General features: G+C 40.2%; 1 protein-coding gene and 1 non-coding gene across 2 annotated transcripts; both read left to right on the top strand.

Annotated features, from left to right (window-relative positions):
- Positions 1-42,840: 42,840 nt before the first annotated feature.
- Positions 42,841-220,691, top strand: LOC124555409 (RUN domain-containing protein 1). The gene is made up of 13 exons (XM_047129306.1): positions 42,841-43,065; positions 50,582-50,675; positions 82,682-82,828; positions 94,887-95,052; positions 97,638-97,732; positions 122,721-122,811; positions 133,470-133,591; positions 144,403-144,539; positions 159,491-159,689; positions 191,332-191,538; positions 205,472-205,569; positions 216,539-216,633; positions 219,270-220,691. Exons 1-13 carry the CDS (start codon positions 42,944-42,946, stop codon positions 219,374-219,376), a joined length of 1,680 nt encoding a protein of 559 aa, XP_046985262.1. The 5' UTR covers positions 42,841-42,943; the 3' UTR covers positions 219,377-220,691.
- Trnat-ugu lies at positions 60,723-60,797 on the top strand. Its single transcript has one exon. It is a non-coding gene; the product is annotated as a tRNA-Thr (tRNA).
- Positions 220,692-235,744: the final 15,053 nt, after the last annotated feature.

Genomic DNA, 235,744 nt, shown 5'->3' with positions numbered 1-235,744 from the left:
CGCTAGTATGGGAATATACCCATCCTGCTAATTCCCATCCACACAAAGAGAATCATTGTGGATAATAGGCACAGTGACTATAGACTCACAAATAATTCGAATAAATAACAAAATATAACAGAAAAATTTTTGTCTTTCAATGTGTTTCGAACCGCTACTATAAATTCACCATGCTTCCCAGCCCTTCCTGTTCACCATTACACTATCAGTGATATGTCAAACAGATTGCTTGCAATTAAACCTACATTAAATTTATGTATATGTATAATAACTGTCACTCTACGCCTTTTTTTTATTCAAAATGTTCTAGGCTTACTTGCGTTTCTTAATATGATTACTGTACTTGAACAGAGAAACGTATGTTATAAAAAAAAGTGTAATTTAACTGAATGATTTTCACATTATTATTATTTTGAATGTGAATAGTATGCGTTGTTTTATTGTTTGGTTAATGTTTATAAAGCAAATGTTACGCCATTTCGGAATAGGACAGTCATCTAGAAACGAAGCTTAATTTTCGGATATCTTAAGCTTCATGCTATTGCTTGTCAAAACGATTTCGACACTCTTGAAAGTGTTTCACGAAGTGGTATGTTGCGTTTCAGTACCTGTGACGAGCCCGAATCTCGTCCGACACAGAGCGGAATGAAACATCGCTGTTTCGATACAATCAGTCCGTTCCGAGCACAGGTAGACTGAAACAGCCTTATTTTGAAACAACGATACAGTTTCTGTGTCTGGCTCGAGATCGAATCTGGTCCGGATATCCGGGAGAGGGGCGGAATGAAACACCACTGTTTCGAAACAGTGAACCACAGCCGTTCCGAAACACTGAAACAGTTCCACGTATCGATACACTGTATCGAAACATAGAAACAGTGGCCAAGTCTATAGAGTACTAAATACCATAGGTGAGTGTTCCAATGTATTGGCCATGTGTTTACCCTAGTAAGTTAAACAGTGGTGTTTACTCCAGTTCTCAAGGAATGATGTTTTCATGTCATATGAAGTAGCTGCACTGAACTGATACCGTAATATTAGTTATGTCAATCAACACAACGGGCGTCTAGTTTGTAGATAAACAATACAACAATAAAAAAACTACGTTGGATTTTGCTCTTGAACCGCAGATAACCGCTTTTATCTATTTATTCATTTAGCGATCATATCACCGTTATATATGATTAGTACAATGAAAATAAATAGCTCAAAACACACACACACACACATAATGAATAACAACAATGGAAATTCTTGGATCGAACAACATGTAAAAATAAGGGAAAGGCAAACATTCACCAACAGTGGATCGGTGCGTGATGCACAGTAAAACATGACAGAAATCTTCATGCACACTAGGTTTCGAGCACTACGTCTTTTTCTAGCAATAATACACACATATACTCGGAGACGCCCTAACCCACACTCCCGTGACCAACCCAAACTTCCGTATGTCACACTGTCTACAACCTTATACCGTAGTCAACTAAATCCACCACGTAATTATTGCAACATTGCTTATGTAGGTAGAATGAGACAACGAGGAATCGAGACCAATGTTGTCATCGTCATGGGCCCGCTTAGGCCTGTAATACTTACATGCATGTCTGACGGAACACACACAGTTGACGATACACAGCCGTTGACGATACACAACTAGTAGTGAACCAATAGGAGATCAATAAATCTTCTCATGGCAGCTGTTGTGGTTACTGATTTATTCAAATGGATTTCTACTGTTGTGGCTACCCTACCCACAAAGTGAACTCTATGAAATATTTCAAAACTGATTCACTGACTGTGAACTCCTTGACATTAGGTATGTTAGTTGTGGATCTGCTATCCAGTAGTGACTCATGGATGTTTAAAATCACATGAAGGTCAACACGAGGCTAGCACTGATAGCTAGTAATTCGTTTTCGATCCTGCTTTGTTTGATGCTATGCCCACTCCACAGGGACTCCACTGGCTTCAAGTTGTGCCAGTGACGCCAGTCAATAACTCGCATTTATTTGTGAAAGAAGACAGATATCAATATCACCACCATTTTTTAAACTCGTTCGTGCATTTAGATATATTTTACTCGCAGTATTGTGTGCTCTAAAACATCGGGAAACTGACAGCTACACGCTATCACAGTTTTTCAATACAAGATTTGTGAATCAGTTGAAAATGCTTCACAAACAGCATTGCGGAATGACTGTTACAAACTGAAAAAGTTAAATAGTTTATTAAGAATCTAAAATGTTACAACACTACATTTATTTTCTTCAAAATTTATTGAGATTCGTTATGGAACTAAAAGAAAAAGAATCATGCGACATGAAACGTAGGCGTTTTCGTTCTTCAGAAGTAGAGTAAAAATTTTAATGAACAAATAAATTCATAAAATGATGTGGCGTAGTCTTATACAGCTTTAAGTGCTTTACAGCGTGAAAATCAGGAAAGCTTTATTTTCCTATTCTTCAAGCAGACATGCGTCCTTTCCTAGACCACGGTGAGAATGCTGAGAGATGGTTCAAGTGCACACTTGTCCAGTGCATCCCATCCCTACCCATACTGTCATGCAATGTGAATGCAGTGCATACTAAGGACTGCAGGATTCTAACAGACAGTTACATAATCCCCTTTAGAACTCCATTAAATGTCAGTTGGAAAACCTCAATATTTACTAGTTTATGAAACACTGCTTTGGCATAATTAATTTAATTTCAGTGCTTACATTAATCTTTATTGTCCACCAGGGACGTAGATATGGCAGAGGTGGGGGGGGGGGCGAGGGTTGCGAATACCCCCAGAGCCGTGAAGGTTTTTTTTTCGCTATGTGCTATGTGAGTTTAAGATGCGACACACTTTCAGGGTATGACTCATCATTCCATATGTCATATATAGCAATGAATGTATCTTGAGGATCACTTTGTGTCCAGTCATAAGACTTCTTCCATTTCCACACCTGTGAGCGTTTCAGCATTTAGACCCAGACACAGAGTTCACTATTAAGTAAAGACATATTCACAATCAAGCCAAAAGACTGAACTAAAAGAACATACTGGCTCTCAATCTATAGTAAATATTGGAATGACAATAATAGTGACAACAGGCGATAAGGAAGTGCAGTCAACGATATTGATTTAACAATGCCAAAACGATCAAATGAGTGCTCCATGAACCAGGCGACTCCAACCGTCACGTGGAGTGGTCTAGGGGGTCAAACGTACTTACAAACTGTTTACAGTTGTTCCTGGAGATAAGCTAAACAATGAAACTGAAATACTATGCATGTGATTACTAGATTTAATACTTTTCAAAGGCTGTAAAATCTAAACAGATTTGTGTGCATATGTATGAGTTGTACTTACATAGCTGGTAACATAATTTCCTGCATGCTGTAATTACCTTCTAAACAAATATATAGCAGAATAAGTATTTAAGAGCTACATTGAAAAGGTTTTAATTAATGGACATCACCACACCTTTTCAATAAAACAGAATTCAAACAGTTCCTAAAATTTGGCAAAGTTCTTTTGTCCTGCACATACCTCCTAGGGAACCTTTATGCTCAAATTAGTGTCCCCAGTGATACATCAGCTTAATTACTTACATCTTAATTGCATCTGGAATAACTTGATACACAGCAATACATTGATAATTTTTATCTCATTAAATGAAGAACTAGTCTATACAGTACATAATTAAAGGGATATGTATAAGCATTATTTTAATTTTGGCATAACCTCGGAGGTGTCTTTACATGCACCCATTGGTATGGCTTCCGTTCAGAGATTTGTGTACCTCTGTTGTATACCACCACTTCATTTCAACTGTGCATTGATTTCAGTATGAAGAATGAGGGGGTAAGTTAGTCACCAAATACACTAAAGAGTGGCTAGAGTTAAAAGAACGAATATTTCATGGTTCAACTGACAGAAAAACTACAGACTAGTTTAACATGAGAAGAAAGAAAAATAATTCACTAAATATGCAAAACTGCAGTGGACTGTGTCGTCTGTTTCCATTTGGTTGCTCCCACAGACTGGTTTCGTGCAAATGAATGAATAAATAGTTCAACCAGGAAGTAAAGCTGGGTTTCCACATGCAACAAAAGTGACGCCACAGCAAGTGAAATGACGACTGATAGACCAATGGCAACATGTACTGCTGTTTCCACAATGTCTTGTGAAAACCATTGCGGCACTGAAAATCTCTTCAGGTTTCCTGCCGGCAGCGAACCCGAAGACCTTCAAGACTTATTACGCCGGGAAAGCCTACGAATTCGCATAGTGGCACTGTTTCCTATATGGTGTCAGCTGGAATTATTCGTTCAGTGAATGAATGTCATGTGACTAGGGACTCCCTTCGGGTAGACTGTTCGTCGGGTGCGAGTCTTTCGATTTGACGCCACTTCGGCGACTTCTGCGTCGATGAGGATGAAATGATGATGATTAGGACAACACAACACCCATTCCCTGAGCGTAGAAAATCTCCGACCCAGCTGGGAATCGAACCTGGGCCCTTAGGATTGACATTCTGTTGCGCTGACCACTCAGCTCCTGGGGGCGGACATTCGTGCGTTTTCATTCAGGTTATGGTATCAGACCTAAGCCAAGACTCGAATAAGAAGAAGAGTAAGCATAAATGTCGGATTTGGAAGTGCAGTTTATTCACAAATAACACAGTGGCATAAAACAAGTAATGATCGTAACACCCATAAACGAAGCCCAATATGTGAAACACTTTTGGATCACAAAAAATTATTTCGAGTTCCTGTAGAACTGTGGTTTGCGGCCTATTAACAAATTCTAGACTGACATTAAAGATGCAATGCTGACCCAGGTAAAACGGGAAGTGACACTTCGATTTTTTACGTTTGGCGATTATATCTTTCCAGTATTTAGATCTTTACCACATTTTTTAAAGTACAATTTCAAAGTTTTCTGTGAAGAGTGGGATGCTATTTGCCGCGCCCGAAAGACTGATTTATACGCCAATATTTTCACTCTTGTACCCTACATCAGTTGAATATGTCGAAATATTTATTTTATTCTATACAGGTTTTGGAGCTATACTTTGTACAAGTGCACTAAAAGTCACTGTAATATACTTGATTTCCTTTATTAAAAGCCACACTTAGTCTGAAATAACACTGCCACCTTTGTCAAATTCACTGGGCAAATGTTTAAAAAGCACTGAAGTTTCAAGTACTAAAATCTTATTATCTGAATATACCGCTAGTATTGCATTAATTTTCACCAATTTTAGGATACAGTGAGCTGCTGTGAAGCCATAAATCACATTTCACTAATTAAATAATACTTGCTTATTCACAAACAAGTTTTATCCTTGCATTGTGTAACAGGAACATCGTTTATTTCACCATGTAAATTAACCATTATGTGCTCATAACCACAATGACAACAACTTTATACACTAAAGCAACACATTCTACCATTATAGCGTCATAAACCATAATCAAAACAATGTGTTTTGAAGAGGTCCTTAATGTGATGCTTTTGTCACACAGCTTGAGGCCGTCTCTAGTGTGGGGGCCCAGATGTGGGAGCCAGGGGATGAGCAGCACATTCCATATATCTCATAATCGGTCCACTACTCTGGTCGCCCTGTGTACTGACTGCGCTGATGTTGAACCCTTACCCGTGGTCGATTAGAAGGTCGCTCCAAGGAGAGGAAGGCAGCGAAAGATTTTCAGAGGGGGACCGATTGCAGGGCCACCCCAGTTCATCTGACGAACGGGCTTCTGGAGCAATCTGTGAGTGACGAAGTCCCTGAGCCAGATAAAATCGCTCGCCCTGCTCCAGAAGAAGCCTCTCAGCCCTGAAGGTTTGGGCATTCATGGAGGGTGGGTTTGCTAGTAGTTGGGAGCTCGAATATTAGGAACGTGATGGGGCCTCTTGTGGATATGTCTGCCAAGGAGGCGAAGAAATATAATGCATACTGGGAGGAGTCATGCTGAATGTGGGGAGAGTACTTCTGGAGGCCATGAAGTATTCAGGTTGCAGTCTACTGCAGGTGGTGGCTCACATCGGAACTAACGATGTGCATCGCTATGAATTGGAAGAGATTCTCTCTGGTTTTGCTCAGCTTACTGGAGTAGTAAAGACTGCCAGTCTTGCTTGCGAGATGAAGGCAGAACTCACCATCTGCAGCATCGTCATCAGAACCGATTGTGGTTCTTGAGTAAAGAGCCGAGTGGAGGGTCTGAATACGAAGCTCAGATGGTTCTGCTAACGTGTAGACGGCAGATTCCTTGACGTGTGCTACAGGAATGGCGAGTTTTCAGGTTCCGCTTTATAGGTCAAGGGCCCACTACACACCGGGAACAGCTACACGGGTAGCATTGGCTGTGTGGAGGGGACTGGGCAGTTTTTTATGTTAGAAGGTTTCAGGAAACTACAGAATGGTCATCAGTCCAAAAGAATGCAGGACAAACACGGGAAAGTATATCTAGAAACAATCGGTATTGTAGTTGTAAACTGTTGTAGCGGTGCTGAAAAAGAACCAGAGCTCCAAGCGCTAAAAATAAGCACTGAAGCTCCAACTGTTATACGTATGGAAGGCTGGTTAAAGCCACAAATAAGGTCAGCTAAAATTTTTACAAATACCTAACAGTGTTAAGAAAGGACAGATTAAATGCATTTGGTGGTGGAGTGTTTATTGCTGTCAGAAGTAGTTTACTTTGTAGTGAAATCGAAATAAATTGTTCCTGTATGTTAGTATGTGTAGAGGTCACACTTGACAACCGGAATGAATTATTGATTCCTTTTAGGTAGGCTGAAAACGTGGTCCAAAATTGTTCTGAATGCATTCTCAGAAAATTATTTTGGACAATTAGTTCAGAATCCCACTCAAAGGGCTACGAAAACGTACTTGAACTCTTAGCAAAAAATAATAATTCTGAGCAAATAGGGAGCATCAGGACAGACACAGAGATTAATGACCACAAGGTTGTTGTAGCGAGACTGAACGCCGTAACTTCCACAGCAATGAAAAACAAATTCAGAATACATCTATGTAAAAAAGCAGATAAAAATTCCCTTGAAGCTTTCGTAAGAGACAGTCCCCACTCCTTCTAGCCTGAATATGTAAGTGTAGACCAAATGTGGTTTAAAATCAAAGAAATAGTATGTACAGAATACGACAGATATATAAGGAATAAATTAATGAGACATGATACTGATCCACAATGGAACACTAAACAAATCAGAACACTATTGCAGAAGCAATGAAAGCATGCCAAATTTAAAAGAACGCAAAGCCCTCACGATTGGTGAAGTTTTATAGAAGCGCGAAATGTAGCGCGATCTTCAATGCGAGATGCTTTTAATAGTTTCCGCAAGGAAGCTCTGTCTCGAAATCTCGCAGAAAATCCAAAGAGATTCTGGTCGTATGTAAAGTACACCAGCGGAAAGACACAATCAATAACGTCACTGTGCAATAACGATGGTGATGTTACTGACGACACTGCCACTAAAGCAGAATTACTAAATACGGTTTGTCGAAGTTTCTATACCAAAGAAGATGAAGCAAATATTCCAGCATTCGAATCAAGGACAACTGCCAACATAAGTAACTTACTAGATATTTTCGGTGTAGCAAAGCAACTATTCAAAATGACAGTCACAATCGCATTATTTATTTTGCCGCCAACTGGTCTCAACCCTCGATGGGGTCATCTTCAGGGCAATTTACACCATTTGGTCGCTCGCTGGAGTCGTCACTTGCCCTGAAGATGACCCCATTGCGGGTTGAAATCGGTTGTGATTGTCATTATGAATAACTGATTATAAGTAAATTAATCGCTGTTTATCTCCATACAACTAAGTTGTCTAAAAATGTAGCAAAGCAGCTTAAGTCACTTAATAAAGGCAAGGCCTCCAGACCTGACTGTATACCAACCAGCTTCCTCTCAGGATATGCTGATGTAATAGCTCCATATTTAGCAGTCATATACAAGCGATCGCTCATTGAATGATCCATGGCAAAAATTGGAAGGTTGCACAAGTTACACCAGTACCCAAGAAAAGAAATAGGAGTAATCCGCCGAATTACAGACGCATATCGCCAACGTCGATTTGCAGTAGGATTTTGGACCATAAACTGTGTTCAAACATTATGAGTCATCTCGAAAAAAAACAAAAAACGATTTCTCGACAAACAGGCAACAGAGATTCGGAAAATATCGTTTTTGTGTAAAACAACTAACTCTTTATTTTCACAAAAAAATGTGTGCTATTGACAGGCGATGTCAAATTGATTACATATTTTTAGATTTCCAACAATCTTTTGACACTATACCTCACAAGATATGAGAGACGACGAGTCACTCTCTCAGTATTTCTCATATTCAAGGCTACTCTTTAATGCTGGTTTTACACCCAAGACATCATTTATATGAGACTACAGTAAGTTATCAATATGAAGAGGCACTGATGGGAGCATATACATTGTTAACGCATGTGGGATATTTGTGGTGGCTCTACTTTGAGTAGTATTTTCTGGAGCTGAGAATATGCAGGCAGTTTTGTCATTTAACAGTAAATCTTTCAGTGGTTATGTGGACCTTGGAAGTAACGTTCAACTATTAGGGAAAGGAACATCTAAAAGCATTTAATGGGGGCAGAATCTGGTCCCTAGAATTTTTTGCACTGGTGTGCAGACAATCCTTTCGTCCGAAACACGAAAAAACTGCCTACCTGCACCTACCCCTCAGATGCCTCTAGGCACAGCAGGGGCAGGGACGCAATTGAAATTTAGATCGCCCGGACAAAGTGTTCCGATAATGTCGTAAACACCCTTTGTCAACACAGTTGGCGGCCATAAAAATTCTCGAATTTCCACGATCACTGTGGACCGGATGTTACAGAGTAAGCCATCAGGTGGAGTCATCCCTCTGCCAGTTGAGTTTTTTGGGAATCCTCACGCCTTCGAAAGAATTTTAGAATGGAAAGCAACATTTACGGCAACCATGAAATGGTTTATATTGGGACACAAAAGCACTTCTTTTAGTTTAGCTGAGACCCCTTGACAGGCACGCTATTACGTTCGTCCCATCCAGTTAATGATCTCTGTGATAAATCTGTTGTTTGCTTTATGGCTAAATGAAAACTCAAAAACACGCTGCCTAAAGTAGCCATGGAAAAAACCAAGTCGGGAACACAACGTCTTCTCCTCTCTGCATGGGAATTTACCAGACAGTGATCGGCTGCTTCTCCAGAAAAGAGAAGAATATTGTTAATTTTGATTCGGATTGGCCAATGGGCAGAGGCAGACGAGTTAGAGGGGAGACATGGAGCTAGTGGAGTCTTGTGATTGGCACAAAACCCTTGTGGGGATGGTTGTGTGAGTTCTTTTGTGGATATTAGCGAGGTTTGACGGAAAGTGAGGAGAGGAGAAATGGGGGTCTTCTAATTCAGACTCCAGTCTGGAGAGGATTCTAGTCTTGACACTTATTATGAGTGGGTTGCACTTGGGACTCTTGTCCTGAGCATGACTTCGGACTGCCATTGGTCTTGACTGGGGAGCCTGTAGTGAAGACTTAGCTGTCCCGATGGTTTAGACCACAGTCATTTCAGATAACTCACTGTGCTGAGGGCAAACGTATTCATGTCAGGTCTGCTGCCTTGACGTTTGACCTCCTTGTGCACACTATAAGTGAGTCAAATTGGTCCATGATGTAAACCGTGAATAGGAGTGTCACACACTGGAATCTGCCGAGATTTCAGGGCTCCATTAGAGAGTGATTGCAATCCATCTGTCAGATCGCCAGCCACAACTTCACACATTTCGTGCCTGCTATAACGAATTAATGGCGCTGCACATCGCTACTCTGCAGACGCTTGCACCACGACAATCACCTGAGACAGCGCTGAACATCGAGAAGGGGGTACTGTACTGTTAATCTGGCCTGTAGGGCGAACAGAATCAGTCTCGTCACTTGTTCTCAGCTGTACCAACGTAGTATAACTTCTGTGCAGAATAAATCCATCAAAGTCTATTCAGCGACCGAGCGAGGTGGCGCAGTGGTTAGCACACTGGACTCACATTCGGGTGGACGACGGTTCAATCCCGCGTCCGGCCATCCTGATTTAGGTTTTCCGTGATTTCCCTAAATCGCTCCAGGCAAATGCCGGGATGGTTCCTTTGAAAGGGCGCGGCCGACTTCCTTCCCCATCCTTCCCTAATCCGATGAGACCGATGACCTCGCAGTTTGGTCTCTTCCCCCAAACAACCCAACCCCAACCCAATCTATTCAGCGTTAGATAATTTTAGATTGTGCTATCCATATTTTGAGCGAGAGTAAATAGTTCAATCAGCACCCAGTAGAATGTTAAATATTTGTTGCGTCTATTTGTGTTGACAACAGTTCATGATTTATTTGTCATTACGCTTAACTTGCATTGTTTGTCCTATTTTATGATCAACAAATTTTTACCATAATTTTTAAAAAAATCAGTCCTGTGTTGATATGTATTAATCACCCAGCAACAATTGACTACAATAATGACAAGGCCACCATTTCATTAAATTATTTCAGCATTCAAGTACATTTAGATTCGGATGAAAGTGATAACCTCCAATTCAGGTTAACAACAACAACCATTGTCAAACGGCAAAATCAATTTAGGAGATGCATGGGGCAGGTAGACAAATGGAAGGCTTACTACTTAAAATGATTGCTGTCAGGCTGTAGACTCACAGTTCCCTGTAGCTTTCAAATCACATGGCACACCAATGTAGTCTTACAGAGACTTCTAATCAAATTGCGTGCCTATGGACTATCGTCTCAGTTGTGCAACTGGATTCGTAATTTCTTGTCAGAAAGGTCACCGTTCGTAATAACTAACGAAAAGTCATCGAGTAAAACAGAAGTAGTACCTGGCGTTCCCCAAGAAAGTGCAATAGGTCGTCTGCAGTTCCTGATCTACATAAACGGCTTATGAGACAATCTGGGCTCTATTCTTAGATTTTTTGCTGATGATGCTGTCAGTTACGGTTTAATAAAGTCATCAGATGATCAGAACAAATTTCGAAATATTTAGACAAGATATCTGTATGTGACCATGTAGGCTTTCCTGGCGTATTAACAGATCGAATTCTTGTCGGGTCTTCAGCCGGATCTATCTGCACACAATATTTCCCCAGTCAGGGGGTGATATTTGCGTCAGGGAGTAGCAGTAACGTTTGAACGCTTGCACATTACATCAGCGCATGCATATTTGTATTTTGGCTGCATATAAAGATTCCGTCGTTCACGGTTTGCATCAGTTATCGTCAAGAGCGGCTTAGCTTTCCTCACCTGATGATGGGGCACCGCGGAAATATGTGTGCAGATGACAGTTTGATCTGGCTGAGGACCCAACAAGAATTTGAAGATATCTGTATGGTGCTAAAAGTGGCAGTTGTTTCTAAATCATGAAAAGTGTGGAATCATTCACAGTACCTAAGAGAATCCGCTAAATTTCGGCTACACGATTACTCACACAAGGCCGAGGGCTTTAAATTCAGTTAAATACTTAGGAATTACAGCTACAAGTGACTTAAGTTTGGATAATCACAGAGATAATGTGGTAAAGAAAACCAACGACTATGATTTATTGGCAGAACACTGCGTAAATCCAACAGGTTTACTAACTGGACTGCCTACACTACGTCTGTACATCCTTTTCTGGAGTATTGCTCTACGGCGTGGTTTCCATATCAGATAGGATCGGCGCAGGACACTGAAATAGTTCAAAGAAAGGCAGCTCGTTTTGTACTATCGCGGAATATGGGAGAGAGCGTCACGAAGCTGATATGTGAATTGGGATGTCAATCGTTAAAAAGAAGAAATTTTTCATTGCAGCGTGGACTTCTCACGAAATTTCAAGCAGCAACGTTCTCCTCAGAGTGTGAAAATATTTCTTTGGTGATCACCTACATAGGGAAGAATGATCAACATAAAAAAATAGGAGAAAATGGAGCTCACACAGAAAGACTTAAGTGTTCGTTTTTTCCGCGCGCTGTTCGAGAGTGGAATGGTAGAGAAATAACTTGAAGGTAGTTCGATGAACCCTCTGCCAGGCGCTTAATTGTGAAATGAAGAGTAATCATGTCTATTTATATGTAGGAGTAGATGTAGATTCACAGAAAAACAGTCAACGTTACTGATAAGAATTTTGTTTACCATTTCTTCTGTTTCTGTATGTATGCTTGGATTGATTACAAAACTAGAGTCATCTGCAAAAAGAGCTAATTCTGCATGTTGTATATTAGACGGAATATCGTTTACACATATGAGGAACAATAGTGAGCTTAAGATTGAGCCTCAAGGAACCCCACACATGATTTCTCCCAGTCAGCAAGAGGACAAGCTCGGATTAGGTAAGGATGGAGAAGGAAAGTAGCCATGCTGTTTTGAAGGAACCATCCCAGTATTTGCCCTAAGTGATTTAGGGAAATCACTGAAAACCTAAATAAGGATGGCGGGATGTGGGTTTGAGCCGTTGAGCTACCAAATATGAATCTCCCCTGTCAGAATTATGTCCTTGAACTATATGAGGTGAATTACTAAGTACAACTTTCTGTATTCTTTTGGTTGGATTCTTTGAGGGCTGCCTTGTGAAATTCTCTCCCACTGAGATGCATAATTTTGGTTTTAGATGTTATGATTACCTCTTGCTTCCAATTGGCCACTGCAGAGCATCCTTCTTCTGATACCTTATCTGTCTAGTGTATGAAGCAGCATGGAGTGGTCGACTGAAACGAATCTCTTTATAAGTTTGCAGAAGATACCAGCCACTTTATTGCTTTTGTCCAGTGCTGAGCTGATTTTTTCCAATGATTTCATTAATTGTGTTCATGATGCTTTTCCCTTTTTGGAATACAGATTGGTTTTGTGTTATCTTGATTGCAGCTATTTTTTCAAATACTTTGGATAAACTGGAAAGATAGAGATAGGATACTAACTTCCTAAATCCTCCCTAGTGGTGTTACGTCTTTATACTTAATTACATTCGCTGAGATGGCTTGCTCAAATGACTGATTGATTACTAAATCACCCTGGAATAATCCAGTTTAATTTGCTTTTGACTTTTAGGTGCCAGATACCAAATGGGAAAGATTCATTTATAGTGCCACATTAGCAGCCATGGGCCAGTAGTCACCAGTGTGGCGATATGTCGGTCATAATAATAGACATGCCAGAGTACTGTGCATCGTGCACTGTTGCCAAGCCTACACGCCGCCATCTTGGATGACGTCATCGCCGTCATCTAGGATAAATCTGACAACAATGCAGAGTGAGCTCGTATCTTCCTTGCCCCAATACTGTTGGGAAATTTATGAAAATGAGAGAGAAAGAGGTATGGCTATTAACGGAATATGGCGATCAGCACATGGTGATGACCGAGAGTGAGCTTCAGAATGCCACAGCGGGGTAGTCACCATATGCCTGACTCATGAAACTGTGGTAAGCAGGAGTATGTGCATCACGCAACTACTCAGGGGTAAAATAGAGGGACATCCTTATGAAAAAGATGTGACAGAACTGGAACCATATTTCTGGAAGGCAGGTGTACACTGGATACACTCTGTGTGTAATGACATAGTGGTGTTTGCTAACTGCTACGAGCAGAGGAAACTCATGGGGGCAAGACGTTTGGAATTAGAAGGTAGTATTGATCAACCAGACTATGTGTGATATTTTGGGACCCACTTTTATTTTCCAGAAACAATTATGGGAGTTACTCTACCAAATATGATGCAGCCATAGTTGTTCTGGTCAGTCGAATCTTTGGAGCTGTTGTCCAAACAGAACCTTACCTTCCTTAACAACACCTGGAAACCTAGCCTTGACCATTCACTAAGCTGAATGACAGCAGCCCAGGAGAAGCAGATCACTTTAGAGCAATTGCAGCAGTATATGGATCAGTATAGGAATGGCAGACATCAGGTAACTGTGACACCGAGTATCGCAATTGCTAGCATCATGGTGACTCTGACTTTGCCCTGCCTAGCTCTTATGTACTTGAAATGGCGATTTGTGTTCAAGACCGACTCAGGCTGACCCATGTTCCTGTAGACTGGGTACCCCAAGTGACAGATGAAAGATAAATTTACAGGGCCAGGGATTAACACAGTAATTTGCATAGTACTTAAGAACACCCGATTTTGTGTTGGGTAGTATTTTTATGGATTAAGGGTAGAAGTAAGTGCAATAGAGAACTCAGCTGGAGTAAGACCTGAAGGGGCAGGTCTTCTCCATAGGGAAGGTCAGTGGAGTACCACAACCCATTCTACTGTCAAAAAGGTATTAGGCTTTAACAAAAGTAATGCGAAGTAGCATGGAAGCGCCATAGAATACTGCGTTAGCAGCCGTCAGTGTGGCGACATGTGGGTCAAAATAATACTCGTAGATATACAAGTCGGTTGTGAAGCGAGGATCGCTGTGCTCAGCTGTAAAAGGTGCTGGACAGCGCTAGTCGAGTGGCGAGGGGGTCATTGTCACCACACCAGGGTATGTCTCTTGTTATGGCAACGTGACTAACTGCGAGTTTTTATTGAAAGAAAGAAACACTGGAGACATATAAATAAGTCTGAGTTGTAAGGCAGGTATCATTCGACATCGTCAGAAGCCAGCAGTATCACTATGGCACAAGAACAATGTCAGACAGTGACACGACTGGGCTCCACCAGCTGCAGCCATGGGTTCATGAACAGGCTGTGTCTGAAATGGCGAGCCTTCCTGGGAGCTGACCTCTCAGCCCTGCCAATCTGGTGTCCACACCTCCTGACTCCGATGCCGACCAAGGAAACTCCCCATTGCAGACCCCTCAGACTTGGAGGTAAGGTGGCTTAGTGGATAGGCTGTCAAAATCTGAATATAGATCAAGCATGAAAACAGGTAGAAAGTGTACTGAACTGTGAAATAACGCAAAATAGAAACAGTGAACGATCTGAGAACAAGAAATGCAGTAAAAAAGAGCTGTGCAACAGTAAAGGCGTCGTAGGTAAGTGTTCATGGTGTTGGACTGCCAGAAGTGTCAGCCATGTTGAAAACTCTCTCGTGCCATTTTTTTTCGAACATTATGAACTGGCTGTCTGGTCATTGAAATGTTTGTTCTCTTTCTGTAGTTTTGGCAGTTGTCATGCTATACATTGGTTATAAAATATGAATCATGTGGCAAGAATACGTTACCGTCGCAAGTAAGTGCAACGAATAGTGAGAGCAGGCGAGATACCACACAGACATCTCACAGCAATGAAAACAACAAAGAAACGGGTGTGAAGTATATTACAACAAGGAATTCAAGAATCAAGACTTACGAAATGGAACACAAAGAAAAGTTGAAAACTTATGTTTTAACAGAGTACAACGAAGCTGTGTGATAGTGCAACTGTTACGTTCATTTGTTGCAGCTTATGTGACAAACTATTATGTTTTCATCATTTCCTTGGGAGTGATCACATTCAATTCATACGAGCACCTATATCGAGCAAGGAGGCATGTGACTTACAAGTCACACAAATTAGGACATCGATAACAGATTCCTATCATATGACACACGCACTGTCACTAATGCTGTGTATGACACTCCAGAGGCGTTTTCTGGTGGAGAATTTGGTTGCCTTGTCATTAAATGTCTGCAGTTCCCATTCGAAGGCCACTTTCCTTTGGCTGCTAATAGAGTAGTTGTGCAGAATCAACTGTCATTGTAGGTCCCTACCTTACGCCTCACTGTCGCAAACGAACGTTACAACATGATACAGACACAAATTTGAGCAAAACGAACAAAAAAAAAAAAACAATATGGCAAGAGGGAGGATTCAACACAGTCCACCCACTTCGCATTCCAACATCATAACCACTTCACCATGACGCGAGTTCTCTTCCCTGTTGCTCTATATTGCGCTTCATGTTACTGGACCGTTCACTGCTTCTATTTTACTTTTTTTCATAGGCTACTACACCTTCTTCCTGTTTTCATGCTTGATGAGTGTTCAGTTTTTGACAGGCTGTCCACTGGGCTCTCTTACCACAACGCCAACCAACAGCCGACTCCTGTCGGACGGCAGTACCTCATGCACAGCAGTCTCCTCACACCACCACTATGACCGTGTGAGGGGCTGTCTCCCGAGTGCGAGCCCACTGCGTCAACACACGACGTCCTGCTGACGTCCTGGCCTCAGCAGCGCAAGGCGCCGCCTTAGCAGCAGTGCCAGGTGGAAGCTACCACCCATGTATCAGCCCTAGCGTGGGTCAACGAGGAGAGGCATGCCTGCCTCGTTACTCCTTGAATCAAGATGAATAAAGTTCTTTGTAATTCTTAATAGTATTTGTCCTGGGCCCCACAGCCTGTTGTCACCACTCATTCATTCCCAGAGCGCCCATCATGCTACATATTGAATACCTTTACAAAGCTTCTTAGAAATTTATCAAAGTTTCCATTTCTTGACACAGTATTATCTATTGGACATTTTACTGCATCTGTCTTATTATGGAACAGGTTGAAGCTATTTTTATCAAAGCTTCGATTCATAAAACCTTTCTTACCGTTTTGTTTAGTTATTTCTGGCAGCTGAATAAACAATGCAGAATGGTCAGAAATTTTTAGGTATAAGCGAACTTGTTTTCACTATCAGGCATGTAAGGACAGTGTCTTGAAAGGATGATATAAGATGAACATCAACAAAAGCAAAACAAGGATAATGGAATGCAGTCTAATTAAGTCGGGTGATGCTGAGGGAATTAGATTAGGAAATGAGACACTTAAAGTAGTAAAGGAGTTTTGCTATTTGGGGAACAAAATTACTGATGATGGTCGAAGTAGAGAGAATATAATATGTAGACTGGCAATGGCAAGGAAAGCGTTTCTGAAGAAGAGAAATTTGTTAACATCGAGTATAGATTTAAGTGTCAGGAAGTCGTTTCTGAAAGTATTTGTATGGAGTGTAGCCATGTATGGAAGTGAAACATGGACGATAAATAGTTTAGACAAGCAGAGAATAGAAGCTTTCGAAATGTGATGCTACAGAAGAATGCTGAAGATTAGATGGGTATATCACATAACTAATGACGAGGTACTGAATAGAATTGGGGAGAAGAGGAGTTTGTGGCACAACTTGATAAGAAGAAGGGACCGGTTTGTAGGACATGTTCTGAGGCATCAAGGCATCACAAATTTAGCGTTGGAGGGCAGCGTGGAGGGTAAAAATCGTAGAGAGAGACCAAGAGACACTAAGCAGATTCAGAAGGATGTAGGTTGCAGTAAGTACTGGGAGATGAAGAAGCTTGTACATGATAGAGTAGCAAGGAGAGCTGCATCAAACCAGTCTCAGGACTGAAGACAACAACATCAACAACAACTTGATAAGATAATCTCTATACAAGAAGATGAGTGAACATTCATTTTCATTCGATTGCTCCCCAAAACCACAGCCTAACATAAACAATCCTGACACTCACTACTCTGGAAATTGTTATTGTCTGAAAGTTGGAACGACATTAGCACTCCTAGCAGCGAGAAAGCAGCTTCCAGATTAACGTCTGCTTTTAATTATTTTTCTAATTGACTAAAGAAATAATTGTTATATTTTATTATATTTTTACGTTAGGATAAGTTATCGAGAGACATCGACGATCGTGAAATAAATGTAAAAACAGTCGAACCCCACTGGTTCAGTCACGTCAGATACAACATATTCATAACGAAATACTTTAGAATATGTGTATAGCTACAGCTAATACCACTTTAACTAAGAGAATAATAAACACATATTTTATGCTTGAAAAGCATGTCTTTCTGTTGTGGTTCTTATTTATGATTCCCACTTTCCTTGACACACAACAATTTTGAGTGGAGTCTGATGACTCGCATGTTATTACACTACACTCAGCTTTCCAATGCATGAATGTTTTTATAAACGTAACTGCTTTTGCTTAAAAACCGAATATGTTGAAGATTCTTGCCGTTTGTGAACCAGATATAGTAACAATAGTGGAACTGTTGATGAAGGTTTCTCGGGTCTCCAGCCGGGTGGTAGCGCTGATATCCCGCGACGTTTCGGGAAGTGTCATACTACCCATGTTCTGGCGAAGTGTCGAGATTCGCGGAGAGCGAGCTATTTATACGCGCGGTCACCCTCCCTCCACTAGACCTGGGTGGCTGCGGTCGACCAGCGACGCGCGCGCGGTGGTGGGGATGGCGGGCGCCCCCGGCGGCCGCGTTCGGTTCTCGGTGTAAGCATTCTGTCTGCGTCCGCGGCGGAGGACATTGACGGGCGCGCTCCCGACGGATTGCCGTTATCGCAGGGTTCCATGCTGCGCTGAGTCGGTATCCCTCGTCTCTGTTGACCAGATTCTCGTGAATCCTTATTTCTATGGATTCTTTGATAATGCTTTCCCAAAAGCCAGATGTTCGGCACAGTACCTTCTTGTTTTCGAAGTTGAAGGTGTGTTCTTCATTGATGCTGTGTTCCGCTATGGCTGATTTTTCTGTGTGGCCTAGTCGCACACATCCGATATGTTCTTTGCAGCGTTTAGATATGCAGCGCTGTGTTTGTCCAATGTATTGCTTTCCACATTCGCGTGGTATACTGTATACTCCTGGTGTGTTAAGGTTCAGCGCGTCTTTGGCAGAACCTAGGAGCTCCCTCGTCTTCGGCGGTGGTCGGAGAATGGTTTTGATCTTGTATTTTCCCAGAAGTCGTGCAATTTTGGCCGAGAGCGGACCCACGTACGGAAGAAAAGCGAGTCGTTTATCTTCTTCTTCTCCTTCATTATTTTCTTCTGGGGTCCTCACTGCTTCCTTGTTCCTTTTATGCGCCCTGTTGATCTGCGTTTTACTGTAGCCGTTTTGTTGGAAGACTTCCCTCAGGTGTTGCAGCTCGGATGGTAGGCTGTCTTTGTCGCAGACGGCGCGCGCCCTATGTACCACGGTGGTCAGTACAGTTTGTCTTTGTGCTGGGTGGTGGCAGCTTGTTGCATAAAGATATAGATCTGTGTGTGTCTTCTTCCTATGTACTGCATGGCCTAGTGATCCATCTGCCTTCCTCTTAATTAAAATATCAAGGAAGGGGAGGCATCCATTTTCCTCCATTCCCATTGTAAATTTGATGTTCGGATGGATGCTGTTGAGGTGTTCAAGAAACTCATCTAGCGCCTGTTTGCCATGTCCCCACACGACAAAAGTGTCGTCGACATAGCGGAAGATGTGCTTCGGTTTCTGTCTGGCAGTTTGAAGAGCCACCTCCTCGAAATGCTCCATATAGAGGTTTGCAATCGCAGGAGCCAATGGGGAGCCCATCGCCACACCGTTGATCTGCTCAAAGAATTCCCCGTTGCACTGAAAGTACGTGGTTGTTAGTGCATGTTCGAAGAGGCTGACTGTTTGTGGTCCAAAATGCTGGAACAAAAGTGCCAAGGAGTCTTGAAGAGGCACTTTCGTGAAAAGCGACGTCACGTCGAAGCTCACGAGTAGGTGCTCCCTTTGTAGTCGCATGTCCCTGAGTATTTTTACGAATTCGGCTGAGTTTCTCACATGGTGGCTGCAGTGTCCCACAAGGGGTTTGAGCAGTGTCGCTAGGTATTTAGCAAGTTCGTAACTGTGAGAGTTGATGGAGTCCACAATCGGTCTCAGAGGTACCCCTTCCTTATGGATCTTGGGGAGTCCATAGAGGCGTGGTATCGCTGGAGCTCTGGGGTACAGTCGCTTCTTCATTTGCTCTGGTAAGTCCTATTTCTTCAGTAGATCTATCGTCTTTCTACTCATCGGGGAGTGACCGTGCATATAAATAGCCCGCTCTCCGCGAATCTCGACACTTTGCCAGAACATGGGTAGTATTACACTTCCCGAAACGTCGAAAGATATCAACACTACCACCCGGCTGGAGACCCGAGAAACCTTCATCAATAGTTTTCGCTGGGAAAGCCTACAGTCACAATAATGGAACTGTTTTCTTTTGTGTGGGGAAGCAGTTTTATTACTTTTCACATTATATTATTAGATGTATGGGGGTTTTCCCTTCAGCTACAGTTGCGGTGGCTTATTTGGTACTTTAAATACTGTAGGTATTGCATTCTATACAAGTTTCCCGCGTCCCACGTTATCTGATTTGGCTGCAAGTGTAGTGATAAAAACTTCATGTTGATGAGTACAAATACGAAATCTTTCTGTAAAAGGTCAGGTCTTCCCCTGTTTACTAGGTTCCTTTTTTTCATAAAAGAAAACGATATTCTTCAATAATTATCTGTAGGTTACAAGTGAATCATAAGTAAACTGTTCTTTAAGGGGATACGGAATCACCTATCCCCGCAATGTTAATATATGCCTACTATAGGGAACATTTTCTCACAAACTACTGGAGACAGAGAGGTAAAAATTTTACTGTATGTGCATTCATATGTTACAACAATACTGAAACAACAGTTTATTGTCAAAGTATTTTCTTACAGAGATATTGTACATTTATTTTTAAGTAAATTTTTTCCATCGCTTTTTACTAGACTATCACCCCTAAGTCTTTTGTAAATCAAGTAATTAAAAAATCGTTGTTTCAGTATGTAATAGGGACCTATGTCACTACGTCATAAAAATTTCAGACTTCTAGGTTGACCAGTACCTGAGATAATGTTCCTAGATGAAGTAAAAAGTAAACTTACGGGAAACGGAGAAAGAAGATTAAAACATTCCTTATCCGTAGCTAATACCCCCTTCACAGTCTTCATAATCATCTTCAAGTCTTCTTTTGGCACCCCTCTGCACCTGTCTTGCTTTTTTCACTAATGTCTTGATTATATTATCAGCATGCCTTAGTCTGTGCTGATCTAAAAAGAACATAGCACGTACCGTACGGGAACCAACACACATACCCAACTTTTGAAGGACCTGGCATTTAGTTATATTTCCAAGATTGAAGGTTGCCACAGCATCATACACACCAAAATGTAGTGTATTAATTCCGACAAACACTGTTTTTGGGAGACGATGCCATATCACACTATTCAAGCACTCGTTGGGGTTCTGCGTTTTTCCGTGAAGACATTTCATCAGAAGACTTCTGTCAGCCAGATCTCTGAAAATGGGCTTTATTTCTGCCATGATGGCTGATGGTAGACTGTGGTGGTGAATGTATTTCTCTCCTGTTGTTAGTCCCCTATTGTATTTACACCAGCTGTTTTCACCTTTGGGGCACAAACCATGTTGTGGATGCTCATCCGTGGATGCGGTGTGGAAATATAAAGCCCATATAGCTCTCCTCATTTCTTCAAGATTGCCTGTATTTTGCCTGATTGCAAGGCCATAGCAGTTCTGAATGTGGTCTATTATGGAATCAGTCAATCTTCCTCTGCCATCCAAGGTTTTCCCATCATCTAGTTTTTTCCCTTTCATAACTGATTTTAACCTTCTCAGCCTGGCACCCATTCTCTTCTGCACATGTCCTATACATTCAAGTTTGCTTTTATTTACACTGTTCCCATATGGTTTGCTTTCCAAAACTTCTTTGAATGCTTTAGAGTCACCATCTCCCAGATATTTGACATAGCGAACATTATACCACTGTGAAGAGCGATGAAAAATTTTCTTCACCCCAGCAACCTCCATGCCACCACTACTACCATAATAATTAGCAATACAGTCATCACTGTGTTCATTTTTCAGCCTGCCTGTGCACCTACAGTATTTAGACATTATTGCAACATCAATAACCTTGCCAGTATCAACACTAGTTGCTGTTACAACACCATTGGTGGAGGTGTGGCCCCTTTTCTGCCACGTGCCATCAAACGCCACTGTGAGGTCACGACTGCCGTCATTTTCTTCCACTGCTTCTTCCACAGCAACCTGCATTGACTTCTGTGCTACATCTTCAACTGCAGATCCTAGTACATAATTGTAAGCTTCAAACTTTGAAGGTGCACTTGGAAGATTTAGAACACCACATAGCATATCACCAGCTGCTTTGCCCTTACCAATTGCTCGCAATCCATAAACTAACCTAATATTTACACTATAAAGTTCAGTTTTCTTGTATCCATTATTTACAGTTACTGAAACCGAACTTGGAAACTTACAGCTGTATTTACAAACACTGCATATTAAATTAAACTGGGCAGCCAGGCCAACATGGGATTCTACTTTCAGAGAAACGTTTCCATGACATTTTTTGCAGCACAAACTGTTTTCAAGAGCTTCACACAATATATTCGTATCAATGAGTTCAAAAACTTCATTCCCTCTATCAAGTAAATTATATTTCTCTTCCAAATCTCTTAGTTTTTTATGAGAAGCACTGTTTTCATTTGGTGTAAGTTCGTTCGGCAAATCAGTAATAAGTGGATTCACATTTTCCAACAGTGATGATGATGAACTGCTTTGCTTTGCTAATGAATCATTATTTCTTTTCTTTTGCCAGTTCACACGCTTTTTAAATACTTTTGCTTTAGCTCTAGGCATTTTCACTGCGAAAAATGAAGCACTAAATACGAAATAACTCAACAACAACTACTTTCTTATATCACACTGTTTACAAAACAGTCCCGCCACAAAGTCAAAGAGTAACTTGAGGAAACCAGAGAGAAACATTTTCGGGCAACTAGTGTATAAATAGTCGCTGGAAACCGGGATATTTGAATTCATGTCACTTTAAAGGTACTGCCAAAAAGTTCATGGTCAGCCACGAGAGACGTGTATAACTAAAGCGCAATACCCGATCTCACAAATATATAAAAATAAAATAGTTATAATTGTAGTAGAGCTATGTATGATACGTCATTTTAAAGAGGAAACATGGCAGAATATAATACGCCAATAAAAAAAAATTCGATTTTTTAACCCAAAATCCGATTCCGTATCCCCTTAATATTGCATTTCGTACTTTCCATGGTCCTTAGGGAACTAAAGAAAGGCGAATGTTGTGTCATTGTTTAGTTGTTGTCGATGTTACGGCACTACATACGCTCCTCAATGTAAGAACTACGTTTGTTGACATCCCCAGTCCAAAGACTGGTTTGATGCAGCTCCCCATGCTACTCTGTCCTGTGCAAGTCCCTTCATCTCCAACTAACTTCTGCAACCTACATCCTTCTGAATTTGCTTACTGTTTTCATCTCTTGGTCCCCCTCTACGATTTTTGCCTTCCACACTTCTCTCCAGTACTAAATTGGTGATCCCTTGTTGCCCCAATTCTAATCAGTACCTCCTAATTAGTTGTGTGATCTAGCCTTCTAATCTTCAGCATTCTTCTGTAGCATCACATTTCAAAGCTTCTGTTCTCTTGTTGTCTAAACTGTTTATCGTCCATGATTCACTTCCAAACATGGATACATTCCAGACAAATACTTTCAGAAAGGACTTATTGACACTTAAATCTATACTCGATGTTAATAAAGTTATCATCTTCAGACACTTTCTTCTTGCAATTGCCAGTCTACATTTTATATCCTCCCTACTTCGACCATCATCAGTAATTTTGCTTCCCAAATAGCAAAACTCATGTACTACTTTAAGTGTACCATTTCCTAACCTAATTCCCTGAGCATCAGCTGATTTAATTCATCTGTATTCCATTACAGTTGTTTTACTTTGGTTGATGTTCATCTTATATACACTGTCCATTTCATTCAACTGCGCTTCCAAGTCATTTGTTGTCTCTGACAGAATTATGTCATCGGCAAACCTCAAAGTTTTTACTTCTTCTCCCTGGACTTCAATTCCTAATCCAAATTTTTCTTTTGTTTGCTTTACTGCTTACTCAATATACAGACTGAATTACATCGGGGATAGGGTACAACCCTGTCTCACTCATTTCTCAACCAGTGCTTACCTTTTGTGACTCTCGACTTATTTAACTTCCATCTGGCTTCTGTACAAATTGTAAATAGCCTTTCACTCCCTGTATTTTACCCCTGCCACCTTTAGAATTTGAAAGAGAGAATTTCAGTGAACATTTTCAAAAGCTTTCCCCAAGTCTACAAATTCTATAAACGTAGGTTTGCCTTTTCACAACCTATCTTCTATGAGAAGACGTAGGGTCAGTACTGCCTCGCGTGTTCCTTCATTTCTCCAGAATCCAAACTGATCTTCCCCGAGGTCGGCTTCTACCAGTTTTTCCATTCTTCTGGATAAGCGAGTCCAGAAAAAACCGAGGCAAGAAATAGGGAAACAGACCTATAGTACTGCAGTCTCTGTTTTTAGGATGGCAGTTATCCAGGAAGGTTATCCACTGGTGGTCATTACCTCACAGCAGGAGGAACTAGTACAGATGGCCCTCTTTGAAAAGATTGGGGGGGACGCTGGCCCAGGTCCCAACTTTAGGAGGCTCTATCTAGACCGTGGTGCACTCATTTTTGTCTGTGAGTGGGTGCACATAGTAGAATGGCTCAAGGACAAGGTGCCCATGATATCCCCATGGGAAGGTGCGAAGCTGCTGGTCAAGAGGGCAGTGGAGCTTCTTAGGACCGCAAAGATATCATTACCAAGATCCTTAAGGAAGATCCTTAAGGAAGTCTCTCCCAAGACTCTGTTCGGGAAAATAGGGGCCCAGAACCCAAAAGTCCCGACAGAAGATTGGAGAGTGATTAACCAGAAGGTTGCTCCGGAAGGACGAACCCTGGTAGTGGAGGTCGGTGAGAAGTCCTTGAAGGCAATGCGGGAGCAGGACCTGAAACTGTTTTTAGCGTTCTCGCAAGTCACTGTCAGGGTTCTCAAAGTCCTCAAAGATGGCAGTAACACGGAGCCTGGAGGTGCTGCAGATTAATCTGCAGCACAGTAAAGGGGCTTCTGATGCCCTGAGCCGCTGCCTGGGGGTGTGTCGGGCCTCGGAGGCACTGGAGGTAAGCTGATCTGTGTTAGAAATCTAAGAAACTCCAGAACATGCATCTATGTTAGAAATGGCATTTCTTTCATGCCAATGATGGATTTCTGCTCTAGGGACTTAGTGAGCATGAAAATGCAGCAATGTGAGGAAGGTATCACGAGGGAAATTGTCTTGGCCTCAGCATACCTTCCTTACAAAGACAGTTCTCCCCCTCCCTTGGAGGTGAGGAGACTTGAAGAGACTTGCCATAAGCAAGGTGACCAACTGCTGGTGGGGTGCGACGCCAATGCCCACAGCCTAGTGTGGGGCAGCAAGGACACCAACAGTAGAGGTGAGTACCTTCTTGAATTCCTCTTAGCTAACAACTTAGAGGTCCTGAATAGGGGCAATGAACCTACATTCAGGAATAGCAGAAGGGAAGAAGCAATTGACATAACATTTGGTTCCATGACGATGGGTAGCTATGTCAAACAATGGCATGTGGACTTGGAGCCATCCTCATTGGACCACATGTACATTAAATTCAAGGTTGAAATTGGAATTAGACAGACCATGACTTATAGAAATCCCAGGAAAACAGACTGGGAGACATACAGGAGGGACCTTGACTTAGGCTCATCGAAAATTAAAACCATGATAAGAAAGCCAGTAGAATTTGAGGAAGTAGTAGAGGCTCTTACCTCTGCCATAGTGACCTCATATCAGGACAACTGCACAATCACCAGGAAGTGCACAAATAGGAGTGTTCCTTGGTGGAATAACAAATTGGAAACGCAAAGAAAACAGTTACAGAGACTGTTTAATATTGTGAGACCCAAAGGACAATGGTCTAAATATCGTGAGGCCCTTGTCAGTTACAATCTTGCAATAAAACAAGCAAAGGAGGCATCCTGGAAGGCATTCTGTGAGGAAGTGGAAGGCACGGCTGCACAAGCCAGACTTCACCAGATTCTCACTAGAGTACCAACTAATCCAGGAGGTACGTTGAGGAAGGAGGATGGGGAATGCCCAAAGACAGCACATGAGACGCTGGGATTGCTCCTCAAAACTCACTTTCCTCAATATGCACTGCCGGATAACACAGACCAGTATGTGACCCCAGAGAGACAACGGTTCTCAGACACTCGAAGAGAGGACTAGGAATCGGCCAAGGAGTGTGTGAACTTCAACAAAATCCAGTGGGCGGTGGGAACATTCCAGCTGTTCAAGTCACCTGACCCAGATGGAATTTTTCCAGCTCTCCTGCAACAGGCAGGAGGAAAGCTTATAAGAATCCTATGCAGGCTATTTAGGGTTAGCTTAGCAGTAGGAATCATTCCCAATGTTTGGAAGGCAGTGAAGGTTGTCTTCATTCCAAAGCCAGGGAGAATTGATCATACCAAGACCAAGGATATGAGACCAATCAGTCTGTCCTCCTTCATTCTCAAAACACTGGAAAAACTGGTTAATGTATACGTTGGGCAGAGGAGGTTATGTAGGGTCCCTCTACACCTGAACCAACACGCATACCGACCAGGTAAATCATGTGTAACAGCTCTCCACCATCTCATCGGGAAGGTGGAAAAAGCACTTCACTTCCTAGAAATAGCCCTCTGCATCTTCCTGGATATCGAGGGGGCCTTTAGTAACACGACCTTCGTTTCCATGGTAAGGGCTGCAGAGGTGCATGATCTGGGGACCACTATGTAGGTGGACCAGAGCCATGCTTAGTGGACGGAAGGTAGAGGCTACCATGATGAATGAAAAGATGGTAATTAAGACCACTAGAGGCTGCCCACAAGGAGGAGTTTTGTCTCCTCTATTGTGGCATCTAGTGGTGAACGAACTCATTGAGGAACTAAATTCCAAATAATGCTTCTGCCAAGGATACGCAGATGACCTTGTCATAGTAATACTTGGCAAATTCACTGACACAGTCAGGAATATGGCGCAAGAGGTGTTGGACATTGTGCAAAAATGGTGCATTAAACAGGATCTGAGAGTTAATCCTAAGAAGACTTGAAACGTCCCCTTGAACAATTATACATGACTGTGCTTAAACTGACACACAATATTTTGTTAGCGCAACGCAATCTGACTTTCAAAATTCCCTACAAAAGAATGGCCCTGACTAACATTAAACTATACCTTCCACAAATCACTTACCTCACAAAAATCTTCGCTGCTCAAGCTACTGCAATACAGCGAGCGCCACTACTGCCAGCTAAATAAAAGATTCAAACTATGGAAGGCACTAACTACTGATAGGGATAGTTAGCAAATGAAAGATATTAATAGAGAACAAACAATGTATTTACCTTGATATCATCATATATAAATATAGCAGTTCATGACAAATTTCAAAACTCCGCCATCTCTCTCCCCACATCCACCACTGCTGGCGGCTCACCTCCAACTGCGCAACGCTACGCGCTGTTCACATCCAGCTGCCGCTGCCCAACACTACAATGGCGAGTATTACAACAATGCAAAGCAGCCACAGACTGCACACAGCACAGCCAGTGATTTTCATACAGAGGTGGCGTTACCAATAAAAAAAACCTAAACAGCCTACTTACATAGCCCCCATGCTCCCCACAAAAAAATTTTACAAATTGGTTTGGGCAGTGGCCAATACAGATTTGAAAAAATTTTTCATAATTACAATAACAAAGAAATCAAATACACACACTTATTGATACAATGTTGGTCAAAAGCTCAAATTTTCTCACAGTCCATAAAGACAGTCCTGATCATTCATCACAGAAAAACTGCCGTTTCTTTTCTCAAAGTCTGAGCAGTAGAAGAAAATGCACACGGAAGTGGTGGATTTCCATGCAATCTTGAAGAAGTAGTGTTGTCCTTCCAACGGAAAGACAGTGCTGACTCTTGACATGCTGACAGATATTGGTCCACAACAGAGCAAACCCACAGCAGAGTCAGTCGAAGTTTTGAAGAATATTGGTGGGTAGGTCATCACAGAGCAGACCCACTGTATTCCTGGTAGAGAGTATGGTATTGGTGGGCCACCAGAGGTGCAGACCCACTGCAGTCCTTGTAGAAATAATGATATTGATGGATCATCAAAGATGTAGACCCACTGTAGTCATTGTAGAGATAGCCAGCAGCCATCTGTTGTGACTGTGCAGGTGCACAATCACCATTGAAGAGTCTTGCGGATAATATAGCAAGTCCATAAACCACCACTTGTGCACTCACAAAGTTTTTGAAATTGTCCTTAGAACCAGCAATGCTGTTATCCAGTCCCTTGCTGAATAACACACGTGCAAACACTAACAGTCCCTACTTCTCACATATTGTCCATATACTATGACCAACGGAAATGTGTGCAGTGAAATGTATGCTTACAAGTTACTTAGTTTGATAAACTGGTGTCAATTACAATTTTATAACATGAGAATACAATAACAAAGGTACAGAATACATCATTAAAAACATAACAATACAGATAACATTTGTAGTACAGGCTTTACAAAAGAATCGAACTAACATATACATCAGTGGAATTATGACATGAGTACATACATAAAAGATCACAATAACTTTTGAAACATCAACTTCACACATGAGCATTAAACAGAACAGAATTAATAATGTCTAACATCTTTACAAAGTAAATAACACATTATTAATGCCAATTATATTCGAGGATAACAGTATTCCTCACCATAGTGAATGTAGCTTAATATTAAAAGAAGAAAAATTCTATGAAACTACACAGAGACAGGAAGAAAACAAATACACAAGGATACACAAACACATAGTGGGATAACACCAATAGGAAAGGACAGGGTTCGTTTTCAGTGTAACATTTGATACTGCAGTCCAACCCAAAACTTCATATATCTTTCCTCTTATTTCATCCTTTGTTTCCACCAAAAAAATTCTATCTAAGCATGCTTTCTGTATTTATATGTTCACACATTTCTTACCTCAACATTTATTTCCAAGAAAATCCTACCTAAACCTGTTTTCTGTACATTTTTCGTATAACTTCTCAATGCATTTCTTCCAATTCATCGCAACTCATTCTCTTAGAGGCTACCCCCTCTTAAGCTAACTTAAATCTACTGAGCTCAGATGCTAAACTAAGGGACGAGGCAATGCAGCAGCACAAAATAAGTAACACAAACAGCAATGACCAAAAAAATGGAAAATTGCAAAGCAAGCTACAGTAAATCTAAATTACCAAGCAATGCAACATTACAACTAATATGAGCCAATGTGCAGCAACAAGAAAAATAAATCAGTAGTAAACTGGCGTAGCAGAGTAACACAAAGTCAAATTCAGTAACACTATGCCTGGCAAACAGCAGTAACTTATCCGTATACCTAAACATGACATAGCTCAAGCAGAAAAAATATTACAGTAAAAACAACAATGCAGATAAGGGAAATGTATATCCACATCTTAATGTCTATGTAATTAAAGTGGTGCACCTCAAATTATTCTACAAAAGAAATTACCAAGTACTTGAAAAGAAAATTATAGATGCAGTTACTGTTATTAGTCCCTTCTTATTGTTCTCTCCATTCCAAGAGCTCCTTTTTCGAAGAATGTGGATCAGAAAATACTTATTTGATAAATCTGTTGACAGAAAGTGTTCACATTAGCAGATGCATTTAAGTTTATTTTATAAAACCAATGCTGCAACACAGCTGGAAACCAGATATTAAACAAAATGAGCAATCTCTTAACTACAAAGACAGTAGATGTAAAATGTTTCTAATCATTTCATTAGGCATTTTAGTAAATATCATAAATTACGAGCTCCACAGTATGCTTTCAACAAGGAAATGTCAATAGCGAGGACAATGGCCTCCCCTTTCTTTTATTCTACCTGTGCTTCTGATGAGGCACTCACTAATGACTTGTTCTCCCGGCGTCTGACACAGCTGCGTGCCCACGACGCATTACGTGCAGGTGGTCACTTAACTTTCTTACGGAAATATTTACGACAGCAGTTCCCGCTACTGTAACAGTCTCATATACAAAATTTCACGGGTCGAGAATTTGCGTTGCAAATGTGTAGAAACAAAACCCTATAAATATAAGTGTCTAAGTAAAATATTCGTCAACACTGTGATACAGTCACGCATTTACGCACATTTCATAACTCTTAAAGTACGCTTCTTGGTTTCCAACATACTTCTCATTCCTCATATACGGTAGCATCATCTTATTGATCATAAACATATCTCAACAGCATAGTACACATCGTCGTCGTAATAATATCATAACATCTCAGTCAATTCTCAAAATCGTCGTAGCTTCCTCCAATAATTTCAAAACCTAAAAAAATTCTCTGCTCAAGTCAATAGTGTCATCTGCCTCAAACGTACTTTAAAAATCATGATCCCATACCAAATACATCATTCAAAGCTCTCATAGTATCACAATGGTTCCGAAAAAATATGAACAGTTTACAAAGTACAGACAAAATACAGTTTTATAAGTGTGAAGCTACCCAACTGTGTATTGCGTAAACATGTGACACTGATGTAGTAAAAAAATGTTTATCTCTCAGTTAAATGATCAGACAGCTGTGTAATTTGTGTGTTAGAGAAATATGGTACCGATGTGTAAAGTTGTATAAGCAAATACCATATTAGCTAGGGTTCCTTGTGGTTGCCACACACATGGTACACAAAGTAAGCGTGTACCCCCCTGAGGATTAATGTAATTATACCCTCAGGTGTTACAGATTACAGCAATGGAATGAAATATATCACGGAAAACTTCCTTTGTAATTCAAAAATCTTTAAAAATAAATGTTTTAAGTATAAAATTAATCACTTAAATACGTGTACTGTAGCGCTAAATGTGCGTCTTGTTGCAACATAATCTCTGTGGAAGTGTCGTAGTTATCGTCCTCCGAAAGCTAAGTCCTGCAGAAGTCAATGTACTTACCTCATAATACACAAAAGTGAAATGTTTTGCGTATAAATGTCTTAGTTATTACGCTTATTGCCGTGATGAGGAAAGTACTGTGCTGTAACGTATTGTTGTGCTACGGAAAAGGCAGTCTCATTGTAGCTATACCACAAAAGTTACTACTAAAACCTGTTTTACTTTCCAGAATAATTCAGAAAAACTGTGCAGATATAAAACAGATATAGCGCAAAAGCAACATTGTAAATTGTCACTCATTAGTAGCGTCGTGATAAAATCGTGTAGCTGTCACATAAACTAATCACTCTGTCGTCTGGTATCTCACAGAAAGTACTTTAAACCCAGAATGTATTTTCAAGTAAACCAAAATGTTGCATTAAAATCTCATTAGCACTACTGGTAAATGTTCTAAGTATGTGAGCCTTATAGTCGTTATGTAATCGTGCAACTAACAAGCAAGAATGTACACACACAATAACACTGTGTCGTCTTTTCACAATAACAATGCATTCGTAATTTCTGTTTCAATAAGTTCTCTTGGTTCTTGACTGGATATTTAACTTCAAACATTGTTGCATGTTAACAGATTCTAAGTCTGACAAGCATACTAGTAATGTAAAGTGAAAAGTTTTATGGCAATGACAAAGTTAAAAAGCAGATTATCTTTCAATAAACGGTTTTACATGTGAAATGTGGTGTAAACCTTTACTCTTCCTAGTACGCAGAGTTTCAACTGAAAAGCAATTGTCATGTTCTATACGTCGGTAAGGAATGCTAAAATTTTTCTCAAGGTTAGCGTCTATGTTATTTTTCTCTGAGCCAGCCGGCGCACGCGGCTGCCTGTGGTGCGAGTCATTGTCTGTTCCTTTGTTGGCGCGCGTCGTTATTGGGATTTGGAGACCTAACTTCTACAAATTCACCGTGACGAGAGGGCCCTGCTGTTTGAATCCCGCCAGTTCTGATGCAATTCAGGTCTGTCGTTACGATCATATCGTCTGTCGTCATGTCGGTAGATTCCATAGTTTCTTTCTGGTCGGTCACATGGTGGAGAATTTCTCCCTGAATCGTAACTGCGCGCTGGTCCGTTGCGTCTAAAGTTAGTCTGTCTCCCTTGATAATATTTATTTTGGTTCCCATATTGTCTGTTTCTCTTATTGTCTCTGTGATAGTCATTACCATGGAGAGGTGATCTTTCCCTGTAGTTATTACTACTCTGCCAACGGTTGTCATACGGGTGGTGTCTGTTTTGGTCACGATTTGTGTTGTGAGAATAGCCTTGTTGTGTCAAGTTATTACTTCTTTCATCGCGGAATTGCGACTGATGTGACCTGGAATTGTTGTGTTCCTGGTTTCGCATTCCGCGATTGTCAGTGTCAATTTCTAATTCTTGTAAGAGTCCCTGAAATGCTTCAATGTCGTCTTTGCAACGTCCTGCCAAAATAATATGTCGTAAATGTTCAGGCAGTTTGATTAAGCAAATGCGGATGAGTTCTGAGGGGCTGTATGGGTTTGAAAGATACTGATTCTTATGCAACATGTCTTCAAAATATTTCATAAGACTGGAAAATTCAGATTGTTCGAAACGTTTCATCATTATGATGCTATATTTTACTCGGTCTTGTGTGGCTTGAGACCAATATGCTGAGAGGAAGGCATGGTAAAACTCTCCTTCACTGTGGCAATCGTGAATTACCGATCGCATTCTTACAGCTGGTTCATTCTCCAAGTAGCCACACATAAATTCTAATCTGTGTTCTAACGACCAGTTGGGAGGAAAACAATGCGAGAATTGATGGAGCCATGCTTGTGGATGAATGTCGTTGCCAGAATTCTTAAATGTTTTGAATTTACATGTAGTAATGAACAGCTTATAGTCAAAATCATCATGTCGGCGAGTCGCATATCGGTCATTGTTAGGTCGTGTCGACCGTTCTATCTCAAAATTCGGTGCACATTGCCAATTTCTTTCATAACTTCCGAAATGCCCTGTGTTACTATTTTGTGGCTGTTCCGTATTTCTGTGTCCCTCTTCCCGTATTGGGGCGCGAGTATCCTCTGAAATACGTAATTGTTGTATTACCTGTGTCAGCTGATCTTGTACTTCCCGGATTTCTCTTTTGTACTGTGTATTGATTTGATTTTGATTCTGTTTGAATTTTCTAATTTGTTCATACTCTTCTGTGTCAGTGAAGGCTACAGGTCTTGTGTCATTCAGATCATCATCTACCTTTGTAGATAAGTTAGTGACCTTATCCGAAAGTTCGGCTACTTTCTCCGATAGTGAACACATTTCCTCAGTGTGTTTTTCTGAACCAAGTTTCAGAGTGTCCATTTGTGTTGAAATCGTATCTACTGTGTCCTTTAAGTTTTCTTGAGTTTTTGCAAGTTGCGTAACCGAATCGGTAGATGCAACTGAGTCAATTTTAGCTTGCAAGGTCTCATGATTTTCATGAACAATAGTTTGCAGTTCTTTTATGGCTGCTTCATGATTCTGTAATGCATTTTCATGACGCGAAAAAATAGGTTGGAAATGCTCACAAATTTGTGTTTTTACGTCATTACAGACTTTTTGACATTTCGATTCGATGTTATGTAACTCAGTAGTTAAATCTTCACGTGTTTGTTCAAGCGTGGTGTGAAGATTTTGTTCCATTGCGTCTAACTGTTGCTGTGTTTGTCTCTGGTGTTGTTCCATTGTGTCTAACTTTTGAAGCTTTTGCTGTGTTTGTCTCTGATTTTGTTCCATTGTGTCTAACTTCTGAAGCTTTTGCTGTGTTTGTCCCATTTGTTGTATTAATTGTAATAACAATGCATTGGTGTCTGAAACATGTTCCTCAGTGCTTTTCGGCAGTGAATTTGCACCGGCAACATTCACATTTTGACAAGCGGAAAATGTGTCTTGACTCATTTGAGAAAACGGTGAGGACCCAAAACCTGAGTCTACAGTATTTGGAATATTGTGTTCTGTCATTCCCGATTCCCGAGGCGAGCTGTTGTCGACCGATCGATCGATAATGCTTCCCTGTTCACTACCTGTTTCACTGTCTACACCATTATTTGACGCCCGCTCCATTTCCCTACGCACAGTTACCAAATTACTACTTTGAATGTCTGTTAATTCATTACTCTGCGGCGCTAACACACTGCTTTCGTCTTCACTGTCATTTCTCAGTTTACTTTGGAGCCTAGTATTACGTTTTTCACACGCCATTATTGTCACAATATTTCACACGACAACAGAGAAAAGCACAATTTGAAGAGCAAAAATAAGAGAACACATTAACATAACACTGAAAATAATATCTAGTTAATTGCAGCTGCGAAATACTTGGTGCAAATCTACATGCATGCCACAACTGTTTTACTGTACAACAATGAAAGACTGCAACTACAAAGGAGATCCTCTCTACAATTACGCGCTAGCAATAAACAAAAGCTACACTAATTACACAAACTACAGGAAAAAATCAGAAGATTCCAGTGAGGTATCCTCGGCTAAGGGTCGACATATGAAACGTCCCCTTAGAAAAATTTATACATGACTGTGCTTAAACTGACACACAATATTTTGTTAGCGCAACGCAATCTGACTTTCAAAATTCCCTACAAAAAATGGCCCTGACTAACATTAAACTATACCTTTCACAAATCACTTACCTCACAAAAATCTTCGCTGCTCAAGCTACTGCAATACAGCGAGCGCCACTACTGCCAGCTAAATAAAAGATTCAAACTGTGGAAGGCACTAACTACTGATAGGGATAGTTAGCAAATGAAAGATATTAATAGAGAACAAACAATGTATTTACCTTGATATCATCATATATAAATATAGCAGTTCATGACAAATTTCAAAACTCCGCCATCTCTCTCCCCACATCCACCACTGCTGGCGGCTCACCTCCAACTGCGCAACGCTACGCGCTGTTCACATCCAGCTGCCGCTGCCCAACACTACAATGGCGAGTATTACAACAATGCAAAGCAGCCACAGACTGCACACAGCACAGCCAGTGATTTTCATACAGAGGTGGCGTTACCAATAAAAAAAACCTAAACAGCCTACTTACAGACTGTTGTGGTGCCATTTACAAAGAGACATATTCAGCATGCAAGTTGGAACCTAAAGCTCTTCAATGAAACTATACCTGTGAAGGTGACAGTGAAATATCTAGGGGTAACCTTGGATGTGAAGCTAGCTTGGACCCCTCATATTAAGAGTATCTGCTCCAAGGCAAAAAGCACTTTAGTGAGTACTAGGAGGGCTTGTGGCAAAAACTGGGGCCTAAGCCCTGGATATACACCACAGTGGTTAGACCTAGGATTTCCTATGGGGTCATAGTGTGGTGGAAGAAGGTAGAACAGTGGGTTGCTGCTAAAGAGCTTGCTAAGGTGCAGAGATTGGCCTGCTTAGTCACAATGGGCGGAATTAGCAGCACACCAACCGCTGGAATGGAAGCCATGCTGGAAATGCCTCCACTTCACCTTTGGGTTAAGATGGAGGCAGCAGCTGGGGCACACAGACTTAAAACTGGCCAAAACTGGGTCTCATTTGGATATCCTGAATCGCAAACTAACATAGTGAGTGAGGTAAATATAGGTATGGCTGGGGAAATGCCCACTGACTATATAATAACTCCTAACTGCTTCGACAAGCCTTACAACATAATAACTGGAAGTAGGGAGCAGTGGGAAAAAACAGTTCGACACCATACGGGGGATATCATTTGGTTCACCAATGGGTCGAAAACAGATCAAGGCGTTGGGGCAGGGCTGTATGGGGTTCAGCCAAGACTGGGGAGCAGAATCTCTCTAGGGAAACTGGCCTCTGTATTCCAAGCCGAAATTACTGCAATCAGGGCATGGGTGGAGGAGAATATGAGTAGGTGCTACAATGATCGTAGCATCTACATCTATTCAGACAGCCAGGCAGCCCTGAAATCATTGGCAGCTCCTGCAACAAGATCTAAGATTGTTGCAAATTGCCACAAGGCTCTGGTGGAGCTAGGGGGAAGCAGTAGGGTGTACCTAGTGTGGGTCCCTGGCCACTCAGGGATCTGTGGCAATGAACAAGCCGATAGATTGGCTAGGATGGGGGCAACAACTCCATTTATTGGACTGGAACCTGTCTTGACAATCACCAATGCTATGATCAAATTAGAACTACGGAACTGGCTTAGGAAACAGCATGTAGGATATTGGACCAAGGTCCATAAACAAAAACATGGTAAGGTAATGATGCCCAAGCCATTTTTTAAAAGAAGCTCTGTAATCCTGTGATTGAACAGGAAAGAGATCAAACTCATGACTGGACTGATGACCGGCCATGGGAACTTCAAAAAACACCTACACACAATGGGTATAATGGAAGAGGACCCTAAATGTAGGATCTGTGATGAGTGTGAAGAAACTGCATCACACCTAATCTTTGAATGCATGGCATTGGAGAGTAAAAGATACAGAATCTTTGGGACAACTAGACCTGAAGAAATTGCGTCTAACAAAAAACTGGTAGAGGGACTCCTTGCACTATTTAAGGGCACCGGCTGGCTTTACTAGATATACAGGGAGCGATACCGCACAATAAACCTAGTTTCGGTGCGGGCAGTGGCGGGTTAGACCTAAGCTGTTTTAGCTCTCCTGTTACAATCAAATCAAATCAAATGAATCTTGCAGCTGTGACTTCTTAAACTGATAGTTCGGTAATTTTCAGATCTGTCAGTACCTGCTGTCTTTGAAATTCGAATTATTATATTTTTCTTGAACTCTGAGGATATTTCGCCTATTTCATACATCTTGCACAACAGATGGAGGAGTTTTGTCGTGGCTGGCTCCCTCAAGTCTATCTGTAGCTGTAACGGAATGTTGTCTACTCCTGGGGCCTTGTTTTAAGTCTTTCAATGCTTTGTCAAATTCTTCATGCACTATTATATGTCCCTTCTCATCTTCATCCACGTCCTCTTTCATTTCCATAATATTGCCCTCAAGTACATCTCCCTTGTATAGGCTTTCTATATACTCCTTCGACCTTTCTGTTTTCCATTCTTTGCTTAGGACTGGTTTTCCATCTGAGCTCTTGATATTGATGCAGGTGGTTCTCTTTTTTCCAAAGGTCTCTTACCCCTAGTGATATATGCTTCTACATCCTTATATTTGTCCTCTAGCCATTTCTGCTTAACAATTTTGCAATTCCTGTCGATTTCATTTTTAGACGTTTGTATTCTGTTTCCCCTGCTTCATTTATTGCATTTTTATATTTTATTCTTTCAAATATTAAATTCAATATCTCTCGTGTTACCCAAGGATTTCTATTAGCCCTTGACGTTGTACCTACTTGATTTTCTGCTGCCTTCACTCTTTCATCTCTCAGAGCTGCCCATTCTTATTCTACTGTATTCCTTTCCCCTGTTCTTGTCAGTCGTTCCCTAATACTCTCTCTGAAACTCTCTAGAACCTCTGTTTCTTTCAGTTTATCCAAGCCCCATATCTTTAAATTCCCGCCTTTTTGCAGTTTCTTCAGTTTTAATCTGCAGTTTGTTACCAAAAACTGTGTTACAAATCAATATAAACGATACTATTCACACCCATGTCTTACCAGAGAAGTTTAGCCTGCTGGCCATTTGGAGCACTGCTGTCTCATAGTATAACAAAAATGAGCAGGATTGTCACGACTGTATCTGTAAGACAGTATTAAACTTACAACCACCTGAATCAATTACCTTCATTCAGTTGCACTCATAGACTGGTTTCACTCTAAAGAGTGAATGAATAATTCAATCGATACCCAAAACTATAGCCAAATGAGTCGATTGTTTCTTAAGATTCGACTGAATCGATTGTTTTATTTGAGTTTTCCATATCACTATTCCCGTAGCCAGCAAAATATTCAGATCTGTCCCTGATGGTATATGTGTGATGTCAAATCGGACGTCAAAAATGTCCCACTGCCTGTATATAGGATATGAATAAGCAGTTACAACAGTTGTGGGCCAGCTTGCCTCATGAGAGGATACAATGGCTTTGTGACACCCACACCAACAGAACCACTAGATGCATCCAGGCCAAGGGCGTAATGTCATGCTAATAAGCAGGCTCATACAGTCAAGTTCTTTCAAAATTTGGCTCGATCTTAAAAGCACTGAAATAATATCACATACCTTCTCAACCACTGAAGTTTCATTTCATTTCCTTTCCCTTTCTGATGGCTTCAGTTTTTGTCAGGCAGTGTTTCGCCGGCCGCTGTGGCCGAGCGGTTATAGTCGCTTCAGTCCGGAACCGCACTGCTGCTATGGTCGCAGGTTCGAATCCTGCCTTGGGCATGGATATGCGTGATGTCCTTAGGTTAGTTAGGTTTAAGTAGTTCTAAGTCTAGGTGCTGATGACCTCAGATGTTAAGTCCCATAGTGCTTAGAGCCATTTGGGCCATTTTGAGGCTGTGTTTCTTTCCCTCATATGCTCCATGTATTGCTGAATATTTCTCTGCTCAATACTCTGGGCTTACCAGCTATCGTGGTTCTGGCAAGCAAGTCATGTTCACGAGCCGAAGGAAACAACAGAGACTATGTGTGCGTTTAACAAGTCTTTTCTTTAAGCATTTTTGAGTGTTACTTTTAAAGGCACGGTGTGCCGATTTTGCTACAAGTTTCTGTCTTATTGCAAAAGATGCTACGCTGTTTGTGTGTATTTTGTTTTATATTTTCCACCTGCTTCCCACACTCACAGTTCCCATGGCGATGCCGCAAAACAGACTACGAGTACATGTAGATTTTTATATCTGCAGACAGAACCCAGAGCTTAGCTCTTACCTACCCTCATAATATCAGTGTACAGAGCGACATCACAGGAGTATAATACACACAACTAAACCATAATCCAGCGTAATTTTTCCTTTCACCTTTATCACATGACTTTATTAATTGTAATATAATATCATAAAGGTAATAACAAAACTACTGTACTTTCGAATTACCAATTGTATTTTACTATGTGTGAGACATTGCCTATTGCTCTAATAGGATAATGACAATAAAATTATTATTACTGCCTGTTGTCTACACAGTTACATAACTTTGTTGATATTTTCTGACTTATTTGTAATCAAAACTGTGATATATTTTGATAACATTATTTGTTTTCTGTTTCATAGTTTAAATGTCTATAAATTGTCAATACTTCACCTTATCTGTCTAGTATGAGTCATACTAATGTCTTCCTTCTCCTTGGCTCGATGAGCTACCTCCTTAATAGATTTCGTAATGGACAGCATTGTGTGCAGTGTGATAACATTGAGATATAATCGTAACTCCACTCACTCATTTGTATATTTCATTAAATTCATTTCAATACTAACAACAGTAGGCGCACCTACATTCAGTATTATATCACCCTATCTTCATAATATGAATTTGAATATCGCGTTGAACACAATAAACGCCCATCCACACACAACGATCTGTCTGCGTAAATACCTGCGAAAATCGCATCTGCGCAGACAGATTGTTGTATATCAGCAGGGATTTGCACAGATACGAAAAGTCGAACCATGGCATTGTGTGGAGACCGCCGCAAATCTGGTGCGCGAAATGTGTCTGCCACGTCCACACTGAATTTGAAACATGCTTTCAAAACATGTTTCTCGCTATTTGATGTGGACACCGTTTGGAAAGCTGTATAGAAACATGTTTTCAAATGTTTCGGAACATGGAAACATCTATCCGTAGAAGTGTCCGTACAGAGATCAAAGGAAACCATGTTTCATGCCAGCTACCCCACGTCACCACTACAAGGCGGTCATGTACGTTTACTTGTCACACTGTGCAGTCTGCTGTTTACAGTTGTACCACGTTGTTTTGTAACGGCGTTATCAAGTTTTCCAAGAGAAAAGTAGAATGGGCGAGAGAGCAGATTGTAGAATTGATGTCATTGTACCAGGTGGAGGAACGTTTATGGAATATTAGAAACAAGAAATACAAAGAATAACAACAAAAAACACGATGCACTGCTCAGAATTGTTGCATTTTTTCAGATAAAGAAAGAGTGCGTCGAAAAAAGATTACAGTCCCTTGCCCTGGCGTATGGACGAGAAACGAGAACGGTCGGGCAGGGGTGCTGAAACTGTACCCAAAAGTAATTGGTTTGGATATGCGCTGCTGCAGATCCTCAACGATGTTCGCGATCCGAAGAAACAACAGATGCAGTGGGAAAAAAGGTCTAAAACTATATCTTGCTTTTCTTTATTTGTATTTTGTACTATAGAGTAATATTCATCTATTGTTATTTTGTTACGATGAACTTCCTCCCCATGGGCTTAAAAAATAATCTGCAAAATCCTATCAAAATTGTTTGTTCGTGTTGGAAGCATTCCCTGGTACATTCTGAGGTGCAGTAAAAATCGATGCAGCGTCATCTGGTCTCCATGTGCCTGGGACCATCTCACCTTTCTGTATATCGTAGGAACCAAAGCTACCTTATGCATTATACCACTTTCTTGCCCCAGCATTATGTCTTAAAATATTGTAGAGACACGCAACTGTAAACGTGTTTGTTCATGCCTTCTCTAGCTGCAGCAACATTGGTTTTCAGAATAGACGAAAATTAGAAGCTATGATGCTGAATGTGTTCTCGACAACTATTCTTGCCCTTCACAATCGATACTTAAAAATTCTTTCCTTCGAACCTTTATCATGCCGTCCTGCATACAGTTTCATAATACTTTCCTGTAGTGGAAAAGCGTAAACTACCACAAGAACGTATGGTAAGGCTTTTGTTCCTCCAAAGAAGCTTTCAGCTTGTGGCAACTTCAGGCTCTTTTTGTCATTTAGTTCACTTATGATCAGCCGGCCGAGGTGGCCGAGCGGTTCTAGGCGCTACAGTCTGGAACCGCGTGACCGCTACGTTCGCAGGTTCGAATCCTGCCTCGGGCATGGATGTGTGTGATGTCCTTAGGTTAGTTAGGTTTAAGTAGTTCTAATTTCTAGGGGACTGATGACCTCAGAAGTTAAGTCCCATAGTGCTCAGAGCCTTTTGAACTTATGGTCAAGTTCTTGAATACACCACCATCGAAAATTCTTTCTCGGCAGCCCAATATCTACGTACGAATAGTTGTAGCAAGTGTCAATGACAACAAGCAGCACAATGCTAAATGACCCGTTATAATTACAAAATTCACTCCCAACAGCAACACGGCACTGTAAGGTTATGCACTTCCTATCAATTGCTCTCACACAACGGGGCAATGATGGATTTGGGAGAACTTACATAATGTCTCACACCATCGTTTACAGTCGCTGGCGTATGAAAGAAAGAAATTTCGTTTCAGGTTTTAGCAGAGGAATTTTTGGTTGGAGAAATTGAAGGCGAAGAGGCCGTTGCTGGCCCTCCAACATCAACTCCTCCACCTTTCTAGTAAGACGAGTGGTTGGGAAGCAGGACAGTGGAGCACATAATGTTCTCACGGAATTACTAAAGAACGTTCTTAAGAGATAAGAAGACAAAGTCGTTCTGTGAAAACTGCTGCAAACACGGCGAGCAAGAGCAATAATGAAGCTAACGATTATAGTAATGCAAGAAGAAGTAGATCATTTGGAATGTTTGCAGTCGTCAGTGGGTAAAATGTGTCAGGGAAATCAACTAGAAGTGTTGACGACACAGTCAAGGATTATTTTTAATGATATGTGAGATGATTCCTAAAGAATAAAAATGACGTATATTTACCTGTGCTTTTCAGTTACTTGCCTTTATGTACTCCTTCAGTACTCCCATCAGCACTCCACAAACTTCAGGTACTATTTCAGATCTAGCTTGCTTCGAAATGTGAAATAAATAGGCCAGGGTCTGAAATGAATTTCCTGTTGCCAGTAAACGAAGAGTAACAATAAGTCTTTGGTTGACTGTAATTGCCTTCCTGAAATATGTGGCTTAAAAAAAAAAATAGTGCCACCATATCTGTCAGAAATTCAAAATTGGTATATAACATCCGAGTGAAGTTACGGAAACCAGAGCCGTCTTCAGTATTTAGTTACCGTAACAAGTTATATCCGCCAGTCCTTAGGGGCCCAGGTTCTATTCCCAGCTGGGTTGGGGATTTTCTCCGCTCAGGAACTGGTTGTTGTGTTGTCTTCATTATCATTTCATCCCCATCCGGCGCGCAGGTCGCCCAATGTGGCGTCGAATGTAGTAAGACCTGCACCAAGGTGGCCGGATCTGCCCTGTAAGGGGCCACCCGGCCAATGAAGCTACACACTCACTTTTTCACCTTCCAGTATTAATAGTGCAGCGCCACATATAATTAGTTTCCTCGTCAATAGACATCGCAGTAGACAAATAACATTGCTGATGGTGTGAATACACAACGAAACATCTTTCCCGCTAATGTGGACAGTACCAGAGACAAGAAGTTGGAAACGTTTGCGAAACACAGCAGGAAACAATGTTTCCGACAGAAACATGTTTCCAGTGGCAATGAATTCGCCACTCTACTAGAACTGAGGTATTTTAGTTGCCTTCGTGAAATCCTCTTTCAGGACATCGTAAATAACTTCACATGCACTGTTGCCAGGTATCTTAGCGTCAGCCGCATATGTGCTGTAATTGCTCTCCTCATATTTTTCCGTATTATATGAGAGATTGTGAGCCATTTTTCTTGGTCTTGCTGATTCTTGCATTTGTTTGCAACAGAAGCTGCGATCACAGACCATATAAGAATTTCCTCTATTACGAATTTCTGAATAAAGGAAATTAACTTTTGAGATTGCGGCAGCCTAATCGCTTGCCGCTGCATTTCTTTTCTAGACCGACACACCGTGGGCGAGCAGTGGATGGGAGCTTTTGTCATTTGAACACATCATATTTGCAGCGAATTTGTTACTGCACAGATTTTTGTACAGGTATTTGCGCAAACATATCGTTGCCAGCGTGCTGGTTTTCAAATTATGTCATATATACGTAACATCAAGAACACGATTTCTCCAGACTTATTTGAAGAATTGGTCACAAAAATTACCAGTCCATACACTAACATCCAATTCCGAGTTCGTTATTGAGCAATTGAAAATATTTGATTTTCTGAAACAAATGTGTGTTTGTTTACATACTGATACGTATACATATCTAGATGAAACTCTTTGCCATATGGTTTGACGTTTCTTAATGTGGTCTCTTTATGCTGGTGTTTGTTATGTTTATATTGTTTCGAAATGCGATGAAAGTTATAGATTCTTAAATTTTTAGTGACTAATAATGTGTGATGAGGGAAGTGATTGTACGGATATTTCAGAATTCAGACCTGGTGAAAGGTGGCCGCCCGTTGGTGCTAATGAACTCGATGACGAAACAGTTTCATGTGGACAGAACGATTGCAGGTGAGCGTCTGCTAGCCCTACTAAGAAATGCAAACGTTTACTCGGTTTAGTATCTTTCGTAATTCTGTAAGTAACGTAATACAGAGCCATGACGGGTGTCGCGGATGCGTAATTTCGTTTTTTAATAATTCGGCAGGATGAAGTATTCTGTGTATTAACACCGTGTTTTCTTAAACGGTTTTTCTTTTAAAAGAAATTTTAAAAAACGCAGCATAGGAATGACGATCGTAGATATTGCCAAGCCCCGATACTGCTCACATTACCTTTGTAATCGCGAAAAGACTATACAGAAATGTTGAATTGCACATTGCTTCATTCAACACTGAATGAAATTAAGCTCTATGAGAAGCTCAGACAGGCAGGTACTAGAGATGCTAAAATATCACAAGATTCTCTTAAAGGTACAGTGAAAAATAATGTTAGTATGTCACAAGATTCGCATAAAATTACAGTCAAAAAGCAATGTTAGTATATTGAATCAGAATATCAGGAGATTAGAAAACAAAGTAGATGAGCAACTTATTTGTGTAGAAGTTTTAGAAACTGAGGTTGGAATATATGTGCTATGCATGTCTGAACAGCATATAGTCACAGGTATGGAAAGGGTAAATTGAGGTGGATATATGGTTTCAGCACATGTAAATAGACACACAACATGGAGAGAGGAAGAGTTGCCATATATGTTAAAACTTCTCATAGTGTGAAAAATTTAGAAACACTAAAATTGTATAGAGCAACATATAGAAGCATGTGTATGTGTAAGTTTTAACTAAATAATAGTACATTTATAATTGTAGCAGTGTATAGGTGCCCATTGGGAAATATTCACCTTTTTGAAAAACTTGGATTCTTTGTTGTGCTATCTGTCAGACAGAGGGAACAAATTATTATTTGTAGGGATTTCAATGTAGATTTTCTGAAAGAGAGAGAGAAAGCTTGATCTTGAAGTTATACTTGATTCTTTCAATATGATGTCAGTTATTGCTTTTCTTACTCAGGTGGTACAGGAAAGCAGCACACTGATGTACAATGTTTTTATAGACCTAGCTTAATTTTATCAAATAAAAACTTTCACTCTTAAGAAGTGTCTGTCTGATCATGATGCACAGCTAGTTACAGTATATGACATATACAGTAATGCAAAATAGTCCTCCAAATTAGTGTGTTCAATTAATTATTTCCCGAAGAAAACAGTGAAGCATAATTGTAAGAAACCATCTAAAAAGCCTTGGCTTACTAAAGGGATGAAAATATCTAGTAAACAGAAATTCGAAATATATATTATAGGTAGAAGGAGTAATGATCCAGAAACAGTCAAACATTATAAAAACTCTGCACTGTATTAAGAAAACTTGTTAAAAAGTCCGGAACTATGTGCATTCTGTCTGAAATTAGCACCTCTGATAACAAAATTAGAACAATTTGGAATATTGTTAAAAGGGAAACAGGGCAACCAAGAACACAGGAAGCTTGTTTTTCTATCAAACTCAATGAAAAGTTTGTTAACAAAAAGTCAGGACTAGAAAATATTTTTAATAATCATATTTTAAGTATTGTAGAGAAAATAGAATCCAGCTATTCATTAGAAAATGCAGGGTTGTATATGGAAGAGACAATGCTCAAGTAATTTTATAAAATTGAAATTAAAGCCACCTTTCCTACTGAAATTAGAAAATTTGATCAAAACTAAAGCTCACATGGAATTGATGGCATTTCCAACAGAGCACGAAAAGCTTGTTCCCAACAGAAAACTAGGTTTCTCAGTTGTATGTGTAGTAGCTCACTGAAACAGGGCATTTTTCCTGATAGGCTGAAATATGCTATTGTTAAACCATTGCATAAAAAAAGAGACAGGTCTGATGCTAACAACTACCACCCAATCTCACTTCTGACAGCTTTATCCAAAATTCTTAAAGAAGTAATAGATTTAACAGTAGCTTCACATATTTGTGAAAATGAGGTGCTAACAGGACATCAGTTTCGTTTTCAGAAAGGTTTTTCAGTGGAAAATGGTATATATTCCTTCACTGATAAAACATTAAATGCTCTGAATAACTGAACATCACCATTGGGATATTTTGTGATCTCTCAAAGGCCTTTGACTGTGTGAATTATGAAGTTCTTGCAGATAAGCTTAAGTATTGTGATATAAATGTGACAGTGCATAAATGGTTTAATTCATAGTTCATTTGGGAAGTGCAGAATGTTGAAATTAACAGTACAGATAGCCTGCAAAAATCAGGAGAGTTCTCCAGCTGGGGGAGATACCAAGAATGGTGTCCCACCAGATTCAGTCTTGGATCCCTTATTGTTCTTTAATGACACGCCACTCTACATTAATGAAGATGCAAACCTAATTCTTTTTGCAGATGATACAAGTACAGTCAAAACATCCAACAAACAAGAATTAGCTGAAGAAATTATAAATAATGTCTTTCAGAAAATTATTAAGTGGTTCTCTGCAAATGGACTCTCACCAAATTTTGAGAAAACATGTTATATACAGTTATATACAGTAAACGGTATAACACGATTGATAAACATAGACTTTGAACAGAGGTTTGTTGCTAAGGCAGAATATTAAAAATATGTGGATGTGTGCATTTATGGGAAATTGAATAGGAAGAAACACATTGATGATCTGCTAAAACTATTAGGTTCAGCTACTTACACTGTTAGAGTTATTGCAAATTTTGGTGAGAAACATATCAGTAAATTAGCTTGCTCTGCCTATATCCATTCACTGTTTTCGTATGGCATCATATTTTGGGGTAATTCATCAAGAGAAAAAGTATTCTTTGCACAAAAGTGTGTAATCAGGATAATAGCTGAAGCCCATCAAAGATCGCCTTGCAGACATTTATTTAAAAAACTCAGGATATTCACAGTATCTACATAATATGTATATTCAGCTATGAAATATGTTATTAATAACCCATCCCAATTCAAAAATAATAGCAAAGTGCACAGCTACAACACTAGAAAAAAAGACGATCATCAATATTGTGGGTTAAATCTGACTTTGACACCGAAAGGGGTGAATGATGCTGCCACAAATATCTTTGGTCATTTAATATTGATATCACATGTGATAGGAGCTACGCTTCAAGATTCACTGACTTAGTATAGAAATATGGTTTCAAATTGAATTTCTTTGAATCTACCGGCAGGGTGCGATTTGTGCTATTACCAGTGGGGGGGATGTCTTAGGGGGTTAGTAGAATTATATATGTTACTAGCTTGGACCATGGCATTACGCATGGTGAAACAGCTATTTATAAATAAATGTTAATGCCGAAATTCACTATTGACGCGTATGCACTATCAGAAAAGCCATCCCTTGTTATATCTTTAAAAGTACATTATAGGTAAAGCATATTTACAAAATCATCTACTTACGGGTACAGATATACGAGGGGAATTCAAAAAGTAGAGGCACATTTGTGAAAAGTTGTACTTATTCTGGTGACAGAAAACTGAAACATATTAATAGTATTGATATTAAGACTTATTAAAAACTTTCAGTGTTCGGCTCCACAAATTTAAATTATATGTAAAGTTTTACTCCAGTGCGTGGGAAATAAACATCCCAGGTTGGGATGCATAAAATAAAACCAGAAGAGGCAATGGTCTGATGCAGAGGGGGTGGGGGGTGGAGAAATCCCCCCTGTACCCCCCCCCCCCCCCCTGCAAATCGCACACTGTCTACCGGAGACAATGGCCAATCAGCAACCTGTATTGACAATGTTCTAACTAATTATGTATATAAATTCTGCCTAGATCTAGGTATTTCAGATCATTGTGCATTATTCATTGAGCTGCCACAGACAGACAGGAACATTTCACATATGAGAATCCATATGAGCAGGAATTTTAGCAAAGAAAACTTGCTGATATTTGGTAAGAAGCTAAAAGAGAAAACATGGCCTTTTGATATTCTGTCTAAAGTCATGAAAAGTTTCAGAAATTCCTAAATAGTTTTCTTGGTGTCTTTAATGAAACATTTTCACCTAAACTGCGCAGCAATAAAATGACAAATAAATTAAAGTGGATTACTCAAGACATAAAAATTTCCAGTGTAAGGCAAAGGAAGCTGTACAGAGAACCAAAGTACAAAAAAATATTGATTTCTTTGGATATGTTAGACTCTATAAAACCATAAAACCATTTTTAAGAGATGTCAAGGCAGCAAAACAGGCTAATTTTAAATCATAAAAATAAGACAAAGGCTATGTGGTCAGTCATTAAATCTGAGTTAGGCAGTAAAGCCTGTAACCAAGGAATTTCAAAAATTGACATTGAAGTAAATGCTGTTATATGTCCAGCTCAAATACCAGAGAACTTTAATGAATTCTTTATAAATGTAGCAATGTCTGATGTGGGTTTAATAAATTAACACAACAAAGTAAATCCCTTTGGACTAAGTGGAATCTCTGAAAACTTTACAAAATCCTTAAAAGTTTCTGTGGAGGAAGTAGAAAATGCTATTCTAACATGAAAAAACAAAAAATCTGCCGGTTGGGTTGGAATGGCCTCCAAAGTTATTAAAGTAGTTCACAATAATAAATCAGTGTTTTGAAGAGGGCAGTTTCCTACAGGTACTGAAATATGGTTAAGTCAAACCACTCTTCAAGAAGGGATCATGAGAGATCACGGAAAATTATTATGTTACCTCAATTCTCCAAATCATATGTAAAATATTTGAACAACATGCTGTTGCCCATATCCAAAACGTCATTGCAAAATCTTCTGTTATTCTAAACAATCAGTTTGGAAAAACACCATTGATGCAACGATCAGTTTCATTCAGAAGATAAGTACATCATTAGACAAGAGAAATGAGGTGGCAGGAATTCTCTGCGACCTCACAAAGGCGTTTCATTCTGTAAACCAAGCATTGCTTATTTACAAACTTGAAAAGTATGGCATAAGTAGCACTGCCCTATAATGGCTTCAATCCATTTATCAAACAGAAAAGCAATGAGTCAGTATCCCTTTAAAAAGCACATATTATTTTTCTGACCCGGGGGGGGGGGGGGGGGGGGGGGGGAATCTCTCAGGGTGTTCCACAAGGCTCCATATCAGACCCAGTCCAATTTCTCTTCTTTGCCAATGACTTGCCATTAAATATCAGCTCTCCATCAGTTCTGTTCACAGATGATACTTCTGTCTTAGTTGAAGATCAGGATTTGGAAAAAATTCCCAAATCTTTGATCAGTACCTTAGAAACTTGGTTCAGCTAAATGGGTTGAGTTTAAACTTATCTAAGACTCACATGATACAATTCAAAACCAAACAGTCAAAATGTGAGCAGGTTAAGATTGGTCACAACAGCCAGGATATATAAGAAGTTGACTCAGTCAAATTCTTAGGTTTAAATGTAGGTCAAAATGATAGCTTGCAGGCACACTTTAAATACCTAGCAAACAAACTGAGCAGCTTTGCGTTTGCAATGCAAATATTATCAACTGCAGCTGCCATGGACACATGAAAAGTGGCATATGAGAGCTACTTTTTTGGGGTAACTCAACAAGCGTAGTGCGGATACTAAAAATACAGAAAAAAATCGTGTGAAATATGCACACTGCAAGTCATAAAGAACCGTGTCGTACATTATTTAGAAAACTTAAAATATCAACTCTGCCATCCCTATACATATATATGATATTATTGTATTTTTGTACAGCAGATGTTATTAGTTAAGGGAAACCATTTTGTCCATTCGCATGATACTAGAAACAAAGACTTATTTTTCTCCCCATCCACTGCCTCAGACTGTATGCCCAGGGACCTCAATTCATGGGAATGAAAATTTGTGGTAAATTAAAAGGGAACAAGTTGATGCAGATGAATTTAAGTCCACTTGAAAGAAAGCTATACGAGGTACTGACACTGAACTGTTATTACTCAGTGGATGAATTCATGCAGGACAGACTAGAAATTTGAGCTGAATACAATGTGTTACATGTTCCAAGAAATATACTTATAGTGCTATTATTTAATGTCATGCTATTATTAATTAGTGTAAAAATCATTGTAACTGTATTAAAAATTTTTGACATGTCTCCTGTCTGCAAACCAAATGGATTGCAAATGTAAGTCTTGAGATGAATAACATACAGTTCACAATTTGCCCAATATCATTAGAAGTCTGGCAGATGCCAACCAACATAAAAAAACTTTCTGAATTACCGCTCCTTCTGCTCAACAGATGAATCTTAGATATGAAGTAGTAACTGAAAAATATAGTGTGTAAAATATACACACAGTGAAGACCCAAAGAAACTGGTGCACCTGCCTAATATCGTGTAGGATCCCCGTGAGCACGCAGAAGTGCTGCAGCACGGTGTTGCATGGACTTGACTAATTTCTGAAGTAGTGCTGGAGGGAATTGACACCAAGAATCCTGCAGGGCTGTCCATAAATCCGTAAGAGTACCGGCGAGGGGGAGGGGGGGGGGGGATCACTTCTGAAATGAACAGCATGTTGCAAGGCATCTCAGATATGCTCAATAATGTTCATGTCTGGGGAGTTTGGTGGCGAGCAGAAGTCTTTCAACTCAGAAGAGCATTCCTGGAGCCATTCTGTAGCACTTCTGGATGTGTGAGGTGTCACATTGTCCTGCTGGAATTACCCTCCGCCGGAATGCACACTGGGCATGAATGGATGCAGGTGATCAGACAGGATGCTATCATACATGTCACCTGTCAGAGTCGTATCTAGACATATCAGGGGTCCCATATCACTCCAACTGCACATGCCCCACACCATTACAGAGCCTCCAGCTTGAACAGCCCCCTGCTGACATTGAGTCAATGGATTCATGAGATTGTATCCACACCTGTACATGTCCATCCGCTTAATATAATTTTAAATGAGACTCTTCTGACCAGGCTGCATGTTTCCAGTCATCAACAGTCCAATGATGAGCCCAGGTAAGGCGTAAAGCTTTGTGTTGTGCAGTCATCAAGGGTACACGAGTGGGCCTTCGTCTCCGAAAGCCCACATTGATGATGTTTTGTTGAATGGTTTGCACACTGACTATTGTTGATGGCCCAACATTGAAATCTACAGCAATTTATGGAAGGGTTGCACTTCTGTCATGTTGAACGAGTCTCTTCAGTCATTGTTGGTCCCGTTCTTGCGTGTGTACATTTTGTGTGTAATGAAAATTTATGTTAAACTGGCATGTTCCACGTGTCATATGAGCATGTATACAAGCGAGTCTTCGCTGTACATTACCATGTTGTAGATCCAGCGTTTCATCTGTCAAACTTGCATATGGATAATTGTATACCACCAGCATTGAGTATCTCACGTATAATTCTCATACATACATTATCCAACTTTCAGCATATTTTTTTGTTTTTCTTATTGTTGAATTTTAATTGACCCAAGTGCCACGTATGTGGGTAAAATTACTTCATTATACTTATAATTTCTTCATTCAAGAATTTAAAATTTTAGCATGTTACCTTAGTTGATGTGAAGATTACATATTTCCTTTTGTCTTCAGGTTTACACCAGAAGAGAAAAGGTTGCGAGATCTTGAGGAGCAGCATGAGTCACTTAATAGTGCACTTATATCTCTGACAACACATTTTGCACAAGTGAGTATCTTCAGAGATTCAACATTCTTAGTCAGCTATTGTTGAGAAGTGACAAAATTTAGAATTGATCCTCAGTATATTGCACACTTGCTAATGCTGTTAGTATTTTTACCAAACACAGCACCAGAATAAACCCAAATCTGCTTGTGTTATGTGCAAACACTCAACTTTGACAAAAGGGAACATTCCACATGGGCATCCAGCTGTTCGACAACTTCCCAATACATATAAATTCTACTGAAGACAACACTCAGTTTAGTAATTTCGTGAAGTCCTATTCGTTGGCACTTTTTTACTATGTAAAAGAATACCTAGAAAAGTAATCTTGCTGGTTATGTTTAAGTGCGAAACCTGAACTGCTCAGTGAAGGTAACTTAGTCAGTCTGTTGCAGTGTATTACAATACCGTAATCTACCCACAATAGAGTTTAGCAATGTTAACCAATTTTGTCTGGCATCTGTAACACATTTTTTACTGTCAGATCACATGGATTAAATAAATGAATAAATAAACACCAATTATTGCATTGCTTTATGTTAATATAGTTCATTGTAGATTTGTAATACATTTTTATTGTCACGTGTACTCAATTTCACCTTTCCCTGGGTACCTCAGTGGGATTTAACGTGTGCCATAACAACTCATACCAAAAATTTAGCAACATTTTTTCTCGCTTTTAGTGTTTAATCTTCAGTGGAACTAAATCACGGAAAGTATAGCAGTAAATAAGGTTTAACTGAAGTGTTCATTACACTGGTTTGCCAACTCACAGTAAGAGAGCCACCTTTCGACTTAGCCTGAACATTGGGCTAAGAAAAAAAATGGCTCTGAGCACTATGCGACTTAACTTCTGAGGTCATCAGTCGCCTAGAACTTAGAACTAATTAAACCTAACTAACCTAAGGACATCACACACATCCATGCTCGAGGCAGGATTGGAACCTGCAACGTAGCGGTCGCTCGGTTCCAGACTGTAGCGCCTAGAACCGCACGGCCACTCCGGCCGGCATTGGGCTAAGCTACAGATCTTTATCTCACCACATCTACGATTTTTACATTCACTTTCATTGGCTTAGCCAAAACATTACCAGATTGTCCCCTTCCTGCTTAACTTATACCTCGTGCTTCACTACAGATCAGTCTCTCACTAAAACCTACATTCCAACAACTAATATAGATGCAAAGAAAATATCAGTTTTCCGTTCTCTTTCTGTGTTCAAGTGTATGACGTTAAGTGCCACTTCGGTTCAGTTTACCTGCAGAAAACTGATCTTATAAGTTTTTAAAAAATACGAATAATGATATTTACTAGAGCACTTTTTTATGTGTTATAATATCGAACCAATGTATGATATTATCCTACACTTCACATACACTGAACGCTGCCTGTATAAACTCCCGTTTGTTTTTGCTGTACTGCCCTGTATTATGTGGGTATGAACAGAAACTAGTTGCCATTGATCATTGTATTCACTGAGCAGCTTACTGGTGTTCCAAAATATTACTTACTTTTGGTATTTACAGAAGGGCATGTAGTAAACACTACTGTCTGCTAATATAAATTACTTTATTTTGCTACCAGTTATAATCATATGGTATAATGCTCAGTCACCTTAGGCATATGACACAGATTCATCTGTGATGTCAGAAGTTGAATGGTCATGATCAAAACTAGTAGCAAAGTAAAGTGCTTCATCATAGCAACTATTGGCATCTTCAACAAGACTTTCTTTCAGTACATTGAAGCTTTGTGGCACTGTTCTGTTCACAGTACTGTATTGTACTGAACTAACATACTGAGACTTAGATGTAAGATATTTGCCTCTGACTGCTGATGATAGTTCAGGCCTGAGTTTTTTGAAATACTTTCTTTGAAGAGTGGGGAGCTATAACGTAGTTATTCCCTATTGGAATCTGCTTGTGAATTATGAGGTGCTCCGAGCGGCATATTGTCATATTCAGATTTAAAATGCTGATAACTTTTCTGTGTATGTAGGACAGAGACAATTCTAATGCGCTTTGTATAACAGATACAGATGCAATGCGTATCATCATTTAAGTACATATTTTAATCATACACAAACAATTTTTATTGAATTGACATATTTTACATGATACAATTTGTTATTTAGAACACAGCAAGCTGTCATAGTGTATAAGGCTTTTTTTCATTTAGGAAAATCAGGTTTTAATTCTATCTGGCCATCCAAATTGATTAATGTGGAAGCCAGGATGCAAAGGACATGGCCAATTTGCTTTCCTAACTTTCTCATATTCAAACGTGTGTTCCCTCTCAAATTAACTCTCGTCAGTGGGGTGCTAAACCCTGATTTCCTTTCTTTTCATGAAATGTATAAATAACTGAACTTATCCTCAGCAAAAATTATTTCTGTACACTTGTCAGGATGGTCTGTCTCTCTCTCTCTCTCTCTCTCTCTCTCTCTCTCTCTCTCTCTCTCTCTCTCTCTCTCTCTCTCTCTGACGACCTATCAGCTCTTGGCTAAGGATCGTGGTTTAGTCTACACCAAGTTCCTTTGGGTTGCTGTTAGTGTCATTTGTGATGGCCTCATTGCTGAATTTCTCAAGTTTTGCTCTGTTGGAGGATTAGAAACAACACTGAATGTTGATCAATAGTCTTTATGGGACACTAGATGAGGATTCAGCACCAAATGACAGGTGGCATTTCACCCGTCACAGAGAACAAATGTGGAGATGATGTCATGTGTCCCTGTTGTCACTTTTAATCCTCATCGTGAACAGTGTTAACGGTTAACACACGTGAGACTGAGGTCTTTCTTTAGTAAATGTGTTGATGGAAAGATTGTCATATATCACATTGGATGTGTATGTTGAAGTAGCACAATGCTTAGATGTCAAACTTAGACTTTATCATCAAATGATAAAATATGCAGAACTGGTATAGCATTGTTCATTGAATATATACTTGTTCCCCCGCTGTTAGAGTGAATTATGGAAGTAACTGTCACACAAGAACAGAACAATGTATTAACACCTTACTGCACATCAGATTACTTCACGATGCTGTCTTGGCTTGACATTAAAATTCCATGCCACTTTGACACTCATAACCAGCATTTTATCATATGTGATAGCCTGGCTGGATATAAACAGTGTATCCATAGCTGAGCAGGGATTACACAAAAGTGCTGTAGATTCAGTTGGTTTGTGGCTAGTGGCTGAGGCATTTCAAGGTAATCACTGCCTTAAGATCTTTTTCCTTTTTAGTTAGGGAAATCGTGTAACATTTTTCAGTAAGGTTAATTCAGAAAACTCAAAAAAATTTCAGACTTAGGCCAGTGTCCCTTCATACAAAGTTACATACCATATGGTTATAATTAAATTAGAATTATATTAATACCTTCAGCTGCTAACGGGCCTTGATATATATGAATGGGCCCCCCTGCGGGTTTGGGGGTTAGAATAGGCCCGCGGTATTCCTGCCTGTCGTAAGAGGCGACTAAAAGGAGTCTCACATGTTTCGGCCTTATGTGATGGTCCCCTCTCGGGTTTGACCTCCATCTTTCTAAATTTATCCGAAGAGCGAGCCAATTGGGGAAGGGCGCCTTACATGGTGCACTGTATCCGTCGTGCAATTAGACTTTTAGCCGGATTTCTCGTCGTTGCACTGGTGTCCCGCTCGTTTTCGATCTCTTGGGTGAGGATACGTCCCTGGGTGCGATTACCACGCTGCACTCTGCAGTGTTTCTTTTAACTGCGACGACGACCTTGGACATTTTTGCACCTAAGATCCAGCACGGTAGCCAGTCCGTTGTGGTGGGGCCGCCATGTACCCTCTTGGTTGTAGCCCCCTGACAACACAGGGATCGCTCTACTGATGCCTGCGCCGTTAACTCCCCACGTATGCCAAGGAGTAGATGCCTATCCTCCTGGGGTATCGGGACTCCCGGCAACGGCCATCCTGCCAGGTGGCCTTTGCTGTGGCTGGGTGGCGCCCGTGGGGAGGGCCCTTGGTCGGAGTAGGTGGCATCAGGGCGGATGACCCGCAATGAAGCGTGGTACATCATCTCTCGCTGGCGGCCAGCTGCCAGCAGTCTCTAAGTGTTCTCGGGCTCAATTTAATGCTCAGAAGTACGATCCGAAAACGTTCCCCTCCCTGGCCACGCCGTGGGAAGAGCGTAAGCCTCAGGATGGAGGTAACAATTATTCGCCCCGATTCTTAGTTTGCACGAGAGCTGATGGGGAGTCTTTTCTCTCCACAAAGCCTCAGTTCTTTGTCGAGCATTTAGAGGACAAGTTTGGGGAGGTGGAGGGCTTGTCTAAAATGCGCTCTGGGTCAGTACTGATACAAACGGCATCCTCCGCCCAGTCACGCAGGTTACTTGCTTGTGACAAGTTGGGGGATGTTAACGTTACTATTACACCACATAAGAGTTTAAATATGGTCCAGGGTGTTATTTTCCATAGGGACCTCCTTTTGCAGTCTGATGACGAGCTGCGCGCCAACTTAGAACGTAGAGGTGTTCATTTCGTCCGGCGCGTTCGTCGGGGTCCGAGGGACAATCAGGTTGCTACCGGTGCCTTCATCTTGGCCTTCGATGGTGATACGTTACCGGAAAAGGTCAAGGTTGGTCTACCGATGTGACGTCAAGCCCTATATCCCTCCCCCGATGCGGTGCTTCAAGTGCTGGAAGTTCGGCCATCTGTCTTCCCGATGCACTTCCAGCCTCACATGTCGAGATTGCGGACCCCCATCTCATCCCGATACTCCATGTGCCCTGCCTCCCATCTGCGTCAACTGCGGGGAGCACCATTCACCTTGCTCGCCTGACTGCAAAGTCTTTCAGAAAGAGCGCAAAATTATGGAATATAAGACCCTGGACTGGCTGACCTATACTGAGGCCAAAAGGAAATATGACAGACTCCATCCTGTGAGAATGACATCTTCTTATGCAACTGCTACAACAACTGTGCTAGCCCCATCAGTTTCGAGACTTCCAGCCAGCTCGATAAGCAGTAAGACTCCTCCTGCCCCCTTGCCCGTGGGGGGCTCTACCCAACCGGTTGCTCCTGCACCACCTACCTCAGGAGCAACCTCCTCCCACCCGTCGGGGACATCCGTCCCCGCTTCTCAGCTGGAGAAGCGTCTAACTTCTTCGGCTACTCTCGCCCGTAAGAGTTCCCTTGGGACCCTCCCTTCCCAGGGTTCCACCAGCGGGAAGGATGACGGCCGCCAGTGGCATAAGTCCTCACCAGCGGCCGGGCGTAGGGCTTCACGATCCTCCTCTGTCCCGGAGACTGAATCGGTGAAGCCTTCCCAGCCGGTGAAACCCAAGGTTCAGCGAGAGAAGTCCAAGAGAAAGACCTCTAAGGCCAAAGAACTTGCGGTGGCACCAACCCCACCGCACCTTTCGCGCTCTGCGTCTGAGGATGAAGTCGAGACTCTAGCGTCCGCTGAGGACCTTGATCTCGCTGGTCCCTCAGATGCCATGGATGCCTCTCGTACGGGTACTGAATCGGTGGCAGTGAGTGAACAAGCGGCATAAATTGCCTTCCCAGTCCTTTCACGCCTTTCTCAGCCATGGACAATATCATCCTCCAGTGGAACTGCGGCGGTTTTTTCCACCATCTAGCTGAGCTCCAACAACTTATCAGCCTTCACCCTTTCTTCTGCATTGCTCTTCAGGAAACTTGGTTTCCAGCAATGCGAACCCCCGCCCTCCGTGGCTATCGGGGTTATTATAAGAACCGGGCAGCATATGAAAGGGTGTCTGGTGGCGTCTGCCTCTATGCCCTTCACACTCTGCACAGCGAGTCTGTCCCTCTCCAAACACCTTTAGAGGCTGTCGCTGTTCAGGTGTGGACGCCACAGGCTGTTACCGTCTGCAGTCTTTACCTTCCACCGGATGGTGATGTCTCGCAGCATGTCCTGGCTGTGCTGATAGCCCAATTGCCGCCACCTTTCTTGCTATTGGGCGACTTCAACGCCCATAACCCTCTGTTGGGTGGGTCAGTGGCTACAGGTCGAGGCGCCATCGTTGAGCATTTATTGTTGCAGCTCGATCTCTCGATTTTAAATGATGGTGCCTTCACACACTTCAGTGTGGCGCATGGCACATACTCCGCCATTGACCTTTCAATCTGTAGCCCTAGCCTCTTACCGTCTGTCCAATGGAGTGTGCATGACGACCTGTGTGGTAGTGACCACTTTCCGATCTTTCTGTCACTACCACAGCGTCACTCTTCTGGGTGCCCTAGCAGATGGGCTATGAATAAGGCTGACAGGGACTTGTTCTCCTCCACTGCCGCTCTTGAGCCTCTCTGTAATGACGACATTGATGCGGTGGTTCAATTGGTCACCACCGGCATCGTTACTGCCGCCAAATCTGCCATTCCCTGCTCCTCTGCGTCCCCTCGGCGGCGGACTGTGCCTTGGTGGTCGCCTGAGATCGCTGGAGCGATTACAGATCGCCGGCGGGCGCTACAGCATCACAAGCGACATCCCTGCATTGAACACCTGATCACCTTCAAATGGCTGCGTGCGCGGGCCCGCCGCCTTATCCGCCAAAGCAAGCAGGAGTGCTGGGAGCGGTACGTGTCCACCATTGGCCTCCATGTCACTCCATCGCAGGTCTGGGCCAAGATTCGACGCGTATACGGCTATCGGCCACCTGTCAGCGTCCCTGCGCTCTCACTGAATGGAGCAGTTTGTACTGACTCCGACGTCATTGCAAACCACTTAGCAGAGCATTTTGCTATGAGTTCCGCTTCTGCGAATTACCCTAAGGCCTTCCGCTCCATTAAAGAGCGGATGGAACGTCGGAGCCTTTCGTTTCGCACCAACCAACCAGAATCGTACAATGTTCCATTCAGTGAGTGGGAATTCCGCAGTGCCCTTGCCGCTTGTCCTGATACCGCTCCTGGACCAGATAGCATCCACTGCCAGATGCTGAAACACCTCTCAGTGGACTGCCAGCAACGGCTACTCAACCTTTACAACCGTATTTGGGTCGAGGGTGAGTTTCCGTCGCAGTGGCGGGCGAGTATCGTTATCCCCATTCTGAAACCAGGCAAGAAACCTTTGGAGGTGGACAGCTACCGCCCCATTAGCCTCACCAACGTTCTTTGCAAGCTTCTCGAACGGATGGTGAGCCGGCGCTTGACTTGGGTACTGGAGTCTCGGGGCCTTCTGGCTCCATCTCAGGGTGGGTTCCGTAAAGGCCGCTCCGCCGCTGACAATCTGGTGAGCCTGGAGTCGGCCATCCGTACTGCATTTGCCCGCCGTCAGCACCTGGTCGCTGTCTTTTTCGACATGCGGAAGGCGTACGATACGACATGGCGTGATCACATCCTTTCTACGCTTCATGGATGGGGTCTTCGGGGCCCTCTGCCGATCTTTATCAGAAATTTTCTGTCGTATCGTACCTTCTGCGTGCAAGTCGCAGCCTCATATAGTTCCACTCACGTCCAGGAGGACGGTGTGCCACAGGGTTCTGTTTTAAGTGTGTGCCTGTTTTTAATAGCCATTAACGGGCTCGCTGCGGCCGTGGGAAATTCTGTCTCTGCTTCCCTGTATGCTGACGACTTCTGCCTTTATTACAGCTCTACTGGCATTGCAGCTGTTGAACGTCAGCTATAGGGTGCTATCCGCCAGGCGCAGTCTTGGGCTGTAGCTCATGGGTTCCAGTTTTCGGCAGCCAAAACCTGCGTAATGCATTTCCGCCGGCGACGCACTGTCCACCCGGAGCCGCAGCTTTATCTTGCCGGCGAACTTCTTTCAGTGGTGGAATCACACAGGTTTTTGGGGGTGGTTTTCGATGCCCAGTTGACTTGGCTGCCTCATATCCGGCAGCTTAAACAGGCGTGTTGGCGGCATCTAAACGCGCTGAGATGCTTGAGCCACACCGGCTGGGGCGCCGACCGATTTACCCTGTTGCGGCTCTACCAGGCGTTAATCCAATCCCGTCTGGATTATGGGAGCCTGGCTTATGGCTCATTATCCCCCTCTACGTTGCGGGTGCTGGACCCAATACTACACAGCGGGATCCGACTTGCCACTGGTGCCTTCCGCACCAGCCCTGTGGACAGCATCCTTGTTGAGGCAGGTGTCCCTCCACTGCGGGTGCGACGCCAACAATTACTGGCTGCTTATGGTGCCCATGTTTTTAGCTTGCCCGGGCATCCAAATTACCGTGTCCTGTTCCCGCAGTCGGTCGTCCATCTGCCGGACCGTCGGCCCCGGTCGGGTTGTCCGATCGCCGTACGCGTCAAGGTGCTTCTCTGCGGGCTTGGGTTTTTCCCTGTTCCACCCCCTTTCCAGGCACCTCTGCGTACACCCCCGTGGTGTGTTCCTCGCCCTTGCTTTCGGCTCGACTTGGCACAGGGCTCGAAGGACTCGGTCCCTCCAGAGGCCTTCCGCCGCCGGTTTTATTCCATCCTGGCCACGTATCAGGGCTCTGGAATTGTTTACACCGACGGTTCGATGGTTGCTGGTCGTGTCGGATATGCGCTAACTCTAGGGGACCATTCCGAACAACGGTCCTTGGCGGCTGGATGCAGCGTTTACACTGCTGAGCTAGTCGCCATCTTTCGAGCCCTAGAGTATATCCGCTCCTGCTCAGGTGAGTCCTTCGTGATCTGTAGCGATTCCCTGAGCGGTTTACGAGCTCTCGACCAGTGTTTTCCTCGTTCTCGTCTGGTGATGGGTATCCATGAGTCCCTGCATACTATTGCGCTTTGCGGCCGTTCTGTGGTCTTTGTGTGGACCCCCGGTCATGTCGGTATCCCGGGCAATGAACATGTTGACCGCCTGGTGAAAGAGGCCACGTGTAAACCATCTCTGGATGTTGGCCTCCCAGAGACTGATTTGCGGGCAGTCCTCCGCCGAAAAGTTTTTGCGCTTTGGAACGCAGAATGGCGCGATCGGATCACACCCAGTAAACTCCGTGTCATTAAGGAGACGGCGACTGTGTGGCGGTCATCCATGCGAGCCAACCGCAGGGACTCTGTCGTCCTTTGTCGGCTCCGCATTGGCCACTCCCGGCTAACACACAGTTATTTACTGCGCCGGGAGGACCCTCCTGTATGTAGCTGCGGGGTGGCCTTGACAGTGGCCCACATTCTGTTGGCCTGCCCCCTTTTAGCTGTGGTCAGGCAGACATTTGCGCTGCCTGATACGCTCCCTGCCGTTTTATCCGATGACCCTGCTATGGCTGCCTTAGTTTTACGTTTTATTAGGGCAGGGAGTTTTTATTCTTTAATCTGAGTGTTTCTGTTTTATTTTATTGTTTTGTGTTGATTCTGGCCTTTGGCCTACGGTTTTAATCTAAGTTTTTAATGTGTTTTCGGTGGTTAGCTTTTCCTTTTTTTTGTTCCTATGGTCGGCCAACCACCGTCACACTCCATGTGATTTTATTTCGTTTTGTCTGGTCCTTGTCTATGTTTCTTTTGTTCTGTGTCGTCTGTCTCCTATTCTGTTGAACATTTTTTATTCTCTGTGGGTATTTTTTGTATTTTGGAAAAAGGGACCGATTACCTCTGCAGTTTGGTCCCTTTAATCCTTAAACCAACCAACCATATATGAATGGGGCCAGGTGAAATTGTGTGCCCCGACCGAGACACAAACTCGGGATATCCTTCTTACACGGCAGACGCTCTATCCATCTGAGCCACCGAGGTCACAGAGGATAGCGGGACTGCAGGGACTATCTCGTGCATGCCTCCTGTGAGACCCACATTCTCACATTGTATGTCCACAAACTACATTCATAGTGCCCCTCCTCAACACACTCATTACTAGTGGAAGACATTCCTACCAAGTCTCGTAAGAGTTCAGAGAATATGTGTGCATCCGCACAGAAGAAGGAGGTCATGGCCGGTGTTGCCAGAACTATATACTTATATGGATATGGTGCTTACTCGTGGAAGACATTCTTTCCAAGTCTTCCACGAGTAATGAGTGTGTTGGGGTGGGACATTACAAATGTAGCGCGTGGACATACAAGGTGAGAATGTGGGTCTCACGGGAGGCGTGCACGAGATAGTCCCTGCAATCACGCTATCCTCTGTGCCCTCAGTGGCTCAGATGGATAGAGCGTCTGCCATGTAAGCAGGAGATCCCGGGTTCGAGTCCTGGTTGGGGCACACATTTTCACCTATCCCCGTTAGCAGCTGAAGGTATTAATATAATTCTAATTTCGTTCTAGACGGCTGCAGGTCATCAGTGGTGTCTGTTCTTTCGCACGTGTCCAAAAGAACAGACACCATATTCATATAAGGTTATAATTAAAGTGCAGCTATTTGCAGAGGTCCAGTAGGGATTTAATTACCATATGGCAGCAAAAATTGGTATATATTCTAAGTGTTAATGTGAAATCAATTTACACTGGAAAAAAATTAGTTCGAATTTTGGCCACCAGATGCAAATCTGGTGCTGTGGATACAAAAAGACATCTAGAAATGTTTCCATATGTAATGGAATAGGATTGGCATGTGGGCAGAAAATGTCAGACAGGTGAGAAAAGTATAATGTTGATTTTATTATTAACCACTGCTTACACAATTTGTTCAATTGTTCAATATGAGCACCAGAGGTGTCTATGAGATTCTGTACTGAGCCAGATTTGCACGTAGTGGACAAATTTGGAACAAATTTTTTCCAGCATAAATCGGTTCAGCATTAAACGCATTATCATATCTACTGAGTTTCACTTCCATATGATAATTATAGCCCACATTGAAATTCCGTGAGTATCTGCACTTTCATATAACCACCCTGTATATACCCTGTTTAAAAGATGTCGATAATTATAATTAAGATAAATGTTTTCTTAGGAAAATTAAAATCTATCCTATCTGAGCAGTCTTTATACATGATCAGTTACAACTCATGAAAGGTCATTACTAGTCTGGAAGAAGGAAAAAAAATCAAAGTATCTGTGAAAGATCAGTACTACACACAGTTTTTCACTGTTTTCCCTGCTTAGGCAAGAAGGTGGGCTGTTTGAGTCCATATGTGAACTGTTCAACTAGTTGATATAGGCACTGTAATTCTATTGTGACTGCATGTTTATTAAAAATGAGGGGAGGGGGGTGTATATTTTCCTGGTGAGAATCTATTGGGGGCATCTCTGGTGTTCACCTTACAGGTGAATAAGTAACTGCTTGTCTTGCCATCTTTTTTGTGACACAAACATAGTGCCATCATCATCTCCAGGAGGATAGCAAATAGTTGTGAGTGTGTCTTAACATCACTGCAGCAGTAAGTTTTGCAACTTGGCCTTCCAGTTCCCAACTGTGCTTGCTGTTCTTGTCATTCCTGACATCGGCATCTGTCACTGCAGTCACTTCACTAATGCAACTGTGTCCCAAGAAGGCTTTGGAGTCATTGCAGTTTGTGACATGTTGTCCACCACAGTGAGCACATGTTATTTGGTCATCCTTCTTCATTGTGTAAGTGCTACATTTGTGGTTGCCAGTGCAAGTATCACCCAGTTGCGAGAATATTTTGCCTCATACACCTCTTGCTGACACTTAAAGTACTGTAGTTATGTGTCAAGCTGTGCTGGAAGATTCTCCACCTACCTTGCAAGCCAAGAGCTTACCCAGCTTGTAAACTTTGTTGATATCCTTCCTCTGTCACTTATTCACAGCTGTGTCTGTGACTGAGGTAAATAGCAACAGTGTTTTCTTATTGGTTTGATTATGTATCTTGACTGTCACGTCCCTGAATTAAGCATGTATCAGGTTTTTTCAGACTGTTTCCTCCTCACAAAACCATAGCAACACTTTGGGATAGGTTATTGACTGATGGCGTCTGTTTCTTCTTCTTCTTCTTCTTCTTCTTCTTCTTCTTCTTCTTCTGTTCTGCTTTCTACAGTGCTGAGACATTATACTTGACTGCTAGAGTCTTAATGGTATTTTAATTGTATATATTTCTACCTTAAGCTCTAGTAATGTGTCATTTTACAGAGGTCTGACACTGATCTTGAAACTCATGAAGATCTGGAGTTCATTATGGAACACTAGGCAGCTTGTTCCCTTGCACTGGACCTGCAGAGGAGCAGGTGTTTGCAAGTTGTGGTCGTTCTGCTCAATTATACAGCTTTACTGCAGATAATAAACCATTAATGGCTCTTACAAACTTAGTAATACTTGTCAGAGAATCTTGAGGAACCCGATTATCTTGTTTAAAGTAGTCTGGTAGAAAATCACTGGATTAATATATAAAATATCATTGTGAAGCTAAGGACTCCATGTTTGGAGCGTTGTGAGGATATTGCATTTCTATGTAACACTAATCTCAGGATTAAAAAATACATGTAAAAGATATTGCCTGCATAGTAATGCCTGCACTTTAGTCACCTTCTAAACCCACCCTGGAAGTGAGTAGTTTCCTTGATTGTGGGTTCTAGTGAGGATGTTGGGGCTTTACTTCATACAGCTTGTGAATGCAATATTGGAACTACTGAGCAATGTACTGTACTTTCTATGTGTAGGAAAGCAGGTAGTGTGACAATATTGCCTCATTCACTTCAGGAGACAGGGAAGCATCCTAGCACTCAGATAATTTGTAAGAGCTATGATTTCTGTTACTCTCTTTCGGAAGCACAACATTATAGTAAATTCCATGCATTAAAATCTGTAAGTCATGATGCCTGGGGTACTTGCAAGCCAGGTTACTTAGTCCCTATGGTTTTTGTGTTGACAAAGGTAACAGTTGGACCATTATCTTGGATCAAATATGAACTGTTAAAGCAACTGCATGTTTGTTTGTTATGACCAGATAAGTGCAGAATAGTGTGTGTCATTTACATAGATGGCCACTTCTCATTTGGAATTGTGATTACTAAGGTTATCCTTTCAGTTTATGGTATTACCCTGTAGCATAGGGGCATTGGTTGGCTTAAAGTATGAGGGGCATCCAATAAGTAATGCAACAAAATTTGTCAGCCATTTTTGGTTGAAAAAATGCAGAACTTGTTGTGGGGACATCATGGAGTATTCCCACTTCAGAATCTATAGTTCCATGAAGTTCTGATAGGTGGTGGCACTGTACATAGCCTTAAAAATGGCACATGTAATGCAGGTGCATTCCAAGCAGAGAGCTGTCATTGAGTTTCCTTTGGTGGAAAAGAAGAGCATCATAGATATTCATAGGCACTCGCAGAATGTCTAAGGAGATCTGGTAGTGAACAAAAGCATGGTCAGTCGTTAGGTGAGGCATCTGTCAACATTGCAAGGTTACGCAAACCTGTCCAGTGTCCTGTGTGCCAGCTGGTTGCACACATCTGTGACTCCTGCAGTGTTGGAACGTGTGGACTCACTCATTTGAGGTGATTAATGGATCATAATCAAGCACTTCGGTGCTCAGCTGGATGTCTCTGTTGGTGGTGCTGTCTCAATCATCCACCAGTTTTGGTACTCAAAGGTGTATGTCTGCTAGGTTCCTCACCACCTGACAGAAGAACATAGATAGGAAAGAAGGATCATCTGTGTGGCATTGCTTGTGTTTTACAAGGCTGATCTTGTCAATTTTTTGTCAAATACCATCAAAGGTGATGAAACATAGGTTCATCACTTTGAACCAAGAAGAAAACAGCAATCTTTGGTGTGGCATCACACCACTTCTCCTCCAAACAAAAAGTCCAAAGCCACACCCTCAGCTAGTAAAGTCGTGACAACAGTCTTCTTGGACTCTGAATAGTTATTCTGTTTGATGTCCTCCCTCATAGTGCAGTGATCATCTCTGATATGTACTGTGCTACCCTCAGGAAATTGAAGAAACTAATTCAGTGTGTTCATTGCCACAAAAATGCAAACCAACTTCCCCTTCTCCATGACAGTGCAAGGCCTAACACAAGTCTACACACCCAAGAGGAGCTTGCACAACTTCATTGGATTATTCATCCTCATCCACCCTACAGCCTGGATCAAGTGCCTTCCAACTTCCATGCGTTTGGTCCATTTAAGGTTGCACTCCATGGGAAGCAGTAAGTGGATGGTGAGGAAATTATAGATGCAGCAAGATGTTGGCTGTGGCGTTGACCAGTAGAGTGGTGCCGTGTGGACATACAAGCCCTCCCAGTAAGGTGGTGTAAGGCCATCACATTGTATAGAGATGATGTTGAAAAGCAGGCTTTTGTAGCCAAAAGAGTGGCAAATAATATGGCGTATTGGAGGCCTGAATAAAACCAACCTGCTTTCAGAAAAAATGTGTTGCATTGCTTGTTCAAGCCCCTCATCTGTATCCTTTAGACTCGAGCAAAGTGTGCTTTGCATCCTTCAGATGTGTCCTGAACATATGTACTGCTACAGTATGGAAGACAGATTCTGTTTATTGCAGATGTGCAACACACAATTTATTTGTAGGACAGAATCAGTCACAAAGAAGTACAGAAATGTAGTAACGTAGATGTGGAGACAGTCAAGTCTGTAGCTATGACTAGGATGTTTTAGTGTAGTTTGATGTAGTAGATGGTGTACAAAATTCCTTGTAAAAGGCAACCAAATCTGAATTTGTAGCTGTGTCAATGTAGGTGGGCATTATAAAATTCACAGCACAGCCTGAGTCAGAGTCTAAAGTAACATATATTTTAGCTGTAAGACTTGAATCTGCCAACCAAGAGACTAAATGCAATGACTTTTGTAAGTGCCCTTTGAGCTTCAGAAAAGGAGTTAAAGCCACATGGGGTAGCAGTATGAGTTTTCAGCGTTCACCACTTGCAGGAATACTGTTACTGGATTTGAAGGATACCACACTACTCCCCATTCATCTTTGGCATCTTGATGTCTGCAAGAGCATTATCTGTCTCAGTAGGCATCACTCTAGGATGCCTCATTGGTAACAAATTGGCCTCCATCCGTCTCCAGGAAGGACAGCATTAGAATGCTGCTGTGAGTGCTGGCCTTGGAGCAGTAGTAGTGGCTGCTGGGGTTAGATGCAACTTGAAACTATGGTGGTGACAGATATGGTGATGGTAGTTATAACTACATTCCCTGTGGACTGCAGACTAGTTGAAAGCCAAAATAGGAGTATGTGGACTGAATTTGGAAAGAGCAACACTGGGCAGGCTCCGGTGTCAACACCCACAGTAGATGCAGAAGTGTGTAACACTCTTGCATATCAGTCAGGCTCTTCTCATCCATTTGTATACGCTCAGAAACATAGAGCTCCATCTGTAGATGCCTTAAAAACATGACATTTGAAGATGTATATCATGTGCCCTACCTCACCACGTAAGTGAACGTTAAATGGAGATGCCAACAGATATATTGCATTTTGTCTGCAAACATAATACTGAGGAGCTGTAAATTGTTGGCCTTTCTCATAAACACCATGGGCTAAGCCTAAAATTACAAAAATATTTGTTGGATCAGCTATTGTGTTTCCCTTGGGATAGACTGCATGGTCTCCATGTAAGGAAATTTAAAGAATATTTCAACTAGCTTCACGGAATTAAGAAAGAGTACAAGGAAATATAATGTTGCCATGCTTTCATCTGTTAGTGATCATAGCAAGAAAGCTCACAAAGAAAACACTCACTGCTCAGCACAGATTTGGTAGAAACAGTCAAGCAGTTCAATATCTCTCTATCTGTAGTTGGCCAATATGCATGGTGGTGAAAGTAGCTCTTCATCCTTGTTATGATCTAGCGATAGAGATAAAATAATGATAATTTGAGGTATCAAAGCCATTTGAAGACAGTGATGCAGTTCCTGGAAGGATAAAAATTAATAAAATATACCATCTTTTTATTTTACTTTTTGCATTATCTACATCTGTGGAATGCTCCTCCCAATTAAACTGTATCAAACTCAGTATCTGCTTGTCCTCATATTGTATGCGCATGCTGGGTAGAAAGCTCTTGCAGGCTGTTAAATGTATATAATGGGTGTTTTCTTAAATGTAAACGTGTTTGTTAACTGTTGTCAGTGATATAGGAATCTGCTCTATTATTGTAACTTGACTATTGTAAAGTATGTGGACACACGAGGTATAACGATTTTAGGCATTGTCTAGGAAAATCTTTTCCAGTTTCTGCTGTAGAGATCTTATGGCTGAACATTTAAGTCTGCCTATCAAAATATGTATTTAAAAACCTTCATAAGTAACTAAGTAATGAGGAAGACAGCAAATGTGTGGTGCATAAATATTTGCTGTTGTACATTACAACTGTACGAGTCCTTACACTTAAGACAATTGTCTTCTTATTAGTCTCCTGTTGTACCCCTAAAATGTTGTGTAAAAAGTCCATGGATAATTAATGGTGTGCAAGATGTTTTGATTTAGGTAACCCCCAAGAAATAATCATTCATTAGTTTGCATTTCTCTGTGATGGCAATTACATATTTGATTTTCGGACATTCATTTATTGTGCTTGCAAAGCTCATAGTCTCTATACCTTACATTCTTTTCTATAATGAGTTTCTGTAATTTGACTGATTACACATATGAAAAAGCTTGTTGAAATTTAATGCATAAGGTAGCAAATTGAAGGTACTCCACCCTGCCAGTGAAAAATGTTGTAGTTTATAAATTAACTTTCACCATAATTGCTGTTATTGGGAATGGAGTTTGTTCAACATTTTTCATTGAGCATATTTCAGCCCTCAGGTGCAAGTATGGAAGGTGTACAAAATACTACATCTTTTCTTTTTTTCTTCTGTTGCAGACAAAATTTCTAATGTAACACATTTTTTCAGCAATTTGTTTGAAAAGAGTGGCATAGTAGTTGGGTATTATTGTTTTATCACTTTGAAGGTAATCAATAAAAATAATTCGTTTGTGTCTCACAAAACAGTGTCCCTAGCCTTTCTGCCTCTTATGTACGATCTACCATATTGCTGTTGTATAAACTGAGAAATTAGGTTAGTAAAAAAAAAAAGTTAAATTAAAAAAAATTGTTGCATGAAATGCAACATGACATCGTCTTAAATCAGCATTCAAAGAGAAGGTGTTTGCATTGGATATCAACAAGGTTCTAGGGAAATACTCCATGAAAACAAAAGTAGAAGCAGGTCTACTATACATGTGCTAGGTGTTCCTCCACAGGAAAACTGTCAAAGCAATTTTCTATAGGAATTGGCCAAAATCCAATGACAAATAAATACAGCTGCTAGAAAAGTTGTCCAGCAATAATGAGAGGGTAGTAATATTAAGAAGACAAAAGTAAATGACAAATTGAGTAAACGCCAGCTTGCACTAAAAGAGGTGGATACAGATGCATTTAGAATAACAAATCGAGTGAAGATATCCAACTGCACCTTTCCAGTAGTCACACTCAGCTTTTGTTACATATTATCAAAATATCCTGTCAGCTACAGGAGGTGGACAAAAATATGGAAACACCAAAAACACAACAGGTTACCATACCTACTGTGGTATAGGAAAACTTGCTATTTGAAGCTGCTTCCAGTCATTTTGGATGGATAAATACAGGTCGCCTATGGTTTTCAAGAGAATCATTTACTATTATTCCTTTAAAATAGTGGCATGTCCAAGTAACAATGATGGAAATGGATAGTGGTCATGCACCTGTCTCTCCAAAGTGGATGGCAAAGGCTGAATAATATTGAACTCTGGTGACTGTGATGGCCAGGAGAGACGCGACAATTCATCCATGTTCTCACAAAACCAGTCCTGGATGATGTGAGCTGTGTGAATAGGGGCTCTGTTATCTCGAAACAAAGCATCACCATTAGCAAACAAACATTCTACCATGGAATGAACCTGATAAGTCAAAATGGTCACATAATCCATGACAGTAATACAACTTTGCAGAGTAACCGTGGGGCTCATGAAAAACCACGATATGGCAACCCCAATAATCACTGAACCCCTGCCACATTTCACTCATAGGATGTAAACTTGGCCAGATGTTGGAAAATAATATGAAACAAGACTCATCTGACTAAATGACGTACTTCCATTTCTCCATAATCCAGGAGTTATCGCTTTTGCAGCACATTTTCCTGTTACAGGTATTTCGATCGTTGATGAATGGTTTTGGAATTCCAGCTTGCCCTGCAATTCCCTGCTTCTGGAGCTCCCTTCATCTTGTTTTGATGCTGACAGGGTTTGCGAGTATTGCATTCAGTTCTGCAGTGTCTTTTACTGCTGTCAACTTCAATTTTTTGTCACAATCCTCTTCAGCGACCTTCTGTCACGATCACTCAACTCGATGATGTTTTTTTACTTTCCCTGTATGTGGTATAAATCTTTGGTATAGGGTCTGTTGAAATACCAAACATTCCAGCTACTTTTGTTGTGGTAACACTCACCATATGAGCACCAACAATTTTCCCATGTTCAAATCCACTGAGCTCTGACTTAATAAACTCTCAAGTATGCAGAACACTGTTCTGCCCATATTGAGGACATTACACAGATGCCTTTCATGGTTAAATACAGCAGTGCAACCTGCAAGCTTTGCTTGAATCTGCATTTGTTTTCGAATATGCATTTCTTGTTATGTATCTACATCTATCTACATCATATCTAAGAAATTTCTGATACATTTAATAAACAGTTGTCAAATATAGCTAGAAATCTTTCAGGTGGTTGCTCTTTACCAACTAAACCTTTCCCTGGAAAGTGTATATGATCTGAAAAATAATTTTTTCTGATGCCTGCAACACTGAAGCGTGTTCTCCTATTTATTAGGAATATGAAAACATCCCTCTCGTCTGGCCTTGATGGTTTACCTAGGTATGAAATAAAACAAGTTGAAAATGACATAGTAAAACCACGATCCAGTATAATCAGCTGCTTCATGAGCACTGACATTTTCACTCAACCATTCAAAACCACCAAGATAGTTCCATTACACAAAAAGAGAGCAAGCATGTGGTTGAGAACTATTATCTGATATCCCTCCTCCCAGCTGTACCTAAAATAATGGAAAAAATTATGTATAAATGAGTAAGGTCCCTTTTTGATAGTAACGCCCTACAAACAGCACGACTGTTTGGCTTTTGGAGAAGTACATCCATCAATGAGGCTGCATTTTCATTTACTTGCCAGGTAGTGTAGGCATTTATTAAAGAATACCATGCTTCTGGACTTTTTATTGCTCTCACAAAACCCTTTGATCTAGCGTATCACATTCTGCTCCGATGCAAAGTAGATGTTTATGATATAAGAGGAATCTTCATTGAGGGTTTTCAGTCATATGGATAAAACAACTCATATTATATTCTGCCCATCAAAGAACCACATATCATATATATAGAACCAATATTCATAGACAGAGTGGTTATTGGGGAGGTCAGTGAGACTAAAATCCTTGGACTGTAGGTATAGGTAGCACACTGCAATGGAATATACACAGAATATTTGCTGTGCAAAATGAATTGTCTCTGCTATGCGTTTAGAGTATTCAATCAAAGATATGACTTGACTACCATTAGAACTGTGTACTTTGGTCTGGTTAACTCTTGTCATTTCATGTTGTATTCCAATTTGGGGATAAATCCACAAAAAATATTTGTAGCACAAAAGAGTCACGTGAAGAGTCTTCTTTCATAAACTACTGCCTTTGCATACAGTTTAGGACAGTATATCACAGTTTTCAAGTAAAATTAAGCAAGCACAGATTTGCCTTTTCTTGCACACTCTTTATTAAGGTTTTTAGACTCTCTTGACATTTCTTTGCTTCTCATATTCTCTTCCTGTTCCCTGTTAAAAGCTTTGTCATCCTCCTCCTCCTCCTCCTCCTCCTCAGATTAAAGATATGAAAACTTTAAACATTTACCACACATGTATGGAATTTCAGATTAAATTTGATTGTGAATATCTACCAATACAACCATAATTTCTCGGCTGTTTTACCTACTTCATGTCACTGATTGTCCTGTGAATTTCTTTGTCCTTTTCATTTTGCGATTCTCCTTCAGCTATGGATAGAAGCAGCAGCAGCAGCAGCAGCAACAACAACAACAACAACAACAACAATCCCATTAATAATAATAATAATAATAATAATAATAATAATAATACTTACTACTTGAAAAGGTTCTAATACTTACAAAGTTCCACTACATTCCATTCCTTCTCCTGGCACAGTTTCATCATCCTTTTTTTATCTGGACTCCATTACACTCCTACTTGCTTGTAAACCCTTTCACATCTGAATCAGTGTTTACTTTCTATGAAAGGAAGTTGCATTTCATTGTTGTCATAAAGCAAAAGCAATGATGTGTGTAAAAAGAAGTAACAGGAAAAGCAACTTCAAACAGTTCTGTTAAGATCAGAAAAACATAAGACCTGTTTCTTTTCAGAAAGTAACATACATTCTTCGGTATAAAAATGGATCAGTTCTTCCACCTGTCTGATCCTTACTATTGTTCGTAAAATTTAGATACATTAGCAACTAAAACAGAAACCATTTAGGATAGAGTTAAGCTTGGTTGATCATAGGACAGATCTTGATTCTCTATATCTTATGGTAGTAACAAATCAAAAGTTGCAAGAAGTTAATTATGTCTGTCTGATGCTAAATGAGTGCATTTGTATGAAATGTAATTTCACAGTGCGATAATCTTGAATGTTTCTGTAGCTAATTTACAATTAGTTCTTATGTTGATACATGTACACTGTTCTTTATAGTGCATGTATATTTAGAAACATTGCTGCAACATGTATACAACATCACAAACACGTTTTCATCAATAAATAAAACATAAATGTTACATGAAAGCCACTGAACCAGTTGGCTTACTGTTACTTATGTGGCATAATATTGTTAACCCGTGTCTCATCTACAGTCACTTGTCACCACAGAAAGTCTGTTAACTTTTCTGTTAGATAGTCTCAAACATTTACGAGAAATTCATTTTCACATTTACAGTTGATAATCATTCAACAAATGTAGCATCAGAGTTGCTGAAAGCTTTCTCATAGATAATTATTCATGTTCCCTTTGTTCTTGCATGTTTATGGTGTCAGGTATTCCATACACCTTTAATTGCAGGTTGTCCGATACCATATTGTGTAGTTTCTTGATATTTTCATTTGCGGTTGTAGTTTGTGACATTCTTCATATGGATCAACAGCAATAGAAGTATGAACAGATTTGAACTCAGCTGCTCATTTCTTAACCCTTGAAAACAAAGGAGCAGATCCATTATAAATCTCCATGACCACTGAACAAACTTAAGAAAGAACTTTATGATATAGTATTCCAGTTTATCCATTTGAATTGGACATACACACCAAGTAATTTCAAAAGCCCTATATATAAACATAATCATATTATACCACCAATCAAGTTAAAATGTCACCATCATTATTGAGCAACATGTACCAGGAGATCAAAAATCAAAATTCTTTCATATAAATGCTGTTTTTGTGCCAGACTGAGAAATTTTCACTTCGTCTTTACAAAAACAGGGTGGGTACTCATCAGTTTTACTCAAGGTTCTTCTATTAACCACTTTGAAAAACAAATTGAGAGTGTGGCATTAAATGTCAGTGATCCTGTGAGCTTTAGAGGTTTGTTTTTGTAAAAACTTCAAGTTTCTTAGGAATCCCACAAACATTTGCTGTGATGTGTTTCTTATGAGTTACTTTGCAATCTAAGATGTTGCAGTGTCTCCACTGTGTCTGTAACAGAGAAATTGTTATGATTCCTTTGCTTTTATGGTTTACGAGAGTAAATGAAAACTTTATTCCCTTTTGGTTAATGTCTAGTAGCATCTTAATTGGTTTTTGATATTGAATGATTCATTGGGCCTCAGCTTCCAACTGACATAAATCACAGTGATGGAACAGCTGTAGTTAATTGCTGGTATAAGAAACACCATCTACATCTACAAGATTACTCTGCAATTCACAATTAAGTGCCTGGCAGGGGGTCCATTGAAGCATCAGTGCTGTGTCAGGTACACATCTGTGTGGTGGATTGAAGGATGGTAGATTTCTGCAGCAGTTATATGTCTCTTCTGTCTCTATGAGATATGCACATACTTACAATGACCCACTATTGAAAAATGTAATCATTTGGCATCACCACTTTATCACTATTGTTATTGTGTGAGGGAGAAGAGTGACCAGTAATACATATTCATTGGGGTGAGATTGAGTCAAATGGGAGCTTGGTCTACAGCTGTAACTGTTTGTTAATACTTTACTGAGTAGAGTAAGATTACATCAATAAGATAATAAACAAATAATTGTGATGAGTGAATGTGTACACTGATAAGCACATTTTTGGCTTGAAAAACATCTGCAGTTCATTTCCACACAGATTCTTAAGTGCTTAGTCTATGGACAGAGGTAGCTGTCAGATACCCTTTCACAGATTGTGCAGTTTTTGGAGATTTGTTGTTGGTACTTTGTATAAAGGACAGTCAAATGAAAACCAAACACCAACAACAACAAGATTGTGGAATGGTTCCATTCAAATGTAATCTGCACATGCACTATGTTTATCCCACCGGGAGATGAAGACAGTCATTTCCTGTTTCTGTACAAAAGATATTGCAGTGTTTTCCAACCAAATCACTGAAGCGGAACCCACGCCCGTTTGGCAGTGCAAGGGTGGACATTATTGTGCAACAGGATGATTCCATCCAACAGCATTCCTGGGAATTTTGGCTTTATACGGGTGTTGCAGTTTCTGCAAAGTGTCTTCATAGTGCATTGATTGAGGTTCTGTGCTGGAAGAACCTGAGGAGCAGAGCATCCCTGCAGTCAAAGAACAAGGTCATCGTGACCTTACATGGTGCCACCATTCCGAGTCCGAGGGTTAACGGCAAAGCCGACAGCGGAAACATCCCACATCTCCCCTACCAAAGAAATACAAATCTGTTCACACAGGTTCCGGTAACATCATGATGACCACCTCCTTCAACTGCAGGGGCACTTTCCTTGTCGAGTTCCTCAAGCGTGGCACAACAATTAGTGCACAGTGCTATGAAGACACCTTGCAGGAACTGTGAGGTGCCATAAAGTCATAATGCCATGGAATGCTGTCAGACAGAATCAGCCTGTTGCACAATAATGTCTGCCCCCACACTGCCAATTGGATGAACACTGCAACATTATCTGTTGAACTTGGATCATTCACTGTGTGATTTTCTCATCTTTAGTAACCTGAAAAAAGACATGTGTGGATGTCAATTTCTGTTGGACAATGAAGTGCAAGGGTGGCTGCAGTTGTGGATCCGTCAGCTGCCGACCCTGTTCTGTGAAACAAGAACTGATGGTCTCATCTCCCAGTGGGATAAATGACTTAATATGTGTGGTGATTACTTTTGACTGGAATCTTTCCATGGTTCCATTGTGGCGGGTGTTCAGTTTTCATGTGACTGCCCCTCGTAGTATTGAGCTATCCGTCAATGACATCACAAAGAGAGTTGAAAATTGTCAAGTTCCTGGAACCAGTCGAGCTTTGTGGAATAGAAATTCTTCTACAAGAAAATGCAGTGTCCTGCGGGGAAGATATCAACAGTGAAGGATGAAAATGGTTAGCAACAATGCTGAAAAAGTAAATCGTTTTCACAGTGCCTTCTAGAACATCCACAGGCTCCAAATATGTCCAGGTGACTATTGTTTGTAATACAGTAATCACAGCTTGGTCTGTGCATATTCTACTATATATACACCAAGCAATGTCAGAAGGTAGCGCATTGTCACAACTGCTGATGTGATGTACCAGATAGAGCAACACATCTGACTAGGTAACTCACTTTTGTTGTTCCACAGTTCAGTCTCAGTCTTCGTATACTGAATGTAGTGTCTCAGTCTTTGTATATTGAATGTGGTTGTAACTGGCAATTACTGTGGGTCATTTACAGCCCATGTACTGATTGATAGCTTGGTAATGATGTAACCCTCCTATAAGGTTTGTCATTGCACAATAATCTTCCCTGACCATCATATTGTCACATTCACATTCTATTGTCTTATTAAGTACGGGGGGGGGGGGGGGGGGGGGGGTGTATAGTTAAACGTGTACTACTTGAGAGGGTCCCCAAGAAAAACGAGTCATCCTAGGAGTCTGAAACTTTGTGTAAACATTTGTAAGGACTTGTGGAAGAGAAATAATGAATATACCTTTGAAAGACACATTTATTAAAATCAATGTGTGAGAGTAACATTTGTTAATTGCATACCATGTTGACATTCTGGACTTCAAACGTTGCTCAGTGTGATGACCATCTGCATCCATGACAGCCTGGAACTGTAGTAGAGATACTACATCACAATTGTTTGTGGCACTTTTTAATTCGTGAACCACAGAATGTTCAGTTATTGTAACACAGTCTGTGCACTGCTTGAAGATCGCACGTTTGCATCCGGCATTCTCAGCCATGGCAACAGTAATTTCTTCAGTAATCTGTGATGCAATTAGCCACCGTCATCTTCCAGAAGCAGTCCCAAATAACCACTTAGTTTGAGCTTGCAAATCCTGTGTTTCAACCCCAGTGCGGGAAGAGGATCTCTCCGTATTCCTTCGATGTGTCACTACTCACGAAGAGCAACAGCACTATTGATGAAACAGCCTTACATGTAATGTGCTGCTCACTTTGTCCAGACCCATATTGACTGTGTGCAACTATAATGCACACTGATGCTTGTTTTTCAACCCTACGTTGCTGTACTAGTACCAGTGCCTAATGGCAAGTCATGATAACACTACTAACAATACAAATCCTGCAGCGCACAATTTGAACATCATTCCTGTAAAGTTCAGATACTCATACGATAAATAGTTTTTCAACTACATTAGCTCAAGTGTGAAAGTTTAATTATAACCACCCTGTACTATTAGATCAGCAGATTTTCCCATTCTTGAAGCACCTGGTTGGTTTAATTGCTGTTGTGTATCCTCATCTCTTTCATATTGCATTGTGTGTCCACCACATGAAATAGTCAAGAAAATTCCCACATTGAGTATGTTATCACAATATTCTAGCTGACTTAGATATATCTTAGTGAAATGGATAATATGAACTATAATCTAAATGGAAAAATATTGAAGAGGAAACACAACTTAATAAGTGAAACCATTTAAATACATGATATAGTTACAGTAGGAAAGCTCTGGTAGAATGTAAATACTTTAATAGTAAAGGAGACCATTCACTGAAACCCCCCCCCCCCCTCCCACACACCAGACTCCCCCACATTCCACCTCTGTCTCTGATGCAGTGTCCCTGGTGGCTTTTGTGGCCCTGCCCCCCCCCCCCCCTCCACACACACACACACACACACACACACACACACACACACACACACACACACACACTCCTTGATTTGGAATCAATGTGTATTGATGCAGTATCCTCACAGCCACTGACAGCAGGCGAACCTGAGGCATGACCTGCCTCCTTGGTCCGTTCATGGCCCCACAGGAATCTGATGGCATATTTTTCCAGCAGAATATTAGAAGTTTTTCTGCCACCTGGCTGAGCTATGGTGTCTCTTACGCATTTCCCTTGCTTTTTGCATCACTCCCCCTGGAAATTTGGTTCCTAGCAATGTGGACCCCTACCCTCTGAGGGTAACGTGGCTATTTCAAGAATCATGCTGACTGTGAAAGAATGTTGGGTGGTGTTTGAATGTACGTTACAGACTGTGTCTGCTGTGAACATGTGCCTTTCAATATGACTTTGGAGATGTGGCTGTTTGTGTGCAGACGTCTCTGGAATTTACCGTCTGTGTTTCTGCCTCGCAATACTGAAGTGTCCTGGAATGTGTTGTCTGCATGTTTTCTCATCCCCCATCCTTCCTAATATTGGGTGACTTACGTGCCCACAACCCTTTTTGGCATGGAACCAATGGCTGCGATAAAGCTGCAGGAAACTTGCTTGCAGAGGTTCGATCTTCGCCTCTTGAATGTTGGTGTTCTCACACACTTCAGTGTGGCATATGGGTCTTAAATGGCCATTTATCTTTCCACTTATAGCCATGCCCAGGACCACCACCTAATAAAATGACAGAAACAAGAATGCTGGGAGTGGTATGTTACTACCATTGGATCACATACCCTTTCTCCACAGGTTTGGTCAAAAATTCAACACCTGTATAGACACCAGTCCCTTGCAGGCATCCCAGATATATCTCTGAAAGATGTTGTCTACACTGACCCAGGCACTGTTACTAAACATTTTGCTTTGTATTGTATCCGAGCCTGTGTGTCTGAGAACTATCAGTCTGCATTTCGTGGACTGAATTGACTTACCTTTCATTACATGTCACCTGGAGCTGTATAATGCCCCATTCAATGAGTGGGAGCTCCTCAGTGCTTAGTCCTTTGTCCCGACATGACTCCAGTGCCAGACCACATCCACAGCCAAATGCTCAAACACTAATGAACAGACTTGCAATTTTCAAGTGTATCTGGAGTGAGGGACTTGCAAAAAAGCTTATGACACCACATGGTGCCCTCACATTGTCTTTACCACATATGAGTGGGTTCTCCATGGCCCGCTCCTGATTTTTATCTGGAACTTTTTATCACACTGTACATTCCACACTCAAGTTGGTGCTTCCCACAGTACCCCACTTACACAAGAAAATGGGATCCTTTAGAACGCTGCACTGAGTGTGCCTCTTTGTCTAGTAGCTATCAATGGTATAGCTGCAGCTGTGGGTCTACAATGTTACTCTACTTGTATGCCGTCAATATTTGTGTTTACTATTGCTCCTCAACTGTACATGTTGCTGAATGCTGACTGCAGGGTGCCATACAGAGGTTGGAGTCCTGGGCTCTCACCCATGGCTTCTGGTTTTCAGCCACCAAGACATGTTCCAAGCACTTTTGTCACTGTCGTACTGTCCATCCACACCCAGAGTTCTTCCTCCATATCCAGTTGCCGAATGTGGTGGAGTTTTATCACTTTTTGGGACTGATCTTTGATGCTTGGTTCATGTGGCTTCTCCATCTTTACCATCGTTAGTGAACATGCTGGTCACACCTTAATACTATTTGCTGCATCCACCAGCTGGGGTGCAGACTGCTCTGCAGTCTTGTGGCTTTGCAAAGCTCTGACAGTGTCCCATCGTGATTATGGGAGTCTGGCATGTAGCTCAGCATCATGTGTAGCCTTGTGGATGCTGGACCTGGTAGATTATTGTGGGATCTGACTTGCAACAGGTGCCTTTTGGACACACCTACAGCCTAATCGCAGGGGCTAGTGCCCCCCCCCCCCCCCCCCCATACAAATGTGACACCCACAACTGTTGCTCACCTGTGTGATGGAATTAGCTGCTCCCCTGAGCATCTGAACTACCATGTCCTTTTTTCTGTTAGGGAGCTCTACTTCCCACAACAGAGGCTTAGGGCTGGGATTGCAGTCACAGTTTGCTTACTGTTGCCTCATATTAGGGAGCAATTGCATATGCTCCCATGGTGTGTACCCTGTACTTGCATCTGTCTCCATCTATCCTCAGCTGATCCCATGATCTTTTGCTGCCTGTTCCTGGCCATCCTTGATGCATTTCCAGGTTCAGGAGCATTATACACTGATGGTTCTATGGTCGATGGACAAACCAGTGTTGCCTGTACACATACAGGATGCACAGAGCTACACTCCTTGCTGAGCAGGTGCAGTGAGTTCACTGCAGAATCGGTAGCCATCATTTGAGCCCTCAACCACATTCGTTCTTGCACCGGTGAGATGTTCTTAATCGGCAGTGACTCCCTGAGTAGTCTTCACACTATCAGCCAGTGTTACCCTCGACACCCATTGGTTCTGACTATACAGGATCTCCTTTGTGACATGCACAAAGCTACAGTCAGTCATCTTTGTCTGGATCCCAGATCACATTGGGACTGGTTGGCCATGTTGGCTACCAGGATGCTGACTTAGGAGATGGGAGTACCAGAACCGGACTTTTGGTTAACTCTGTGCTATCAATGTTTGGGGGATTGTAACATAGATTAGTGTGCTCTGGTTTCTCCAAATAAACTGTGAACCTTAAAGGAGACCATGACTATGTGACAGACTTCCTTTCATGCTTCTCGCAAGGAATCTACTGTTCTCTGCTGGCTTTGCATTGGCCAGATTTAGCAAACCCACAGTCACATCCTCCAGCACTAGGATCCACCTTATTATCAATGTGGTGTCCATCTGGCACTGGCCTACATCCTACTGGACTGCCCCCTTACGGTGCTTCATCCAAGGCACGACAGCAGCCTGCAGCAGTGACAGACCTCCAGCGGCAAAAAGGGTTGCCTGCTTGCTCAGGTATACGGCGATGCAACCATATTTCTTGTGCAGTTGCTGCTGTTTCCCAAAGCATGGGCCAGATGCAGCCGCACCGCCAGTGGGCTGTTGGCAACGGGATGGAGAGAAGTGAGGCCAAATTGGATCTGACTTTTAACTACTCGGATGTTTCACCACAAGATGAAAATGACACAGCAATATTACCATGGCTCCTCAACTTGTTGGAGAAGAAGATTAATATTATTTTTGCAGCACATGACAATAAAGGTTGTTATAACATTTTGATTAACAAGCACCTCTTAAATGATGACACCAAATGCAGACTTTATTTCAGGTTAGTTTGCACATATTTTTGCACCTTACATGCAACCTATTCAAGAAACCCATCAGTGCAACTGAAAAACTTGCAGTGACACCAGTTTTGTTCTCTAATACACAAACTTTTGGCTAAAATTATTAAAATACTTTCCCTCTATGTCACTGTTGATATATTTTAACAACTTGTAACATTTTAACACATCATGGAATATTAAGTAATTCCTCATCAATATTGCTAAATGCTGTCACATTTCTGCTTTAAGGTGAAGACAGTGAAAAATATGGAAAATAGGTTTATAGCAGTGGGGTGCGAGAGAGAGAGAGAGAGAGAGAGAGAGAGAGAGAGAGAGAGAGAGAGCAAACTTAATATAAATTGTATTCATTAAAATGGCAAGCTGCTTTTAAGAAACTTACAAAATGTAATAAAAAAATTAAACAATACTATAATTTTATAGTAAAATGAAATACATCATGCCCTAAGATCACCAGTCTCAAATAATATCAAGCTGTTCTGACATACTCTTAAATTTTTCAGTTTTAGTTTTTTAGACAACATTTAATTCCTAAATTCCATATGCATCTTTGACTCAACTGAAAAAGAGGGGTGGGGTGTTCTCATAGAGCTGCCTGTGCTCAATAGAAATAAATTTCTATATTCCTTTGTAAGCACCTCTAGATATTTTATTTTCAATCCTGCGGATGCTTTCTCCCTTTCTGTCTGTCCTTTTTGTACCCTTGAGCAGAAGGTACATCTTGCTCTCAACACCCATCTTCTTCCTCTTACATAAATTTGTGTCACTTACATCAGGATCTTTGCTTATCTGCATGGAAGTTGTATGTCCATCTGAAACATGTAATGGAGCTTGTATCTCTGTCTCATCTCAGGCTCTCCCAGATGACGTGTTATGGATACAACTTAAGTATTGTCTCATACAGAACCCACGTCTTTGGTTTTGCTGAGACGTTTGATCCTATTCCAAGCATTCTTTCTCTTCTATTTCTCCAACATGAGTCCCTAATGTTTCTCCATATGTTCTTGAAAACAACACTAAAAATGCCATGAAATATAAACTTATTAAAAATAAGAGCATAGTAGTAGCTTAATTATCCCTTTTTCGGGTTTTTAGCAATAGGAGAATCTTACCCATCTCTAGTATTTTCCTTCCAAATCTCTACAGAATACATCAGCAGAATTGTGGAAGAAGTACTGTCCACAGTTGTCTACAAACTGTTGCCTATTTATTTCCCAGTTCCTTGAACAGAAAAACGTTTGGAACAAGCAAAGGAATTTTTGACCAAATGTCAGTTTTCCAAATTTGATGGTACTGGAACGAAGCACCCTTGTGCTGAAGACACTGACGCGGAGATATTAACTCACAGAGTTTTGCTTTTCGTGAGTGCCCTGTTGGAGTTTTCTTCAGTTAGGCATCATGCGACAATACTAGGCAGAACAGTTCAGACGCACAGCTTCTGTCACAGCATTGGGCACTGTTGCAGTGCTGTGTCAGTCTACGCACCAGCCGCCCGTTGCAGCCCAAACTCAAGCTGGGCATGCGCGAGCAGGCAACCCCTTTCACCGTGGGGTTTCCTGTCGTTGTTTCAAGCCGCTGTTGCACCTTGGACAATGCATCTGTACAGGAACTTGTTGACATTCTATCTCTGGTGCTAGTGGACGACAACAGAATGGTTGACCTGGTTTTACATTTTACCCACGGAAGTGTATTCTACAACTCACTGTAACATAGGGTACATTAGCCTCGTCTGCCATTTGAGGGACTGGAGAGGTGCCCCTTCACTTTTTCGGCCCATGGGACCCATGGCTGCTCTCGCTCAGTGGTCCGACCTGGCCCCTGCCCTTCCCAGTTTTTTAATTCAGCTTATTCCTCTACATGTGTTGTTGGTTTACTGTCTCATTATCGGTGTTCTCTTTCTGAGATTTTATCAACTTGTCCACTTTGCTAGTTTTCTTGTGGTAATTGATGATGTGGAAGTACCAGTTGGGTGCAGTGGGTGTGTCTTCCTGCACATAATGTGTCCCATTGCCTCCAGCTGCTTTTTTGGTGGGGCAACTTTCCCACATTCACTCTTTTATATTTCTCTCCCTTCTACTTGCTTCTGTCTCTTGGTTTCCTCAATTCTTGTGTACATTCACATTCGTCAGGATTTGTTTTTGTGTCTTTCCTCTCTGGGGACTCTTCCCGACTTTACACACATTGTTTTGAGGAACCAATGACCTCGTAGTTTGGTTTCTTTAACCCCATCAACCCATCCATCCCCAAGTCTCCTTTAACCAACTGTCCCTACACTCTCCATCCAACAGCTTACCCTTTCTCTTTCCTAACACCCCTTCCCAATTCACCCCTCCACATCTCCTTCATCACACACTGCACCCCACCAGCTCCAACACCTATGCATCATATGCCTAGCCTGTGCACCTGCCACCCTCTCTCCTGCGTTCCTAGTCAGCGAACTGGCTGTCTCCCTCCAAGCCACTTGCTACCCACCCCCAACCCTTCTTCCTGCCTCCTGCTGCTCTCTCCCTCTGTGCAGACCACCCAACACAACCCCCACCCAACTCTAGTCCACCGGCTGAACTGCACTTGTAACATTGTGTGTCCAGGTAACACTTCATAGAGGCACAGACAAGTGTGCATTTTCATGTGTGTGTGTGTGTGTGTGTGTGTGTGTGTGTGTGTGTGTGTGTGTGTGTGTGTGTGTGTATTTTTATACGCTGTCTTGAAAAATGATTTCCTTCAGAAGCTAGGAAGCTTTCTCTCTTTTTTGTGTGTGCCTGTTGATGACTCAATGCTTCCGCATTTCAGTGAGTGGTCTCCTTACTTTTGAAGTACAAATATGTAATGAGCCACTGGCAGAAATTGCTTATGCAGTAATTGAATGTGCAAGCCAACAGATTCGTAACTGTGTACTGTATTTAATTATGTTAATGGGTTTTACGTCTAAGAATGGAAAAAGGGTTCATGGTCTGCCATAGAGTTCATAGTTGGCTCCCACTGTGAGTGATTACAAGTGGAGGAATCACAGTTGTGATTTTTATACTTGGTTCATTACTTTTGTGTCACAAACATAATCACTAATTTTGCTGATAAGGTAAAGAAGACTTTTCATAATTTTGATTTATGCTGAATTAATTTAGTAATGAAAACCTTATAAATAAGGAAAGGAGTAAAGGTAACCATTCGCCATATAGATGACACATTGAGTAGTTGACTGGCACATAAATGATATGAAAATTGTGCTGAATTTTCATGGCAGTGCAGTCAGCCTACAGTGCTGGAACACTGAATCGGTGTTCAGTGTGTGTTGTTTTTGCTAATTACCTCTGAGGAACCTTGTTGCTTGAAAGCTTAAGAACAATTTAAATCTTGTTTATGTGTATGTCACTGTATGACACCTCAGTTATATGGCGAGTAGTTACTTTTACTCCATTCATTATCTGCTTTTCACCAAGGACTTTCCAGTGTTATAAATATAAACATTTTAAATTCTGATGTTTTAACTGCAATCAATTTCAGGTGCAATTTAGACTTCGGCAGATAGTGGAGACAGAACCGGGAGAGGAAAAGGAAAAGTTGTTAAAAGACTTGGAAGCATTTGCTTTCAGAGGAATTCCTGATGCTCCAGACAAAAAACTACAGGGGATGCTTTTCCCCCCGTACTTTGTAAGTAGATTAATTCGTAACAAATGTTATTACACTTTGCAGTTTATATGTGAATATACTTGAGACATGTCACTTTGATTCTCAATCAGCTTGCCTACTCCTTTACAGACCTAAGTTTTTTCTCCTGTTCTCATCTCACACATACCACTTCCGTTTCAAACTTATATCAACCATTCTTGTTTTAGAAACCACCTTGCATTCTTTGTTGTATGTTAAGAGAATTTCTGATGTATTTATTTATTTGCATAGTAGATTAATGTAGAAACATTAATACATATCGTGTTAATGTATAACTTTTAGTACATTACATAATGCATATAATTATAGGTGTTTTAACATCCAGACTACGTAATAACTTAACATTTCTGTTGTCCACCACAGGTTATTTCGTACTCTGCAGCTATTTTTATATTTTATTTCACTGATTACAAAAATCTACTTTGTATAATAAACAGCAGTTGCTGCTGTGAAGTACAATTTCACTTTGTAGTTTAGAGCTGGAACTTATAGGACAATTTGCATGCTTTGATTTGATGCAGCTCTGCATACTAGTCTGTTCTGTGCAAGACACATAACTACTAAACCTACTTACCACATTGAGGCCTTGATTTTCCTTGAAAAATCCCCCCCCCCCCCCCCCCCACACACACACACACATATACACATATATATATTTCCTTCCATTACCAAACACACAGTTCCTTGATGTCTCAGGATGTGTCCTACTAACAGATCCATTCTTTTAATCAGGTTGTGTCACAAATTTCTTCTTTCCCCAGTCCAGTTCAGTATCTCCTAAGTAGTTAGTAAATCTATCCATCTAATCCACAACATTATTCTGTAGCATCATATTTCAAAAGCTTCTCCTGTCTTCTTGTCTGGATTGTTTACCACCTGCTTCCATATAAAGCTACTCTCCAGACAAATCTAAAAAAATCACAGCCTTACACTTAAATCTATATTAACACATTCCTCTGCTTCAGAAATGCTTTTCTATTGGCAGTCTGCATTTTATATCTTCTTACTTAGGCCATAGCCAGTTACATTGCTGCCCAGTGGCAAAACTCATCAACTGCCTATACAGGGTAATCAATCATTAACGCAACCGACTTTGTGGCATGCCGCTAGCCAGTGTGGCCAGCTGCTGGGCCCATGATGCGGGTGACAGCAGGTCCGCAGTAAATATAATATGGTTAATTGCGTACGTTATTTCTAACATAAACACTTAAAAAGAAAAGTAAATTACTCACTTATATTAAGCAACAAGATACTGAAACTGCTTTCCTTCATCGTTCAAGCATTTCTTACACTTGCTTAGGAAAGTGTTCGTTATACTCTTCAGTTCTGCATGAGAAGTGGCAGCAATTTCTTTGCGAATGTTAGTTTTAAGTTCATCTAAAATGAGTGAATTTGACTTTAAATAACCTCCCCCCCCTCCCCCCCAGGTTAAAATTGCAGGGGGCTAAATCAGGGAACAAGGAGACCATGTTGTTAGTGATATTTCCTTCTTGAAACACATCATGAATTTCCTGTATTGGGAAGTTGGTTGTATGTGCTGTTGCAGAGTCCTTCTGAAAGGTCATGAAAGCATATTCTCTCTCAGTTAATTGGGCAAAAAAAGGCTTCAAAATGTTTTCCACATATATCTCACTGTTAATTGTTTGCTGAAAATAAATAGACCCTATTATTCTCTTACCACTAATAGTGCACCACAATCTGGGGGTGCTTCATGTATTACATTAGGCTTTTCAGAAATCCAAAGAGGGTTATTTTTTTGAAACATATCCGCTCAGTTGGAACCATGATTTGTCCGAAAAGAAAGTTAGGTTGGGATCAATTTCTTTGTCATGCACCCTAATCAAAATCCATTCATAAAACCACAAACTTTTTGCAGGGTCAAGTGATTTAAGTTATTGCACTGCAGTTATTTTATAGGATTGTAACTTCAGTAACTTTTCAGCTGCTTGAACAGAACCATAGGAAATTCTCATTTGCTGAAAAAGACATCAAACTGATTTTCTAGGAGACCTTTCGAGAGCAGGCCCAATGCCGTCCAGAGTTATTTGTGTGAGTATTGCATGTAGTCATGTACATTTCCTGTCAAGAACACTTCCCGTTTCACAAAATTTATGTATCAATCGATGAATCATAAGCTGTTTAGGGACTTGAATATTAGGAAATTCCTCTTCAAATAATCTCCCTACAGGGATTCATATATGAATCATAAGTGAATACTCTTTGGCAAATTGAATACTTGTGTTTTGCCATTTTGCTTGAAACACTTTCACTCTATACACTGTATTGCCTCACCTGACACACACGTCACCTGCACAAGATTTCTACACAAAGGAAGGCCGCACAATGGAGTGAAAATATACTTCTTGCCAATGTCACTGCTGGCTGGCTGCCAGTGACAAAAATCCCTGCCAGGTGGTTGAATTAAGGATTGATCATCCTTAGTTTTGCATTTACTAATCTGTCAGGTTCACCTGATTTAATTTGACTACACTCCATTGCCATTGTTTAATTTTTGTTGCTGTTCATCCTATAACCCCTTTTCAAAACACTTGCCTTTCTGTTCAACCTCTCTTCCAAGTCCTTTGCCACCTGACAGGATTACAATGTTGTCGACAAAGCTCAGAGTTTTTATTTCATCACTCTGAACCTTAATCCAATTACCAAAGTTCACCTGTAGTTCCTTTACCACTTGCTCAGCTTCATATACTTTGCATACCAGATAGAATAGTTGTAATTGCTGGCTCTCTTCTTTCAGAGTTTCTCTTCAAACTGACATATGTATGATATGTGTACAGTGTTTGGTTCTTGTGCAATAAATAACTGAAAGTGTTCCTGGAATTTATGTACACTCTGTATTTAGTCACTTCTGATGTGGTATGTGTTGAAAAATGTGTTCTCCGTATCATTGTTATTACCATAAAGCAGCAGAGAAGTGTCATCAGCATAAGTAATTATATGGGAAATAGAAGATTGTATCATATCATTTGCAGACATGAGAAAAAGAAATTGTCCCAGTACTGACACCTGCAGAATAACCTCCTTTACTGTTCATCATAGACTCAACATTGTATTTTCTCACTTATTTTTGATAATTTATATTTGCACATTGTTTATGATTTTTTAGGTATGTAGGCAGCGGCAGAAGTGACACCTGTCTGATGTTGGATGTCTTCAGTTTCTGGAAGTGAAATGCATGGTTGACCAGATCAAATGACTTTGTGAGATCTAAAAATATGCCCACAGCATTGTTCCCATCATCTAGATAGCTATTGACTTCGCCCAAATATTCTGTGACAGCTGTTGTAACATTTTGATCATTTTGAAATGCAAGTTAGGTTCATGTAAGATGATTATTTTTAATGCAGTACCTTGTGTTAAATGTTGAAACTCGTCGGGATAAAAAATATATTAAATCTGGGTGCAGGAGGGTAATAAATCAATCAAAACTTGAGAATTTTAGAAGATTTATCAAAGACATGAACTGGTTAGATGTTTACAATACTTCTGACTCAAATGAAAATACAAAGAATTCATTAATAAAGTTAATTCCTCTTTTGAAAATTGTTTTCTGCTAAAGGAAACTCAAATCAAACAGAAGTCTAAAAATAAACCATGGATTACACAAGGAATAAAGATATCATGTGGGACAAAAAGGAGACTGCATCTACTATCTAGGAACAGCTCTGATATTAGCATTGTAATGCATTACAAACAATACTGCAAAATATTGAAACAAGTAATCCAGAAATCTAAGCAGCTTTATTATGAGAAAAAGATAGTTGCACCTGGCAGCAAAATATAAACTGTGTGTGATATAGTGAAGACAGAGACAGGTGGGACCAAAAAGGAAGAGGAACAGATAGCTCTAAAAACAAATGAGACATTGGTAACAAGTACATGTAGTGTTGCAAACCTCTTAAACAAGTATTTTGTTTCTGTAAATGATAGCTTGGGGTTATCAGATTCAGTAAACAGTGCAGTGGATTATCTGAGACCAGTGCTTATAAGTAGTGTCAGTAAGGTGGAAGTGACACTCGCATCTCCCCAAGAAGTAGCAGCCATCATAAAATCCTTAAAATCAAAGTATTCTAGTGGTTATGATAACATATCAACAAAGTTAATCAAATAATGCTTATGCAAGGTGAGTTCTATCTAAAGTTATTTATGTTATCAATCTCTTATCAGCAGAATATTTCCACACTGGCTAAAATATGCTGAAGTTAAGCCTCTTTACAAGAAGGGGATAAAGAGATACCATCAAATTATCGACCAGTTTCATTTTTGCTGCCTTTTTCAAAAAAAATTGAAAAGGTTGTATTCAAGCATTTTCGTAAGCATCTGAGTGCAAATAATATATTATCCAAGTCACAGTTTGAGTCCCTTAAGCATTCCAATATAGAGAAGACTATTTACACATACAGTGAGAATGTCTTTAACTCATTAGATAACTCTCCCAGTGGGTTCTGGGACTAGAATGCCTGTCATAAGAGGCAGCTACAATGAGTCTCCTACTTCTCAGCCTCTTAAGTTATGGTCCCCTTCTATGCTTTGACCTACACCTTTCAAAATTCTACAGAAGTGTGGGCCATTTGGGGAAGGACACCTCACATGATGTGTCATATATCCATCATGTGCTGAGACCTTCTGCACCTATTATTGTCGTGGTTCTGCAACTTCACCCGTAATCCACCTATTTCGGTGAGGACACCTTACAGGGTGATTCATCTACATCCATTGTCCACTGTCCTCTTCTGCATCCATGATAATGATGGATCTTTTCACACCTGCTATCCAGTGCAGTAGCCAGTCCGTTGTGGAGGGTTTGTCATGGACCCTCTTGGTTGTAGCGCCCTGACAACAGAGGGATCGCACTGCTGATGCCTGAGCTGCAAACTTGCTATGTATACCAAGGAGTAGATATCTGTCTTCTTGGAGCATCAGGACTCCCGGCACTGATCATCGCGCCAAGTGACCTCTGCGGTGGCTGTGTGGCACCAATGGGGAAAGCCTCTGATCGGAGTGGGTGGCATCAGGGCAGATGACCCAAAATGAAGTGGATCCAGTCATCTTTCGCTGGTGGCAGAGTGGCCCCAGCAGTCTGTAAGAAGGGAAGGCTCAACTTCAGTGCTGAGAAGTATGACCCCAAATTGTTTCCCTCCGTAGCTACACCATGGGAGGAATGTAGGGCTACAGAAAAAAGAGAGCCATATTCACCTTGATACTTAGTGTGCAGCAGAACAGTTGGGGACTCCTTTCTGGCTACAAAGTCCCTCCTTTTTGTTGAAAACCTGAAGGATAAGTTTGGGGAAGTGGCAGCACTATCCATTGAGACCTCTTGTTGCAGTCCGATGATGAGCTACATGCCAATTTAGAAAGATGTCGTGTTCACTTTGTCTGGCATGTCTATAGAGGCCTAAAGATAGTAGGGTTGCTACCAGTGCTTTCATCTTGTCCTGAAAAGGTCAAGGTGATCGTATACTGATGTGATTTAAAACTATATGTCCCTCCTCCTGTGCAGTGGTTTAAGTGCTGGAAATTTGGGTACATGTTTTCGTGGTGCAATTCCAACGCCACATGTAGAGATTGCAGACATCCACTGTGTCTGAAACAGCCACAAGCTGCTGGATGAAGGCCTTCACGCTCTTCTTCTGTACCAGAAGCTACTTCAGAGAGGCCCTCCCAGCTGGTTCCTAAGGAGAATGAGAGAGCAGACAGATAAAGAAGAAGTCTGGAAAGAAACAAGAAACTCCGGTGGCTCCCGCACCACCACTCCCTACCAGTTCTGCATCTGAGGATGAGGTGGAGATGTTAGCTTTCTCGAGGATGTAGATCTCCAATGCCTCAGCAGCGATGGTCATAGATAGAAGCACTCAACCAGTGGCCACAGCTGACCCTGAGTGTTAAACTGCCTCCTTGGTCCCTTTGTGCCCTCCCCAACTGCTGAAAGCATCATCCTCCATTGGAATTGCGGCAGTTTTTTCCCCACCTGGCTGAGCTACGACAACTCTTAAGCATTACATCTGCTCTTTGTGTTGCCCTTCAGGAAACCTGGTTTCCAGCAATGCACCCTTTGTGGGTATCAGGGTATTACGAAAAAGGTAATGACTGTAACAGGATGTCAGGTGGAGTATGTATATATGTCCCTATCTCTGTATATAGTGAGCCTGTGCCCCTTTAAACATCTTTAGAAGCTCTGTAAAGACAACACAGGAAATTACCAGCTGCAACATCTACCTTCCTCCAGATGGTGAAGTACCACAAAATGTATTCATTGGACTAATTTCTCAACTCCCCCCACCGTTTCTACTTTTGGGTGATTTCACCACCCATAACACTATGTGGGGTGGGACCAATGTTACTGGCAGTGATAAAGATGTCGACAATGTACAACTTGTTCTTGCTTCCTAAATACAGGTGCTACCACTCATTTCAGCTTAGCACATGGCATATATTCGGCCATTGAACTCACAGTTTGCAGTCGTTGTCGTCTTCTTCTGTCTACCCATTGGAGAGCTCATGACAACTTGTGTGGTAGTGACCACTTCCCACTCTTCCTGTCCCTCCTCCGGCATCACTCACCTGGACGCTTGTCCAGATATGTGATCTTACCAAGGCTGACTGGGACACTTTCATCTCTGCCACCAGCGTTAAATCTCGATTGCTTGTTGACATTGATGTGGTAATCCAGAATGTTACTACAACCATTGTTTGTGCAGCTGAATCAGCAATCCCTTGTTCCTCAAATTGCCCTGGCAGAAGACAATGCCGTGTTGGTGACAGGAAATTGCAGTGGCCATTAGGGATTGTAGACAGGCCCTACAATTTAATAAGTGGCACCCATCAGTGGAGAACCTCATTGCCTTAAAATATCTCTGGGCCCAGGTCTGTCAGCTAGTCAAAAGATGGAAGCAGCAGTGCTGGGAACGATACGTTCCACCACTGGAACACAAACGTCTGCTTCCCCAGCTTGTATGAAGCTCAGACTCCTTTACAGATATCAGTCCCCTGCAAGTATATGTGGATTTCCACAGATGGAGCTGTATGTACTGACCCAGATGCAATTACAGAGCATTTTGCTGAGCACTGTGCTCAAACGTCTGCGTCTGAGGATTACCAATCTGTCTTTTGTACCCTAAACAGCGAGCAGAACAACAACACTTATCTTTTACTACACCCCAGACTGAAAGATATAATGCTCCATTCAGTGAGTGGGAATTTCTCACTGCCCTTGAAGATTGTCGTGATACAATCCCTAAACCAGCCAGCCATTGTGGCCGAGCGGTTCTAGGCGCTTCAGTCCGGAACCGTGCTGCTGCTACGGTCGCAGGTTCGAATCCTGCCTCGGGTATGGATGTGTGTGGTGTCCTTAGGTTAGTTAGGTTTAAGTAGTTCTGAGTTCTAGGGGACTGATGAGCTCAAATGTTAAGTCCCATAGTGCTTAGAGCCATTTGAAACCCTGGGCCAGACTACATCCATCACCAAATGATTAAACATCTGTCAGCAGATTTCTAGCACCATCTCCTTGCTGTCTTCCACTGCAACTGGAGCGATGGGGAAGTCCCATTTTAGGGGTGAGAAACCATCATAGTTACAGTGCTAAAACCTGGTAATAACCCATTAGATATGGATAGCTATCATCCTATTAGCCTTACCTACGTTCTGTGCAAGCTGCTCAAACATATGGTGAGCTAGCAGTTGTGTTGGCTCCTTGAGTCTCGAGACCTTCTGGCTCTGTCCCAGCGCATTTTTTGCCAAGATCACTCCATCACTGACAGCTTGGTATACCTGGAGTGTACCATCCGAACTGCCTTTTCCTGCCATTATCCCCATATTGCTGTCGTTTTTGTCCTGACAAAAGCTGATAACATCACTTGGCGACACCACATCCTCGCTACATTGCACAATTGGGGTCTCCCAGGCCCACCCCTGATTTTTATACAGAACTTTTTGTCGGTCCACACCTTCGGAGTCTGAGTCAGTGTTCCACACAATTCTCCCCATAGCCAAGAGAATGGGGTCCCATAGCAATCTGTACTAAGTGTCTTCTCTTTTTACTGGCCATTAATGGTCTCGCAGAATCTGTGGGGCCATCAGTATCACACTTCTTATATACTGATGACTTGTGTATTTCCTTTTGTTCATCTACTCTTGGTGTGGCTGAACATCGACTGCAAGGAACCATATGAAAGGTGCAGTCATGGGCACTCACCCATGCCTTTCACTTTTCAGCCACCAAGAGTTGTGTCATGCACATCTGTCACCATCATACATTTTACCTGCACCCACAACTTTATCTTGATGACCATCTCCTTAATATAGTGGACTGTTATCACTTAACTTGGCTTCTCCATCTTTGTCAGCTTAAGCAAAAGTGCTGGCAGTACCTTAACATTTTTCTGTGCCTGAGTCACACCAACTGGGGGCAGATCACCCTAAACTGTTGCGCTGTACAGTCCCATCATGACTATGGGATCCTGGTATATGGTACAGCATTGTCCTCAGAACTATGGATGCTGAACCCTATACACCACGGTGGAGTTAGATTTGGCACAGGAGCTTTCCGAACGAGCCATGTGAACAGCCTACTCATGGAACCTGGTGTTCCTCCATTGCAGATCATGCGGCAACAATTGCTTGCAAATTATACCATGCACATACGCAGCTTGCTTAAACATCCAAATTATTTTCTCCTTTTCCCTAACATGGTGATACACCTCCCGCAATGGCGGCTCGGATCCAGGATTACAATTGCAGTCTGTGTCCAGTCCCTTCTCACTGAACTCTAGTCTTTCCCTCTACCACCTCTCCTCCTGGTCCACTCACGTATGCCTCCATGGTGTATACCTCAACCACAGCTTCATCAAGACCTCTTACAAGTCCCAAAAGACTCAGTTTATCTTGTGGCCCTCCGTCATTTGTTTCTCTCTATTCTTGACGTGTCCTGGGGTTCAGAGCTAGTTTATACAGATTGCTCAATGGTTGATAGTCACTGTGGGTTTGTTTATGCCCATGCAGGACATACTGAACAGTGCTCCTTGCCAGATGGCTGCAGTGGTTTCACTGCAAACCTGGTAGCCATCTCTCGTGCTCTTGGGCATATCCGTTCTTGCACCGGGGAGTCCTTCCTCATTTGTATCGACTCCTTGAGCACCCTAAAAGCTCTCGACCAGCACTATACTTTCCATTCTTTGGTAAAGGCCATCTGCGAGTCAGTTTACATCCTCGAACAATGTGGATGGTCAGTGGCCTTCGTATGGACCTAGGGTCATATTGGAATCCCACGAAATGAACTTGCCGACACGCTAGCTAAAGAGGCTACTCGTAAACCGAGTCTGGACATTGGCATACCGGAATCTGATCTTCGATCGGTATTCCACCACAAGGTTTTTAGACTCTGGAATACAGAATAGCACTCCCTGACTTCACTGAATAAATTATGGATGCTAAAGGAGACAACGAATGTATGGTGATCCTCCATGTGAGGCCCTCACAAGGAGTCCATTGTCATTGCTGGCTCCGCATCGGCCATACTTCGCTGGCTCAAGTCGTCACCTACATCACAAGAACCACCTGAGTGTTGCTGTGGTTCACATTTGACAGTGGTCCACATCTTGTTGGACTGTCCAAATTTAGCTGTCCTGAGATGGACATTTAGCAATGGCTGATCTAGTTTTAAGTTTTGTCCAAAAGGGGAGTTTTTATCACTAAATCTAAGGGTGTGTGTCCACTGACTAATTTGAACAAGGAATGATGTCACATATGATGCCATCTAAATGTGACTGTCGTTGTCATTGCAATTAACAGTATAGCATCCACAATAACAAGTCAGTCTTAGTTCTCCTTATTAGTGAATTTGATTTCAGTTCCTCTTTCAACCAAACAGCCACCACACATCAGTTACAGATGGTAACTCAGAAGCTGGAACAGCATATGAAATGTCTGTTTTTTAAGCTTTGTACTGATAAATCTGTTTTTGTGTTTGTTTACTTTGAAGGATATTGGATACACCTAATTTGCTTACTTACATTTTTGCCTGCCTATCAGAATTTTCTGGGATATGGTTTGTTGGTAACATGCATTTTTACAATCTTCCAGAAACCCCAAATAATGTTTTGTGGATTTGTGAACAACTGCATATTAGGGGATTGCTGAGGAACATATCCAGGTCTTTTTGGGTCCCATGCCATGCCATGCCATGACATGACATTTAGAGGCTCCAGTGGTAACATGTGATACATTATACCACACTGACTTCTCATAGTCAGAAATTGTACACAGTTCTGTAGTTTTAATCACATGTGTATCATTGTACATGTAATCTGCAGTGTTGTTGTGGTGGTTTTCAGTCCAGAGACTGGTTTGATGCAGTTTTCTATGCTACTCCAGCCTGGGCAAGCTTCTTCACCTCAAAGTACTTACGGCAACCTACATCCTTCTGAATCTGCTTAGTATATCCATCTCTTGGTCTCCCTCTACGATTTTTACCCTCCACACTGTCCTCCAATACTAAATTGATGATCCCTTGATGCCTCAGGACATGTCCTAGTAACTGATCCCTTCTTCTAATGAAGTTCTGCCACAAATTCCTCTTCTCCCCAATTCTCTTCAGTACTTCCTCATTAGTTACGTGATCTCTCCATCTAATCTTCAGCATTCTTCTGTAGCACCACATTTCAGAAGCTTCTATTCTCTTCTTGTCTGAACTATTTATCATTCATGTCTCACCTCCATACAAATACTTTCAGAAAAGGCTTCTGGACACTTAAATCTCTACTCGATGTTAACAAATTTCTCTTCTTCAGAAACACTTTCTTGCCATTGCCAGTCTACTTTTTATATCCTCTCTACTTTGACAATCATCAGTTATCTTGCTCCTCAGATAGCAAAAGTCATCTACTACTTTCTCATTTCCTGATCTAATTCCCTCAGCATCACCTGATTTAAATCGATTACATTCCATTATGCTCATTTTGCTTTTGTTGATGTTCATCTTATACCCCCTTTCAAGACACTGTCCATTCCGTTCAACTACTCTTCCAGGTCCTTTGCTGTCTCTGACAGAATTACAATGTCATTATCAAACCTCAGAGTTCTTATTTCTTCTCCATGGGTTTTAAATTCATTTGTTTCCTTTACTGCTTGCTCAATATATAGATTGAATAACATCAGGGATAGGCTACAACCCTGTACCACTCCCTTCCCAACCACTGCTTCCCTTTCAGGCCCCTTGACTCTTATACCTTCCATTTGGTTTTTGTACAAATTGTAAATAGCCTTTTGCTCCCTGTATTTGACCCCTACCACCTTCAGAATTTGAAAAAGAGTATTCTAGTCAGCATCGTCAAAAGCTTTCTCTAAGTCTACAAGTGCTAGAAACATGGGTTTGCCTTTCCTTAATCTATCTTCTGGCATGAGTCCTAGGGTCAGTGTTGCCTCACATGTTCCAACATTTCTATGGAATCCAAACTTATCTTCCCCTAGGTCATCTTCTACCAGTTTCTTCATTCGCCTGTAAAGAATTCGTGCTTGTATTTTGCAGCCATGACTTATTAAGCTGATAGTTTAGTAATTTTCACACTGTCAACACCTGATTTCTTTGGGATTGGAATTATTATATTCTTCTTGAAGTCTTGAAGGTATTTCACCTGTCTTATACATCTTGCTCACCAAATGGTAGAGTTTTGTCATGGCTGGCTCTCCCAAGGCTATCAGTAGTTGTAATGGAATGTTGTCTACTCCCGGGGCCTTGTTGCAACTTAGGTCTTTCTTGAGTTAATGTTACATCATGTGCTGTCAGCAGTATAAAGTTGATTTGAGTCCCACAAATGTTATTGTATGGCATGTACCTTTCTGAACTTATAAGTTATGATGGTGATGGAGAAAATTGGTGCCTTTCGTTTGTTTTGCTTCAGTATAATTAGTCTTCCATCACTACATTTCAGCTAAGCAGTAAGATCTACCAGTTCGTGTTCATTATGTTTATATTTATGTCCAGCCCGTTTAAATATATTCAGTTTTATGTTATTCTTTTCCCTTCCAGAGTAGTGATGATTTTGAGGAAAAAATGCGCCGACAGAGAGAAAAACAAAAGGAACTCATTTCACAGTTGAAAACACAGTTGGAAGATTTGGAAAAATATGCATATGAAACAGGAGAAGCAGGTTTACCACAAAGTGTGCTTATGGAACGGCAGAAAATTATCATTGGCAAGTATTCAAACTACTGTATTAAGTATTATTTCACAAATATTTTTTCATGTAATTCACTACACACATGGAGAGAGCAATCTTGATAATGTGAACTTTTATTTGAATTAATGTTACGTCATGTGCTGTCAGCAGATTGTTAAATTAACTACTTAAATAAAGTGCTTATTAGTTGAACTAGCAAATGTGTTTTTAATTCTGTAATCAGAGTAAAACGATCTATTTGTTTTGATATTGAATCAGAGTTTGAGTTACATAGAACTTAAAATCAAAGATGCTGATCCAGTTTGATGACTGTCATTAGGTTTTAACCTTTTGCTATGATGTTAATTCAGTGTCTTCCAGTTGCATTTATCATCTGATACAACAATTTTTTGTGCTATTTTCCTGATTCTGTTGTCTTGGTGGTTTTGGAAAGGTGTGCCCTTCAGTGAAACAGCATTTGTTGATATTTCTTTATATTTTTGTAATATAAGGAGAAACTTTGTGAGGTAGTATGATGGTTAAGGCACTATAATCACATCTGGGAGGGATGATTTTCAAATTCCAAACTGGCTGAGGAGATTTAAATTTTTTGTGACTTCCCAAATTAAGGGGACTGTGCTTGTACAATGCTGTTAACCCATTAACATCATTTTGCTATTCACTGTGCAGGATGACAAATACACAGTTCAACACATTTGCTTCACATGCTATAAATGGTACAAAATTCTCTCTTAGAAGCCTGCAATGAACTTCTTTGGCCCATATACAATTTGTACGAATTTCCTTTTGATGTATTGAGTATATGTTACCTTAAGTCATGTCCTCAAAGTTATGTCACTGTTATTACAATTCTTTTTCAGTTCTGCCTTCAAAATTGCTCAGTTATATTTTTCCATTTGTTGATGAAGTGTATCTGCACTTGAAGCAAACCGTACTATATTAGCAAAACGGAGGTAATACAGATATGTTGTATGAATAATGTTAATTACTTTTCCCAGTTCAGGGATCTGAAAACTTCCTCATGGGCTGTCAAGAACAGTTTCAGTAATATGGAAGCTCCTTCCCTTTAATCATCTTTAAGTTTGAATTTTCTCATTATCCTGATGAAGTATAGTAGAAGCTGAGACATTTACATACATATTCTTCAGAATGCAAACACTGGTTGAATCAGTGTCTTTTTTCTTAAGTGTTTTGAGAACAAATTTTGTTGAAATTGAATCAAAAACTTTCTCAAGATCTATGAACTGCAGGCAGGATGGTAGCTCATACTCCATTGCTCCGTTCTGTAATTTTGTTCACAATTTGCAAATCATCCATTGTGCTGTGTTCACTTCTGAAGCTAGCTTTTTCCTTTACTTAACAAAAATTTATAGTTTTTTTTTCCTGTGTGGTTGGTTATAGCTTTAATGAATAACTTGTACATTAAGAGACAAGTTCTGTAGTTATATGGGGGTTGTGTGTCTCCTTTCTTGTGAAGAAGAAAGATTACCGCAGTTTTCCAGTTTTGGGGATTTGCCTTTCTTTGCAGACATACTGTAAATAGTTTTGCAAGTTCTTTTTGTATTATTTTCACTCCAGTTTTACTCATTTGTTGTGGCTTTCCTATCTTCATACTTGGAATAGCTTACAGCTCATTTAGCATTACTTTCAGAGTGTCATTATCTTTATTATTAATTATCTATGTATCTTTCAGAACAAAGTTCCTGGGAAACAGCAATGAAAAACTAGAATAAAAGTTTTTATTTAAAAACTATCTGTGTTTCTGATTCATGGCTTGAACTGTGAGAGCATTCAAAAGTCTTCTAAAACTCTTACAGTTTTCTTTCTGTTGTTAATTACTGTGCCATTTAATTAATGGAATGTGAATGTGATACTGTAAAGTCATTTGTGAAATATAAAAAGTATAAGAAGTGAAGGTTACTGCTCACTTTATACTTCATGTCAAGTAGTCAACAAGCACATAAAAACTGCAAACATTGCTGACATTTTGGACAGTGTTCTTCACACACACACACACACACACACACACACACACACACACACACACACACACACACACACACACACACACATTGGCCCAGGTGTCTGTGGAGGAGTGACTTTTTAGTGTCGATGGGGAGGCAACTAATGAAGTGTAGATATTGTTGATAGTTGATTGATTTAGTTTGGACAGAGCCTTATATGCATCCCCTTTCTTGTCTTACTGAACTTCTTGCTTCTAATGACTTCAGTTTGAAAAGTATTTTCAGTACTAAAAGGAAAAGATGCAAGAATTAAAGTTCTAAGTCTAGTAAATATTATTGCACATTACAAATGAACAGGTGATCTTGGGATGCACGGTGTCATTGCGAGTATTTTCACTGCCAAACTCATGAGTCAGAAGACAGACCATTGTGAAAGTGGCTTTCGGTTGTTTAGAAATTCTCTCTCTCTCTCTCTCTCTCTCTCTCTCTCTCTCTCTCTCTCTCTCTCTCTCTCTCTCTCTCTGTGTGTGTGTGTGTGTGTGTGTGTGTGTGTGTGTGTGTGTGTGTGATTTTAAAGGTAAGCTTAACTTATATGTTCAGTGTTTGTTATTCTGTTCATGTACTTTTAATTTTCAGATCAGCTGAAAGGGAAATTGAACTTGAATGTTGATGACATGTCCAAACTTACTGTGGATGATATAAGAAGTGAAGTGGACCAGGCAATCAGTAAAGTAAGTTTCTTATAGGTTCTACATGTCTGTAGCAGACTGATGCACAAGTGGCAAAGGGTACCATGTATCACTGCTTGTCATTCCCCTTTCTGTTCCACTCTGGACTGAGGGAAAAATGACTGTCTATAAGCTTCTCTACAAGCCCTGATTTCTCTTGTCTTTGTGTTCCGTACGCGATGTGTATGTTGGTGGCAGTAGGATAGTTCTGCAGTTTGTCACTAGTGCTGGTCATTCAAAGATTCTCATTAGTGTGTCATGAAAAGAATCCAATGATTACCAGTTGACATCACAGACCATTTCCACAACACACTCACATTTTGATCGAACCTACTGGTAACAAATGTGGGAGAATGTTTCTGAATTTTTTTGATGTCTCCCTTTTTTGACATGGTGGGGATTATAGACATCAAGCAATACTCAAGACTGGGTTACATGAATGTTTTGTATGCTGTGTCCTTTATAGATAAGCCACACTTTCTCAAAACTCCCCAATAAACCGAAGTCGACCATTTACTTTCCCTGCAATCAATCTTACATACTCATTCCATTTTATGTCACTTTTCAGTGTTACACGTAGATATTTATATTTAATTGATGTTGCTGTGTCAAGCAGCACACCACTAATACTATATTTGAATATTATGGGATTATTTTTCCTACTCATGTACATTAACTTACATTTTTCCACATTTAGAGCATGCTGCCATTCATCACACCAAATAGAAATTCTGTCCAAGGGGTTCTGTGTCATCCTATTGTCTCTGAAAGAAGACGGTTACCTAACCACAGCAAATAGTTGCATATTGCTGCTCACGCTGTCTGTCAGATGGATTATGTGTATAAATAGCAAGAGCTGTCCTGTCACACTTCCGTGAGGCACACCTGACAATTCTCTGATGAACACTTTCCATCCAAGACAACATAGTTGTTTCAATTGCTTGAAAAGTCTTTGAGCTACTCACATAACTGAGAACATATCTGATATGTGTGGATCTTTGTTGACTGTCTGCAATATTGCACTGTGTCAAAAGCTTTCCAGAAATCTATAAATATGAAATCTGCCAGTTGCTCTTTGTCCATGGTTTGCAGGATGTTGTGTGAGGAAAAGGGAAGTTGAGTTCTGCAGGAGTGATACTTTCTAAATCTCTGTCAGTTTGAAGCTAGAAGTTTTCTCCTATCAAGGAAATTTATTATATTCGAATTTAGAATACACTCAAGAATTATGCAGCAAATTGATGTTACGGATACTTGTTTGTAATTTTGTGGGTCCATTGTTTTTCCCTTCTTATGTGTGGGAGTCACCTACATTTTTTTCTCCATTCACGTGGGACTTTCTGCTGATTGAAAGATTTGCAATAAATGCAGGCTGAGTAAGGGGCTGATGCTGATTTGGTATTCCGTCCAAACCTGGCAACTTTTTTGTTTTCAGCTCTTTTTCAGCTGCTTTTCAATAGTTGGGATGCCTATTTCTACATGTTCCATATAAGAGTTTGTACAGCGATCAAACGGTGGTACGTCTGTGTGATCCTACTGCATGAATGATTTCTTAAACACAAATTTTAAGGCTTCAGCTTTCCATTTGCTGTCATCTATTGTCACACCAGACTGGTCTGTGTGCAACTGAATAACAACATTCAAGCCACTTAGTGATTTTGTATTTAGCACCAAATATTTTTAGGATTATTGGCAATATCTTCACTAATATATGACTGTGGAAGTTGTATGCTTCACATGCACGTATTTTTATAGATCACAAATTTCTACCAGTCCCTACCTACTGAAATTTCTGCTTTCTTTGTTGAACAGTGTGTGCAACAGTCTCCGTTTTCCCAGCATTTTCCAAATTTTGTTATTAGATCATGGCGTGTTTTTTCAGTCGATAATCCACTTACTTGACCCGTGCTTCCTTAGAGTGCTATTTACAATCACTTTGAACTTTGCACATAATTCTTGTATGTCCATCGTATTGACACTAAGATCTGGTTTCTCTCAGGGGTAAAATTTTCAAAAAAACATACAGGAATGTAGCTGGGTGATGTTGTCAACAACTGCTATTATTTCAATAGGTGCACACCCTGTCATTTTCAAGGCAAAACTGCAGTAAGTAAGTACTGTGCAAGAGAATTTAACACACAGATTAACAGAGAAATTTCAGAAAGATAACACACACTGTAAACATTAGTGCCACCACACTACCAAAGATGACTTATCTCAGAAGCTATCGATAGTGACAAGGGAAAGAGCAGTATTCCGTGCAGAATTCAGGCAAATACTTCCATCTCTATTTATAAGGTTACTTGCATATTTAATTTCACCTGCTTCCTTAATAAAACACTGTCAATAACTAGAAGTGTATGCCAGAATCTCTGTATTGTTATATTCCATAGGATGACCAGTGCCAACTCTTTGGTGTGACGTCACATGTGCTGGACTGCTGTTCGAATTGATCGCCAATATTTTATAAAGTTTTACTCCTCAGTTACTCCTTTTAAAGTTTTTTGTGTTAATATTTGCTTTAAAAGTAACTTATTAGTGGATTTTCTTTCATCTCAGTGTTCCTTTCTGTGTTATTGATTTGAGTGGTCTGTTATTCATGAGTGTGCTTACGTCGTTCATCCGGGTCTCGTGCCTCAGCAGTTTGTTTACATTTTTTGGTGTGTGGTTGCAGTTTAGTGCTTCTAAAGCTAGGTACTGTCAAAGTTGTTTGAGCACTGTATTCAAATATTAAATTTAATAGTTTCCAGTTGTTCATCCAAATATTAGCAGTGTGTTTGCATTTCATGGCGTGCAGTTGCAGCTGTAGCGGTTCTTTAATTAGGTTCTGACAAAGTTGTTTGTGCACCGTTATACAGTTATTAAATTTAGTAGTTTTCAACAGTGTCTTGTGCTGTTTGTGGTGAAATAATGGGTTAATAAACTTTTGGAAATGTTTGCCCACTGTGTTTTTTAGAGTTGTCTGTGCGTTGAAGTCGTTTAGTAAATTTCATGTGGTAGTTTTCAGCTGACATTTCTTGTTGTTTCTAGTGAAATATTTCAGTAGAATTTTCATTCACTGTTTTAATTTCATTGAGTGTTCCAGTGGCTGCTTGAATTTTTGGTTTTAGCTAAGAATTTGTGTGAAGTTTTTGTGGTATTGGTATTAGTTGTTGTTTAGTAGTAGTAGTTGTTGTTGTTGTGGTCTTCAGTCCTGAGACTAGTTTGATGCAGCTCTCCATGCTACTCTATCCTGTGCAAGCTTCTTCATCTCTCAGTACGTACTGCAACCTACATCCTTCTGAATCTGCTTAGTGTATTGATCTCTTGGTCTCCCTCAACGATTTTTACCCTCCACGCTGCCGTCCAATGCTAAATTTGTGATCCCTTGATGCCTCAAAACGTGTCCTACCAACCGATCCCTTCTTCTAGTCAAGTTGTGCCACAAACTTCTCTTCTCCCCAATCCTGTTCAATACCTCCTCATTAGTTACGTGATCTACCCACCTTAACTTCAGCATTCTTCTGTAGCACCACATTTCGAAAGCTTCTATTCTCTTCTTGTCCAAACTGGTTATCGTCCATGTTTCACTTCCATACGTGGCTACACTCCATACAAATACTTTCAGAAACGACTTCCTGACACTTAAATCTATACTCGATGTTAACAAATTTCTCTTCTTCAGAAACGATTTCCTTGCCATTGCCAGTCTACATTTTATATCCTCTCTACTTCGGCCATCATCAGTTATTTTACTCCCTAAATAGCAAAACTCCTTTACTACTTTAAGTGTCTCATTTCCTAATCTAATCCCCTCAGCATCACCCGATTTAATTTGACTACATTCCATTATCCTCGTTTTGCTTTTGTTGATGTTCATCTTATATCCTCCTTTCAAGACACTGTCCATTCCGTTCAACTGCTCTTCCAAGTCCTTTGCTGTCTCTGACAGAATTACAATGTCATCAGCAAACCTCAACGTTTTTACTTCTTCTCCATGAATTTTAATACCTACTCCGAATTTTTCTTTTGTTTCCTTTACTGCTTGCTCAATATACAGATTGAATAACATCGGGGAGAGGCTACAACCCTGTCTCACTCCTTTCCCAACCACTGCTTCCCTTTCATGCCCCTCTACTCTTATAACTGCCATCTGGTTTCTGTACAAATTGTAAATAGCCTTTCGCTCCCTGTATTTTACCCCTGACACCTTCAGAATTTGAAAGAGAGTATTCCAGTTAACGTTGTCAAAAGCTTTCTCTAAGTCTACAAATGCTAGAAACTTAGGTTTGCCTTTTCTTAATCTTTCTTCTAAGATAAGTCGTAAGGTTAGTATTGCCTCACGTGTTCCAACATTTCTACGGAATCCAAACTGATCCTCCCCGAGGTCCGCTTCTACCAGTTTTTCCATTCGTCTGTAAAGAATTCGCGTTAGTATTTTGCAGCTGTGACTTATTAAACTGATAGTTCTGTAATTTTCACATCTGTCAACACCTGCTTTCTTTGGGATTGGAATTATTATATTCTTCTTGAAGTCTGTGGGTATTTCGCCTGTCTCATACATCTTGCTCACCAGATGGTAGAGTTTTGTCATGACTGGCTCTCCCAAGGCCATCAGTAGTTCTAATGGAATGTTGTCTACTCCCGGGGCCTTGTTTCGACTCAGGTCTTTCAGTGCTCTGTCAAACTCTTCACGCAGTATCTTATCTCCCATTTCATCTTCATCTACATCCTCTCCCATTTCCATAATATTGTTCTCAAGTACATCGCCCTTGTATAAACCCTCTATATACTCCTTCCACCTTTCTGCCTTCCTTTCTTTGCTTAGAACTGGGTTGCCGTCTGAGCTCTTGATATTCATACAAGTGGTTCTCTTCTCTCCAAAGGCCTCTTTAATTTTCCTGTAGACAGTATCTATCTTACCCCTAGTGAGACAAGCCTCTACATCCTTACATTTGTACTCTAGCCATCCCTGCTTAGCCATTTTGCACTTCCTGTCAATCTCATTTTTGAGACATTTGTATTCCTTTTTGCCTGCTTCATTTACTGCATTTTTATGTTTTCTTCTTTCATCAATTAAATTCAATATTTCTTCTGTTACCCAAGGATTTCTATTAGCCCTCGTCTTTTTCCCTACTTGATCCTCTGCTGCCTTCACTACTTCATCCCTCAGAGCTACCCATTCTTCTTCTACTGTATTTCTTTCCCCCATTCCTGTCAATTGCTCCCTTATGCTCTCCCTGAAACTCTCCACAACCTCTGGTTCTTTCAGTTTATCCAAGTCCCATCTCCTTAAATTCCCGCCTTTTTGCAGTTTATTTTTTTATGTTTAGTATGTTTAGTTTTTTTTTTTTATGTTTAGTAGTATTAATAAAAATTGTTGCTTTCTTAGTAGAGAGAGAATTTTGAGACCACTATTGTTAGTTCTTTAAATAGTTCTACTGTTGTAATTGAACTTAGGTAACATAGATGTTTGGTTTTTTCGGTAACTATTAAAATTTTACCATGAGTGAGAAGCGTGGGCTTTGACATTGGTTTGTGAGTAGTGGGTTACAATGTGGGATTTCTTCAAAGTATTTTCATTGGGGGGGGGGGGGGATACAGTGGGGAAACTAGTGGACATTCTGGTGAGACCCTCTCCTGGAAATGCAGAATCTGTAGTAGAAATAAGTTGATAGAGGAGCAGGAGGGAAAGATCTGTGCCCTTCAGATGCAGATACAGGAACAAACAAGGAACTACATAGTTTGAGAAGGGTGAAGGGTGCTTGGGAATGGGAACTGGCAGTTGGTAAGAAAGCAGCTAAGATGAGGAGATATTCAGACGGTAGCTCTTTGCTTATATGCAATAGATTGGACCAACTTTCAGAGTTGAGTGGAGAGGAGCCTCTTGTACATGTAGGTGTAGGAAACATGCAGCAGTCCTCGGCAGTTAGGAAGCCTAAGTCAGTTACAAATTCTAACAGAAAGAAGGAGGTTCTGCTGCTAGGTAGTTCGCACAGTAGAGGTGTGTGCCAGCAGTTGCAGGAAGTGTTTGGGGGTGGGGGGTGGGGGGGGTGGGGGGGTGAGTACCAGGTCACCAGCATTGTGAAGCATAGTGCAGGGTTGGCACAGGTGACTTACAGCATAGGGGAGTTATGTAGGAATTTTACAAAAGAGGATCGGGTAGTGATTGTTGGGAGAGCAGGGAATGGTCTTGATAGGGACGGGGAATGTGATGTAGGTGGTGACCTGGTAAAGATAGCTACTCAAATTGGTGGCACTAATGTGCACTTCGTGCAACTGTTTCAGCGTCATGATCAGCCTCAGCTTAATGCTGCTGTTAGGCATGTTAACATTGGGATGGAGAAGGCACTGATGGTGGAGGACATGGCTCACATTGCAGTGGTGCCAGTTAAGTCTGTCAATAGATTTCACTAGGCATGGGCTGCACCTCAATATGTATGGGAAGGGAAGGCTGGCAAAGCTTATGGATGACAGTGTAGTGGATGGTGGTGGGATCACTCATGAAAAAATTCCTGTTGTTGGTGTTAGAGCTGCACCTTTTTTAAATTGAAGTCAGCTAATAGGTATACCTGCTTAAAAGAAGTCCCTCTAACAAAGGAATCACCTTCAGAGGTGGTCAGGTATCCAAGTAGTGAAGGAATTAGCATACTTCATCAAAATATAGGAGGTTTAGAGATAAAGTTAGTGAACTGCTTATAGATGTTGACAGTGATACTATTGATATATCGGAGCCCCACTTAAATAATTTGACAATTCAGAGGCTTCCTTTACTAGGATACAGTTTAACTGGCTGTTTTTGAAGGACTTTGTGGAGTGGGGTAGTGGCCATGTATGTAAAAAAAAAAGAAAAGATAAAAAAATGGGCATTCTGTTAGTAAAAAGATGAGTGGCCTTTCAGACCATGATGCACAAATTTTGACACTAAAAGGCTTTTGTATTTGAACAAATGTAATATATAATTACAAACTATGTAGGAAAGCTAATCCAACAGCAATAGAGATAGTGTCTGTTCAACAGCACAAGGTCGACAATATAAAGTCAGTTTATAGTAAAAATATTTCTGTTGCTGATAAGTCATATACATGTACAGTATTTAACAATCATTTTCTGAGTATTGCTAGTGAATTAAGTAAAAACTTAGTTTCTGCAGGGAATCATATCACTCTCCTGGAAAATGGCTTTCTGAGATTTATGTCTGAACTATTGCTCTGTGATACTGACAAGGGGGAGATTGAGTCAATAATTAAATCAATGATGACCAAGAATCCTCATGGATATGATGGAGTTCCTAGCAGAATATTAAAGTACTGTGCTGCACATGTTGACCTTGTACTTAGCCATATTTGTAATTTTTCCCTTAAGAGTGGTCAGTTTCCTGAACGATTAAGTACTTAGTAAAGTACCGCTTCATAAAAAGTAGACAATTTTAGACCTATTTCTATGCCATCAGTGTTTGCTAAAGTTGTTGAAAAGGCTGTGTATGTACAGATAATTAATCATTTTATATCACATAAGTTTCTGTCAAATGTACAGTTCAGCTTTAGAAGTGGTTTAACAACTGAAAATGCTATATTCTCTTTTGCTACTGAGGTACTGGGTAGATTAAACAAAAGATTTTGAATGTTAGGTACATTTTTTGATTTAATTAAGGCGTTTGAGTGTGTTGATCTCAAAATGTTACTCCAGAAATTGGACCATTATGAAATACATAGAGAAGCTCACAATTGGTTCACCTCGTACATTAACAACAGACAACAAAAGGTCATTATGCACAGTGTTGAGGATGGCTGTGATGTGGGGCCTGAGTGGGGCACACTCAAATGGGGGATGGGGGGTTGTTGCCCCAAGGATCAGTGTTGGGACCACTCCTGTTCCTTATTTATGTAAGTGATATGCCCTCTAGTATTACAGGTAATCCTAAAATATTTCTGTTTGCTGATGACACTAGCTTGGTAGTGAAAGATGTTGTGTGCAACATTTGGCTCTGTTTCAAATAGTGCAGCTCATGGCATTGATTCATGGCTTGTAGAAAATAAACTAATGCTAAATCACAGTAAGACTCAGTTTTTACAGTTTCTAACTCTTAATTCAACAAAACTCAATGTTTTAATTTCAAAGAATGGGTATATGATTAGTGAAACTGAACAGTTAAAATTTCTAGGTGTTCAAATAGATAGTAAACTGTCACGGAAAGCCCACATTCAGTATCTTTTTCAAAGACTTAGTGTTGCCATTTTTACTATTCAAACAGTACTTGAAGTAAGTGATCGTTCAACACAAAAATTAGTCTAATTTGCTTATTTTCATTCACTTATGATGTATGTCATTACATTTTGGGATAGTTCTCCTCATTCTCAAAGGATATTTGTGGCTCAGAAATGGGCAGTTTGGGCAATAAGTGGTGTAAGTATGCGAACCTCTTGTTGATCGTTGTTCACTAGTCTGGGTATTCTGACTTTGGCCTCTCAATATATATATTCTTTACCATCATTTATTGTTAACAATATTAGCTTGTTCCCAAGAATTAGCAGCTTTCACTCAGTTAATACTTGGCAGAAAGCCAATCTGCATTTGGATCTCACTTCCTTGACTCTTGTGTAGAAAGGTGTACAGTACACTGCTGCATCCATTTTCAATTAGCTACCACAAGAATTCAAAAATCTTAGCAGTATTCCACATGCTTTCAAATTGAAACTGAAGTGTTTCCTCGTGGATCACTCCTATTCTGTCGAGGAGTTCTATGAAAAATTAAGCTGATTCCTCCATTATATTTTTAATTGTGTCTACTTAAACTTATGGCTTGTCTTTTTTTTTAGTTCATAAACATTTCATTTTCTCTTTTGTTACTTTCATGTTGTCATTTCATGTAGTGACACGTTCCATGAGCTTGGAGATTTGCTCCTCAATTTGGTCCTACTGAACTAGACATGTAAAATAAAAATAAAATAAAAAAGACAATGTTCTGTACTAGGAGGAGTTATCAAAAGTGAAAATTAATGACCATCATATGAGGTAGCATTAACTCTGTCCCTTTGGTGTTTTTTTACAAGGGAGATGGGAGATAGCGGGATCTCACGCAAAATTTAAGCAAAAACGTTTATTCTTTTTATATAGTTACTTTCTACTTTAATTTCAACTGTTTCCTTAATAACACCATCCTAATAACTTTAAGTACGTGCCAGAATCTCCATATCGTAATATTCCATAGGTTGACCAGTGCCAAGACAATGTTCTGCAGTAGCAGATTTGCTTGGCTGTTGTAAGCATGTGTGATGCATATGCTCAGTACACTGACCCTCCACGGACGTGAGAGTGTGTCCATTATATGACTTGCCACACCTGCAACGAATATGATAGACAACTGTCATACACAAACCAGTTTCATCCTTTATGGAACCTAGAAGGACCTTAGTCTTGGATGGCGATCAAAAAACACATTTCACATCATATTTCTGCAAAATACAACCAATTCTGTTGCAAATGCACCCTGCGTAAGGCAAAAAGGCTGTAGATTTTGGTGCCATCTTCATTATCATCACCACTCACCTGGTGCACAGTTGGTCAATAACAACACGTCTGATCTATCTTTCACTATAAACATTCTGACAAAAGATGACCTCAAGATGGCTAACTCAGCTGACAATCTCTCAGGGTCTGAGATGATGTGGGTCCTGTGAACCAAGGTATGAAGTAGCCTTTCACGCTGATCCAGATGGTGACAACTGTCAGCCTGTAGATGGAAGATGGAGTGTTGCGGGTTTCTAAAAACAGCATGTCCCAATGTACCATCAACCTTCCTCCTGACCAACACATCAAGGAAGGGAAGGCAGCCATCGTTCTCCACCTCCATCAAGAAATGAATGTTCGGGGTGATTGAATTCAGATGTTCTAAAAAGTCATTCAAATTCTCGCTGCCATGAGGCCAAATATCAAAAGTATTGTCAACGGATCAGGAGAAAACATGCAGGCTTCAAAGCCGCCAAGTCCAAAGTACAGTCCTTGAAGTCGTCCATAAAAAAATTGGCAATAATAGGTGACAACGGGCTTCCCATAGCAACCCCATCTGTCTGCTAATAGTGTTGGCCATTGAATAAAAAGTAAGTGAAAGTCAACACATGTCAAAATGGGTTTGTTAATTCAACACCAAATCTAACCTCAGTTAACTGAAGTGAATCAGAGGAACACGAGTGAAGAGAGAGACCACATAAAAACTTATTAGAACATGAGTGTCATTCAAATGGATTTCCTTAATGAGCATAAGATATCCACTAAGTTCTTAATGCGATGCTCACACCAACCTACTAATGGGCTCACTAGAGTAACAGTGTCCCGATCACTCTTGTTACTGTTGTTATTTTACCTGTGAACAAGGGCAATGCTACAGTTGTTTTGGACAGGGAGGATTAAGTTCAAAAGATGCATTTGATGGCAGGATTGGTGCTGACCCCACAAAAAGTGTTGAGAGAAAGACTATTCACCTCCTAAAGAAAGATTCCTTGTCGCAGGAAACTATCAAGAGTCTTAATTCTTGATGCACTGTTTCCCCTAGGCTCTACAGCATTCCTAAGATCCACAAGGAAAGAGTTCCTCTTAGACCGATTGTGAATAACATTATTAGTGCACTGAACTACAGTGTAGCAAAATGCCTTACTACTCTGCTGTTGCAGACCATTGTCTTGGCACTGGTCACCATACAGAATATGACAACACAGAGATTATGGCATGCACTTCCAGCTATTGAGATAGTGTTATTAAGGAAACAGTTGAAATTAAATGTGCAAGAAACCTTACAAATAGAGGTGGAGATGTTTGCCTAATTCTGCATGAAATTCTGCTCTTTCCCATGTCAAAAAACTTAGGGACAGACTTAATACTACCTCATCTGATAGCTATTAATTTTCACTATTGACAACTTCCGATGTCTGCCATCTTTGGTTATGTGGATGTGCTAGTGTTTACAGCATGTGTTATCTTTCTAGAATTTTTCTGTAAATCGAGATTTTAAATTCCATTGCTCGGTGCTTACTTGTTGCAGTTTTGCCTTGAAATTGACTGGGTGTGCAGTCAAAATGTAGGTGGTTGTCGATGACGTCACCCGGATGCAACCCTGTAAGATACTGAGTCCAAATGATGTCCATTAATTTTCTAAATATGGTTCTAACAATTGCTTATCTGCTCTTTCTAGCCTAAAAACACTCCTAGCCTTCTTGATGGATTTACTAATTTTATTAACCATCATGGATATGTTGACACCCTGATCACTAAACCTTGTCACTACACTGACATGATCAATAATGTCAGTCCTATTTGTAGCTATGAGGTTTAAAATATTTCTGTTGCATGTGGGTTGCCACAGTAGTTGTTCAAGACCGTTTTTGGAGAAACGGAGTGGCAAGTGCGTTATTTGTGTAGAATTATACACCTTTTAATGAAACATGGTAAGTAATGTGTTTCTTCTTTACAGACACCCAAAAAGCACAATCCTGTGGTCACATGAGATAGATTATTTATTATCAGTTATTGAAAGCAGTTGCCTAGGCTGAAAGAGATTGAAGAGGGGGATGGAAGGATGCAAGGAGGGGACAGTAGGAAAGAGGCAGGTCTTTCAATGGATGTCTGCACAATAAGGTGAAAGAGGTGTGGAAGATAGAGCATAAAATGAGAGAGAGAGAGAGAGAGAGAGAGAGAGAGAGAGAGTGCCTGCGTGGAAGGAAGTAGAGTTTCGGGAGAAGGCAGTACACGATATGGATGTGAAGAAATGGTGTGGACAGATGAGATAGGGGAAAAGGTAAGGTGAGGCAATGGGGAACAGGTTAGTGGAGTTATCTGTATGCACAGTGGGGAACAGGTTAGTGGAGTTATCTGTATGTACTGTAACTATTCATTTGCACATTTTAGACATGTTTTTTCATTTTCAGAAATACCATTTTTTACTATGTTATGATGATTTGAAAATGGGTTGTGACCCAAAACTAGTCATCAAGTGAATAAATAAAAGTGAAATTTGCACTTGGAACGATTTTTCATCCTACTAAGGCTAGTGAAGGTTTAGGCCAGGGGAATTGTGAGAGCACATGATACACTGCAAGGGCAATTCCCACCTGTTTAGTTCAGATGACCTTGTGGTGTAAGGGAGTATACAAATGGCTCATATAGTGAAGTATCTGTTTAAGTCATTTATGTTGTGGTGTGCAGCATATTCTTCAGCTCGATGGTCAAATTTGTGGTTTACTGCACCATGGCATTGACCATTGCTGCTGTTGGTTATTTGTCATGCTCACCTAGAATGCTGTTCAGTAATTGCAGCAGAGCAGCCATAATGTGGCTGCTTTCATATATGACCCTATCTTTTATTGGCTAGGAAATGCCTGTGAATCGAGTACAGTAGGAGGTGGTGGGTGATGTATGGGGCAGGTCTAGCACCAGGGCTGACCACAAGGAAACAACTACAGGATTGGGAGAAAGATTGGAATAGCGATGGACAAGGATATTTTTTAAGTTGGGTGAAAGTCAGAACACTATTTTAGTTGATGTAGGTAGGATTTTGCATGGGATATCCCTCATTTCTGGGATCTTCCTGTGAAATAGTGAAAGCCCTGGTGAAGGGAGTGGTTAAGCTTTTCGAGACCAGGAAATGATATTGTGGGATCAGAGGAGTGCTAGTCGGTGGCTGGATAACAGGTTTACTGATCTCAGAGGAAGAGGTGGCACGAGAGATTTGTGTGTGGATGAGCTGTATAGGATAATCAGCTCTGGTAAGATTATTGGTGTATTTTCCACAACTCCTGTTTTCCACTGCAGATGCAGCATCAACAGGTGGCAAGACTGTAAAGAAGTGACTTTGTCATGGAACAGATGACTACTGTCAGAGTGGAGGTACTGTTGGTAGCTGGTGTGCTTGATAGGACAGACATATTTATAGAGCCATCTGAGAGGTGGAGAGCTATATCTAGGGATTTGGCTCATTGAGTTGAGAAGGACCAGGTGAAGTGGATTTGGAAGTAGGCATTGAGGTTATGACGGAAAGGGCTAAGGTTGTCATTGCTAGGAATCCAGACCATGAAAACATCATCAATGGATCTGAACCAGGCAAGGGGTTTTAGGTGTTCACACTGGTGATGCCCATAAAGAAGCTGGTATAAGATGGTGCCATACAAGCACCCATGGCAGTACCATGGATTTGTTTATAGATTTGGCTTTTAAATGTGAAATAATTGTGGGTCAGGATGCGATTGGCTAAGTTCAGGAGAGAGGCCATGGGTTTGGTATTAGGAAGACCCTGGGAAAGGTCGTGTTCCATGGCTGCAAGATCATGGATGCAGGGACTGTTGGTATATGAGGACATCATGTCCACAGTAAGCAACAAGGAGTTTAGTGATAACTGGACTGTGGAGAAGCATTGAAGGAAGTGAGTGGTGTCTTGACTGTAGGATGGGAAGTTACGGGCAATTGCTTGGAGATGATAATTTTGTCGGAGCATTGTATCAAGCCACAATGGGATGATCAGTAGGGAGACCTGTGGGGTTGAGTTTGTGGAGTTCAGGGAGTAGGTTAAAGGTAGAAGTGCTGGAGTTGCTCTTGTGAGAAAGGAGATGGACTCAAGTGTCAGGCTTTGGAATGAATCTAAGGCCTTGGGGAGCTGTTGGAGGTCATGTTGGACTTCTGGGATGGATCAGGATGTAAGGTTTGTATGCAGAGATGTCGGAGATCTTCAACCACATAGTCTCTATGATTCATGACCACTGCGATGGAGCCTTTGTCTGTCAGGAGGATGATAAGATCTGGATTGGCTTTCAGGTTGTGTATTCCATAGGAGTGATGTTGGTCTCACTGGGGAGGAATTTAGGAATAGAATGTGAGGCCAGGTTAGATGTAAGGAATCTGTGAAAGATTAAAAGAGGATGACTGGTTGGAAGGGGAGGAGGATCACAGCTGGAGGGAGGTTGGAGTTGTTTTAAATAAGGTTCTATGTGCGATTTGGTTGGCTGTTCTCAGTGGGGGTGTGATGACGAAATAAATATTTCCACTGCAGAAAAAAAGTATGGGAAAGAAGGTCCTTCACAAGTCCAGCATGTTTGAACTTTGGTTTGGGGCTAAAGGTAAGGCCTTTAGAAAGTACTGAGACTTCTGCAGGGGTCAGAAGTTTGGCAGAAAAGTTGACAACAGTGTTTTGGGATGGGTTTTTCCAGAGCAGTATGTTTCGTGAAGAGTGGAGCAAGTTTTTGGGGGTGTGGAAGGTGGAACTTATGAATGGTTGGGGGGGGAGGGTGTTGGATCAGACAGATAAGAATTTTTTGGCTGTAGATAATCCCATATGGGCATAAGACAGAAGCAGATAGGACAGCTTTCTCATTATTATTGGGAATGCTGTTCCAGCTGTTGAAAGGCAAGAATTTCTGTTGCAGCGATAGCATGCAGGAAGGTGTGATGAGAGTAAAAGGATTTTGCAAAAGGAGTAGAGGCTATCAAGTATGGTTTCAGCTTGTATTATTTGATTACAAAGGACCATATTGGTGAGGGTCAGACAGAATTTCAGATAAAGGATGTGTGATTGAAGTTTTACAAAGGCAAAGTAGAATTTTCGGAATTGGTGAAGGTAGAATGTGTAGGGATTTGTGGCTGGATGGTTGAAAGAAAAAAAAAGGAGTGACTGGAAAAAAAAAAGGTTGAAAGTAAGAAAGTGAAAACTCATGGTCAAGGCATTACAACAGATGTAAATGTTAGGTACTATATAGAGAGCTATGTAGGAAGTTAAAGGAAAGGTGAGAAAATGTTTTAAAGAAGCAGGGAGTAGCAAGCATGCTCGAAAATAAATATATTCGATTGCAAACTGACTCGTGGCAGTAAAAAACATGCACTATTGTAAATAAACATGTGCAATTGCCTAACAGCCAGGTTGGGCAGGACTCGGTAGTGGGGTGTATTGGTTTGCTTTGTGGGGTGGTAATGGGGTGTATGTTTAAAACACCACTAAAATTAAATATTCAAATAGGGCCCGTCACTGTGAGAGCAGGCAGTTGTAGTATGACACTATTTCATTTGATGGGCCATTAAAGCGGTGGGCATTTATATTGCACAACAGATAGTGCCTGGTGTGCATTTTAATGGCAGGTACTGTAGATAAGTAAAGAAATACAGTCAAAGGAGAGAGGTATGGAGAGGAAGAGAGAGGACAATAATTGAAATTCCTGGATTGAGCAATGCATAAAATGAAGGAAAGGCAACCACTCACCCATAGCGAACTGATGTGTGTAGCATAGAAACCTGTTACAGGAAACACTGTTCAGACTTGCTTTTGAGCTCTTGCTCTTAAGTTATGATCTTTGCCTTCTGTGGACAAGCCTCCACCAATGTCCGCTTAGCTGTTTCCCACTGACTCATCTTACTTTTTCTCTTCTCTATTCTATGCACACCACTGCTTTCCCATCAAGATCATGTACTACCTTCTCCCACCACTCTTCTTCTCTCCCCTGCTGGCATTTCTCTCTCTCTCTCTCTCTCTCTCTCTCTCTCTCTCTCTCTCTCTCTCTCTCCCTCCCTCATTTTTATTCTCTACCCTTGGTACTCATTTCATATTGTTCAGCTGCTGAGTCATCTGTTGAAAGTCATGTCTCTTTCCCACTACCCCCTCTTGGGTTTCTCCTTTCCCCTCCCCACCCCCTACAGTTCAGCCAACAGCTTTCAATAATTGGTAATCAATTATCAGCCTCTCCGTAGCCATGGGAGCATGATGCAGACATATACATCTGTGTGGTTGTTTGTGTGAATTGTATACTTTTACTACAAAGAACAAGAGCTCAAAAGTGATTGTGAATAGTTTTTCCCACTGTGTGTTTCTATGCTCTGCACATCTGTCTGCTGTAGATGAGTGGTTGCCTTTCCCTTGTTTTACATAAGATAAAGGTACAATGTATGGAAGATGAGACTCAATCTGTAATTTCATATTTGGAAATGTAGAAAGAAAAATAAAATTGAACTTCCTCACAGATTAAATGTGTGTGCCTGACCTGGACTTAAGTTTTGATCTTTGTCTTTCGTGAATAAGTCTCCATCAACTGGATCATCCAAGTACTGTGCATGGCCTCATGCAAGTGTCATTACATGCCACAAAATATGATGTGGGTGGCTCAGTTGGTAGTTCCACTTCCCACCAAAGCTAAAAGTTCTGGTTAAAGCTCTAGCCTGACAGACATTTTTAGCATAAGTATAGTAATAGTGTACACTTTGCTGCAGGTTGAAAGTTCAGTTCTGATTATGTGAGAATACTATTAACTAATTATTTTCAAATAAAACAGTGACTTACTTTGGTGCACCTGTCTTAAGTGTTGACTGTGGCTGATGTCCCGTTTCCCGGTAGGTTTTGGAAGGGGATATGAAGATGTTTATGAAACTGCCAAACTTGGCAATGATTATTGTAGTCCGTTGGTGACACAAAAGCAACTTTGATTATTGTCATGAGCTACAAAGAAATAAAGATGAACAAGTAGTTGAAAATAATTCTCTCATTGCACTCATCTGCAACCTCCTCTTAAAAATGGAAGAGTACAAAGGTCTACTGGTAAGATAAGAAAGTTTCCGTGGCGAACTCTATCATGCATTTGCTCAGTTGCTGGTCACTATTGTTCCAATTTCATAGACCAAGTACTGGAGAAATGAATGCCAGGAGTGATCTCCATTCAAACAATACTACTGTTAGTAAACAGCATTGCAAGCCTTTTAGCCAGTCATGTATTTCTTAAAACATTTCAACTAAAATTTAAAACCTTGATTCATAACTTCACTGACATAACTCTAAATTCTGTAAATTGACCTCATACATGCATAAACTACTCAGGGTGGATGAGGCAGTATCCAGTTTTTCGTGAAGGGAAGATGATGATGTTTTTTTTGGGGAAGGAGACCAGACAACGAGGTCATCGGTCTCATCAGATTAGGGAAGGAAGTCGGCCGTGCCCTTTGAAAGGAACCATCCCGGCATTTGCCTGGAGCGAATTAGGGAAATCACGCAAAACCTAAATCAGGATGGCCGGACGCGGGATTGAACTGTCGTCCTCCCGAATGGGAGTCCAGTGTCTAACCACTGCGCCACCTTTCTCGGTTGTGAAGGGAAGAAATCAGGTGATGAAAATAATGGAGTGAATGCCTAATGTTGAGGCATCTACATCTACATGGATACTCTGCAAATCAAACTTATGTGCCTGTCAGAGGGTTCATCAAACCACCTTCACAGTGATTCTCTATTATTCCACTCTCAAACAACAGGCAGAAAAAACAAACACCTATATCATTCCATACAAGCTCTGATTCCCCTTATTTTATTATGATGAGCATTTCTCCCTATGTAAGTTGGCGTCAACAAAATATTTTCGTATTCAGAGGAGAAAGTTGGTGATTGAAATTTTGTGAGAAGATTCCATCGCAGCGACAAATGTCTGCATTTTAATGGTGTCCATCCCAAATCCTGTATCATGTCCATGACACTCTCTCCCCTATTTCACGATAATACAAAAGTTGCTGCTCTTCATTGAACTTTCTCTATGTACTCCGTTAATTCTATCTGGTAAGGATCCCAGACCATGCAGAAGTACTCGAAAAGTGGATGGACAAGCATAGTGTAGGCATTCTCTTTAGTAGATCTGTTATATTTTCTAAATGTTCTGCTGATAAAACACAGTCTTTGGTCTACCTTCCCCACTACACTTTGTATGTGTTATTCCCAGTTCAAATTGTTCACAATTGTAATTCCTAGATTTTTAGTTGACTTTATGGCCTTTAAATTAGACTGATTTGTTGTGTAACCGAAGTTTAACGGATTCCTTTTAGTACTCATGTGGATGACCTCGCACTTCTCATTATTTAGGGTCAGTTGCTAATTTTCGCAGCATCACATATGTTTTCTAAATCATTTTGCAATTTGTTTTGTTCTTCTGGTGAGTTTACTAGATGATAAACATCATCATCATCTGCAAACAATCTAAGACAGCTGCTGAGATTGTCTCCTAAATCATTTATATAGATAAGGAACAGCAGAAAGCCTATATCACTATCTTGGGGAACGCCAGAAATCACTCCTGTTTTACTCGATGACTTTCCGTCAATTACCACCTCTCTGGCAGGAAATCACGAATCCAATCACATAACTGAGACAATTTTCCATAAGCATGCAATTTCACCAGAAGCCACTTGAGTAGTACAGTGTCAAAAGCTTTTTGGGAATCTAGAAGTATGGAATCAATTTGAAATCCCTTGTCAATAGCACTCAACACTTCATGTGTGTAAAGAGCTAGTTGTGTTTCACAAGAACAATGTGTTCTAAATCCGTGTTGACTGTGTGTCAATAGACCATTCTGTTCAGGGTAATTCGTAATGTTTGAACACACAATTTGTTCCAGAATCCTGCTGCATATTAATGTTAATGATATGGGCCTGTAACTCAGTGGATTACTCCTACTACACTTTCGTAAATATTGGTGTGACCTGTGCGACTTTCCAGGCTTTGGGTACAGATCTTTTGTCAAGCGAGCAGTTGTATATGATTGTTAAGTGCAGTGCTGTTGTATCAGCATACTCTGAAAGGATTGTAATTGGTATACAGCCTGGAGCAGGAGACTTGCTGTTATTGAGTGATTTAAATTGCTTCACTACTCTGAGGATATCTGCTTCTATGACAATGTGTAAGTCACTCAAGCTCTCAAAATGAAGGAGACATGCTGCTCATACGGGATCATGTTCATAGTCACCCCATCTCCCTGAATACCTACCTTCAAGCTGTTGCAGTTCACCTTTTCCTTCCTGACTTGACCTTTTACCTTTCTACCATGTACATCCCTCTGTCATTTGATGTCAGCAGGGCAGACTTCCTCCAGTTTATTGGGCAGCTACCTAACCCCTTTCTGCTGCTCAGTGACCTTGATGCACACCATCCCCTTTGGGGTTCTCGCAGAACCTGACCGAGAGGTGCCCTTTTAGCTGACCTTCTCAATCAACTTAATCTTGTCTGCCTTAACACAGGAGCACACACATCCCTTTCAGACTCCATGCACACCTATTCCCATTTACATATATTCTTCTATACTACCCAGCTTGCCCATTGTCTCGAGTGGTCCGTTCTCTCTGACACATACTCAAGCGACCATTTCCCATGTGCTATCCATTTGCGGACTCCTACCCCACCTACGTGCACACCCAAATGGCAGTTTACTATGGCCTACTGGAGACTTTACTCCTACATGGCAACCTTTGATGACAACATTTACCCAGTTGTGATGACCAGGTAGAATATCTTACAAATTATCCTTAGCACTATAGAATGTTCCATTCCTCACGCTTCCTCTTTTCCACGCCGTGTCCCAGTCCCTTGGTGGACTGAGGTATGCCATGACACGGAGACAGGCTCTACATGTTTTAAATGTCATCCTATCATGGCAAACTGCATCCATTACAAACAGTTGCATGCTCAATGTCATCGCATTCTTCGGGATAGCAGAAAAGCTAGCTGGATTTCATTCAGTAGTTCTTTTAACAGCTCCACTCCCTCTCCCATCGTGTGGGCCAACTTCCGACAGCTCTCTGGGGCCAAGATCCATTCCCCAATTTCCAGCCTGACAGTAGCAGACAATGTCGTAGTGGACCTTATTGCTATGTCCAACACCTTGGGCCGCCATTTTTTGGACTTTTCGAGCTCCTCCCACTGTCACCCTGCCTTTCTCCATTGGAAACGAGCAGAGGAACTTGGGCACTAGCCATCTCTTCTTAGCATTGTGAGTGCTACAATGCTACCTTTACTATGAGGGAGCTAGATCGTGCTCTCACTTCATCCCGATGCTCTGCCCCAGGGCCAGACGATGTTCACATTCAGATGTTTCAGCCCCTGTCTCTTGTGGGCAAGCACTTTCTGCTTCGTACGTACAACCGCATCTGGGCAGAGGACACGTTTCCCAGACACTGGTGTGAACACACTGTCATACCCATACCTAAGCCCAGTAAGGATGAACACCTTCCTTCTAGCTAATGCCCCATTTCTCTCACCAGATGTGTTTGCAAGGTGATGGAACGTATGATTCATGCCTGGCTGGTATGGTGGTTTGAGTTGCACCATATACTAACCACTGTACAGTGTGGGTTCCAAGCATGACATTCTGCAGTTGACTATCTCATCCCATGTCATGAATTGTTTTCTGTGTAAATACCAGACTGTGGCCATGTTTTTCAATTTGGAGAAAGCCTACAACACCTGCTGGAGTACTGGTATTCTCTGCCTGCAACAGCTGCTGGAGTACTGATATCCTCTGTACACTCTAGATGCTGCATGCCTAATTTCCTTCAAGAATTTTTAAAAGACTGAGTTTTCAGGGTATGTGTGAGTTCTGCCTTGTCGGACACCTTTATCCAAGAAAACGGTCTACCTCAGGATTCCCTTCTGAGTGTTATCCTCTTTGCTTTCACCATTAACCCTATAATGGGCTGTCTCCCACCAGGCATCTCAGGCTCCCTTTTCATTGACAATTTTGCCGCGTATTATAGTTCTCCGTGAACTTGTCTCATGGAGTGGTGTCTTTAGCAATGTCTTGATCACCTTCACTCGTGGAGCATCAACAGTAGCTTTCAATCTTCCACAGACAAAACCATTTGTATGAATTTTTGGCGGCACAATTGGTTTCTTCCACTGTCTTTACATCTTGGGCCTGTTGCTCTTCTGTTAATTGAAACTATGAAATTCCTAGGGCTCATGCTCGATAGAAAACTTTCTTGGTCCTCCCACATGTCTTACCTGGCAGCCCACTGTATGCGGTTCCTCAGTATCCTACATGTCATCAGTGGTACTTCCTAGGGAGCAGATCGAACCACCCTCCTTTATTTGTACTGGTCCCTTGCCCGTTCGAAACTAGGCTATGGGTGTTGTGTTTATGCGTTGGCACATATGTCCCTCTTATGCCGTCTCAATACTTTCCACCCTCATGGCATCCGTTTGGCCACTGGTGCCTTTTACACTAGCCCAGTTGAGGGTCTGTATGCAGAAGCTGCCAAACTACTGCTGTCCTACCATTGTGACTTTCTCCTCAGCAGATATCCTAGCCGATTGTCTGCCATGTGTGGCCATCCGCCCTGTGCCTCTTCTTTGATGACACATCTCTCTTCTCTGTTACTTCCTAGAGTTCGCTTTTGGCTCTTGCTCCGGCAGCTTAAATTCAGGCTACCTGCAACTTTTCTGGTGGGTGTGAACCCTTCACTACCTTGGCTACGTATGGCACCCTGTGTTCATCTTGGCTTCATTCACTTCCTAAGGACACTACTGCAGCCTCGCTCTATCACCTTCAGTTTCACGACCTCCGCATGGAACTTCACGATGGTACCTTTGTGTACACTGATGGCTCTCAGACTGACCATGGTGTCAGGTGTGCCTTCGTCATTGGCAGCGATGATTTTTGGTATCAGTTTCTGGAACATTGCTCAGTATTTACAGCAGAGCTCTTCACCCTGTATCAGGCCACACAGTGCATTCGGCAACATAGGCTTTTCAATTGTGTCATCTGCTCTGACTCTCTGATTGCCCTTCAAAGCCTCTGTGTGCTATACACTGCCCATCCCTTAATGCAACGGGTTCAGGAAAGCTGCCACTTGTTCACTCTTGATGGAGCCACTGTGATGTCTATGTGGGTTCCTAGTCACGTTGGTCTGACGGGCAACGAGGCTGTTGATGCTGCTGCCAAGGTTGCAGTCCTTGTGCCTGAGTCCACTAATTCTTACATTCCCTCTGATCATCTCTGTGTTGCCACCAGTCAGTAGGTGGTGTTACTTTGCCATCACCTCTGGTTCCCTGTCATGCGAACAAGTTCTGGGTTATTAAGCCTCTCCCAGCGGGTTGGATGACCTCCTCTTGGCCCTCTCACTGTGAGGAGATTATTTTAGATGGGTTACATATCAGGCACTGTTTATTGTTAGCCATTGCCATTTGTTAAATGGTGCTCCCCCACCACTTTGTGCTCATTGTGCTCAACCTCTGACAGTCTGTCATTTCCTGACCGAATGCCCTTTTTTTTACCACTTACGTTCTCGTGTGTGTTTGCCGTCGGAGTTATTGGCCGTTTTAGTGAACGATGCGTGGGCTATCGACCACATTTTACTTTTTATCCGTCATAGCAGTGTGACAAAGGCCAATAAATTTTTAATTCAGGACCTCTGTTTCTCTATGGTGTATTTCATAGACCTTTCTCCACATCCCAGTTTTTAGCTGTCTTCTCCTCTGTCGATGGAGATTAACATGAAGTTGTTTTTAACTCCTCTCTTTGTCTTCGTGTTCCACTGTTCTGACATGGGTGCATATGATCCTAGTTGTTTTTGTGCCCTAAAAGAAAACAAAACAAAGAAATTATGGGAACAGTTATGGCAGGTCTCTTGCAATTCTGGTAAGCATATATCACATCTTGTCTTGACTTTGGATCTGTTATGTATGATTCAGCAAGACCTGCAAACATGAAGATGTTTAAATCTGTAGACCTCAAGGAAATAAAGGTAGCTAAAGGGACATATAGAACAACCTCCATTCCATACCTCATTGCATACTCTTGGGGGCCACTACTTTTGTCTCGCGGCAGTTCCTTCAAACACAACATGTGTGTATGCTCTATTAAAATATTGTAAAAGTGGACTTAAATAATGAAGTCTGGACTGCAGGCTTTCCTGTACTTCATAAAATCTATTAATAATCTACACCTTTTCAGTAACATGACAACCATTTCTTCCATTCGTGGATAGAAATGCAGGGCATGATGCTGCTGCCAAGGTTTCAGTCCTCGTGCCTCAGTCCACTAATTCTTACAGATTTTCAACAAGACTCCTAAAGGCCTTGTTGTGTATACGTAGTTCAGAAAAAGTTATGCCAAGGTTTATCAGGCAACAGTCGAATGCATGTGTGTACATTGGTGGTTAGGAACTGTATAGGCGCATAGCGACGATGAAAATTTCTTCTGCCATCGGGAACTGAATAGGCTCTCTCCACTTTGAGGGCTACTATACTAGTATGCATTGATAATCTTGGTACAAAGATGAATGTATGTGGTTTCAAAATAGTGGTAGAAACTCTTAATTAGTTTCAACAATGATTTGATGTTTTTCTGTCAAGGGACTGAATGCTTGGTTGAAAATTGTGTTTATCGCAGCTGAAATTTCAGCTGAAGACAAATAAAGTTCTGTTGCATGTATGTTTTTATTGGTGTTGGGTGTCAGTGTGTGTGGAATGGTGTTTAAATCCAGCTTTATTAATTTGTTAATGATAACTTATTGTTGGTGCTTGGTAGAAAATAACTAGTTTGTGAGTGGACTGTATACACATGAACATATGCCTAATATAGAGCATTGCTATCCATTAAGATAATTCTTTCCCCTTTTTAACTTTTTTTCTATTTCCTACCACCCTCTGATTTTTATAACATTTGCTTATCATCATATATATCTCTAGGAGATATTCAGTGACGTTTACTGTAAACTGAATCTTAAACTTCTCTGCAAACATAAATTTTATCTATTCAAGAAGTACGTGACTTGTATTTCTGTTACTTTAACTCAACATGGGCATAAATTTGTGGATGAATTTTTGCGTCGACAACTGTGGACCCTGTAATAGCTTCCAGAAATTTTGTCTACTTTCATTTATATAAACTAGACATGGAATATTCAACAAGCAATTCTGTAATATTTATATTTTGAAGTCTGGAAATAATTTAAATTTTTTTTAAATTTGTCTCAAAGCAATATTCATTATATCTCTTAAGAAATGGGTGATTAATGGTATCTGGTGCAAAATACATTTGGGGTTTGTGTGAATATAGGCCATACTCAATGTCTGTCATATTAGCATGAAAACTGCCATGTCTTTCTCTCTTATATTAATGCTTATTAACTCATATTGTGGCCCTTAATCAGTAAGTCCTTTGGAAAGGGTTATCATATAATGGATTAACTTAACACAGACAATGTATATAAATACCTAATGGAAATTCCTGGCTGGAGCAATACATAAAACCAGGGAAAGGCAACTACTCACCTATAGTGGACTGATGTGTGGAGCATACAATCACATAACAGGAAACAATATTCACACTAGCTTTTAAGCTCTCGTTCTTCTTCTATAAAAAGATCAAGATATTGAACACTTGTGTGAATAATGTTTCCTGTTACATGTTTCTATGCCCCACATATCAGTCATCCCGATGTGAGTGGTTGCCTTTCCCTTATTTTACGTATAGATAATGTATTAAGTAACTAATTCCAGATTAATATTATTTAAGTTAGAAGAGAAACTTACACCCCCCAAAATACTGAAACAAGAGGAATTGGAAGAGGACTGAAAAATGTGAAATTGCAGCACAATTGGTATCCAAGTTTATAACTTTTAATTTGTTGCAGCCTTATGATGTAGTAACAATTTCAATTCCAAAGCTTAAGGTTTTGAACACCCCCCCCTCTCTCTCTCTTATCCGCAGCTCACGGTCTAGTGACTAGCGTTGCTGCCTCTGGCTCACGGGGTCTCGGGTTCAATTCCTGGCTGGGTTGGAGGTTTTCTCTACCCAGGGAGACCGCGTGTTTGTGTTGTCTTCATCATCATCATTCGTGACAGTGGATAAATTGGACTGTGAAAAAATTGGGACTATGTACGGGTGCTGATGACCATGTAGTTCATCATCATCATCATCATCATCATCATCATCTCCTCTCTCTCTCTCTCTCTCTCCCTCTCTCCCTCTCTCCCTCTCTCCCTCTCTCCCTCTCTCCCCCCTTTCTCTCTCTCTCTCTCTCTCTCTCTCTCTCTCTCTCTCTCTCTCTCTCTTTCTTTCTTTCTCTCTGTGTTCACTAGGCTTGCTCTGAATGTATTGTCTCAGCAATTCAGAAAAAAATCACTCCTCTTTTGTCTTAAATTGTGTCTGTATTAATCTTTAACTGTGTATTGTAAGTCATGCCAGATTTGTTTGAGATCTAAGCATGCAACTAACACGTGTTTTATTTTCTTTTATAGCTTATTAACCCACTGAAGATGAAGGAAAATTTGGTAATGCAACTGAAAACACAGATTTCAGACTTGGAGCGATTCATTGAATTTCTTCAAGGTATAACACTCAGTTGCTTTGCACAGATTTTAAAGTGTTCAGCATTTTATAAATACTTTTGTTAACATGATAGTAAAAAAATTATACTAGAAAGTGGAGAAAATTAATTTGATTATTAATACTAGCAGTAGCATTGTAAATCTGTTGATAAGACAGTGCTGTCAAGCAGTTTTGAAACATGAATAATATGAACCTAAAGAAGTAAATGTCTGTGCAAAGTTGTTAATCGTCCAAGCAGAAATCTTAAGTTTGGTGTCTGCGTACAAGACTTGCTTGTAGCTTGTTTCCACACTAGAGTTGCTAAATGACTTTGTATGTAACTTTCTCAAATTGCAAGTAGACTGTGAAAGTGTACATAAAGTAGACGTTATCCTGTAGATGAACTTAGCATTTTCTCTGCTGCTTCACTGTTGGCATTTCCTACAAATAACTGCAGCTCCTTAATCAGTTGATATAGAAGTGCATCTTTGTTAATACTTTGTGAGTTATTTGTGAATATTGGCTGGAAAACTTTACAGAAATTCTATGCAAAAACTTTCATCATTAAGTGTTTTCCTGACAAGGAACAGCACTTAGTCAACCACTACATTGCTTTGCAGGGATGTTTGATGAGGCCTACTTTCGTGATACTTTGAAAATGAAGTCTAATATCACACTATGAGAACTGCCTAAACTTTTTTATCTTAAAACAACAGCCATACTTGGTAAACATGTCAGTCACCTGTACATCTTCATCTGCACTCTACGGGCCACCGAAGTGTTTGGCACTGGGTAGACACAGTACTAGAAACAGTTTACCCTATTCCATTTGTGGATGGTTGACAGAAAGACTATTCCATTTGTGGATGGTTGACAGAAAGTAAGATTGTCAACACTCTTCATTGTGGTTATTACATTAGATATATGTTTGTTGACTCATTTTGCAGCACAGTGTCTCGGAATTTTGTGAACAAGGGTCATCATGATATTAACTCCTTATTTGTAGCATCTCCTACTGCAGCTTGTTGAGCAAATCTGTGACACTTTCACACTGACCAAATATACCCATGATGAAATGTATATTTTTCCTGTGATTCTTGTATATACTTCCTTCAATCCAAATTCATAAGGATGCTAGACAGTCAGACAATACTCTAGAACTGGTTGAATGAGGATTGTGTAAGCAAGTTTCTTCATGTGTTAATTATGCTTCTGTAGTAGTCTACCAGTAAATCTGAGCCTGGCGTCTGCCTTCCCCATGACTGGTTTGTACGTGGTTGTTAAATTTCTGTGGAGAGAGACTGTTGAATGCTTGACAATGTTGACTGATTCCAGTGACTGTAGATCATGTAATCAAAATATTTTGGATCCTTCAGTTTCATAATGCACATTACATTTATTTACATTCAGGGTCACCTGCAAGTATGTATTTGGTGTGAATTTCGAAACATTATGTAAACATGTGTGTCATATGCGAACAGCCCCCCAGAGCAACAGATGTTGTCTGCCAGGTCATTTATTTATATCATGAACAATAGTGGTCCTATCATACCACCTTGAGATTTGCCAGGCAGAAGTTTTACTTCTGATGAATGCTGCTCTGAGATATGTTTGTTAGAATATCTTCAGTCTTTAAATATTACATAACAATAAGCTAGTACAAGTTCATTACCTACCTGTGTTGGATATTACATGTAATTAAATTTGTGTCCGTGTACAGTCAGCAATCACTTAGTGATAATTTTCTGTAGGACCATATAAATTACAAATCAGTTTTTCTTATGACATTTATTACGAAGAAAATATTTATAACTACACATCAACATTTTTTGTGAAATTAGATATGCTCCATGTTATTGCTTTCTTAGTAGAACAGTCTTAATGAAATAATATAATTGAGAGGACTTGATCTAAATGCTGTTGGTTATGGCTAGTCAAAACTCCACGTTGGGTGAGTGTGTACAGGGTCTGTTTATTGTTGAAGGGGGCAAACACATAAACACTGTTCATTTATGGTTTTGCTGCAAGTACTGTAATGCTACCTTGATCAGAGAAATGTTAAAAAGAATAGGAAAATTTCCTGACATTTAGGTTGCACAAATATTTTCATGTAACATAGACAAGTATAGAACAATACTGCAAATAAAGTTCAATCATATCCTTCATTAAACAGATTCTTGATCCTGCAGCACAAATAAACACTTGATTTGTGTTATGTAATATTTTAAAGTCTTTTATGTAATTACACTTTATGAGCATGAAAGGAAAATATGTTGCAATAGAATCTTGGGATTTCATGATACAGCACTTCTCAATGGTTGATACATGTCAGTAAATATATATTCATGTTTGATGCCATCACCATATGTGGAACATTTACATTTACCATCATAATGAGAAGATTGCAGTTTTATAAGAACAATATTATGAAAAGGATAGATTGCGACTCACCGTAAAGATGACATGTTGAGTTGCAGACAAGGACAATGAAAAGACAGTTACACATTAAACTTTCAGCCAAAGCCTTCTTCAGAAAAGAAAGCACACATACATTTACACAAGCAGGCTGCTATCCCCAGCCACTACAGCCAGAATGCAACTCCCTCGTTGAACAGCAGCAGCAGCAGTCCAGAGTGGAGTGTGGAAAAGTGGAAAGGTGGAAAGGGGAGGTGTAGCAGGGTATACTTTGGGGAGGGGGGGGGGGGGGACGGAAGAGTACTGTCTGGTGGAGTGTGCAGGGACTAGGTGGCAGCAGGAAAACGCTGCCCGGCACAGTAGCAGGAAGCTGGGGGTAGGGGGGGGGGGGGCATTTGGGAACAGAAAAAAACTCCACCACCACCTGGCACCGCTACTGTTCTGCCATGCTGTGTCTGCTTCATGATGATGCTTCACTGATCTTAGACTATTAACAGGTGTGGACCTGTAAGAAGCTTGGAAGGTGTTTAAATACTAAAGCTTATTTAGCAGACCCAAAGGCTTTTAACAGTTGAACTTTGAAAATGTGAACAAATCATTCTGTCAGCCCATTTGAGACTAATGGAAAGATAGAGTGGTAGGACATTTAATTCCATTCCATTCCTCATAATGTGAACATTTCAATCTGGTATGTAAAGGAAAAATAGTCCAGGCAGCTGGGAAATATTATGTTTCTTCAGTGGAACTGTAGTAGCTACCATTGTCACCTGTCCAAACTCTGTCGGTTATTAGGTACTTACTCTGCAGTTGGCATGCCATTTCAGGAGAGACAGTTCTCAGAAATCTGACACACTACTATTAAAAATCACAAAACTATGCAAATAACATTAATGCTGATAAGGCATCTTCAGGAGTATGCACACTCATTTGATGTGACACTTTCAGTGAGTAGATCCCACTAACCATTTTGTTGCCATGGCTGTGTGTCAGCTGGAATAACAGTATGCAATGTCTATCTACCCCCAGAAACATCTACATCATATCACATGCTTGCGGATTTAGTAGACCAGCTGCCTCTACCGTTCCTCCTGTTGGGGGACTTCAATGCTCGTAATTGTCTGCAGGGCAGACAAACCACATCTAACACGGGCCAAGTAAAAGAGCAGTTAATTTCAGAACTGTAGCCTGCCTCCTCAACAGTGAAGCTGCCATACATATCAATATGGCTCATGGAACAGACTTAGCCAAAGATATTACAGTCTGCAATCCTACCATCTCACAATTTATCCAATGGCCCATCCATGGTGACCTCTGTGACAATGGTCATTTTCCTATCTCTCTCTTTCTTGCCCATCGATCAATGAAAAATGAACCACATAGCTTACTTTGGAAAGCCAAATAGCAAACTTTCACCTTCAGTCTGACCTTTGAAACCAGTCAAGAGAAGGATATTAAAGGAATGCTATAAGATGCTATTAACACGATTACACATGCTGTGGAAGCAATGATATCCTATTCTTCAGGCTCATCCCAACAGATACCGATGCCACAGTGGTCTGATGAAATAGCTCCATCCATCAGAGAATGTTACACGTCACTTCAGCAGCACAAATGCCATACCTCAATGGAACATTTAATAGCATTCAAAATACTTTAAGAACAAGCATGGTTTTTAATATAGAAGAGAGTGCAAGATTGTTGGGAATGGTATGTATCATCTATGGGTTGCTCATACCCCATCATCTCGAGTATGGATTAAACTCTGCTGCACATGCACCCACCCACCATCCACAGTGGTTCTGGCATCTCCCTCATTTGCGACATCTGTACTGCTCCTGTAGTCATCGCTGAATGTTTCACAGCACACTTCAATGCAGTGTCTGCCTGCAGTAATTACCATCCTAATTCCCTGACGCAGAAACACCTGCCAGAATGAAGCTCATTATTCTTCCATGCACTGTGTACAAGGCACATCTCAGTGCTACCTGAGAAACTTTCTGGCCTCTTAAGATACAGGACCTACTTACTAGTGGATTTTCATAGCTCTAGAATCACTATAATATTCATCTGCACACTGAGTCATGTGGATATTCCAGAATAATGAACTCACTGAAAAATTAGCTAAGGAAGCAACCTCAGGAAATAAACTTGAACTCAACGTACTGGGCACAGACTTAACATTGCAACTGTGACATTAAATTTTGAAAACCTGTTATATTTAATGACAGGCTATCATGACCCTAATCAAGCTGAGAGCAATCAAGCGAACCACCAAGGTGTGGCATATTTCTCAGTCAGCAGGTCTCTCAGAAAGGTGCCATCATACTGTGTCACCTGTGTGTTGGCCACATCAGACTTATCTAAGAGTTCCTTTTGCATAAAGAGGACTCCTCTCAATGCAGCAGTGGTAGTCATCTCACGATTGCATGTATTTTTGCATTGTGTGTCCTGCTCACTGATATGAGATGAACAATTAATCTGTCTACCTCAATACCTCAGATACTTGCGGAAGATGGGTCAGTAGTTACTGAAGTCCTATGTTTCCTGAGGGAACGTGGATTTTATAACAAAATTTAATGCACCTCCACATTCCGTATTGTTGAGGGTGGTTGTGGAAATAGTACCTCTCTTCGGACCATGTGCCCTAAGTGGCTTCAGGCTACTTTCTCCCCATGTTCTGCCATGCATTTTTAAACTTTTGTGTCCGTATTTTATTTATTGAAGCTAGCTACCTCTCTAGTCTGTACAGCCTTCATTTTTCATCCCATTTTAGTTTTTCAACTCAAGGAACAAACAAAATGAAATGTCTATAAGATAAGAAATGAGGTCTGTTTTCCCCAGAATCGGTGAGTATTGAAATACATGGAGAACACTGACAAGAAGAAGGGAGAAGATATAGGACTTTTTGACATCAAGGAATAACTTCTATGGTGTTAGAGGGAGCTGTAGAGGGTAAAAACTGAGATGATATATGATGTTATTTATGTGATTGTACTGACTATGATAACCTTTCTTGGTTCATTCTTCAGTGACCAGCTACAATTTTAGCTGTTAGGATGCACCTGAGCATCTCATTTTAGCTATTTTTGGCTAAAGCTACTGTTAAGTACACTTTCAACCACAACAACACGATCATAGACCTCGGAGCTGACAATTCTCTTTATCTCGTTTCATATCTTTTGGCATCATTTTCCTGTTAATCCAGGGACTCAAACAAAGTGGTTTAGTCCCTTTAAACCCATAATAACTATCTAATTCAACCATGATTCAGGATACAATCTCAGTAGAGCCTAGGCTCCTACCATCTGCTTAAAGGACACACTATGGGAAATGAGCATGAAAAAGAGGATGCAAACAAACTCCAGGAAGGAGTGTAGGAAGCTGAAGTATATAAAGTTACTGCACTCCAGCCTACATGTATCACTCTATCAACACCTCTGACAGCAAAACATATTTTGTTGTAGAAATACTCCATATGAAGTGTGCACTAGAGAAATTAAAGTACTGCTTCAGTGGTGTAACTAAAGTTTGTTTCTTTCTTCATAATGTGAGTAAAGGTGCTTTTTACAGTGAATTGGTGCACAGAACTTCTTCCTCATTTATATAAAGACATTAATCCCCATGTTGTTTTTGGGATCAAAATAGTGACACTGCCTGACAGAAAAAATTATGCACCCAGAAGGAAAAGAGGAAACAAAATGGACATCACAGGCTGAGATGGTATGCCGATGTTATTTAAGTGATTACAAAATTGTGTCTAATTTACAGAGAACTTGGCAATATGAGCCCACTTGTCAGTTGATGTGGGGCCCTGTCTGGTCTGGATGTATGCACTGATTTGGTTGGGAAGGGTGTCCTATAGTTGTCTACAGCTGTTGTAGCCCTCAACTGTTACAAATGGGTACTGGCACTGGAAAAGAGTTGACGTATGAGCTGGTCCCATACATGTTTTATGGGATACATCGTGGGGACCTTGCTGGCCTCTGGAGTACTTCAACATCCCGCATACAATTCATGGAAACGTGCCATTTGTGGACAAGCATTGTCGTGTTGAAAAATGACACCACAGTACTGTTGCATGAGAAGTAACACACAAGGACATAGGATGTCTGTGATGTACCATTGTGCTTTTTAAAGTTGCCTCAATCACAACCAGCTGTGAAGTGAAGTCATACCTTATTGCTACTTACTACACCATTTCACCAGGAGTAACACCGTTGTAACTCTTCAAAACATTGGAAGAATTCAACCTCTCTTTAGGTCAGCATCATCCACACCCATGATGGTGCAGTATTGCACAACATCGCCAAATAGAGTGTGTCACCATTCCGCAGCAGTCCATGTTTCCTGGTCATGACTTAACTCCAAATGCGTCCATTTGTGTTAATGGTAGGACAGTAATTTCCTAGTCCAGCTGGTGTTAGTCTCTGATTGAAGGTTACATTCTGTATTTGGATGGCACATGTAGATGTGAAAGGGGTACAATGCGCTTGGAGCTCAATACAGCAGTCCTCCATTGTGATGATTGGATGTGGTCAACTGGAACCCTGACACTGAGCAAGGTAGCTCAGTGGTTAGCACACTAGACTTGCATTTGAATGGACAAAGGTTCAAAAATCCATGCCCAGCCATCCTGATTCAGATTTTCCTTGATTTCCCTAAATCATTTAAGGTAAATGCCGAGACAGTTCCTTTCCAAGGACACGAACAACTTCTTTCCTTATCCTTCCTCAATTTGAGCTTGTGCTCCATCTCTAATGACCTCATTATCGACAGGATGTTAAACACTAATCTTTCTTTCTTCCTGGAACCTTGATGACAAGTATACCTGCACTCACATTGTGATGAAGTCCAGCATTGGTTTGTTGTCACATCCAAATGCCCCACAAATCTGGGTGTTGCATGATTCAGCCAGCTTGCCAAATAGAGACCCACAATGAGGCTCCTTTCAATCTCTGTGAGGTGCTGATAATGCTGCCTTACATACGTATGCGACATCTTCATGCCCTACACAGTGATCGCACATCTGATGCTGTTTTTGCCCCTTATATACCCTATCAGGCCTGGTAACAACATTAAACATGAACAAAACTAATTCACTCTGGTGACCATTCTACCTGTCACAGAAGATTGCAACGTTATTCATTTGAATACCCACCAATGGTATGTATGTGTACTAAGCCACACCGATATCTGACCGTGTCTTTTGAGTGCTTCAGTTCTTTTGTCTGGCAGAATGTTTTGTGCCTAAACATCCCACATACTATTCATATATAATCTAGAACTGACATTGTATGTACTACCAAAGCTGCTATTTGCAACTAATTCTCACAAAACTCTACCATCTGGTGACATTAAACGTAAACAGCTTGGGATAGCCTATAAATTGTTATCTCATCAAGTGTGTTAGGTTTTGAGTTGGTTATTATGTATTCACAAATATGTGAGACCTTAATTTGATAGTCTATATTTACCAAATTCTGCATGTCGCACATCATCTCCACACACCTCTCGGAAGTCATGGTAAAACATAACCATTCTCAAAGTAAACATACTGCTTACAATACACAGGAAAAAGTGTGCTGGGTTATGACATTTTGCGTAAAACTATATGTAGATATAAGGTTAACTCAATAACAGCTGTGGTGGTAAATCTAATGTTGCTTTTAAGCTTGGTGCAAGTTGTGAAGTACAATTTAAGGAAGTCATAGATCACTAGTTTTATGTGCTTCCTAACAGTATAAGCAAAAAACTATGTATTTACAAGTAAGATAGAGATGAAATAGTATTTTTATACAGTTAAAAATATTATTATGTTCATTCACACTTGATGTAGTTAAAAATATATATTCATTAAAGTTTTTTTTCCATTTTGTGACTGCAGATGCAGACATTGGCATTCAATATATGTCTTTTGAACTGTAATACTTTTTTATTCTGATATGTTATGCTTTCTTGAGCAATATTATTTTTGATTGATAAAAGAATTTGTAGAGTAATCATTTCTTTGAGTGTATATATTCAAAAATTAGTTGTTTTGGCCAGCAGTAATAGTAATCACCTTAGTGTTATTCAAGTTGTTTTAAATAATCATTAAAAAATCAAAATGGCTCATTCTTTGGACTGCAAATACGTATTTGTTTCTCATTATGTGCAGTTTTCAGAATGGAGGAATGATGCAACTGCAAGACATAAGTGTCATTTGTCCTAGAAAACACTTCTGTTGTTTCTTGGGTGACCAGCTCTCCTGATTTTATCGTCATCTCCGGTATTATAGCAATTTTTCTTTAATCCTCCCAGCTCAACTATTGACTGCCTCTTTCTCCTGTATATATAATCATTGACCTCTTTTATGAATATTAATCCCGCAAAGTGCTATCAATAGTTTAAAATCCCTAACCAACAAATCTCAAAACATACAAAACATTTTCGTATAATAATTGATACTGTTGTCGACATAGTCTTTTCATCAAGGCAATCTGAGGAGTGGAGAATGAATGCCATAACCTATGCTTCTAAAGGGGTTGTAGGAGGGGAATGTTTACTTGTTTCTCGTCAGTATTGGCAACCAACAGATGTGCTCGCCTTGTACTGAGCAGCAGTTATGGTATAATTAACGCAAAGAAGTAACAAGGACTCATGGGAACAGATTATAGAGGCATTCATGTTTAAACACACTCGTTACATTATTGACTGACAGAAGCTTAGTGTGTGATGTGTAAGTGTGACTTCAGCATTGTTCACAGGGGTAATTCTGACTGCAGCCGATATTCTTTTGTAGAAGTTCATAATTGGAATGAAACAGAAGTGAAGGCATCCCCCCAATTTGCTCAAATATCTTGATAATGACAGCAAGACAATTAAAAATGTTGCCAGTAAGCTAGCAATACTTTTTCATTCAATCAAATACATTATAAGCTAGAGAAGTTTGGATTTTGGAAATAAATTAATGAAGAATTTTTCCATGATTCTAATTTGGCTAAGATGATGACATGGTCAAACTAAGGCAGAAGCAATTGCAAAAAAGATTTTAGCTTCAAAAAGTATTAAGAAGTTCATTGATGTCTTGAAAGATCCAGGTAAACAAGCAGCTTTTTTCTGTTGCAGCCTGTTCCTTTACCCACAAAAACAGAAAGATGTCCCCTCTAGTTGTAAGGCATTTTGATCCTGAAAAGATTATAAAAAATAGACTTATGAATAATTTTTGTTGTACAGCTGAAATTTATTTTAATTAAATATTTGTTAAATCTCCCTTAAAATCATGAGTAGATGTTGGTCATCTCCTGTAAAATGATGTGGTTGCCCTATTTGTTACCATATCCTGAGGACTCTGTAGTGTCTGTGAATAGGCAACTTCTATCTTTAATAAGGAAGAGATTGTTATTAAATCTGATGCTATGGCAGTCCTACTCACAGAAGTATTCAGGAGTGCAGAAATTTTGGATTACTTGAAATTCCACATACCCCTAAAAGTATGGTATGTTTAAGCATATATCTTATTGCTAAAAAGTTATTCGAAGGAGAAATAATCGCATTTGTTTCAAAAACAGGAATTAATGGCTGTGAAAACAGTATGTGGATTAAATGACTCTTCAGTACCACAGTTTATTCTGATGAGTGTTCTCTTCCTATCAGAAGATACTATCGCTGTTTGGCATTTACATTCTATTTCACTTCTGAGCAGAATATTGGAAAAGTCTAGGCTAAGGTTTCTGGGCACATTCTGTGGTAAAAACAATGAACTGGTAATTCAAGGCTAGACTTCTTGATGTATTTCATTATGTATTAACAGATATATTGTGAACACTGGAAATGACAAAGATTTCATTTGACTCGTATTGAAATTATTAGTCTTTTCTTTAAAAATAAAACACTATATTATTGGCTGTCAGGAATGAAGTAATTAGATCATTTTTACATGTAGCAAATATTATGAATCTGAAATTTTTAAATAATAATTTACCTTTTTTTGCAGTTCTAGCTTCATTGTCCAATAAAGAAAGTCAGGTCTTGCATTATTAGTTGTGAAAATTTTGTTTGTGTATTTTAATTGCATTTTTTGGTAAGATTGTCATGTAATTTATCTTGTTTCTATAATATGCATTTAAGGTTATGACTGTTGCTATAATAATGCCTTGGGGCACTTATTATTGTTCTTGTCTTTCTGATATCTCTTTTTTTTTAGTGTTACTATTCATTAATTTGCTGATGTGCTATTACCTTTTACTGGAAGTGTCTCAACTTTATTATCTTGTTGTTTTAAGGTGAAGGTACTCCTGAAGTTTCAACAGGTGATAAAGAATGCGTACATAATTGCCCTGTTCACTGTGGGAAATATTCCTCGTATTCATCCAAGAAGAAATATAACTTTAGAAATAGGGATGATGTAAGTAATGTATTGTACAATGATACATACTCATTTTTTATGATGGTCAATATTCAGTTTAAATTATGAACTGAAACTGTTTTTTTCTTCTTCTTCTTCTTATTAAGGATGTTCATTTATCCATGGATAGAACATATCAACACTGAGTATAAACTGAGTACAGTTGCTAAGTAACTTCAGAGGTAATTTTGTATGGAATAGATTACAATAATTTTTTTCTTGCACCTTGATTGGATAGTGAATATTAAATGTACACTAATTTTGTGAATATTAAATTTACACTAATTTTGTGTGCTGGCCCAGATCTTCATAATTGATCCTGTCTTCAAGAAGTTTCACTGAGGAAGGTGACACAGTGTTTAGCACACTGGAATTGCATTTGGGAGGATGATGGTTCAAATCCACAGCCAGCCATCTTGATTTAGGTTTTCTGCAATTTCTTTAACTTGCCCAGGCGAATGCCAGGATGTTTTTTTTAAAAAAACGCATGGCTGGTTTCTTTCCTCATCCTTCCTTAATCCAAGTTTGTGCTCCATCTGTAATGACCTAGATGTCAGCAGGACGTTAAACCCTAGTCTTCCTTACATTTCATGAAGTTTCCTTTCTGTGCTGTTATTTTGATCAGTATCCAATAGTTTTCTGTAATGTTTAATGTTTTAGCAGAAGAGTAGTTGGTCTCTCTTATATGCAGGTGGGAATGAAGAAATTGAAGTTATAATAAACTGGAGGTGCTCTGTGTGCTGAACTTTATTGGTTTAAAGCTCATTCCTATAGTTATGCCTGTACTTTCAGAATACAAATGAACAGTCATTCTCAACTTAATTGAATGGCTTACAGAAAGATTTGAAGTCCAACGAACTGAATTAAAAACAAAATGTATTGCTTTTCATTTTTTTCTCAAATTAGTAAGATTTTAACAGGCGAAACAACTGGTATTATTGTTAACCTCTTCTTTAAGTAATGACCAGCTATGATGAGTCCATTAATTTTCGTGTCATCGCCCTTTTAACTATGCTCTTACAAAGTGCCTAAGGCTAATTAGTAAAAACCCTCACTGACATTAAAATGAACTTCCTTAACTTTTTATCACCTTCTCCTATTTCTGTATGTGGTGGAGGGGGGAAGGGGATGCAGTGATAAGATACCAGCCTTCTATTCAAGAGGACTGCACTTCAGATCCCTGCCCAGCCATCTGGATTTAGGTTTTCTGTGGTTTGCCTAAATCACTTACGTTAAATGCTAAGTAGGACACTTTGACAAGGACACATGCAATTTTCTTCTACAACCTTACTTCAGTCTGAGCATCCACTCTGTCACGAATGACCTTGACATCAAGTCTATGTTAATCTTCCCTCTTCCTCCTTCTTCCTCTTCTTCTTCACATATGGAAAGACACAATTTATGATCATCTGTCATGTGTAGTAGTATACAACATAGAAGACTCTGAGGAGAACATATTGGAACAGTCACATCTGAAGGACACTTGTTTCTCTCTATCTAAATATACATTCCACAATCTACCTTACTGTTTGCGTGGTGGAGAGTACTTCTGGTATCACCATCATTTCTGCAACTCCCTGTTCAGTTTGTAAATGGTGAAAGGGAAGAATGTCCAGGCTTGACAAGACATCCCTGTTGACACCTGCCACATAGGCCCTGGCATGAGAAGTAATTCAGGGCTACCATTGTATGCAGCAGCCACCACAAGATCCAACAGGATCTGTTCAATGTACTGCCTGGCAGTTATCCAATGCGATACCCATGAATCAATGAAACACATTTCAACTTCATATGAAGACCGATTCTGGTCATCTCTGCAGTGTGGCATCATATGGATACCACCAGAGCACTGCAAAGTGATCTCAGAAGGGCCGCTGGAGCTGCTGTCCCTGATCAGACTGTAATGAACAGTTTATGAGAAAGGACCTTATGACCCAGACATCCTGTTTGAGTGCTTCACTTGATATGACAACATCTTGCAGCTCACCTTCAGGTCTGCCGTTCACATGTCAACTGGTAACTTTGTCACTGGTGAAACGTGTTATTCAGAAATGAATCCAGATATCCTCTGATGCAGGGTAGTGACCATGTTTGTGTATGGGGCCCCATGGTGAGCAGTACCTGCCAAATATTTCTGTGATGTTGTTGGGAGGCTTCAGTGTTGACAACCATAGAGATCTTTTTGTTGTCGACGGCTGCCTCTCTACCAAGCAGTACATTGAACATATCCTGTTGGACCACTGCTGCATACAGTGGTGGCCCTGAATTACTTCTAATGCCAGTACCTATGTGATGGCTGTCATCAGGGATGTCTTGTGAAGCCTGGACATTGAAAAAATGGAATGGCTGGTGATGTGTCCCGACCTAAACCCCATCATACACATGTGGGACATGCCTGACAGATGTGTTTGTGGTTGTCCTTCTCCACAACAGATTCTTCAAGAACACTCATGAGCTCTCATTGAAGAATGGGAATGGATACCACAGGGTGACCCTGCAGATTTATATGGAGCATGCCACGTAAGTGTGAGGCTGTGATTAACACTCACTGAGTAAATACACATTACTGAAGCTCTTGAAGTCCAATGAAAAGCAACCAGGATGATGGAATGAATGATTGTTTCCTCTTTGTTTTCGACACTTGTTTGACATTTCAGTTCTCTGTATGTAAATGATCGAGAGTGTAATGATGTTGTGATGTGTGCTTAATTTGTGAAAGATAAATGTATAATTCGGTAGCATACCCAGTCCTCAATTATTGCTCGGTGGAGTATGGCAGACACCCAACCTCATGTTCCTCTAATTCTTTTGCACATTGTAAGGAACAATAAACTGCCACCTTCATCAGTATCGGTTACATCGCTGGTGAAAGAAGCTAGAAGGAAGAATAGGAACAAAACTGAAATGGTTCTAAATAATTCTAAACAGAGCACTTTTCTCTCACATTGATGATCCTCCTCAAACAATGATGATTTTCATATCTACATTAATGAAGTGAAAAGACCCTCAATGCATCCTGCTTGCTCCCTCTGCACTCATCCTTACCGTTTATCCTTCTCCCTATACCACCCCTTCTGACTGTTTCTTGTAGTATGTCATGCATAAAGCATGCTCTGTGTCTCAGATTCACCTGTGTTGTATACTGCTGTTTGCTCATTATTGGAGCAAATATTCGTGTACTGTCCATGAGTTGTGGGCTAAATGGAGATCACAATGAAACAGGCATTTTGTGTAGACCAAATAACAATTCTTAATTTTATTTGTCGTCTTTGTATAACTGTATGATGAAGGGGCCCAGACCAGTTTGTGGTGTAATGGAGTAAAGTACAAATGATCATACAGAACGTTTTTAAATAATTATTTTTAATCCTATTTCAGATGGGCTACACTGTTGTCTACACTGATAGGACTAAGTAAAAAGATTCCTTTGGTTGGTCTGTTGTCTTCCCACAAGGTATCCTTAAAACATGCATATTGGAAGTGTTCTCATTCTCTGATGCTGATTAGTATATGACCTTTAGGTAACAGAGTGAATAAGACAAAAAGTGGGCCACAAATTGATCTCCTCTTACTCCCAGAATGCCTTTCAAATTGCCCAAGTTTTCTTGCCTGCAAAGACAGGAGATTGTAGGATATCATTTTTATGCACCACAGCATATTGGAATTCAGCACAATGAGATTACAGATATAGTGACCATGGCCACATTTTGATATACCACATTTCAATAAGTTTTATATTGTTAAGAAGGTCACATTTGGTTTCCTGGGTAATATGTTTGCTCTCCAAGGCAATAAGAGAATGAAAGTTCATCTAAATTATTTTACAGATATTTTTTATTTTTATTTTGCTATTTTTTGTCAAGAAAGATATATCACTACACCTAAGTACCTATAACTTAGTCTTTGCTGTTTCATTTTGACAGTGTTTTAAGCATAAGTTCGAAACCATCATTAAAGTAACACAGGGTGTATAAAAAAGAATCATCTGATTTTTAAAAAAAATCATAACTATTATGTTATTTGAGATATGTGAGTGAACAACATACTGTTGGAAAGAGAAAACTCTCGAGTTTTATATGGTTCCCGCTAAGTAGCAGCAGTGGACACCCACTTCAGTTCTAGTGAAATGGTGTTGGGACAACAGAAAGCATTTTGTGTTCTATGTTTTGCACAGTGCGGATCAGTAATAACTGTTCAGCATTAGGTATGGTGTGGATCCTCCTACAGCACACAGCATTAGATGATGTCATTAACAATTCTGAGAAACAGGTTGTTTGTGTAAAGGCAAACTGCCAGGCCATCCCCGAGTGTCTGACATAGGTGTCAAATGCATCCACCGTAATTTCACAAGGAGTCCACAGAAATCCATTCGCCATGCAGCTCGACAGTTCAACAGCTCAACATGCCCTTGATATCCATCTGGGGTGTGTTGCGTCGACATTTATACATGAAACTATACAAAATTCGGCTACTGCAAGCTCTTTGTGAAGGTGACAGACAACAATGTGTGGAGTTGTGTAATTTCGTTCTTGGCAAGATGGAGGATGACAGTTTTCTTCCACGCTTAGTGTTTAGTGATGAGGCAACATTCCATGTAAATGGAAAGGTGAATCTTCGTAATGTGAGAATATGGGGTACAGAACAACCACATGAAGTTGTACGACATGAATGGGATTCTCCAAAATTTAATGTGTTTTGTGCAGTTCCATGGGAAAAGATGTATGGTTCATCTTTCTTTGCCAAGAACACTGTTACAGGACTTATCTCGATGTGCTTGAGAACTCTCTTTTCCCACAGGTGGAGATTGATTCGAACGACTTCATTTACCAAAACGATGGGGCACTGCCACATTGGCATCTGGAAGTGCAGTAATTTTTAACTTGAAGTGTTACTGAACGATGGATTGGTCACACTGGAGCAAATGATTCAGCCTTACATTAGTGGCCTCCAAGCTCAATGGATCTGACTATATGTGATAATTTCTTGTGGGGGTTTATAAAAGACTCTGTTTATGTGCCTCCTTTACCAACAACAATGAATGAACTAAGACATCACATAACAGCAGCTGTGGAAGCTGTAACTGGAGACATGCTTGCTGCAGTGTGGGAACAATTTGAAACTTTCATGGATGACGTAGAAGGATAAATGTATCAATTTGAGGTAAGGGTCCAGAAATGACTGAGTTAGAAGTTATAAGGGAAAATTATTCTGAGACCTCTGGCAGTCAAATACATGAACCAGTATTGCTGTTGCCAAGATTTTAGGGTAGACAACTGTTAGAGGTGGCAGTATGGACAAAGACAAGGAAGGAGGTCTAGTAAACATCGGCTTTAAAACGCATACCTTAAGAACAATGAGCACTTGTCCATATTTGATACTGTGAAACACTTCTGCAGCAACTCTTTGGTTTCCATATTTTTGGAGGTACTATGGACCAAAACAAGAAAAATGGTCTTTTAAATGTATAGTGTAAGAGACGTGAGCACATGTTCAGTAGAAGAGATGTGTTTCACAGTATCAAAGATGAACAAGTGCTCATAGCTCTTGAGGTATGAGTTTTAGGGTCCACATTAATGAGACATTTTTTTCTTTTCTTGGTCCTCACTGCCACCTCTGAAAGTTACCTATCGTACAGTTCTAGCAACAACAGTACTGGAACATGGGCTCCACTGCCAGAGGAATCGGAACAATTTTCACATATAACTTTCAACTTGATTTCTGGACCAGGATCACTTAGCTCAAATTGATACATTTACCCTTCTCCATTATCCCTTAAAATTTTTTGATCATTGTTTGAATTTGACATATTTTAATCAAGTTTGTGTCCAACAGTTGTAATTAGGGCTCTAACAACCATTCTGTTTAGTATAGGGTGAGCTACATAAAACTACCCCACAAAATAGAAGACTGACACAGAATTGACATGTGTTAAGATAAAGGTTGCATGGATGTTTTCAGCAAGGTAGAGCAACAACAAACACTTCCTTAACAATCTTGTCACAAGTTCGTAAGATACTTGGTGAGGGGAGGACATTTGGTAGAGGCCGTGCAATCTCCAGGCCACCTTGATCACTGTTCTCTCTCCCTGTTATTATTACCTGTGGGGCAAATTGAAGGGTCAGGTGTACTCAAATAATCCTCACATACTGGAAGAGCTATAGCAAAACAATGAAAACACTATTGCTGCTATCTCTCAGGCAGAACATCCTCTGTGATGTTCAGTAACAAGGATAAATCCCTTGTTAGTCTTACTGTAAGTATTTTCTGGACCAGTTTTATTTTGCCCACCCTTTACTTGAAACTCCAGTGATGATGATGATGATGATGATGATGATGATGATGATGATCCATTTCTTACAAAATTGCACTTGAAATTCAGTGATGGCATACCAGATTGCAGGCTCTCCCTGTATGTAATGCTCTTACACATTGATTAATGTACCTATCCCATGTTGTGTCTGGGCTATGAGGCATAAGTAATAGGTATTTCAACTTCGTAAAGTCTGTGATCAAACAATGAGACATATGAAAACATATGATCAAGCATAAACCATTCAGACAATCAAACTGTATTCTGCAGGGTATGTGTACTAATATTACATTTTTTTAAAGTCCATCTTACAAATCAGCATGTACAGTTCTGGATTCCTAGACTATTGTCTGCTGTTTTAATTTTGTGAGTGAAGTCTGTATACTGTATATTTTGATACCATTTCTGCTGTTCTTTAATATCTACAATCAGTATGACTTTGATTCCTTGGAAATGCCTGACACCTTATTAATGAACAATTTCCCACTACAGTGAGTGAATATGATCAAACTGGTAAAATAATGTATGGAAATTTCTGGTTGAGAATTATGAATTATTTGGGAGTAAAGGAGATGACTCAATGAAAGGCAGACACGCTGCACTGTCGATAAGGTTACAAGCAGGAGGTACAGAGCTTGTCTAGCATTTGGAATGCACTTTCTTCTTCAAGCTTATAGGAAACACACACACACACACACACACACACACACACACACACGCACGCACGCCTATGTCCCTAAATTCCCGAAATTCGCTCAGTCGACTGCTAGCTCTTTCCTGGCCCACGGCAAGTGTACTGAGATTGGGTAGGGGTGTGAAATGGGGTGGGGTGAGCGATGGAGAGAGGCAGGAGGCAGGGAGGGGGGTTTGGGAGAAGCGGCCCATAGTAGAATGGGGAGCTCTCTGACACACACTATTGGGTGGGGGGCGGGGGGGGGGCAGCAGGTTACCTTAGGCTTAGACCGACCAGGAAGTTTACGGGAGCAAAGGATGTGCTGTAAGGGTAGCTCCCATCTTCGCAGCCGAGAAAACTTGGTGGTGGTGGGGAGGATGCATATGACACGGGTTATAGAGCAGCCCTTGAAATCTCACATCTTGAACCACTGGGTGGTCCACCTTATTTTTGGCAGCATTTTGGCAGTGACTGTTCATTTCATTGGACATCTGGTTGGTTGTCATAGCAGTGTAAACCACTGTGCAGTGTTTGCAGCAGAGCTGGTATATAACATGGTTGCTTTCACAGGTGGCCCAGCCTCTGATGGGGAAGGATAAGCCTGTGATGGGACTGTAGTAAGTGGTGCTGGGTGGGTGGATTGGTCAGGTCATACATCTGGGTGTTCCACAGGGGTATGATCCCTGTGGCAGCAGAATGGGGGTGGGAGTGGCATATGGATGGACTAGAAGGTTGTGGAGGTTGGGTGGGTAGCGGAATACCACTTTGGAAGGGGTTGGAAGTATGTTGGGTAGGATGTCCCTCATTTCAGGGCATGATGATAGATAATAATCAAAGCCCAGATGAAGGACATGGTTCAGTTGTTCCAGTCTGGGGTGGTATTGGGTGACGAGGGGATGCTCCTTTGTGGTTGGTTCTTGGGAGGGATATGAGGATCAGGTGTATGTAGGGATATGGCACAGGAGGTCTGAATGTGAATTAGGTTTTGAGAATATTGCCTGTCTTCAAAGGCCTTTGTGAGGCCTTCAGCATATCGGCTGAGGGAGTTCTCATCACTGTAGATGCATCTACCATGGGTGGCCAGGCTGTATGGAAGGGATTTTTTGGTGTGGAAATGGTGACAGTTGTCAAAGTGCAGGTAATGTTGGTGACTGGTGGGTTTGATGTGGACCCAAGGTGTGGATGGAGCCATCTGATAGTGGGATTACACTACCTGTCCCAATTCGTACCACCTGGATGGTGGAGGCTCCCACACTCCCAACTAACCATGCCCTGGTCATCTTCCAGTACTTGCTAGCTTCCAACCTGGCCTTGCCATCCTTCCCCAGGTCCCTCTCTAAGAAAAATAACTACCTTTCAACAGAAGGAAGGATGGTCCTACACAACCTAAAAACAGATCCTGTACTGATCATCCTCCCGGCAGACAAAGGTTCCACAACTGTTATGATGAACCGAAGTGACTACCTGTCAAAGGGCCTCCGCCAGTTGTCCGACACCTACTGCTGCAAACTCTGCCAAAGTGACCCTATCCCAGAAGTCCACCATAACTTCAGTCCCTGCTGAAATCCTTAGACCTTTCTCAGAACGCCTCCCCTGAATCCGTCTCCCTAGTCGCCCCAACAACAGCCCACACATCCACGTTCTACATGCTCCCCTAAAACTACAAACCTAATGATCCTGGGTGCCCCACTGTGGCTGGTTGTAGTGCCCCCACTGAAAGGATCTCAGCTCTTGTAGATCAATATCTCTAACCAATTGTGCAGAACCTAGCCTCCCACATTAAAGATACCAACCACTTCCTGCAGTGGCTCTCCACCATCCTTACACCATTGTCTCCGTATCTTTACTCTTCACTGTTGATGCAACCTTGTTATACACCAACATTCCACATGGCCATGGCCTTGCCATGAGTGAACACCATCTCTCCCAACGCCCTGCAGTTTCCAAACCCTCCACTTCATTCCTTGTACACCTAAGCAACTACATCCTAACCCATAACTACTTTACCTTTGAATTGAAGATATACAAACAATTCATGGCACAGCTATGGCCACCCGCATGGCACCCTCGTATGCCAGCCTCTTCATGGGCCACGTAGAGGAAACATTTCTAATTTCCCAAAACCCCAAACCCCTGATCTGGTCCAGGTCTATTGATGACATCTTTATAATCTGGACCCAAGGCAAGGACACATTCCTAGCTATCGATCTCTTCCTCTCAGATGGCTCCATCCACACCTCAGTCCACACCAAACCCACCAATCACCAACAGTACCTGCACATTGACAGCTGCCACCCCTTCCACGCAAAAAAAACCCTCCCATACAGTCTGACAACCTGTGGTAGATGCATCTACAGTGATGAGAACTCCCCCTCCCAGTATGCTGAAGGCCTCACAAAGAACTGCAGGCCTAACTCACAAACAGATCTTGCATGTGATATCCTCACAGACACACCTGATCCTCACATCCATCCCAAGAACCAAACACAAAGAAGCACCCCCATTTCACCCAATACCATCCCGGGCAGGAGTGACTGAACTGTGCCCTTCATGAGGGCTTTGATTATCTATCAACATGCCCTGAAATGAGGGACATCCTATGCAGAATACTTCCAACCCCTCCCAGAATGGTGTTCCGCTGCCCACCCAACCTCTACAACATCCTAGTCCATCCCTATACCACTTCCACCCCAATTCACTGCCACAGGGATCACATGCAAGACCTGCCCAATGCACCCACTCCAGTCCCGTCACAGGCTTATCCTACCCCATCAGAGGCCAGGCCACCTGTGAAAGGAGCCATGTTATATATCAGCTCTGCTACAACCACTGCACAGCATTTTACACTGGTATGTCAACTGGAATGTGCAGCCACCTCCATACTGCTGCCAAAAACAAGTTGGACCACTCAGTGCCACTACATGCAAGATTTCAAAAGGCTACTTTACAACCTGTGCCATTTGCATGCTCCCCATCACCACCAGCTTTTCTTAGCTGTAGAGTTGGGAGCTATTCTTACAGCACAACCTTCACTCATGTAACCGTCCTGGTCTAAATCTAAGGTATGTCGCTGCCTCCCTTCCCCAGCCCCCCACCAACTAGAGAGAGAGAGAGAGAGAGAGAGAGAGAGAGAGAGAGAGAGAGAGAGTGTGTGTGTGAGTGTGTGTGTGTGTGTGTGTATACACACACACACACACACACACACACACACACACACACACACAATCCCCTCCCCAGCACCCCCACTCAATTTGTGCCGCCCCATCAGCTAGTTGTGTGCTGTTATCTCACGTTTAGACACTATGAAATCGTGTGGCCAGCCGTCTGCCACCTGCCCCCTCTACCTGCACCCCTAGCTAGCCTACAGATGGCTCCCCACTCCTCCACAAGCCACTAGAGCCTTCCCCCCAACCCCTTCCCTGCCTCCCACCTCTCTCCATCCCTCAGCTCCCCCCCCCTCCCCCCCCCCACACACCCCCACCTCCACCTCCACCAGTACACACACTGTGGGTGAGGAAAGTGCTGGTAGTTGACTGAGCACAATGTAGGGAGACAGGTGCATGTGCAAGTGTGCGCTGTTTTTCCTACAAGCTTGAAAAAGGAAGTGCATTCCAAAATCTAGCCAAGCTCTGTACCTTTCATTTGTGCCAACGATGATGCAGCGCATCTGCCTTTAGGTGAGTTGACGCCTTTATTCCTAAATAATTCAAACTGGTAAAATTAATGTTGTTAACCAGCTGTTTAAGTAGCACAGTAAACAGTCACGCCTGAATGTCTAGCTAAAATGTGGAATGTTGTAATATGCTTATATAATTTGATTTATTCCAGATTCGAGAGGAAACTATTAATATAATGAAGAAAGCTGCTTCTCTTTTACACATGTTTGCTGCACTGCAGTTTGGATGTGGTACAGATAAATTTAGGAAAAACTCTCTAAAAAGGACTGTTAAGGCAAATCATTGGGGGTGAGTTTCATTTTGTAATAGTTCATGTAACGTGTTCTCAGTAAGTATGGAAAGTTACGGATATTGTTTGATTTCAAGTGGCTGAACAGTCTTCGTAAAATATATTCTTTGTGTCTTTTGCACTGCACCTCCCCTCCCCCCCTCCTCCCCCAGCCCCTTTTTCTCCTCACTTCCTTCCCCACCTTTAGGTTTTCTTTATTAATCCAACATCATCCACTTCAAATTTTTTCAGTGTTTAATTTGTTAATTTTCAGTTGTTACCAAATAACCTTATCTGTCTTTGCTGTGTACCCGATTGCACAAAGTGATTTATAATCCATCAATACATGCATAGTTATCCTTAGTCCTTATGCAAGTGAACATAATTCGGTAGTCTGCCATTAAACTTTTGAAAAAATCAAATAATTAACGTATTAGCAAGGTTATTTCCATTCAGCTACACTTAATTCATGACAGTTAATTTATAATATGTTGTAGTTAGTGGAAACATGAGACAACATCTGTTTTCTAGTTACATGTAACCTTTGTCTGATTTTGCTGATGCCGTGGATATTTGTTTGACTCCATTACAGTGGTGCACTCTTGCAGTGGGAGATGTCCGCTGATTAAAATGAATTTGCTGATACATGAATCTGTTTGCAGCTGCAATGTTAGTCACTTCATCAGTTGCTGATGGAACTTAAATACTGTTATTTACTTAAATGAATTCGAAAGTGGAGAATCGTTTGATGTTCTGTAAGTGTGTGAACATCATTCAAATGCACAAATATGGATGATAAATGTATGAAACTAAATTAGCGGCTTGTTTGTTATTGCAGGAGTAATGTAGGGAGATAAGTTTTCATGTATGTGAAAATTTGTCATAAATTCAGTACTAACTACTAATAAATACAGTTTTCATATCCCCACTGGGAAATTTTTCTGAAAATTATTGAAAGATTTGAAATGCTATTTGGCTATCTGTCACAGAAGAGGTGCAAAGTAATAAATTACAATGTTTTCAGTATTAACTTTTTGAAGAATTCATAGCAAAAACATGACAGGGAAATATTAATTAATGCTTATAATTTGATGTCAATAGTAAACTTTCTGTGTTAATATTACCAGAAGAGGTAACATAAAATATATGAAGGATGGTATTGGTGAAGTTAACATACATCCAATTTTAAATACGCTCTAGAAAATCAACAGTTGATTTCATCTAACCTCTGCCCCCCCCCCCCCCCCCTCTCTCTCTCTCTCTCTCTCTCTCTCTCTCTCTCTCTCTCTCTCTCTCTCTCTCTCTCTCTCTCCCCCCCCCCCTCCCTCCCCCCCTCCATCCCTCCCTCTCCTTTTTTTTTTATAGTGTAGGTATAGCCCACTGAGATGTACAAATACGTAATTCTTTTTATTAAGTCTAAGTCCTACGTGAAAACATTGTGCATTGCAACTGGGATGCAGTATGCCATACAGAAACAGTGTTTAGCTGATGGCTTTAACAAAATGTGGACAGATAAATTCTTGGAATATCTTAAACCTGACTTGAATAATTCAGAAAATACTGAGCACAGTGATTCAATGTTGTTTAAGGTAGTTTTGTTGGAATTACAAGTGTTTCATCTAATATTTGAAAACCACATGCTTGAAATGCATTTAGAGCACAAATATTTGTAAATGTGTCAGAAACCACAACGTAGAAAGTTAGGCAGTGTGTTACATACTTGTGCATGGTATATAAAACACAACAGCCATGTAAAGAACTTTGTTGATGGTTGTAATTTATAAACCATTGATCAGATGGGTGTGTCTGGGGAATTCCAAGCTTATCATAAATTGGTGTAGTGGTGTCAACTTGCAGCTCAGTGATGAGCACCTTTAAAAGCTATACTGGAATGGTATCAACTTGTTGTCACAAGAGGTTTACACTCTGGCATTATTGCTATTTTCTGACTGGTGTGTTGTTTGATTGTTGTGTGGCCCACAATATAAAAACTGTGTCTCCAGGTGTGGGCATCAAGAATGTGGATGGTGGTATCGGGTTTAAGTTTTATGTTACCAGAAGTAGTTATATTTTCTTGTCACCACTGACAAATCTGTATAAATTTTCGTCATGGGCATAGCAGTGTGCAGTTTCTATTAACACAGAACAAGATCAGTGCCTGCATAAAAATGACTGCAAAGTCACCCAAGCAGCCTGGTCAGCAAAGTCTAGCACAAAATGTGGTCCAAAAAATTTTTAGTGAAGTCCGTAATCACAAGCAAAATTCATTCACTTCCATCACTTTGGAGTCTGCATCTGATCTGCTGCTGTCTTTGTGGGATACCAGAAAATGTGTTATTTTTTAAAGTCTTTCATCATGTTTCACATCTTAGTGAGCAGTTCATGATCACTAGTTTTTGCACCAATGTTGTGGATTGAACTCCAAAAGCTCTGCTATTTTTCATAGAGTAACAGGAGGAGACACTGGCATTTGTGACCTATCTTTCAGAGAGAGTCATTATATTTAACAGTCTCATTGGTGGTAATTACGAGGAAGTTGGCTTGTGTGCTGCTTATGGATTTCACCCTCTTTATTTTTCCCTCATTATCATAAATGATACAAGGGAATGCACAGATCACTATCTTACACACTAAACATTTATAACACACATATTCATCATAAAGGAAATGTGACTGTGAGCACAAAGAAAGCAATGTTTCAAATTGGGTAGTGGATTGTACTGCATAAATTATGTATGACATAATGTGCATCTTCATATTTTTGTGGTGTAATAACTGATCCATTAAATTTTGGGAGTATAGTCACATAAACACTATTTCTTCTTCTTCTATTTTGGACATACACCTTTCAGCCACCTAAAGAGTGATCCGACAGCGACAACTTCTTCTTCTAATATTAGTGTTTATTTGACTGCACTCCCAAAATTTAATGGATTATTTATGACATCTTTCATGTTCCATAAAGCAGTGATCTTGCAAGAAATGTTGTTATGAGATGTTAGTTGTAGTGTCACGGTACTGGTAATCACACTGTCTTCATTGTTAAGGAGGAACTAGAAAGTGTATTCAGTAACCAGATATGCTCTCTTTTGAAGTTCAACAAGAGATCAGTAGAAAAAAATGAGGTATAGTGAGGTAGGTTACTCAACAGGAGGGACATGCACTCAGTATTCTTCAAACTCAATTCCCCTCCCTCCAATATACAACTGTTGCCATCAGCTATCTCTGTGGACACTTTTGTTGTTGAATTTTTAGCCTGCAGGGTTGATACTTTTATACAGAATGGAGTGAAGTGCAAACTGTTGGCTTGCCATAGTGACAGATATTTTAAAATTTTTCAACCACGCAGTTGGTCGAGGCAGTTTGTTTTCACTAAAGAATGTGAATGAGTTCCAGGTGTGGAATGTGGTTGTTTGGTATAAGATGTCAGGTTAACCAGTACATGTATACTGGGTGATTGACAGCTCCAATGGGCTAAGTTTGCATATACCAGCCGCCACCCTGTGCTCATCTTTATTGCTGCCTAAATTTTATTGTCTTCCACAATAGTGCCTTCAGTTTCTCACATCTCCATGTCAACATCAATTCTGATAAACATCACCTATGCAAAAGTGCTTTGATTTGTTAAATTAAATTATGAGCTTACTTTCCTCATAGTCTACATTTTCTGTACCATTAATAAGTAATTTCATTCATCTAATACATTTGGACACCATATGTACTAATTGAATGCTATGTGTTTGATGATTCACGGTGAATGTCATATAGCTGGATGGTTACATTTACATGCTGATGAAGTCATTGACGTTTTTTTCTTCCAGATCAAGATTTTAAAAGAAACTGCTTGGGGCTTGTGAATCAAGAATTATCATTACATGTATTTTAGCTCTGATTGACGTGTTAGGTATATTCATCTGTGTGGCACATACTGGAGTTCAAAACACACTTCTGTTGGTGGATTTATAAAGGTGATACTGCAGTTTCTCACAGAAATTTTTGTAAGATGACTGAAAATGGCTACCACATGTAGGACATATTTTGGGTTGTAACTTTATCATAGAATTTCAGCATTCATGTTGGCAGATGATTATGCTCTCATAGTTTCTCCTGCAATAGTGACTTGTTACTTTTGCACCACTGCTTTTGACCAGTTATGGTATACATCCAGTATTGCTCTGTTTTGCTTTCTTGTGTGGAGGATCTTTATCAAAATACTGTAATTTTACACTCGACTTTCATTTTACTTTTGTTCATTGTCACTATAAAAAATTATTCTTCAATTTATTTTTATTTATCTTTTTTAAATAATTTTTAAACTATTTCAGGTAGAAGTCGAATATGTCAGGAGAAAATACATTATCCTTGTTTCTGTGCTACACAGTGGTCTCTTATTGAAGGAAACTTGCGTAAAACTCTTAGGAAACTTCGTGTAAAAATTAAATCATATTCCATCAAAAATACAATTTTGTTTCAGAAAATGATGACACTCTGAAGAAGATAGTTTGGATCATAAATTTTGCTGGAGAGATAAGTGATACTGATAGACTCAGATTTTTACACTGATGAATACAAGTCACATAACTTTGCAGCAATGACTTCTGAACTGACCGGAGTTTAGATAGAAGTGGTGGCAAGCAGAAAAGAGGGTTTCTTGGACTTAAAGAGTACTTCTTAGGTCACATCATGCTCCATTCCAGATGTCGTACATTATGAACAACTGACAGGTTTTGGAATGATATTATAGTTGTAACTAGCTGATTTATTTTACTGCTAGAATTTCATGTGTAAATGGTGAGGGGACAGTACAGGCATGTGGATGTGAAGCAATTAGTCAGTGATGAAGGTGTGCATGCTCACGTAGGTATCCACAGTGACTCTAGTGAACTGAAGGTTGAACACTGCTGAGGCCGACAGGCAATACTGTGACTTCAGCAATCACTTTATATCTTTCCTAATTTTTTTTCACATTGCTCAGGGAAATTATGTTGATTCCTAGATGTGGTGGTGATTTTGGAGCTGTTCTGCACTCAAAATGGATGTGAAACTTTTCACTACTGTACAGAAATGCTGTCCTCAGTCTTTTTCCTTCACTTGCTCATACAGCCCTTATCAAACTGCAGATTTTACATCAGAATCATAATAATAGTTAACCATTATCTGTGGATGAAGAAAACATGTGATGACGTGCTGAATATAAATTCAGTTTTACACAGCAGAGCTAACACAGTGCTCTCTGAAGAACCCGACCCTGCTGTATTGTAGGGGTGTACATTTATAGTTAATCTTTGGAGCTAACTACATCAGCCAGAAAAAGATAATATCATTTAGAAGATAACAAGATAGAAGATAACAAAAAAGTGTAAAATTTCAAGGTCGAAAAGGTGTCCTGTCCAGGGATTTTAGCCTTCTCAAGCTCTTCTGTGTGGAACACAGCCTCACATGCAGTTGAATAGCTATGCATTCCACAGTCCAGTTGGTCTGACTACAAAATAATGTGACAAACTGAAAAGATGAGGACTGTCTTGGTTCAGTCCTAGGCAGTTAAAATTTGGTTATTCTGGTCAATTTGAGGATGGTTTTGGGAGATTTCTCACATTTGTCCAGTTGAATGCTGGCACTATGCAACACTTTCTGTAACTGACCCAAAATGTAGATTTTGAAACACAGTTCATTTAACTTTAGTTATGCTGATCGGCGTTAAGAGCAGAAAGCATGGAAGTAATGGAATAACTCCTTTAACATGGTCAGATGTGAACTATGTTAGTAATTGAAGTGTTAGAGATGTCATGAAAGTTGAATAAGGGTTTCTTAAAATTTATCCCCTGTTTCCATTTTGTGGAGCATTAAAGTGACATTTTATGTTGGTTATTTTTGTCAATATCTGGCAGGATTTTCTCAGTTGTTTAGAATTTTTATATTTCAGGTTTCTAATTTCATTGTCAGCCTAACATTAGTGGAATATAATAAATTTTTTGTGAATATTTTCCATCTATGTTCCTTAACTCATTGGTTACCCTGATGATATAATTTTAGACTGTGGAATCAAAATGGTAGCATTCATATTTGTATTAATATTATCAAAAGACTTCATACACTATTGGAATTCCCATACTGTTTAGGTGTCAAAGGAATCTACCTTAAAAGTACTAAGTGGATAATCATCAATCCCTTGACATACAAATAGTTTTGTATCAGTACAGCCGATAGATACACATAAAACAGAACTGAAAATTTACATTCCTAGCTTTCGGAACTTTGTTCCTTCATCAGGGAGGAGAGAGGGGAAAAAAAGGGAAGAAGGGAAAGTGGATTCAGTTACTCACAACCCAGGTTATGAAGCAACAGGGAAAGGTAAACAGGGAGGGTAGCAAGGATGGAGGCATGGTTGTCAGAGGGAAGCCAAAGAATATCTTTGGCTTCCCTCTGACAACCATGCCTCCATCCTTGCTACCCTCCCTGTTTACCTTTCCCTGTTGCTTCATAACCTGGGTTGTGAGTAACTGAATCCACTTTCCCTTCTTCCCTTTTTTTCCCCTCTCTCCTCCCTGATGAAGGAACAAAGTTCCGAAGGCTAGGAATGTAAATTTTCAGTTCTGTTTTATGTGTATCTATCGGCTGTACTGAGCTGAGGTAAGTACTGGCCAGCCCCTCTATCTCTTTGTTAGTATTTGTTTCACATCTTATATGAGATTTTCCATTAATCATTTAAATAGTTTTGTATGCATTTTGTCAAAATTAGTATTCAGGGAACAACAGATTCTCAAACTCAGCAAACTGGATATAGCAAAAATCGCAGTTTTAGAATTTGCTCCCTCCTGGATAAATTTCTGTGGACACCTGTGCATGTTCACCATGTATGAAATGGGAGACGGACATCTCTACTGTATGATGACCACAGAAACTTCCAGTGTGTTACTATGAGAGGGGGATAATGATTTGTACCAGAAAATTATATGAAGACTTATGGGTGTTGCCTTCACTTAAATAAACATCTATCTTTCTTCTTGTCCCATTGGTGTTGGAGCTTGACAAGGATGACTGTTAGTAAACTTATGAGACGTATATGAGAGGAAGTGAATTGTTGCTGGCCTCTTCTTGGCACTTATGCTCTCAAAAATTCAACAGTAAGCCTCTCAGTGATACAAAATGCTTCTCTTGTAGTGTCTGTAAACTGCAGTTTGTTGAGTAACACCCACCATCCTGTAAGGAAAAGCACTGCTCTTTGTTGGATCTTCTATGTACTCCAATAATCCAATAAGATAAGGATCCCAGATTGCTGAGCAAGATTTGAGAGTGGGCTGAGTAAATGTTTTGGGAGCCACTTATTTTTTGTATGAATTACGTTTCCTTAAGATCCTTCCAATGACTCTCAGCTTGGTACCTGCTTTTCCTACTAGTCGTTGTATGCGATCATTTCACATTAGGTCAGTCTGGGCTGGTACTCTCTGGACTTTTACGTTTGTTATACATTGACAGCGACTTATTGCTAGTAGTATAATCAAATAGTAATGGGTCTGTTTGCATTTATATATGCAATATCTTACAATTATATATATTTGGGATCAATTACCATGTGGTGCACCAATCATTGATCCTCTACAACTATTCCAGCATTTCACTACAGTCATCTGGCATGGATAATGACATCATCTGGAAACAACTTCACAGATATTCCAACATTGTCCAGTAGATCATTTATGAATATTGTAAACAGTAATATACCTATAATCCTTGGGATACTCCCAAAATTACCTTTACATCTGTCAATATAATCTCATTAAGAACAATGCGTGTACTCCTATCCCCTAGGAAGTCCTGAATTCAGTCACCTGACATCATACTTGGTAAGTTTGTCTTTTGTTCACTAAACAACAGTGTTGGACTGTATTGAGTATCTTCCAGAAGTCAAGGAACACAGCATCAACTTGGGAACTGTTATCTTCATCTGCCTGGCTCTTATGGCTGAACAGAGTGAGCCATGTTTCAGAGCTCTCTGGTAATGGAATTCATCTTGATTTTTATAGAGTAGAATAGAAAATATATTCCGTAATTCTAGAACAGACTGATGTCAGTGATAGAGGTCTGTAATAAAAGAAAGAACTGTATTATGATATTCACACAGTGAAACAATTTTGGAAGACTGAATTCAGTAATTCAGCCTTCTCTCCATCTACCATTCTGGTGACAATACAGCCATTGAGTAACTAAATAGAAGATTTTTGATCTTCTTACTGACTTTATGCAAGACAAAAACTTAAGAGTTTTAATAAGATCAGTTTTTGAAATTTTTCTCTCAAATTCACAGAACACATCTCAGATTTCTCTCATTATGCTCATCTTGATATCATTCAGCATTTATTTTTGCTGCTATACTCAAGATGGCACCGGGTAAAAGTGTACAAATTGCCAATCCTGCAGTTCCAACGAATTTTGACCGTAATAAGTGCAAAATATGTTCAAAAAGAGTTATACGAGGTGTTCTGTGTATTAACTGTAATTACTGGTACCACGAAAAATGCGTCAAAGTTAACCTGAAATACTTTAACAGTGAAGATCAGTGGACATGCATCATACTAGCTACAGAATCCAAAGTAAACAATACGCTAAAAATGCAAGATCACATAATTACGTCATTGAAACAAGAAATAATGGTCCTCAGCCTCAAGCATGAAGGCCTACTGATGAAATATCAAGAACTATTAGTGAAGTGTAATGAACTGGAACTGACAGTAACCAATAAACCCACGAACAATGAACTCGTTATCCGCACCCCGAACATAAATATCAGTAACAAAAACTGGTGTTTGACGTGACAGCATGCTATGAGAAGCAGTCAAGCCGTAAATCACACTCAGAGTGCAATTCTGAATCCTAACAGAAATCATGGGTGATCGTAGCCCAGTACAATCAGCATGTAAACAAAGTGCCATGGAAAACAAAGCTAATATGAGGGTAGGCCTATGTGAATTGGATCCAGAAAGTGATTATAGAATTGTAACTTCTGATAACCACCTGGTGCAAGATGCTAGCAAGGTCAGTTTACAGTCTAACATTGCACAAGATCTTATGCAAAAATTAACCCAAAGTGAACATAATTGCTCAAGCAGCAATATATGTGCAGGACAAAAATGAAAGAAATTCCAGAATGTTACATAGCAAGAAAATCTCAGGAAAAATGAAAGTACAAATATTAAGTGACAGTCATGGAAGAGACAGTGCTTAAATACTGCAAGACAAACAAGGGTCCTCATACCAGGTAAAAAGCATAGTAAAACCTGGCGCTCCACTAAGAGAGATGGTAAAAAAAGCAGAAAATTTGACAACAAGCTTCAGTACACGTGATACTTTGATTGTAATTGGGGGGGGGGGGGGGGGGGGGGGAGAGGGGGGGGTTCTAACGAGACAGACAAACCTCTTGATCTAATGATGAAACATGTGGTAGAACCATTGGAACCAGTACTCGCTCTAAGTCACAAAATGAATATCATTATCCATCCTATACCCAGCAGATATGATGCTCATAATTTAAATAGTAAAATTAATACTGCAAACCTCCATCTGATTCAAACACTGAATTTAGCAAAACATGCATACGAAAAAAGAATTGCTGTGAACTTTGAAATAGAGAGACTAGCCAGAAACCACTTCAGAACACATGGTTTCCACCTAAACAAATGTGGCGAGGAGATTATCTACAATAGACTGGCCTTCCTGACAAGTATGGGAGACAATAAGAAACCAAAAGTCAGAAACCATAAACAGATGCTTATGAGCAAATGGATCAAGACAAACAAGATGGGAAATAAAAAGAGTAATAGTGGCCATACTGTGCAAACTGCACTAGACAAATCACAGAGACAAAACACAAACCCCCCTGACCCCTCAAAAAGGTCAGGAACCTGAAAGGATCAATAATGTTATGGTGAACATTATTGAGACAGCCCTCTAAAATGACAATGTGATGCCTTAGTAGTGTGATGTGCATGTGGGTAGTTTTCAGGACCACCTGGAAGATGAGTCGGCTGCCAAGGACGACCAACAGAACCCGCACAACTGCTCGGAAATCAACATATCTGGAACACAGCACAATTTAAACTGAAGTTCAGTGACACAGTAAATATGACTTCGAGGTTCTTAGGTAAACCCCACTCAGGCCTTGAAAATCTATTATCACAATGTCCAATGCTTAAGCAACTAAACTGATGACTTAAGCATTTTGCTGACCAGTGAACTAAGTAGTATGCCTAGCAGAGCACTGGCTCTGCACTGATGTAGTTAAGTTAATCTCACTATCAAATTTCAAATAGTGTGAACACTACTCAAGATCAAATGATGGACATGGTGGGGTTGCCAGCTTGAATATAGCCCACTTCCTACCCTAAGGGAAATAGTACAGACAAGATCTTTGAATGTGCAGCCATAAAGCTTACAGATCTAAATCTAATTGTAGCTACAATTTCCCATCCCCCCTCAAGTAGTATTGATGATTTTCTGTTACAAATGGACTTGTTTCTATCCAAAATAAGTCAGTGGAAACAGGATGTAATTATATGTGGTGACTTTAATATAGACTTTCTCACCCACAACAGAAACAGGGAGACATTGATTAACGTTGCAAATACTTATAATCTGCATGGCCTTGTAAATGAGCCCAATAGAATAACACCCACATCCAAGACAGCTCTAGATAAAATTTTTGCATATAGAAATAACTTAACCCAACACTAGAAGTACACAATGCAGGATTCAGCAACCACCAAGCTGTCATTCTAAAGGTCAATGTTAGCAAAGATACCTCAAACCCAGTCCCACCTAAAACGTTACAAAGGTTTATCACTCAAGATAACTTGAACAAGCTAAATGCCCTCCTCAGTAAAGAAAAGTGGACAGAGATGTACGCAGCCAATGATGTTAACATGAAATTCAACATATTTCTTGACACAATGATCCACCACTTTAAAGAGGCTTTTCCACAAAAACCAATAAGAATAAATAATAATAATAAGAGAAACAAGACTTTGATTACACCAGCTAAAAAAATCTCTTGCAAACATGAAAGAATACTCCACATGTTATGTAAACAAAGTAGTGACTCCCCCAATTAAAAGAATACTATAAAAACTACACATGTATCCTAAGAAGAGTGATAAGACAGGCAAAAAGGATGCAAAATGATGAGTACATTGACGGATCCAGCAATAAAGTAAAAGCGATGTGGAATATTATAGAAAGGGAAAGAGGGGAAATCAAAGCTATACACATGAACATAGAAATCAAACTCAACAATGAAACTATATCTGATCCCGAAGTTGTGGTGAACTCTTTCAACAAATTCTTTACGAACATAGCTGAAAAACTGGTCAAAAAATAATCCTAACACAAAGTACCAACCAGGAAACCAAAAATATCACAAATGTGCAGAGTCAATTTTCATTACCAAAGTCACAGAAAAGGATGTTGCAAAAGCCCTCAGAGAGTTAAAAAATTCATATTCAGCTGGCATTGATGGTATCCCAGCAGCTGTTATCAAAAATTGTGTACACGCAATTGCTGAACCATTAACTCACCTCTGTGACTGTTCTTCCCAAGCAGGCACTTTACCTGAAGCTCTGAAACTTTCTAAAGTAATTCCTGTCTTCAAAAAAAGGTGACAATAAAAATATGAATAACTACAGGCCTATTTCAAACTCATCCTGCTTTTCTAAAGTTTTTGAAAAAATAATGTACAAAAAAACTGATGATGGACTTCATTGGGGAAAAAAAAAAAAGATTTAGTAAGTTTAGCCCAACATAGGTTCAGAAGCAACAAATCTACTGAAACTGCAGTATATGATTGCATAAATATGCTATTAGATCTGTTAGATAAAAAACAATCCATAACAGGCATATTTCTGGATCTGTCAAAGGCTTTTGACACTGTTGACCACAAAATATTGCTGGAAAAAATAGAACACTATGGTACCAGAGGAATTGCAAACAATTGGACTGCTTCATTCCTAACCAATCAGATGCCGAGAGTCAGCATGAAATACACTAATAGACAAACCAACTCAATAACTGAAATACTCTTGAGTAATGAAACTGTAAAGCAAGGTGTACCACAGGGCATAGTATTGGGACCTCTACTTTTCCTCCTGTGTATTAATGACTTGAGCCTGAATGTAGATGCACACAAAACAATAATATTTGCTGATGACACAACTGTACTCCTCAAAGGGGAGAATACAGAGGCTGTGCAAAAAGCTGTGAACTTGGCCACTAAACAACCCAGCAACTGGGCTAAAATCAACATCTTAACTATCAACACCAAAAAGACAACTTCCATGAACTTTCACACAACACACAACACAAAATGCAAATTCCTCTCAGCCACATGTCACTGTAAATAACCAGCCAATAGATACTGACACTGTTTTCAAATTCCTGGGTCTGTGTGTTCAAGATAACCTGAAATGGAATACACATCCAGGAAAGGTAAATGCCCCAGAATTAGCACTGGCTGTTGTGCTTTGAGTGTACTGAAATTGTGCACTAGCCTGAAAACAGTAACCAGTGCTTACTACACTTACATACAAGCCCACCTAAAATATGGTGTGATATTCTGGGGAAATTTTCCAACTGTCCTGAGCACATTCAAAATTCCAGAAGAGAGCAATGAGGATTATTACTGGGAGCAAACCAAGAGACTCCTGCATACCCATCTTCAGAAAGTTGGAAATCCTTACACTGCCTTCCCTATACATTCTTGAGACTCTACAACTTTTCAGAAACCATGTAGTGCCAACTGACTCCAGAGTCATAAAAAATAATGAAATACATAAACACAACACCAGGAAAAATTCAAATCTACATGTTTTATGTACAAACGCTCAACTGTGTAAAAAGGGAGCTTTCCCCATGGGCCTCCAACTGTTCAACCATCTTCCCATTTGTATTAAGTCCATCGAAGACAACATAAAATTTAGCAAAGCTGTGAAGACATATTTGTTGTGTCACTGTTTTTACTCTATAAATAAATACCTAGAACAGTAATCTTACTATCTATTACTGACACTGTTTTCAAATTCCTGGGTCTGTGTGTTCAAGATAACCTGAAATGGAATACACATACAGGAAAGGTAAGTCGTGCTAGTTACACTATTTATAACTCAAGAACGGCTGGACTGATTTGGCTGAAAATTGGTGGAGAGGTAGCTTAGAACCAGGAGACAGACGTAGGATACTTTTTATCTCGTTCGACTGCTATAAAACGTGGTATAACAAAAATGCATCTGGCATGGAATAACAAAACGCAAATGACAGCTAAGCGTCACTATAAAACGTGATATAATAAAAACGCATTTGACATGGAATAACAAAACGCAAATGACAGCTAAACATCTATGGTTAAGTATCAGTATATATCATTAATTAAAAATTTAAAGAAATAATTTGTATTTTCTTTGAATCATCATTAACAATGCCATGACCAAGACGATCGAATATTTCTCGACAAAGCCGTAATGCAACAAGGATACAAAACATTGTGAATGAAAGGACTGAAGAACAACAACAAATTGCCCGTGAAGAGCGCCAGGTTAGTGTGGCTCGACTTCGTGCTTCTGAACCACAAGAGCAAAGTGAGGCAGCCCGTGAAACGGCTCGGTTAGCAATGCGAAATTGTCGAGCGAACAACAGAGATCAACATCCTGATGATCCCAACCGATATGCCGCTTGAGTTTAAAAGACGTCAATTTCCGATCCGTCTTGCATTTGCCATGACCATTAACAAATCACAAGGCCAATCCTTGAAAATTTGTGGTTTAAATCTGGAATAGCCATGTTTTTCACATAGTCAATTATATGTGGTATGTTCACAAGTCGGAAGACCATCTGCGTTGCTTGTTCTTGCGCCTGATAATAAAACAAAGAATGGCTTGTATCACAAGGTACTTAATTGAAAAGTGGAAGCTATACACTAAAAAACATAAAGAATAAAGACTCATTAAAATACTTAATTTTTTTTTATTTGTATTTCCTAATAAAAAATTGAACTTAACATCCAAAATCTGATTATTTATTGGCTTTCAGGCAGAACAGAGTTTGCCGGGTCAGCTAGTTTATGTTAAATTGAAAACATTGAGCAACGGAGTGAAGTAAACTTAACCAATCTTGGTAATATAATACTTTAGGATACTATATGTTGATATATGTTAAGAATGTTAACTGACATTTTCCGACATCTGTAGCACACTGTGTACCATCAGATCACATGGAATAAATAAATAAATAAACTGTGCTTTGATTTAATTTGAATCTGTGGTGAAGGTCTCTTTGCTGTTGGACAACTTTTTAACATGGCTATTGGATTTTAGTTTGGGTCGTAAAAAGTTTCATAAATATTTCAAAAGTCTCTGTGGTATATATGTGCTCTAATCTCATTTATTTTCGATATTAAACTTTCATATTTTCGTGATTGTGATGGTTGCTGTGTTCCTTGTAAACAACTTATTGTCTGTATTTATGTTGGAATTATGGCCTTACCATGCAATTTTCTGAAACTATAACAGTCTTCTTGTTAATGGGTTTGTTCTGTTTAATCTCCAATGTAATATTTGAAATTTCTAAAGAAACTGATGCAATCTTCTTAAACTATTTGTATACTGTAATTATTTTGTCAATTTCTTAAAAATCACACCTACACCAAGTGACAATTTCATTTTACTGTAAACTGGGTAGTTTAGTTCCAGTATTATGTGGGTCATTTTAAGTATATTACATAACTCATCCTGATTGCCGTCTGATTGCTTCTTGAAATATGATTACATTATTCTTATGCTTATTTTACTTACTACATTTCCATTGCTGATAATACTTACCTGTAATAATCCAAATCTGTTAATTGTATTTTATGTGTGAAAAATAGTAGTTATTGTTAAGTATAATACCAAATGAATTCACCTGTCACTGTTCCTGTTCTTTTTCTTTATAGGGATTTAAGAGCTCGATTGGAACTTGCAGTGGATGAAGTTCTGTCATTGATCCTAAACCCTGTAAAAAATGTTGATGCAGATTATATGTCAGATTCTGATCATGATTCAGCTTTACTATGCAATGCTGCATTAACATCTGCAGTTAGGAAAAAGCTTGCTGTGAGCATAAAAGATCTTTTGCAACATGGTCTGATGCCTGTAAGTATAGTTTTTCACAATATTTTTCTTCCAATAGTACATAATTTATTAAGCAAATAATTTCAGAATGAGTTTTTCTAGATTTCTCGTGTAGAAACTCCAGTACTTTTAAACAGCAATACTTGTAACTCTGTTTTACGGTCTCTCTTCAAATTGCTATCATGAAATTTCATACAATTACACTTAACTTCAAATTCTTTTACAATAAATATATTGATCATTTAGCTACTTTTAGCTTACTGTTTATTACTAATTCTTTATATGGTCCTTTGCCTTTTGTGGAATGTCAACAGATTTTAATATGATAAACAAAAACATACATAGTGTTATAAAAAATTTCACATGCTTATATATTAGACACAAACACAAACGTATTTAATAATACAATGATTTGCCTTACTAGACCTTCTTTAGGCTATGTAACATCTATTTTCTTCTTTACCCTTTTTGGTTACAATTTTATGACTTGTTTCAACACACAGTACACTACTTCATCATACTCATCTGGCTGTTTGTCGTTTGGATACAGATGTGGTGGCTCTGGGTTCTCCATCAGGTCTACTTGCTTTGGTAATGAAATCCAGCGATCATTATGGGACTGGGGATTGTCATACGGTTTGCTACATTGTTGCAATGATGTTTGCCTCCTGCCTTGTGCTGCCTCTGTCCTATGTGTCCAGTAAGCTTATCACTTGCACATCTGTGGACTAGGTTCATGAACTTGCCTTGCAGTGATGCCTGAAGACCACCAATTGCCTGTATGTGTTACAAAAGGTTTGTTTCAACATAGACCCAACTTAGTTCCTCTGATTGCATTACCAGTATATCATTGCTGTTCTTCTTTACGATCATCATGAAAACTTTTAAAGCTATAATTATTACTTTACAAAGCTTTTACTTTACAATGAAACATAACTATCAATATTCTTGAGTTGGTTCAGTCATATTTTGTGCTGATATATTTCTAGCTACTGAATATCGCACTTACTGGCCTACTTACACTTTTACTTTGTCTCTATATCTATGTATTAGTAATATCTATTCTGGCACTCTCGGCTGCCCAGTACAGTGTTCACATACGAACTACTAAACTCTTCACATCATTAGCATTAACCCCACTCCAGCACTTAGGGTAGCTGAGTCTCTTCTTTCCTATATACTTACTATTGACACTAATGTAGCTTTCTATTTTGAGCCCAAGTGGCTGCATAGTATTTGTTTTTCTATTTCAGCTAGTACTAATTACTGCGTCTTTAATTGTCAGTTATTAAAATACCTTCTTAGTGAAGACCGATACACTGCATGTACATCAGTCTGTTACCTCAACTTCACTTTGTGTGTTAGTTTACCCTCCAGTTTGAACACCATCTTTGAAGTTAAATCTTCCCACACTCCTATGTTTGACACAATTCCAATCTTATTCATAGTACCAGGTCCTCTGGTGTCATTACTATTATCCCAGAGTCACTAGTTTTCTTGCAGCATTATCTCTTCAGTTTGTGCTGCCCTCCTTTTTACTCTGGACTTACATTCATTTACTTGCTTGTTCCTTTTATGTCAGCTTTTTTATAGACTTGGCATTTAATATATACCTGCTTTTTAACACTTTAATTCTCTTCCTACTTTTCTCTTCACGTTTCAATTTCACTTAAGTCTCCATATAAACCTAATACTATACAGCTAGAAAGAAAACAGAAGGAATGATTGTTCTAAGCAGCTGAGGGGCACACAGTTGCCTTACTGTGTAGCTTCCCAAATAATGGGAAACTCCCTAAGCTTCCTTCAGCAGAATAAAACTTCCTCTGCCCAAATCCTTTTTCTTGCCTCTGACACACAATTTATATGTTCTGCTTTTGCAACAGGTTTACTCATGCTATCAGCCCTTTCTTTTTCCACCACTCTCAGCCTGTGTACATTAATTAGTTTACTTGTTTACTCTCCATCCATTTCTTCTGGATATGTAATGTCCAAAGTTCTCATTTTCTCACCTGTGTGGTTTACAAAGGTTCAACTATAGCCTTTTCCTTTTCATACAGTCTTACACAACACATATCAGATGTCACATCACAACAATACATATTCAAAAAATCAACCTGTAAAAGCATGTTAATGCTCAGCTGATGATGATTAAAAACATGTGTTCAATTACATCACCATTAAACTGAACATGTAGTGTGGCTTCATGGCTAATTGCCTTTGGCCCCTTCCCATTGCTCCAAAGATTTTTTAACACCTACCATGTCTGTTGTGTTTGGTAAGGCTTTGAAATACTCTTGATAAATCACTGAACCACTATTTATGAGTAGCTGTTACTCCAATCCCTCTACTAATACCTTCACAATAGGTTTAATTCCAGATACTGTTGGCACTGCCTCTGCTTCAGATAACAAAAGCTTTAATTACTGCTTTTCTATAAAATTCTGGTTTATCCAATTGATTTTTAGGTTTTACTCTTGCTACAGACAAACATTGACCCACTTGAAGCATCCTGTCATGAAGCGACAAGCCACATATGTTGTGCTTGATACCACTCAGCCTGGGAGTCTACGGCAGTACAGCCTCATTATCTAGCCTTAAAGGCAGTTGGAATTCCCATCAAATACGAATGTATAATGTTGCTTTCATCCAGAGGCACTGTTGAACTTTGTAATTTTTTCACTAGTTCACGTTCATTAGTCTGTACTTCAGGTATCTTCTCAACAATAATATCTTCCAAGTTCCATTTTGGAGCTCATGTTTCCCATACTTTCCAACCAAATGAATGACTGTTCACTGCTGTTTCTACTGCATTGGTTCCTAGTCTGTAAATAGCCTAGTAATGCCACAAGTATCATCTGCTTGAAGCTTGTCAGGAATGTCTTGGTGCATTGAACTACCACTGCAGTGGTCATAGGCTAAAGGCCTGCCTGGCTGATGTGTTCTGCCCCCACTCTTCAAGGTCGATAACAGCTCTACCTATGCATTCAGTGGACCTATTGTCTCTGACTGCCTCTGCCTTATGCCATCAAAGTCGTCTATGGTGTCACCCTGCCATAATTTGTTTTCTCTTAAACCAGTGTCATTCAGTGCTAATTGTTTTCATATGAGGCATGTCCAGAAAGTAAGTACCATTTCGTTCTCCCACCACCACAGCACTAGTGTTGCAGTTCCACACATTCACACTCACCTGCCTTGTTCATTGTCATTCCACCAGTGCTCTTACAGCTGGATTGCATTGTCTTTACATTTGTTAGTGATCATTCAAAATTTTTAAGACAATTTCTGAGTCTGCTGACTGTGAAGTGCATTCTGTAATATGGTTTGTAAATTCAAAGAATGTTAAGGCAACTGAAATTCATTGTCAACTTTTAGAGATTTATGGTGAAAATATGATGACTGATAGAATGGCCAGAAAGGGGGTGTGGTAATTCAACAATAGCCTTCTGCTGTCAGTGATGGTTTGTTTAAGAAAATGAGTGAGAAAATTCGTGAAAACATATGGTTCACAATTAGAATGCTTTGTGATGAGTTTCCATAAATTTCAAAAACTGTTTTGCATGAGACTGTCACAAATTGCTTAAATTTACACAAATTGTGTTCCTGTGATCAAAAAAATGCTTACCGATGTCGACAAAACAAAGCAACAATGCAGTGTTTTGACATCTCTTACCCAATACACTGATGAGAGAGATGAATTCTTAAACAGAATTGTGACCAGTTATGAAACTTGGATTTATCATGTCACTCCAGAACCCAAACAATAGTTGATGGAGTGGTGACACTCAAAATCCCCCCAAAAAACAGAAGCTCCAAACTGCTTTGCCGGGACAAAATATCATGTGCACTGTGTTCTGGGACAGACAGTTCATTCTGATTGTTTAATTCCTTCCCAGAGGTGAAACTGTCAGTGTGTTACAATTCTGCGAAATACTGAGAAAACTTCAGCATGTAATTCAATACAAAAGACGTGTAATGCTCAGTCAAGGCATGGTACCGCTTCATGACAACACACGTCTCCATTTTGTTTGGGTCACTCGAAACTGTTCGTCAACCTGGTTGGGAACAGTATGATTATCTGCTGTACAGCCTCAGTCTTGCATGTTCTGATGTGAATTTGAAGCATGATTTTGGAGGAAAGCCCGTTGACAACGATGATGACATGAAAAACAGTGTTCAGCAGTGGCTGACTTCACTGGCCCCATGTTTCTATGAAGAGGGCATAGAATAGTTGGCTTTCGACTATGACAAATGTTTGAATAATATTGGTAACTATGTAGAAAAATAGTTTAAGAAATGCTCTTGTAAAAATAAATTTTGGTCTGAAAAAAAGTTTTTATGAGTTTTTTTCCAAAACAATAATTACTTTCTGGACACACTTTGTAATATTGGGACCTCAGATATTGGTGACTCAGGCCCATGCTGAGACACTGTTTAGTTTAACGAGTCTTGTGGAATATGTTGAGTACCGTATTCCAAGTCTTCACAGTGGCTCCCATTCAGTCATCAATTGTGTGAGTTTTGGATACTGCCATAACTGCATGTCACACATACTTGCCGACTACCATCTTGCCCATCTTGCCATACCTGTGTGTTCTTATCCCCGTCATATTGTCCATGCAATGACTCCACCCTTTTGAGGAACTGGACACAATTCTCACAGTTATCATGCAACACTGCAGCCAATTCTCTCAGAAAATAGAATGGTAACTTATGCTCTGTACCCATCGCAAACAATACTGTCACCATACCTGCATCAATATTTGTGATTCTCTTCCACCAGTACTCATAGAAACCCTTCATAGCTATGCAGTCTGGTTGGTACCTATTCCTCCTCCAGAAATCTACCAATAATTCTCTTTAAAATTCAGGAGACCAATATTCCTACAAAATCTCCCACAAAACTTACTCAAATCATTGCAAGCATTTGCACTGTCATTACCTCAGCAAACTGCATCACCTTTCAAATGTCCTAATACAAAAGAAATTTGTTCTTGTGTCAACCAACACACTGGCAATATGTCCATGAAACCCTGTATGAATAATTTTGGACTATACTTTATCCTGAGGATTGAAGTAATTGAATTTGTGACAAGTAAAAGCTGCTTTTGTTGAAGTAAGAAGCTAATGCTGTGCTAAACTTTTGACAACTTTAAAATTTAGTGGTGTTTCTTGACCAATTTCTCATCAACAATATGATTATGCGCAAGCTGCTCTTTGTGAAATGACTCTAACACTTTTTGCTCAGTGCCCATCATGCAGTTCCTCTCTGTTACATAATTGCTAAAATTAGTACACTAATCAAGCATAATAGTGTTACTTATATATATTAGCTGAGTCTTTGGTGACAACTTCATCATGTACTGCTTGCATTAATTCAATGTTCTCTGTAAAAGTACGATAGACAGCTTCATTATCTTCCAATTATTTCATGACTCTTAACTCAGAGTCCTTGGCTCATGTTTCACAGTTTTGTCACACAGTACTGTGTTCTGTGTCCACTTTTGAAACAATAATTTTTAACTTCAAATTAACATGCTGTTTTAGTTTTACTTGAATTGGACAAACTGGTTTTCAGTGTTGTTCTTGACTTCAGATTTTAACATTTATATTTCAGTGGATACATGAATTCTCATTCTATCAATCTCTGTTTTTACATTTTTAATCTATGTTTTTAAAGCTTACCTTATTATTATCAGCATTTATCTTGTCATTGTCTGTTCACAATTTTTCATTGTTCTTTGCAACATGAACTTGAAATTACTTAATGTCTGAATTAATGACAACAGTAAAACATTCTGCCTTTGGGCTTTACATCAGGAAACAATTGCTCCTCTGATGCATCTGTCACTGCATGGACATCATCAGGACCACTAGGCACTGAATCACTCATATTGTGCCCAATTGTTTCAGTTTTGACTTGCACTACTGACACTATACTAGGAGATTCTACCACTGTTTCCTCTCCATTCTATACCTGCGTTGAGTCCATATCAGGAATGAAAATTTTATCACTACCCTGTTACTTCTTAATTCTATCCATATGAGTAATTCTCTCAGCTTTACCCTGTGTAATGGAATTTGCTGGGTTTTTATTCCTATTGGTCATTCTTTTCTGAAGTGTTACAAGTGTGTCCAACTGTTGGAAAATAATCTGAGATCTTAGCTATCAAAGACTTCTGCTCCGGACCACTTGTAGCTGCATTGACTGCTGTCGCTGTAGTGGTGAGATGCCGTCCCACTGTGTGAAGAAGCCAGGCCGTGTTGTGAGTATGTCACTGGCCTTCTGCATCTGTATCTGTATCTCTTGCAAACACATTTTATGATCAAAAAGCCAATCCTATCTGCACCCAACTAATGTGCAAGGGCCAATTTCACTTTGCAGTCTCCCATTATAAGGGGCAAGCCCTAATCACCAATTGTTACCTCTCAGTGTTGCTTTCAAAATCCACAGCCACACTTGGAGAATTCATGACAGATTTACTCTTTCAAAAGCAGTATTTCATACTGGTTCTCAGCACCACAATACTCCGGTTTGAAACATGACTTACTTCCCCTCTGTTATGAGATTGATACAGCTTAGCAATTTGGTGCTAATTACAATAAAACCTGCCATACACAAACCGGCACAGATAAATTATTCCAGCACGGTACATACACCTATTTACACCAAGAGAAAGAACCAGCCAGGAAACTCAATTCTGCAGCATAATATAGAACAACCTGCCTGGTACAGTAAGTTGAGGACTAACAGAGGTGCATGACTTAGCTACAACACAGACTTACCTTCTGATGCTGCACACTTGAAGTCCAGTGCACATACTCGACATGTTAATCTATCTGCCATTACCTTTGATGCCTTTTTTCTTATGCTGCTCTCCCATAAGTGAAACCATACTGAACTTAGCATGAGTACAACAACAGTCTGGAATGGGCGGGTACACCATTAAAAAAATAGCAAACTAGTCTGATAAAATCAGATACATTGTTGAGACCCTTTTTCCTCCAATTAGGATGGTATACATGTGTTACCACATTTTTGCAATGCTAACCATAGCACTCACAAGAATTCAAGGATCTTGTGAGACCAAATCTAATTCAAAATGATAAACTAATTACGGCCTACCAAATTTGTTACTCACACATACCATTGTGATTACTGCACTGCTCTGCCATGAGAAACTTGGTTATGAATTGCCAAGACGGTCTTGGATCTGCTGGCAATAAGTCACACAATTTCTCCAGGACACAAAATACTCTACCATCAGATGTTACCATCAGATGGCCATCAGCAATAATGTATCACAACACTGAGAAAGTACACAGCTAAATAATGAACATTATCGAACTTAGCAGCATTTGGGTGAGTGATGACATATGATGCGCCATAAGCTTTCTTCAATTAACCATCTCCATCTATGTCTGTAGATACTGTCACCACCAAAATTAATGGAAGTACTGCCTATGTTACTGTACATATTCAAACTTGGTTACATCATACGAACAAATAATAAACTTATGAAGTAACTAAGGTGGACTGTCATTTGACATAGGTCCTACCTCAGTCAATCCCCAGTGCATTCTCCTCTGGGAAATTCCATCTCAAATCATACAGGTCAAGAGTGAATGTGTCACATCACTATTTCAAAGTTTTTTTGGAAAAAAAAAGTGTTGGAAGTTCCACAAGACACCACTCAAGAACTAACTATATTATGAGAAGGAAAGTTGCTACTCACCATATAGCGGAGATGCCGAGTCGCAGATGGGCACAACGAAAAGATTTTCACACTTAAAGCTTTCGGCCACTGGCCTTTGTCAACAATACACACACACACACACACACACACACACACACACACACACACACACACACACACACACACACGAGTGCAGTCTCAGGCAATTAAAACCACACTGCGAGCAGCAGCACCAGTGCATCATGGGAGTGGTGACTGGGTGGGGGAAAGGAGGAGGCTGGGGTGGGAAGGGGGACGGATAATATGGTGGGGATGGCGGACAGTGAAGTGCTGCAGGCTGGATGGCAGGCAGGGGAAAGGTGGGGAGGGAGGAAGTAGCCGAAAAGGAGAGAAATAGAAATAAATTAAAAAGTAATAAAATAAAATAAATAAAAAAAGACCTGGTGTGGTGGCAGAATAATGGCTGTGTACTGCTGGAATGGCAGTAGGGAAGGGGCTGGATGGGTGGACAGTGACTAACGAAGGTTGGTTATGGGAAGGGTGGTTATGGGAACGTAGGATGTATTGCAGGAAAGTTCCCACCTGCGCAATTCAGAAAAGCTGGTGTTGGTGGAATGGATTCATATGGCACAGGCTGCGAAGCAGTCATTGAAATGAAGGATATCATGTTTGGCAGCGTGTTCAGCAGCAGGGTAGTCCACTTGTTTCTTGGCCACTGTTTGTCTGTTGCCATTCAAGCGGACAGACAACTTGTTGGTTGTTGGATGTATATGGGACAGGTCTTGCATCTAGGTCTGTTACAGGGGTCTGAGCCATGAGGTAAGGGATTGGGAGCAGAGGTTGTGTAAGAATATACGAGTATATTGTGTATTTTCGGTAGATGGCGGAATACCACTGTGGGAGGGGTGGGAAGGATAGTAGGCAGGACAATTCTCATTTCAGGGCACGGCAAGAGGTAATCGAAACCATGGCCGAGAATGTAATTCAGTAGCTCCAGTCCTGGGTGGTACTGAGTTACAAGGGGATTGCTCCTCTGTGACTGGATGGTGGGACTTCGGGATGTGGTGGGAGACTGGAAATATGAGGCACCACAGATTTGTTTTTGTACAAGGTTGGGAGGATAATTACAGTCAGTGAAGGCTTCAGTGAGACCCCCGGTATATTACTAGAGGAACCACTCGTCACTGCAGATGCGACAACCACAGGTGCTAGGCTGTACGGAAGAGACTTCCTGGTATGGGACGGGTGGCAGCTGTCAAAGTGGAGGTCTTGCTGGTAGTTAGTAGGTTTGATATGGACGGAGGTACTGATGTAGCCACCTTCAAGGTGGAGGTCAACATCTAGGAAGATGGCTTGTTGGGTTGAGTAGGACCAGGTGAAGCAAATGGGGGAGAAGTTGTTGAGGATCTGGAGGAATGTGGATAGGGTGTCCTCACTTTCGATCCAGATAGCAAAGATGTCGTCGATTAATCTGAACCAGGTGAGGGATTTAGGATTCTGGGTGTTTAGGAAGGATTCCTCTAGATGGCCCATGAATAGGCTGGCATAGGATGTTGCCTTGCAGATGCCCATAGCCATATGCCGGATTTGTTTGTAGGTAATGCCTTCAAAGGAGAAGTAATTGTGGATGAGAATATAATTGGTCATGGTGACTAGGAGGGAGGTTGTTGGTTTGGAATCCGTTGGGTGTTGGGAAAGATTGTGGTCAATAACAGTAAGGCCATGGGGATTAGGAATGTTAGTGTACAGGGAGTGAGTATCAATAGTGACAAGCAGGGCGCCATGTGCTAAAGGGACAGGAATTGAGGAGCGTTGGTGTTGGAAGTGGTTGGTATCTTTTACAGGAGAGTCTTGATTATTCGACCTAAACCGGCCACGACAAGGTCGTATAAGCGGGAAGGTCGGATAACACGGAAAATAATACAAAAAAACACAAAAATTAAACTGAAGTAGGCCAAATGAGTTAAACATTTAATACAATACAAATCAAATTAGACTGAATAGATATTTACTGTGTGAAGAAGTTAGTAATTGTCTTTTGTTTGCCTGCTGTTTGCTGTTTTTTTGCCACTAAATCACATAGTCTCTTAAGAAGTAAAACCTCGGTAGATGACATTTTCTCCAGTTGCTCTACATATTTTATAGCAGTTTCTAAGGCCTTGTGTCCTTCGTTGTGAGAAACCTTGGACGCACTTTCCTCCTCTACATCCGCTTCTTCGTCTTCTTCTTTTTCGTTTACCATGTTGACTATTTCTTCATCTGTCACTTCAAATTCTTCATCTTGGACAATTCATTCATTTATGTCATCTTCTGTGGTGTCAGCACATCCCAGAAATTTTTGTAACAATGAAAGCAGGGTAGTATTTTCTGGTTCGGTCTGATGCTGTAGATTTTCATCATCTGGAGAATTTTCTTGATTTTCCTGTAGCAAAATTTTCCACAATTTTGCAATTGTATTTGCTCCAACACTCTCCCAAGATTGGGCCACGTCATAAGCTATGTCTTTCAAATTAATATGGCGCAACTACTCTAGCATGTCTTCTGCCTTGTCCATAGCATTTTAAAGAGGAAAGCAAGTTTCTGTGGTAGTTTCTCTTCAGTGTCTCTAAGGTCCCTTGGTCCATAGGCTGACATAAGGATGTGACATTTGGAAGCAAAAAAATGGCCTTTATATCTTGATTTTGAAGTTCATCTTCATTAGGATGACATGTGGCATTGTCTAGAAGCAACAGTGATTTCCGGGGCAAGTTGTTGGCTTTCAAAAACTTTTCAGTTTGTGGCACAAACTCATTAAAAAACCATTCTTTAAAAATGTCTGAGCTCATCCAAGCATTTTTTTGGTTGTAATATTTCACCAGTAAAGCATTTTTAGATACATTTTTAAATACTCTCGGTTTTTTGGCTTACCTATCATAGACAGTTTCATTTTCAAATTTGCTGTGGCGTTACTGCATGCATGAATTGTCACTCTTTCTTTGCTACATTTGTAGCCTGGCACTGCCGTTTCGGCCTTTGACGCTAATGTTTTTTCCGGTAACCTTTTGTAATTGAGTCCAGTCTCGTCGCAGTTAAAAATTTGATCACCTGTTAAGTTTTCCTTATCCAATACCTTGTGAAGTTTATTCCTAAACAATTGAACAGCTTCAAAATTTGCTGAAAGCTTTTCACCACAGACATTAAGTTGTTGAATTCTGTATCTTTTCTTCCATCTATCGAGCCAGCCTACACTAGCTGTGAAATTAGGTTCACCTTCGTTTAGTTCTTTACGATACTTTAAGGCTTTTTCCTGCAAAATAGGTCCCGACATGGGTACACCTTTATCTCTATGTTGAGTAAACTATAGGAACAAAGCTTCACTTATGATTTCATAATCACATTTTTTCATGGTTTTCCGATCTTCCAAAAGAGCCGAGGTTGCTCACTGAGAACACAACTTCTCAATTTCGTTGCAGTTCCTTTTCCAGTCTCCAACTGTTGTTTTCCCGACATTATAATCTTGCACCACTTTTAATAAAGTTTCACCTTTATCTATTCTTTTAAAAGCTTTAAGTTTTTCTTCCATTGAAATGACCACCTTTTTCCGTTTTGAAGCTATCACCACAAACTTTTACAATAAACAAAGTGCAACACGTCCACTCCACTACAGATCTAAGTTAGCACTGAGGAGTGAGGAGTAGCAGATGGCGACAATGAACTGAGTATCAATAAACAACACGTTAGTCACTGACCTGTCATCAGCTGGCACACGGCCAGCTCAGTGAAAGGGTCGGATAACACAGAAGGTCAGATAACCGAAGATCTGATAATCGAGACTCTACTGTATATGGGAGGGTAGGTTCCGGGTGATAGGTTGAAGGTGTTGGTCTATGAGAGCAGAGATTCTCTCGGTGGGGGCACAATAACAGACCACAGTGGGGCGTCCTGGGTGGTTAGGTTTATGGACATTAGAAAACATGTAGACTGTAGGAGTGCAGGGAGTGGTAGGTGTGAGTAGAGAGATGGACTCCAGGGAGAGGTTCTGGGATGGGCCTAAGGATTTGAATAGTAACTGGAGATCCTGCTGGATTACTGGAATGGGGTCACTGTGGAAAGGTTTGTAGGTGGAAGTATCTGACAGCTGGCAGAGTCCTTCTGCCAGGTAATCCTTGCGGTTCAGAACAACAGTGGTAGAGCCTTTGTCCGTAGGTAGGATTATAATGTCAGGATCAGTTTTTAGATGGTGGACTGCGGTACTTTCTGTGGATTCCCCCCCTGCTGGTCCGGGGGTTAGAATAGGCCGAAGGTATTCCTGCCTGTCGTACAAGGCGATTAAAAGGAGTTTCACACGTTTTGGCCTTTATGTGATGGCCCCTGTAGGGTTTGAACTCCATTCTTCAAAATTTTCCCGAAGAGCAAGTCAATTGGGGAATGGCGCCTTACAAGGTGCATCGTGTCCATTGTGCATTGAGATCTTTAGCCCACTTTCTTGTTGTCACATTGCAGTCCTACCCATTCTCCATCTCTTTGGCGTGGACACCTTCCTGGGTGCGTTTTCTACCATGCACTATGCAGTGTCGATTTCTGCATCAACGATGATCATGGACTTCCTCGCAGGTGTTATCCAGCATGGTAGCCAGTCCGTTCTGGGGGGGCCGCCATTACCCTGTTGGTTGTAGCCCCCTGACCACACAGGGATTGCTCTGCTGATTGCTGTGCTGTTAACTCCCCACTTATGCCAAGGGGTAGATGCCCATCCCCCTGGGGCATCAGGACTCCCAGCAATTGCCATCCTGCCAGGTGGCCTTTGCTGTGGCTGGGTGGTGCCCGTGGGGAGGGCCCCTGGTCGGAGTGGGTGGCATCAGGGCGGATGACACGTGATGAAGCATCGCCCATCATCTCTTGCTGGTGGTGAAACACCAGCAGTCTCTAAGCGATCATAAGCTCAACTCAACGCATAGAAGTATGATCCCAAATCGTTCCCCTCCCTGGCCACACCATGGGAGGAACGTCAGGTTAGGATGGCAGTGGATCTTATTCGCCCTGGTACCGTGTATGATCGAGAGCTGATGGGGAATCTTTTATGACGATGAAACCTCAGTTTTTTGTTGAGCATTTAGAGGACAGGTTTGGGGAGGTGGAGGGCTTGTCCAAAATGAGATTTGGGTCAGTCTTGATCAAAACAGCATCCTCTGCCCAGTCATGGGAGTTATTTCCTTGTGACAAGCTGGGGGATGTTTCTGTAACCATCACGCCCCATAAGATCTTAAATATGGTCCAGGGTATCATATTTCACAGAGACCTTCTTTTGCAGCCCGACAATGAGCTGTGCGCCAATTAAGAGCGGCGAGGTGTACATTTCGTCTAGCGTGTCCACCAGGGTCCGAAGGATAATCAGGTTGCCACCAGTGTCCTCATCTTGGCCTTTGAGGGTGATACATTGCCTGAGAAGATCAAGGTGATGGTCTACCGGTGTGATGTAAAGCCCCATATCCCTCCCCCGATGCGGTGCTTTAAGTGCTGGAAGTTCGGCCATATGTCTTCCCGCTGTACTTCCAGCGTCACATGCCGAGATTGCAGATGCCCGTCACATCCCAATACTCCTTGTGCCCCGCCTCCCATCTGTGTCAACTGCGGAGAGCACCATTCACCTTGCTCACGTGACTGCAGGATTCTCCAGAAAGAAAGGAAAATCATGGAGTACTAGACCCTGGCTGACTGACCTACTTTGAGGCTAAGAGAAAATTTGAACGCTTGCACCCTGTGCGTATGACATCATTTTATGCCGCTGCTACAACAGTTCTGGCACCATCAGCTCCGCCAACCCAGGTTACCTCTCAGAGCCGGAAGACTACACCTGCCCCCTTGCTGGAGGGGGGCATTCCCCCCCCCCCCCCCTTTCCTGTTGCTCCTGCACCACCTGCTTCGGGACCAACATCCCCCCAACCACCGGGAACATCCGTCCCCACTTCTAAGCCGTAGAAGTGTAAGTCTTCTTCGGCCTTCTCTTGCTAGGAAGGCGTCCCTTGGCTCACTCCATTCCCAGGTTTCTTCTACATCTACAGCTATGTGATCACTCTGCTATTCACAATAGAGTGCCTGGCAGACGGTTCAGCGAACCACCTTCATGCTGTCTGTCTACCATTCCACTCTCGAACGGCACGTGGGAAAATCGAGCACTTAAATTTTTCCATGCAAGCCTTGATTTCTGTTATTTTATCATGATGATCATTTCTCCCTATGTAGGTGGGTGCCAACAGAATGTTTTCGCAATCAGAGGAGAAATCTGATGATTGAAATTTCATGAGAAGACCCCGTCGCAACGAAAAACGCCTTTGTTTTAATGATTGCCACTCCAATTCGCGTATCATGTCTGTGACACTATCTCCCCTGTTTTGCAATAATACAAAATGAGCTGCCCTTCTTTGTACTTTTTTGATGTCATCTGTCAGTCCCACCTGATGCAGATCCCACGCCACACCGCAGTACTCCAGAATAGGGCGGACAAGCATAGTGTAAGCAGTCTCTTTGGTAGACCTGTTGCACCTTCTAAGTGTTCTGCCAATGAATCACAGTCTTTGGTTTGCTCTACTCACAATATTATCTATGTGATCGTTCCAATTTAGGTTATTTGTAATTGTAATCCCTAAGTATTTAGTTGAATTTATAGACCTCAGATTTGTGTGACTTATCGCGTGATCGAAATTTAGCTGATTTCTTTTACTACTCATGTGAATAACTTCGCACTCTTCCTTATTCAGGGTCAATTGCCACTTTTCACACCATACAGATATCTTATCTAAATCATTTTGCAAATCATTTTGATCATCTGATGACTTTACAAGACGGTAAATGACAGCATCATCAGCAAACAATCTAAGATGGCTACTCAGATTGTCTCCTATGTCATTAATATAGATCAGGAACAGTAGATGGTTTATAACACTTCCTTGGGGAACGCCGGATATTACTTCTGTTTTACTTGATGACTTTCTGTCTATTACTATGAACTGTGACCTTTCTGACAGGAAATCATGAAACCAGTCGCACAACTGAGGCGATACTCCTTAGGCGCGCAGTTTGATTAGAAGATGTGTAATGTGCGTGCGTGGCACACAATACTCATTAAAGCCTGTACTATGGTGAGTGAGTGGGGTTTACCTTACGAGACAGGATTTTTGTATAGATATTGACCGCGTGTACCTGAATGGAGGCAAATCAGACTTACACCCACTCTGTAATAACAATGATACATCAAATAAGTCCGAAATACAACTACACGTCAGGATGGACAACAAGCGACACAGAAGATGCTACCAATTTGTTAATAATATGGTTGCCAGCCTAATTAGGCATTAACTGAGTTTCTTCCCTGTACAAGTTGGCAGATATTTATGCATAGCAACAAGTAGTAACACTGCATAATACAGCAGAATTTTAGAACCAGAAAATCTATTGAACTGATAGTTTCACTTTCTGTACTGATATGGAAAAACCTTGAATACATAACACTACACTATGATGTATACTACCAAACTTCGTACTGTCTATTGATCTGATTAAAATCGGCCATAGGTTACCCTAGGAATAGTACTTTGGAGTCGCACACACAATGTCAATTTTGTTAAAGATAAAAACACTGATAAATTTTGGATATTTATATTGACTTTAACTTTTGCTGGTCAAATCAATTTAGAGCACTTCAGAATTCAAATGAAAAAAAAGGGGGGGGGGGACCCTGAAACTGTTATGATCACTGTATTAAAAAAATTAATTACTGACACCGTTATGTGCTCAAAATTTCCAATATATGAGTTACTACTCTCTTTATCTTATTTCCTACTCATTTAAATACCTTTATATCTGTCTCGAAATAATTAAACTTCATTACTAAATCAATATTAAAGTTATATTCCAACTTTGTCAAACCTTCGTTATTCATTTACTGGTTCATTAACAAAACAGTTCTTTAAATACCATTCTAACATAGTTAGCTCTGCAAGTAATTATTATTAACACAAAATTTAATTTTTCATTTCGGGACACTCGGATTACACAACATTTGGAAAGGACCCTATCTAGGTTAGTTGTGAGGATAATTAAATGAAAGGAAAGTTCTGGTAAAATTTAAGTTGTTATTAAGTTGTTATTGAACAGTATGGAACAAAAGTAACACTGGTCCATACGAATACAGTACTAAAAGTTTCAACCTGTTTGTATCGACGCGGCGGTTGGCGGGCGGCGAGATGGCGAGGCACAGAGCACACATACAACCTCAGCTATGGCTCTTGACGTACCGGCACTTTATTTCTTCATAGCGTCGCGATACTTTTCCATTTAGTGCCTATGGAATTTTGCCATGCTGTATGGACGTTGGAACGGCATACCCGAGGCTCAATGAAACTACGTCTTCCAGGAGAGCCTCCTCGATCCAGAACATGTTGCTCAGACCAATGCCAAACTCCAACTACTACTGCTGAGCCCATTGTGCCGTGCAGCGCCCGTGCGCATTTTCCTGCGCTCGCCTGCCATCCACCTTTCACCGCTCCCTTACAGACAGGGTATTCACCCGAGGTTTTGCATTCTACATATTCTAACACATTGCCTACGTATGGACCAGACGCACAGTTACAATTTTAAATATCTTAGAACAGTCTCAACATTTGTTACATTTCAATTCTATTACAATATTACTTGACATTTGACATAAACATTAATATTCACATCGAAAATTGTTTACTGTTTTCTTAACACAATGGCATGAAACAAGAAAACAAATGAAATCAGAACATCAATTACTCAAGTTTAATGAAAAATCAGATGGAAAAAAAATATTATTTATATGTACAATAGTACAGCGTTGTTGTTGTTACAGATGCTTGTGAGGAACGGTGTCAAAAGCCTTCTGGGAATCTAAAAATATGGAATAAATTTGACATCCCCTGTCGATAGCACTTATTACGTCATGAGTATAAAGAGTTAGTTGTGTTTCACAAGAACGATATTTTCTGAATCCGTGCTGACTATATGCCAATAAATCATTTTCTTCGAGGTACTTCATAATGTTTGAATACAGTATATGTTCTAAAACCCTACTGCAAAGGCCTGTAATTCAGCGGATTACACATACTTCCCTTTTTGGGTATTGGTGTGACTTGAGCAATTTTCCAGTCTTTAGGTACGTATCTTTCTGTGAGTGAGTGGTTGTATATAATTGCTAAATATGGAGCTATTTTATAAGCATACTCTGAGAGGAACCTGACTGGTATACAATCTGGACTGGAGGCCTTGCCTTTATTAAGTTATTTAAGCCACTTTGTTACATTGAGAATATCTACTTCTATGTTTCTCATCTTGGCAGTGGTTCTTAATTGGAATTCAGGCATATTTACTTCGTCTTCTTTGGTGAAGGAGTTTCGGAAACCCGTGTTTAATAACTCTGTTGTAGTGGCACTGTCATCAGTGGCTTCACTGTTGTTATCGCGCAGTGAAGTTATTGATTGTGTCTTGCCACTGGTGTGCTTTATGTATGACCAGAATCTCTTTGGGTTTTCTGCCAGATTTCAAGACAGAATTTTGTTGTGGAAATTATTAAAGCATCTCGCATTGAAGTATGCGTTATAGTTTGAACTTCTGTAAAACTTTGCCAATTTTGGGGATTTTGCATTCTTTTAAATTTGGCATGTTTTTTCGTTGCTTCTGCAACAACAATCTGACCCATTTTGTGTACCATGGGGGACCAGTTCCATCACTTATTAATTTATGTGGTATATCTCTGTCAATTGCTGTTGATACTTATCTCTTTGAAAACATTCCACAACTTTTCTACTCTTACATGATCAGATCAGAAGGAGTGAAGACTGTCTCTTAAAAAGGCATTAAGAGCATATTTATCAGTTTTTTTTAAAAATAGATATACTTTGTGTTTCTTTTTGATCATTGTAGGTGTTACGGTATTTAGCCTAGCAGCAACTGCCTTGTGGTCACTAATCCCTGTATTCGTCACAACACTCACTATTTGTACAGGATTATTTGTTGCTAAAAGGTCAAGTATGCTTTCGCAACCATTTACGCTTCGAGTGGGCTCATGAACTAATTGTTCAAAATAATTTTCTGAGAAAGCATTCAGTATGATTTCGGATGATTTTCTAGTGGGAACGACGACACCTGCCAGTGGCTGAAGAGCCCAAAAGCAGCTGGTCGTAGAGCTTCACACTCATCCTCAGTCCTGGAGACTGAGCCAATGAAGTCCTCCCAGCCAGAGAAACCGAAGGAGCAGCGAGATAAATCTAAAAAGAAAACCCGTAAGACCAAGGAAATTGCAGTGACACCCACACCACCGCTACCTACAAGCTCTGCGGCTGAGGATGGGGTGGAGATTTTGGCGTCCGCTGAGGACCAAGATCTCGCCAGACCCTCAGACAGAATGGGTATAGACTGCTCAAGCAGTAAATCAGTGGCAGCAGGTGATTTCTAGGCGTAAACGGCCTCATTGAATGTTCCATGCCTTCCCAGTCTCATGATGTCATCCTCCAGTGGAATTGCGCTGGTTTTTTCCACCTCTTGGCTGAGCTATGGCAACTGTTAAGCTTTACACCTGCTATCTGCATTGCCTTCCAGGAAACCTGGTTCCCAGCAATGCGGACCCTGCCCTCCACGGCTATAAAGGATATTACAGGAACCGTAGCGACTATAATCGAGTGTCAGGTGGATTTTGCGTTTATGTCCTAAACTCGGTCTGTAGTGAACACGAACCCCTCTTGAAGCTGTGGCTGCCAGAATAAGGACGACACAGGAAATAACTGCCTGCAATGTATATCGTCCTCCAGATGGTGCAGTACCCCTGAATGTATTAGCTGCACTGATTCATCAACTCCCTAAACCTTTCCTACTTCTGGGAGATTTTAATGCCCATAACCCCTTGTGGGGTGGTAGCATGCTTACTGGCCAAGGCAGATATGTCGAAACTTTACTGTCGCCATTCAACCTCTGCCTCTTAAATACTGGGGCCACCACACATTTCATTGTGGCTCATGGTAGTTACTCGGCCATTGATTTATCAATTTGCAGCCCAAGACTTCTTCCACCTATCCACTGGAGAGTACATGATGACCTGTGTGTTAGTGACCACTTCTACATCTTCCTGTCACTGCCCCAGCATCAGGCACATGGACGACTGCCCAGATGGGCTTTGAACAAGGCGGACTGGGGAACTTACACTTCTGCTGTCACCGCCAAATCCCCCCCACATGGTGACTCCCATATTTCCATCCATATCCAGGAGAATGGAGTCCTGCAGGGCTCTGTTTTGAGTGTCTTTCTATTTTTTGTGGCCATTAACGGTCTAGCAGCAGCTGTCGGGCCCTCTGTCTCACCTTCTCTATATGCAGACGACTTCTGCATTTCGTACTGCTGCTCCAGTACTGTTGTTGCTGGGCGGCGCCTCCAGGGAGCCATCCACAAGGCGCAACCATGGGCTCTAGCCCACAGCTTCCAGTTTTCAGCTGCAAAGTCGTGTGTCATGCACTTCTGTCGGTGTCATGTCGTTCATCCGGAACCAGCACTTCACCTTAATGACGATCCACTCACTGTAGTGGAGACATATCAATTCCTAGGACTGGTTTTTGATGCTCAATTGACTTGGCTCCCTCATCTTTGTCAGCTTAAGCAGAAGTGCTGGCAGCACCTCAAATCCTTCCGTCGCCTGAGCAACACCAATTGGGGTGCAGTTCACTGTACACTGCTGCAGCTCTACAGAGGCCTTGTCCAATCCAGAATTGACTATGGGAGTGTGGTTTATGGTTCAGCAGTGCCTTCAGCATTGCATTTACATGACCCTGTGCACCACTGTGGGGTTCGGTTAGCGTCAGGAGCTTTTAGGACGAGTCCAGTGACCAGTGTACTGATGGAGGCTGGTGTCCCTCCACTGCAGATCAGACGTGTGAAACTGCTCACCAGTTACGCAGCACACATTCATAGTTCCCCCGAGCATCCAAATTACCGTATCCTTTTTCTGCCCACAGCAGTCCATCTCCCGCATTGGTGACCCAGATCGGGGCTGACAATTGCGGTTCACATGCGGTCCCTTCTCTCCGAACTGGAGTCCTTCCCTTTGCCACCTCTACTTGTGGTCCGTTCACGTACACCTCCATGGTGTACGCCTTGGCCGCAGCTTCGTCTGGACCTTTTGGATGGACCTAAGGACTCCGTTAACCCCACCGCTCTCTGCTGTCACTTCCTCTCGATTCTTGATGTGTTACGGGGCTCTGAAGTGGTTTACACCAACGGCTCAATGGCTGATGGTCACGTAGGCTTCGCATATGTTCATGGAGGACATATTGAGCAGCACTCCTTGCCAGTTGGCTGCAGTGTTTTCACTGCAGAACTTGCGGCCTTATCTCGCAGTCTTGAGTACATCCGCTCATGCCCTGGCGAGTCATTTCTCCTGTGTACTGACTCATTGAGCAGCCTACAAGCTGTTGACCAGTGCTACCCTCGCCACCCTATGGTAGCATCCGTTCAGGAGTCCAACTATGTCCTGGATTAGTCCCACCATTCCATGGTGTTTGTGTGGACCCCAGGACACGTGGGAATCCCTGGCAACGAACTTGCTGACAGGCTGGTCAAACAGGTGACGTGGAAACCGCTTCTGGAGATAGGCATCTCTGAATCTGACCTGTGTTCTGTCTTACACCGTAGGGTTTTCTGACTTTGGGAGACAGAATGGCATAATAGCACACACAACAAACTGCGTGTCATTAAAGAGACTATGAATGTGTGGAAGTCTTCCATGCAGGCCTCTCGCAGGGAATCAATTGTCCTCTGCCGGCTCCACATTGGCCATATGTGGCCAACACATGGTTACGTACTCCGTGGCGAGGGCCCACCTCAGTGTCACTGTGGCTCCCAAATGATAGTGGTCCACCTCTTGCTGGACTGCCCACTTTTAGCCGCTCTGCAGCAGACTTAACTTTCCCAGCACCCTGCCTTCTGTGTTGGGCGAAAATGCCTCGACAGCAGGTTTAGTTTTACGTTTTATCCGTGAGAGTAGGTTTTATACTTCTATGTAGGTTTTAGCATGTGTACTTTGTCCCTCTGTGTCCTCCACCCTAGTACTTTTAGGGTGGAGGTTTTAATGTGTTGCAGAATGTCTGGCTTTCCCTTTTTATTCTCTTGGTTGGCCAGCCACTGTAATCTGCTTTCATGTTTTACTCTCTTCTGTTTCTAGTGTGTCTCTGTTGTTTCCTTGTCCTCTTTTGTTCCTTTTAGTGTTTGTTGCCTTCCCTTCATTCTTTTGGCTTTTCCTTTCTTTACGTTTTGTGTTATATGTTTCATCCGTTTTTTTCTCACACTTGGACCTCATAGTTTGGACCCTTCTCCTGCCTTTAAACCAACCAACCAACCAACTTCTTTCTGTGGATGTAATGTTTGTCTGCATGTTGAGGGATTTGGAGAATTATGGTGAGGCAAGGTTTGAGGTTAAGAAACTCTTCCCAACCTTTTACAAAAACAAATCTCCAGTGCCTTACTTTTCCAGTCTCCCACCATCTCCCACAATCTCCCAAAGCCCCACCGTCCGGCCAGAGAGGAGCATTCCCCCCATAACTCAGTACCACCCAGGACTGGAGCAACTGAATTACATACTAGACCAGGGTTTTGATTACCTCTTGTCATGCCCTGAAATGAGAAATGTCCTGTCCACTATCCTTCCCACTCCTCCAACAATGGTATTCTGCCGTCCACCAAACCTACACAATATACTCGTATATTCTTACACAACCCCTGCTCCCAACCCCTTACCTCATGGCTCATACCCCTGTGATAGGCCTAGATGCAAGACCTGTCCCATACATCCTACCACCACCACTTACTCCAGTCTGGTCACTAACATCACCTATCCCATCAAAGGCGGGGCTACCTGTGAAACCAGTCATGTGGTCTACAAGCTAAGCTGCAACCACTGTGCTACATTCTATGTAGGCATGACAACCAAAAAGCTGTCTGTCCGGTTGTATGGCCGCCAACAAACTGTGGCCAAGAAACAGGTGGACCACCCTGTTGATGAACATGCTCTCAAACATGATAACCTTCATTTCAATGATTGCTTTGCAGCCTGTGCCATATGCAATCTTCCCACCAACACCAGCTTTTCTGAATTGCGCAGGTGGGAACTTTCCCTGCAATACATTGTACGTTCCCATAACCCTCCTGGCCTTAACATTGGTTAGCCGCAGTCCCCCCTTCCAGCTGCTTCCCTGCTCCCATTCCATCAATACACAGCCATCATTCTACCACCACACCTAGTATTTTTCTATGTATTTTATTGTTGTTTATTTATTTCTCTCCTTTTCCGCTACTTCCCTATCCCCCTCCTCGCCTCTCCCCTACCTTCCGCCCAGCCTACAGCACTTCACTGTCTGCCATCCCCACCATACTATCCCTTTCCCACCCCACCCAAGCCTTCTACTTTCCCCCACCCATTCACCACTCCCATCATGCACTGGTGCTGCTACTCGCAGTGTGGTTTCAGTTGCCTGGGACTGCAGTCGTGTGTGTGTGAGTTGTGTTTGTGAGACTGTGTGTGTGTGTGAATGTGTGTCTATTGTGGGCAAAGGCCATTGGCCAAAAGCTTTAAGTGTGAAAATCTTTTTGTTGTGCCTATCTGCGACTCAGCATCTCCACTATCTGGTGATTAGTTTGTTACATTTCAGCCTGGATTTTCCATTGTTTGATTCACTCAAAAACTGAAATATTTTATTTTTCTGATGATTTGTTAAAACATTGTAGACTTTTCTAAATAATAGTAAAATGAAGATGTTATAATGAAAGGCAAAATAAAAAAATTGTAATAAAAAACTACAAGTGATAGAGATCTGAAATTATCTTTAATAAAAACCTTTTACACAATGGTATTAGACATGATTAACACATACACACTGCTGAGATTTTTTTCATCTTTAATTTGGAAAAATAAACTAACAAAATTTGTGACTTTAGCAAATTCCGAAATTATGTTCTGAAAATATGAATAATCACAGGATGCTGTCAACTATGACATTAATGCCTCAAATTGTTAAAGTATCAGGTATTTTTACATAAAGATGAGAGAATCTGAATTTTTTTGTTGATTATTTATGAAACCTCATCCTCCCTTTTTTTTTTAAATTGAGTAAATGTAATGCAAAACTGATACATCTTAGTGAAAAAAAAATTAGATATAGAAAGTAGCTTTTTATACAGGATGTCCCATTTATCTTGACCACCATAAATAACTGTTTTCCAGATGCAAATTACAAAATGTTTTAAGCAAATGTTCTTTAGCCGTCAGGGGGACATCAATCAGCATAATTGCCTTCATTGTAGCTTTTTTTTTTTTTTTTTTTTTTTTACTTAGATATGAACAGCATTATTACTTTTTTAAATGGCACCCTGTATTTTTTCTTCAATAATTCATTTCCTCTCCTTACCTATTCAAAAATTTATCACAGTGTACCATTCACTGAAACACAACGTTATTAATTACATAACACAACACTGATTTTGAGCCCGGGATCAGAAACTCGTCCACTTGCTGGAATTCTCAGAAAACAAATGAAAACCAAGTAAAAACATAACACAAAATTGACTTTTACTCTCCTGTACCACTGCCCAGGAGTAGAACATTCAAAGGTGCTCAAAGTCGTGACCCTGGATGCTGATCCACTGGTGCACTTGTTGAGTGAAAGAATTATTTACTGCTTCCAGTGTTGCCTGCTGAAGAGAATGGCAAACACGATATGTTCCTGCATGACCTCTGGAGTTGTTGCAATATCGTGATAGACAATGTCATTAATGCATCCACAAAGAAAAAAGTCCAGAGGATTTAAATCAGAAGACCTAGCAGGCCAAGTAACTGTTCCTCCTTGACCAATCCATCTGGCAGGATACCTTCAATTCAGAACACGACGTGCACCCAAGGCCTTATGTATGGACATCTATCGTGTTGATACCACAGAAGCATTATGATTCTTAGTGGCATTTCATCCAGAAGAGGAGGAAGAATTCATCTGAGGAAGTTGGCATACACTGTGCTGTGTAGACTACCATTGATGAAAAAAGGCCAGTAATTGTAGTACCAAGCATCCCACACCAGACATTATCTCTTCATTGACACTGATGTTCCATCTGTCTAGGCCATCATGGTTTGTCGCTGGACCAATAATGCATGTTCCTTGTATTTACCTGTCCTTTGTTTTTGAGAAGGAACATTCATCGGTAAATAGAACATTGGAGAAGTAGTTCAGGCTGGTGAGGATTTGCTGCTGTGCCCACTGACAGAATTGTAAACGATTCTGGAAATCATTCCCATGCAATTCTTGATGTAGATGTACATTGTAAGGATGGAACCAGTGACGTGTAAGAATATGATGTACACTGGTTTTAGGAATGCCGATCTCGTGTTCAAGTTGTCATGTGCTCGCATGTGGATTCTTACCAACGGAAGCGAGAACAGTAACTTCGGCAGCTTCGTGTGTGTGAGTGCTATGACAATTGCCTTTTCGTGGGTTGAAACTTCCCATTTCCTGAAGCATCGCAACAAGACGGGAAACATCCGTGGGGGAGATGCGTTCTTGTCAGGATATCACTCTCTGTACAGTTCCGCTGCCTGCGTAGCATTTCGCCTATCTTCAACAAGTATAAAAGAAACGTTATGTTGATGCAGTTTGTAGGAAGGACAGCCTTTACTGTATGCCTACTCTACACAACAGTATTTAAAAGGACTAAACTACTGTACTAAATGTACCTGTACATAAGAAAACAGTATTGCAATTACTGTTATGCTAACTTACATTCCCCATAGATGGGTAGCATTTTTACCTTCTCTTCATTGGTGTACATTCTACGTACACAATTCTTCAACTGACGATGATTGATGGAATGACGGGTGTGCATTCTACTTATGTTTACATTTGTCCTCTGTCAACGTCAGCTTGTGAATGTGTTCCATTACCCCGAGTACCTGCACTAAGTGCTGGGAGTGTCAACGTCAATGTTGTTTTATGTAATTAATAATGTTGGGTTTCAGTGAATGGTACACTGTGGTACATGTTTGAATTGGTCTTTAGGGGAGGAAATGAATTACCGAATAAAAAATACAGGGTGCCATTTTAAACAGTCATACCGCTGTTCATATGTTCGTAAAAAACGAAGCTACAACAAATGCAATCATGCTGATTGATGTCCCTCTGGCAGCTAAAGAACGCTTGCTTGAAACATTTTGTAATTTGCATCTGGACAAACAATTATTTAGGATGGTCAAGATAAATGGGACACCCTGTATACATTTTTGTGATTCTGATATTAATCACAAATTTTTATCGTCTTCTATCATGATTTTAATTCTTCATGACTTTCCACACATTAAAATTGCCTATACTGTAACAATCAACACTGCAATGCAATGTTGAAAACATTTTTTTTGATCCAATAAGAGTAGTACTTCAGAAATGGGAACTGCACACTGATCTATTTATTGATGATAGCCATCTGAATGAATTTGCTGAACCATGAGGTGTCATAAAGGAGACAGTCACTAATTATTTGTGCCACCTACCACTGATTGTCATACACACAAAAAATGAAGGTGCTCACAACAAAGTCTTCTAAAGTGTATTGAGTTCTCTGCATTTCACACATAGTCATAGGCTGCATTTCAAGGAGAACTGTTCTTGCAATGTAAATGCCACTCTGGAATGCAATCCATTTTTTTCCCCTGTCTTTAATCCCCGTACATTGTTTTCCAAGCTCATAAAGTGAAAGCGATTTTTAAAATAAGATGCTGCAACATCAGTCACATACACATGTTTAGGAAATGTATGGCCTGATATCATCAGTTATCATGCTGACAGCATAGCATGCATGTGCAATGTCATGAATGAGATCATCACTGTCAGTAGCAAAACAGTGTGATGTTCCAAGGAAGTCAGGAGTACGTGTGATTATTGTCACTAGTGACGTGTGCCAGTGATAACTTTGAACTTCGTTCTGCAAAGCAACAGACCACATTGAAGGAAGGTGTAGGTTAAGTCACTGTCAGTATCCCAAAGGTGAATGCATCTGTATTATACACTTCACAAAGTTTTGAAATTGTGTAAAACTTGTTTCAAGTTCTTCCACTTTCCTTTTTGCATTCCATTTCCTTCTTGTGCTTCTTATCTTGCGTGGGCGTGTAAGGGGGATATATTAGGGGCTATAACAGAAATTCTAACATCCAATGCATCAACGACTTCACACTCAGGAGTATAACATCTGCACTATCTTCTTCAGTTCCACATACTGGTGGTAGTGATCGTTCAGGTGGGTTATCAATACATTTCTTGTTGTAACGAGTATACCAATTCATGCACAATAAATGTGATACTAACACAATTATTTGAGAGCCGAGATATTTCTGCAATATGTCTGACAGATTTCCAACAATTGTGAAGTGTTTTTCACTTTGCTTAAACACCACTTTCTTGTGTCTTTTTTTCATAGTCCACACATCACCCTTTCACTACCATATTTCCTCACTTACATTGTATGTAACAAAAAGTTCAAACCAAACAAAACACTGTGCAGAATGATTCACGCGCAAGTTCTCACTCATTTCTTAGAAACAAAAGGGAGCATACATATTTTACAATAGAATTGCAATGATGCAAAATATGCAGAATGTTGAAAAATTTCTCACACTTTCACAGAAAAATATTGCCCACTTTGATTGCAGTAGCCACTTACATTTTAACCAAACATGATATTGTGCATTTTCATAAGTTTTGTGATGGGGAGTTTTTGAGTAAATAATTGGTAAAAACTTGTGAAAATGTGCTTCTTTTTAATTTTTAGTAATAAATATTTACATATACAGATAGCTGGAGCAGAGGGGATATTCTTTATAATTGTAACATTGTATTTTCTTCTTACATTTTTAAGTTAAAAGAAAGGCCATAAGTTTGTGTGTGTGTGTGTGTGTGTGTGTGTGTGTGTGTGTGTGTGTGTGTGTTTCAGCAAAATTGAACATATAAAGAGGGAGCTTTAAAGCAAAACATCTGGCAGGTCTCCAGTACTTTTGATTTATTAGTTACGTTTTCTTAATTCTCTACTGTTTCAAGAGTTACTTACAACATATGAATTTTTCAAAGGACTGTACCATTTACAAACACCAAGATAACATACTTTTATTGTATTTCTTCACACAAATGATATAGAGGTCTAACATACTTTTTCCAGAGAAATTGACATGTCCTGTATGATGAAATTGCCCCTCTACATTGAACTTCTATGGCATCAGACAAGCAACTTCAATAACAATTTTCCAATCAAAATTCTAATGTCCTACATCAGTTCCTCCTGTGGAAACACTATGAGAACACTATCTGAAATAATTCTACCTTAATTCTTAACATTATAAAAATGTGTTTTTCGAATGGACTGTTTTTTCTTTCCCAGTTTTCATTTTTTTGGCTCATTTACCTGCTGATTGCCAAGGAGTGTCTGCTGTAACAGATTACATCCAACTTTTAGTTTTTGTCAATTATATTCTAATACCAGCTTCCCATAAATTGTTTGGCACCACACTCTAAACCTGGACACAATGACTTGGTATCCTTGGTTGCTCTATCATCACGCGTCTCAATGGTGAATGCCTTTGGGCCATGCGCTGCTAAGAAGTCTGATTTCAGTACTTAATTTAAACTGAAATATCTCATGATTGTGACTCTGATCACCATACAGTTTTAACCAAATTTTATAAAAACTGCACTAAAAAGGAATGAATATACTAACACAACTGCTGCAGTTTTTATGACTTTCACTCTTAAACATGAAATTATTCTGTAACTGAAGAATCTAGTAACAAGCATCTAAATTTGTGTGTGTAAAGAACCCTGATGGTTTTGGATGAAAGACCCAAAAAAATAACAGTGAATTGGTTGTCAGAATAACACATATTATTTTCACTGAACATATTACTCAATCTGTATAGGTTGAAAATTTCTGTAGTTTTTACCTTCTTTCTTGCTGGGCGAGGTAACGCACTGGACTCACATTTTGGAGCATGACAATTCAATTCCCCATCCACCCATCCTGATATAGGTTTTCCAGGATTTCCCTAAAGTGCTTAAGGCAAATGCCGGGATGCTTCCTTGAAAGGGCAGGATGTTAAATACTGATCTTCCTTCTTTCATTGTACTTTTTTGTGTCGGATTCCGTAGGAAAATTTGGATACTATTATAATGCATTAAACAAGAATAAATTGTGCAGCATGCATGAGAATCATAAACAAAATAATAAATTGTAAGTATTGGTAATTGTCTGCAACTAAAAATCCGTGATTCAGTTAATGATACACAACATGAGAGGAGGGAGAGGAAATTTTTAGAGTATCCATGGAATTCCATCACCTGATGCAGTGGCCTGTGAGCGGGACTAAATGACAAAAACCTGAGGGATCTTTGCCAGTTTTACCTGGGTATTGGAGAAACCTAGTGTGTCCACGTCTCTCTGGTTAGTACTGCCATGCTTCAAGAGTATATGCCATTAAAGATTTACATTATTGGCAATATTGGTGAATATTTTTAGAGAGAGATGTAAACTGTAACTGTATAGAAAGATAGTAGTTGAGGACACTAGAGACAAGGATCACGTAGGGATTTGAGAAAGAACCATCCCAGTAGTTATGATCAATTTAAGGAAATCATGAGAAACCTAAATGTGGATGGGGTTTGATTATGAAAATGGTAATCTATATATAAAAAAGTGCAACATGAAGAAGAGGAACATGCTGTCTTTAGGATTTTGGGCTCATAATTAGCTCCTCAGCATATCCCTGCTGTTGGGTGACACAAATGACAAGCATCACAAGAAACTGAATGAGTGTTTGATAGGTACAGGTTGGTAAATCAAGAGTTTCAGCATAATGTTTCTATATACTTCAGAAATTATCATTAGGTGCAGTGTTGAAGCATCACGTGTTATACAATTCTACGTTTGATGCCTGAATTACAAGTACGTAGCAACTTCAGAAAGTAAGTTACACATGTCATCGCATGCTAAGGCCATTGCACAACAAGAGTGGTACATTGTCAGAAGAAAGTACATGATCCAGGTTTCCTGCAGAAACAGTTCTGCAGTGGTATGGATAACAAGTGCATTACAGTGTGCAAGTGAAATGTCTCGGAAATTGGAAATGCACTCCAGAATTGAAGAACGCGTGATGGTGGGAAAAAGCTTTAAACTGCGCACAGATTAACTGCGAAATTCTGGCAGTACATGGACCAGATTCGATTTAACATGCAGTTATAACAAAATGGTGCCAACAGTTTGACTAACGCTGCAGAGATACAGGTGAGGCTGATGGGCAGGAAAGCCATCAACATCAAACATAGATATGCATGCAATCGAGCAACTGATCCACAGCAGTCGCAGATATCGTGGACATTGCTCTGTAGATGCACATCTCAATAGGCAGTGCTCATTCCATCATCCAAGATCATCTGCAGTATCAAAAATTGTGCTCATGCTGGGTTCTACAATCACTGCCACCTATACCCAAAGGCACAAGGGTAAGGCACCTCTGGACTTCCTTGAGCATTACACCATTGAAGGCAACAGTTTCTTAAGTCACATCATTACAGGTGGTGAGACATGGGTCCATCATTTCACACCTGCAATAAAGAGAGCTTCTGTAGGATGGAGACACAACTTTTCCCCATAAAGAACAAGAGGCATGACAAATTAAGCAAAGGTATTGTTCTGCATGACAATATGCCACCCCACATGGCATGCACAACACAAACTTTGCTTCTTTATTTTTGATGGGAGCCTTGGAAGCATATGCCTTACAGTTTGGATCTAATACCATGCGATTTCAATCTTTTTTTTGTAAGCTGAAAGAATGTTTGAGGGAAAGAGATTTTTCCAACTATGAGAATGTTCATAGTTGAATGGCTCCATGACCAAGAAGCGTATTTCCATTGTCAAGGGACTGAATAATTCGTTGAACGTTGCAACTGTTGTTCACAGGATTTTGTGACTATGTTGAAAAGTAGTGTCATATATCTGTGTCACTTTGATGAAGGGTAGTAGAGTATTCAATAAAAGTTATATGATCTACTATAATGAAAATGAGTAGCTTACTTTTTGAAGTCTCCACATACACTACAAGCCTTTGGTGGTATGAAAATCTCAATGAAAGCAAGTTACAAACAAAAAATATTATTTGTCTGCCACCATGAACAATGTTGATTTCTTGAATAGCTGCTATGCGTAGCCACCTTGACTCCTTTGTCATCACTCTGTTAGCAAGATTATGTTGTATAATTAATACTCTGTTGGCCCAGAACTAGAAATGGGATGAGATTTCAATTTTTGGAGAAAGAACAGCAGGAATGTGGTGAAATAAGGGACTCATCAGTTGCTGTGGATAAGTTTATGCATTCAGTTAATTTATTTGTGAAGGATGATTGATGTGGCACACTTGATTTCACCAATGAACAATCTTAACATATTTCCTATATTCATAAAATTAAAAGATTTTCTGAAGTACATCAAATTTTGTGAGATGAGTATGTTATATGCTTAAAGAACAACACACAAACAAGCTGAATGATGTAGTCTTGAAATTTTGTGGAACATTATTTAATGGTGGAGACTCATTCCTGACAAACACTGTCACTGGTAATGCATCTGCACCAAGATGAGTCAGTGGAGTAGCATCACAGTTATTCAGCAAGAGGACCAATTGATCAAAGATATATAAATGAACTTATGTACAATCCCCAGGAACAAAAATATTCTATTACATGTAAATTTTGTGCTTCATGGATCACCATTAATTCTGATGTATGTTAGGGAACAGTAAATAAATTTTGATAGGCTAATCAAAACTATCAGCAAGTCAGCCCTCTCATTTATGCTCTTGTTGAATTTGGAACATTTGTTGGTAGAGTTCATACCCTCCGTGTGTAAAGTGGAGTGATATAACTGCTAAATTATTGTAATTCTGTTAGCACATTTACCTTATCAATTATCTTTCTGAACCATTCTTAGAGTTCCTAGAAGAGAGAGAGAGAGAGAGAGAGAGAGAGAGAGAGAGAGAGAATGTGTGTGTGTGCGGGGGGGGGGGGGGGGGGGGAGGATTGATTTGTTCAATCAATACATGACTTGATACTGACTTTGTATTGGTATTTGGTATTTATTAGTTCACAGTGGGATGTAAACTGTATCTGTAATTTGTTTCAGAGATATGCTACTTTGTCAAATTTTCATAAGTTGATTATCAGACTCTTAGGATATGTTGCACGTAGAAGTGCAACACTTCCTTTTGTAATAAGGAACAAGGAAATTGTTTTTGCACCTAATGCAGCAAATTTAACTGCAGATTGGGAATATTCATTTAGCTTATGAACTTTCCTCTCTTGATGTAACATCGGTGAATGGGTTGTTGTCCAGAGACAGCGTTGGGACAAAGATTCCTTCATTAATATGTAACAAAAGGCTTACAATAAATTATTACTGTATCAGTTTGAACGCTTATTATTACACAACTTTTAACTATCCTGCATTGATGATAATTCCTTGCGTTTTCTTCACCTTGAGACATATGAAACATTTATAAGATTTAAGTATTGAAGTCATAAGTGAAAACTATAAAGGTTGATAATAGTATCACTCATCAAATTAAATGTTATTAATGACAGTTTGAAGCAGTCAAAAATGAATCTCTGATTTGGGGAACTGAAGTTTCATTCTTGGATAGCCAAAGGAATAATAGATGGAACTGTGAAGTCATAGAAGGGTTTCCAGTGGAAAAGATAAAACACTTATAATTGGATTTAGAAAATACTAGGTACAGAATAGTATGGTATGGAGCTACAGTTTTAATGTAATACACTCAGTAATATATTTATAGTATATATATTGTGTTGTAGGTGATGTTTCCATGAATATAATTAAAATTTTTTTTCCAACAGATTGGTCAAAGTGTAAGTGTGGTTCCATTCATTGCCTGTTTCCCTCAAACTAGTGAAATAGAAAGAGAAGAGATGCATGCCTGGGAGTTGATATTAAAATATTATGAGCTAAAGAATGGCGAGAAATACAATTCGACACCAGCAAGAAAACTGTCACAGAGCTTTAATCTTGATATTGTTGGAGGAAATGCAATCTCAAATAAACAGGTAATTGTGAAACACTCACTAATAAATCTTTTTTAAAAGGATGGCGTGAGTTTCAGACACAATGTATTTTCTTAAATCTTATTTCTGAAACACATTTGTCATGAAAATAGAAACTTCAAACCCTGTGTGTGTGTGTGTGTGTGTGTGTGTGTGTGTGTGTGTGTGTGTCACCATCCATCATGCTACGGGAGAATGTTGTGTAACTGAGCTGGGGGGTAGTGAAGGTGGTTTGCTCCTCTGTAAAGCTTTCTTAAGTAGGAGATAATACCACAGAGAGAAAATCTAGATGAAACGCTTGGTAACATACAACACTCGTGTGTTGCTTCCCAGGTACAGTGACAGTTGTTGACCGTATGGCATTCGAAGGTATCAGAATCTCTATGATACTCACCGTATACAAACCAAATTTTGACTTCTTTCCATACATTAACCAACCTCTCTTACACATAAGGTTTCCCAATACTCTCTCCTGGATATGTGTAATAGGGTGTTCCAGCCAGGTATTGAAAGTTTAATGAACAGCGGCACATTAACATAGACATGATTCAGTTTTGTTACACAATCATTAGAATTTGACTCCCAGTCCAAGACGCAGCTTTAATCTGTCAGAAAGTCTCAAAGCCCTGTACACTGCACTGCAGAGTGAAGGAAATGTTCATTCTTCCAAAAATTGTTCATTGATGTGGGACGAGCCTTAATAAAAAGGTATTATAAAGCTTGCCTCACATGACCGAGGACATGAACAATCAGAAAATAAGTCTATTACAAACAGCATTCCTGTGGACACATTTTTATTATTATCAGGTAATAATGGCAGGAACTATGCAGGTATATTGCATGAAATCTCAGCATCCAACCACTGGTGTTAATCATTTATTAAGCATAATTCCATGTACAAAGATTTTACAGGCAATATAAGGAGAAAATCACTCCATATAGAGAAAAAATGACCATGTCATTATATTAGTTAAGAAGGATGATGTTACTGGAACAAAAACTTGATTTACTGGTCCACCACATTAAGTAATTCAAATGTCAATACTCACTCAAGTAATACTGTGCACAGTACAGTAGATGTAAGATATTGTAAGTGAAAAACACAAGCTATACCAAATGAACAAGTACATGAAGCACAGAGCCTCATAAAGCAGCCACATAAAAGTATTTAACATAAATAAATTCCGGGGATGACAGGATTTTAGTATACATGGACTCCACATGGGAGGGGAGAAGAGGAAAAATGAAGCTATGTGTGAATCTGAATGGGGTAAAAAGTTCACTTCAAAAGCCAGACACATCAAATGGGGTAAAAAGTTCACTTCAAAAGCCAGACACATCAAATTTCTTACCTCTGGTCATCAAACAGGTTTATCACCATTGAAAAGTAAATTGTAAGTTCAACTAGACAAAATAGACCAAACTGCTGCAATGGGGTCAGTAGTATCTGTAGCAAAGTCAACAGCAGTAACAGGGATGGTGCTGCAACAGCAGTCTCAAGAAAATCAACAATCACAGAAAAGAAGAAAGTAACCTTAATAAGTACTGAGCCATCAGCTTTATCCCATGGTAAAGTGCTAGCAAGTGCTCTAAGTAACTCAAGTTACTATTAAACCAAACTTGAGTCTCAGTGCAACTCAAAAAATTCCATGGGTCGCAACAATGCACCAAGTTACTGTCAATCTCCCCCTCGTTAAGAAAACTCAGTTTTATTTCTGGACATAATTGTCAGATCTTTCAAATATGAAACTCGTGTTCTTCTAAAAGGTAACAGAATTTTATTGTGTTAATGAGAACTGATTAAGAGAAGAAGATATAAAACTATATGTGCCACTATGTTTTTTTTTTATATTGTTGAAAGTTGGTGCAGGCCCATTAAAGGTCATGGGATTCGTCAATGTACTCCACTAACACCAACCTGTCAGAACTCCGGAGATGGGAACTTGCCCTTCAGTATATCCTCTCTTCTCGTTATCCGCCAGGCCTCAACCTCCACTAATTTCAAGTTGCCGCCGCCCATACCTCGCCTGTCTTTCAACAACATCTTTGCCTCTGTGCTTCTGCCTAGACTGACATCTCTGTCGAAACTCTTTGCCTTTACAAATGTCTGCTTGTGTCTGTGTATGTGCAGTTGGATATGGGTGCGTGTGTGAGTGTATACCTGTCCTTTTTTCCCCCTAAGGTAAGTCTTTCTGCTCCCGGAATTGGAATGACTCCTTACCCTCTCCCTTAAAACCCACATCCTTTCGTCTTTCCCTCTCCTTCCCTCTTTCCTGATGAAGCAACCGTTGGTTGCGAAAGCTTGAATTTTATGTGTATGTTTGTGTTTGTTTGTGTGTCTATCGACTTGCCAGCGCTATATATGAGTACTTATACAGATTTAAATATTCTTTGCTCAGTGTTAGTCATTTGTGTGTTTAAAGTGTATTTAAAGCTACTGCCATTGCTACAGCTTACAGCTGCTTTTTTATATCATTCTCCTGATAGTGATACTCAGTAAGTTAGGGAGTTTAGAAAAAAAAATTCTCTGTACTGAAAAATAAACCAAATAAGACGTGAAAACTTGTTTCAGACATCTGTCAACAGCATCAATATACTTGGAGAAATGCATGATACACACTGTGTTGTCTTACAGTATATTTATTCACTGCTGGTTTTGATCATGGACAATCTTCACAGCACTAGCACAAAAATGGAAACAGAAACATTAAATGTACTTACAGAAAATAGTCTGTTGTAACAACTGCACATGGGATACATGCTATTTAACCATGAAAGAATATGCCACTGCTGATTTGAAAACATAAATAAGTTGATACTTGACACTGTGATACAGGCTTAACCAACTAGAAAAGAATGTTGAAAACACATAAAAGCAGCAAGTGCAAAGGACCATTGCTCAGGCACAAGAAGACCAGTAGGCTAACACACAAAAGTTGACCGAAAAAGCTACAAGCCAAAGTAAAAGATCATAGGTCAAAGAACAAGGTACAAAATTTGTGTACACTATAGTACAATCACAGAAAGATACACCTGCAGTCAAATTACAATAAAATAAATACAATAAATGAAGCTATGGTTGTATAAGAATATTTTTTTCTTCAACACAATATTATGTAATGTAATAGTGACATGATATTACAATTCCACATGATAAGAATAAACCAACCATTTGGTGAGAACTACAACATATGAAAATATACATAGGCATGTAATGATGAACAATTATATGGGGCAATCCAATTCATTCACACCAGCAGCAGCAAAACAACTCTAATGTCACATCCATATCGGAGGTTCGAGGATACAAATAGTGTAACCAAATGAGGAATTGCATACTGCATACAGTATTATGTAATATAGTAATCACATGATGCTATTAAAAAGTCCAGTGATATTAAAGTATCATATAATAACAACAAACTAACCATTTGGTGAGAACTCTAACATAAGAAAAGTACATAAATATGTAATGTTTTCCATTATAAGAAGCAGTACCACTGAAAACAAAGAGCATAAAAACTGAATAATACCCAAAACCATTCCAACGTCAAGTCCATATCAGAAGTTTGAGGATACACGTAGTGTAACCAATTGAGACACCAATGCTAAAATCCCTCCTAATGGTGGCACACAAAACTGTAATTATTCATTTTATTACTACATATGTGCCCCTACTATCAATCACTGACCAATTTGATTAAACTAATTTACAAGTGATCTGAACCTGGCGTATGCCCAACACATCTTATATTATCGTACAGCATCAGTATGAAAAATCTAACAGTGAATTTAACTATAAGAAAATATGTACATGTCTGTGGTCATAACCAGATGACCCTAGCCATGAAATGATTCCTGCATAATCTCTATGTCCTATCCCATGGTATATATATTTTTTTAATATTTGTACCATGTGTGCTGAGTCATTATAGTATTAGGTCCCTACTGACAATGCAGGATATGTATTAAAGTAACTAGAAAAATTTCCTATGTCATTAAAATATCTAAATTTAAAAAGGGGGGGGGGGGTGAATAGAAGTGTCAGTATGGCTAAATGTCCAAACAATATATAGGTAGAAGCTGCTATCAGCAGATAACAGTGATGTGACCAGTGGGGAGGGGTCACTTAATAAAAAATATTTAACATGTAAATGTAAAATGTTTACAAAGTTGGGAGGGGTTGTCTAATGTACGTGAAGTTAACTACACACCAAGGATATGTGGTTGAACCATATTAAGTAACATATACATTGTACATCAGTGTGTGATCGTTGTAATATTGCCACTGATATGCCACAGAAAACACTGGATGACAATACTAAAACACATATAATTAATATCAGTTACATCAAAACTGTATTAATCAAAAAATGTATAGTGGGTGAAAGACAGGAAGGAATGTAAATTAAAAAAAAAATAAACAAATAAATTCAGAACTTAACTTATGACTAGCTAATCGAGGAAAATGACCAAAATATAATTTTATTTTTAAGTTACATTTCCTCCGCCCCCGTCCCTCTCTTTCACCCACTATACCTGTCTATATATGTCTTTACATAAATAGCTATTAATGAGTAGTAGATGTATGCTGTATCTCATGCACTGAAGAATCAAAAAAACTGATACACCTGCCTAATACCGTGTGGGGTCCCCCCCCCGCGAGCACACAGAAGTGCCACAACATGATGTAGCATGGACTTGACTAATGTCTGAAGCAGTGCTGGAATTGACACCAGAAATCGTGCAGGGCTGTCCATAAATCTGTAAGAGTACGAGGGGTTGGAGGTCTCCTCTGAACAGCATGTTGCACGGCATCCCAGATATGCTCAATAATGTTTATGTGTGGGGAGTTTGGTGGACAGTGGAAGTGTTTAAACTCAGAAGAGTGTTCCTGGAGCCACTCTGTAGCAATCTAGATGTATGGGGTGTCGCATTTTCCTGCTGGAGTTGCCCAAGACCGTCAGAATGCACAATGGACATTAATGGATGCAGGTGATCAGACAGTATGCTTGCATACATGTGACCTGTCAAGAGTCGTATCTAGACGTATCAGGCGTCCCATATCATTCGAAATGCACAGGCCCCACAGCATTACAGAGCCTCCACCAGCTTGAACAGTCCCCTGCTGACATGCAGGGTCCATAGAGTCATGAGGTTGTCTCCATACACATACACGTCCATCTGCTTGATACAATTTGAAATGAGACTCATCCGACCAGGCAAATGTTGTTTCCAGTCATCAACAGTCCAATGACAGTGTTGACGGGTCCAGGTGAGGCATAAAGCTTTGTGTCGTGCAGTCATCGAGGGTACACGAGTGGGCCTTCAGCTCTGAAAGCCCATATCGATGATGTTTTATTGAATGGTTCCGATGCTGACACTTGCTGATGACCCAGTATTGAAATCTGCAGCAAATTGTGCAAGGATTGCACTTCTGTCATGTTGAACAATTCTCTTCAGTCATCACTGGTCCCATTCTTGCATGATCTTTTTCCGGCAATGTCAGAGATATGATGTTTTGCTGGAGTCCTTATATTCACGGTACTGTCGTGAAATGGTCGTATGGAAAAATCCCCACTTCATCACTGCCTCGGAGATGCTGTGTCCATCGCTCATGCACCGACTTTAACACCACATTCAGACTCACTTAAATCTTGATAACATGCTGTTGTAGCAGCACTAACTGATCAAACAACTATGCCAACCACAACACTATATACTGCTTGTTTACATATCTCTGTATTTGAATACATATGCCTGTACCAATTTCTTTGGTGCTTCAGTGTATTAATGATATATGTTTTAGTATTGTCATCCAATATTTGCTATAGTGTATCAGTGACAATGTTATAACATTACACACTGATGAACAGTGTATATAAGTTACTTATTATGGTTAAACCATAGTTCTTTGGTGCATACTTAACTCCTAATACCCTTGACACCCCCCTCCCAACTTTGTAAATTTTTTACATTTACATGTTATACAATTATTTATTAAGTGACCCCTCCCCCTTGTCACATCATTGTTAGCTGCTGATAGCAGTTTCTGCCTAGATATTGTTTGGACGTTTAGCCATGTAGACAGTTCTATCCCCCCTCCCCCCATCCTTTTCAATAATAATTCTTGAGGTTTTATTCCTGCTTTTAATTTTATATTTAATATGTATCTACATAATGTGTTATGAGAGAATTTGTTTACTACATCTTATTCAGGCCAAAATACTACAGTACATTAAATATGTACCTTTTCTGTTATTAGGGACCTTACACTAGAACGGTACCACATGCCAGCTGCAAATGTTCAATAATGTGTATACCATTGGTTATGCCATCGATACAAAGATTTGATATTACTCACGCCCCACCCCCCATCCCCATTTTTAAACTTGTACATTTTCATGATGTAGGAATATTTTTAATTACTTTTAATATGTATTTTGATTTTCATTAGGGACCTAAAACTATAATGGATCTGCACACATTGTACAAATATTAACTAATATACATACCATGGGATAGGCCATGGAGACATAGAAATTATATTACTCACATCTCTGCCTCCAAACTCTCATACTTTTACGATGAAGGAATAATTTCACACCTAAGGTCATTTTTACATGATCATAGATGTGTACATATTTACTGATAGATAATTCACAGTTAGATTTTTCATACTGATGCTGTTGGATAGCATAACATGTGTTGGGCATATGCCAGGTTCAGATCACTGGTAAATTTGTTTAATAAAATTGGTTAGTGATTGAGAGTAGTGTCAAACATGATGTAATAAAATGAATTATTACAGTTTTTGTGTGACACCATTAGAAGTGATTTTATCCTTGGTGTTTTTATTGGTTACACTATGTGTATCCTTTAAATTCTGATATGGACTTAACGTTTGAAATGTTTTGGCTGCTGTTTACCTTTTATGCTCCTTGTTTTTATTGATATTGTCTCTTACAATGTTTCAGCATTACATGTCTTTGTATGTTTTTCTTATCAAACAATGGAAAATCCAGGATGGACTGTAACAATATTATGAAAAGGATAGTTCCTACTCACCATAGAGCAGAAATGCTGAGTCACAGATAGGCACAACAAAAAGACTGTCACAAAATAAGCTTTCAGTCAACAAGGCCTTTGTCAAAAATAGGTGACAGACACACACACTCATGCAAACACAACTCACACACTCATGACCGCAGTCTCTAGCAGCTGAAGCTATTTTCTTATGTTACAGTTCTCACCAAATGGTTAGTTTGTTGCTATTGTGTGACACTATTATGTGATACTTTAGTCACTAATGTGGAATAATGTTATGTATGCTTCTAAAAACATTGTGATGCCTTCAGCACATTTATTTGCACTCTCTCTGCAATTTTTACTGCCCTCTGCCCAATGGTTACAAAATGTAGTAGAACTACAGTAAGCAGATGTGAGCACAAAACAGCACACACATTGTTCACACCTCCTTTTCACAAACTGAGATTGCTAGTTATGATCTGTCTTGGGCTTAATATTTTTTTTTTTTTTTGGTAATGCTACAATGAACAGTTTCCCAACTCCTGGTGTTCAGTAGTCCAAACCTGACTCTTACTTTGCATATGTTAATGAGTTTCTATAAAAATTTGCAAACACAGCGACAATTTGCACTAGGAGAAAAGTGTAAGTGCATAGAGTCATTAAATAAATGGCAAATTGAGCTGCTCCAAGCCTGAGGAACTTTTGGCCTCCTACACTTTTAATTAAAAATATGAAGGAGTTAATACACTATGTGATCAAAAGTATCCGGACACCCCAAAAAACATATGTTTTTCATATTATGTGCATTGTGCTGCCACCTTCTGCCAGGTACTCCATATCAGCGACCTCAGTAGTCACTAGACGTCGTGAGAGAGCAGAATGGGGCACTCCATGGAACTCACAGACTTCGAACATGGTCACTTGTGTCATATGTCTGTACCCGAGATTTCCACACTCCTAAACATCCCTAGGTCCACAGTTTCTGATGTCATAGTGAAGTGGAAATTTGAAGGGACATGTACAGGCTGACATCGTCTGTTGACTGACAGAGACCACCGACAGTTGAAGAGGGTTGTAATGTGTAATAGGCAAACATCTCTCCAGACCATCACACATGAATTCCAAACTGCATCAGGATCCACAACATGTACTATGACAGTTAGGCGGGAGGTGACAAAACTTGGATTTCATGGTTGAGTGTCTGCTCATAAGCCACACATCACACTTGTAAATGTCAAACGATGCCTTGCTTGGTGTAAGGAGCATAAACATTGGATGATTGAACAGTGGGAAAACATGACGAGTGACAAATCACGGTACACAATGTGGCGATCCGATGGCAGGGTGTGGGTATGGTGAATGCCTGGTGAACGTCATTTGCCAGCGTATGTAGTGCCATCTGTAAAATTCAGAGACAGTGGTGTTGTGGTGTGGTCATGTTTTTATGGAGAGGGCTTGCACCCCTCGTTGTTTTGCATGGCATTATCACAGCACAGGCCTGCATTGATGTTTTAAGCACCTTCTTGCTTCCCACTGTTGAAGAGCAATTCGGGGATGGTGACTGCATCTTTCAACACTATTGAGCACCTGTTCATAATGCATGGCCTGTGGCGAAGTGGTTACATGACAATAACAGCCCTGTAATGGACTGGCCTGCACAGAGTCCTGACCTGAATCCTATAGAACACCTTTGGGATGTTTTTGAATGGCGACTTCATGCCAGGCCTCACTGACCAACAGTGGTACCTCTCCTCAGTGCAGCACTCCATGAAGAATGGGCTGTTATTCCCCAAGAAACCTTCCAGCACCTGATTGAATGTATGCCTGCGAGAGTGGAAGCTGTCATCAAGGCTAGGGGTGGGCCAAGACTGTATTGAATTCCAGCATTACCGATGGAGGGCGACACTAACTTGTAAGTCATTTTCAGCCAGGTGTCCGAATACCTTTGGTCACATAGTGTATCAATCCTTTGTGCACGATAATAAACTGGATTCTAGTGGTCATTTTCCAGAATGTTAAACAACAGTGGTTGTTCTCCTACACAAAAAAGGGTGACAAATCCTGAACTAGTAATTATCATCCGTTTCTCTGGTTCCTATATTTTTCAAAATAACTGAATGCTGCAAATATGTCTGCATTTGTAAAATAACAGTATCATGACTATGTCTCAGTATGGCTTCAGGTCCCAGCTGTCAGCAATCAAACCTATTGAAAATGTTATTTCTTTTGAGCAACACTCCTTTGAATTGAAACTGTTTGTTGAAGCTACACTAGTTGGGTTGAATAAGGCATTTGACTCAGTAAACCATAAAATATTTCTGAATAAACTATGGTGCTATGATATCTGGGATTTGGAACTCTCCCTAACTGCATTGTACCTTAATAACAGAAAACAGATTGTAAACTACAACAGTGAAAAGTGACACTTCCTCTATGTTACATAAGGAGCAGTTGCTGGACCATGGCTATTTATAATATTTATAAATTACGTGCCAAGTATCGTGCCATGTAAATCAGTGTTTGATACTGGTAATACAACATTCATAAGTTCTGAAAGCTATGTGAACAAACTAGAATTACAAAGTGAAGAGTACTTTAAATTATCAAATCTGGTTTAATGGTGATACATTACCTATTAATTATGAAAAGGCTGCTAACATTATTTTCAGTTCTATACAATGTTGACACTGAGTGTACATCTGCTAAAATCTTTGGTATTTATCCAGCTGTTGTGTTAGTTATCTGTTGAGTAAACTGTACATTTGTGTTATTGAAAAACTGTTGCTAAGTTCTTATTACACTTTCCTCCACTTTCATCTAAGATAGCTTTATTTTGTGGGTTAATTACCCTTGAGCCAAAACATTTTTTCTCTGGCAGGAGGTGTCCATCAGCTGCATGTCTGGAACATCCATATCTAAAATATCTTGCAGGCATCATTTCAAACTGTGCACTATATTAACAGTTCCATCTCTCTTCACAAACAGTTGCCTGTTACTTACAAAAGAATACTATAACAGGTACAACCTAAGGCAGCCTGTACATCATCATAATAATACATGCCAAACAGTAAAAATAGGTATACCTACAACTAGACATAAGAAAATGTAGTGTAGTTATGAATACCAAGGTATGAAGCTTTTTAATAAATTGCTTCCATAAGCACATTAGGTTTCACTAAATTTCTTCAAAAATAAAACCCAAAAGTGGCTGAAAGAAAAGACTTCCTACATACTTGAGGAATTTGAAAATTGCTTCAAAGATGATCTTAATTACTAATTAATTTGAAGGACTGACTGTTCCTTCTTTCAAGAAATTGTGTATTTGGTCTTGTATAGCATTCTTTTATCTACACTGCCTGGCAAAAAAAAAAAAAGCAACCACAAGACTTAATTGGATCACAGTGTAACATTTTAATCGTACATGTTATTCGCAGGTGTGTATAGGGGGCATTCAAATGAAAATGAGACAAATGGAAAAAAGTGAGTAAACAATTTATTATTTCAAAAGTAATTGCCATAAATGTTAATACAGTTATCCCACTATGAGACAAGACTGTCAGAGCCTTTATGGAAAAATGTTTGCAGTTGCATATGAAAGGCGTACAGTTTTTTGTCCAAAGCAAATCGACGACCTCAAATGTCTTTCTACAGGGCTCCAGAAACATGGAAATTGCGTGGGGAGGGACGTGGACTGTATGGAGGATATGTAAGAGCTTCCCAGCAAAACTTTGTAGTGTACTCCAAGCAAACTTGCCTACATGTGGGCTGGCATTGTCCTGCAACAGAATGATGCTGTCCATCAACTTCCGGGGTGTTTGGACTTATTGAGGCACTTCAGCTTTTTGTAGTGTCCATGTACAGCTGTGTGTTCCAGAAAGTCAATGAGCAGTGGACCCTTGCAGTCAAAGGGAAAGGTCATCGTGACTTCCCCAGAGCTAGCATGCCTGTTGTTTCGACTACACCGCAGAAGTTTCACTGGGGAGGCCTTACGCGCCCTCCATACAGCCCTGATCTCTCGCCATGCAATTTCCATATTTTTGGAGCCCTGAGGAAATACATTCATGGCCGTTGATTTGCTTTGGACAAAGAGGTGCAATCCTGGATACAATCGTGGCTCTATAGGCATCCACAGACATTTTCCCGTGAAGGCATTCACCGTCTTGTTGCACAATGAGATAAATGTGTTAACAGTTATGGTAATTACTTTTGAAATAATAAACAGTTTACGTACTTTTTCCTTCTGCCTCATTACCATTTGACTGCCTCTTATACATGGCTAGAGTTATAATTCTCTTTGACAGGTAAACAGCCACCAGAGTGCATTCGTGTAATTCATGTTTAGTGTTGCTGCCAGGTCTGGTAGGGCATATAAAAGTCAGAAACAGCACCAGATGATGAGTAATCACTGTGAAGGACATGGAGATGCAGCATACTCTTGTGAGACAGCATTATCACCACCTGACAGTGTTTGAAAGAGCCCTCATTGTGGCTCTGCATTTGGCTGGCTGGTCATATGTGCAATATCCAGATTTGTGGGCTATTTGGATGTGGCAGTGACCCAATGTGAGATCGCACAAGAACATTAGGACAAGCATACTCGTCATCAAAGTTCTGATTGACTATGTCTGACTACCACAAGGGAGGATCACCGTGTTGCATCCGGGGACATCTAACTCCTTCATGTCTGCGCCTGACTTTTGAGAACAAGTATATATTCCTTGCAACATTCTGTACCATCCCACACCATCAGTTGGAGACTGGCAGCTGCCATACTAGGTAATTATTGCCCCACAGGTATTTGTGTTCAGGGATGAGTCGTGGTTCTGCAGTAAGCCAGATGGCTGTCATTGGGGAGTGCAGCAGTGGTCTGAGGAGAGGTTCCAATGTTTCAATGTTTTTGAAAAGCATAGTGGTGTGACTCCTAATGTCAGGGTGTGGAGAGCCACTGGGTAAGACTTCTTTGCAGTGACTGAGGGAACTGGTTGGTTGGTTTGTGGGATTGAAAGGACCAGACTGCTATGGCCATCGGTCCCTTGACTGAGGGAACTGTGATGACTCAATGGTCCGTCACAGACAATGTGTATGCTCATGTGTTACCTCTCGTGTGACACTATTGTGGTGCCATTTTTCAACAAAACAATGCTTGTTCACACATGACACATTTCTTTATGAACTATCTGCATGATGGTGGTGTACTCCTGTGGCCAGCAAGATCGCCAGGTCTGTCCTTGACAGAATGTGTGGCACCAGCTTGCATGTCAGTTCTGTCCCAGTGCCAATATTCAGGGTATCAAGGACCAGGAACAACAGTTGAGTGTCTGCTTGCCTCAGGAGAGGATAAAACTCTTTCCGAAATGAATCAGTGCGTGGATCCAGACCAGAGAGGATGTAACATCATACTGAAAAGTGGGCTCATACTGCTAAGTTCTTTGTAAATTTAACTCAGTTTTGTAATAATTGAAATAACATCACATACCATACTAACCTGTGAAGTTCCATTTCATTTCTTCCTCCTCTTTTGGATGGGTGTGGTTCCCCCCCCCCTCCCCAGGCAGTGTGTACAAGGGTTGGATCTTACATAGTGGCAACTATTTATTCACAACCGATACAAAAGAGTTACATGTTGCACCTGTTACTGTCCTTCAAAGTAGTCACCAGCGTTGTGTAGAACCTGTTGCCAGCGATGTGGAAGGCATAGTATACTGTTAGCAAAGCCTGTTCTGTTGATGGTGCGAATGGAGCGGTCTCAAGTTATGGTAATTCTCATGTACGACTGTGATGGTGTTATCCCAACACATTATGTTCCTTCACAGCAGACCATCAGTGCACGGTATTACTGTTTGTTTTTGGAGCACCACCTAGACCAGCTTTGCGAAAGAAGCAGCGACACTTTCTGCACAACTCACCCGTCATTTTTCGCGACAATGCATGGGTGCATACAGTGCAAGCTGTGGCTGCTCTGTTCAGTCGATGGGACTGGGAAGTACTGTACCATCCACCATACTCCCCAGACTTAAGTCCTTGTGACTTTGATTTGATTCCAAAGATGAAGGAACCACTTCATGGCATTTGCTTCAGAACTGTTCAGAGATTCGACAGACAGCAGACCACTCCATTTGTACCATCAACAGAACAGGCTCTGCTAACGGAATACTACACCTTTCACTTTGCTGGCAACAGGCTCTACACAACGCTGGTGACTACTTTGAAGGACAGTAACAGGTGCAAACATGTAACTCTTTTGTATCGGTTGTGAATAAATAGTTGCCTCTATTTAAGTCACAACCCTAGTATACATGCATTTGTTTCTGTTATTTGATTGATTTGTTTGTGTGTTACTGTACAATAAGCAATCATGTTTTCTCCAACATTTCAATCTCCAATGTAAAAGGTATTTTTAAAACAACTTATTATGACATTAGGTGCGCACAAATACTTAAAGGTGGATGGATGTTTGAATGGAATGAATAAATGGATGAATGAATCTCGCTTTGCTAAATTTTAATTCACTTAGCTACTCCAACATTATTAAAATTGTAGTGGGTTATTATAATGTCATTCAGTATCTTTCGAATATTATTTGCCCAGGATTTTTGTGACTATAAACATAGTATGAAATATGAAATCAAAGCAACATCTGTCATAGACAAAACCAAAAAAGAGCAAAACTTGGAACATTACATGCAACTGATTCATTATGTAAACCTCGACTGCAGTCATCACAAAATACAAATTAATCTAATTCCTGCCCTTGACACGTGTGTGTGTGTGTGTGTGTGTGTGTGTGTGTGTGTGTGTGTGTTTTTTTATCCTCTGTTTCCATTATTCTGTGCGCACATTTATGTACAAAGCATAATGTGACTGAAAAGTGTACTTCACGTTCTGTTTCTCATTAATTCTGTTTCAGAGCTTGTTGAGTGTCATTGGAAACATAATTGTTACACACGCAAAATACAAGAGAAGTTATGATTCACATCTTAAAGCATTTATATGTGCAGCTTTAAAGTAAGTGCACTTTATAATAACATACTATGTAAATACAACTGCTCACACTGCTCAACAAAATTAAAAGCGCCGCATTTTTGAACCCGGTGGTTTGTTCCCACTGCAACACAGAATTTCAAAATTTTGTTTGAGTGTGGCTACAATCTTTCTCTTTAATGGTGCAGAAATATGACGCCCTGCAACATCAGACTTGGTATCAGTGATGCTTCTAACAGCAAGGTCTCATCACATGCGAAAAAAGAAAAAGGAAAAGCCAGAGCTCACTGGTTCATGTTAGATGTTACGTGGTGTAATGGTGTCACATTGGCACCAAATTCCACCAAAAATCTGCCCAGTGCCACCATGGATGTGTAACCATGGGAAGGTTGTCACACATCCTCTTAGTCAGATCTCAGCCCATTCTCGTGACGCCCCAGCAATGGAGATCAGAGCTGTGACACCCAACATTGAAATTGTGCAGTTTTTTGTGCTGATTCTGAGCAGCAGTGTGTCCAAAATGTTTTCCTCAGACAACTGTAAGAAATTGTGTGATTTCAATGCCGGATGTCACAGTTCTGACTTCCATCACAAAGTCATCAAGAGAAGGGGTGAGATGTGGGTAAAGGGGAAGTGTGATGACCTTCCCGTGGTGTAACACATCCACCATGGCACTGGGCAGAATTGGGGTGAAATTTGCTGCCAGTGTGACATCATTAATCCACATTACACTTTATGTGAACTTCTGAGCTCTGGTCTGTTTTTGTTTTTGTTTGAAGCGTTGCAGAGCCTGAGGGTGTTGTTGCAGGGTGCTATGCTTTTGCAATACAGAGGAAGTTTGTGCACACCTTTGAGCCAAATTCTGAACTTCTATTTCCCAATGGGTGCATATCGCAAGGTTTCAAAAAAATTACTCCTTAATTTTGTTGCACAGTGTAGTTTTTAATTTTAGTTTCTTTGAATATCAAAGCCAAAGCTTATTTCTTGCTTGCCTAGGTTACATATAACTTGGTGAACCTTCTGTTGGAAATCATTGTAGTTTAAAATTCAGAAGTTATCTTAAGTGTGAAGAAAATGTAAAAAAGCAAGGAAAGGTAAATTGTGGAGACAGTAAGGCACTGTGTGAGACAAGTGAGGAAACAAACCTATTTACTAGAGTGTAGACGATTAATGATTTCACTGTGTCCATTTGTGGAAATTGAGAAACTACCAACAAAATTAAGAAGTCAGTATTGTATATCACTTTTTAGTGCCAGATTCTGTATTTGATAGTTACTTATTAAAAATTGTAATCTGCTATTTTTCTAGAGTAACTCTGCTTTTCATAATTGTATAATTTTTTGCTAAATATATGGCTTATTTGGTGCATATATACTATCATATTGAGACTGCACAGTAAAGATAACTGATCTTTTAGTGTAGCATATAGGTTTTTGTTGTCACAATGCCACGTATGTAACAAGTTGGTGTAGAAACTTTCAGTTGTCCTAAACATACCCATTTGCTGACAATGTCATGGTAAAATGATCACATGAAGTTACACCTACAATCTCATTTTTATCCTGCAGAAATTGTCAATTCAGGAAGAAGGTTTATTCTGAGAAATTGACTGGCAATCATTGCTCCCTCATTGAATAATTGTTCAGTGCATAAGAATCTTCTCTAGCAACGTGACTGTATAGTGCAGTGAATAAAAGTGTGGCCATATAGACAACCATATTGCTGATAAGGCAGACAGTGTTTCCTCAGACATAGTATGAGCTACCTCAAGTGGTCTATGGAAATAGTGTATGATTTATAAAGTAATTTTCTCAAGAAGCGAGTTTACGTTTGGGGAATACCTGCTCAAAATTATGTACCAACCTGGGTAGTGCTTGTAGGGAACAAATATGACTACGGTATGATAGAGACAGTGATTTATTTATGGAACTGTCTATCCAGGTCAAAAGCTGTGTGCACTATGCTGGTAATTCTTTGCGAGTAGGCTGTTGGAGTACTGCAGGTAAATTTCTGCAATGGGTTTGATTCGACTGCTTGGAAGTGTGGATTGTTGAGGCCACCACATCACTCCTTCCACAGGGGGATACAGCTATTAACCATTTTGCTGATTTTTGCATACCGTGCTGAGGTGGCTTTTGTTACGGCTGTACTGCTTGCCTAATGCTGGTGCCTATCCTTAGAGACGGCATTCAGACTGATATGAAATACTTATCCAATTTGTCAAAAACTATTGGGTTAAAAAAATTCTGTTTGTGCACATTTTACAGTCTGATATCATTGCTTCATAAAGGACTGAGTTTCATTTTGTTATGCATCATAGTTACTGTGCTGCATCAAATTAAGTAAAACATTGCGTGAAATTTTAAAGATTTTGCAGAGGTAAAAACACATTGTGTAAACTCTGCATATGGTTGATTTTAGCTCATACACTGCAATGAATGAAATGTAGATAGAATATCAAAATTTTATTTAAAATTGAGATCAGAAGAATACCTCATTTCGTTCTCAAGTTATTGTGTTTTATATCTGAGGAATAGTCATGAGCATCATGCCCATTCATGCTCTTGTGCATCGTTAACCATGTGGTCATAAGAATCGTTATATCTCATAAACGATTCAAGATATCAAAATGAGGTTTCTTGCAAATGATAGCATGCAATGAGACACACATTTTGCATGATAAATGCTTGAAACTTTCTTATTCACTGTGATATGGAAGTAACTCATCCACAGCCGTGAGAGGTCGGTGCCTCAGGACACCTTCAGATGTCAAAGCACTGTAGGAAAATCCAAGTGGCACATGTATACACATCTACAACACCTGGGGAACAATGCAGCAGGACATGTATACATGCCGACAACAGTGAAAGGGTTAATGATGTGCTATTGGGAGTATGGCTGATTTGTTCACACCATTTTATGCTTAATATTTTGATGATTGACTCAGTTGCCTTCTTCAGATTCTGCAAGTTGTGTTGGTATGTGTACCAGCTGCCTGGAGTCCAACTAGTCAGCTTAATCAGTCATGCATCAAAACAACTGTAGTCATCAGTTTATAAATGCACAAATAGGTCCTGGTGAAAATGCACTCATCATGCATATCATGAATACTGGGTCGCTGAGTGTGGCGACTGTTCTAGTCTTGTTGAGTTGTAGCTGGTGATCCAGTGATGATTTCTTCGACACTCATGTCTCGTGGATTTTCAGCATACGTGCCATGTTTATGGATGCTACAGTACTGTCAGCTAGGTGTGCTCTGTTAGTAATTCTGTGCAGGTTATCTATCAGAATGCTGCATATGAATTTCTGAAATGGTGGTTCCAGTTCCACTGCATGGAAGTGTGGTGTGCTAAGGCCTCCGCATGTCTGTAGATATTATTAAGCATTAGTGTGTGGCCATATTTCTCCTGAGGATGGCTCAGTTCTTTGTGTTGCTCTACATTAAACTGTGAGCTTCAAGGACGTTTCTATAACCAACTTCTGGCAGTTATGAAAGAAGGAATAATACTTACTGTTCCTGTAGTGCCCAATCAGCTACAGGCGACCTTAAGTGGTGTTATTTCAAGTAAATGGCAAGCATATCTGAGAGCCCAGCTAGAAATAATGAACCAAGGATTGCTGAGTTAGTCAGCACTACCAGTAGTTTATTACCATAAACTCTGTACATGTTTCAGCCACCATCAATATATATGATGGTGTGGTGGAATGTTGTGTGTTTCAGAAATCATGGATCTTGATTTAGCTGTGTAGATCATGAGACTGATAAAAGCTTCTACAATATAATTTAAAAACTTCAATCTGAAGATCAACTGTACATTAATTAAGTGAATTGATGGTGATGTAAAAACAGTTATTAGTGGGTATGAGTGACTCACTTAGATTTGCTTTTGTGTCCAGGTTAGCATTAATTTCCCTTGCGATTCACAGGTAATAGAGAATGTAAAGTAGTCCTCCTGAACATACTATTATTAAGGAAATAACATTTTACATTCTGTGTTGTATCATGCCTTTCTTGTGATAATTTGGTAAAGGGTGGAATAGGGGAAGTGGGTGTTGGAGAATATTTCTCACTCAAATATACAAAATGGGCTAGAAGCACTACATGGAATTAAAAGTATGCCAGTGTACTATAACAGTACCCATTTTGTGGAGACTACTACTGCCTGCAACTGCATGAAAAAGAAGAACATGAGGTTGCTACTTGATTAAGAATGAGTTACTAGCACTTAGAATTACAGTAATGGAATTTCGTGCAAAGACCATATGGATCTGACAATGGTAGACATGCAGAAGGAATAAGAGACTAAGGGGTTGCACTGAGTCAAAAAATTGTAATGAGAGCAGTCAATAATGAATTAGAAACACTCACCTTTATTATAAACTTTAGCTCCTCAGTTCTGCTAGAGTACATTAAACCTGGGTTCACCCATCTGAAACTGCACACATCACTAGAATATGACAAATGTGTGTCATTCCGAGGCATGAATAGCACAGGACATTTAGGATTTTGATTCCAAGACTTGCCTTTCTTCCATATAGCAGTGTGGATCTGGAAGTTATGAGATTTTTGAAACTGCATCAGGAAACAACGAAAGCCAATGCAGCGTGTTATAGCATGTAGGGACTAAATAATTCAGCCAACACATTGTAGCAGAACAGATTTCTGAACGTGTGTGCATGTGTACTTTAGCTCAAAAAAGGATTTGTCCAAATGCTAGCAAAGTTTTGAGTCTTGTTTTTGTGCATGTCACTGAATAAAAGCCTCAGCTATTCGGTAAGTTGTTACCTTTACTCCTAAATTATTGACAACTAGGAGGTAATGCAGAAGAAATCATGTAGGCTATTTAAAGCAAAATCTTGGTTATTTCAATCCTTACTAACTCAGGGAGGAAGGTAATCTAGGTCTTCCAGGGAATGACCGTACAATGCCCAGTAGTTATCATGTCGTTGCATTCACTAACAACATGTTAAAGACCTTGGAACACATGGCCCGCTGGTACACTAGGGCACAAGGATCCAGGAAGCTGATGCAAATAAAGAATGAGCAAGGAAACAGTATCAAAGGTGCATGCAGCAACATATCTGTTCATAAGCAAAAAACTGTAGATGTAACACAATTACTGACGCGTTTTAAGTGAACAAGATATAAGTATATAGTATATATATAGCATTCCGTCTTCAGGCCACAAGTGGCCCATCGGGACCATCTGACCGCCGTATCATCTTCGCTGAGGATGTGGATAGGAGGGGCGTGTGGTCAGCACACCGCTCTCCTGGTCGTTATGATGGTTTTCTGTGACCGGAGCCGCCACTATTCGGTCGAGTAGCTCCTCAATTGGTATCACGAGGCTGAGTGCACCCCGAAAGAATAAGATATAACATGAACTGTAAAAAATAACATATTTTAAATAGCTGCAGACACAGTATTTCTCTGAAAAAAGTATTAATATCAGTCAATAAGCACTTTGTACTCTCCTCTTATATACACGCTAATTGAATGCCTGAAAACATTCTGTTAAATACCAGGTGGTTATAATCAAACTTTCTCTATGTAACACATCATAATGTGCAAACTAATTACCACATGAGTACTAGACTTGGTAGCATTAATGTCAAGGACATGCGGAAGAGAAATAATGCAAAATCAATTCAATTGCAACACTTGTAATGTGCTGTTGCGGTACATCATACCATTACATACTGGTGCCATTACTGCTACAAAAGGGGCTCAATATGGCACACACCAGTGTCAGAAAAGTCTGAAAATGCAAGATTGCATTCTGCATAGCAGAGCAAAGCGTGTTCGTAGGTACGCTGGCTACCTCTCTTTATATCCTACACTTTAGATCAGCACATGTGTGAATGTTCCCCTGGTAAACCCTGTACTTCGGGTCGTTCCACAACCAGAAATCACAGGAAGTGAGACCAGGTGATCGTGCCAGCCAAGCATTTGGAAATGATTTGCCGATAATTCGATCATTTCAAAACGTGTTTCAGAGAAGCAGGTAAACTTCACGAGCAATGTGTGGTGGGCCCCATCCTTTATGAAAACCATTGAGTTCAATATGTCTCTCTCTCCTGTAGGGTGGGTATGACATGCTGGTGAAGCATACTGCAGTAACGCCACCCAGTCACACTGCGCATCTGGTCCTTAAGCACTAACCTGTTCAAAAAAGAATGGGCCAATGATGAACATAGCCATGAAACCACACCGTATGGTGACATATTCGCCATACAGAGGAACTTCATGCACAATGACTGGAGGAGAAGATCCCCACACTCAGCAATTCTGTGTGTTCACCTCACCTGTCAGAGAAAAATGGGGTTCGTCAGACCATAGGATGGTCCAGGGCTGGTCCTTATCAACTTCAATCCTTATGAGAAAATGGAGAGTGAATCAACACTTTGTTGTGCGCCCTGTGGTGCAAGCTGCTGTACGATATGGATCTTGTACCGATACCATATGAGGATGATTTGAAGCACCTTCCGTACAGTGGACCACTGGATGTTCAGCTGTCATGACACAGCACATGCACTGCCTGAAGATCAGGGATTGTGCGCAGCATTGTCTGCCATAACAACAGTGATTTCATCGACCACCTGTGGTGCAACCTGTTGTCGGCCTCTTCCCAGAGCTATGCCCAGTTCTCCAATTGACTCAAACTACTTCATCATGCTCCGCATAGCAGGTGGAGAAAGAGGACCCTTTCATAATCCTTTCAGCTGGTGATATTCTCGTAGTGCAGCTGCAGCATTACTGCTGTTTTGATAATAGAGCTTCACCAATAATGCCCTGCTTCTTTTGTCCAAGCTCATGGTGACACATTAACAAGTGCACTGTGACTGGTTATGAACTGGTGATGAACATAGCCATGAAGCCACACCGCATGGTGACATATTCACCATACAGAGGAACTTCATGCACAGTGACTGGAGGAGAAGATCCCCACACTCAGCAATTCTGTGTGTTCACCTCACCTGTCAGAGAAAAATGAAGTTCATCAGTCCATAGGACATGAACCATGATTGCAAAGTTTTGGACATGGGTGCTTGGTACAGTGACTGTAGCAACCTGTGGCTATACAGGTATGAGCAGCCCTTAGAGGCTTGCCTTCACACATTCTTTTTTAAATATTTTGTGACTAATGCCCTTCTGGCCTGTTATTTATTTTATATGTGACATGTAAGTACTATCTCTGTCGTGTATTGTTAGTCAGTACTTACGCTTTTTTATATAAAAAATTTTTCTTCCTATAAATTTGTAATTATGTTATAGACCGCTTTAAATGTCTAAATTCTGATGAAGGCACTCGTAGAAGTGTTGAAACCTCGTAAATAAGACTAAAAGATTGTGACCGAAGGCTCATTTGTTTCAGTTTTAATGAACTATGATTACTGATCACGGCACCTGGTGGCCATAGTTGGAACCACACGGTGGCACCGTGATGCATGGAAATAATGCATCCCATACGCTGGACATTAATGCTACCAAGTTTGGTACTCATATGACAATTAGTTTCTGTGTCTAACGTGTTAGATAGGGAAAATGTAATTATAATCACCCAGTACTATGATTGACATGTACACTCACATTAGAATGCCATCTTGTAATTTGCCTGGATTTTAAATGCTGGTACTTCAGGAAGAAACACAGCTGATATTTTCAATTGCTGTCACTTAAATTTAATGGTTGAGCAAATTAGAATCTAGCCCACCCGGCTAGCCACACGATCTAACGTGCTGCTTTCCGAACAGGAAGGTGTGCTGCTCCCCAGCACGAATATGCACAGCGGATTAGTGTCGATGTCCGGTGTGCCGACCAGCCTGTGGATGGTTTTTAAGATGGTTTTCCATCTACCTCGGTGAATGTGAGCTGGTTCCCCTTATTCCACCTCAGTTACACTGTGTATGCAATTACTGCACAAACACCGTTTCCACATACACAGTCCGCAGCTCGTGGTCGTGCGGTAGCGTTCTCGCTTCCCGCACCCGGGTTCCCAGGTTCGATTCCCGGCTGGGTCAGGGATTTTCTCTGCCTCGTGATGACTGGGTGTTCTGTGCTGTCCTTAGGTTAGTTAGGATTAAGTAGTTCTAAGTTCTAGGGGACTGATGACCATAGATGTTAAGTCCCATAGTGCTCAGAGCCATTTGAACCATCCACATACACATACACATACACCATGCAAAACATTTGGGGTCACACTTGTCTAACATGAGATGTTCCCGGGGGGGGGGGGGGGGGGGAGGGGGGGGGGGGCGGCTGCACAATAACCCTGGGTTCGGTGTGGAGTGGCGGTTGGGTGGGTGGGGCGACTGCTGTGGCCTGTTGTGGGGTTGTGAACCATTGAGGGCTACAACGGGATGAAGCTTCTCCGTCGTTTCTATGTCCCTGGTTCAATACAATACAAATCAGAATCTGAAAAGTTACTCCCGCCATCATGGTTGTCTTCACAGTTGTCATTAGAGTGCATCCTACCTAAGTGTATGGCAATTTTTTATGGTGTCATTGATTAACCTGCCCTTTTCCCAAAACATATAATCTGTTCTGATGACATGTTCATCAAACTTCTCCCAGTGTGCTGCAGTTATAGATGCAAACACATTCTTTGTCACCTCTTTAAGCTTCTCTAGAAATTTCCTGTATTGTGTTTTGCTCCCACAGATCTTTTAATTTTTGGCCAGGCCATTTCTGTGACGTGAAGTTCATTTACATATGGATATAACGAGAGAACTGTATGCTCATAACTTTTCATTAATTTTTCAAAGTGCTGTTTCTTTTCATGATTTTTAAACTTTTGAATCATCTCAAATAATTCAAACTTCATTTTTTCAGTGTGAGGTGCATTGCTATTTTCCACCAATTAATCATATTAATGTTAAAAGTATATTGTGAGGGTGATTTTTTATTTTTTTACAGTATCATAAGGGACATTATCAATAATTATAATAATAGTTTTGAGTAGCTTGAGGAGGAATTTTTCCTATACCTAAATCTCAAAATTGGTTGCATTAATCTGTCCATAATAATCTCCAAAGGGTTTTCTGGCTCTGAAAATAAGTTCTGTTCCATTGATACATACACTTTTGGAATCTGCATTAATAAGTCTATTTCTTATGCTGATATTTGTAGTGACACCCATAATATATTTGCTCTGCCACCATTTACCAAGTGTTCAATTATTGTCCACCCATACTTCATCTATTTAAACAATGTGTCTATCTTGGAAACAAAAAGTTCTGATACTCTTACAGTATTTCACTCAGCAAGCAACAATAGTCAGATGCTGACCCAAAATTTTCCTGTTGCTAGCAAGTCTCCTCAGACAATGGGAATTCAGTTCTTTTCGTGTTTGCTGTGAGGAACTTTGGTTCAGTAGGGACACTTTTCTCTACTTTGTGAAAATGTCTTATAGTGTATTGTATCACATCTCAGTCAGAGTTATCACAGTGGAAGTTGTGTATTCTGCAAATCGTGGACTTTTTACCAGCAGTAAAAAGAGAAGATCCACTAACGGAAATTCCCTCTTTGCAAATTTTTGTAATAGCTCTTTATGGCAACATAAATGGGAGCATGTAGACTAACTAGTTTCACCATATATTTAAATTTTCCTGTTGTAGTTTCCTTATCACATGATTTCAGAGTAATCCTTATTATTTCTCTACCCTCAGTGTGAACTATCTTTCCCTCCTTGCATTCTGAAGACATCATAAAGGCAGAAGAAATAATCGTGGTGACTAATGAAACACCAGTCACTGAGGCAAACCATTTTCTTCGCACATAGGAAACAACAGCTAAACAGAAAACCACAGCATGCATATAAATAAGTAGAAAATAATGCAAGCAAGGCTAATACTACTGAAACTGGCAGTTGTGGGGTTGCAGGGAGCAAGGGGGACGACTATTACTCTACACCCCACTGCATAATGAACATTTTCCCTATTTCAAAAGAAAACATTATTGTTCTTCACTATGGTGAGATTATCCTGACCAAAGAGACATTTAAAGTGAGACCCAGACTGAGTATGTGTTGAGAGACAGCTTGCTATATGGTAGCAGTCCCTTATGGTGTAGTATGCATATAATTTTCAATTGTGAACCTAATAAATGATTTTCTATACCGTTTGTTGCCTACCCTGCCTCCTCCTCCTCCTCCTCCTCAAGTGGTGTAAAACCTCATAAGTCAAGCAATGTGTCTACCATTTGGTAACACCCAAACTTGGATTTGTGGCAAGTAGGGTTAAGGTTAAAACTGATAGGAAAAGTAGCTTGTGTACATTATAGCAGGGAGTTTGTTTTAGATGTTATGGTTGCTCACTGATTGTTGTTTTTGTTCAATGTTAAATTGCCAAGTGAGATGCTGTATGATAAGCCTTGTCGTAAGGATGTTTTTGCCCATGACATTTGACTCTGACAGTGATAGTTTCATCCCAATAGAGGCACAACACACTCTTGATATGGTAACGCATGAAAGTCCTACATAACTTTGAATATGGAGTGTCCTATGCTTTGAAATTGCGGACCTGTCATATAAAGAGAACAAAATATAATCTGAAGGCTTTGTGTTAAAACACGAGCCATACTTCAGAAGACTTTTGTTTTAGTCATGTTCCAGGCTTTAATTGCACAAGTGAATCGCTCCATGCAGATATCCGATTACACTTTAATCCTAGTTTTTTTTACTAATGTAACTAAGTCCATTTGATATGTACATGCTCTGCTGTTAACAGGACTTGTTTTTAATATCTGTTAGTAGTGGAAGGTACTTGGTTTAATGGTATCATCATAATATATCTCTTTCTGAACACCCTATTTGAAATTTGGATGATACAGCAATTGACAAGATCCAAGAATATTATTGGATCTTGTTCTGCTAAATGGTCAATTTTAATGGCCTATGTTTTGCCATTTTGTGTGTGGATTATTTCTCACTGCTTGACTTAGTTTTATATGCATTTCCTTTGCTGTTATAGCAATTTTGTATTTAACTTCTAGTGCACAGAAGCTCGTCACTTGGCTGCGGCTCATTTTACGGTGTCAGAAGCTTGTAGACATGTACTACCAGTCCTGGAGTTACGTCGTTAAAACAGGTGAATCAGTCTTTATTATTAGAGCTATTAAAAATAGTACATGAAGGGTTTCAGTACTGAGAAGATGATTTACATATACTGTCAGAATGAACTTAATTCTTCAGAATGAACTAAACTTACAGGATATTGATATATTCTATGTTCTCAAAGGTATTTGATTGCGTAAATCACAGCATTCTTTGAAGTAAATTAGAATAGCCTGGTGTCTCAGAAAACTCGGCGATATCTTTGTGACTGGGAACACAGGCTACCACTGTGAAAGTGTCCTGACTAGGAAATAATTACATGTGATGTCCCAGACTGAACATACACAGGGGGAAGAAAAATTCGCACACTTGGACTTCGCAGCATGATTCCTTGCATACTAGCAATACAAAAACTTCTCTCAAAAAGTTTCATTGTTCACATATTTTGGGCAGTAAATGGATGTTAAAAATTGGTAATCTGGCAACACTGTAGTCACATGCATGTTAACAATCTCTGTCAGCATGTAGCACAGTGCTGTGCAGTTGGTGCAGTGGATAGAGTTTTGGGTTAGCATGCAGGAGGTTGAGGGTTCGGTTCTGAGTTGAGGTGTATTGTTTTTATTTGCTAAATGTAGTCTGCATAGTACAGTACCTGGAATCTTAACCATCATACAGTGATTACAATGGGTCTTCTGTAAAGCATTTGCAGTTACATACTACAAACACAGAAATGGAATCACAGTTGTTTTCATTAGTCAGCTTTTGCATGTAATGGACACAAACTTTTCACAGCACTGCATCTACTAAATTCCAAACCTGTTTTGTGTGTACCCTCCCCTAACGGTCCCACTGGTTAATACCAACTATTATTCTTGCCACGTTCAAGTCCATTACTCTTCATTAGGGCCTTATATCACCAGTAGGATTAAAACATGCTTTGCAAATAATTTCAGTCAGACCATTGGGGGAGGCTACACAGAACACAGGTTTGGAATCTAGTAGGTGCAGTGACACGAAACAATTCGCATCCATGATGTGCAAAAGGCTTCTTTAAAAGCTGACAAATGAAAGTGATTGTATTCCACTTCTGTGTTCATAGTTTGCAACTGCACTGTGCCACACAGACTACATTTAGAAAATAAAAACAAATACGCTTCAACCCAGAATCGAACATTCGACCTCCAGCATACTAACCCAAAATGCTATCCACTGCACCAACTGCACAGCACTGTACTACATGCTGACAGAGGTAGTTACTGTATATGTCATTACAGTGTTGACAGATTGCCTGTTTTTAACAGCCATTTACTGCCCAATATATGTGCAAGAACGAAATTTTGTGAGAGAAATTTTTGTATTGCTAGTATGTGAGGAATGAGACTGTGAAGCCAGAGTGCACAAGTTTTTCTTCACCCTGTATATCCTTATAGTTATTTTAGTTAGTCCATTGTACTTACAGACAATTTATAGTACAACTGCATAATAATCACTTATAAGTGAGTAAATCAGTAAGGCATATAAAAATACAATAAAACATGTTACATCTTAAATCACTAAAGATTCTAAAAGTTGTTTGATTGTTTCTTGGAGTAATTTAACAAATGAAAACACTGTGTGTTGAGTTGGAACATTCTTTTTGAACCCAAACTGACATTCTCTAGGAACATTGTGATTATTATGATCATCCACAATCCTTCTGTGCACAGTGTGTTACAAAATGATACCACCAAAGTTGTAGGGGTTGTAGAAGGTTTCTTAGGGACAAATTGAGGATAGGAACTAGTGTCCAGAAACATCATCCCACAATGCTACAGAGCATCAAAGTTATAAGCACTGGTGATTGCCTCTAGGCCATTCCTTTGGCAGCAAATATGACTTTGTATGCTGACAGACTATAAGCAGAACATCTTGCAATGTTGTTTGTTGTTCAGTGATCATGACTGATTGCCATAATTGACAGTGGAGAAGATGAAGCTAGCTGTTGTGCAGACAGGCCTTGTCTCCTATGACTGTGATGGTCTTTTGCTTCGGTGGCTGACAGTTTCAGACATGGACTTCCATTCACATTTTATTTTCTTCTGTAACCATCTAAAATCTCCAATGTGTTTGGTATATAGGAGAAAGATAAACTGCAATTGGAAAACATTGTCCAAAACTATCAGCCACCGAGGCAAAGGAACATTGCATTCATAGGAGACAAGGCCTGTCTGTGCAGCAGCTAGCTCCATCTTTTCCACTGACAATTATGGCAATCAGTCATGATCACTGAATAATAAACAACATTGTGAAAGGGGTGGTGGCCCAGTGAAAGATTCTGGCACTTGTAATTTCGATGCTCTATAATATAATTGGATGGTATTTCCTATATACTCAGTTTGTTCCTCAAAACACTCTCTACAGTCCTCGAAGTTTGTTGGTATCATTTTGTAACACCCTGTATATATTCTTCTGTAATTCTAGAAAGTGCAGTATTGTTAGTAGGGAAATTGAGTGGTAGCTGGAAACGTCTATTTTGTGACATGTTTTGCTTGCTGATACTTTTATTCAAGTACTCTCTATTGTTTTAGGTTTGTTTCTTCTAAGCATCATAATACAAGATGTTGATCATCACATTTTTGTAAACCTGTGTTTGTGCCATTTAAGTCATTTTCCTTTTCTTTTGCCTTCCAGGATTTGAAGACAGTTTTCAGAGCCTTGATAGGCTGAGCCGGTTCAAATTTGATTTACCAGTTGATTTGGCTGTTCGACAGTTGCAAAACATCAAGGATGCATTCTGAATCAAGACCTTTAATCTATTGAATGAACTTTTTATAATTCTCTCTCTCTCTCTCTCTCTCTCTCTCTCTCTCTCTCTCTCTCTCACACTCTCTCTCACACACACACACACACACACACACACACACACACACACACACACACACACACACAACCTTATAGATATATTTATATAAACAGAGTAAAAGCATTTTTTAATTTTCAGTGCGGTAATTTTGCTTGTGTGATGATAATAAAAAAAGATAGCACCTAAAATCAAAGATGTGTGCAGAATATTATAAATTTGTCTGAAAAATAACACCAAGAACATCTACCAAAAGAAGAATGTGATACAGATGTCTCTCTCTCTCTCTCTCTCTATCTATCTGTCTATCTCTCTCTTCAATTTCTTACATTGGATGATTCATTAGTCAGGAAAAATATTACAAGCACATTATGCCATTTTACCCCAAGAAATGTCTCTTTTATTCATAAATTGATTAGTATGAATTTTAAAAAGCATATTAATCAGACAATGTGGAATTTGGATTATTAGACATTCTAAAGTCATGGAGTTATCGAATAGGACAGCAGTTATATGGATTGCTTGTCAGATGTTGAAAAATATCTGCAAAAACTGATATCATCAGGTTATTGAAAAAGAGTGTAGAAATTTATAAAGCCACTCTTTCCCTCCCCCTGTCTCTCACGGCCTCCTCGCTGTGTCTCCCACCCCTTCTCCCCTCTCCCTCTCCTTCCCCTTTCCCTTCTCCTCTCTCCTCTCACTCCCTCTCCTCTCACTCCCTCTCCCCTCTCCTCTCACTCCCTCTCCCCTCTCCTCTCCTCTCACTCCCTCTCCCTCGCCACCCACCAAGATTCATAAGACACATTTTTTCTAGTGTTTCTTCAGATATTTGAAATTTCATTTCTGTGAAGTGTAGCTGGAGTCAACTCAAGCAATTGTTACTCATTACATTGTTCATATGACACCCGGTATCAGTGAAAGCAGGGGTTTGTTTCCCATGACAAAGAAAATTATTTTTAAAGTGGAATTTTATGTGGCCATTTGACAGAGCAGTCTCAAATTAGTCTAAGGCAAAATTTGTTTTATTGACAGCAAAAAAACTAAGAATAACCAATACAGCAACAGCATCGCTCTGGCCCATACTGACTGCTACTATCATGCAGCAGCTTTGCTTAATCATTGCTGAAGTACTGATTATTCTTCATGTTTTACTGTATCTGTTAATGCATGCTGATAAAACAAATATCACAATAGTCTCATTTGACACTGCTCTGTCAAATGCACAGGTAATTGCACTTTCAAAATGTGCTGAGCAGCTGACTCCTGCTACATGTTGGGGAGGGTGGGGTGGGGGGGGGGGGGGGGGGGGGGGAACTACACACACACACACACACACACACACACACACACACACACAGTCAAAAGCGTGTTCCTCACATGTGGATTTTGGAAACATCTGCTCTGTCATTATTTTTTATATAAAATTTGGAAAAAGATTGTTTGTGATCAGTGGGTGGTTTCACGTATTAAATACTTTCCGTCATTTATTTCTCACCCTTTTGAAATACATGTTGAACTAATTGCGGATTAATGTTTGAGAAAAATATTCCTCGTGTTTGTGTCGGTGCATCTATTTTTTTATTTGTATTTAAAATTTTATAGAAACAAGGAAAGAGTCGCAGTACCTGTAGTATATTAATAAGTGACATACAGAATATATATTAAACTTGTATATAGGTAAACATACACTCATACTGTACATATTGTCATGTATTTCTGCACATACTACTAACTGATTTGCAAGAATGAAATTAAAAAAAAAATAGTGTTAAGTATTTTATCTGAAATTGCTAGAGCAAGTTTAACATAAATTTGAAAGTGTGGGATTATGACTTTGATAGTTAGGCTGAGCAAGCAAAATTAGTCACAGAGGACTGAAATATTTCTAAACAAAAATTACTAAATAATGAACATTTTTGAGCTTTTACCAGTAAATCTCACCAGTATGCATGTGTATTAAGAGGTCTGTGAGTAGAAAAAAACATGGTGGCACATAAAAATCATGCAATGGGTAGATGCCTCTCATTCATGCAGTGAATAGTATTTTCATCATTTAAGATAAAAGAATGAAATTATGCAACAACCACTAACTGTAGTCATTAATTTTATGTAGTGGATGTGCAAAGATGTCCAAGATTTGTTTTCAGTCTAACCCACAATCTTCAAAGGGTGATTGCGTAGTAAAGCTGTTGATATTAGATTAACACAAAAAAAATAGCTCAGATCAAACTGAACCTGGAAATCAGTATTGTATAAATGTTGTTTGCAGATTATATTGCCATGAACTGGGATCAACTTTGACTAGCAGTATTGTGCAGTTAAAGTCAGTTTCAAATGTAAATCATCAATTCACAACGTTGCGACATTACAAAAGAAAGGATTTTATTTCAAACAAAAGGTGAAAAGTAGTAAGTAATAAAGAAGTTGTTGTTGACACAAAAATGGTAATTAAACATGTGAATACTCGACTCCCACACTACCAAACTTCAAAATAATTTTTCTGAACTGTAGGGTTGGGTTAAGGAAATTATTTGCAATCTTAATAATGAGTTCAGATAACAATTGCTCTCATAAGAATTCTTGGAGGTGACATGTAATCAATATGAAAAAGCTTTAAGTAGACACTTGATGGGAGAGTAAGAAAGAGAATTTTGAATTTTAGTTATGAACAGTAAGTATATGGAGTTCAACAGTAGGCAGTAAGTATGGAATGTCAATCATGCTCTCTGTACTGAAAGAGCAGTAAGTACATGCTACATGTTAAATTCTATGCAGGCCATGTTAACAGAAGGGCATGAAGTTAACTACCAAACACCCACAGCTGTGTGAAGCAGCAACACACACCTTGATGTACTGAAATAGTGTGTACTTTTAGGTCAATCTGTGGTAACACCCTTCTCGTGCAAAAAGCAGAGAATGTAAATTTATACTTCTGCTGCTCTCTGCACAGATACTTTCATTAATGTTGAATAACAATGGCTTTCAAAACCTGAAAACTGTTGAAAGTTTCCTCTCTGCAGAGAGCTTTCTAAATCTGTGGCCAACGAGCTGTGATATGTGTTGTGTTTATCATATAGATAAGAATAAATATTTTTTGTCTTGTGCAACTGAATGTTTATTATTAATGTTGAAAATAATAATAAATGTGAAGTCTCAAATGTTGGATTATATTTATTCTTATGTACATGATAAATGCAATACAGATAGCAACTGTGGATAATAACTGCAAATATTAACAGTGCAAATGTGTGTGTGTTTTTATCATGCTCGGCAAGTAGATGAAAGCTTGGTGTAACACTATGGTCAACAACAGCTTATGCTCAAATCAGCCACCCACCTAACAACAAGCACCAACTATCAGCAGCCAGATGATGTGTTCCATATGGTACTGGTCATAAAAATAATTGTGAGAACACTATGTTTTGGAACCATACTCCCTGAATATGCCACTTGCTGGTATCCTAGCATTTTGGGCCACTGTGCTGGACATAATTGTGTATGCAAGAAAGGTAAATGCAGGGAATTATGTTGTTCCTTTTTGTTTACTTTACACGTATCTGACTATTTCAGTATGTCTGCTGAGGAAGCGACCGAGCTCAGATGACCTCCACATGACTTGTGTGTAAGAGGAGACCCGATCTTGGAATTAAATGACAAACAGTTTAAACTGATGTTTCACTAAGACAAAAATACAATGCAAGAACATAACCTTTTAATTTTTTTCTTTTCTTTCTGTCATCACAACACATTTTTAAAATTTTCCATTTACAATTTGTACTCACGTTTTGTGAATTAAAGCCAACAACAACTTCTTTCCATGAATTTTCTTTCTTGAATGTAGTTACATTATCAGTTCTACACACACACACACACACACACACACACACACCCACACACACACACACACACTGGCCCAAAATGATTTCCAGCAATAAATCTTAAATTTTCTTCATATTTACAACACAAAACCTTCAGTAAAAACATCATGTATCTATGATATAAGATTAATCACTGTGGTTGAAGTGCAATGATCATGTCGAAGTGTTTTGTGCTGATTTAGATCATCACTGAACCTCATTCATTTGATCTAAATTTAGTGTCACACAACATAGCAAATTCATGAACTAGGTTCATTTTCTGAACTATGGTCAAAATTGATCTCCAGTCGATCAAGGTTATACTATTGGTTCAAAATGCAGTGTTGTCTTTGCTTATAGCTAGTTTGTTTTGGAGTAAATTACCACTCGTATCGTAATAATTTTTAATGAACAGAATGTATTGTGACTTATTCAACTAAAGGTAATTTCATTTGCTGTAAGACATGTTGGTGTAATCACTAAACTATATGAAAGTATTTCTGTTACCAGCTTTTAAACTGTATCAGGCATGTAGCTGAATGAATGAAAGGAGGAAGTTTCAACTGTGTCACTTCATTTTTCAATATAAGTATGCAAGTAATTGTTACAATAATGAAAAGTACTGAGTGAATCCAAACATCCAATTTTGTGCTATCAGTGTGTGTGGGGGAGGGGGGGGGGGGGAGGGGGAGGGGGAAGGGGAAGGGCAGGCAGGCGCACACATGCATATAGGTTTAAAAATTTCTGATTTGAAAAAGGAGTGTTTGAATGCCTAAGCAGGGAGTCTTCTGTACTTTCTGCGTGCGTATCTACCTCATGAATCATCATCGTACATGTGAGTGGTCAAATATCCCTTGGATTATCACTTAATATGAAAATGACATACAAATTCAAATAGAATTACCACAATAAATACAGACATTGAAACTAATAAAGCTGTATAAATTTAGAAACATTAGACACCCTGAAGGAGGATTATTTAGATAAACAATTGCATCTCATGTTAATGCAAAAAAAACTTTAACGAAATATGGACTTGATCTGTTAACATACTATATCATCATTTCAGAAATGAGAAATTAGTAGAAATAGATTATGTTGAGTGAGTTACATGATAATGTGAATGTCACTGCTGATGTGAACCTTCCCTGTTTGATTGTGTGTTACACAGTAAATTACACTATGTCATGTCTGATCACTATGATGTTAAAGAAAATGTGGAAACTGTATTAAAAACTGCTACTAAGAAACAGTTTCATGACCAGCCCACACTCATCATGTGATCACATACAAGTCAGTGAAAACTACAGTGCTTTAATAGATTATGTTTTCATAATAGAGAATTGCAAACTGAATAACTACTGCTATCCTCTTTATTTCCATCATATATGACCTTGTTTAAAGTTAAATTATCTAGATGGATTTAATTCAGTAAGGTTGTATTATCCTGTTGACTAGGTTTGTCCTAAATCTAACTAGCCTGTGTTCAACTGAAATGCTGAACTCCTTAAGGCAGACACATCACTAGGAACCAACTTTTTACTTAATAAAATACAGAATGAATCACTCATTTGGCAGCAGTTTGTATACTGCAATGAAACATTCAGGCAGATTAATACTTTGTGCTAGATCAGGACTCAAACCTTTTCTTTTGTGGGAAATGCTGTAACTAACTGAGGTACCAACATTCACCTCACAGTCTGAATCAGAATTGCAATGTACCAATATCACAATTCCATTGTAGTTCATCTACAACATTATCTCTACTGTAGAGGAAATATTCATTCTAGGAACAACACTTAGGCTATAGTTCAGACGTTCTCTCAGCTGGGCTAGGACTGTGAAGTGTGCAATGGTATCACTGTGGAGTCAAGGAAGTACGAGAGACAAGACCACACCACATGGGGATTCATAGGAGATGGCATAATTCCTGTGGTGTCTGTGCATGTTAAGTATTGCCACTGTTCCTCCAAAAGATCTGCAACATGAAACAAACTCCCTGTCTCTGTTGTGTTGTCATCTCATTGCCCCAGCTTCTTCTGAGGGTGTCAGCATGGCACTGACAGCAAGCATCATTCAGTGCATGTAGGGCAGCAAGCTGACCTCTCCTCACTGCTCCCCGTGTGGACGTCAGCAGGAGCAGTTCATTGTCCCAGACATGCAGCAGATGTGACTGTTTGGGCAGCCTTCATCAATGCCTTGGTAACTGCTGCAGCATCTCAGCAACATGTGAGACGTTGCTGAGTGCTGCAGGCAGCAAGGCAAGCAGCGTCAGCAGCTCACCACCAGTGACAGCGACTGGTGTTGCCAGGAGCAAAGTAGGATCATTGTGGTCAGTAATGGTACAGACTGAAGCCATCACCTGATCTATGAGCCAAGCCAATATATGTCCCATCAGTGAGAGCATTTGCCATGAAAGAGAAGGCTCAAGGTAGATCACTGGTTGAAAGCACAGTTTTAGTCTGTCATAAAGTTTCACTGTCGTCACTTATTGTTAATTTTGTTTGATCCTTTACAAGGTTGTTTTCTGTTTGGTCATTTCTTTTAAATTTCATAAAGGAAAGAAAAAAAATTGTGAAATAGGGATTCAAATGTTGGACATCAAATGTAATGGAACTTAGCCAAATTATAGAATATATGTGCACATTATAGGCAAAACAAGAAAGCATGTTTCAGTGAACAAATCTGTTTGGTATAGTAGAAGTAGAGCTTCTGTGAAATGTGTAACACATACTGTTAATGTTGGCTTCTGTGAGCTCCATAAGAAATAAATGCTGTTCTTCTTCCAAGATGGTTACATCAAGAGATGAATTCTATTTTGTTAAAAAAATAATAAGTCTGTAGGATGAGCCCAACATTGTCAAGAATTGTTATCTTATAGAATGAAATATCCATGTTGTGCATAAACAGAAAATCATTTATAAACAGCGAGGATGCCGTCTCTAGAGATCTTTGTAGTTATAAATAATCATGTCCCTGATGTAATCCCAATGTGACGTGTTGCTTGGAAGTAGGAAATCTTATGTGGATTACGTTAACTACATACAGTTGTAAAACTGGTGGTCATTAACAATACTTATAGTTACGACTGTGGCCAATGACCTAGATTCAATACTTGCATTGATGTGCGCATGTCCACCCCCCCCCCCACCCCCCCCCCCCCCCCCCCCCCCCCCCCCCCCCCCCCCCCCCCACCCCCCAATCACCACACACAGTTAAAAGCATGTTCCTCACTTGTGGATTTTGGAAACTTCTGCTTCATCACTATTTTTTGATATAAAATATGGAAAAAGATTGTTTATGATTAGTGGGTGGTTTCAAATATTAAATACTTTTCCTCATTTATTTCTCACTCTTTGTAACAATGATTGTTATAATTGTGGAGTAATGTTTAAGAGGGGTATTCCTCATGTTTGTGCCAGTGCATCTATTTTTTTATTTGTATTTAAAATTTTATAGTAACAAAGAAAGAGTCGCAGTACCTGTAGCATATTAATAAGAGACGTGCAGAATATATATTAAATTTGTACATAGGGAAAGATAAACTCATATTGTACATATTATCACATATTTCTGCACATACTAATAAATGATTTGCAAGAATTAAATTTAAAAAATGGTGTATTTTAGTAGAAAATGGCTAGAGCAAGTTCAACATAAATTTTAAAGTGTGGGATTATCACTTTAATAGTTAGGCTGAGCAAACAAAACTAGTCAAAGAGGACTGAAATATTTCTGAACAAAAATTACTAAATAAACACTTTTGAGCTTTTATCAGTATATCTCACCAGTCTGTATAAATATTGAGAGGCCTGTGAGTAGAAAAATAAAATAAAATAAAATATGGTTGTGCATAAAAAACATTCAATGAGTAGATGTATTGCATTCATACGATGAAGATTTTTGTATCATTTGAGATAAAAGAATGAAATTATGTACCAACCAGTAACTGTAGTCATTAATTTTATGTAGTGGATTTGTAATTCCAAGATTTGTTTTCAGTCTAACCCATGTCCTCCAAGCGGCGATTGTGTAAAGCAGCTAACCTTAGATTAGCACAAAAAAATTGCTCAGATCAAACTGAAATGGGAAATCCATAATGTATTAGTGTTAATTCCAGATTATGTTGCCACGAACTAGGATCAGCTTTCATTAGCAAGTTAGTTCAGATCAAGTCAGTTTCAAATGCAGGTCATCAATTCACTACCTTGCAACACTACAAAAGAAAGGATTTTGCTTTAAACAGAATATGAAAAGAAGTAAGTAACAAAGAAGTTGTTGTTGACACAAAAAATGGTAAGTAAATCTATGAATACTGTACTCCTGCACTGCCAAACTTCAAAAATAATTTTTTCCAAACTGTAAACTGGGTTAAGGAATTATTGGCAATCTAAGTAATGGCTTCAGATAACAGTTAAGCATCCTCTTTTCAAAACTCAGTATGTTTTTGCAAAAAATTTCAAAATTGAGTTAGGTGTGGTAGTGGCATAATTTTGACATTTCACATCAACCCCTGAACCAAGTTTTAGCAAAAGTCGACTACTACTGTGTGTATGAGCACTCCGTACCACCAAGTTTTAGCAAAACACAATATATACATTCTTACAGTTACAACAAAAGTTGACAAATGCAGTATAATTACTCTCTCGTATCTCCATTGTCTTTCCGCAGCAAATACACCGGTTGCTTTAGGTAACATTACTCATTGTTGCAACAATATTTTCTGGTGAGTGTAGTGTTACAACCAGACTTCATGGTCGTCGGAACACCTGCAGCTTACTTTTAGACAATTATTCACTTGACTCTCATGTGTACATCTTCAAAGTAGTAGTGAAAGTGGAATGAGAATGGATGATGATTCTTGTGATTCTGAAAACAATATACAGCTCAAAGAATGTATCAATGGGAGAAAACTGTGATTCAATAAGATCTTACATCAACCTGTAATGCAAAGCAGAAAGTTTAAAAACGAACCTATCATTAAATGCAGTTATGAACTTGAAGTTTTGTCTTCAAAAGCTTAAAGGACTGAAAGAACGCAAAGCTGCTGAACTCTGCCATCAAGATATTTCCCTCTTTCATCATCATGTGACATCATTAAATAAAATTGATCAAGATAAGTTTCCAGTACACTTTCGTAATATTTCTTCACCTCAGCACAGAATACTGGACACCCAGAATGCAAAATGGGAAGAAAGCAGTGGCAGTGAATTATACATTAGATCAAGAAATGGTGAAGTAGTGCCTGTTTGTGCTGCCACTTGAATGATATAAAAATATATAAATACAGAGAGAGCCACCATGGAAGGGGGAAGTCTACGAGAGATTGTCTTACAGTCAATTGATTTCACAGCCAATAAAATATTTAAGAGATTCTGTGAAGGAAGAAAAAATTTAGGACTCAAGCAATGCTCCTTATCAAAATACAAGGATATATTTTACCTCATACAGATACCTGCTGCACTTGTAATGTTGGTTTAATGGAAATAAAAGCAGAAATATGTCTGCAGAACAAGAAGGACCTACGAACTAGACACAGATTACATAAAATTTGTCCAAAGCAATTTTACGATATAATGAAGGAAGATAGCCTTACTGTCATTAATATTTTTTTTTTTTGACATGCAGCAAAATCAGCCTACTCCAAAACTATCAGTCAGTGAGGTTTTCTATGCTAGGCAAGTATGTTTGTTTAATCTGTACGTCATGATCCGTACTATGGAGTGAAAAAGAAAATCATCATTTTGTATAACTAGTTGGAGACAGAGAGACAGAATCTTCAAGAGAATGCAATCAATTTGCTTCAGATTTGTTGGACTTTCTTTTTGACTTAGATAAAGAGAAACAACCAAATGATGGCACCAATACTGTGCACCTATTCTCAGATTCTTGCAACAGCCAAAACAAAAACAGTTTATGATGGTGATGCTTGGAGCATTTTCGGAAAAGAATACAAAATTCAATAATGTCAGTCACTTCTTCCCTATTCTTGGCCATAGCTACATTCCTCCAGACTGAGTGTTTGGAAGAACTGGGAAGTCTTACAGAAGAAAAGAAAGCATTTTGTCACCTAAAGAATATTACAATATTTTAGAAGAGCATGGTACTCTCAAAGTTCTAAACACAGACTGGCCTGTTAAAAATTGAAAAGCTAATGCACAGAAAGTACTAAACTCTAAGCTACCATTCAAAATGAACAGCCAGCATGTCATCTTGTACAAGTATCCAAAGAATATTGTTAATGCATTAGTAAGTGATACATACTCTGGAGATCCATCCAGTAGAAGTTGACATCCTGAGATGAAAGGAACCATGCCATCCAGCAGTACTGACCATCCAACCTTTTACCAAAACAAAGTATGGCAAATGAAGAAAAGGAGGAGGATTTGTCTGTCTTGCGAAAGTATTTTGAAATTCCTGATGATGCAAAGGTATTTTATGAAGATATCCCAGATGAATGATGTATAGATGTAAGAAAGAAAACTTGACAATGCCAATGTGGTTGTACAGGGTGAGGCATAATAAAGAGCAATTTTTAAAAGGCTATTAAGTAAAAACACTTTGTTAATTTTTTTATTTCATAATCTTAAAATACATGAAAAAGTATTTTCTGCGATAGTAAAACCGGTTATTTTTTGAAGAGAACTCCGGTAAGATGGCGTCCATGTAGACGCACACATTCCTGCAGCTGGACCTTGAACTGACTCATCACATTGCACAGTATTGCCTGTGGGATTTTAACAACTTCATGTTGGATCAGCTCTTTCAGGGCCTCAATTGTTCGAGGAGGGTTATCTTGCTTTTCAGGTAACCCCTCAATAAAAAGTCACATGTTGTGAGGTCCAGTGAACAAGAAGGCCATGCAGTATCCTCATTTCAGCAGAGCACACGATTTGGAAACAAACGATTAACAACATTTGTGCTTACTGGAGCAATTCTGGGAGGTTACTCTATCCTGCTGGAAAAACATCTCATCGTTCACTTCGTAGTGTACAAGCTGTGGAGTAAAAAAGTTTTCCAACATGTCTGCATATCTCTGCGAAGTCGCTGTTACAGCATTGCCAAGGCCATCTTCAAAAAAGTATGGCCCTATAATCCCCAATGAAGACATGGCACACCACACAGTAACTCTTGCAGAGTGCAGTGGTTGCTGATGCAGTTCTCTACGATTAACGTCACTCCAAAATCGAAAGTTCTGCTTGTTCACATAACCGCAGAGATGGAAGTGAGCTTCAACACTCATCCACACATGGTTTACAGTATCCTTGCGTTGATTAATCATGTCCAAAAATTCTAAGCATAACTGGCTTCGTCTCACATTATCTGTTTCCTTAAGGGCCTGAACATTAGGATTTTGTAGGGGTTAAAGTGCAAATCTTGGTGTAAGTCGTCTTACCATTCTGTTTGAAATCCCAGCACTGTGCTGGCAAACTGAGCGATGAGGGCTTCTCTCAGTGGCAAATCTCCTCAGAGTTCTCAACCCACTTTTTAATCGCACAGGCAGATGGCACTGGCAGATTCTGATTAATGTTAAAGTGGTTGCGGAATGCATAACATGCTAGCTGGTATGAACTACCATTTTGATAAAATGCTTTGACAGTGTACGCACAATGCTGTGGTGTCCAGCGCTTCATTATGACTAAATACTATTTCACACCAAACGTAACTGACGCTACCTCTCTCCGACACAGCTTGATTCGTGCACTTTTTAAAATTGCTCGATATTATGCCTCACCCTGTAACATGCAGTACTTTTTGTGTTATGATACAAGCTAAACAATTATGTTAAAATAATTATCATTGATATTATTGTATTATGCCACTGTATTTCTATTATTATTATTATTATTTGTATTCTCAATAAAGTCAAAAACTATAAATTAAAGAAATGCTGTTTACAATAATATATACAAAAATATGTGTTTTCCAATAATGCAGGCATAAAAAATGGTTGTAGAAAAAAATACACGGAATTAAAAAATACTATAAGCATTTTATCGACTTATGAAAAAAAAAACTGGAAAAATCACAGCTTAATATACTGTTATAAAACAAAAATTCTAATATATTTCACTGCAGCATTTTATTAATGTCAGTGAGATTTAGTAAAAATTCAAACACTAGATGAAAACAGAAAAACTCGTTTTATGAAAAACTGTATCTTTTGCATTTGTCAAGTTTTTAAAAATGCTCCTTACTCTCATAAAACACACACACAGTGATGGAGGGATGGAGGTAGGTAGGTTTACTGCTAATGGGAGCTACTGCACAACAGTACCTCTGCTTTGCAAGTAAGGGCTGACCTTTTCCACGCTGGGGCACAATATATGACCAGTTTCTGGTAGTTTCTATTCCATATCACCCTTTACTTCTGTGTTGTGACCTCACAAGTTTCATGTGGAAACACAGAGCATTGAACAACCATAATAAGAGACATCATCCAAAACAGTACCATTCAAAGCAATCTTTTTCACATACAGAAAACCTCTGCTTCCAACCAAGTCATAACTGGTTAGTTATCAGCTTTGAGGCTAAACCAGCAAATATATCTGTTAAAAAACATTTTCAGTTTTTCTGCAGTACAGTGTAGCTGTTAGATGTTGGTGAGCCCATTGAAAGCACTCCCTTCTGTGATGAGCAATGAGCAATATACATGTGGCTGATCACCTTCCATACAGACGAACTCCACAAAGCCATTTTTGTACCATACTTGAAATCATCACTCTTCCAGTGTCTGCAGCATTGGCACATTGTAATTATGATGAGGTGACAATCCTATTGCATTTACACATTAGTGCACATCTTAGCTATTGGCCAGACCTCTGGGAGGCCAAATTTGTGGTTAAAATTTTTTGGACATTCTTAATCTAATATCCCACTAGTCCGGCAACACGTAAACTGAACCAGAGTAGTAGCAATAGTTTCTGTGTTGTAAGTAGCTATGCTTGCAGCAGCCACATCTCTGCAAAGCATTGATCTGCTACACTGCTGCAGGGAATAAATGGCTGGGCCTGCAACTGGATCAGTGGTTTGTATCTTGCCACTGAAATCTACTACATCTTAATACAGCAGTAATCCCAAGGAGCGTGAAACTTTTCATGAGCATGTGCCTGTTACCATGGAGTCCTGAGCAAGTGTAGCATTCCTTCTTCCTTTTTGCCACACTCCCCTACTCCATAACCCTATGCTTCTCTTTCCTGTATACTCCCCTCAGGAGCCTGCCCAGCTAATGTTTAGGTGTGGATATGGTGAAAACCTGAGTTCCCAAGGTGGGGGCTGGTGAGCACTGCCAATCTCCTAGCACCATAAATCCAAGATGTACTTTTGCGACCATTGTGGGGCCAGACAGTTGAACATTATGTGTCTCAGAGAATAGGGGTCTTGGCTTAACTACCCAGATTGCTAGGAAGCAAAAGTGTGCTGCGGTGTTGTGTCCTATGGTCGGCAGGAAAGAACTAATGATCAAGCCTGAACACTCTTTATTTAACTAAAATGCCTCCTTGGTGTGCACTAATTTCCAAACTCAAGAACAACAAGAAACACAATCATTCTTGTGGTGCAAAAGCCAGATAAAAGTTACAAGACCACAAAAAGAAATAATAACAACCAAAATACTATGCTACACAATTCCCAAGTCACATTACGCCCATCAAGATACAAATTTCTACGGAAGACTACTGCGAGTGTCTACTGGGCCAGAGCTGTCATAGCTGTAGGTACACACTGCCAGTCTGACTCTGCTGGCGTGCTTATAACACTGATTCTGCGGAGAACTATACCTAGTCACATTAGTTCCAATTGGTGGATATCTGTCCCATGGCTTTTCATGAAGTAGTACCGTGTTTATGCGGAAAGTCTGTTGATGTTTACATTCACTGGCAATTTTTTGATATGAGCTCTTGGAAGGAGGTCTGCAGCCCACCTTGCTTGTCTGTTGTGCGGGCCCTCTAACTGATAAGGGGCTGCTACGACATTTCTCCCTCTGAAAAAAGAATGCACAGCACCACAAACGTCCATTGGAGTGGAGGCGTCCTGGTTGACGTCCATAGGTTCATGGCCATCAGGGGCTGGAGACAGTGACGCAGCAGGGGCAGCTGGCGGTGGAGGCAACAGCTGAGGCGGAGGCAGAAGCAGATGTTCTGTCACAGGGCGGCCGTTGACAGGCACTGGCAGCTCCCCTGGGGCATCGTGGTCCACCAGACGGGCAGAGGTGGTTGAGGTGCCAGCAGGCGACTGAGCCGTCAGAACACTGGAGAGATGCCATAACCCGGCCACAAAGCTTGGTGATGACGGCAGGCACCCAGTGCACCCGGGGATGAGAGGAGATCTGCACCCAGACCTCCTGCCCAACGCAGAAAGACTGTGCTAGAGTGGAGGCAAGAGAGTGAGAAGTTCCAGATCAAGGACAGATAAGGGGGAGCAGAATGGTTGACCATGATTAAGTATCTCCGTTGGACAATTACAAGCATGCAGGATGGCGCAGTATGTAGCCAAAAAAAGAAGGGTGGCCTCCTCCAGCAGGTGATGGCACAATAGCTTATCGAGTTGGGTCTTAAATATCCACACAAAACATTCTGCCTGGCCATTTGACACAGGGTGAAACAGGATGGTGGGCAGTGGAATGAGGGAAATCCCATTGGCAGCACAGAATTGCTTAAACTAGGTCGAAGTAAACTGTGGACTATTATCCGTAACAATTGTTTTTGGAAGTCCCTCGACAGCAAAGAAGTGCCAGAGAATTTTGATAGTCTTAGCAGAAGTGGTGTTGATCATGCCGTATACATAAGAGTATCCCGACCTGGAGTCGATCAGGATGAGCTACTGGGATCCATGAAGTGGCCCTGCGAAATCCAAGTGGAGATGTTCCCATGGAGCAGCTGCACTTTGCCACAAAAAATACCGGCGCGGGGGTGCTGCCCGACATGTTTGGCATGTGGTGCAGACCAACACGAGGGAGGCAATGTCTTTAGCCCATCCTCATTGCCGATAACTGTTGTGTCCTACAGTCAGAAGGAAAGAATTAACAATCAAGGTTGAACACTCTTTACTTACTAAAGCTCAAGAAAGACAAAATTTTTGTGGTAGCAAAAGCTAGATAAAAGTTACAAGACCACGAAAAGAAATAATAACAACCAAAATACTATGCTACACAATTTCCAAGTGGTGTTATGCCCAACAAGATACAAATGTCTACAGTGAGTGTCTACTGGGCTAGAGTCGGCATGGGTATTAGCCAGAGCTGTCCTAGCTGTAGGTACACACTGCTGGTCTGACTCTGCTGGCGTGCTTATAACACCAATTATGTGGAGTGCTACACTTAGTCACATTAGTTCCAATTGGTGGATCTCTGTCCACAGTGCCATGTTTATGTGGAAAGTCTGTTGATGTTTACATCCAATGGCGATGTTTTGATATGAGCTCTTGAAGGGAGGTGGGCAACCCACCTTGCTTGTCTGTTGTGCAGGCCCTCTAACTGATAAGGGGCCACTATAACACACACGCTGATGAGATGAATGGCTATTGAAGAGCAGCAGTCAACAACAGGCAAACTCTAGGGTACTGGTCACACTCCATTTGTATTCAGCTTGTCCTGAGGAGTGTGGCTCCATTTAAACTGACCTTTTTCCCTAACTGCTCGTGGGCTTCTATGGATCCTTTAATGATCACAAAAATATCTCAACAGTAGGGGTGGACCATTGGGTTGTAACAAAACCCAAATAACCAGAGGCTTCTGGTGACCAGCCCATCTGCTAAAACTACTCAAGGCAGTTACATTAACGGACCACATCCAGTGGTGAACAATACACTGGTGTCAAAAACTAGAGCATCAAAACAGAAATCTTGCAAGGTTGCATTTATTTTGCCACAGAACAGTATAAATTTTGGAAATTTGAGGTAAGGTCTTATGGGACCAAACTGCTGAGATCTTCGGCCCCTAAGCTTACACACTACTTAATCTAACTCAAACTAACTAACACTAAGGACATCACACACACCCATGCCAGAGGGAGGACTTGAACCTCTGACAGGGGAATCCGAATAGGCCATGACAAGGCGCCTCAGATCGCGCGGCTACCCCACGTGGCCAAAACTGTATAAACAGGTGATAGTAAAGTAGAAACAATGTAAAGAATACAGAAAGTAATCAACTGCAACATGCATAACAGTAGACAAAAATGTTCTTCACTTTTTCCAACTTAACGGACTTGCACACATACATTCTGACAACTGGTTAATGTGCTCAGTATGAGATGTGACAACCTCTGGCACCAATACAGCCTGACAATGATGGGCCATGTTGTGAATAATGCCATCAATCTCATGGTGAGGCAATAACACCTATTCTTGCTGCAGAGTTACTTGCGAGTCTTGGAGAGTGGGTGGTGGATGCTGAAGTGATGCAACCTGTCTCCCTAGTGCTTCTCAGACATACTCTATGGGATTCAAAT

Source organism: Schistocerca americana, chromosome X (genome assembly GCF_021461395.2).
Source record: "Schistocerca americana isolate TAMUIC-IGC-003095 chromosome X, iqSchAmer2.1, whole genome shotgun sequence".
NCBI lineage: Eukaryota > Metazoa > Arthropoda > Insecta > Orthoptera > Acrididae > Schistocerca > Schistocerca americana.
This window is presented reverse-complemented; position numbering and strand designations above follow the sequence as displayed.

Bases quoted from the DNA above. Each gene is read 5' to 3' on its own strand.
- LOC124555409 (XM_047129306.1), top strand. From the start codon at position 42,944: ATGTGTGATGAGGGAAGTGATTGTACGGATATTTCAGAATTCAGACCT. The intron at 95,053-97,637 runs GCAAGTATTCAA...TTTAATTTTCAG, and splicing joins ACGGCAGAAAATTATCATTG to ATCAGCTGAAAGGGAAATTG. The intron at 122,812-133,469 runs GTATAACACTCA...TGTTGTTTTAAG, and splicing joins ATTCATTGAATTTCTTCAAG to GTGAAGGTACTCCTGAAGTT.